The 280,218-nt window shown below is 32.7% G+C and overlaps 3 protein-coding genes and 1 pseudogene across 3 annotated transcripts; all 4 read right to left on the reverse strand.

Annotated features, from left to right (window-relative positions):
* Positions 1-13,895: 13,895 nt before the first annotated feature.
* On the reverse strand, positions 13,896-16,061 carry LOC127094213 (uncharacterized). The gene has a single exon (XM_051033072.1). It carries the CDS (start codon positions 16,059-16,061, stop codon positions 13,896-13,898), a length of 2,166 nt encoding a protein of 721 aa, XP_050889029.1.
* Positions 16,062-73,884: 57,823 nt separating this feature from the next.
* Positions 73,885-90,331, reverse strand: LOC127094214 (uncharacterized). The gene is made up of 21 exons (XM_051033074.1): positions 90,273-90,331; positions 90,004-90,132; positions 88,919-89,080; positions 88,664-88,792; positions 87,319-87,447; positions 86,231-86,392; positions 85,974-86,102; positions 84,626-84,754; positions 83,528-83,677; positions 83,262-83,387; positions 82,172-82,333; positions 81,915-82,043; positions 80,818-80,967; positions 80,552-80,677; positions 79,462-79,623; positions 79,206-79,334; positions 77,845-77,970; positions 76,502-76,627; positions 75,189-75,293; positions 74,135-74,284; positions 73,885-73,996 (listed from the first exon to the last, which is right to left on the reverse strand). The coding sequence occupies exons 1-21, from the start codon at positions 90,329-90,331 to the stop codon at positions 73,885-73,887; spliced, it is 2,781 nt and encodes a 926-aa protein (XP_050889031.1).
* Positions 90,332-91,368: 1,037 nt separating this feature from the next.
* Positions 91,369-181,194, reverse strand: LOC127094215 (uncharacterized). The gene is made up of 48 exons (XM_051033075.1): positions 181,076-181,194; positions 180,873-180,996; positions 179,815-179,885; positions 179,547-179,675; positions 176,805-176,933; positions 155,776-155,904; positions 154,415-154,543; positions 153,264-153,392; positions 152,163-152,312; positions 151,903-152,031; positions 150,801-150,950; positions 150,541-150,669; positions 149,439-149,588; positions 149,171-149,299; positions 148,071-148,220; positions 147,810-147,938; positions 146,708-146,857; positions 146,439-146,567; positions 145,079-145,207; positions 143,716-143,844; positions 142,354-142,482; positions 141,000-141,123; positions 132,495-132,622; positions 131,411-131,560; positions 131,138-131,266; positions 129,771-129,899; positions 128,404-128,532; positions 127,035-127,163; positions 113,579-113,707; positions 112,489-112,698; positions 108,311-108,439; positions 106,253-106,381; positions 105,137-105,298; positions 104,879-105,007; positions 103,517-103,645; positions 102,171-102,299; positions 101,079-101,240; positions 100,822-100,950; positions 99,731-99,892; positions 99,475-99,603; positions 98,383-98,544; positions 98,127-98,255; positions 95,413-95,541; positions 94,322-94,483; positions 94,066-94,194; positions 92,719-92,847; positions 91,630-91,791; positions 91,369-91,501 (listed from the first exon to the last, which is right to left on the reverse strand). The coding sequence occupies exons 1-48, from the start codon at positions 181,192-181,194 to the stop codon at positions 91,369-91,371; spliced, it is 6,522 nt and encodes a 2,173-aa protein (XP_050889032.1).
* Positions 181,195-185,789: 4,595 nt separating this feature from the next.
* On the reverse strand, positions 185,790-211,873 carry LOC127094216 (uncharacterized; annotated as a pseudogene).
* Between the last annotated feature and the right edge of the window lie 68,345 nt (positions 211,874-280,218).

A 280,218-nucleotide genomic window follows, 5' to 3' on the forward strand; every position in this document is an offset into this window, starting at 1 on the left:
GTGATTCCTATGGTTCTTCAGACTCTGAAGGAACTCAAGCAAGATCAGAATGAACTCCGGGCCAGAATGGACAAGCAAGATACTGTCAACGATAACATCCAGAACATGCTTGCTATGCTGCTTCAGAGAATGCCTCCGCCTCCAAACCCTTAGGCACTTAGGATTTATTTTTGCTTGCCTATTGTTTTTGCTTCTGTCTTCTTTTGACTCTGATGTTTTTTTCTTGTTCTTTTGAACCTGATGTTTTATTTGTGCTTCTATCTATGAATTTTTTAGTTTTTCTCTTTATCTTTTTTTCTCTTTACTTATTTTTTACTATGTCTTTTTGATTCTGACAAAAAGGGGGAGAAAGTAATTATTAGCTCTGATGAAAATATTGTCTAAAACCATCAAGCATTCTGCAACATTTTTTATATATATAAACAAAATTATCTAACTTGGACTTAAGAAATTGCAGAAAATCTCAGAAACCTCTTTACTTAAGAAACTCTGGTAAGAACTTCAGAACCTCTGAACTCCCTAGTATTATCTCAGGGGGAGCTTCTGTCTATCTGATCTATTTTTATTCATGTTTCATCTGCTAATTAAAGTTGTTTTGTCATCATCAAAAAGGGGGAGATTGTAAGAACAAAAATTGTGATACAACAGATTCCTTGATTTTGATGATAACAAAGGATGAAACCAAAAATGGCACCCTAACGAAAAGTTTCTAAGTGTGCAGGACTCTGATGACATCATCAGATAAAGTATCAGATCAGAAGTATATTATCAAATGATCAGAAGCTCTGAAGAAGAAACAAGTTCAAGAAAGTCAAACTCTGAACTAAACAACAAGTATCAGAAGCATCTTAACAGGAAGTAAGTCCTAGAACCTCTGACTCTGAACAACGCTTTCTGAAGAATCTATTTAGATCAACATCAGAAGCAAGATTCCAAGGTTCTCCAGAAACACAAATACTCTGATTATGGATTTGCTAATCATGAAAGAGTAACGTTGAAGACAAGTAAAGATTTTCAAATGGATTTCCTAATTGAGAAAGAGACGTTAATCTCCAATTTCTATAAAGAAAATACTACTTGTGGTAAGTAGTCATTTCAAGAAGAAAAAGTCATCCTGCATTAGCTAATTATGTGATGGCGTAACTTCATCTCAATATCCACCAGTTTCAACTACTACTTCAACTGATCTATATAAAGGATTGAAAAATCAATTTTCAGCAACACACACATACGAGGAAAAATATACTGAAACATCAACAAGAAAAACTCTCTTGCTCTCTATCTTCACGAAGCTTTTGCTTATTACGTGAAAAACTCTTGTTCTTAATTTTGTAATACTTGCTTTCTTAGAAGCACTCTAGTTTACATAAATCCTTCTTCTATTGTTTGTTGATTTCCTCAAGTGACTCTGTGTAGTCTGTATACTTGAGAGGGCTAAGAGATTTTGTATCTTAGACGTTGTTTGTAATCTTTCAAGATTAGTGGATTAAGTCCTTGTTGAAGGCGAAATCACCTTGGCCGGGTGGACTGGAGTAGCTTTGTGTTATAAGCGAACCAGTATAAAATCCTTGTGTGATTTTCATTTTGAAAAGCGCTTATTTTTCCAAACAATTCAAACCCCCCCCTTTCTTGTTTTTCTCACCTTCAAAAACAACCGGCGGGCTAAAACAAAACAACACAGAGCCCCACCGTGCGTTATTTATCCCGAAGAGGGAAAGGAAACGCTCGAAGTAAACCTGGGAAAAGCATGGTCTCGCGACCAAAGAGAATGGGATCGGGAGTCGGTTACGCAAGGGGAAGGTATTAGCACCCCTCACGTCCGTCGTACTCGACGGGATCCACGCTCAAAGATAGAACAAGGTTGCTAAAACAAACATCACACACACACCGCAGACAACACAGGTGGGATAAGAGGGGAGAGGGCTCGCTAGGATATCGCATCCTATGCCTACGTATCTCGTCTGGAACGAGAATCAGAGCTGCCGTAGTTTGGCTCACGCACGCCGAAACAAAACACACGCAAAAAGGCAAACATGGAACCCGAACGCCAATCGCTGGACTTACATCGGCTTCCGAACCAAACAAACACAATCAGGATACGGACAGCCAATCGCTCGTCTTACATCCATATCCTGACACACAAGAACAAACAAGCAACAAGCTACTAAGGAGTCGGGAACTCGAGCCTAGCAACTGTCAAGCAAACACACACAAAAAGAAAAAGGGTGAACACACAGACTAACAGGGAGTCGGGAACTCGAGCCTGATAGCTGTCAAGCACAACACGCTCAAAAAAAGAAAAGGGTGCCCGGAGAGACCTCGCACGGTCTCCTGCCTACGTACCTCATCTGGTATGAGGATCAGGGCGACGTAGTTCCCCTGAACGGGAAAGAAATTCTAACCAGATACAAAGGGAGACACACTACTAGGGAGCTGGACTCGAGCCTAGATGTTATCATGCATCATTTCCCTATGTTATGGTTTCTATCTACTTGCACAACAGCAAGCTAATCCTAACCAGGAAAAAGCAAAGCATGCAAGCATAAACAAAACAAATCAAACATTCACAGTTAGCACACACTATATACAGACAGATGTGGGCTCAATCAAGGGTTAAGTTGCAAAAGCAACACAACTGTGTCAGGGTGATGTTAGCTCTTAACCCTGACATTGAGAGTCAGGGTGAAGCCAGATGAAATGGAAGTGAGGGGTGTGCCTCACAGCTCTTATCCCTAACCAGGGAGAGCTTCAGACAAAGGAGTGTGGGTTCAGAAAGTGGGAACCCTTCTACACTCATGACTCTGACTCAACTGTACAACTGTACAAGATCTTGGGTTAATATCCCAATGCATCAACACAGTGGTGTGAGCAGAGGGACGACTCAACAAGAATAACAGGGGATGGATTGCACATCCCTTGGGTTCTGCCAATTGCCTTAATCAAGGTCTTTTCCTGCTTGGGGACAAAAATAAACAATCACTGGCATTGCCTCTTAAGGAGGACTTCAGACAGTTGCCTGGCCAAGTAACAGGCCAGGTCTTCCAGACTACATGGAGACAAGAGAGTCTACCTCAATTGGTTTATACAACCAAGCAGCAGCACAAGCAAGTTCTCAAGGGAACTGTTAGCGACTAAAGTACCTGAAATCAATCTAATTCAGTCAGTATACCAATCACAGAGTCAAAACAGACAAGATAAGAACCAACAGTCAACACAATCAATCACATGTGCAAAGCACAATCAACTCAAGTGAGCCAAGCATCCTACAAAACAAACAAGTTAGTTCACAACAAGCAACCAAACTCAATCAACTTGCATTAATCTCCTTAAAGCATTTGCCTCTTAACCTGAAAAGCCAAACTCAAATATGAGAACCAAGACCACTAGGACAAGCCTAGGGTCAAAAGGAGATGAAAAATTCAAAACAGCAAGTGAAAATTATTCAAAATCACAATCAAACAATCAAGAAACCAACCCAAGTGATTCCACATTCAAATCATTCATCATTATCATTTCATGAAGGAAAAGGCACAACACATGCAATTTGCAACCTCAAAGGACCAAACAGAATGATCACAATCAAATCAATACCAAAACAGCTCAATAAATTCCACAAAAATTCAAGTCTACACAGAACACATTGAATGAGTAGCATATCAAATTTCATGCTATTTGGACAAGTGGAAGTAGGGAAATTAAAATCAGGAAGTCATGGTATGCAAATACAACTTCAAATAAGGCCACAAATCATGTGTCAACTTCAAATGAATGCCTAACAGAATTGGTGCAAGATAAATGAACCACTCCAAAGCCAAAATAACATTAAACATGTTTAGAATCAATCCACAAAGTTTCAGCTTCATGTGATAAGGCATGGGAATTTCACAAGTTATGTAAGTTGATCACCCAAGAAAGATTCACAAATGGCTAAACAGCAAAGAAAATTATCAATCAAATAGGAAAGGGATCAACAAATCCTACAAAAAATCATGGTTAAACCTAACATACATATGGAATCACATGCAAAAATTCAGGGCAAATGGCATTCAATAAGCATGGAAACAAAATTCAAGAAGTGGACATAACATAGTGTGACACACATTGTCACACTCAACTTGATCACATCATATCTCTCAAACCAGAAACTCAAAATTGGCAAACTATATACCAAAATCACCAGGAAAGAGTCAAGAATATGCATGTACAATTTCACACATTTTGGATAAGGCATCATTATTTCATGAAGGAAATGGTAAAACATACACATGAAGCATACATGATCAAAGGCATTAGGCAAAGTCAAAAAATCAGCCAGGCACAACTTTGACTATCATACCTAAAACAAACTAGAGAAAATTTGTAGATGAATGCAAAAATCCTCACTCAAATTGGATCATCCATGAATATTCTATGAATTTTTGAAGATTAGTGATGAAATGAAATATTTATTTAACAATTTAAATCAAAATAAAATGCGCCAATGGCAGTTTGGTAATTATGTGAAGCCAGGGGCGAAACGCCCCGTTTTATTAAATGAAGTGGCGTCATGTGATTGGAGGATGCGCGCGGGAAACACAATTCGAATATGAAGCCAGGCAAAGCAAGATCAAAACGCGATCTGAACCCAGAAATTAGAGTGTTCATCATGTTCTTGGTGTTCTTCATCACCAGGAACAAATTCTCATGAAAATCAACATGCCATATATGGTTGGAACCGGCATTCAACATAGATTACAAATATCACACTGAATTTTTCCAGAAATCAACACATAAAAAGATTCGATCAAGAATAGTTCCGACATACAAACTTTAGATCCAGATTTCTCCATGAATATTCAACGAAAACGCACAATTCAAGTTTCATTCTACTCTATGTTCCATACTCTACCTAAGCCACATGTCAATTTCAAGAATTAGAGACTTTGGATTTTTACCTCTTGATGAAGTTGTTGTTGAATCCGAGCTCTTCAGGCCTTCAATGGTGAAAACAGATCGCCTAGAGTGATGTAGGAGGTGTATGGAAGTGAGGATTCAGCTCAGAAATGCTTGGATGATGATGATCTTTCAAACTGCCATGGAAGCTCAATGTTGTGACAGTTGCGGATTTGCTCGATTTTTCCACAATCGGCTTCAAACAGTTGATCCAATCCACCTGCAGATGATGAACAATGCAAAAGATAGCACAAAGAATGATGGATTCTTGATGAACAATTGCAAAAAAGTGTGAAGAAAAGTTGAGAAAATTGAGAGAATTTTGGATGAAAAGTTTGTTAGATCTGAGAAATGAAATGTGATTATCAATTTCTGTTATGATTATGCACTTATACCATGTCCTAATCCAAGTGTTAATCACAATTAGGTAAAATCCAAGTGAATTAGCAAAGTGCACTTTCATGAGTTTTGGCCAAAATGCCCTTTTCAAGATGCAACCAATGTAACAGTAGAAATGCAATGCAAACAAGTCATATTTGACATTTAGAATGTGTTGGAATTGGTTTTGTATGCAAATGCCTTGTATTTTGAAAATTCACTATTTTTCCCACCAATTTTTAAAATGAACACTTGAAAAATGACCTCTTGCTATGATGATTTTTGATGAAATGTGATGATGCATCATGATAGTTCATGTCAAATGTGGTTTGCTCAAAGAAAGATCACCCAATTTGGCCTTTCCATTCAAAAGTTATGCCACTTTGAAATTCAATTTTTTTGGACAATGATCATTCCATAACTTGCCAACCACACATGAGAAATTCATGTTCTTGGACTTTTTGGAAAGGTGAGAGCAAGATCTACAACTTTCATGTTGAACAAAATTTCATTTGAAACAGTTTTGGACACGTAATTTTGAGGAGAAAAACTTTCCATTTTTGGCAATTTTCAATTACAAGTCACTTTCTATTTTTGGAAAGTTTCCATCTGACTTTATTTTCTTCATTCTTGATGTTTGAAATGCCAAATGAAACTTGTCTAGACATGAATGAAGTGTCTCTAACTCTCTCCCACCTCCAAGTCCATCAATTCAGGCATAGTTGACCACAGTTGACTTTTCTGACTAATAGATGAATTTCAGCTTGACTGTTCAACTTGAGCCTCAAACTCCTGATGAAATGGCTCAACGATGAAACCCTAGCTTCCATAAGCTCAATATAATCATGAAATGATCCCCATATCCATTGAAAACCCCATCTCCTTGACAAGCCCTGATTGGCCCAATGCAGATGATTCAACTGATTAGGGTTGACTAGTGGTCAAATCCCTAATCCCAAGGTATCTGATCAATCTCTTGGATGATATCAAGATCATGATGATGATATATCATTTCAACCAAGATAAAGCTCAATCTCCTTGAGAATCAAAAAACCCTAATTTGAATCACAAACCCTCAGATGATTAATGATCAGTCCATGAAACCTTAGCTTGCATCTTAACCTCTTTATCCCCTGATCAAGACTTAGGAGGATGACTTGCTCAATGTTGCCATATGATATGCAAATATGCAATGCCTAGTGACCCAAAAAAAATGATATGCAATATTTTAAGCTAGTCCCAAAAGAGGAGGGCAAATTTTGAGGTGTTACAACGGGGTATTACATCCTCCCCCCCTTAAATAAAAATTCGTCCTCGAATTTAAATATTACCTGGAAAAGATGAGGGTAAGCTTCTCGCATTTCTGACTCTAGTTCCGAGGTGGCGTCTGTAACACCTCAAAATTTGCCCTCCTCTCTTGGGACTAGCTTAACATATTGCATTTCATTTTGTAGGACATTAGTCATTGCATCTTTACATATCATGTGGAAACAATAAGCAGGTCATCCTCCTAGGTCTTGATCAGGAGATAAAGAAGTTAAGAGATGCAAGCTGAGGGCTTCATGGATTGATCACTAGCCATCTGAGGGTGTGTGTTTCAAATTAGGGTTTCTCAGTTCCTCAAGGAGGTTGAGCTTTATCTTGGTTGAAATGGTACATCATCATCATCATGGTCTTGTCATCACCAAGAGATTCATTGTGTTTGATCATATTCCTTGAGATTAGGGTTTTGACCACTGGTCAACCCTAATCATCTGCATTGTGCCAATCAGGGCTTGGTAAGGAGATGGGGTCTTCATTGATAGGGGGATCATCATATGATTATATTGAGCTTATGGAAGCTAGGGTTTCATCATTGAGCCATTTCATCAGGAGTTTGAAGCTCAATTTCATCTATGCATAGCCAGTTCATCTGTCAGTCAGAAAAAGTAAACCAAAGGTCAACTGATGGATTTGGAGGTGGGAGAGGGTTAGAGACACTTAATTCATGTCCAAACAAGTTTAATTTGACATTTCAAACATCAACAATGAAGAAAATAAAGTCAGATGAAAACTTTCCAAAAATAGAAAGTGACTTGTAATTCAAAATTGCCAAAAATGGAAAGGTTTTCTCCTTAAAATTACATGTCCAAAAATGCTTCAAATGAAATTTTGTCCAACATGAGAGTTGTAGATCTTTCTTTTACCTTTCCAAAAAGTCTAAGAACATGAATTTCTCATTTGTGGTTGGCAAGTTATGGATTGATCTTTGTCAAGAAAAGTTGGATTTCAAAGGTGCATAACTTTTGATTCACAAGGCCAAATGGAGTGAGACTTTTTGGAGCAATTTTCTCTTGATGTGCACTATCCAATTCATGCATCACATTTCATTAAAATTCATCACACAAAAAGTGAATTTTTCAAAGTGAACTTAATTTGAATTTGGAGGGAAAAAAGGCATTTTGAAAAATAAGCATGGCATTCTCTTAATTCCACTTGCATTTGCCTCTGCATCACATTTCCAATTGAATTGAAACAGAAATATGCACTGTTACATTGGTTTTCCATACATGTGAGGGTGGATTGCAAATTGGTCATAAAACTTGGTTTTCACTTAAACACTTGCATTTACACTAATTGTGATTAGCAACATGCTTAACATCACATATAAAAGCTAAATCATAACTGTTTCATTGCTAATCATAACAGAATTGAGATCTAGATCTGAAAATCACAAATTCTCTCAACTTTTTCTCTCCATTTTTCTGCAGAATTTTCCACAGAACTTGCATTGTTCTTGCTCGATCCTTGATTCTCCATCATAATTGAAGGCTTTGGAAGCTAAATTCATGAACTGTAGAGTTGTTTCAAGAACTGTTGCATCAAGCTTCTTCAATGGCAATTCGAGTTTTTAGCTAAATCCTTCACAATTAACATCAAAGCCTTGTTTCATTGACTCATACAAGCATTAAAGAGCTTCTGTTTCAGCATTGCAAGGCCAGAAAACATCAAAATCATTTCTGCATTTCAAGAGGTCACAAAATCGATTCCCTTATTTCTCGAATTTGTTATGTCATTGTTGTAGATCTTTTGATACTGAGTATTCTGAGCTTTGAATCGTTGATTTTCGTGCAAAATTGAGTGAGATATGCTTGTTTAAAGTTTGAATGATGATTCTTATTTGCTTCGATCCATGCATGTTTGAGTGTTTCTTGATGAAATAGTTATGGATTCTTGATGTATGATGAGGGATGTGCATGTTGATATGCTTGATTACCGTTTCTGAGAAATTTGTTCTTGATGCTCATGTGTTGCTACTGTTCGTTGTCGTTTTTTTTCAAGGAGAAGATGAGTGTTCGCTTAGCGAAGGATATATTCGCTTAGCGAAGGACTGGAGAAGATGATTGCTCGCTTAGCGAAGGTTTCTGTTTGCTTAGCGAAGGATTGGATTTCCAGGCAAAACGGCGTCGTTTTGGCCTGGCGCGCGTTTCATTGTTTAAAACTAGCCTCGCTTCGATTCCTGGCTATGACATTCCAAATGAGCTTTTGCATTATTTCATTTTTTAACCATGCTAGTTCATGCAATGCTTCATGTCATTTTTTTAATATCCTCTTCCATTAAAAAAATTCATATCTCCTAAAATAATTGTCCAATTCATATGAGATTTTTTGTGCCATGTTCCTTATGATATCTAGAATTTAATGAATATTTTTCCAGAAATTGTGCACTGTTGGAATTTTATTTTGCTTAGGGATTGTGTATGTGTATGTTTTCATGACCTATCTTACCATATCCTTCATAAAATGATGAGATTCTATCCAAAATTCTTGAAACTTTTCATGCTTAAAATAGACATCTCAATGAACATTTTGGTATGGAGTTTGTGATTTTATCATTCCTGGTTTGTGAGATATGAGCTGATCAATGTAGGTGTGACAATTTGTGTCACACCATTTCTTGTCCAACTTATGGAATTTATTTACCATGCCATATGAACTTGAAATGATCTGAATTTTTGCATGTTGACTCTTATGGATGTTAAGTTTGATCATGAATTTTTGTGGAATATTTGGATATATTTCCAATTTGTTTGAGAATTTCCTTTCTGTTTGACCATTTGTGGACCTTTTGTGAGTCATGATCTTAGATGTTTTGTGAAATTCTTGATATGTATTGGATGGACTTGATATTTTGTGGAGTGATTCTAGACACTTTTAGGTTTACCATGGTTTTGGTTTGGTGCATTTATCATGTTCCTACTCTGTTTTATGCTTGCTTGAAGTTGATGCATGATTTGGTGCCTTGTATGAGCTTGTATATGCATACCTTGACTTATGGATTTTAATTGACTTTCTTCCAATTGTCCAAATGGCTTGAAATTTGGTGTGTGGATCATGTTATGAGTGCTATTTAGCCATGAGTTTTATGGAGATTTATTGATTTATTTTTGATTGAGTTTGGATTGATTCATTCTGTTTGGTCCAATGAGCTTTGAAATTGCACACTTTGCCTTAGATGCTTTGTGAAATGAAATTGGTGTATGATTTGAATTTGAGACCAATTGGAAATTGTTCTTATTTGATTGGACTTGATTTGTGCCAATTTTCATGTTCTGTTTTGAAATATTTCTCCCTTTTTGACCCTAGGCTTTGTCCTAGGGGTTTGCTTTTCATGATTGAGTTGTGTTTTCAGGACAAAAGGCATATGGCATGGAGGAATTAATTCACTTGGCTTGAGTTTCTTATTTGATTGATGTTGATTAACATTAAGTTTGCTTTGTAGGTGGCTTCTAATTCATTTGTGTTGAGCATTGGCTTATGCTTTGCTTGATGCATTGCTTGAGTATAGTTAACTGTTGACCATTAGCTTGTCTGTTTGACTGTTTGAGCTGTGTACTGATTATGTTAGATTGATTTCAGGTACATTAGTTGCTATAGTTCATTGTGAACTTGCTTTTGCTGTTGCTTGGTTGCTTAACCAATTGAGGTATAGCATCACTAACTCCATGTAGTCTGGAAGACCTGGCCTGTTACTTGTCCAGGCACCTGTCTGAAGTCCTCCTTAAGAGGCAATGTTTGTGCTTGTTTATCTTTGTCCCCAAGCAGGAAAAGACCTTTGTTAAGGCAATTGGCAGATACAAGAGATGTGCAATCCATCTCCTGCTCTTCTGTTGAGTCATCCCTTTGCTCACACAACTGGTGTTGATGCATTGAGGATAGTAACCCAAGATCCTTGTACAGTTGTACAGTTGAGTCAGTGTCATAAGTGTAGAAGGGTTCCCACTTTCTGAACCCACACTTCCTTTGTCTGAAGCTCTCCCTGGCCAGGGATAAGAGCTGTGAGGCACACCCTCACTCCCATTTCATCTACTTCACCCTAACTCTCAATGTTAGGGTTAAGAGCTAACCTCACCTGATACAGTTGGTTTGCTTCTGCAGCCTAACCCTTTGTGTGAGCCCACTTTGTCTGGATATAGTGTGTGCTAATTGTGAATGTTTGCTTTGTTTTGATTGTGCTTGCATGCTTTGCTTTTCCTGGTTAGGATTATCTTGCTGCTTGTGCAAGATAGTTAGAAAACTCAACCTAGGACCATTGTGGAATACATGATAACTATTAGGCTCGAGTCAGTCTCCCTTCTAGTTAGTCATTTCCCAGTCTCTGGTTAGGAGAAAGTTTCTCCCCTGTTAAGGGGAACTACGTTGCCCTGATCCTCATACCAGATGAGGTACGTAGGCAGGAGGTCGCACGAGATCTATCCGGGCACCCTTTTTTGTTTTTCACCCTTTTTTTTCTTTTTGTGTGTGTTTGCTTGACAGTTGCTAGGCTCGAGTTCCCGACTCCTTAGTAACTTGTTGTTTGTTTCTCGTGTGTGTAAGAGATGGATGTAAGCCCAGCAATTGGCATTCCGTATCCTCTTGTTGTGTGCTTGGAGTCCGGTATAAGTCCATCAAGTGGCATCTGGTTTCCAGTGTGGGTTTGTTTGGTTCGGAAGCTGATGTAAGTCCAGCAATTGGCGTTCGGGTTCCAGGTTTGTCTGTTTTGCGTGTGCTTTGTTTCGGCGTGCGTGAGCCAAACTACGGTAGCTCTGATTCTCATTCCAGATGAGATACGTAGGCATAGGATGCGACGTCCTAGCGAGCCCTCTCCCCTCTTCCTCCACCTGTGTTGTCTTCAGTGTGTGTGTGTGTGATGTTTGTTTTAGCAACCTTTTTTCTATCTTTTGAGCGTGGATCCCGTCGAGTACGACGAACGTGAGGGGTGCTAATACCTTCCCCTTGCGTAACCGACTCCCGATCCCATTCTCTTTGGTCGTGAGACCATGCTTTTCCCAGGTTTACTTCGAGCGTTTCCTTTCCCTCTTTTGGGATAAATAACGCACGGTGGCGGCTCTGTGTTGTTCTGTTTTAGCCCGCCGGTTGTTTTTCGCAGATGCGACAGCGTCGCCTGGGTGTGATTCATCCCACTAAACTTTAACAAGAGGAATCTCCTTATTCCTTAACGCCTTAACTTCTCGTCCTGTAATGCAACTTGGTAGAGGTTCGAAGGTCAGATCTGCTTCTACTTCTACTGAACTTGGAAGAATAGGCTGAAGAGAATCTGGAATGAACTTCCAGAGTTGAGATACGTGAAAAACATCATGCATTTCTGATAGAGAAGGTGGTAAGGCTAATATGTAGGCTACTTCTCCAATTCTCTCTATAATCTGGTATGGCCCTATGTATCTCGGACTTAGCTTCCGTGACTTAAACGGTCCTTTCAATCTCAACCTCGGAGTCACCTTTAAAAATACATGATCACCTTCATCAAATTCCAAAGGTCTTCTCCTGTGATCCGCATAGCTCTTTTGGAGATCTTGTGCTTTCTTTATCTTATCACGGACCATCTTTATCTTTTCCGTTGTCTCTCGAATAATCTCCGGTCCTAAGATCCTTTCTTCGCCAACTTCTGTCCAACATAAAGGTGTTCTACATTTCCTTCCATACAAAGCCTCATAAGGAGCCATCCCAATACTTGCATGATAACTATTATTATATGTGAATTCAATCAATGGTAAAAGCTCCTTCCAATTCCCCCCACTTTCAAGTACACAAGCTCTTAACATATCTTCCAGTGTCTGTATTGTTCGTTCAGTCTGACCATCTGTCTGGGGATGATTAGAAGTACTTAAACAGAATCTCGATCCCATAGCTTGTTGGAATGCTCTCCAAAACCTTGAAGTAAACTTTGGGTCCCTATCAGACACAATGCTAGTAGGAACACCGTGCAACCTAACAATTTCTGAAATGAACAACCGTGCAAGATGACTTGCTTTGTAAGTAGTCTTCACAGCCAAAAAGTGTGCGGACTTAGTCAACCGATCCATAATCACCCAAATTGAATCATAACCACCTTGTGTCCGAGGCAACCCTACCGCAAAATCCATTGAAATGCTATCCCATTTCCAAACCGGAATTTCTAAAGGCCGCAATAAACCTTCTGGCTTCTGATGTTCAATCTTTACCTGTTGGCATACAATGCATTCTGACACATACTCTGCGATATCCCTTTTCATTCCATGCCACCAATAGTCCTTCTTCAAGTCTTGATACATCTTCGATGAACCTGGATGTATAGTAAATGCCCCTTCGTGAGCTTCCTCTAAAACTTTCCTTTTCAACTCTACATCATCCGGAACACAAATCCTTTGATTAAATAGAATAACTCTATCTGGTGATTGAGTGAAACCTGGTTGAGTCGACATTTCTTGCAATCTCTCATCTATCATTTGTCCTTGTCGGATCTCTTCCCTTAGATTAGAGGTGACATTCAAATTTCCCATTATCACACCATCCTGCGTCCAACTAAACTGAAGATTGAGATCTCGGAACTTTTCCAACAACACATATTCCAACATCATCAACTCAGCTTTATGTATCTCTTTCCGACTCAAGGCATCCGCAACCTTATTCGCCTTCCCCGGGTGATACTTAAACTCAAAATCATAGTCCTTCAAGTATTCCATCCATCTCCTCTGTCTCATGTTTAACTCCTTCTGGTCAAATAAGTATTTCAAACTCTTGTGGTCACTAAACATCTGAAAATGCACCCCATACAAGTAATGTCTCCAAACCTTCAATGCAAAGACAACAGCGGCCAGTTCAAGATCATGAGTCGGGTAGTTCTCTTCATGAGGCTTCAACTGACGAGAGGCATATGCTACAACTTGACCACTTTGCATTAACACCCCTTCCAATCCTTTCTTAGAGGCATCACAAAATACTTCATAGGACTTACCAGGATCAGGGATGACTAAAACAGGGGCAGTCGTCAGCTTCTCCTTCAAACTCATAAAACTCTTCTCACACTTTGAATCCCATTTGAAAGAAATTTCCTTTCGGGTAAGTCTAGTCATTGGTAACGCTATCTGTGAAAATCCATTTATAAACCTTCGGTAGTAACTTGCCAAACCTAAGAAACTTCTGACTTCGGAAGCATTCTTCGGTCTTTCCCAATTGATAACTGCTTCAACTTTAGATGGATCCACCGATACTCTTCCTTGTGATATCACATGACCAAGAAACCTCACTTCGTTCATCCAAAATTCACACTTACTTAACTTGGCAAACTATTGTTTCTCTTGCAGTACTGATAGAACAATCCTTAAGTGTTCTCCGTGCTCTTGAGGAGTACGAGAATAAATAAGAATGTCATCAATAAAGATCACCACGAGCTGGTCCAAGTAGGGTTGGAATATCCGATTCATATAGTCCATGAAAACAGTTGTGGCATTCGTTACACCAAACGGCATTACAAGGAACTCATAATGGCCATATCGGGTTCTAAACGCGGTCTTCGGCACATCCGAACTCTTACCTCTTATTTGATGATAGCCCGATCGCAGATCAATCTTCGAGAACACGCAGGCTCCTTCCAACTGATCTAACAAATCGTCTATCCGAGGCAGAGGGTACTTGTTCTTGATGGCAACTTTATTCAATTGACGATAATCAATACACAATAGCATACTACCGTCCTTCTTCTTTACTAGTAACACTGGAGCTCCCCATGGTGAGACACTCGGTCGGATAAAATGCTTGGTCAACAACTCTTCCAATTGATTCTTCAACTCTCTCAACTCTAGTGGCGCCATGCGATACGAAGAGATGGAGATTGGAGCCGTCCCAGGTACCAGATCAATAGAGAATTCCACTTCCCTTTCAAGAGGAGGAGAGGAGACATCCTCAGGAAAAACTTCAGGAAATTCACAAACAACAGGGATTTGTGTAACATTCAGATTATCGCTAGATTCCTTAGTAAGAGCCAAGAGAACTGACTTTTCATTCTCAAACAAGAAATTAACCATGCGAACCGTACCTTCCAAGATTGTAGTTAACACATCCTTTGGAGTAGCTTCACTAGATGGAATGATAATCAAATTCTCTTCCCAACCAATAAACACCGAGTTGGCAGAAAGCCAATCCATCCCCAAAACCACATCAACCTTCTTAAGTGGTAAACAAATAAGATCAATATGAAAAACTCTACCATTTACCGAGAGCGAACAATTTTCACAAATCAACGATGTCTCAACCACATCATCCATGGCGGTAGTAACCACCATAGGAGGAGACAAAGGAATTGCTTGCAAGCCAAGACGCTTCATGCACCGAATTGATACAAAAGAGTGTGTCGCCCCACAATCAAATAATACAAAACAAGGATGATTATTGACGAGGCACGTACTAGCAATTAAGGCATTGTTTCTCTTAGCCTTTCTTGCATCCAAGGTATAAACTCGACCGATACTCCTCCCCTGCATCTCATTCTTATTCTGAGGGCATTCCCTAGACAAGTGTCCCTCCCTCTGACAAGTAAAACACCTAATTCCACTCACAGCACATCTTCCAAAGTGATACTTCTTACATGCCTGACATTGAGGAGGTTGGTTAGGTCTTGCATGTTGCACCTGTTTCCCCTTGAAAGTCTGAGATCTAGGCCTGAACTGGTTTCCTGGCCTTCCTTGGTCACTCTGCCCACTCCTGTACTGATCCCTTTCTTCCTGAACCTTCTTCAAACTGTTCTCAGCCACATAACATTGTCTTAATAGTTCAGCATAAGAACTGAATTCCCTTTGAGAAACACTATGAGAAATTTCACCCCTCAGACCAAAAAGAAACTGATCAATCTTCCACCTCTCATCAAGAGCGTACGCGACTTGTCTAGAATACGCAGCCATATCTTCGAACTTTTCAGCATACGCAGCTACTGACATAGCTCCCTGCCTGAGCTGTTGAAATTCAAACTCTTTCTGAGTCCTCAAAGAACTAGGAAAATACTTATCCAAGAAAACAGTCTTAAAATGCTCCCAATCTCTAGGTATTCCTTGATTGGTCATAAGAGTCGAAGAACTCTCCCACCATCTTACAACTGGACCCTTCATCAGGTGAGAGGCAAACACAACCTTATTTTCTTCACTACAATGCACTATCTGAAAAATCCTTTCCATGTCAGTTATCCACTCCTGAGCCTTCACAAGATTCAGCCCACCATGGAATTCTAGAGGATTCATGCGGAAGAAATCTCGGAAACTACCACCTGCAACTACTTGTGGAACTCCCTGAGGATGCAAACCACCATTCCACTGCTGCATCATCTGTTGCATGAATTGATTCTGTTGTTGTTGCATTTGTTGCATAAACTGAGGCCATTGAAAACCTTCACTACCACTTAGCGGTTCAGAGTCCGAATTCTGGGTTCTGGGTCTACCACGACCTCTGCGTCCGTCAGCCATGATCCTGAATGTCATACAAATAGGATTAAGTTGATCAGGCTCAATACTATGAATATATCACCAAGGACAATGATGATAACCCACATATGAGGCAGAAAGGAATACTTATAATATTTCATGGCTAGGTCGAGGATACGACCTGCTTTGATACCAACTGTAACACCCACATATAATATATGTCTAGAATGCATATTATACATAGTGTAAAACTCGTACTAAAATACATAAGTGCCTAGCAGCACATCATACATATACAATACATGCCCAAAATAACATAATATGGCATAAATGTACATAAGAGTGCCCAAAATAAAACTACTGATCTAGATCATTAGACAATGATCTCAAAAATATCTACACAGCGGAAGAAAAGCCACCAGTCCTTAGGTAAGCAAGACATCACTCTATCTTGCCCTTACCCTTATCCTGCTCAGAACCACCTGAAAAATAATCAACAACATGGGGTGAGATAATAATCTCAGTGGGTTCCCTATCTTATGGGTCCATTTGGCTCTACAGGGTTTTCTAATCAATATTCAGCTCATATCCAACTCAAGTCAACAAGGGAACGAAGACTTGAGCGATGGGGAACTAACTCACAATTATATGGCAACATGCATCTGAGTTCTCATAACTCAACCACGATCATTATTCAGATCACGACGCATCAATTCCCGAACGGACTTACGTCTAAGCCAGGCTCGGTTCATGCATGCTCGTATGATTCGACTTTCGCGGTGGATATCGGGTCCCCTATGAGGCTTAATCCCCAGTTCAAGCGACCGTCACCCGTATGGGACTCTAACCCACCTAGGGTATCTTTCACCGTGTGGGACTCTAACCCACATAGGTGTCCACCTTTCCCCCATGTCCGCCATGGTTGGGGCTCAAACCCAATTGAGGCTCGAATCATTGGTCCCACATCCCAATGCTTACTCATCTAAGCATACCAATGGATATGTGTACCACCACAGAAAACAAACATTTTGAATACATGATCGGTTCCATAATCATTGGTTCCATTAACCATAACAAAATTCATCAATCACAGGTGACTTCATTCACCATATTACACAGATATTAACATAGCATGTTCCATACAATGCGTCTCATACACATAACTCACATATGTTCCATAACCTAGATTATCCTTCTAAGTTATTAATCATATTATACTCCTAGATTTCCTCACTCTCCTTTGTAAGGTTTTTAATCATGTTATTTCACAATCAAACATATTAACCATGTTTAACACCCATCAAAATAAAATTCATAGAATTCGTAAGACGCATAATATACTATAATATGATATCATAATAATAGCCTTTTTCATTATCTTACTAACGCATCCGTCCGCATCCAAAACGGAGTTATAACGCTTGATTAATTCATTAATCTATCTTAATCAAGATTTAGCTTAATATTTATTCATGGCATAAGTATTCAACAACAACCTCTCTAGCCTAGTGGTAAGACTTATACAATTTCAAGGAGGTTCTGGGTTCGAACCCCCTTGGTGACATATTCTGTATAGAAAATTAAATTCTGTTCCATGTTAACTGCTTAACTTAAGCGCACAAAATCTGCCCAGAAAGTTAATTTGCTAATGGTTAACAGCTTAACTCCCGGTTAACACGTACATTTTCATTGTTTTCCACCTCTCAAAACACCATTTTCCTCTATAACTCCATTTCCAATCAAACCCGCACTCCTTCTTCCAACACTTCCACCTCAACATCATACATAACCATAGCAAATCATGTTATCATACCAATCACAAAACACATGTTCATGATTTATTTAACATTCAATTAAGCGCACAAAATCTGCCCAGAAAGTTAATTTGCTAATGGTTAACAGCTTAACTCCCGGTTAACACGTACATTTTCATTGTTTTCCACCTCTCAAAACACCGTTTTCCTCTATAACTCCATTTCCAATCAAACCCGCACTCCTTCTTCCAACACTTCCACCTCAACATCATACATAACCATAGCAAATCATATTATCATACCAATCACAAAACACATGTTCATGATTTATTTAACATTCTACAACCCTAATTTTTCTAGAAAACTAAAGTTTCTAACTAGAACCCACCTCAAGAAATTGAAGAGGAGAAGTTGTTGAAGATGAGATAAGGATGAAGATGATGGTGTTGGTTCCAAGTTTTCCTTCTTCTTCTTCTTCTCCACTAGCCTTTTTTTCCTTCTTCTCTTAAGCTTTCCCCTTTCTTTCTATGCCTTCCTTTCTCTCTACTTATCCTTTCTGATACATAGAAAAGCAAATGGCAAGTGGTAGGTAGTATAAGAGACAAATATGTGGTGGTGAGTGGGTCAAGGTTACTAACAAGTGGCCATGCTTATTTTGTGTGGTTAGGAAGTGGTGAAGTGGTAGTAACAAATATCTCAAGTGGCACTAACTTGTAATATTTGTTCTACCAGAGCTATTGACCCATTATTAATGTTACCAAAATGTCCCAATTAATAAAAGGTCAATTCCAAATAATATTAATTAAGTCAACCTGAACTCACTATTTGCTCTATTTATCCCAATTGACAACTTTTAGAGCACATAGGAACTCAGTTTATCTCAATTAATAGGAATTTAGACATTTAAGGAAAATACGGGGTATTACACACATAACTTCTTACTATTAACTTCTTATATAACTTCCGATTAAAATTAACATTCAATAAAATAATATCGTATATATTTGCACGTATGTTTATTAAAAAAACGGACCGACGGGCACAAAAGGTCCGTCTGGATCCTAGTATATATAAAGGGAAAACTTGGTTTTGGTGTAGCCTATTTTTCTACCAATTTTACTCTTAGATAACTTACATAATAACTTCTAGTAACTTCTGTTGAAACCATTATTATCCCATTTCACATAACTTCCTACTATTAACTTCTTATATAACTTCTAATTAACATTAAATAAAACAATATCGTATTTATTTTCACTCTATTTATTAAAAAAACGAACAGAGAGTGCCCGCCTGGACGCTAGTTTATAATAAAACTAAATTAATACTAAACATCAAAATTGTTTTTCACACACTTATCATAATCTTATAAAAATTAAATTGTTTTTTACCTAACTTTCATAGTTTCAGAATTGGGGGAAGTGGAGAGTTCCTGAATCTCATCCTCCAAGATTCTAACTTTTTGCATGGTTTTTTCTCTGTCTTGCGTCTTTTCCATAATAAAACGCGGGTCAAAACTGCTGAATATCAAAAAACAAATTAAAATCAAAGTTATAAAAGTAATATGGAAAAAAAATATTGGAAGATAATCAATATCACCTTAATTATGCCATTATTATGAATTCTTTCTCAAGCTTTTCTTAATAACCTAATGTTTGCCTCAGTTCTCTTGTGGTTCTTTCTTCCGTCTTCATTAACGCCTCATAATCTTTCTCCATTTATTTTCTAAAACTGAATTCTCACTACGCCAAAAACTGGAATAGACAGCGCACCTTAGAGGGCGCTTTATTACAAAAGCGCACTCTAAAGTGAAGAGAAAAAATAAGGAGCGAACAACTGGAATAGACAGCGCACTTTAGAGGGCGCTTTTGTAACAAAGCGCCATCTAAAGTGAAGCGAAAAAATAATGAGGAAATGAAGGGACACAAATAGAGGGCGCGTTTATGAAAGCGCCCTCTAAGGTGGCCCTTAGAGGGCGCTTTTAAAAAACCGCTCTCTAAGTCCATGTACATTTCCAGTTTATAAGGCGCTTTTGGAAGGCTTTAGAGGGCACTTTTGTAACGAAGCGCCCTCTAAAGTGAAGCGAAAAAATAATGAGGAAATGAAGGGACACCAATAGAGGGCGCGTTTATGAAAGCGCCCTCTAAGGGTACCCTTAGAGGGCGCTTTTAAAAACGCGCTCTCTAAGTCCATGTACATTTCCAGTTTATAAGGCGCTTTTGGAAAGCCTTAGAGAGCGCTTTTAGAAGCGCCCTCTTAGGCCCCCTTTAGAGGGCGCTTTTTTTACACAAGCGCCCTCTAAGGTCCCCTTTAGTAAACATTAAAATTATAACATATACTGCATGTCTCTTTATTTTCCCTCGCTATATGCTATTTCGTTTACGTAACTGGGTTTTCTCTCTACTGCGATTACTCTCGTCCTCCGTTCGTTCTCCCTCCCTCACCATCGTCGTCGCCGTCGCCTTTTTCTGCTGCTGCGTTCACGTTCACTGAGTTATCTGCGTCCACCGTCGCTGTTCACTTTCTTCTCCATCGTTACCGTCACCTTGAAGGTATTTCTCTCAATAGTTTGTATTTTCAGGTGTTTTTATTAGGGCATTTTCTAAACTGAGTTTTACATTTTGTGCATTATGTTGATTAATGTTGTTTAGGGCAAACGAGCACTATATGGTGTTCATGAGCACCTTGTTGAAAATCATTTTTTGTTATTTTTTTGTGTATGGTTTTGATCACTTAATGTTGTATGTTGTATGGTTATATAAGGTTTTTTATTTCTGATTGAAAACTGATGTCATTTGGAGTGTGTTTGAGCTTGTGCTTGGAAGTTTGATGATTATGGATGCAAGTTTGTTCATGTTCCAAACACCATAAGTTTGCATTGGTCTTTTGTATGCAGTAGGTGTGTGTGAGTTTGTATTCAATAATGATGAAAAAAAGAGAGAGTTTAGATTGTTGTAACATGAGAGAAATAGAAGGTATATGAATGTGTTTTTTGTGTAGCTTCACGAATATGGTCATTGTCTTACTTGGGTCTTATTGAATCATTTCTATATTACAGATAAAATGGCTAGTAACCAAGACGATACCCATGACGCGAGTGGATCACGTAACAATGTTGAAAATGAAATCAAACGAGGATTGATTGTTATGAAATCAATCATTCGTGCAAGAGACAAGGGTGAAAAATTCGAAGTACATTGGAGTGCTGAAGACCAACTAATTGAGCCTAACGGTTCAATGTTTGCAACGTTGATGCGAGATACGGACGCGCTTCTACCATTACCTGACGTTGTTTTAGAGACAACGTTGATGCGAGATGCAGTCGGATCCTTTGTTGGATGGCCGTCAGATTTAATTTTCCCAGATGCCGAGGTATATATGTTCTAAATGATTATGAATATTTAGTATTCACATTTCAATTCAGCTACAATTATGATATTTAATCAATCCTTATTACATGGTAATGTTAGACTCCTACAAGACCCACACATAAAGCTGGTAAAGGGATTTCAAGACGCATCGAGTCGGTTGCATCTCAAAAAGAGGTACAAATATATATACCCATTGAATTATATACGCAACGATTCTGTTGTATCACAAAAAGTCATGATTTAATTTATATGAATTTTTAGGTTCCCGGTCGAATGTTGAAAAAAGCTGGTAAGGATATTCCGACGAAGTCCGGGACAAAAACAAATCCTAAATCTAAAAAAGAGGTACAAATATATATACCCATTGAATTATATACACAACGATTCTGTTGCATCACAAAAAGTCATGATTTAATTTATATGAATTTTTAGGTTCCCGGTCGAATGTTGAAAAAAGCTAGTAAGGAAATTCCAACGACGTCCGGGACAAAATCTCAAATTATGATGCGTCTTGAGAAAATGGTGGAAGAGTCAGATATTATGCACGGCGCCATCCGTAGTGTAGATATGGATGAAGGTGTTTTCGGAATTGCTCATTCCGAAATAATTGCAAAGGAGGACATGCAACAAGTTTTTGAACACGAAGAATTGGGCATCGCTGTCATTCATACATACATATGGTACTCCGATCAATCTATTATTTACTTAGTTGAACAATTTATTTACACATTTCAATGAGTAGTCTAATGTTTATTATGTTTCTATTTAAGGTATATGTATGACACATTGATGCGGGGAACTGAATTGTGTAACCGATTCAATTTTATTGCTGCTTCCCGTATCAACACAACGTTTATAACGAAAAATCCAACATCCGTAATGAATGAACTAGTCGATAGATTCATGGTGGCCGGCGATAATACTACACCCAGTTTGTATTTTTTACCGTTTAATTCTGGCAACGGGTTAGATTTTCTTTCTAATAATTTCATTCTAATCTATGTATATCTTTTACGTAGAAAATTTTCATGCATCTAAATTTTTGTTTTATTTTACAGTGGTCACTGGTTGTTGGTTGCTATGGATCTTTCGAGACTAATGGTGTATTATCTCGATTCGTTACCGGGTGATTGGAGTAAATATCCGAGTATGAAGAAGACGGTTGACGCGTAAGTGAAATTCCCCTAAATATTCGTGTGTATTTGTATATTTAATTATGTCTGTCAGATTGATCTCAATATATGTTTTTATTTTGTTAGGGCAATACTAAAATTTAGATCGAAAAAGAATTATCGTAATAGGAAGGACATTACCTGGGTCAGAGTTCAGGTATATATTAAGTTTCTTATTTTTGCTTATAATAGTGTTTTTCTGTGTAGTGTCCTCAGCAAAACAATTCGATCGATTGCGGATTTTTTGTATTGAGATTTATGAGAGATATCATTGCGTTGAATCATATAGACATCCCAAAAATGGTATGGAATAATAACTTAGGGTTTATTTTAATATTATCGGATATTTCATCTAATTTGTTACTAAATCATGAATATGTTTTATTCTCTTAATTGTAGTACTTTGACAAATACAAATCTTACTCAAGAGCTCATTTGGATGAAATGAAGGATGAATTGTGTCAATTCATTATTGATCATAGAATCCTATAGGTTGTAGTTGTTGTACATATATGTATGGAATGTTGTTGTACATGCATGAATATCAATATATTAGTGTTGTATATATGGAGGATTAATGTTGTATATAAATGGATTCATGTTGTATATATCAATGGATTAATGGTGTATAACATTGGATTAAAGGATGAAATCAATATGAATTTTACACTTTTGCAGCATGCGAACAGGTTCCCAATTAAATACCCACTGTTTTTCAAACAATTTTTTCTAAAATAACTAACACTTTAGAGGGCGCTTTCTGTAGGAAGCGCCCTCTAAACACTTTACATTGACAACTTTAGAGGGCGCTTTGTCCAGAAAGCACCCTCTAAGGTGGCCCTTTATGGACCACTCCAGAGGGCACTTTTTTCTGAAAGCGCACTATAATGTGGCCCTTAAAGGGCCACTTTAGAGAGCGCTTTCTCCAGGAAAACAAAGCGATGTCTTTACCTATGCTAGCGCCACTTTAGAGGGCGCTTAAAAGCGCTGTTATAGGCCAAAATAAGCGCCCTCTTTTCCCTTATTTGGCGTAGTGTCTTTGAGTTTTCTCCAGTCTTGTTCTCTTTCTCTTCCCAGACCTCCCCATGAATGAAGGAGGAGAGTGATATCTATGAATGATGGAGGGAGAGTGATATTGAGGGTTGTAAAATGTGAGAGAGAGAAAGAGGTATGAGTGAATTGTGTTTATCATATAGTTGAATATTATTTATAGTATGTGTCATATCTTAATTTTTAACCTTAAGATCTCACATATCATTGGCATCCTTCCACACAAACAAAGTCACTTCTTGGTCCTTCTCCCTCTTATTTTTGGGCTTTGTTTTTGTAGAAGCATCTCTTTATTGGTGTTTTTACTTTTATATTAATATGTTCATTGCTTATGTGACCATTAATCAAATAGTAAATATTTTTTCTTTAAGTTTATTGTGCATCATAGGGCTTTTCACCAAGAGTACATCAAGGTTTTGTTGCTTACTTCTCAAGGAAAACTACTTGGTTTGGTGTAGCCTATGTTTTTTTTAAACCAATTTTACCCTTAGATAACTAACCTAATAACTTCTAATAACTTGTATTGAAACCACTATTATTATCTTTCATATAACTTCTTACTATTAACTTCTTATATAACTTCCGATTAAAATTAACATTAAATAAAGTAATATCGTATATATTTTCACGTATGTTCATTAAAAAAACGGACAGACGGGCAAAAAAGGTCCGTGTGGATGCTAGTATATATAAAGGGAAAACTTTGTTTTTGTGTAACCTATTTTTCTACTTATTTTACTCTTAGATAACTTACATAATAACTTCTAGTAACTTCTATTGGAACCACTATTATCCCATTTCACATAACTTCCTACTATTAACTTCTTATATAACTTCCAATTAACATTAAATAAAACAATATCGTATATATTTTAACTCTATTTATTAAAAAAATGGACAGAGAATGCCCGTCTGGATGCTAGTTTATAATAAAACTAAATTAATACTAAACATCAAAATTGTTTTTCACACACTTATCATAATCTTATAAAAATTAAATTATTTTTACCTAACTTTCATAGTTTCAGAATTGGAGGAAGTGGAGAGTTCCTGAATCTCATCCTCCAAGATTCTAACTTTTTGCATGGTTTTTTCTATGTCTTTCGTCTTTTCCATAATAAAACGCGGGTCAAAACTGCTGAATATAATAAAAATTTAAAATCAAAGTTATTAAAGCAATATGAAAAAAATATATTGGAAGAAATTCAATATCACCTAGATTCTGCCATCATTATGGATTCTTTCTCAAGCTTTTCTTAATAACCTAATGTTTGCCTTAGTTCTCTTGGGGTTCTTTCTTCCGTCTTCATTAACGCCTCATAATCTTTCTCCATTTTTTTTATGAAACTCAATTCTTTGAGCTTTCTCCAGTCTTGTTCTCTTTCTCTTCCCAGACCTCCCCATGAATGATGGAGGAGAGTGATATCTATGAATGATGGAGGGAGAGTGATATCGAGAGTTGTAAAATGTGAGAGAGAGAAAGAGGTATGATTGAATTGTGTTTATCATATAGTGTTGAATATTATCTATAGTATGTGTCATATCTTAATTTTTAACCTTAAGATCTCACATATCATTGGCATCCTTCCACACAAACAAAGTCACTTCTTGGTCCTTCTCCCTCTTATTTTTGGGCTTTGTTTTTGTAGAAGCATCTCTTTATTGATGTTTTTACTTTTATATTAATATGTTCATTGCTTATATGACCATTAATCAAATAGAAAATATTTTTTCTTTAAGTTTATTGTGCATTGTAGGGCTTTTCATCAAGAGTACATCAAAGTTTTGTTGCTTACTTCTCAAGGAAAACTACTTGGTTTTGGTGTAGCCTATTTTTTTTTACCGAATTTACCCTTAGATAACTTACCTAATAACTTCTAATAACTTGTATTGAAACCACTATTATTATCTTTCACATAACTTCTTACTATTAACTTCTTATATAACTTCCGATTAAAATTAACATTAAAGAAAATGATATCGTATATATTTTCACGTATGTTTATTAAAAAAACGGACAGACGGACACAGAAGGTTCGTCTGGATGCTAGTATATATAAAGGGAAAACTTGGTTATGGTGTAGCCTATTTTTCTACCAATTTTACTCTTAGATAACTTACATAATAACTTCTAGTAACTTCTATTGAAACCATTATTATCCCATTTCACATAACTTCCTACTATTAACTTCTTATATAACTTCTAATTAACATTAAATAAAACAATATCGTATATATTTTCACAATATTTATTAAAAAAACGGACAGAGAGTGCCCATCTGGATGCTAGTCTATAATAAAACTAAATTAATACTAAACATCAAAATTATTTTTCACACAGTTATCATAATTTTATAAAAAAATAAATTGTTTTTTACCTAACTTTCATAGTTTCAGAATTGGGGGAAATGGAGAGTTCCTGAATCTCATCCTCCTAGATTCTAACTTTTTGCATGGTTTTTTCTATGTCTTGCGTCTTTTCCATAATAAAACGCGGGACAAAACTGCTGAATATCAAAAAAAAAATTACAATCAAAGTTATAAAAGCAATATGAAATTTTTTTTTGGAAGAAAATCAACATCACCTTGATTCTGCCATTATCATGGATTCTTTCTCAAGCTTTTCCTCAGTTCTCTTGTGGTTCTTTCTTCCGTCTTCATTAACGCCTCATAATCTTTATCCATCTTTTTTATGAAACTCAATTCTTTGAGCTTTCTCCAGTCTTGTTCTCTTTCTCTTCCTAGACCTCCCCATGAATGATGGAGGGAAAGTGATATCGAGAGTTGTAAAATGTGAGAGAGACATGTATGATTGGATTTTGTTTATCATATAGTGATGAATATTATTTATAGTATGTGTCATATCTTAATTTTTAACCTTAAGATCTCACATATCATTGGCATCCTTCCACACATACAAAGTCACTTCTTGGTCCTTCTCCCTCTTATTTTTGGGCTTTGTTCTTGTAGAAGCATCTCTTTATTGATGTTTTTACTTTTATATTAATATTTTCATTGCTTATGTGACCATTAATAAAATAGTAAATATTTTTTCTTTAAGTTTATTGTGCATCGTAGGGCTTTTCATCAAGAGTACATCAAGGTTTTGTTGCTTACTTCTCAAGGAAAACTACTTGGTTTTGGTGTAGCGTATGTTTTTTTTTTACCAATTTTACCCTTAGATAACTTACCTAATAACTTCTAATAACATGTATTGAAACCACTATTATTATCTTTCACATAACTTCTTACTATTAACTTCTTATATAACTTCCGATTAAAATTAACATTAAATAAAGTAATATCGTATATATTTTCACGTATGTTTATTAAAAAAACGGACAGACGGGCAAAAAAGGTCCGTGTGGATGCTAGTATATATAAAAGGAAAACTTGGTTTTGGTGTAGCCTATTTTTCTACCAATTTTACTCTTAGATAACTTACATAATAACTTCTAGTAACTTCTATTGAAACCACTATTATCCCATTTCACATAACTTCCTACTATTAACTTCTTATATAACTTCCAATTAACATTAAATAAAACAATATCGTATATATTTTAACTCTATTTATTAAAAAAATGGACAGAGAGTGCCCGTCTGGATGCTAGTTTATAATAAAACTAAATTAACACTAAACATCAAATTTGTTTTTCACACACTACTTATCATAATCTTATAAAAATTAAATTTTTTTTACCTAACTTTCATAGTTTCAGAATTGGAGGAAGTGGAGAGTTCCTGAATCTCATCCTCCAAGATTCTAACTTTTTGCATGGTTTTTTCTATGTCTTTCGTCTTTTCCATAATAAAACGTGGGTCAAAACTGCTGAATATAATAAAAATTTAAAATCAAAGTTATTAAAGCAATATGAAAAAAATATATTGGAAGAAATTCAATATCACCTAGATTCTGCCATCATTATGGATTCTTTCTCAAGCTTTTCTTAATAACCTAATGTTTGCCTTAGTTCTCTTGGGGTTCTTTCTTCCGTCTTCATTAACGCCTCATAATCTTTCTCCATTTTTTTTATGAAACTCAATTCTTTGAGCTTTCTCCAGTCTTGTTCTCTTTCTCTTCCCAGACCTCCCCATGAATGATGGAGGAGAGTGATATCTATGAATGATGGAGGGAGAGTGATATCGAGAGTTGTAAAAAGTGAGAGAGAGAAAGAGGTATGATTGAATTGTGTTTATCATATAGTGTTGAATATTATCTATAGTATGTGTCATATCTTAATTTTTAACCTTAAGATCTCACATATCATTGGCATCCTTCCACACAAACAAAGTCACTTCTTGGTCCTTCTCCCTCTTATTTTTGGGCTTTGTTTTTGTAGAAGCATCTCTTTATTGATGTTTTTACTTTTATATTAATATGTTCATTGCTTATATGACCATTAATCAAATAGAAAATATTTTTTCTTTAAGTTTATTGTGCATTGTAGGGCTTTTCATCAAGAGTACATCAAAGTTTTGTTGCTTACTTCTCAAGGAAAACTACTTGGTTTTGGTGTAGCCTATTTTTTTTTACCGAATTTACCCTTAGATAACTTACCTAATAACTTCTAATAACTTGTATTGAAACCACTATTATTATCTTTCACATAACTTCTTACTATTAACTTCTTATATAACTTCCGATTAAAATTAACATTAAAGAAAATGATATCGTATATATTTTCACGTATGTTTATTAAAAAAACGGACAGACGGACACAGAAGGTTCGTCTGGATGCTAGTATATATAAAGGGAAAACTTGGTTATGGTGTAGCCTATTTTTCTACCAATTTTACTCTTAGATAACTTACATAATAACTTCTAGTAACTTCTATTGAAACCATTATTATCCCATTTCACATAACTTCCTACTATTAACTTCTTATATAACTTCTAATTAACATTAAATAAAACAATATCGTATATATTTTCACAATATTTATTAAAAAAACGGACAGAGAGTGCCCATCTGGATGCTAGTCTATAATAAAACTAAATTAATACTAAACATCAAAATTATTTTTCACACAGTTATCATAATTTTATAAAAAAATAAATTGTTTTTTACCTAACTTTCATAGTTTCAGAATTGGGGGAAATGGAGAGTTCCTGAATCTCATCCTCCTAGATTCTAACTTTTTGCATGGTTTTTTCTATGTCTTGCGTCTTTTCCATAATAAAACGCGGGACAAAACTGCTGAATATCAAAAAAAAAATTACAATCAAAGTTATAAAAGCAATATGAAATTTTTTTTGGAAGAAAATCAACATCACCTTGATTCTGCCATTATCATGGATTCTTTCTCAAGCTTTTCTGAATAACCTAATGTTTTCCTCAGTTCTCTTGTGGTTCTTTCTTCCGTCTTCATTAACGCCTCATAATCTTTCTCCATCTTTTTTATGAAACTCAATTCTTTGAGCTTTCTCCAGTCTTGTTCTCTTTCTCTTCCTAGACCTCCCCATGAATGATGGAGGGAAAGTGATATCGAGAGTTGTAAAATGTGAGAGAGACATGTATGATTGGATTTTGTTTATCATATAGTGATGAATATTATTTATAGTATGTGTCATATCTTAATTTTTAACCTTAAGATCTCACATATCATTGGCATCCTTCCACACATACAAAGTCACTTCTTGGTCCTTCTCCCTCTTATTTTTGGGCTTTGTTCTTGTAGAAGCATCTCTTTATTGATGTTTTTACTTTTATATTAATATGTTCATTGCTTATGTGACCATTAATAAAATAGTAAATATTTTTTCTTTAAGTTTATTGTGCATCGTAGGGCTTTTCATCAAGAGTACATCAAGGTTTTGTTGCTTACTTCTCAAGGAAAACTACTTGGTTTTGGTGTAGCGTATGTTTTTTTTTTACCAATTTTACCCTTAGATAACTTACCTAATAACTTCTAATAACATGTATTGAAACCACTATTATTATCTTTCACATAACTTCTTACTATTAACTTCTTATATAACTTCCGATTAAAATTAACATTAAATAAAGTAATATCGTATATATTTTCACGTATGTTTATTAAAAAAACGGACAGACGGGCAAAAAAGGTCCGTGTGGATGCTAGTATATATAAAAGGAAAACTTGGTTTTGGTGTAGCCTATTTTTCTACCAATTTTACTCTTAGATAACTTACATAATAACTTCTAGTAACTTCTATTGAAACCACTATTATCCCATTTCACATAACTTCCTACTATTAACTTCTTATATAACTTCCAATTAACATTAAATAAAACAATATCGTATATATTTTAACTCTATTTATTAAAAAAATGGACAGAGAGTGCCCGTCTGGATGCTAGTTTATAATAAAACTAAATTAACACTAAACATCAAATTTGTTTTTCACACACTACTTATCATAATCTTATAAAAATTAAATTTTTTTTACCTAACTTTCATAGTTTCAGAATTGGAGGAAGTGGAGAGTTCCTGAATCTCATCCTCCAAGATTCTAACTTTTTGCATGGTTTTTTCTATGTCTTTCGTCTTTTCCATAATAAAACGTGGGTCAAAACTGCTGAATATAAAAAATTTAAAATCAAAGTTATTAAAGCAATATGAAAAAAATATATTGGAAGAAATTCAATATCACCTAGATTCTGCCATCATTATGGATTCTTTCTCAAGCTTTTCTTAATAACCTAATGTTTGCCTTAGTTCTCTTGGGGTTCTTTCTTCCGTCTTCATTAACGCCTCATAATCTTTCTCCATTTTTTTTATGAAACTCAATTCTTTGAGCTTTCTCCAGTCTTGTTCTCTTTCTCTTCCCAGACCTCCCCATGAATGATGGAGGAGAGTGATATCTATGAATGATGGAGGGAGAGTGATATCGAGAGTTGTAAAAGTGAGAGAGAGAAAGAGGTATGATTGAATTGTGTTTATCATATAGTGTTGAATATTATCTATAGTATGTGTCATATCTTAATTTTTAACCTTAAGATCTCACATATCATTGGCATCCTTCCACACAAACAAAGTCACTTCTTGGTCCTTCTCCCTCTTATTTTTGGGCTTTGTTTTTGTAGAAGCATCTCTTTATTGATGTTTTTACTTTTATATTAATATGTTCATTGCTTATATGACCATTAATCAAATAGAAAATATTTTTTCTTTAAGTTTATTGTGCATTGTAGGGCTTTTCATCAAGAGTACATCAAAGTTTTGTTGCTTACTTCTCAAGGAAAACTACTTGGTTTTGGTGTAGCCTATTTTTTTTTACCGAATTTACCCTTAGATAACTTACCTAATAACTTCTAATAACTTGTATTGAAACCACTATTATTATCTTTCACATAACTTCTTACTATTAACTTCTTATATAACTTCCGATTAAAATTAACATTAAAGAAAATGATATCGTATATATTTTCACGTATGTTTATTAAAAAAACGGACAAACGGACACAGAAGGTTCGTCTGGATGCTAGTATATATAAAGGGAAAACTTGGTTATGGTGTAGCCTATTTTTCTACCAATTTTACTCTTAGATAACTTACATAATAACTTCTAGTAACTTCTATTGAAACCATTATTATCCCATTTCACATAACTTCCTACTATTAACTTCTTATATAACTTCTAATTAACATTAAATAAAACAATATCGTATATATTTTCACAATATTTATTAAAAAAACGGACAGAGAGTGCCCATCTGGATGCTAGTCTATAATAAAACTAAATTAATACTAAACATCAAAATTATTTTTCACACAGTTATCATAATTTTATAAAAAATAAATTGTTTTTTACCTAACTTTCATAGTTTCAGAATTGGGGGAAATGGAGAGTTCCTGAATCTCATCCTCCTAGATTCTAACTTTTTGCATGGTTTTTTCTATGTCTTGCGTCTTTTCCATAATAAAACGCGGGACAAAACTGCTGAATATCAAAAAAAAATTACAATCAAAGTTATAAAAGCAATATGAAATTTTTTTTTGGAAGAAAATCAACATCACCTTGATTCTGCCATTATCATGGATTCTTTCTCAAGCTTTTCTGAATAACCTAATGTTTTCCTCAGTTCTCTTGTGGTTCTTTCTTCCGTCTTCATTAACGCCTCATAATCTTTCTCCATCTTTTTTATGAAACTCAATTCTTTGAGCTTTCTCCAGTCTTGTTCTCTTTCTCTTCCTAGACCTCCCCATGAATGATGGAGGGAAAGTGATATCGAGAGTTGTAAAATGTGAGAGAGACATGTATGATTGGATTTTGTTTATCATATAGTGATGAATATTATTTATAGTATGTGTCATATCTTAATTTTTAACCTTAAGATCTCACATATCATTGGCATCCTTCCACACATACAAAGTCACTTCTTGGTCCTTCTCCCTCTTATTTTTGGGCTTTGTTCTTGTAGAAGCATCTCTTTATTGATGTTTTTACTTTTATATTAATATGTTCATTGCTTATGTGACCATTAATAAAATAGTAAATATTTTTTCTTTAAGTTTATTGTGCATCGTAGGGCTTTTCATCAAGAGTACATCAAGGTTTTGTTGCTTACTTCTCAAGGAAAACTACTTGGTTTTGGTGTAGCGTATGTTTTTTTTTTACCAATTTTACCCTTAGATAACTTACCTAATAACTTCTAATAACATGTATTGAAACCACTATTATTATCTTTCACATAACTTCTTACTATTAACTTCTTATATAACTTCCGATTAAAATTAACATTAAATAAAGTAATATCGTATATATTTTCACGTATGTTTATTAAAAAAACGGACAGACGGGCAAAAAAGGTCCGTGTGGATGCTAGTATATATAAAAGGAAAACTTGGTTTTGGTGTAGCCTATTTTTCTACCAATTTTACTCTTAGATAACTTACATAATAACTTCTAGTAACTTCTATTGAAACCACTATTATCCCATTTCACATAACTTCCTACTATTAACTTCTTATATAACTTCCAATTAACATTAAATAAAACAATATCGTATATATTTTAACTCTATTTATTAAAAAAATGGACAGAGAGTGCCCGTCTGGATGCTAGTTTATAATAAAACTAAATTAACACTAAACATCAAATTTGTTTTTCACACACTACTTATCATAATCTTATAAAAATTAAATTTTTTTTACCTAACTTTCATAGTTTCAGAATTGGAGGAAGTGGAGAGTTCCTGAATCTCATCCTCCAAGATTCTAACTTTTTGCATGGTTTTTTCTATGTCTTTCGTCTTTTCCATAATAAAACGTGGGTCAAAACTGCTGAATATAATAAAAATTTAAAATCAAAGTTATTAAAGCAATATGAAAAAAATATATTGGAAGAAATTCAATATCACCTAGATTCTGCCATCATTATGGATTCTTTCTCAAGCTTTTCTTAATAACCTAATGTTTGCCTTAGTTCTCTTGGGGTTCTTTCTTCCGTCTTCATTAACGCCTCATAATCTTTCTCCATTTTTTTTATGAAACTCAATTCTTTGAGCTTTCTCCAGTCTTGTTCTCTTTCTCTTCCCAGACCTCCCCATGAATGATGGAGGAGAGTGATATCTATGAATGATGGAGGGAGAGTGATATCGAGAGTTGTAAAAAGTGAGAGAGAGAAAGAGGTATGATTGAATTGTGTTTATCATATAGTGTTGAATATTATCTATAGTATGTGTCATATCTTAATTTTTAACCTTAAGATCTCACATATCATTGGCATCCTTCCACACAAACAAAGTCACTTCTTGGTCCTTCTCCCTCTTATTTTTGGGCTTTGTTTTTGTAGAAGCATCTCTTTATTGATGTTTTTACTTTTATATTAATATGTTCATTGCTTATATGACCATTAATCAAATAGAAAATATTTTTTCTTTAAGTTTATTGTGCATTGTAGGGCTTTTCATCAAGAGTACATCAAAGTTTTGTTGCTTACTTCTCAAGGAAAACTACTTGGTTTTGGTGTAGCCTATTTTTTTTACCGAATTTACCCTTAGATAACTTACCTAATAACTTCTAATAACTTGTATTGAAACCACTATTATTATCTTTCACATAACTTCTTACTATTAACTTCTTATATAACTTCCGATTAAAATTAACATTAAAGAAAATGATATCGTATATATTTTCACGTATGTTTATTAAAAAAACGGACAGACGGACACAGAAGGTTCGTCTGGATGCTAGTATATATAAAGGGAAAACTTGGTTATGGTGTAGCCTATTTTTCTACCAATTTTACTCTTAGATAACTTACATAATAACTTCTAGTAACTTCTATTGAAACCATTATTATCCCATTTCACATAACTTCCTACTATTAACTTCTTATATAACTTCTAATTAACATTAAATAAAACAATATCGTATATATTTTCACAATATTTATTAAAAAAACGGACAGAGAGTGCCCATCTGGATGCTAGTCTATAATAAAACTAAATTAATACTAAACATCAAAATTATTTTTCACACAGTTATCATAATTTTATAAAAAAATAAATTGTTTTTTACCTAACTTTCATAGTTTCAGAATTGGGGGAAATGGAGAGTTCCTGAATCTCATCCTCCTAGATTCTAACTTTTTGCATGGTTTTTTCTATGTCTTGCGTCTTTTCCATAATAAAACGCGGGACAAAACTGCTGAATATCAAAAAAAAATTACAATCAAAGTTATAAAAGCAATATGAAATTTTTTTTTGGAAGAAAATCAACATCACCTTGATTCTGCCATTATCATGGATTCTTTCTCAAGCTTTTCTGAATAACCTAATGTTTTCCTCAGTTCTCTTGTGGTTCTTTCTTCCGTCTTCATTAACGCCTCATAATCTTTCTCCATCTTTTTTATGAAACTCAATTCTTTGAGCTTTCTCCAGTCTTGTTCTCTTTCTCTTCCTAGACCTCCCCATGAATGATGGAGGGAAAGTGATATCGAGAGTTGTAAAATGTGAGAGAGACATGTATGATTGGATTTTGTTTATCATATAGTGATGAATATTATTTATAGTATGTGTCATATCTTAATTTTTAACCTTAAGATCTCACATATCATTGGCATCCTTCCACACATACAAAGTCACTTCTTGGTCCTTCTCCCTCTTATTTTTGGGCTTTGTTCTTGTAGAAGCATCTCTTTATTGATGTTTTTACTTTTATATTAATATGTTCATTGCTTATGTGACCATTAATAAAATAGTAAATATTTTTTCTTTAAGTTTATTGTGCATCGTAGGGCTTTTCATCAAGAGTACATCAAGGTTTTGTTGCTTACTTCTCAAGGAAAACTACTTGGTTTTGGTGTAGCGTATGTTTTTTTTTACCAATTTTACCCTTAGATAACTTACCTAATAACTTCTAATAACATGTATTGAAACCACTATTATTATCTTTCACATAACTTCTTACTATTAACTTCTTATATAACTTCCGATTAAAATTAACATTAAATAAAGTAATATCGTATATATTTTCACGTATGTTTATTAAAAAAACGGACAGACGGGCAAAAAAGGTCCGTGTGGATGCTAGTATATATAAAAGGAAAACTTGGTTTTGGTGTAGCCTATTTTTCTACCAATTTTACTCTTAGATAACTTACATAATAACTTCTAGTAACTTCTATTGAAACCACTATTATCCCATTTCACATAACTTCCTACTATTAACTTCTTATATAACTTCCAATTAACATTAAATAAAACAATATCGTATATATTTTAACTCTATTTATTAAAAAAATGGACAGAGAGTGCCCGTCTGGATGCTAGTTTATAATAAAACTAAATTAACACTAAACATCAAATTTGTTTTTCACACACTACTTATCATAATCTTATAAAAATTAAATTTTTTTTACCTAACTTTCATAGTTTCAGAATTGGAGGAAGTGGAGAGTTCCTGAATCTCATCCTCCAAGATTCTAACTTTTTGCATGGTTTTTTCTATGTCTTTCGTCTTTTCCATAATAAAACGTGGGTCAAAACTGCTGAATATAATAAAAATTTAAAATCAAAGTTATTAAAGCAATATGAAAAAAATATATTGGAAGAAATTCAATATCACCTAGATTCTGCCATCATTATGGATTCTTTCTCAAGCTTTTCTTAATAACCTAATGTTTGCCTTAGTTCTCTTGGGGTTCTTTCTTCCGTCTTCATTAACGCCTCATAATCTTTCTCCATTTTTTTTATGAAACTCAATTCTTTGAGCTTTCTCCAGTCTTGTTCTCTTTCTCTTCCCAGACCTCCCCATGAATGATGGAGGAGAGTGATATCTATGAATGATGGAGGGAGAGTGATATCGAGAGTTGTAAAAAGTGAGAGAGAGAAAGAGGTATGATTGAATTGTGTTTATCATATAGTGTTGAATATTATCTATAGTATGTGTCATATCTTAATTTTTAACCTTAAGATCTCACATATCATTGGCATCCTTCCACACAAACAAAGTCACTTCTTGGTCCTTCTCCCTCTTATTTTTGGGCTTTGTTTTTGTAGAAGCATCTCTTTATTGATGTTTTTACTTTTATATTAATATGTTCATTGCTTATATGACCATTAATCAAATAGAAAATATTTTTTCTTTAAGTTTATTGTGCATTGTAGGGCTTTTCATCAAGAGTACATCAAAGTTTTGTTGCTTACTTCTCAAGGAAAACTACTTGGTTTTGGTGTAGCCTATTTTTTTTTACCGAATTTACCCTTAGATAACTTACCTAATAACTTCTAATAACTTGTATTGAAACCACTATTATTATCTTTCACATAACTTCTTACTATTAACTTCTTATATAACTTCCGATTAAAATTAACATTAAAGAAAATGATATCGTATATATTTTCACGTATGTTTATTAAAAAAACGGACAGACGGACACAGAAGGTTCGTCTGGATGCTAGTATATATAAAGGGAAAACTTGGTTATGGTGTAGCCTATTTTTCTACCAATTTTACTCTTAGATAACTTACATAATAACTTCTAGTAACTTCTATTGAAACCATTATTATCCCATTTCACATAACTTCCTACTATTAACTTCTTATATAACTTCTAATTAACATTAAATAAAACAATATCGTATATATTTTCACAATATTTATTAAAAAAACGGACAGAGAGTGCCCATCTGGATGCTAGTCTATAATAAAACTAAATTAATACTAAACATCAAAATTATTTTTCACACAGTTATCATAATTTTATAAAAAATAAATTGTTTTTTACCTAACTTTCATAGTTTCAGAATTGGGGGAAATGGAGAGTTCCTGAATCTCATCCTCCTAGATTCTAACTTTTTGCATGGTTTTTTCTATGTCTTGCGTCTTTTCCATAATAAAACGCGGGACAAAACTGCTGAATATCAAAAAAAAAATTACAATCAAAGTTATAAAAGCAATATGAAATTTTTTTTTGGAAGAAAATCAACATCACCTTGATTCTGCCATTATCATGGATTCTTTCTCAAGCTTTTCTGAATAACCTAATGTTTTCCTCAGTTCTCTTGTGGTTCTTTCTTCCGTCTTCATTAACGCCTCATAATCTTTCTCCATCTTTTTTATGAAACTCAATTCTTTGAGCTTTCTCCAGTCTTGTTCTCTTTCTCTTCCTAGACCTCCCCATGAATGATGGAGGGAAAGTGATATCGAGAGTTGTAAAATGTGAGAGAGACATGTATGATTGGATTTTGTTTATCATATAGTGATGAATATTATTTATAGTATGTGTCATATCTTAATTTTTAACCTTAAGATCTCACATATCATTGGCATCCTTCCACACATACAAAGTCACTTCTTGGTCCTTCTCCCTCTTATTTTTGGGCTTTGTTCTTGTAGAAGCATCTCTTTATTGATGTTTTTACTTTTATATTAATATGTTCATTGCTTATGTGACCATTAATAAAATAGTAAATATTTTTTCTTTAAGTTTATTGTGCATCGTAGGGCTTTTCATCAAGAGTACATCAAGGTTTTGTTGCTTACTTCTCAAGGAAAACTACTTGGTTTTGGTGTAGCGTATGTTTTTTTTTTACCAATTTTACCCTTAGATAACTTACCTAATAACTTCTAATAACATGTATTGAAACCACTATTATTATCTTTCACATAACTTCTTACTATTAACTTCTTATATAACTTCCGATTAAAATTAACATTAAATAAAGTAATATCGTATATATTTTCACGTATGTTTATTAAAAAAACGGACAGACGGGCAAAAAAGGTCCGTGTGGATGCTAGTATATATAAAAGGAAAACTTGGTTTTGGTGTAGCCTATTTTTCTACCAATTTTACTCTTAGATAACTTACATAATAACTTCTAGTAACTTCTATTGAAACCACTATTATCCCATTTCACATAACTTCCTACTATTAACTTCTTATATAACTTCCAATTAACATTAAATAAAACAATATCGTATATATTTTAACTCTATTTATTAAAAAAATGGACAGAGAGTGCCCGTCTGGATGCTAGTTTATAATAAAACTAAATTAACACTAAACATCAAATTTGTTTTTCACACACTACTTATCATAATCTTATAAAAATTAAATTTTTTTTACCTAACTTTCATAGTTTCAGAATTGGAGGAAGTGGAGAGTTCCTGAATCTCATCCTCCAAGATTCTAACTTTTTGCATGGTTTTTTCTATGTCTTTCGTCTTTTCCATAATAAAACGTGGGTCAAAACTGCTGAATATAATAAAAATTTAAAATCAAAGTTATTAAAGCAATATGAAAAAAATATATTGGAAGAAATTCAATATCACCTAGATTCTGCCATCATTATGGATTCTTTCTCAAGCTTTTCTTAATAACCTAATGTTTGCCTTAGTTCTCTTGGGGTTCTTTCTTCCGTCTTCATTAACGCCTCATAATCTTTCTCCATTTTTTTTATGAAACTCAATTCTTTGAGCTTTCTCCAGTCTTGTTCTCTTTCTCTTCCCAGACCTCCCCATGAATGATGGAGGAGAGTGATATCTATGAATGATGGAGGGAGAGTGATATCGAGAGTTGTAAAAGTGAGAGAGAGAAAGAGGTATGATTGAATTGTGTTTATCATATAGTGTTGAATATTATCTATAGTATGTGTCATATCTTAATTTTTAACCTTAAGATCTCACATATCATTGGCATCCTTCCACACAAACAAAGTCACTTCTTGGTCCTTCTCCCTCTTATTTTTGGGCTTTGTTTTTGTAGAAGCATCTCTTTATTGATGTTTTTACTTTTATATTAATATGTTCATTGCTTATATGACCATTAATCAAATAGAAAATATTTTTTCTTTAAGTTTATTGTGCATTGTAGGGCTTTTCATCAAGAGTACATCAAAGTTTTGTTGCTTACTTCTCAAGGAAAACTACTTGGTTTTGGTGTAGCCTATTTTTTTTTACCGAATTTACCCTTAGATAACTTACCTAATAACTTCTAATAACTTGTATTGAAACCACTATTATTATCTTTCACATAACTTCTTACTATTAACTTCTTATATAACTTCCGATTAAAATTAACATTAAAGAAAATGATATCGTATATATTTTCACGTATGTTTATTAAAAAAACGGACAGACGGACACAGAAGGTTCGTCTGGATGCTAGTATATATAAAGGGAAAACTTGGTTATGGTGTAGCCTATTTTTCTACCAATTTTACTCTTAGATAACTTACATAATAACTTCTAGTAACTTCTATTGAAACCATTATTATCCCATTTCACATAACTTCCTACTATTAACTTCTTATATAACTTCTAATTAACATTAAATAAAACAATATCGTATATATTTTCACAATATTTATTAAAAAAACGGACAGAGAGTGCCCATCTGGATGCTAGTCTATAATAAAACTAAATTAATACTAAACATCAAAATTATTTTTCACACAGTTATCATAATTTTATAAAAAAATAAATTGTTTTTTACCTAACTTTCATAGTTTCAGAATTGGGGGAAATGGAGAGTTCCTGAATCTCATCCTCCTAGATTCTAACTTTTTGCATGGTTTTTTCTATGTCTTGCGTCTTTTCCATAATAAAACGCGGGACAAAACTGCTGAATATCAAAAAAAAATTACAATCAAAGTTATAAAAGCAATATGAAATTTTTTTTTGGAAGAAAATCAACATCACCTTGATTCTGCCATTATCATGGATTCTTTCTCAAGCTTTTCTGAATAACCTAATGTTTTCCTCAGTTCTCTTGTGGTTCTTTCTTCCGTCTTCATTAACGCCTCATAATCTTTCTCCATCTTTTTTATGAAACTCAATTCTTTGAGCTTTCTCCAGTCTTGTTCTCTTTCTCTTCCTAGACCTCCCCATGAATGATGGAGGGAAAGTGATATCGAGAGTTGTAAAATGTGAGAGAGACATGTATGATTGGATTTTGTTTATCATATAGTGATGAATATTATTTATAGTATGTGTCATATCTTAATTTTTAACCTTAAGATCTCACATATCATTGGCATCCTTCCACACATACAAAGTCACTTCTTGGTCCTTCTCCCTCTTATTTTTGGGCTTTGTTCTTGTAGAAGCATCTCTTTATTGATGTTTTTACTTTTATATTAATATGTTCATTGCTTATGTGACCATTAATAAAATAGTAAATATTTTTTCTTTAAGTTTATTGTGCATCGTAGGGCTTTTCATCAAGAGTACATCAAGGTTTTGTTGCTTACTTCTCAAGGAAAACTACTTGGTTTTGGTGTAGCGTATGTTTTTTTTTTACCAATTTTACCCTTAGATAACTTACCTAATAACTTCTAATAACATGTATTGAAACCACTATTATTATCTTTCACATAACTTCTTACTATTAACTTCTTATATAACTTCCGATTAAAATTAACATTAAATAAAGTAATATCGTATATATTTTCACGTATGTTTATTAAAAAAACGGACAGACGGGCAAAAAGGTCCGTGTGGATGCTAGTATATATAAAAGGAAAACTTGGTTTTGGTGTAGCCTATTTTTCTACCAATTTTACTCTTAGATAACTTACATAATAACTTCTAGTAACTTCTATTGAAACCACTATTATCCCATTTCACATAACTTCCTACTATTAACTTCTTATATAACTTCCAATTAACATTAAATAAAACAATATCGTATATATTTTAACTCTATTTATTAAAAAAATGGACAGAGAGTGCCCGTCTGGATGCTAGTTTATAATAAAACTAAATTAACACTAAACATCAAATTGTTTTTCACACACTACTTATCATAATCTTATAAAAATTAAATTTTTTTTACCTAACTTTCATAGTTTCAGAATTGGAGGAAGTGGAGAGTTCCTGAATCTCATCCTCCAAGATTCTAACTTTTTGCATGGTTTTTTCTATGTCTTTCGTCTTTTCCATAATAAAACGTGGGTCAAAACTGCTGAATATAATAAAAATTTAAAATCAAAGTTATTAAAGCAATATGAAAAAAATATATTGGAAGAAATTCAATATCACCTAGATTCTGCCATCATTATGGATTCTTTCTCAAGCTTTTCTTAATAACCTAATGTTTGCCTTAGTTCTCTTGGGGTTCTTTCTTCCGTCTTCATTAACGCCTCATAATCTTTCTCCATTTTTTTTATGAAACTCAATTCTTTGAGCTTTCTCCAGTCTTGTTCTCTTTCTCTTCCCAGACCTCCCCATGAATGATGGAGGAGAGTGATATCTATGAATGATGGAGGGAGAGTGATATCGAGAGTTGTAAAAAGTGAGAGAGAGAAAGAGGTATGATTGAATTGTGTTTATCATATAGTGTTGAATATTATCTATAGTATGTGTCATATCTTAATTTTTAACCTTAAGATCTCACATATCATTGGCATCCTTCCACACAAACAAAGTCACTTCTTGGTCCTTCTCCCTCTTATTTTTGGGCTTTGTTTTTGTAGAAGCATCTCTTTATTGATGTTTTTACTTTTATATTAATATGTTCATTGCTTATATGACCATTAATCAAATAGAAAATATTTTTTCTTTAAGTTTATTGTGCATTGTAGGGCTTTTCATCAAGAGTACATCAAAGTTTTGTTGCTTACTTCTCAAGGAAAACTACTTGGTTTTGGTGTAGCCTATTTTTTTTTACCGAATTTACCCTTAGATAACTTACCTAATAACTTCTAATAACTTGTATTGAAACCACTATTATTATCTTTCACATAACTTCTTACTATTAACTTCTTATATAACTTCCGATTAAAATTAACATTAAAGAAAATGATATCGTATATATTTTCACGTATGTTTATTAAAAAAACGGACAGACGGACACAGAAGGTTCGTCTGGATGCTAGTATATATAAAGGGAAAACTTGGTTATGGTGTAGCCTATTTTTCTACCAATTTTACTCTTAGATAACTTACATAATAACTTCTAGTAACTTCTATTGAAACCATTATTATCCCATTTCACATAACTTCCTACTATTAACTTCTTATATAACTTCTAATTAACATTAAATAAAACAATATCGTATATATTTTCACAATATTTATTAAAAAAACGGACAGAGAGTGCCCATCTGGATGCTAGTCTATAATAAAACTAAATTAATACTAAACATCAAAATTATTTTTCACACAGTTATCATAATTTTATAAAAAAATAAATTGTTTTTTACCTAACTTTCATAGTTTCAGAATTGGGGGAAATGGAGAGTTCCTGAATCTCATCCTCCTAGATTCTAACTTTTTGCATGGTTTTTTCTATGTCTTGCGTCTTTTCCATAATAAAACGCGGGACAAAACTGCTGAATATCAAAAAAAAAATTACAATCAAAGTTATAAAAGCAATATGAAATTTTTTTTTGGAAGAAAATCAACATCACCTTGATTCTGCCATTATCATGGATTCTTTCTCAAGCTTTTCTGAATAACCTAATGTTTTCCTCAGTTCTCTTGTGGTTCTTTCTTCCGTCTTCATTAACGCCTCATAATCTTTCTCCATCTTTTTTATGAAACTCAATTCTTTGAGCTTTCTCCAGTCTTGTTCTCTTTCTCTTCCTAGACCTCCCCATGAATGATGGAGGGAAAGTGATATCGAGAGTTGTAAAATGTGAGAGAGACATGTATGATTGGATTTTGTTTATCATATAGTGATGAATATTATTTATAGTATGTGTCATATCTTAATTTTTAACCTTAAGATCTCACATATCATTGGCATCCTTCCACACATACAAAGTCACTTCTTGGTCCTTCTCCCTCTTATTTTTGGGCTTTGTTCTTGTAGAAGCATCTCTTTATTGATGTTTTTACTTTTATATTAATATGTTCATTGCTTATGTGACCATTAATAAAATAGTAAATATTTTTTCTTTAAGTTTATTGTGCATCGTAGGGCTTTTCATCAAGAGTACATCAAGGTTTTGTTGCTTACTTCTCAAGGAAAACTACTTGGTTTTGGTGTAGCGTATGTTTTTTTTTTACCAATTTTACCCTTAGATAACTTACCTAATAACTTCTAATAACATGTATTGAAACCACTATTATTATCTTTCACATAACTTCTTACTATTAACTTCTTATATAACTTCCGATTAAAATTAACATTAAATAAAGTAATATCGTATATATTTTCACGTATGTTTATTAAAAAAACGGACAGACGGGCAAAAAAGGTCCGTTTGGATGCTAGTATATATAAAAGGAAAACTTGGTTTTGGTGTAGCCTATTTTTCTACCAATTTTACTCTTAGATAACTTACATAATAACTTCTAGTAACTTCTATTGAAACCACTATTATCCCATTTCACATAACTTCCTACTATTAACTTCTTATATAACTTCCAATTAACATTAAATAAAACAATATCGTATATATTTTAACTCTATTTATTAAAAAAATGGACAGAGAGTGCCCGTCTGGATGCTAGTTTATAATAAAACTAAATTAACACTAAACATCAAATTTGTTTTTCACACACTACTTATCATAATCTTATAAAAATTAAATTTTTTTTACCTAACTTTCATAGTTTCAGAATTGGAGGAAGTGGAGAGTTCCTGAATCTCATCCTCCAAGATTCTAACTTTTTGCATGGTTTTTTCTATGTCTTTCGTCTTTTCCATAATAAAACGTGGGTCAAAACTGCTGAATATAATAAAAATTTAAAATCAAAGTTATTAAAGCAATATGAAAAAAAATATTGGAAGAAATTCAATATCACCTAGATTCTGCCATCATTATGGATTCTTTCTCAAGCTTTTCTTAATAACCTAATGTTTGCCTTAGTTCTCTTGGGGTTCTTTCTTCCGTCTTCATTAACGCCTCATAATCTTTCTCCATTTTTTTTATGAAACTCAATTCTTTGAGCTTTCTCCAGTCTTGTTCTCTTTCTCTTCCCAGACCTCCCCATGAATGATGGAGGAGAGTGATATCTATGAATGATGGAGGGAGAGTGATATCGAGAGTTGTAAAAAGTGAGAGAGAGAAAGAGGTATGATTGAATTGTGTTTATCATATAGTGTTGAATATTATCTATAGTATGTGTCATATCTTAATTTTTAACCTTAAGATCTCACATATCATTGGCATCCTTCCACACAAACAAAGTCACTTCTTGGTCCTTCTCCCTCTTATTTTTGGGCTTTGTTTTGTAGAAGCATCTCTTTATTGATGTTTTTACTTTTATATTAATATGTTCATTGCTTATATGACCATTAATCAAATAGAAAATATTTTTTCTTTAAGTTTATTGTGCATTGTAGGGCTTTTCATCAAGAGTACATCAAAGTTTTGTTGCTTACTTCTCAAGGAAAACTACTTGGTTTTGGTGTAGCCTATTTTTTTTTACCGAATTTACCCTTAGATAACTTACCTAATAACTTCTAATAACTTGTATTGAAACCACTATTATTATCTTTCACATAACTTCTTACTATTAACTTCTTATATAACTTCTGATTAAAATTAACATTAAAGAAAATGATATCGTATATATTTTCACGTATGTTTATTAAAAAAACGGACAGACGGGCACAGAAGGTTCGTCTGGATGCTAGTATATATAAAGGGAAAACTTGGTTATGGTGTAGCCTATTTTTCTACCAATTTTACTCTTAGATAACTTACATAATAACTTCTAGTAACTTCTATTGAAACCATTATTATCCCATTTCACATAACTTCCTACTATTAACTTCTTATATAACTTCTAATTAACATTAAATAAAACAATATCGTATATATTTTCACTATATTTATTAAAAAAACGGACAGAGAGTGCCCGTCTGGACGCTAGTCTATAATAAAACTAAATTAATACTAAACATCAAAATTATTTTTCACACAGTTATCATAATTTTATAAAAAATAAATTGTTTTTTACCTAACTTTCATAGTTTCAGAATTGGGGGAATGGAGAGTTCCTGAATCTCATCCTCCTAGATTCTAACTTTTTGCATGGTTTTTTCTATGTCTTGCGTCTTTTCCATAATAAAACGCGGGACAAAACTGCTGAATATCAAAAAAAAATTACAATCAAAGTTATAAAAGCAATATGAAATTTTTTTTTGGAAGAAAATCAACATCACCTTGATTCTGCCATTATCATGGATTCTTTCTCAAGCTTTTCTTAATAACCTAATGTTTTCCTCAGTTCTCTTGTGGTTCTTTCTTCCGTCTTCATTAACGCCTCATAATCTTTCTCCATCTTTTTTATGAAACTCAATTCTTTGAGCTTTCTCCAGTCTTGTTCTCTTTCTCTTCCTAGACCTCCCCATGAATGATGGAGGAGAGTGATATTTATGAATGATGGAGGGAAAGTGATATCGAGAGTTGTAAAATGTGAGAGAGACAGGTATGATTGGATTTTGTTTATCATATAGTGATGAATATTATTTATAGTATGTGTCATATCTTAATTTTTAACCTTAAGATCTCACATATCATTGGCATCCTTCCACACATACAAAGTCACTTCTTGGTCCTTCTCCCTCTTATTTTTGGGCTTTGTTCTTGTAGAAGCATCTCTTTATTGATGTTTTTACTTTTATATTAATATGTTCATTGCTTATGTGACCATTAATAAAATAGTAAATATTTTTTCTTTAAGTTTATTGTGCATCGTAGGGCTTTTCATCAAGAGTACATCAAGGTTTTGTTGCTTACTTCTCAAGGAAAACTACTTGGTTTTGGTGTAGCGTATGTTTTTTTTTTTTTTACCAATTTTACCCTTAGATAACTTACCTAATAACTTCTAATAACTTGTATTGAAACCACTATTATTATCTTTCACATAACTTCTTACTATTAACTTCTTATATAACTTCCGATTAAAATTAACATTAAATAAAGTAATATCGTATATATTTTCACGTATGTTTATTAAAAAAACGGACAGACGGGCAAAAAGGTCCGTGTGGATGCTAGTATATATAAAAGGAAAACTTGGTTTTGGTGTAGCCTATTTTTCTACCAATTTTACTCTTAGATAACTTACATAATAACTTCTAGTAACTTCTATTGAAACCACTATTATCCCATTTCACATAACTTCCTACTATTAACTTCTTATATAACTTCCAATTAACATTAAATAAAACAATATCGTATATATTTTAACTCTATTTATTAAAAAAATGGACAGAGAGTGCCCGTCTGGATGCTAGTTTATAATAAAACTAAATTAACACTAAACATCAAATTTGTTTTTCACACACTACTTATCATAATCTTATAAAAATTAAATTTTTTTTACCTAACTTTCATAGTTTCAGAATTGGAGGAAGTGGAGAGTTCCTGAATCTCATCCTCCAAGATTCTAACTTTTTGCATGGTTTTTTCTATGTCTTTCGTCTTTTCCATAATAAAACGTGGGTCAAAACTGCTGAATATAAAAAAAATTTAAAATCAAAGTTATTAAAGCAATATGAAAAAAATATTGGAAGAAATTCAATATCACCTAGATTCTGCCATCATTATGGATTCTTTCTCAAGCTTTTCTTAATAACCTAATGTTTGCCTTAGTTCTCTGGGGTTCTTTCTTCCGTCTTCATTAACGCCTCATAATCTTTCTCCATTTTTTTTATGAAACTCAATTCTTTGAGCTTTCTCCAGTCTTGTTCTCTTTCTCTTCCCAGACCTCCCCATGAATGATGGAGGAGAGTGATATCTATGAATGATGGAGGGAGAGTGATATCGAGAGTTGTAAAATGTGAGAGAGAGAAAGAGGTATGATTGAATTGTGTTTATCATATAGTGTTGAATATTATCTATAGTATGTGTCATATCTTAATTTTTAACCTTAAGATCTCACATATCATTGGCATCCTTCCACACAAACAAAGTCACTTCTTGGTCCTTCTCCCTCTTATTTTTGGGCTTTGTTTTTGTAGAAGCATCTCTTTATTGATGTTTTTACTTTTATATTAATATGTTCATTGCTTATATGACCATTAATCAAATAGAAAATATTTTTTCTTTAAGTTTATTGTGCATTGTAGGGCTTTTCATCAAGAGTACATCAAAGTTTTGTTGCTTACTTCTCAAGGAAAACTACTTGGTTTTGGTGTAGCCTATTTTTTTTTTACCGAATTTACCCTTAGATAACTTACCTAATAACTTCTAATAACTTGTATTGAAACCACTATTATTATCTTTCACATAACTTCTTACTATTAACTTCTTATATAACTTCTGATTAAAATTAACATTAAAGAAAATGATATCGTATATATTTTCACGTATGTTTATTAAAAAAACGGACAGACGGGCACAGAAGGTTCGTCTGGATGCTAGTATATATAAAGGGAAAACTTGGTTATGGTGTAGCCTATTTTTCTACCAATTTTACTCTTAGATAACTTACATAATAACTTCTAGTAACTTCTATTGAAACCATTATTATCCCATTTCACATAACTTCCTACTATTAACTTCTTATATAACTTCTAATTAACATTAAATAAAACAATATCGTATATATTTTCACTATATTTATTAAAAAAACGGACAGAGAGTGCCCATCTGGATGCTAGTCTATAATAAAACTAAATTAATACTAAACATCAAAATTATTTTTCACACAGTTATCATAATTTTATAAAAAATAAATTGTTTTTTACCTAACTTTCATAGTTTCAGAATTGGGGGAAATGGAGAGTTCCTGAATCTCATCCTCCTAGATTCTAACTTTTTGCATGGTTTTTTCTATGTCTTGCGTCTTTTCCATAATAAAACGCGGGACAAAACTGCTGAATATCAAAAAAAAATTACAATCAAAGTTATAAAAGCAATATGAAATTTTTTTTTGGAAGAAAATCAACATCACCTTGATTCTGCCATTATCATGGATTCTTTCTCAAGCTTTTCTTAATAACCTAATGTTTTCCTCAGTTCTCTTGTGGTTCTTTCTTCCGTCTTCATTAACGCCTCATAATCTTTCTCCATTTTTTTATGAAACTCAATTCTTTGAGCTTTCTCCAGTCTTGTTCTCTTTCTCTTCCTAGACCTCCCCATGAATGATGGAGGGAAAGTGATATCGAGAGTTGTAAAATGTGAGAGAGAGAGGTATGATTGAATTTTGTTTATCATATAGTGATGAATATTATTTATAGTATGTGTCATATCTTAATTTTTAACCTTAAGATCTCACATATCATTGACATCCTTCCACACATACAAAGTCACTTCTTGGTACTCTCCCTCTTATTTTTGGGCTTTGTTCTTGTAGAAGCATCTCTTTATTGATGTTTTTACTTTTATATTAATATGTTCATTGCTTATGTGACCATTAATAAAATAGGAAATATTTTTTCTTTAAGTTTATTGTGCATCGTAGGGCTTTTCATCAAGAGTACATCAAGGTTTTGTTGCTTACTTCTCAAGGAAAACTACTTGGTTTTGGTGTAGCCTATATTTTTTTTTTACCAATTTTACCCTTAGATAACTTACCTAATAACTTCTAATAACATGTATTGAAACCTCTATTATTATCTTTCACATAACTTCTTACTATTAACTTCTTATATAACTTCCGATTAAAATTAACATTAAATAAAATAATATCGTATATATTTTCACGTATGTTTATTAAAAAAACGGACCGACGGGCACAAAAGGTCCGTCTGGATGCTAGTATATATAAAGGGAAAACTTGGTTTTGGTGTAGCCTATTTTTCTACCAATTTTACTCTTACTAACTTACATAATAACTTCTAGTAACTTCTATTGAAACCATTATTATCCCATTTCACATAACTTCCTACTATTAACTTCTTATATAACTTCTAATTAATATTAAATAAAACAATATCGTATTTATTTTCACTCTATTTATTAAAAAAACGGACAAAGAGTGCCCGTCTGTACGCTAGTTTATAATAAAACTAAATTAATACTAAACATCAAAATTGTTTTTCACACACTTATCATAATCTTATAAAAATTAAATTGTTTTTTGCCTAACTTTCATAGTTTTTGAATTGGGGGAAGTGGAGAGTTCCTGAATCTCATCCTCCAAGATTCTAACTTTTTGCATGGTTTTTTCTCTGTCTTGCGTCTTTTCCATAGAAAAACGCGGGTCAAAACTGCTGAATATGAAAAAACAAATTAAAATCAAAGTTATAAAAGTAATATGAAAAAAAATATTGGAAGATAATCAATATCACCTTGATTCTGCCATTATCATGGATTCTATCTCAAGCTTTTCTTAATAACCTAATGTTTGCCTCAGTTCTCTTGTGGTTCTTTCTTCCGTCTTCATTAACGCCTCATAATCTTTCTCCATTTTTTTGATCAAACTCAATTCTTTGAGCTTCCTCCAGTCTTGTTCTCTTTTTCTTCCCAGACCTCCCCATGAATGATGGAGGAGAGTGATATCTATGAATGATGGAGGGAGAGTGATATCGAGAGTTGTAAAATGTGTGAGAGAGAAAGAGGTATGATTGAATTGTGTTTATCATATAGTTGAATATTATTTATAGTATGTGTCATATCTTAATTTTTAACCTTAAGATCTCACATATCATTGGCATCCTTCCACACAAACAAAGTCACTTCTTGGTCCTTCTCCCTCTTATTTTTGGGCTTTGTTTTTGTAGAAGCATCTCTTTAATGATGTTTTTACTTTTATATTAATATGTTCATTGCTTATATGACATTAATCAAATAGAAAATATTTTTTCTTTAAGTTTATTGTGCATTGTAGGGCTTTTCATCAAGAGTACAATAAAGTTTTGTTGCTTACTTCTCAAGGAAAACTACTTGGTTTTGGTGTAGCCTATTTTTTTATACCGAATTTACCCTTAGATAACTTACCTAATAACTTCTAATAACTTGTATTGAAACCACTTTTATTATCTTTCACATAACTTCTTACTATTAACTTCTTATATAACTTCCGATTAAAATTAACATTAAAGAAAATGATATCGTATATATTTTCACGTATGTTTATTAAAAAAACGGACAGACGGGCACAGAAGGTTCGTCTGGATGCTAGTATATATAAAGGGAAAACTTGGTTATGGTGTAGCCTATTTTTCTACCAATTTTACTCTTAGATAACTTACATAATAACTTCTAGTAACTTCTATTGAAACCATTATTATCCCATTTCACATAACTTCCTACTATTAACTTCTTATATAACTTCTAATTAACATTAAATAAAACAATATCGTATATATTTTAACTATATTTTTTAAAAAAACGGATAGAGAGTGCCCGTCTGGACGCTAGTCTATAATAAAACTAAGTTAATACTAAACATCAAAATTATTTTTCACACAGTTATCATAATTTATAAAAATAAATTGTTTTTTACCTAACTTTCATAGTTTCAGAATTGGGGGAAATGGAGATTTCCTGAATCTCATCCTCCTAGATTCTAACTTTTTGCATGGTTTTTTCTATGTCTTGCGTCTTTTCCATAATAAAACGCGGGACAAAACTGCTGAATATCAAAAAAAAAAATTACAATCAAAGTTATAAAAGCAATATAAAATTTTTTTTTGGAAGAAAAACAATATCACCTTGATTCTGCCAGTATCATGGATTCTTTCTCAAGCTTTTCTTAATAACCTAATGTTTTCCTCATTTCTCTTGTGGTTCTTTCTTCCGTCTTCATTACCACCTGATAATCTTTCTCCATTTTTTTATCGAACTCAATTCTTTGAGCTTTCTCCAGTCTTGTTCTCTTTCTCTTCCTAGACCTCCCCATGAATGATGGAGGAGAGTGATATTTATGAATGATGGAGGGAAAGTGATATCGAGAGTTGTAAAATGTGAGAGAGACAAGTATGATATGATTTTGTTTATCATATAGTGATGAATATTATTTATAGTATGTGTCATATCTTAATTTTTAACCTTAAGATCTCACATATCATTGGCATCCTTCCACACAAACAAAGTCACTTCTTGGTCCTTCTCCCTCTTATTTTTGGGCTTTGTTCTTGTAGAAGCATCTCTTTATTGATGTTTTTACTTTTATATTAATATGTTCATTGCTTATGTGACCATTAATAAAATAGTAAATATTTTTTCTTTAAGTTTATTGTGCATCGTAGGGCTTTTCATCAAGAGTACATCAAGGTTTTGTTGCTTACTTCTCAAGGAAAACTACTTGGTTTTGGTGTAGCCTATGTTTTTTTACCAATTTTACCCTTAGATAACTTACCTAATAACTTCTAATAACTTGTATTGAAACCACTATTATTATCTTTCACATAACTTCTTACTATTAACTTCTTATATAACTTCCGATTAAAATTAACATTAAATAAAATAATATCGTATATATTTTCACGTATGTTTATTAAAAAAACGGACCGACGGGCACAAAAGGTCCGTCTGGATGCTAGTATATATAAAGGGAAAACTTGGTTTTGGTGTAGCCTATTTTTCTACCAATTTTACTCTTAGATAACTTACATAATAACTTCTATTGAAACCACTATTATCCCATTTCACATAACTTCCTACTATTAACTTCTTATATAACTTCCAATTAACATTAAATAAAACAATATCGTATATATTTTAACTCTATTTATTAAAAAAATGGACAGAGAGTGCCCGTCTGGATGCTAGTTAATAATAAAACCAAATTAACACTAAACATCAAAATTGTTTTTCACACACTTATCATAATCTTATAAAAATTAAATTGTTTTTTACCTAACTTTCATAAGTTCAGAATTGGAGGAAGTGGAGAGTTCCTGAATCTCATTCTCCAAGATTCTAACTTTTTGCATGGTTTTTTCTCTGTCTTGCGTCTTTGCCATAATAAAACGCGGGTCAAAACTGCTGAATATTAAAAAAAAATTAAAATCAAAGTTATTAAAGCAATCTGAAAAAAAATATTGGAAGAAATTCAATATCACCTAGATTCTGCCATCATTATGGATTCTTTCTCAAGCTTTTCTTAATAACCTAATGTTTGCCTCAGTTCTCTTGGGGTTCTTTCTTCCGTCTTCATTAACGCCTCATAAGCTTTCTCAATTTTTTTTATCAAACTCAATTCTTTGAACTTTCTCCAATCTTGTTCTCATTCTCTTCCCAGACCTCCCCATGAATGATGGAGAAGAGTGATATCTATGAATGATGGAGGGAGAGTAAAATCGGGAGTTGTAAAATGTGTGAGAGAGAAAGAGGTATGATTGAATTGTGTTTATCATATAGTGTTTAATATTATTTATAGTGTGTCATATCTTAATTTTTAACCTTAAGATCTCACATATCATTGGCATCCTTCCACACAAACAAAGTCACTTCTTGGTCCTTCTCCTCTTATTTTTGGGCTATGGTTTTGTAGAAGCATCTCTTTATTGACGTTTTTACTTTTATATTAATATGTTCATTGCTTATGTGACCATTATTCAAATAGAAAATATTTTTTCTTTAAGTTTATTGTGCATCGTAGGGCTTTTCATCAAGAGTACATCAAAGTTTTGTTGCTTACTTCTCAAGGAAAACTACTTGGTTTTGGTGTAGCCTATTTTTTTTTACCAATTTTACCCTTAGATAACTTACCTAATAACTTCTAATAACTTGTATTGAAACCACTATTATTATCTTTCACATAACTTCTTACTATTAACTTCTTATATAACTTCCGATTAAAATTAACATTAAAGAAAATGATATCGTATATATTTTCACGTATGTTTATTAAAAAACGGACAGACAGGCACAGAAGGTTCGTATGGATGCTAGTATATATAAAGGGAAAACTTGGTTATGGTGTAGCCTATTTTTCTACCAATTATACTCTTAGATGACTTACATAATAACTTCTAGTAACTTCTATTGAAACCATTATTATCCCATTTCACATAACTTCCTACTATTAACTTCTTATATAACTTCTAATTAACATTAAATAAAACAATATCGTATATATTTTCACTATATTTATTAAAATAGCGGACAGAGAGTGCCCGTCTGGACGCTAGTCTAGAATAAAATTAAATTAATACTAAACATAAAAATTGTTTTTCACACAGTTATCATAATCTTATAAAAAATAAATTGTCTGTTTACCTAACTTTCATAGTTTCAGAATTGGGGGAAGTGGAGAGTTCCTGAATCTCATCCTCAAAGATTCTAACTTTTTGCATGGTTTTTTCTATGTCTTGCGTCTTTTCCATAATAAAACGCGGGTCAAAACTGCTGAATATCAAAAAAAAAAATTAAAATCAAAGTTATAAAAGCAATATGAATTTTTTTTTTGGAAGAAAATCAATATCACCTTGATTCTGCCATTATCATGGATTCTTTCTCAAGCTTTTCTTAATAACCTAATGTTTGTCTCAATTCTCTTGTGGTTCTTTACTCCGTCTTCATTAACGCCTCATAATCTTTCTAAATTTTTTTTATCAAACTCAACTCTTTGAGCTTTCTCCAGTCATGTTCTCTTTCTCTTCCCAGACCTCCCCATGAATGATGGAGGGAGAGTGATATCGAGAGTTGTAAAATGTGTGAGAGAGAGAGGTATGATTGAATTGTGTTTATCATATAGTGTTGAATATTATTTATAGTATGTGTCATATCTTAATTTTTAACCTTAAGATCTCACATATCATTGGCATCCTTCCACACAAACAAAGTCACTTCTTGGTCTTTCTCCCTCTTATTTTTGGGCTTTGTTTTTGTAGAATCATCTCTTTATTGACGTTTTTACTTTTATATTAATATGTTCATTGCTTATGTGACCATTAATCAAATAGAAAATATTTTTTCTTTAAGTTTATTGTGCATCGTAGGGCTTTTCATCAAGAGTACATCAAAGTTTTGTTGCTTACTTCTCAAGGAAAACTACTTGGTTTTGGTGTAGCCTATTTTTTTTTACCAATTTTACATTTAGATAACTTACCTAATAACTTCTAATAACTTGTATTGAAACCACTATTATTATCTTTCACATAACTTTTTATTATTAACTTCTTATATAACTTCCGATTAAAATTAACATTAAAGAAAATGATATCGTATATATTTTCACGTATGTTTATTAAAAAACGGACAGACAGGCACAGAAGGTTCGTATGGATGCTAGTATATATAAAGGGAAAACTTGGTTATGGTGTAGCCTATTTTTCTACCAATTTTACTCTTAGATAACTTACATAATAACTTCTACTAACTTCTATTGAAACCATTATTATCCCATTTCACATAACTTCCTACTATTAACTTCTTATATAACTTCTAATTAACATTAAATAAAACAATATCGTATATATTTTCACTATATTTATTAAAATAGCGGACAGAGAGTGCCCGTCTGTACGCTAGTTTATAATAAAACTAAATTAATACTAAACATCAAAATTGTTTTTCACACACTTATCATAATCTTATAAAAATTAAATTGTTTTTTGCCTAACTTTCATAGTTTTTGAATTGGGGGAAGTGGAGAGTTCCTGAATCTCATCCTCAAAGATTCTAACTTTTTGCATGGTTTTTTCAATGTCTTGCGTCTTTTCCATAATAAAACGCGGGTCAAAAGTGCTGAATATCAAAAAAATAAATTAAAATCAAAGTTATAAAAGCAATATGAATTTTTTTTTTGGAAGAAAATCAATATCACCTTGATTCTGCCATTATCATGGATTCTATCTCAAGCTTTTCTTAATAACCTAATGTTTGCCTCAGTTCTCTTGTGGTTCTTTACTCCGTCTTCATTAACGCCTCATAATCTTTCTAATTTTTTTTTATCAAACTCAACTCTTTGAGCTTTCTCCAGTCATGTTCTCTTTCTCTTCCTAGACCTCCCCATGAATGATGGTGGAGAGTGATATCTATGAATGATGAAGGGAGAGTGATATCGAGAGTTGTAAAATGTGAGAGAGAGAGAGAGGTATGATTGAATTGTGTTTATCATATAGTGTTGAATATTATTTATAGTATGTGTCATATCTTAATTTTTAACCTTAAGATCTCACATATCATTGGCATCCTTCCACACAAACAAAGTCACTTCTTGGTCCTTCTCCCTCTTATTTTTGGGCTTTGTTTTTGTAGAAGCATCTCTTTATTGATGTTTTTACTTTTATATTAATATTCTCATTGCTTATGTGACCATTAATCAAATAGAAAATATTTTTTCTTTAAGTTTATTGTGCATCGTAGGGCTTTTCATCAAGAGTACATCAAAGTTTTGTTGCTTACTTCTCAAGGAAAACTACTTGGTTTTGGTGTAGCCTATTTTTTTTTTACCAATTTTACCCTTAGATAACTGACCTAATAACTTCTAATTACTTGTATTGAAACCACTATTATTATCTTTCACATAACTTTTTACTATTAACTTCTTATATAACTTTCGATTAAAATTAACATTAAATAAAACGATGTCGTATATATTTTCACGTATGTTTATTAAAAAAACGGACAGACGGGCACAGAAGGTCCGTGTGGATGCTAGTATATATAAAGGGAAAACATGGTTTTGGTGTAACCTATTTTTCTACCAATTTTACTCTTAGATAACTTACATAATAACTTCTAGTAACTTCTATTGAAACCATTATTATCCCATTTCACATAACTTCCTACTATTAACTTCTTATATAACTTCCAATTAACATTAAATAATACAATATCGTATATATTTTAACTCTATTTATTAAAAAAAATGGACAGAGAGTGCCCGTCTGGACGCTAGTTAATAATAATACCAAATTAACATTAAACATCAAAATTGTTTTTCACACACTTATCATAATCTTATAAAAATTAAATTGTTTTTACCTAACTTTCATAGTTTCAGAATTGGAGGAAGTGGAGAGTTCCTGAATCTCATCCTCCAAGATTCTAACTTTTTGCATGGTTTTTTCTCTGTCTTGCGTCTTTGCCATAATAAAACGCGGGTCAAAACTGCTGAATATAAAAAAAAAATTAAAATCAAAGTTATTAAAGCAATATGAAAAAAAATATTGGAAGAAAATCAATATCACCTTGATTCTGCCATTATCATGGATTCTTTCTCAAGCTTTTCTTAATAACCTAATGTTTGCCTCAATTCTCTTGGGGTTTTTTCTTCCGTCTTCATTAACGCCTCATAATCTTTCTCCATTTTTTTTATCAAACTCAATTCTTTGAGCTTTCTACAATCTTGTTCTCTTTCTCTTCCCAGACCTCCCCATGAATGATGGAGGAGAGTGATATCTATGAATGATGGAGGGAGAGTGATATCGAGAGTTGTAAAATGTGAGAGAGAGAAATAGGTATGATTGAATTGTGTTTATCATATAGTGTTGAATATTATTTATAGTGTGTCATATCTTAATTTTTAACCTTAAGATCTCACATATCATTGGCATCCTTCCACACAAACAAAGTCACTTCTTGGTCCTTCTCCCTTTTATTTTTGGGCTTTGTTTTTGTAGAAGCATCTCTTTATTGATGTTTTTACTTTGATATTAATATTCTCATTGCTTATGTGACAATTAATCAAATAGAAAATATTTTTTCTTTAAGTTTATTGTGAATCGTAGGGCTTTTCATCAAGAGTACATCAAAGTTTTGTTGCTTACTTCTCAAGGAAAACTACTTGGTTTTGGTGTAGCCTATTTTTTTTTACCAATTTTACCCTTAGATAACTGACCTAATAACTTCTAATTACTTGTATTGAAACCACTATTATTATATTTCACATAACTTTTTACTATTAACTTCTTATATAACTTCCGATTAAAATTAACATTAAATAAAACGATATCGTATATATTTTCACGTATGTTTATTAAAAAAACGGACAGACGGGCACATAAGGTCCGTGTGGATGCTAGTATATATAAAGGGAAAACTTGGTTTTGGTGTAACCTATTTTTCTACCAATTTTACTCTTAGATAACTTACATAATAACTTCTAGTAACTTCTATTGAAACCATTATTATCCCATTTCACATAACTTCCTACTATTAACTTCTTATATAACTTCCAATTAACATTAAATAATACAATATCGTATATATTTTAACTCTATTTATTAAAAAAAATGGACAGAGAGTGCCCGTCTGGACGCTAGTTTAATAAATACCAAATTAACACTAAACATCAAAATTGTTTTTCACACACTTATCATAATCTTATAAAAATTAAATTGTTTTTACCTAACTTTCATAGTTTCAGAATTGGAGGAAGTGGAGAGTTCCTGAATCTCATCCTCCAAGATTCTAACTTTTTGCATGGTTTTTTCTCTGTCTTGCGTCTTTGCCATAATAAAACGCGGGTCAAAACTGCGGAATATAAAAAAAAAATTAAAATTAAAGTTATTAAAGCAATATGAAAAAAAATATTAGAAGAAATTCAATATCACCTAGATTCTGCCATCATTATGGATTCTTTCTCAAGCTTTTCTTAATAATCTAATGTTTGCCTCAGTTCTCTTGGGGTTTTTTCTTCCGTCTTCATTAACGCCTCATAATCTTTCTCCATTTTTTTTATCAAACTCAATTCTTTGAGCTTTCTACAATCTTGTTCTCTTTCTCTTCCCAGACCTCCCCATGAATGATGGAGGAGAGTGATATCTATGAATGATGGAGGGAGAGTGATATCGAGAGTTGTAAAATGTGAGAGAGAGAAAGAGGTATGATTGAATTGTGTTTATCATATAGTGTTGAATATTATTTATAGTGTGTCATATCTTAATTTTTAACCTTAAGATCTCACATATCATTGGCATCCTTCCACACAAACAAAGTCACTTCTTGGTCCTTCTCCCTTTTGTAGAAGCATCTCTTTATTGATGTTTTTACTTTGATATTAATATTCTCATTGCTTATGTGACAATTAATCAAATAGAAAATATTTTTTCTTTAAGTTTATTGTGAATCGTAGGGCTTTTCATCAAGAGTACATCAAAGTTTTGTTGCTTACTTCTCAAGGAAAACTACTTGGTTTTGGTGTAGCCTATTTTTTTTTACCAATTTTTCCCTTAGATAACTTACCTAATAACTTCTAATAACTTGTATTGAAACCACTATTATTATCTTTCACATAACTTTTTACTATTAACTTCTTATATAACTTCCGATTAAAATTAACATTAAAGAAAATGATATCATATATATTTTCACGTTTATAAAAAAATGGACAGACGGGCACAGAAGGTCCGTTTGGATGCTAGTATATATAAATGGAAAACTTGGTTTTGGTGTACCCTATTTTTCTACCACTTTTACTCTTATATAACTTAAATAATAACTTCTAGTAACTTGTATTGAAATCACTATTATCCCATTTCACATAACTTCCTACTATTAACTTCTTATATAACTTCCAATTAATATTAAATAAAACAATATTGTAAATATTTTCATTCTATTTATTAAAAAAAATGACAAAGAGTGTCCGTCTGGACACTAGTTTATAATAAAACTAAATTAATACTAAACATCAAAATTGTTTTTCACACACTTATCATTATCTTAAAACAATTAAATTGTTTTTTACCTAACTTTCATAGTTTCCGAATTGGGGGAAGTGGAGAGTTCCTGAATCTCATTCTCCAAGATTCTATTTATGTGACCATTCATCAAGAGTACATCAATGTTTTGTTGTTTACTTCTCAAGGAAAACTACTTGGTTTTGGTGTAGCCTATTTTTTTTTTTACAAATTTTACCCTTAGATAACTTACCTAATAACTTCTAATAACTTGTATTGAAAACACTATTATTATCTTTCACATAACTTCTTACTATTAACTTCTTATATAACTTCCGATTAAAATTAACATTAAAGAAAATGATATCGTATATATTTTCACATATGTTTATAAAAAAACGGACAGACAGGAACATAACGTCCGTCTGGATGCTATTATATATAAAGGGAAAACTTGGTTTTGGTGTAACGTATTTTTCTACCAATTTTACTCTTAGATAACTTACATAATAACTTCTAGTAACTTGTATTGAAACCACTATTATCCCATTTCACATAACTTCCTACAATTAACTTCCTATATAACTTCCAATTAACATTAAATAAAACAATATCGTATATATTTTCATTCTATTTATTAAAAAAACGGACAGAGTGTGCCCGTCTGGATGCTAGTTTATAATAAAACTAAATTAATACTAAACATCAAAATTGTTTTTCACACACTTATCATAATCTTAAAAAAATTAAATTGTTTTTTACCTAACTTTCATAGTTTCAGAATTGGGGGAAGTGGAGAGTTCCTGAATCTCATCCTCCAAGATTCTAACTTTTTGCATGGTTTTTTCTCTGTCTTGCGTCTTTTCCATAATAAAACATGGGTCAAAACTACTGAATATAAAAAAAAAAAAATTAAAATCAAAGTTATAAAAGCAATATGAAAAAAAAATTTGGAAGAAAATCAATATCACCTTGATTCTGCCATTATCATTGATTCTTTCTCAAGCTTTTCTTTATAACCTAATGTTTGCCTCAGTTCTCTTATGGTTTTTTCTTCTATCTTCATTAACGCCTGATAATCTTTCTCCATTTTTTTTATCGAACTCAATTCTTTGAGCTTTCTCCAGTCTTGTTCTCTTTCTCTTCCCAGACCTCCCCATGAATGATGGAGGAGAGTGATATCTATGAATGATGGAGGGAGAGTGATATCGAGAGTTGTAAAATGTGAGAGAGAGAAAGAGGTATGATTGAATTGTGTTTATCATATAGTGTTGAATATTATTTATAGTGTGTCATATCTTAATTTTTAACCTTAAGATCTCACATATCATTGGCATCCTTCCACACAAACAAAGTCACTTCTTGGTCCTTCTCCCTTTTGTAGAAGCATCTCTTTATTGATGTTTTTACTTTGATATTAATATTCTCATTGCTTATGTGACAATTAATCAAATAGAAAATATTTTTTCTTTAAGTTTATTGTGAATCGTAGGGCTTTTCATCAAGAGTACATCAAAGTTTTGTTGCTTACTTCTCAAGGAAAACTACTTGGTTTTGGTGTAGCCTATTTTTTTTTACCAATTTTTCCCTTAGATAACTTACCTAATAACTTCTAATAACTTGTATTGAAACCACTATTATTATCTTTCACATAACTTTTTACTATTAACTTCTTATATAACTTCCGATTAAAATTAACATTAAAGAAAATGATATCATATATATTTTCACGTTTATAAAAAAATGGACAGACGGGCACAGAAGGTCCGTTTGGATGCTAGTATATATAAATGGAAAACTTGGTTTTGGTGTACCCTATTTTTCTACCACTTTTACTCTTATATAACTTAAAAATAAACTTCTAGTAACTTGTATTGAAATCACTATTATCCCATTTCACATAACTTCCTACTATTAACTTCTTATATAACTTCCAATTAATATTAAATAAAACAATATTGTAAATATTTTCATTCTATTTATTAAAAAAAATGACAAAGAGTGTCCGTCTGGACACTAGTTTATAATAAAACTAAATTAATACTAAACATCAAAATTGTTTTTCACACACTTATCATTATCTTAAAACAATTAAATTGTTTTTTACCTAACTTTCATAGTTTCCGAATTGGGGGAAGTGGAGAGTTCCTGAATCTCATTCTCCAAGATTCTATTTATGTGACCATTCATCAAGAGTACATCAATGTTTTGTTGTTTACTTCTCAAGGAAAACTACTTGGTTTTGGTGTAGCCTATTTTTTTTTTTACAAATTTTACCCTTAGATAACTTACCTAATAACGTCTAATAACTTGTATTGAAAACACTATTATTATCTTTCACATAACTTCTTACTATTAACTTCTTATATAACTTCCGATTAAAATTAACATTAAAGAAAATGATATCGTATATATTTTCACATATGTTTATAAAAAAACGGACAGACAGGCACATAACGTCCGTCTGGATGCTATTATATATAAAGGGAAAACTTGGTTTTGGTGTAACGTATTTTTCTACCAATTTTACTCTTAGATAACTTACATAATAACTTCTAGTAACTTGTATTGAAACCACTATTATCCCATTTCACATAACTTCCTACAATTAACTTCCTATATAACTTCCAATTAACATTAAATAAAACAATATCGTATATATTTTCATTCTATTTATTAAAAAAACGGACAGAGTGTGCCCGTCTGGACGCTAGTTTATAATAAAACTAAATTAATACTAAACATCAAAATTGTTTTTCACACACTTATCATAATCTTAAAAAAATTAAATTGTTTTTTACCTAACTTTCATAGTTTCAGAATTGGGGGAAGTGGAGAGTTCCTGAATCTCATCCTCCAAGATTCTAACTTTTTGCATGGTTTTTTCTCTGTCTTGCGTCTTTTCCATAATAAAACATGGGTCAAAACTACTGAATATAAAAAAAAAAAATTAAAATCAAAGTTATAAAAGCAATATGAAAAAAAATTTTGGAAGAAAATCAATATCACCTTGATTCTGCCATTATCATTGATTCTTTCTCAAGCTTTTCTTTATAACCTAATGTTTGCCTCAGTTCTCTTATGGTTCTTTCTTCTATCTTCATTAACGCCTGATAATCTTTCTCCATTTTTTTTATCGAACTCAATTCTTTGAGCTTTCTCCAGTCTTGTTCTCTTTCTCTTCCTAGACCTCCCCATGAATGATGGAGGAGAGTGATATCTATGAATGATGGAGGGAGAGTGATATCGAGAGTTGTAAAATGTGTGTGTGAGAGAGAGAGGTATGATTGAATTGTGTTAATCATATAGTGTTGAATATTATTTATAGTATGTGTCATATCTTAATTTTTAACCTTAAGATCTCACATATCATTGACATCCTTCCACAAAAACAAAGTCACTTCTTGGTCCTTCTCCCTCTTATTTTTGGGCTTTGTTTTTGTAGAAGCATCTCTTAATTGATGTTTTTACTTTTATATTAATATGTTCATTGCTTATGTGACCATTAATCAAATAGAAAATATTTTTTCTTTAAATTTATTGTGCATCGTAGGGCTTTTCATCAAGAGTACATCAAGGTTTTGTTGCTTACTTCTCAAGGAAAACTACTTGGTTTTGGTGTAGCCTATTTTTTTTATTACCAATTTTGCCCTTAGATAACTTACCTAATAACTTCTAATAACTTGTATTGAAAACACTATTATTATCTTTCACATAACTTCTTACTATTAACTTCTTATATAACTTCCGATTAAAATTAACATAAAAGAAAATGATATCGTATATCGATTGATCTGTCAAAATTCCAACTTCTTCAAAAACAGAAAGTTTCAACTATCAATCGTGCAAAATTCAGGAAAAATTCCAATCTCCATTAATTCTCAGTAACTTCTTTCCTTAAATAACTCCACTTCTTTTCCTTAAATAACTCCTCTTTTATTTTCCTTTCCATCTACCATTTTTGCCTACCATTTTCACATAACATGATTCTTCAACAACAACCAACACTCAAGCTCAACCTCATAAACACATGTTCTTAACAACCTCAACAACCATGTTCAATTACAACAACACCATAATCATATAAAACATGGTTAACTCATGATTCATGGAATATTTCATGAATAACTTATATTGTTATGAATTCATGTGATTAACCTCCATAACTTCAACAACAAAACACATCAAAATTAAACACCCAAGTATCACAATTTCAACAACAACAACATGATATCAACACATAGCATGGATGAGGAGTATGAACACAACAAGTTCATCACAAATTCACACAAATCCTAACCCCAAAACATAGGTTATTTTCCCCCAAAGGCTAAATCTATCTAAAAACTCACCTAGTAGAAGAAGAAGATGAAGTTGGTGATGATGAAGATGAGTAGAAAATGGTGATGAAGATGAGATGATGAAGATGATGGTGGTTCCATGACTTCCTTCTTCTTCTCCTCTTCCTCTTTTCCTCTTTTCCTCTTCCTCTTCCTTCTTTCCTTCTCTTTCTTTTCCTTTTCCTTTCTGATATCCCTCACTCTCTCTTACCTACTTCTTCTTATCCTTTTCTTCTTCTTTTCTTTCTACACCACACAATATATAACATATATATATATATGTATATATATATTATATATATATATATATATATATATATATATATATATATATATATATATATATATATTATATATTAGGTAGTAACATAAAATATCTCAATTGATATTTCATCTTCCGGTTCCAATTGACCAATTATTAATGTTACCAAAAATGTCCTCTCTTGTACTTATTAATATTGATATGTCTCTTTTATTAATAATTAATCTCTTCAGAGTTCACTGGTTACTCTATTTGTCCCAATTGACAATATTTAGAGCACATAGGACCTCTAATTGTTACAACTAACAAAAGATAGAGTACACAGGAACTCAATTGATCTCAACTGACAAATAATTGAGCATTTAAGGGAATATGGGATATTACAATCACCTTAATTCTGACATTATCATGGATTATTTCCCAAGCTTTTCTTCATAACCTAATGTTTGCCTCAGTTCTCTTGTGGTTCTTTCTTCCGTCTTCATTAATGCCTGATAATCTTTCTCCATTGTTTTATCGAACTCAATTCTTTGAGCTTTCTCCAATTTTGTTCTCTTTCTCTTCCCAGACCTCCCCATGAATGATGGAGGAGAGTGATATCTATGAATGATGGAGGGAGAGTGATATCTAGAGTTGTAAAATGTGTGTGTGTGAGAGAGAGGTATGCTTGAATTGTGTTTATCATATAGTGATGAATATTATTTATAGTGTGTCATATCTGAATTTTTAACCTTAAGATCTCACATATCATTGGCATCCATCCTTCCACACAAACAAAGTCACTTCTTGGTCCTTCTCCCTCTTATTTTACTATTGATGTTTTTACTTTTATATTAATATGTTCATTGTTTATCTAACCATTAATCAAATAGCAAATATTTTTTCTTTAAGTTTATTGTGCAATGTAGGACTTTTCATCAAGAGTACATCAAAGTTTTGTTGCTTAGTTCTCAAGGAAAACTACTTAGGTTTGGTGTAGCCTATTTTTTTTTACCAATTTTACCCTTAGATAACTTACCTAATAACTTCTATTGAAACCATTATTATTATTATCTTTCACATAACTTCCTACTATTAACTTCTTATATAACTTCCGATTAAAATTAACATTAAATAAAATAATATCGTATATATTTTCACATATGTTTATTAAAAAAGCGGACAAACGGGCACGGAGTGCCCGTCTGGATGCTAGTATATATAAAGGGAAAACTTGGTTTTTGTGTAGTCTATTTTTCTACCAATTTTACTCTTAGATAACTTATATAATAATTTCTAGTAACTTCTATTGAAACCACTATTATCCCATTTCACATGACTTCCTACTATTAACTTCTTATATAACTTCGAATTAACATTAAATAAAATAATAGCGTATATATTTTCACTATATTTATTAAAAACACGGACAGAGAGTGCCCGTCTAGACGCTAGTTTATAATAAAACTAAGTTAATACTAAACATCAAAAAAAAATTTCACACACTTATCATAATCTTATAAAAATTAAATTGTTTTTTACCTAACTTTCATAGTTTTAGAATTGGGGAAGTGGAGAGTTTCTGAATCTCATCCTCCAAGATTCTAACTTTCTGCATGATTTATTCTCTGTCTTGCGTCTTTTCCATAATAAGACATGGATCAAAATTGCTAAATATCTAAAAAATAATAATTAAAATAAAAGTTATAAAAGCAATATGAAAAAAAAAATTGGAAGAAAATCAATATCACCTTGATTCTGCCATTATCATGGATTCTTTCCCAAGCTTTTCTTCATAACTTAATGTTACCCTTAGTTCTCTTGTGGTTCTTTCTTCTGTCTTCATTAACGCCTGATAATCTTTATCCATTTATTTATCGAATTCAATTCTAAGAGCCTTCTCCATCCTTGTTCTCTTTCTCTTCCCAGACCTCCCCATGAATGATGGAGGAGAGTGATATCTATGAATGATGGAGGAAGAGTGATATCGAGAGTTGTAAAATGTGTGTCAGAGAGAGAGAGAGAGAGGTAGGTGTGATTGAATTGTGTTTATCATATAGTGATGAATATTATTTATAGTGTGTGTCATATCTTAATTTTTAACCTTAAGATCTCACATATCATTGACATCCTTCCACACAAACAATGTCACTTCTTGGTCCTTCTCCCTCTTATTTTTGGGCTTTGTTTTTGTAGAAACATCTCTTTATTGATGTTTTTACTTTTATATTAATATGTTCATTGCTTATGTAACCATTAATCAAATAGAAAATATTTTTTATTTAAGTTTATTGTGCAACGTAAGGCATTTCATCAAGAGTACATTAAAGTTTTGTTGCTTACTTCTCAAGGAAAACTACTTCGGTTTGGTGTAGCCTATTTTTTTACCAATTTTATTCTTAGATAACTTACCTAATAACTTCTAATAGCTGAATATAAAAAAAAATGTTTAAAATCAAAGTTGTAAAAGCAATATGAAAAAAAAGAATTGGAAGAAAATCCAAATCACCTTGATTCTGCCATTATCATGGATTCTTTCTCAAGCTTTTCTTCATAACCTAATGTTTGCCTCAGTTCTCTTGTGATTCTTTCTTCCGTCTTCATTAACGCCTGATAATCTTTCTCCATTTTTTTTATCAAACTCAATTCTTTGAGCTTTCTCCAGTCTTGTTCTCTTTCTCTTCCCAGACCTCCCCATGAATGATGGAGGAGAGTGATATCTATGAATGATGGAGGGAGAGTGATATCGAGAGTTGTACAATGTGAGAGAGAGAAAGAGGTATGATTGAATTGTGTTTATCATATAGTGTTGAATATTATTTATAGTATGTGTCATATCTAAATTTTTAACCTTAAGATGTCACATATCATTGGCATCCTTCCACACAAACAAAGTCACTTCTTGGTCCTTCTCCCTCTTATTTTTGGGCTTTGTTTTTGTAGAAGCATCTCTTTATTGATGTTTTTACTTTTATATTAATATGTTCATTGCTTATGTGACCATTAATCAAATAGAAAATATTTTTTCTTTAAGTTTATTGTGCATCGGAGGGCTTTTCATCAAGAGTACATCATGGTTTTGTTGCTTACTTCTCAAGGAAAACTACTTGGCTTTGGTGTAGCCTATTTTTTTATACTATTAACTTCTTACTATTAACTTCTTATATAACTTCCGATTAAAATTAACATTAAATAAAATGATATCATATATATCTTCACGTATGTTTATTAAAAAAACAGATAGACGGACACAGAAGGTCCGTCTGGATGCTAGTATATATAAAGGGAAAACTTGGTTTTGGTGTAGCTTATTTTTCTACCAATTTTACTCTTAGATAACTTACATAATAACTTCTAGTAACATCTATTGAAACCACTATTATCCCATTCCACATAACTTCCTACTATTAACTTCTTATATGACTTCCAATTAACATTAAATAAAACAATATCGTATATATTTTCACTCTATTTATTAAAAAACGGACAGAGAGTGCCCGTCTGGATGCTAGTTTATAATAAAACTAAATTAATACTAAACATCAAAATTGTTTTTCACACACTTATCATAATCTTATAAAAATTAAATTGCTTTTTACCTAACTTTCATAGTGTCAGAATTGGGGGAAGTGGAGAGTTCCTGTATCTCATCCTCCAAGATTCTAACTTTTTACATGGTTTTTTATCTGTCTTGCGTCTTTTCCTTAATAAAACGCGGGTCAAAACTGTTGAATATCCAAAAAAATAAATTAAAATCAAAGTTATAAAAGCAATATGAAAAAAAAAATTGAAAGAAAATCAATATCACCTTGATTCTGCCAATATCAGGGATTCTTTCTCAAGCTTTTCTTAATAACCTAATGTTTGCCTCAATTCTCTTGTGGTTCTTTCTTCCGTCTTCATTAACGCCTAATAATCTTTCTCCATTTTTTTTATCAAACTCAATTCTTTGAGCTTTCTACAATCTTGTTCTCTTTCTCTTCCCAGACCTCCCCATGAATGATGGAGGAGAGTGATATCTATGAATGATGGAGGGAGAGTGATACCGAGAGTTGTAAAATGTGTGAGAGAGAGAGGGGTATGATTTAATTGTGTTTATCATATAGTGTTGAATATTATTTATAGTATGTGTCATATCTTAATTTTTAACCTTAAGATCTCACATATCATTGACATCCTTCCACACAAACAAAGTTACTTCTTGGTCCTTCTCCCTTTTATTTTTGGGCTTTGTTTTTGTAGAAACATCTCTTTGTTGATGTTTTTACTTTTATATTAATATGTTCATTACTAATGTAACCATTAATCAAATAGAAAATATTTTTTATTTAAGTTTATTGTGCATCGTAGGGCTTTTCATCAAGAGTACATCAAGGTTTTGTTGCTTACTTCTCAAGAAAAACTACTTGGTTTTGTTGTAGCCTGTTTTTTTTTTTTTACCAATTTTACCCTTAGATAACTTACCTAATAACTTCTAATAACTTGTATTGAAACCACTATTATTATCTTTCATATAACTTCTTACTATTAACTTCTTATATAACTTCCGATTAAAATTAACATTAAATAAAATAATATCGTATATATTTTCACGTATGTTTATTAAAAAAACGGACAGACGGGCATAGAAGGTCCGTGTGGATGCTAGTATATATAAAGGGAAAACATGGTTTTGGTGTAGCCTATTTTTCTACCAATTTTACTCTTAGATAACTTACATAATCACTTCTATTGAAACCACTATTATCCCATTTCACATAACTTCCCCATGAATGATGGAGGAGAGTGATATTTATGAATGATGGAGCAAAAGTGATATCGAGAGTTGTAAAATGTGAGAGAGAGAAAGAGGTATGATTGGATTTTGTTTATCATATAGTGATTAATATTATTTATAGTATGTGTCATATCTTAATTTTTAACCTTAAGATCTCACATATCATTGGCATCCTTCCACACAAACAAAGTCACTTCTTGGTCCTTCTCCCTCTTATTTTTGGGCTTTGTTCTTGTAGAAGCATCTCTTTGTTGATGTTTTTACTTTTATATTAATATGTTCATTGCTTATGTGACCATTAATAAAATAGTAAATATTTTTTCTTTAAGTTTATTGTGCATCGTAGGGCTTTTCATCAAGAGTACATCAAGGTTTTGTTGCTTACTTCTCAAGGAAAACTACTTGGTTTTGGTGTAGCCTATGTTTTTTTTACCAATTTTACCCTTAGATAACTTACCTAATAACTTCTAATAACTTGTATTGAAACCACTATTATTATCTTTCACATAACTTCTTACTATTAACTTCTTATATAACTTCTGATTAAAATTAACATTAAATAAAATAATATCGTATATATTTTCAGGTATGTTCATTAAAAAAACGGACCGACGGGCACAAAAGGTCCGTCTGGATGCTAGTATATATAAAGGGAAAACTTGGTTTTGGTGTAGCCTATTTTTCTACCAATTTTACTCTTACATAACTTACATAATAACTTCTAGTAACCTTTATTGAAACCATTATTATCCCATTTCACATAACTTCCTACTATTAAATTCTTATATAACTTCTAATTAACATTAAATAAAACAATATTGTATTTATTTTCACTCTATTTATTAAAAAAACGGACAGAGAGTGCCCGTCTGTACGCTAGTTTATAATAAAACTAATTTAATACTAAACATCAAAATTGTTTTTCACACACTTATCATAATCTTATAAAAATTAAATTGTTTTTTACCTAACTTTCGTATTTTTTGAATTGGGGGAAGTGGAGAGTTCCAGAATCTCATCCTCCAAGATTCTAACTTTTTGCATGGTTTTTTCTCTGTCTTGCGTCTTTTCCATATTAAAACGCGGGTCAAAACTGCTGAATATCAAAAAACAAATTAAAATCAAAGTTGTAAAAGTAATATGAAAAAAAAAATTGGAAGAAAATCAATATCACCTTGATTCTGCCATTATCATGGATTCTTTCTCAAGCTTTTCTTAATAACCTAATGTTTGCCTCAGTTCTCTTGTGGTTCTTTCTTCCGTCTTCATTAACGCCTCATAATCTTTCTCCATTTTTTTGATCAAACTCAATTCTTTGAGCTTTCTCCAGTCTTGTTCTCTTTCTCTTCCCAGACCTCCCCATGAATGATGGAGGAGAGTGATATCTATGAATGATGGAGGGAGAGTGATATCGAGAGTTGTAAAATGTGAGAGAGAGAAAGAGGTATGATTGAATTGTGTTTATCATATAGTTGAATATTATTTATAGTATGTGTCATATCTTAATTTTTAACCTTAAGCTCTAACATATCATTGGCATCCTTCCACACAAACAAAGTCACTTTTTGTAGAAGCATCTCTTTATTGATGTTTTTACTTTTATATTACTATGTTCAATGCTTATGTGACCATTAATCAAATAGGAAATATTTTTTCTTTAAGTTCATTGTGCATCGTAGGGCTTTTCATCAAGAGTACATCAAGGTTTTGTTGCTTACTTCTCAAGGAAAACTACTTGGTTTTGGTGTAGCCTATGTTTTTTTTTACCAATTTTACCCTTAGATAACTTACCTAATAACTTCTAATAACTTGTGTTGAAGCCACTATTATTATCTTTCATATAACTTCTTACTATTAACTTCTTCTATAACTTCCGATTCAAATTAACATTAAATAAAATGATATCGTATATATTTTCACGTATGTTTATTAAAAAAACGGATAGACGGGCACAAAAGGTCCGTGTGGATGCTAGTATATATAAAGGGAAAACTTGGTTTTTTTGTAACCTATTTTTCTACCAATTTTACTCTTAGATAACTTACATAATAACTTCTATTGAAACCACTATTATCCCATTTCACATAACTTCCTACTATTAACTTCTTATATAACTTCCAATTAACATTAAATAAAAAAATATCATATATATTTTAACTCTATTTATTAAAAAAATCGACAGAGAGTGCCCGTCTGGACGCTAGTTAATAATAAAACCAAATTCACACTAAACATCAAAATTGTTTTTCACACACTTATCATAATCTTATAAAAATTAAATTGTTTTTTACCTAACTTTCATAGTTTCAGAATTGGAGGAAGTGGATTCTAACTTTTTGCATGGTTTTTTCTCTGTCTTGCGTCTTTGCCATAATAAAACGCGGGTCAAAACTGCTGAATATTAAAAAAAAAATTAAAATCAAAGTTATTAAAGCAATATGAAAAAAATTTTGGAAGAAATTCAATATCACCTAGATTCTGCCATCATTATGGATTCTTTCTCAAGCTTTTCTTAATAACCTAATGTTTGCCTCAGTTCTCTTGGGGTTCTTTCTTCCGTCTTCATTAACGCCTCATAAGCTTTCTCCATTTTTTTTATCAAACTCAATTCTTTGAGCTTTCTCCAATCTTGTTCTCTTTCTCTTCCCAGACCTCCCCATGAATGATGGAGGAGAGTGATATCTATGAATGATGGAGCGAAAGTGATATCGAGAGTTGTAAAATGTGGGAGAGAGAAAGAGGTATGATTGAATTGTGTTTATCATATAGTGATGAATATTATTTATAGTATGTGTCATATCTTAATTTTTAACCTTAAGATCTCACATATGATTGGCATCCTTCCACACAAACAAAGTCACTTCTTGGTCATTCTCCGTCCTCTTATTTTTGGGCTTTGTTCTTGTAGAAGCATCTCTTTATTGATGTTTTTACTTTTATATTAATATGTTCATTGCTTATGTGACCATTAATAAAATAGTAAATATTTTTTCTTTAAGTTTATTGTGCATCGTAGGGCTTTTAATCAAGAGTGCATCAAGGTTTTGTTGCTTACTTCTCAAGGAAAACTACTTGGTTTTGGTGTAGCCTATGTTTTTTTTTACCAATTTTACCCTTAGATAACTTACCTAATAACTTCTAATAACTTGTATTGAAACCACTATTATTATCTTTCACATAACTTCTTACTATTAACTTCTTATATAACTTCCGATTAAAATTAACATTAAATAAAATAATATCGTATATATTTTCAGGTATGTTTATTAAAAAAACGGACCGACGGGCACAAAAGGTCCGTCTGGATGCTAGTATATATAAAGGGAAAATTTGGTTTTGGTGTAGCCTATTTTTCTACCAATTTTACTCTTAGATAACTTACATAATAACTTCTAGTAACTTCTATTGAAACCATTATTATCCCATTTCACATAACTTCCTACTATTAAATTCTTATATAACTTCTAATTAACATTAAATAAAACAATATCGTATTTATTTTCACTCTATTTTTTAAAAAAACGGACAGAGAGTGCCCGTCTGTACGTTAGTTTATAATAAAACTAATTTAATACTAAACATCAAAATTGTTTTTCACACACTTATCATAATCTTATAAAAATTAAATTGTTTTTTACCTAACTTTCATAGTTTTTTAATTGGGGGAAGTGGAGAGTTCCTGAATCTCATCCTCCAAGATTCTAACTTTTTGCATGGTTTTTTCTCTGTCTTGCGTCTTTTCCATAATAAAACGCGGGTCAAAACTGCTGAATATCAAAAAACAAATTAAAATCAAAGTTGTAAAAGTAATATGAAAAAAAATATTGGAAGAAAATCAATATCACCTTGATTCTGCCATTATCATGGATTCTTTCTCAAGCTTTTCTTAATAACCTAATGTTTGCCTCAGTTCTCTTGTGGTTCTTTCTTCCGTCTTCATTAACGCCTCATAATCTTTCTCCATTTTTTTGATCAAACTCAATTCTTTGAGCTTTCTCCAGTCTTGTTCTCTTTCTCTTCCCAGACCTCCCCATGAATGATGGAGGAGAGTGATATCTATGAATGATGGAGGGAGAGTGATATCGAGAGTTGTAAAATGTGAGAGAGAGAAAGAGGTATGATTGAATTGTGTTTATCATATAGTTGAATATTATTTATAGTATGTGTCATATCTTAATTTTTAACCTTAAGCTCTAACATATCATTGGCATCCTTCCACACAAACAAAGTCACTTTTTGTAGAAGCATCTCTTTATTGATGTTTTTACTTTTATATTAATATGTTCAATGCTTATGTGACCATTAATCAAATAGGAAATATTTTTTCTTTAAGTTTATTGTGCATCGTAGGGCTTTTCATCAAGAGTACATCAAGGTTTTGTTGCTTACTTCTCAAGGAAACTACTTGGTTTTGGTGTAGCCTATGTTTTTTTTTACCAATTTTACCCTTAGATAACTTACCTAATAACTTCTAATAACTTGTGTTGAAGCCACTATTATTATCTTTCATATAACTTCTTACTATTAACTTCTTATATAACTTCCGATTCAAATTAACATTAAATAAAATGATATCGTATATATTTTCACGTATGTTTATTAAAAAACGGATAGACGGGCACAGAAGGTCCGTGTGGATGCTAGTATATATAAAGGGAAAATTTGGTTTTTGTGTAACCTATTTTTCTACCAATTTTACTCTTAGATAACTTACATAATAACTTCTATTGAAACCACTATTATCCCATTTCACATAACTTCCTACTATTAACTTCTTATATAACTTCCAATTAACATTAAATAAAACAATATCATATATATTTTAACTCTATTTATTAAAAAAATGGACAGAGAGTGCCCGTCTGGACGCTAGTTAATAATAAAACCAAATTAACACTAAACATCAAAATTGTTTTTCACACACTTATCATAATCTTATAAAAATTAAATTGTTTTTTACCTAACTTTCATAGTTTCAGAATTGGAGGAAGTGGATTCTAACTTTTTGCATGGTTTTTTCTCTGTCTTGCGTCTTTGCCATAATAAAACGCGGGTCAAAACTGCTGAATATTAAAAAAAAAATTAAAATCAAAGTTATTAAAGCAATATGAAAAAAAATTTGGAAGAAATTCAATATCACCTAGATTCTGCCATCATTATGGATTCTTTCTCAAGCTTTTCTTAATAACCTAATGTTTGCCTCAGTTCTCTTGGGGTTCTTTCTTCCGTCTTCATTAACGCCTCATAAGCTTTCTCCATTTTTTTTATCAAACTCAATTCTTTGAGCTTTCTCCAATCTTGTTCTCTTTCTCTTCCCAGACCTCCCCATGAATGATGGAGGAGAGTGATATCTATGAATGATGGAGCGAAAGTGATATCGAGAGTTGTAAAATGTGAGAGAGAGAAAGAGGTATGATTGAATTGTGTTTATCATATAGTGATGAATATTATTTATAGTATGTGTCATATCTTAATTTTTAACCTTAAGATCTCACATATCATTGGCATCCTTCCACACAAACAAAGTCACTTCTTGGTCCTTCTCCTCTTATTTTTGGGCTTTGTTTTGTAGAAGCATCTCTTTATTGATGTTTTTACTTTTATATTAATATGTTCATTGCTTATGTGACCATTAATCAAATAGTAAATATTTTTTCTTTAAGTTTATTGTGCATCGTAGGGCTTTTCATCAAGAGTACATCAAGGTTTTGTTGCTTACTTCTCAAGGAAAACTACTTGGTTTTGGTGTAGCCTATGTTTTTTTTTACCAATTTTACCCTTAGATAACTTACCTAATAACTTCTAATAACTTGTATTGAAACCACTATTATTATCTTTCACATAACTTCTTACTATTAACTTCTTATATAACTTCCGATTAAAATTAACATTAAATAAAATAATATCGTATATATTTTCACGTATGTTTATTAAAAAAACGGACAGACGGGCACAAAGGTCCGTCTGGATGCTAGTATATATAAAGGGAAAACTTGGTTTTGGTGTAGCCTATTTTTCTACCAATTTTACTCTTAGATAACTTACATAATAACTTCTAGTAACTTCTATTGAAACCATTATTATCCCATTTCACATAACTTCCTACTATTAAATTCTTATATAACTTCTAATTAACATTAAATAAAACAATATCGTATATATTTTCACTCTATTTTTAAAAAAACGGACAGAGAGTGCCCGTCTGGACGCTAGTTTATAATAAAACTAAATTAATACTAAACATCAAAATTGTTTTTCACACACTTATCATAATCTTATAAAAATTAAATTGTTTTTTACCTAACTTTCATAGTTTTTTAATTGGGGGAAGTGGAGAGTTCCTGAATCTCATCCTCCAAGATTCTAACTTTTTGCATGGTTTTTTCTCTGTCTTGCGTCTTTTCCATAATAAAACGCGGGTCAAAACTGCTGAATATCAAAAAACAAATTAAAATCAAAGTTATAAAAGTAATATGAAAAAAAATATTGGAAGAAAATCAATATCACCTTGATTCTGCCATTATCATGGATTCTTTCTCAAGCTTTTCTTAATAACCTAATGTTTGCCTCAGTTCTCTTGTGGTTCTTTCTTCCGTCTTCATTAACGCCTCATAATCTTTCTCCATTTTTTTATCAAACTCAATTCTTTGAGCTTCCTCCAGTCTTGTTCTCTTTTTCTTCCCAGACCTCCCCATGAATGATGGAGGAGAGTGATATCTATGAATGATGGAGGGAGAGTGATATCGAGAGTTGTAAAATGTGTGAGAGAGAAAGAGGTATGATTGAATTGTGTTTATCATATAGTTGAATATTATTTATAGTATGTGTCATATCTTAATTTTTAACCTTAAGATCTCACATATCATTGGCATCCTTCCACACAAACAAGTCACTTTTTGTAGAAGCATCTCTTTATTGATGTTTTTACTTTTATATTACTATGTTCAATGCTTATGTGACCATTAATCAAATAGGAAATATTTTTTCTTTAAGTTCATTGTGCATCGTAGGGCTTTTCATCAAGCGTACATCAAGGTTTTGTTGCTTACTTCTCAAGGAAAACTACTTGGTTTTGGTGTAGCCTATGTTTTTTTTTACCAATTTTACCCTTAGATAACTTACCTAATAACTTCTAATAACTTGTGTTGAAGCCACTATTATTATCTTTCATATAACTTCTTACTATTAACTTCTTATATAACTTCCGATTCAAATTAACATTAAATAAAATGATATCGTATATATTTTCACGTATGTTTATTAAAAAAACGGATAGACGGGCACAGAAGGTCCGTGTGGATGCTAGTATATATAAAGGGAAAATTTGGTTTTTGTGTAACCTATTTTTCTACCAATTTTACTCTTAGATAACTTACATAATAACTTCTATTGAAACCACTATTATCCCATTTCACATAACTTCCTACTATTAACTTCTTATATAACTTCCAATTAACATTAAATAAAACAATATCGTATATATTTTAACTCTATTTATTAAAAAAATGGACAGAGAGTGCCCGTCTGGACGCTAGTTAATAAAAAACCAAATTAACACTAAACATCAAAATTGTTTTTCACACACTTATCATAATCTTATAAAAATTAAATTGTTTTTTACCTAACTTTCATAGTTTCAGAATTGGAGGAAGTGGATTCCTGAACTTTTTGCATGGTTTTTTCTCTGTCTTGCGTCTTTGCCATAATAAAACGCGGGTCAAAACTGCTGAATATTAAAAAAAAAATTAAAATCAAAGTTATTAAAGCAATATGAAATTTTTTTTGGAAGAAATTCAATATCACCTAGATTCTGCCATCATTATGGATTCTTTCTCAAGCTTTTCTTAATAACCTAATGTTTGCCTCAGTTCTCTTGGGGTTCTTTCTTCCGTCTTCATTAACGCCTCATAAGCTTTCTCCATTTTTTTTATCAAACTCAATTCTTTGAGCTTTCTCCAATCTTGTTCTCTTTCTCTTCCCACACCTCCCTATGAATGATGGAGGGAGAGTGATATCGAGAGTTGTAAAATGTGAGAGAGAGAAAGAGTTATGATTGAATTGTGTTTATCATATAGTGTTGAATATTATTTATAGTGTGTCATATCTTAATTTTTAACCTTAAGATCTCACATATCATTGGCATCCTTCCACACAAACAAAGTCACTTCTTGGTCCTTCTCCTCTTATTTTTGGGCTTTGGTTTTGTAGAAGCATCTCTTTATTGACGTTTTTACTTTTATATTAATATGTTCATTGCTTATGTGACCATTAATCAAATAGAAAATATTTTTTCTTTAAGTTTATTGTGCATCGTAGGGCTTTTCATCAAGAGTACATCAAAGTTTTGTTGCTTACTTCTCAAGGAAAACTACTTGGTTTTGGTGTAGCCTATTTTTTTTTACCAATTTTACCCTTAGATAACTTACCTAATAACTTCTAATAACTTGTATTGAAACCACTATTATTATCTTTCACATAACTTCTTACTATTAACTTCTTATATAACTTCCGATTAAAATTAACATTAAAGAAAATGATATCGTATATATTTTCACGTATGTTTATTAAAAAACGGACAGACGGGCACAGAAGGTTCGTCTGGATGCTAGTATATATAAAGGGAAAACTTGGTTATGGTGTAGCCTATTTTTCTACAGATTTTACTCTTAGATAACTTACATAATAACTTCTAGTAACTTCTATTGAAACCATTATTATCCCATTTCACATAACTTCTTACTATTAACTTCTTATATAACTTCTAATTAACATTAAATAAAACAATATCGTATATATTTTCACTATATTTATTAAAAAAGCGGACAGAGAGTGCCCGTCTGGACGCTAGTCTATAATAAAATTAAATTAATACTAAACATAAAAATTGTTTTTCACACAGTTATCATAATCTTATAAAAATAAATTGTTTTTTACCTAACTTTCATAGTTTCAGAATTGGGGGAAGTGGAGAGTTCCTGAATCTCATCCTCCAAGATTCTAACTTTTTGCATGGTTTTTTCTATGTCTTGCGTCTTTTCCATAATAAAACGCGGGTCAAAACTGCTGAATAAAAAAAAAAATTAAAATCAAAGTTATAAAAGCAATATGAAAATTTTTTTTGGAAGAAAATCAATATCACCTTGATTCTGCCATTATCATGGATTCTTTCTCAAGCTTTTCTTAATAACCTAATGTTTGCCTCAGTTCTCTTGTGGTTCTTTCTTCCGTCTTCATTAACACCTGATAATCTTTCTCCATTTTTTTATCGAACTCAATTCTTTGAGCTTTCTCCAGTCTTGTTCTCTTTCTCTTCCCAGACCTCCCCATGAATGATGGAGGAGAGTGAAATCTATGAATGATGGAGGGAGAGTGATATCGAGAGTTGTAAAATGTGTGTGAGAGAGAGGTATGATTGAATTGTGTTTATCATATAGTGTTGAATATTATTTATAGTATGTGTCATATCTTAATTTTTAACATTAAGATCTCACATATTATTGGCATCCTTCCACACAAACAAAGTCACTTCTTGGTCCTTCTCCCTCTTATTTTTGGGCTTTGTTTTTGTAGAAGCGTCTCTTTATTGATGTTTTTACTTTTATATTAATATGTTCATTGCTTATGAGACCATTAATCAAATAGGAAATATTTTTTCTTTAAGTTTATTGTGCATCGTAGGGCTTTTCATCAAGAGTACATCAAGGTTTTGTTGCTTTCTTCTCAAGGAAAACTACTTGGTTTTGGTGTAGCCTATGTTTTTTTTTACCAATTTTACCCTTAGATAACTTACCTAATAACTTCTAATAACTTGTATTCAAACCACTATTATTATCTTTCATATAACTTCTTATATAACTTCCAATTAAAATTAACATTAATAAAAAATGATATCGTATATATTTTCACGTATGTTTATTAAAAAAACGGACAGACGGGCACAGAAAGTCCGTGTGGATGCTAGTATATATAAAGGGAAAACATGGTTTTTGTGTAACCTATTTTTCTACCAGTTTTACTCTTAGATAACTTACATAATAACTTCTATTGAAAACACTATTATCCCATTTCACATAACTTCCTAATATTAAGTTCTTATATAACTTCCAATTAACATTAAATAAAACAATATCGTATATATTTTAACTCTATTTATTAAAAAAATGGACAGAGAATGCCCGTCTGGACGCTAGTTAGTAAAAAAACCAAATTAACACTAAACATCAAAATTGTTTTTCACACACTTATCATAATCTTATAAAAATTAAATTGTTTTTTACCTAACTTTCATAGTTTCAGAATTGGAGGAAGTGGAGAGTTCCTGAATCTCATCCTCCAAGATTCTAACTTTTTGCATGGTTTTTTCTCTGTCTTGCGTCTTTGCCATAATAAAACGCGGGTCAAAACTGCTGAATATAAAAAAAAATTAAAATCAAAGTTATTAAAGCAATATGAAAAAAAAATATTGGTAGAAATTCAATATCACCTAGATTCTGCCATCATTATGGATTTTTTCTCAAGCTTTTCTTAATAACCTAATGTTTGCCTCAGTTCTCTTGGGGTTCTTTCTTCCGTCTTCATTAACGCCTCATAATCTTTCTCCATTTTTTTTATCAAACTCAATTCTTTGAGCTTTCTCCAATCTTGTTCTCTTTCTCTTCCCAGACCTCCCCATGAATGATGGAGGAGAGTGATATCTATGAATGATGGAGGGAGAGTGATATCGAGAGTTGTAAAATGTGAGAGAGAGAAAGAGGTATGATTGAATTGTGTTTATCATATAGTGTTGAATATTATTTATAGTGTGTCATATCTTAATTTTTAACCTTAAGATCTCACATATCATTGGCATCCTTCCACACAAACAAAGTCACTTCTTGGTCCTTCTCCTCTTATTTTTGGGCTTTGGTTTTGTAGAAGCATCTCTTTATTGACGTTTTTACTTTTATATTAATATGTTCATTGCTTATGTGACCATTAATCAAATAGAAAATATTTTTTATTTAAGTTTATTGTGCATCGTAGGGCTTTTCATCAAGAGTACATCAAAGTTTTGTTGCTTACTTCTCAAGGAAAACTACTTGGTTTTGGTGTAGCCTATTTTTTTTTTACCAATTTTACCCTTAGATAACTTACCTAATAACTTCTAATAACTTGTATTGTAACCACTATTATTATCTTTCACATAACTTCTTACTATTAACTTCTTATATAACTTCCGATTAAAATTAACATTAAAGAAAATGATATCGTATATATTTTCACGTATGTTTATTAAAAAACGGACAGACGGGCACAAAAGGTTCGTCTGGATGCTAGTATATAAAGGGAAAACTTGGTTATGGTGTAGCCTATTTTTCTACCAATTTTACTCTTAGATAACTTACATAATAACTTCTAGTAACTTCTATTGAAACCATTATTATCCCATTTCACATAACTTCCTACTATTAACTTCTTATATAACTTCTAATTAACATTAAATAAAACAATATCGTATATATTTTCACTATATTTATTAAAATAGCGGACAGAGAGTGCCCGTCTGGACGCTAGTCTATAATAAAATAAATTAATACTAAACATAAAATTGTTTTTCACACAGTTATCATAATCTTATAAAAATAAATTGTCTTTTTACCTAACTTTCATAGTTTCAGAATTGGGGGAAGTGGAGAGTTCCTGAATCTCATCCTCCAAGATTCTAACTTTTTGCATGGTTTTTTCTATGTCTTGCGTCTTTTCCATAATAAAACGCGGGTCAAAACTGCTGAATATCAAAAAAAAAATTAAAATCAAAGTTATAAAAGCAATAGGAATTATTTTTTTGGAAGAAAATCAATATCACCTTGATTCTGCCATTATCATGGATTCTTTCTCAAGCTTTTCTTAATAACCTAATGTTTGCCTCAGTTCTCTTGTGGTTCTTTCTTCCGTCTTCATTAACACCTGATAATCTTTCTCCATTTTTTTTATCGAACTCAATTCTTTGAGCTTTCTCCAGTCTTGTTCTCTTTCTCTTCCCAGACCTCCCCATGAATGATGGAGGAGAGTGAAATCTATGAATGATGGAGGGAGAGTGATATCGAGAGTTGTAAAATGTGTGTGTGAGAGAGAGGTATGATTGAATTGTGTTTATCATATAGTGTTGAATATTATTTATAGTATGTGTCATATCTTAATTTTTAACATTAAGATCTCACATATTATTGGCATCCTTCCACACAAACAAAGTCACTTCTTGGTCCTTCTCCCTCTTATTTTTGGGCTTTGTTTTTGTAGAAGCGTCTCTTTATTGATGTTTTTACTTTTATATTAATATGTTCATTGCTTATGAGACCATTAATCAAATAGGAAATATTTTTTCTTTAAGTTTATTGTGCATCGTAGGGCTTTTCATCAAGAGTACATCAAGGTTTTGTTGCTTTCTTCTCAAGGAAAACTACTTGGTTTTGGTGTAGCCTATGTTTTTTTTTACCAATTTTACCCTTAGATAACTTACCTAATAACTTCTAATAACTTGTATTCAAACCACTATTATTATCTTTCATATAACTTCTTATATAACTTCCGATTAAAATTAACATTAAAAAAAATGATATCGTATATATTTTCACGTATGTTTATTAAAAAAACGGACAGACGGGCACAGAAAGTCCGTGTGGATGCTAGTATATATAAAGGGAAAACATGGTTTTTGTGTAACCTATTTTTCTACCAGTTTTACTCTTAGATAACTTACATAATAACTTCTATTGAAACCACTATTATCCCATTTCACATAACTTCCTAATATTAACTTCTTATATAACTTCCAATTAACATTAAATAAAACAATATCGTATATATTTTAACTCTATTTATTAAAAAATGGACAGAGAGTGCCCGTCTGGACGCTAGTTAATAAAAAAACCAAATTAACACTAAACATCAAAATTGTTTTTCACACACTTATCATAATCTTATAAAAATTAAATTGTTTTTTACCTAACTTTCATAGTTTCAGAATTGGAGGAAGTGGAGAGTTCCTGAATCTCATCCTCCAAGATTCTAACTTTTTGCATGGTTTTTTCTCTGTCTTGCGTCTTTGCCATAATAAAACGCGGGTCAAAACTGCTGAATATAAAAAAAAATTAAAATCAAAGTTATTAAAGCAATATGAAAAAAAAATATTGGTAGAAATTCAATATCACCTAGATTCTGCCATCATTATGGATTTTTTCTCAAGCTTTTCTTAATAACCTAATGTTTGCCTCAGTTCTCTTGGGGTTCTTTCTTCCGTCTTCATTAACGCCTCATAATCTTTCTCCATTTTTTTATCAAACTCAATTCTTTGAGCTTTCTCCAATCTTGTTCTCTTTCTCTTCCCAGACCTCCCCATGAATGATGGAGGAGAGTGATATCTATGAATGATGGAGGGAGAGTGATATCGAGAGTTGTAAAATGTGAGAGAGAGAAAGAGGTATGATTGAATTGTGTTTATCATATAGTGTTGAATATTATTTATAGTGTGTCATATCTTAATTTTTAACCTTAAGATCTCACATATCATTGGCATCCTTCCACACAAACAAAGTCACTTCTTGGTCCTTCTCCTCTTATTTTTGGGCTTTGGTTTTGTAGAAGCATCTCTTTATTGACGTTTTTACTTTTATATTAATATGTTCATTGCTTATGTGACCATTAATCAAATAGAAAATATTTTTTATTTAAGTTTATTGTGCATCGTAGGGCTTTTCATCAAGAGTACATCAAAGTTTTGTTGCTTACTTCTCAAGGAAAACTACTTGGTTTTGGTGTAGCCTATTTTTTTTTACCAATTTTACCCTTAGATAACTTACCTAATAACTTCTAATAACTTGTATTGTAACCACTATTATTATCTTTCACATAACTTCTTACTATTAACTTCTTATATAACTTCCGATTAAAATTAACATTAAAGAAAATGATATCGTATATATTTTCACGTATGTTTATTAAAAAACGGACAGACGGGCACAGAAGGTTCGTCTGGATGCTAGTATATATAAAGGGAAAACTTGGTTATGGTGTAGCCTATTTTTCTACCAATTTTACTCTTAGATAACTTACATAATAACTTCTAGTAACTTCTATTGAAACCATTATTATCCCATTTCACATAACTTCCTACTATTAACTTCTTATATAACTTCTAATTAACATTAAATAAAACAATATCGTATATATTTTCACTATATTTATTAAAATAGCGGACAGAGAGTGCCCGTCTGGACGCTAGTCTATAATAAAATTAAATTAATACTAAACATAAAATTGTTTTTCACACAGTTATCATAATCTTATAAAAAATAAATTGTCTTTTTACCTAACTTTCATAGTTTCAGAATTGGGGGAAGTGGAGAGTTCCTGAATCTCATCCTCCAAGATTCTAACTTTTTGCGTGGTTTTTTCTATGTCTTGCGTCTTTTCCATAATAAAACGCGGGTCAAAACTGCTGAATATCAAAAAAAAAATTAAAATCAAAGTTATAAAAGCAATATGAAAAATTTTTTTTGGAAGAAAATCAATATCACCTTGATTCTGCCATTATCATGGATTCTTTCTCAAGCTTTTCTTAATAACCTAATGTTTGCCTCAGTTCTCTTGTGGTTCTTTCTTCCGTCTTCATTAACACCTGATAATCTTTCTCCATTTTTTTTATCGAACTCAATTCTTTGAGCTTTCTCCAGTCTTGTTCTCTTTCTCTTCCCAGACCTCCCCATGAATGATGGAGGAGAGTGAAATCTATGAATGATGGAGGGAGAGTGATATCGAGAGTTGTAAAATGTGTGTGTGAGAGAGAGGTATGATTGAATTGTGTTTATCATATAGTGTTGAATATTATTTATAGTATGTGTCATATCTTAATTTTTAACATTAAGATCTCACATATTATTGGCATCCTTCCACACAAACAAAGTCACTTCTTGGTCCTTCTCCCTCTTATTTTTGGGCTTTGTTTTTGTAGAAGCGTCTCTTTATTGATGTTTTTACTTTTATATTAATATGTTCATTGCTTATGAGACCATTAATCAAATAGGAAATATTTTTTCTTTAAGTTTATTGTGCATCGTAGGGCTTTTCATCAAGAGTACATCAAGGTTTTGTTGCTTTCTTCTCAAGGAAAACTACTTGGTTTTGGTGTAGCCTATGTTTTTTTTTACCAATTTTACCCTTAGATAACTTACCTAATAACTTCTAATAACTTGTATTCAAACCACTATTATTATCTTTCATATAACTTCTTATATAACTTCCGATTAAAATTAACATTAATAAAATGATATCGTATATATTTTCACGTATGTTTATTAAAAAAACGGACAGACGGGCACAGAAAGTCCGTGTGGATGCTAGTATATATAAAGGGAAAACATGGTTTTTGTGTAACCTATTTTTCTACCAGTTTTACTCTTAGATAACTTACATAATAACTTCTATTGAAACCACTATTATCCCATTTCACATAACTTCCTAATATTAACTTCTTATATAACTTCCAATTAACATTAAATAAAACAATATCGTATATATTTTAACTCTATTTATTAAAAAAATGGACAGAGAGTGCCCGTCTGGACGCTAGTTAATAAAAAAACCAAATTAACACTAAACATCAAAATTGTTTTTCACACACTTATCATAATCTTATAAAAATTAAATTGTTTTTTACCTAACTTTCATAGTTTCAGAATTGGAGGAAGTGGAGAGTTCCTGAATCTCATCCTCCAAGATTCTAACTTTTTGCATGGTTTTTTCTCTGTCTTGCGTCTTTGCCATAATAAAACGCGGGTCAAAACTGCTGAATATAAAAAAAAATTAAAATCAAAGTTATTAAAGCAATATGAAAAAAAAATATTGGTAGAAATTCAATATCACCTAGATTCTGCCATCATTATGGATTTTTTCTCAAGCTTTTCTTAATAACCTAATGTTTGCCTCAGTTCTCTTGGGGTTCTTTCTTCCGTCTTCATTAACGCCTCATAATCTTTCTCCATTTTTTTATCAAACTCAATTCTTTGAGCTTTCTCCAATCTTGTTCTCTTTCTCTTCCCAGACCTCCCCATGAATGATGGAGGAGAGTGATATCTATGAATGATGGAGGGAGAGTGATATCGAGAGTTGTAAAATGTGAGAGAGAGAAAGAGGTATGATTGAATTGTGTTTATCATATAGTGTTGAATATTATTTATAGTGTGTCATATCTTAATTTTTAACCTTAAGATCTCACATATCATTGGCATCCTTCCACACAAACAAAGTCACTTCTTGGTCCTTCTCCTCTTATTTTTGGGCTTTGGTTTTGTAGAAGCATCTCTTTATTGACGTTTTTACTTTTATATTAATATGTTCATTGCTTATGTGACCATTAATCAAATAGAAAATATTTTTTATTTAAGTTTATTGTGCATCGTAGGGCTTTTCATCAAGAGTACATCAAAGTTTTGTTGCTTACTTCTCAAGGAAAACTACTTGGTTTTGGTGTAGCCTATTTTTTTTTACCAATTTTACCCTTAGATAACTTACCTAATAACTTCTAATAACTTGTATTGTAACCACTATTATTATCTTTCACATAACTTCTTACTATTAACTTCTTATATAACTTCCGATTAAAATTAACATTAAAGAAAATGATATCGTATATATTTTGACGTATGTTTATTAAAAAACGGACAGACGGGCACAGAAGGTTCGTCTGGATGCTAGTATATATAAAGGGAAAACTTGGTTATGGTGTAGCCTATTTTTCTACCAATTTTACTCTTAGATAACTTACATAATAACTTCTAGTAACTTCTATTGAAACCATTATTATCCCATTTCACATAACTTCCTACTATTAACTTCTTATATAACTTCTAATTAACATTAAATAAAACAATATCGTATATATTTTCACTATATTTATTAAAATAGCGGACAGAGAGTGCCCGTCTGGACGCTAGTCTATAATAAAATTAAATTAATACTAAACATAAAAATTGTTTTTCACACAGTTATCATAATCTTATAAAAAATAAATTGTCTTTTTACCTAACTTTCATAGTTTCAGAATTGGGGGAAGTGGAGAGTTCCTGAATCTCATCCTCCAAGATTCTAACTTTTTGCGTGGTTTTTTCTATGTCTTGCGTCTTTTCCATAATAAAACGCGGGTCAAAACTGCTGAATATCAAAAAAATAAATTAAAATCAAAGTTATAAAAGCAATATGAAATTTTTTTTTGGAAGAAAATCAATATCACCTTGATTCTGCCATTATCATGGATTCTTTCTCAAGCTTTTCTTAATAACCTAATGTTTGCCTCAGTTCTCTTGTGGTTCTTTCTTCCGTCTTCATTAACACCTGATAATCTTTCTCCATTTTTTTTATCGAACTCAATTCTTTGAGCTTTCTCCAGTCTTGTTCTCTTTCTCTTCCCAGACCTCCCCATGAATGATGGAGGAGAGTGAAATCTATGAATGATGGAGGGAGAGTGATATCGGGAGTTGTAAAATGTGTGTGTGAGAGAGAGGTATGATTGAATTGTGTTTATCATATAGTGTTGAATATTATTTATAGTATGTGTCATATCTTAATTTTTAACATTAAGATCTCACATATTATTGGCATCCTTCCACACAAACAAAGTCACTTCTTGGTCCTTCTCCCTCTTATTTTTGGGCTTTGTTTTTGTAGAAGCGTCTCTTTATTGATGTTTTTACTTTTATATTAATATGTTCATTGCTTATGAGACCATTAATCAAATAGGAAATATTTTTTCTTTAAGTTTATTGTGCATCGTAGGGCTTTTCATCAAGAGTACATCAAGGTTTTGTTGCTTTCTTCTCAAGGAAAACTACTTGGTTTTGGTGTAGCCTATGTTTTTTTTTACCAATTTTACCCTTAGATAACTTACCTAATAACTTCTAATAACTTGTATTCAAACCACTATTATTATCTTTCATATAACTTCTTATATAACTTCCGATTAAAATTAACATTAAATAAAATGATATCGTATATATTTTCACGTATGTTTATTAAAAAAACGGACAGACGGGCACAGAAAGTCCGTGTGGATGCTAGTATATATAAAGGGAAAACATGGTTTTTGTGTAACCTATTTTTCTACCAGTTTTACTCTTAGATAACTTACATAATAACTTCTATTGAAACCACTATTATCCCATTTCACATAACTTCCTAATATTAACTTCTTATATAACTTCCAATTAACATTAAATAAAACAATATCGTATATATTTTAACTCTATTTATTAAAAAAATGGACAGAGAGTGCCCGTCTGGACGCTAGTTAATAAAAAAACCAAATTAACACTAAACATCAAAATTGTTTTTCACACACTTATCATAATCTTATAAAAATTAAATTGTTTTTTACCTAACTTTCATAGTTTCAGAATTGGAGGAAGTGGAGAGTTCCTGAATCTCATCCTCCAAGATTCTAACTTTTTGCATGGTTTTTTCTCTGTCTTGCGTCTTTGCCATAATAAAACGCGGGTCAAAACTGCTGAATATCAAAAAAAAAATTAAAATCAAAGTTATTAAAGCAATATGAAATAAAAATTTTGGAAGAAAATCAATATCACCTTGATTCTGCCATTATCATGGATTCTTTCTCAAGCTTTTCTTAATAACCTAATGTTTGCCTCAGTTCTCTTGTGGTTCTTTCTTCCGTCTTCATTAACACCTGATAATCTTTCTCCATTTTTTTTATCGAACTCAATTCTTTGAGCTTTCTCCAGTCTTGTTCTCTTTCTCTTCCCAGACCTCCCCATGAATGATGGAGGAGAGTGAAATCTATGAATGATGGAGGGAGAGTGATATCGAGAGTTGTAAAATGTGTGTGTGAGAGAGAGGTATGATTGAATTGTGTTTATCATATAGTGTTGAATATTATTTATAGTATGTGTCATATCTTAATTTTTAACATTAAGATCTCACATATCATTGGCATCCTTCCACACAAACAAAGTCACTTCTTGGTCCTTCTCCTCTTATTTTTGGGCTTTGTTTTTGTAGAAGCGTCTCTTTATTGATGTTTTTACTTTTATATTAATATGTTCATTGCTTATGTGACCATTAATCAAATAGGAAATATTTTTATTTAAGTTTATTGTGCATCGTAGGGCTTTTCATCAAGAGTACATCAAGGTTTTGTTGCTTTCTTCTCAAGGAAAACTACTTGGTTTTGGTGTAGCCTATGTTTTTTTTACCAATTTTACCCTTAGATAACTTACCTAATAACTTCTAATAACTTGTATTCAAACCACTATTATTATCTTTCATATAACTTCTTATATAACTTCCGATTAAAATTAACATTAAATAAAATGATATCGTATATATTTTCACGTATGTTTATTAAAAAAACGGACAGACGGGCACAGAAAGTCCGTGTGGATGCTAGTATATATAAAGGGAAAACATGGTTTTTGTGTAACCTATTTTTCTACCAATTTTACTCTTAGATAACTTACATAATAACTTCTATTGAAACCACTATTATCCCATTTCACATAACTTCCTAATATTAACTTCTTATATAACTTCCAATTAACATTAAATAAAACAATATCGTATATATTTTAACTCTATTTATTAAAAAAATGGACAGAGAGTGCCCGTCTGGACGCTAGTTAATAAAAAAACCAAATTAACACTAAACATCAAAATTGTTTTTCACACACTTATCATAATCTTATAAAAATTAAATTGTTTTTTACCTAACTTTCATAGTTTCAGAATTGGAGGAAGTGGAGAGTTCCTGAATCTCATCCTCCAAGATTCTAACTTTTTGCATGGTTTTTTCTCTGTCTTGCGTCTTTGCCATAATAAAACGCGGGTCAAAACTGCTGAATATCAAAAAAAATAAATTAAAATCAAAGTTATAAAAGCAATATGAATTTTTTTTTGGAAGAAAATCAATATCACCTTGATTCTGCCATTATCATGGATTCTTTCTCAAGCTTTTCTTAATAACCTAATGTTTGCCTCAGTTCTCTTGTGGTTCTTTCTTCCGTCTTCATTAACACCTGATAATCTTTCTCCATTTTTTTTATCGAACTCAATTCTTTGAGCTTTCTCCAGTCTTGTTCTCTTTCTCTTCCCAGACCTCCCCATGAATGATGGAGGAGAGTGAAATCTATGAATGATGGAGGGAGAGTGATATCGAGAGTTGTAAAATGTGTGTGAGAGAGAGGTATGATTGAATTGTGTTTATCATATAGTGTTGAATATTATTTATAGTATGTGTCATATCTTAATTTTTAACATTAAGATCTCACATATTATTGGCATCCTTCCACACAAACAAAGTCACTTCTTGGTCCTTCTCCCTCTTATTTTTGGGCTTTGTTTTTGTAGAAGCGTCTCTTTATTGATGTTTTTACTTTTATATTAATATGTTCATTGCTTATGAGACCATTAATCAAATAGGAAATATTTTTTCTTTAAGTTTATTGTGCATCGTAGGGCTTTTCATCAAGAGTACATCAAGGTTTTGTTGCTTTCTTCTCAAGGAAAACTACTTGGTTTTGGTGTAGCCTATGTTTTTTTTACCAATTTTACCCTTAGATAACTTACCTAATAACTTCTAATAACTTGTATTCAAACCACTATTATTATCTTTCATATAACTTCTTATATAACTTCCGATTAAAATTAACATTAAATAAAATGATATCGTATATATTTTCACGTATGTTTATTAAAAAAACGGACAGACGGGCACAGAAAGTCCGTGTGGATGCTAGTATATATAAAGGGAAAACATGGTTTTTGTGTAACCTATTTTTCTACCAGTTTTACTCTTAGATAACTTACATAATAACTTCTATTGAAACCACTATTATCCCATTTCACATAACTTCCTAATATTAACTTCTTATATAACTTCCAATTAACATTAAATAAAACAATATCGTATATATTTTAACTCTATTTATTAAAAAAATGGACAGAGAGTGCCCGTCTGGACGCTAGTTAATAAAAAAACCAAATTAACACTAAACATCAAAATTGTTTTTCACACACTTATCATAATCTTATAAAAATTAAATTGTTTTTTACCTAACTTTCATAGTTTCAGAATTGGAGGAAGTGGAGAGTTCCTGAATCTCATCCTCCAAGATTCTAACTTTTTGCATGGTTTTTTCTCTGTCTTGCGTCTTTGCCATAATAAAACGCGGGTCAAAACTGCTGAATATCAAAAAAAAAATTAAAATCAAAGTTATAAAAGCAATATGAATTTTTTTTTGGAAGAAAATCAATATCACCTTGATTCTGCCATTATCATGGATTCTTTCTCAAGCTTTTCTTAATAACCTAACGTTTGCCTCAGTTCTCTTGTGGTTCTTTCTTCCGTCTTCATTAACACCTGATAATCTTTCTCCATTTTTTTTATCGAACTCAATTCTTTGAGCTTTCTCCAGTCTTGTTCTCTTTCTCTTCCCAGACCTCCCCATGAATGATGGAGGAGAGTGAAATCTATGAATGATGGAGGGAGAGTGATATCGAGAGTTGTAAAATGTGTGTGAGAGAGAGGTATGATTGAATTGTGTTTATCATATAGTGTTGAATATTATTTATAGTATGTGTCATATCTTAATTTTTAACATTAAGATCTCACATATTATTGGCATCCTTCCACACAAACAAAGTCACTTCTTGGTCCTTCTCCCTCTTATTTTTGGGCTTTGTTTTGTAGAAGCGTCTCTTTATTGATGTTTTTACTTTTATATTAATATGTTCATTGCTTATGAGACCATTAATCAAATAGGAAATATTTTTTCTTTAAGTTTATTGTGCATCGTAGGGCTTTTCATCAAGAGTACATCAAGGTTTTGTTGCTTTCTTCTCAAGGAAAACTACTTGGTTTTGGTGTAGCCTATGTTTTTTTTTACCAATTTTACCCTTAGATAACTTACCTAATAACTTCTAATAACTTGTATTCAAACCACTATTATTATCTTTCATATAACTTCTTATATAACTTCCGATTAAAATTAACATTAAATAAAATGATATCGTATATATTTTCACGTATGTTTATTAAAAAACGGACAGACGGGCACAGAAAGTCCGTGTGGATGCTAGTATATATAAAGGGAAAACATGGTTTTGTGTAACCTATTTTTCTACCAGTTTTACTCTTAGATAACTTACATAATAACTTCTATTGAAACCACTATTATCCCATTTCACATAACTTCCTAATATTAACTTCTTATATAACTTCCAATTAACATTAAATAAAACAATATCGTATATATTTTAACTCTATTTATTAAAAAATGGACAGAGAGTGCCCGTCTGGACGCTAGTTAATAAAAAAACCAAATTAACACTAAACATCAAAATTGTTTTTCACACACTTATCATAATCTTATAAAAATTAAATTGTTTTTTACCTAACTTTCATAGTTTCAGAATTGGAGGAAGTGGAGAGTTCCTGAATCTCATCCTCCAAGATTCTAACTTTTTGCATGGTTTTTTCTCTGTCTTGCGTCTTTGCCATAATAAAACGCGGGTCAAAACTGCTGAATATAAAAAAAAAATTAAAATCAAAGTTATTAAAGCAATATGAAAAAAAAAAATATTGGTAGAAATTCAATATCACCTAGATTCTGCCATCATTATGGATTTTTTCTCAAGCTTTTCTTAATAACCTAATGTTTGCCTCAGTTCTCTTGGGGTTCTTTCTTCCGTCTTCATTAACGCCTCATAATCTTTCTCCATTTTTTTTTATCAAACTCAATTCTTTGAGCTTTCTCCAATCTTGTTCTCTTTCTCTTCCCAGACCTCCCCATGAATGATGGAGGAGAGTGATATCTATGAATGATGGAGGGAGAGTGATATCGAGAGTTGTAAAATGTGTGAGAGAGAGAAAGAGGTATGATTGAATTGTGTTTATCATATAGTGTTGAATATTATTTATAGTGTGTCATATCTTAATTTTTAACCTTAAGATCTCACATATCATTGGCATCCTTCCACACAAACAAAGTCACTTCTTGGTCCTTCTCCTCTTATTTTTGGGCTTTGGTTTTGTAGAAGCATCTCTTTATTGACGTTTTTACTTTTATATTAATATGTTCATTGCTTATGTGACCATTAATCAAATAGAAAATATTTTTTATTTAAGTTTATTGTGCATCGTAGGGCTTTTCATCAAGAGTACATCAAAGTTTTGTTGCTTACTTCTCAAGGAAAACTACTTGGTTTTGGTGTAGCCTATTTTTTTTTACCAATTTTACCCTTAGATAACTTACCTAATAACTTCTAATAACTTGTATTGTAACCACTATTATTATCTTTCACATAACTTCTTACTATTAACTTCTTATATAACTTCCGATTAAAATTAACATTAAAGAAAATGATATCGTATATATTTTCACGTATGTTTATTAAAAAACGGACAGACGGGCACAGAAGGTTCGTCTGGATGCTAGTATATATAAAGGGAAAACTTGGTTATGGTGTAGCCTATTTTTCTACCAATTTTACTCTTAGATAACTTACATAATAACTTCTAGTAACTTCTATTGAAACCATTATTATCCCATTTCACATAACTTCCTACTATTAACTTCTTATATAACTTCTAATTAACATTAAATAAAACAATATCGTATATATTTTCACTATATTTATTAAAATAAGGACAGAGAGTGCCCGTCTGGACGCTAGTCTATAATAAAATTAAATTAATACTAAACATAAAATTGTTTTTCACACAGTTATCATAATCTTATAAAAAATAAATTGTCTTTTTACCTAACTTTCATAGTTTCAGAATTGGGGGAAGTGGAGAGTTCCTGAATCTCATCCTCCAAGATTCTAACTTTTTGCATGGTTTTTTCTCTGTCTTGCGTCTTTGCCATAATAAAACGCGGTTCAAAACTGCTGAATATCAAAAAAAATAAATTAAAATCAAAGTTATAAAAGCAATATGAATTTTTTTTTGGAAGAAAATCAATATCACCTTGATTCTGCCATTATCATGGATTCTTTCTCAAGCTTTTCTTAATAACCTAACGTTTGCCTCAGTTCTCTTGTGGTTCTTTCTTCCGTCTTCATTAACACCTGATAATCTTTCTCCATTTTTTTTATCGAACTCAATTCTTTGAGCTTTCTCCAGTCTTGTTCTCTTTCTCTTCCCAGACCTCCCCATGAATGATGGAGGAGAGTGAAATCTATGAATGATGGAGGGAGAGTGATATCGAGAGTTGTAAAATGTGTGTGTGAGAGAGAGGTATGATTGAATTGTGTTTATCATATAGTGTTGAATATTATTTATAGTATGTGTCATATCTTAATTTTTAACATTAAGATCTCACATATTATTGGCATCCTTCCACACAAACAAAGTCACTTCTTGGTCCTTCTCCCTCTTATTTTTGGGCTTTGTTTTTGTAGAAGCGTCTCTTTATTGATGTTTTTACTTTTATATTAATATGTTCATTGCTTATGAGACCATTAATCAAATAGGAAATATTTTTCTTTAAGTTTATTGTGCATCGTAGGGCTTTTCATCAAGAGTACATCAAGGTTTTGTTGCTTTCTTCTCAAGGAAAACTACTTGGTTTTGGTGTAGCCTATGTTTTTTTTTACCAATTTTACCCTTAGATAACTTACCTAATAACTTCTAATAACTTGTATTCAAACCACTATTATTATCTTTCATATAACTTCTTATATAACTTCCGATTAAAATTAACATTAAATAAAATGATATCGTATATATTTTCACGTATGTTTATTAAAAAACGGACAGACGAGCACAGAAAGTCCGTGTGGATGCTAGTATATATAAAGGGAAAACATGGTTTTTGTGTAACCTATTTTTCTACCAGTTTTACTCTTAGATAACTTACATAATAACTTCTATTGAAACCACTATTATCCCATTTCACATAACTTCCTAATATTAACTTCTTATATAACTTCCAATTAACATTAAATAAAACAATATCGTATATATTTTAACTCTATTTATTAAAAAAATGGACAGAGAGTGCCCGTCTGGACGCTAGTTAATAAAAAAACCAAATTAACACTAAACATCAAAATTGTTTTTCACACACTTATCATAATCTTATAAAAATTAAATTGTTTTTTACCTAACTTTCATAGTTTCAGAATTGGAGGAAGTGGAGAGTTCCTGAATCTCATCCTCCAAGATTCTAACTTTTTGCATGGTTTTTTCTCTGTCTTGCGTCTTTGCCATAATAAAACGCGGGTCAAAACTGCTGAATATCAAAAAAAATAAATTAAAATCAAAGTTATAAAAGCAATATGAATTTTTTTTTGGAAGAAAATCAATATCACCTTGATTCTGCCATTATCATGGATTCTTTCTCAAGCTTTTCTTAATAACCTAACGTTTGCCTCAGTTCTCTTGTGGTTCTTTCTTCCGTCTTCATTAACACCTGATAATCTTTCTCCATTTTTTTATCGAACTCAATTCTTTGAGCTTTCTCCAGTCTTGTTCTCTTTCTCTTCCCAGACCTCCCCATGAATGATGGAGGAGAGTGAAATCTATGAATGATGGAGGGAGAGTGATATCGAGAGTTGTAAAATGTGTGTGTGAGAGAGAGGTATGATTGAATTGTGTTTATCATATAGTGTTGAATATTATTTATAGTATGTGTCATATCTTAATTTTTAACATTAAGATCTCACATATTATTGGCATCCTTCCACACAAACAAAGTCACTTCTTGGTCCTTCTCCCTCTTATTTTTGGGCTTTGTTTTTGTAGAAGCGTCTCTTTATTGATGTTTTTACTTTTATATTAATATGTTCATTGCTTATGAGACCATTAATCAAATAGGAAATATTTTTTATTTAAGTTTATTGTGCATCGTAGGGCTTTTCATCAAGAGTACATCAAGGTTTTGTTGCTTTCTTCTCAAGGAAAACTACTTGGTTTTGGTGTAGCCTATGTTTTTTTTTACCAATTTTACCCTTAGATAACTTACCTAATAACTTCTAATAACTTGTATTCAAACCACTATTATTATCTTTCATATAACTTCTTATATAACTTCCGATTAAAATTAACATTAAATAAAATGATATCGTATATATTTTCACGTATGTTTATTAAAAAAACGGACAGACGGGCACAGAAAGTCCGTGTGGATGCTAGTATATATAAAGGGAAAACATGGTTTTTGTGTAACCTATTTTTCTACCAGTTTTACTCTTAGATAACTTACATAATAACTTCTATTGAAACCACTATTATCCCATTTCACATAACTTCCTAATATTAACTTCTTATATAACTTCCAATTAACATTAAATAAAACAATATCGTATATATTTTAACTCTATTTATTAAAAAAATGGACAGAGAGTGCCCGTCTGGACGCTAGTTAATAAAAAAACCAAATTAACACTAAACATCAAAATTGTTTTTCACACACTTATCATAATCTTATAAAAATTAAATTGTTTTTTACCTAACTTTCATAGTTTCAGAATTGGAGGAAGTGGAGAGTTCCTGAATCTCATCCTCCAAGATTCTAACTTTTTGCATGGTTTTTTCTCTGTCTTGCGTCTTTGCCATAATAAAACGCGGGTCAAAACTGCTGAATATCAAAAAAAAAAATTAAAATCAAAGTTATAAAAGCAATATGAATTTTTTTTTGGAAGAAAATCAATATCACCTTGATTCTGCCATTATCATGGATTCTTTCTCAAGCTTTTCTTAATAACCTAACGTTTGCCTCAGTTCTCTTGTGGTTCTTTCTTCCGTCTTCATTAACACCTGATAATCTTTCTCCATTTTTTTTATCGAACTCAATTCTTTGAGCTTTCTCCAGTCTTGTTCTCTTTCTCTTCCCAGACCTCCCCATGAATGATGGAGGAGAGTGAAATCTATGAATGATGGAGGGAGAGTGATATCGAGAGTTGTAAAATGTGTGTGTGAGAGAGAGGTATGATTGACTTGTGTTTATCATATAGTGTTGAATATTATTTATAGTATGTGTCATATCTTAATTTTTAACATTAAGATCTCACATATTATTGGCATCCTTCCACACAAACAAAGTCACTTCTTGGTCCTTCTCCCTCTTATTTTTGGGCTTTGTTTTTGTAGAAGCGTCTCTTTATTGATGTTTTTACTTTTATATTAATATGTTCATTGCTTATGAGACCATTAATCAAATAGGAAATATTTTTTATTTAAGTTTATTGTGCATCGTAGGGCTTTTCATCAAGAGTACATCAAGGTTTTGTTGCTTTCTTCTCAAGGAAAACTACTTGGTTTTGGTGTAGCCTATGTTTTTTTTTACCAATTTTACCCTTAGATAACTTACCTAATAACTTCTAATAACTTGTATTCAAACCACTATTATTATCTTTCATATAACTTCTTATATAACTTCCGATTAAAATTAACATTAAATAAAATGATATCGTATATATTTTCACGTATGTTTATTAAAAAAACGGACAGACGGGCACAGAAAGTCCGTGTGGATGCTAGTATATATAAAGGGAAAACATGGTTTTTGTGTAACCTATTTTTCTACCAGTTTTACTCTTAGATAACTTACATAATAACTTCTATTGAAACCACTATTATCCCATTTCACATAACTTCCTAATATTAACTTCTTATATAACTTCCAATTAACATTAAATAAAACAATATCGTATATATTTTAACTCTATTTATTAAAAAAATGGACAGAGAGTGCCCGTCTGGACGCTAGTTAATAAAAAAACCAAATTAACACTAAACATCAAAATTGTTTTTCACACACTTATCATAATCTTATAAAAATTAAATTGTTTTTTACCTAACTTTCATAGTTTCAGAATTGGAGGAAGTGGAGAGTTCCTGAATCTCATCCTCCAAGATTCTAACTTTTTGCATGGTTTTTTCTCTGTCTTGCGTCTTTGCCATAATAAAACGCGGGTCAAAACTGCTGAATATAAAAAAAAAAATTAAAATCAAAGTTATTAAAGCAATATGAAAAAAAAATATTGGTAGAAATTCAATATCACCTAGATTCTGCCATCATTATGGATTTTTTCTCAAGCTTTTCTTAATAACCTAATGTTTGCCTCAGTTCTCTTGGGGTTCTTTCTTCCGTCTTCATTAACGCCTCATAATCTTTCTCCATTTTTTTTATCAAACTCAATTCTTTGAGCTTTCTCCAATCTTGTTCTCTTTCTCTTCCCAGACCTCCCCATGAATGATGGAGGAGAGTGATATCTATGAATGATGGAGGGAGAGTGATATCGAGAGTTGTAAAATGTGAGAGAGAGAGAAAGAGGTATGATTGAATTGTGTTTATCATATAGTGTTGAATATTATTTATAGTGTGTCATATCTTAATTTTTAACCTTAAGATCTCACATATCATTGGCATCCTTCCACACAAACAAAGTCACTTCTTGGTCCTTCTCCTCTTATTTTTGGGCTTTGGTTTTGTAGAAGCATCTCTTTATTGACGTTTTTACTTTTATATTAATATGTTCATTGCTTATGTGACCATTAATCAAATAGAAAATATTTTTTATTTAAGTTTATTGTGCATCGTAGGGCTTTTCATCAAGAGTACATCAAAGTTTTGTTGCTTACTTCTCAAGGAAAACTACTTGGTTTTGGTGTAGCCTATTTTTTTTTACCAATTTTACCCTTAGATAACTTACCTAATAACTTCTAATAACTTGTATTGTAACCACTATTATTATCTTTCACATAACTTCTTACTATTAACTTCTTATATAACTTCCGATTAAAATTAACATTAAAGAAAATGATATCGTATATATTTTCACGTATGTTTATTAAAAAACGGACAGACGGGCACAAAAGGTTCGTCTGGATGCTAGTATATATAAAGGGAAAACTTGGTTATGGTGTAGCCTATTTTTCTACCAATTTTACTCTTAGATAACTTACATAATAACTTCTAGTAACTTCTATTGAAACCATTATTATCCCATTTCACATAACTTCCTACTATTAACTTCTTATATAACTTCTAATTAACATTAAATAAAACAATATCGTATATATTTTCACTATATTTATTAAAATAGCGGACAGAGAGTGCCCGTCTGGACTCTAGTCTATAATAAAATTAAATTAATACTAAACATAAAAATTGTTTTTCACACAGTTATCATAATCTTATAAAAAATAAATTGTCTTTTTACCTAACTTTCATAGTTTCAGAATTGGGGGAAGTGGAGAGTTCCTGAATCTCATCCTCCAAGATTCTAACTTTTTGCGTGGTTTTTTCTATGTCTTGCGTCTTTTCCATAATAAACGCGGGTCAAAACTGCTGAATATCAACAAAAAAAATTAAAATCAAAGTTATAAAAGCAATATGAAATTTTTTTTTTGGAAGAAAATCAATATCACCTTGATTCTGCCATTATCATGGATTCTTTCTCAAGCTTTTCTTAATAACCTAATGTTTGCCTCAGTTCTCTTGTGGTTCTTTCTTCCGTCTTCATTAACACCTGATAATCTTTCTCCATTTTTTTTATCGAACTCAATTCTTTGAGCTTTCTCCAGTCTTGTTCTCTTTCTCTTCCCAGACCTCCCCATGAATGATGGAGGAGAGTGAAATCTATGAATGATGGAGGGAGAGTGATATCGAGAGTTGTAAAATGTGTGTGTGAGAGAGAGGTATGATTGAATTGTGTTTATCATATAGTGTTGAATATTATTTATAGTATGTGTCATATCTTAATTTTTAACATTAAGATCTCACATATTATTGGCATCCTTCCACACAAACAAAGTCACTTCTTGGTCCTTCTCCCTCTTATTTTTGGGCTTTGTTTTTGTAGAAGCGTCTCTTTATTGATGTTTTTACTTTTATATTAATATGTTCATTGCTTATGAGACCATTAATCAAATAGGAAATATTTTTTCTTTAAGTTTATTGTGCATCGTAGGGCTTTTCATCAAGAGTACATCAAGGTTTTGTTGCTTTCTTCTCAAGGAAAACTACTTGGTTTTGGTGTAGCCTATGTTTTTTTTACCAATTTTACCCTTAGATAACTTACCTAATAACTTCTAATAACTTGTATTCAAACCACTATTATTATCTTTCATATAACTTCTTATATAACTTCCGATTAAAATTAACATTAAATAAAATGATATCGTATATATTTTCACGTATGTTTATTAAAAAACGGACAGACGAGCACAGAAAGTCCGTGTGGATGCTAGTATATATAAAGGGAAAACATGGTTTTTGTGTAACCTATTTTTCTACCAGTTTTACTCTTAGATAACTTACATAATAACTTCTATTGAAACCACTATTATCCCATTTCACATAACTTCCTAATATTAACTTCTTATATAACTTCCAATTAACATTAAATAAAACAATATCGTATATATTTTAACTCTATTTATTAAAAAATGGACAGAGAGTGCCCGTCTGGACGCTAGTTAATAAAAAAACCAAATTAACACTAAACATCAAAATTGTTTTTCACACACTTATCATAATCTTATAAAAATTAAATTGTTTTTTACCTAACTTTCATAGTTTCAGAATTGGAGGAAGTGGAGAGTTCCTGAATCTCATCCTCCAAGATTCTAACTTTTTGCATGGTTTTTTCTCTGTCTTGCGTCTTTGCCATAATAAAACGCGGGTCAAAACTGCTGAATATCAAAAAAATAAATTAAAATCAAAGTTATAAAAGCAATATGAATTTTTTTTTGGAAGAAAATCAATATCACCTTGATTCTGCCATTATCATGGATTCTTTCTCAAGCTTTTCTTAATAACCTAACGTTTGCCTCAGTTCTCTTGTGGTTCTTTCTTCCGTCTTCATTAACACCTGATAATCTTTCTCCATTTTTTTTATCGAACTCAATTCTTTGAGCTTTCTCCAGTCTTGTTCTCTTTCTCTTCCCAGACCTCCCCATGAATGATGGAGGAGAGTGAAATCTATGAATGATGGAGGGAGAGTGATATCGAGAGTTGTAAAATGTGTGTGTGAGAGAGAGGTATGATTGACTTGTGTTTATCATATAGTGTTGAATATTATTTATAGTATGTGTCATATCTTAATTTTTAACATTAAGATCTCACATATTATTGGCATCCTTCCACACAAACAAAGTCACTTCTTGGTCCTTCTCCCTCTTATTTTTGGGCTTTGTTTTTGTAGAAGCGTCTCTTTATTGATGTTTTTACTTTTATATTAATATGTTCATTGCTTATGAGACCATTAATCAAATAGGAAATATTTTTTATTTAAGTTTATTGTGCATCGTAGGGCTTTTCATCAAGAGTACATCAAGGTTTTGTTGCTTTCTTCTCAAGGAAAACTACTTGGTTTTGGTGTAGCCTATGTTTTTTTTTACCAATTTTACCCTTAGATAACTTACCTAATAACTTCTAATAACTTGTATTCAAACCACTATTATTATCTTTCATATAACTTCTTATATAACTTCCGATTAAAATTAACATTAAATAAAATGATATCGTATATATTTTCACGTATGTTTATTAAAAAAACGGACAGACGGGCACAGAAAGTCCGTGTGGATGCTAGTATATATAAAGGGAAAACATGGTTTTTGTGTAACCTATTTTTCTACCAGTTTTACTCTTAGATAACTTACATAATAACTTCTATTGAAACCACTATTATCCCATTTCACATAACTTCCTAATATTAACTTCTTATATAACTTCCAATTAACATTAAATAAAACAATATCGTATATATTTTAACTCTATTTATTAAAAAAATGGACAGAGAGTGCCCGTCTGGACGCTAGTTAATAAAAAAAACCAAATTAACACTAAACATCAAAATTGTTTTTCACACACTTATCATAATCTTATAAAAATTAAATTGTTTTTTACCTAACTTTCATAGTTTCAGAATTGGAGGAAGTGGAGAGTTCCTGAATCTCATCCTCCAAGATTCTAACTTTTTGCATGGTTTTTTCTCTGTCTTGCGTCTTTGCCATAATAAAACGCGGGTCAAAACTGCTGAATATCAAAAAAATAAATTAAAATCAAAGTTATAAAAGCAATATGAATTTTTTTTTGGAAGAAAATCAATATCACCTTGATTCTGCCATTATCATGGATTCTTTCTCAAGCTTTTCTTAATAACCTAACGTTTGCCTCAGTTCTCTTGTGGTTCTTTCTTCCGTCTTCATTAACACCTGATAATCTTTCTCCATTTTTTTTATCGAACTCAATTCTTTGAGCTTTCTCCAGTCTTGTTCTCTTTCTCTTCCCAGACCTCCCCATGAATGATGGAGGAGAGTGAAATCTATGAATGATGGAGGGAGAGTGATATCGAGAGTTGTAAAATGTGTGTGTGAGAGAGAGGTATGATTGACTTGTGTTTATCATATAGTGTTGAATATTATTTATAGTATGTGTCATATCTTAATTTTTAACATTAAGATCTCACATATTATTGGCATCCTTCCACACAAACAAAGTCACTTCTTGGTCCTTCTCCCTCTTATTTTTGGGCTTTGTTTTTGTAGAAGCGTCTCTTTATTGATGTTTTTACTTTTATATTAATATGTTCATTGCTTATGAGACCATTAATCAAATAGGAAATATTTTTTATTTAAGTTTATTGTGCATCGTAGGGCTTTTCATCAAGAGTACATCAAGGTTTTGTTGCTTTCTTCTCAAGGAAAACTACTTGGTTTTGGTGTAGCCTATGTTTTTTTTTACCAATTTTACCCTTAGATAACTTACCTAATAACTTCTAATAACTTGTATTCAAACCACTATTATTATCTTTCATATAACTTCTTATATAACTTCCGATTAAAATTAACATTAAATAAAATGATATCGTATATATTTTCACGTATGTTTATTAAAAAAACGGACAGACGGGCACAGAAAGTCCGTGTGGATGCTAGTATATATAAAGGGAAAACATGGTTTTTGTGTAACCTATTTTTCTACCAGTTTTACTCTTAGATAACTTACATAATAACTTCTATTGAAACCACTATTATCCCATTTCACATAACTTCCTAATATTAACTTCTTATATAACTTCCAATTAACATTAAATAAAACAATATCGTATATATTTTAACTCTATTTATTAAAAAAATGGACAGAGAGTGCCCGTCTGGACGCTAGTTAATAAAAAAACCAAATTAACACTAAACATCAAAATTGTTTTTCACACACTTATCATAATCTTATAAAAATTAAATTGTTTTTTACCTAACTTTCATAGTTTCAGAATTGGAGGAAGTGGAGAGTTCCTGAATCTCATCCTCCAAGATTCTAACTTTTTGCATGGTTTTTTCTCTGTCTTGCGTCTTTGCCATAATAAAACGCGGGTCAAAACTGCTGAATATCAAAAAAAATAAATTAAAATCAAAGTTATAAAAGCAATATGAATTTTTTTTTGGAAGAAAATCAATATCACCTTGATTCTGCCATTATCATGGATTCTTTCTCAAGCTTTTCTTAATAACCTAACGTTTGCCTCAGTTCTCTTGTGGTTCTTTCTTCCGTCTTCATTAACACCTGATAATCTTTCTCCATTTTTTTTATCGAACTCAATTCTTTGAGCTTTCTCCAGTCTTGTTCTCTTTCTCTTCCCAGACCTCCCCATGAATGATGGAGGAGAGTGAAATCTATGAATGATGGAGGGAGAGTGATATCGAGAGTTGTAAAATGTGTGTGTGAGAGAGAGGTATGATTGACTTGTGTTTATCATATAGTGTTGAATATTATTTATAGTATGTGTCATATCTTAATTTTTAACATTAAGATCTCACATATTATTGGCATCCTTCCACACAAACAAAGTCACTTCTTGGTCCTTCTCCCTCTTATTTTTGGGCTTTGTTTTTGTAGAAGCGTCTCTTTATTGATGTTTTTACTTTTATATTAATATGTTCATTGCTTATGAGACCATTAATCAAATAGGAAATATTTTTTATTTAAGTTTATTGTGCATCGTAGGGCTTTTCATCAAGAGTACATCAAGGTTTTGTTGCTTTCTTCTCAAGGAAAACTACTTGGTTTTGGTGTAGCCTATGTTTTTTTTTACCAATTTTACCCTTAGATAACTTACCTAATAACTTCTAATAACTTGTATTCAAACCACTATTATTATCTTTCATATAACTTCTTATATAACTTCCGATTAAAGTTAACATTAAATAAAATGATATCGTATATATTTTCACGTATGTTTATTAAAAAAAACGGACAGACGGGCACAGAAAGTCCGTGTGGATGCTAGTATATATAAAGGGAAAACATGGTTTTTGTGTAACCTATTTTTCTACCAGTTTTACTCTTAGATAACTTACATAATAACTTCTATTGAAACCACTATTATCCCATTTCACATAACTTCCTAATATTAACTTCTTATATAACTTCCAATTAACATTAAATAAAACAATATCGTATATATTTTAACTCTATTTATTAAAAAAATGGACAGAGAGTGCCCGTCTGGACGCTAGTTAATAAAAAAACCAAATTAACACTAAACATCAAAATTGTTTTTCACACACTTATCATAATCTTATAAAAATTAAATTGTTTTTTACCTAACTTTCATAGTTTCAGAATTGGAGGAAGTGGAGAGTTCCTGAATCTCATCCTCCAAGATTCTAACTTTTTGCATGGTTTTTTCTCTGTCTTGCGTCTTTGCCATAATAAAACGCGGGTCAAAACTGCTGAATATCAAAAAAAAAAAATTAAAATCAAAGTTATAAAAGCAATATGAATTTTTTTTGGAAGAAAATCAATATCACCTTGATTCTGCCATTATCATGGATTCTTTCTCAAGCTTTTCTTTATAACCTAACGTTTGCCTCAGTTCTCTTGTGGTTCTTTCTTCCGTCTTCATTAACACCTGATAATCTTTCTCCATTTTTTTTATCGAACTCAATTCTTTGAGCTTTCTCCAGTCTTGTTCTCTTTCTCTTCCCAGACCTCCCCATGAATGATGGAGGAGAGTGAAATCTATGAATGATGGAGGGAGAGTGATATCGAGAGTTGTAAAATGTGTGTGTGAGAGAGAGGTATGATTGACTTGTGTTTATCATATAGTGTTGAATATTATTTATAGTATGTGTCATATCTTAATTTTTAACATTAAGATCTCACATATTATTGGCATCCTTCCACACAAACAAAGTCACTTCTTGGTCCTTCTCCCTCTTATTTTTGGGCTTTGTTTTTGTAGAAGCGTCTCTTTATTGATGTTTTTACTTTTATATTAATATGTTCATTGCTTATGAGACCATTAATCAAATAGGAAATATTTTTTATTTAAGTTTATTGTGCATCGTAGGGCTTTTCATCAAGAGTACATCAAGGTTTTGTTGCTTTCTTCTCAAGGAAAACTACTTGGTTTTGGTGTAGCCTATGTTTTTTTTTACCAATTTTACCCTTAGATAACTTACCTAATAACTTCTAATAACTTGTATTCAAACCACTATTATTATCTTTCATATAACTTCTTATATAACTTCCGATTAAAATTAACATTAAATAAAATGATATCGTATATATTTTCACGTATGTTTATTAAAAAAACGGACAGACGGGCACAGAAAGTCCGTGTGGATGCTAGTATATATAAAGGGAAAACATGGTTTTTGTGTAACCTATTTTTCTACCAGTTTTACTCTTAGATAACTTACATAATAACTTCTATTGAAACCACTATTATCCCATTTCACATAACTTCCTAATATTAACTTCTTATATAACTTCCAATTAACATTAAATAAAACAATATCGTATATATTTTAACTCTATTTATTAAAAAAATGGACAGAGAGTGCCCGTCTGGACGCTAGTTAATAAAAAAACCAAATTAACACTAAACATCAAAATTGTTTTTCACACACTTATCATAATCTTATAAAAATTAATTGTTTTTTACCTAACTTTCATAGTTTCAGAATTGGAGGAAGTGGAGAGTTCCTGAATCTCATCCTCCAAGATTCTAACTTTTTGCATGGTTTTTTCTCTGTCTTGCGTCTTTGCCATAATAAAACGCGGGTCAAAACTGCTGAATATAAAAAAAAAATTAAAATCAAAGTTATAAAGCAATATGAAAAAAAAAATTGGTAGAAATCAATATCACCTAGATTCTGCCATCATTATGGATTTTTTCTCAAGCTTTTCTTAATAACCTAATGTTTGCCTCAGTTCTCTTGGGTTCTTTCTTCCGTCTTCATTAACGCCTCATAATCTTTCTCCATTTTTTTATCAAACTCAATTCTTTGAGCTTTCTCCAATCTTGTTCTCTTTCTCTTCCCAGACCTCCCCATGAATGATGGAGGAGAGTGATATCTATGAATGATGGAGGGAGAGTGATATCGAGAGTTGTAAAATGTGAGAGAGAGAGAAAGAGGTATGATTGAATTGTGTTTATCATATAGTGTTGAATATTATTTATAGTGTGTCATATCTTAATTTTTAACCTTAAGATCTCACATATCATTGGCATCCTTCCACACAAACAAAGTCACTTCTTGGTCCTTCTCCTCTTATTTTTGGGCTTTGGTTTTGTAGAAGCATCTCTTTATTGACGTTTTTACTTTTATATTAATATGTTCATTGCTTATGTGACCATTAATCAAATAGAAAATATTTTTTATTTAAGTTTATTGTGCATCGTAGGGCTTTTCATCAAGAGTACATCAAAGTTTTGTTGCTTACTTCTCAAGGAAAACTACTTGGTTTTGGTGTAGCCTATTTTTTTTACCAATTTTACCCTTAGATAACTTACCTAATAACTTCTAATAACTTGTATTGTAACCACTATTATTATCTTTCACATAACTTCTTACTATTAACTTCTTATATAACTTCCGATTAAAATTAACATTAAAGAAAATGATATCGTATATATTTTCACGTATGTTTATTAAAAAACGGACAGACGGGCACAGAAGGTTCGTCTGGATGCTAGTATATATAAAGGGAAAACTTGGTTATGGTGTAGCCTATTTTTCTACCAATTTTACTCTTAGATAACTTACATAATAACTTCTAGTAACTTCTATTGAAACCATTATTATCCCATTTCACATAACTTCCTACTATTAACTTCTTATATAACTTCTAATTAACATTAAATAAAACAATATCGTATATATTTTCACTATATTTATTAAAATAGCGGACAGAGAGTGCCCGTCAAGACGCTAGTCTATAATAAAATTAAATTAATACTAAACATAAAAATTGTTTTTCACACAGTTATCATAATCTTATAAAAAATAAATTGTCTTTTTACCTAACTTTCATAGTTTCAGAATTGGGGGAAGTGGAGAGTTCCTGAATCTCATCCTCCAAGATTCTAACTTTTTGCGTGGTTTTTTCTATGTCTTGCGTCTTTTCCATAATAAAACGCGGGTCAAAACTGCTGAATATCAACAAAAAAAAATTAAAATCAAAGTTATAAAAGCAATATGAATTATTTTTTTGGAAGAAAATCAATATCACCTTGATTCTGCCATTATCATGGATTCTTTCTCAAGCTTTTCTTAATAACCTAATGTTTGCCTCAGTTCTCTTGTGGTTCTTTCTTCCGTCTTCATTAACACCTGATAATCTTTCTCCATTTTTTTTATCGAACTCAATTCTTTGAGCTTTCTCCAGTCTTGTTCTCTTTCTCTTCCCAGACCTCCCCATGAATGATGGAGGAGAGTGAAATCTATGAATGATGGAGGGAGAGTGATATCGAGAGTTGTAAAATGTGTGTGTGAGAGAGAGGTATGATTGAATTGTGTTTATCATATAGTGTTGAATATTATTTATAGTATGTGTCATATCTTAATTTTTAACATTAAGATCTCACATATTATTGGCATCCTTCCACACAAACAAAGTCACTTCTTGGTCCTTCTCCCTCTTATTTTTGGGCTTTGTTTTTGTAGAAGCGTCTCTTTATTGATGTTTTTACTTTTATATTAATATGTTCATTGCTTATGAGACCATTAATCAAATAGGAAATATTTTTTCTTTAAGTTTATTGTGCATCGTAGGGCTTTTCATCAAGAGTACATCAAGGTTTTGTTGCTTTCTTCTCAAGGAAAACTACTTGGTTTTGGTGTAGCCTATGTTTTTTTTTACCAATTTTACCCTTAGATAACTTACCTAATAACTTCTAATAACTTGTATTCAAACCACTATTATTATCTTTCATATAACTTCTTACTATTAACTTCTTATATAACTTCCGATTAAAATTAACATTAAAGAAAATGATATCGTATATATTTTCACGTATGTTTATTAAAAAAACGGGCAGACGGGCACAGAAGGTTCGTCTGGATGCTAGTATATATAAAGGGAAAACTTGGTTATGGTGTAGCCTATTTTTCTACCAATTTTACTCTTACATAACTTACATAATAACTTCTAGTAACTTCTATTGAAACCATTATTATCCCATTTCACATAACTTCCTACTATTAACTTCTTATATAACTTCTAATTAACATTAAATAAAACAATATCGTATATATTTTCACTATATTTATTAAAATAGCGGACACAGAGTGCCCGTTTGGGCGCTAGTCTATAATAAAACTAAATTAATACTAAACATAAAAATTGTTTTTCACACAGTTATCATAACCTTATAAAAAATAAATTGTCTTTTTACCTAACTTTCATAGTTTCAGAATTGGGGGAAGTGGAGAGTTCCTGAATCTCATCCTCAAAGATTCTGACTTTTTGCATGGTTTTTTCTATGTCTTGCATCTTTTCCATAATAAAACGCGGGTCAAAACTGCTGAATATCAAAAAAATAAATTAAAATCAAAGTTAAAAAAGCAATATGAAGTTTTTTTTTGGAAGAAAATCAATATCACCTTGATTCTGCCATTATCATGGATTCTTTCTCATGCTTTTCTTAATAACCTAATGTTTGCCTCAGTTCTCTTGTGGTTCTTTATTCCTTCTTCATTAACGCCTCATAATCTTTCTCCATTTTTTTTTATCAAACTCAACTCTTTGAGCTTTCTCCAGTCTTGTTCTCTTTCTCTTCCCAGACCTCCCCATGAATGATGGAGGAGAGTGATATCTATGAATGATGGAGGGAGAGTGATATCGAGAGTTGTAAAATGTGTGAGAGAGAGAGGTATGATTGAATTGTGTTTATCATATAGTGTTGAATATTATTTATAGTATGTGTCATATCTTAATTTCTAACCTTAAGATCTCACATATCATTGGCATCCTTCCACACAAACAAAGTCACTTCTTGGTCCTTCTCCCTTTTATTTTTGGGCTTTATTTTTGTAGAAGCATCTCTTTATTGATGTTTTTACTTTGATATTAATATTCTCATTGCTTATGTGACCATTAATCAAATAAAAATATTTTTTCTTTAAGTTTATTGTTCATCGTAGGGCTTTTAATCAAGAGTACATCAAATGTTTTGTTGCTTACTTCTCAAGGAAAACTACTTGGTTTTGGTGTAGCCTATTTTTTTTTACCAATTTTACCCTTAGATAACTTACCTAATAACTTTTAATAACTTGTATTGAAACCACTATTATTATCTTTCACAAACTTTTTACTATTAACTTCTTATATAACTTTCGATTAAAATTAACTTTAAAGAAAATGATATCGTATATATTTTCACGTCTATAAAAAAATGGACAGACGGGCACAGAAGGTCCGTCTGGATGCTAGTATATATAAATGGAAAACTTGGTTTTGGTGTAGCCTATTTTTCTACAACTTTTACTCTTATATAACTTAAATAGTAACTTCTAGTAACTTGTATTGAAACCACTATTATCCCATTTCACATAACTTCCTACTATTAACTTCTTATATAACTTCCAATTAACATTAAATAAAACAATATCGTATATATTTTCATTCTATTTATTAAAAAAAATGACAAAGAGTGTCCGTCTGGACACTAGTTTATAATAAAACTAAATTAATACTAAACATCAAAATTGTTTTTCACACACTTATCATTATCTTAAAACAATTAAATTGTTTTTTTACCTAACTTTCATAGTTTCCGAATTGGGGGAAATGGAGAGTTCCTGAATCTCATTCTCCAAGATTCTATTTATGTGACCATTCATCAAGAGTACATCAATGTTTTGTTGTTTACTTCTCAAGGAAAACTACTTGGTTTTGGTGTAGCCTATTTTTTTTTGTACAAATTTTACCCTTAGATAACTTACCTAATAACTTCTAATAACTTGTATTGAAAACACTATTATTATCTTTCACATAACTTCTTACTATTAACTTCTTATATAACTTTCGATTAAAATTAACATTAAAGAAAATGATATCGTATATATTTTCACATATGTTTATAAAAAAACGCACAGACAGGCACATAAGGTCCGTCTGGATGCTATTATATATAAAGGGAAAACTTGGTTTTGGTGTAACGTATTTTTCTACCAATTTTACTCTTAGATAACTTACATAATAACTTTTAGTAACTTGTATTGAAACCACTATTATCCCATTTCACATAACTTCCTACTATTAACTTCTTATATAACTTCCAATTAACATTAAATAAAACAATATCGTATATATTTTCATTCTATTTATTAAAAAAACGGACAGAGAGTGCCTGTCTGGACGCTAGTTTATAATAAAACTAAATTAATACTAAACATCAAAATTGTTTTTCACACGCTTATCATAATCTTAAAAAAATTAAATTGTTTTTTACCTAACTTTCATAGTTTCAGAATTGGGGGAAGTGGAAAGTTCCTGAATCTCATCCTCCAAGATTCTAACTTTTTGCATGGTTTTTTCTCTGTCTTGCGTCTTTTCCTTAATAAAACATGGGTCAAAACTGCTGAATATCAAAAAAAAAAATTAAAATCAAAGTTATAAAAGCAATATGAAAAAAAAATTTGGAAGAAAATCAATATCACCTTGATTCTGCCATTATCATTGATTCTTTCTCAAGCTTTTCTTAATAACCTAATGTTTGCCTCAGTTCTCTTATGGTTCTTTCTTCCATCTTCATTAACGCCTGATAATCTTTCTCCATTTTTTTTATCGAACTCAATTCTTTGAGCTTTCTCCAGTCTTGTTCTCTTTCTCTTCCTAGACCTCCCTATCAAGGATGGAGGAGAGTGATATCTATGAATGATGGTGGGAGAGTGATATCGAGAGTTGTAAAATGTGTGTGAGATAGAGAGAGGTATGATTGAATTGTGTTAATCATATAGTGTTGAATATTATTTATAGTATGTGTCATATCTAAATTTTTAACCTTAAGATCTCACATATCATTGGCATCCTTCCATACAAACAAAGTCACTTCTTGGTCCTTCTCCCTCTTATTTTTGGGCTTTGTTTTTGTAGAAACATCTCTTAATTGATGTTTTTACTTTTATATTAATATGTTCATTGCTTATGTGACCATTAATCAAATAGAAAATATTTTTTCTTTAAATTTATTGTGCATCGTAGGGCTTTTCATCAAGAGTACATCAAAGTTTTGTTGCTTACTTCTCAAGGAAAACTACTTGGTTTTGGTGTAGCCTATTATTTTTTACCAATTTTACCCTTAGATAACTTACCTAATAACTTGTATTGAAAACACTATTATTATCTTTCACATAACTTCTTACTATTAACTTCTTATATAACTTCCGATTAAAATTAACATTAAAGAAAATGATATCGTATACCGATTGATCTGTCAAAATTCCAACTTCTTCAAAAACAGAAAGTTTCAACTATCAATCGTGCAAAATTCAGGAAAAAATCCAATCTCCATTAATTCTCAGTAACTTCTTTCCTTAAATAACTCCACTTCTTCTCCTTAAATAACTCCTCTTTTATTTTCCTTTCCATCTACCATTTTTACCTACCATTTTCACATAACATGATTCTTCAACAATAACCAACACTCCAGCTCAACCTCATAAACACATGTTCTTAACAACCTCAATTACCATGTTCAATTACAACAACACCATAATCATATAAAACATGGTTAACTCATGATTCATGGAATATTTCATGAATAACTTATATTGTTATGAATTCATGTGATTAACCTCTATAACTTCAATAACAAAACACATCAAAATTAAACACCTAAGTATCACAATTTCAACAACAACAACATGATATCAACACATAGCATGGATGAGGAGTATGAACACAACAAGTTCATCACAAATTCACACAAATCCTAACCCCCAAACATAGGTTATTTTCCCCCAAAGGTCAAATCTATCTAAGAACTCACCTAGTAGAAGAAGAAGATGAAGTTGGTGATGATGAAGATGAGTAGAAAATGGTGATGAAGATGAGATGATGAAGATGATGGTGGTTCCATGGCTTCCTTCTTCTTCTCCTCTTCCTCTTTTCCTCTTTTCCTCTTCCTCTTTCTTCTTTCCTTCTCTTTCTTTTCCATTTCCTTTCTGATATCCCTCACTCTTTCTTACCTACTTCTTCTTATCCTTTTCTTCTTCTTTTCTTTATACACCACACAATATATATATATATATATATATATATATATATATATATATATATATATATATATATATTAATATTAGGTAGTAACCTAAAATATCTCAATTGATATTTCATCTTCCGGTACCAATTGACCAATTATTAATGTTACCAAAAATGTCCTCTCTTGTACTTATTAATATTGATCTGTCTCTTTTATTAATAATTAATCTCTTCAGAGTTCACTGGTTACTCTATTTGTCCCAATTGACAATATTTAGACCACATAGGAGCTCTAATTGTTATAACTAACAAAAGATAGAGTACAAAGGAACTCAATTGATCTCAACTGACAAATAATTGAGCATTTAAGGGAATATGGGATATTACAATCACCTTAATTCTGACATTATCATGGATTATTTCCCAAGCTTTTCTTCATAACCTAATGTTTGCCTCAGTTCTCTTGTGGTTCTTTCTTCCATCTTCATTAATGCCTGATAATCTTTCTCCATTGTTTTATCGAACTCAATTCTTTGAGCTTTCTCCAATTTTGTTCTCTATCTCTTCCCAGACCTCCCCATGAATGATGGAGGAGAGTGATATCTATGAATGATGGAGGGAGAGTGATATCTAGAGTTGTAAAATGTGTGTGTGAGAGAGAGAGGTATGCTTGAATTATGTTTATCATATAGTGATGAATATTATTTATAGTGTGTCATATCTGAATTTTTAACCTTAAGATCTCACAGATCATTGGCATCCATCCTTCCACATAAACAAAGTCACTTCTTGGTCCTTCTCCCTCTTATTTTACTATTGATGTTTTTACTTTTATATTAATATGTTCTTTGTTTATCTAACCATTAATCAAATAGCAAATATTTTTTCTTTAAGTTTATTGTGCAACGTAGGGCTTTTCATCAAGAGTACATCAAAGTTTTGTTGCTTAGTTCTCAAGGAAAACTACTTAGGTTTGGTGTAGCCTATTTTTTTTAAACCAATTTTACCCTTAGATAACTTACCTAATAACTTCTATTGAAACCATTATTATTATCTTTCACATAACTTCCTACTATTAACTTCTTATATAACTTCCGATTAAAATTAACATTAAATAAAATAATATCGTATATATTTTCACGTATGTTTATTAAAAAACCCGGACAAACGGCCACAGAGTGCCCGTCTGGATGCTAGTATATATAAAGGGAAAACTTGGTTTTAGTGTAGTCTATTTTTCTACCAATTTTACTCTTAGATAACTTATATAATAATTTCTAGTAACTTCTATTGAAACCACTATTATCCCATTTCACATGACTTCCTACTATTAACTTCTTATATAACTTCGAATTAACATTAAATAAAATAATAGCGTATATATTTTCACTATATTTATTAAAAACACGGACAGAGAGTGCCCGTCTGGACGCTAATTTATAATAAAACTAAGTTAATACTAAACATCAAAATTGTTTTTCACACACTTATCATAATCTTAAAAAAATTAAATTGTTTTTTACCTAACTTTCATAGTTTTAGATTTGGGGAAGTGGAGAGTTTCTGAATCTCATCCTCCAAAATTCTAACTTTCTGCATGATTTATTCTCTGTCTTGCGTCTTTTCCATAATAAGATGCGGATCAAAACTGCTAAATATCTAAAAAATAATAATTAAAATAAAAGTTATAAAAGCAATATGAAAAAAAAAATATTGGAAGAAAATCAATATCACCTTGATTCTGCCATTATCATGGATTCTTTCCCAAGCTTTTCTTCATAACCTAATGTTACCCTTAGTTCTCTTGTGGTTCTTTCTTCTGTCTTCATTAACGCCTGATAATCTTTATCCATTTATTTATCGAACTTAATTCTTAGAGCCTTCTCCAGCCTTGTTCTCTTTCTCTTCCCAGACCTCCCCATGAATGATGGAGGAGAGTGATATCTATGAATGATGGAGGAAGAGTGATATCGAGAGTTGTAAAATGTGTGTCAGAGAAAGAGAGAGGTAGGTATGATTGAATTGTGTTTATCATATAGTGATGAATATTATTTATAGTGTGTGTCATATCTTAATTTTTAACCTTAAGATCTCACATATCATTGACTTCCTTCCACACAAACAATGTCACTTCTTGGTCCTTCTCCCTCTTATTTTTGGGCTTTGTTTTTGTAGAAACATCTCTTTATTGATGTTTTTACTTTTATATTAATATGTTCATTGCTTATGTAACCATTAATCAAATAAACAATATTTTTTTACTTCTCAAGGAAAACTACTTGGGTTTGGTGTAGCCTATTTTTTAAAAAATTTTATCCTTAGATAACTTACCTAATAACTTCTAATAGCTGAATATAAAAAAAAAGTTTAAAATCAAAGTTGTAAAAGCAATATGAAAAAAAAGAATTGGAAGAAAATCAATATCACCTTGATTCTGCCATTATCATGGATTCTTTCTCAAGCTTTTCTTCATAACCTAATGTTTGCCTCAGTTCTCTTGTGGTTCTTTCTTCCGTCTTCATTAATGCCTGATAATCTTTCTCCAATTTTTTATCAAACTCAATTCTTTGAGCTTTCTCCAGTCTTGTTCTCTTTCTCTTCCCAGACCTCCCCATGAATGATGGAGGAGAGTGATATCTATGAATGATGGAGGGAGAGTGATATCGAGAGTTGTAAAATGTGAGAGAGAGAAAGAGGTATGATTGAATTGTGTTTATCATATAGTGTTGTATATTATTTATAGTATGTGTCATATCTAAATTTTTAACCTTAAGATGTCACATATCATTGGCATCCTTCCACACAAACAAAGTCACTTCTTGGTCCTTCTCCCTCTTATTTTTGGGCTTTGTTTTTGTAGAAGCATCTCTTTATTGAAGTTTTTACTTTTATATTAATATGTTCATTACTTATGTGACCATTAATCAAATAGAAAATATTTTTTCTTTAAGTTTATTGTGCATCGGAGGGCTTTTAATCAAGAGTACATCAAGGTTTTGTTGCTTACTTCTCAAGGAAAACTACTTGGCTTTGGTGTAGCCTATTTTTTTATACTATTGACTTCTTACTATTAACTTCTTATATAACTTCCGATTAAAATTAACATTAAATAAAATGATATCGTATATATATTCACGTATGTTTATTAAAAAAACAGATAGACGGACACAGAAGGTCCGTCTGGATGCTAGTATATATAAAGGGAAAACTTGGTTTTGGTGTAGCTTATTTTTCTACCAATTTTACTCTTAGATAACTTACATAATAACTTCTAGTAACTTCTATTGAAACCACTATTATCCCATTCCACATAACTTCCTACTATTAACTTCTTATATAACTTCCAATTAACATTAAATAAAACAATATCGTATATATTTTCACTCTATTTATTAAAAAAACGGACATAGAGTGCCCGTCTGGATGCAAGTTTATAATAAAACTAAATTAATACTAAACATCAAAATTGTTTTTCACACACTTATCATAATATTATAAAAATTAAATTGCTTTTTACCTAACTTTCATAGTGTCAGAATTGGGGGAAGTGGAGAGTTCCTGAATCTCATTCTCCAAGATTCTAACTTTTTGAATGGTTTTTTCTCTGTCTTGCGACTTTTCCATAGTAAAACGCGGGTCAAAACTGCTGAATCATAAAAAAATAAAATTAAAATCAAAGTTATAAAAGCAATATGAAAAACAAAATTGGAAGAAAATCAATATCACCTTGATTATGCCATTATCATGGATTCTTGCTCAAGCTTTTCTTAATAACCTAATGTTTGCCTCAGTTCTCTTGTGGTTCTTTCTTCCGTCTTCATTAACGCCTGATAATCTTTCTCCATTTTTTTATCGAACTCAATTCTTTGAGCTTTCTCCAGTCTTGTTCTCTTTCTCTTCCCAGACCTCCCCATGAATGATGGAGGAGAGTGATATCTATGAATGATGGAGGGAGAGTGATATCGAGAGTTGTAAAATGTGTGTGAGAGAGAGAGAGATATGATTGAATTGTGTTAATCATATAGTGTTGAATATTATTTATAGTATGTGTCATATCTTAATTTTTAACCTTAAGATCTCATATATCATTGGCATCCTTCCACACAAACAAAGTGACATCTTGGTCCTTCTCCCTCTTATTTTTGGGCTTTGTTTTTGTAGAAGCGTCTCTTTATTGATGTTTTTACTTTTATATTAATATGTTCATTACTTATGTGACCATTAATCAAATAGAAAATGTTTTTTCTTTACATTTATTGTGCATCGTAGGGCTTTTCATCAAGAGTACATCAAAGTTTTGTTGCTTACTTCTCAAGGAAAACTACTTGGTTTTGGTGTAGCCTATTTTTTTCACCAATTTTACCCTAAGATAACTTACCTAATAACTTCTAATAACTTGTATTGAAAACACTATTATTATCTTTCACATAACTTCTTACCATTAACTTCTTATATAACTTCCGATTAAAATTAACATTAAAGAAAATGATATCGTATATCGATTGATCTGTCAAAATTTCAACTTCTTCAAAAACAGAAAGTTTCAACTATCAATCGTGCAAAATTAAGGAAAAATTCCAATCTCCATTAATTCTCAGTAACTTATTTCCTTAAATAACTCCACTTCTTTTCCTTAAATAACTCCTCTTTTATTTTCCTTTCCATCTACCATTTTTACCTACCATTTTCACATAACATGATTCTTCAACAACAACCAACACTCAAGCTCAACCTCATAAACACATGTTCTTAACAACCTCAACAACCATGTTCAATTACAACAACACCATAATCATAGAAAACATGGTTAACTCATGATTCATGGAATATTTCATGAATAACTTATATTGTTATGAATTCATGTGATTAACCTCCATAACTTTAACAACAAAACACATCAAAATTAAACACCCAAGTATCACAATTTCAACAACAACAACATGATATCAACACATAGCATGGATGAGGAGTATGAACACAACAAGTTCATCACAAATTCACACAAATCCTAACCCCCAAACATAGGTTATTTTCCCCCAAATGCTAAATCTATCTAAGAACTCACCTAGTAGAAGAAGAAGATGAAGTTGGTGATGATGAAGATGAGTAGAAAATGGTGATGAAGATGAGATGATGAAGATGATGGTGGTTCCATGGCTTCCTTCTTCTTCTCCTCTTCCTCTTTTCCTCTTTTCCTCTTCCTCTTTCTTCTTTCCTTCTCTTTCTTTTCCTTTTCCTTTCTGATATCCCTCACTCTCTCTTACCTACTTCTTCTTATCCTTTTCTTCTTCTTTTCTTTCTACCCCACACAATATATAACATATAATATATATATATATATATATATATATATATATATATATATATATATATATATATATATTATCACTACGCCAAAAACTGGAATAGACAGCGCCCCTTAGAGGGCGCTTTATTACAAAAGCGCACTCTAAAGTGAAGAGAAAAAATAAGGAGCGAACAACTGGAATAGACAGCGCACTTTAGAGGGCGCTTTTGTAATAAAGCGCCCTCTAAGGTGAAGCGAAAAAATAAGGAGGAGATAGAGGGACAACAATACAGGGCGCTTTTTAGAAAGCGCCCTCTAAGGTTACCCTTAGAGGGCGCTTTTAAAAACGCGCTCTATAAGTCCATGTGCATTTCCAGTTTATAAAGCGCTTTTGGAAAGCCTTAGAGAGCGCTTTTAAAAGCGCCCTCTTAGGCCCCCTTTAGAGGGCGCTTTGGTAACAAAGCGCCCTCTAAAGTGAAGCCAAAAAAAAATGGATGGACACCAATAGAGGGCGCTTTAATGAAAGCGCCCTCTAAGGTTACCCTTAGAGGGCGCTTTTGAAAAAGCGCTCTCTAAGTCCATGTACATTTCCAGTTTATAAAGCGCTTCTGGAAAGCCTTAGAGAGCGCTTTCATAAGCGCCCTCTTAGGCCCCCTTTAGAGGGCGCTTTTTTTCCACAAGCGCCCTCTAATGTCCCCTTTAGTAAACATTAAAATTATAACATACTGCGCGTTTTGTTATTTCACTATCTGTTATTAGCGTTCTTTTTCACGTTAGGGTTCTGAGGCGTTTTCCTTCCACCTCTGTTAGATCTACATGCGCGTTTCCTCCTTCTACCAATCAAAGGTACACGCTTTTCCCAATTACTGTTTTATGTTATTGCTTTGTTTTAGCTTTGCCCAATTTCTGTTTTACCTTATTACTGCGCGTTTCCTCCTTCTACGTTTGTTTCGACCATGATAGCGGATGCACTAGGAAATTGACGGTTGGTTTTTAGTGACCATGATTGCGGATGCAATGGGTTATACGACCTATGAACATCTGATTTTGTGTCAACACCAGTATCATTAGAAACCTAGGTCCAAATGTGTTTGAACTCTTCTGAAATTGTTTTTTATTTATTCTAATTAGTAATGGATAATACATGGATGTCTTCCAATCGATTGTCGAGAGAGTACGAGAATGGGGTATCAGAATTCGTTAAGTTTGCCGTTGCGCACGCCGAAGACCCCAGTAGAATGATATGTCCTTGCTTGGGTTGTTGTTATGGGAAACGGGTTGACGCAGTTCAGTTGACATCGCATCTAATGAGGCATGGAATTGATCGAAGTTATACATGTTGGAATTTGCATGGTGAGAAAAGTAACGAGAATGTTGAACCGGGGGATAGTACGACCTATGCCTCAAACTATAGTGGCGCAGATACATACGATTGTGATCGAGTTGAAGAGATTGCAGAAGCACTTGAAGGAGATCTTAAGGATTGTCCCGAAATGTTTGAGAGGTTGGTAAGTGATGCAGAGAAACCTTTGTATGATGGTTGCACTAAATTCACAAGATTGTCTGCGGTATTAAAGTTGTACAACTTAAAGGCGGGCAATGGGTGGTCGGATAAAAGTTTCACGGAGTTATTAGCCATTTTGAAAGATATGCTTCCTGAGGATAATGTTCTTCCCAATCGAACATATGAGACCAAAAAGATGTTGTGCTCTATTGGCATGAGCTATGATAAGATACATGCATGTCCAAACGATTGCGTTTTGTTTCGAAATGAGTATGCATCGTTAAATGAGTGTCCTAAATGCGGTGTCTCGCGATATAAGAACAAGTTGTCTCCAGCAAAGGTCTTGTGGTATTTTCCTGTTATTCCGAGATTTAGACGCATGTTTCGTAGTGAAACCGATTCAAGACACTTGACCTGGCATGCAGATGAAAGAATTATAGATGGAAAGTATCGACATCCGGCAGATTCACCACAGTGGTTGAAAATTGATAATGATTATCCTGAATTTGGAGAAGAATCAAGAAACCTTCGCTTGGCATTATCTACTGATGGAATGAACCCACACGGTATCCAGAGTATCTCACACAGTACATGGCCTGTGATTATTATGATTTATAACCTACCTCCATGGCTATGTATGAAGCGTAAGTACATGATGTTGTCTATGTTGATTTCTGGACCTAAACAACCAGGGAATGACATAGACGTGTACTTGAAGCCCTTAATCGAAGATTTAAAGATTTTGTGGGAGACCGGTGTGGAGGTTTATGATGGATATAGGAAAGAAAGTTTCAACTTGAGGGCGATGTTGTTTGGCACAATTAATGATTTTCCAGCATACGGAAATCTATCAGGGTATAGCATAAAAGGTCAATGTGCGTGTCCTGTTTGTGAAGATAAAACAGATTGGAAGCGCTTGGAGTTTGGTCAGAAGAATGTCTTTCTCGGTCATCGGAGATTCTTAAATTCAAATCATCACTACCGTGGATGGAGAAAGGCGTTCAATGGAGAGACAGAACAAGGCAGAGCTCCACCTATATTGACGGGTGATCAAATTTTTGAAAAGGTGAAAGATTTGGATACTCAGGTTGGCAAGCCTTTTGCCCACACACTTGTCAAAAGTGGGTGGAAGAAGAGGTCAGTTTTTTTTGAATTGCCGTATTGGAAGTCCTTGTATGTGAGACATTTTCTTGATGTTATGCATATTGAAAAAAATGTATTTGAAAGTGTTATTGGCACGTTACTCAATATACAAGGAAAGTCTAAGGATGGCCTTAAGGCAAGAAAGGACTTGATAGCGATGGGAATAAGAACTGAATTAGGACCCTTGAAGAAAGGAAAACGAACATATCTACCGCCTGCTGCTTATACTCTATCTAGAAAGGAGAAAAAAACATTGTGTAAGTTTCTAAGTGAAGTGAAAGTTCCAGAAGGGTACTCTTCAGATATTAGAAGACTTGTGTCTATGAAAGACCTCAAGTTAAAGAGTTTAAAGACCCATGATTGCCATGTTATAATGGAACATTTTCTCCCAATAGGTATACGTTCTATTCTTCCAGAAAAAGTAAGAAGCTCTATAACTAAGTTGTGTTCTTTCTTCAAGTCAATTTGCAGTAAGGTGATCAATCCTGCGATCTTACCAATGTTGCAAAAAGAAATCGTTATTACTTTGTGTGAGCTTGAAATGTTTTTTCCTCCATCATTTTTTGACATAATGGTACATCTAGTTGTTCATCTTGTAAAAGAGACACAATTGTGTGGACCAGCTTATATGAGATGGATGTACCCTGTTGAACGTTATATGAAAATATTAAAAGGGTACGTGAAGAACCAAAGTCGACCAGAAGGTTGTATGGTTGAAAGATACATTATTGAAGAAGCGATTGAGTTTTGTACTGAATATTTGTCTAATGTTCAGTCAATCGGACTCCCCAAGTCTCAGCTTGTCGAAAAGAAAGAAGGAAAAAATCTAATTGGAAATAAAATCGTGGCAGTATCAAGGGTCGAACGGGATCAAGTGCATTTGTATGTTCTGCACAATGAGAATGAGGTTGAGCCGTATGTTGAAATTCACAAGGATGTTCTCCGAGGTTTAAATCCCAATAGAAATGAAAATTGGATAGTACGAGAGCACAATCGATGTTTTATACCTTGGTTTAAGGATCATATTTATTCAAAGTATTATTCAGATCCCGCTTCAATAACAGAAAGGTTGAGATGCTTAGCATATGGTCCAAGTTTCCATGTTTTTTCTTATAGCGCATACGCGATTAATGGATACACATTTTATACCAAAGAACAAGATGATAAAAGTACTATGCAGAATAGTGGTGTCACCGTGGTAGCTGAAGCAATGCACATATCAAGTGTGAAGGACTTAAACCCCAAATTTGCAAATCTGTCGTATTTTGGTGTTATCGAGCGCATTTGGGTGTTTGATTATGAGAAGTTTCAGATTCCTATATTTGGTTGCAAGTGGGTTGAAAATAATAACGGCATTCGAATGTATAAGTCAGGATTTTTGCAAGTGGATCTTAATAGGGTGGGATACAAAGATGAGTCTTTTATTCTAGCCTCTCAAGCTAGACAAGTGTTCTATGTCAATGATCCGAAAAGTACGAAATGGTCTATAGTTCTTTTTTCCAACAAAGTAATTGATGAAAACACTGGAGATCAAGGTGATATTGATGTTGAGATTGAATCGTTTACCAGAAATGATCAAGATGAGAATATTATATCAAATGATTCATATATTAGAAATGATCATAATGAGGGTATTTGGATCAATCCAACCGTCCGTGTTGTTAAGAGACATGTAGAACATATTCCAACCAAGAAAAGAAAGAGAACTTAGTGAAAAAGGTACAGGTCAAATGATTTTAATTGTTTTCTTTATTACAGGTAAAATGACTTTTATGATTTTAATTGTTTTTACATTTGTCATCTGATTTTAATTGTTTTCTTTTTTACAGGTAAAATGATGATGCTGGATATTTGTTTAGATGGAGATGCTCTATTATCGTCAAGCCTCATTCGCGTAGATGATGATGCTGGATATTTGAAAGTATCCCTTTACGACAATGGAACATGTCCATCTAAACATATATCAATTCTATCTTCAAAAGATAAGGGTTCAATGTTGGCAAGTTACATTGGTTTCCTTGTTCGACAACATATTCCGATTACATGTGATAATTGGAGAAGTCCGGACTTGAAGGTTGGCAAAGAAAAAATATGGTTGGAGATACAGGTACTTACCATATATTGTTATATGTTTTTTGTTGCATCAACTTTGCAGCCCTGTATTGTAGGCAGAATTTAGGACTTCTCAAAGTTGATTTCTTGTTACTTTATCGTTCATAAAATACACCACTAAATTCTATGCGTTTAATTTTTAATTTTTTTTCATCAGGCTTGTGTCTCAATAGAGGATGGGTATCTACCTAAAGTTACTTTTGTAGTGGTCCAAAAGAGACATCACACTCGTCTCTTTCCTGTCAACCCCAAAGAGACCGATAGAAGTGGAAATATTATGCCAGGTTTTTTCAATATATTTCTCAACGCAGCTGGTATATATTATCATTTGAATTTATCACTTTAATTTTTGCTGATTTTGTTGTTCTAAATTGTCAAAGGAACCGTGGTAGACACCAACATTTGTCACCCTAGGGAATTTGATTTTTACCTTAACAGCCATGCAGGAATTCAGGTAATATTAGCTATGTCATTTAACTTTATGCCATTGTTTACTATTTGTTGCTCAATCGCCTTTTGACAGTTCTGTGTTATTTGCATTTGGACGTGTTCTTTTTGCAGGGGACTACTTATGCTGCCATCTGTTGTTTTGGTTGAGCCTTATTTTGTATGGATGTGCGATAGAACTACTAGACAGCTTTTGGATATACAGAACATGTTTGCCACCATGGGTGGATGGGCGTTTTTGTTTAGTATTGGTTAGAACTACTAGACAGCTTTTGGATACAGTGGTCACTGGGTGTTGGTTGCTATGTTTTATTCTCTTAATTGTAGTACTTTGAGAATATGTTGTTGTATATTGTTGATCAAAGAATCATATATTAATGTTGTATATATGGAGGATTAATGTTGTATATAAATGGATTCATGTTGTATATATCAATGGATTAATGGTGTATAACATTGGATTAAAGGATGAAATCAATATGAATTTTACACTTTTGCAGCATGCGAACAGGTTACCAATTAAATATATATCCACTGTTTTTCAAACAAATTTTTTTAAAATAACTAACACTTTAGAGGGCGCTTTGTCCAGAAAGCGCCCTCTAAACACTTTACATTGACAACTTTAGAGGGCGCTTTTTCCTGAAAGCGCCCTCTAAACACTTTACAATGACAACTTTAGAGGGCGCTTCTTCCTGAAAGCGCCCTCTAAACACTTTACATTGACAACTTTAGAGGGCGCTTTTTCCTGAAAGCGCCCTCTAAACACTTTACAATGACAACTTTAGAGGGCGCTTCTTCCTGAAAGCGCCCTCTAAACACTTTACATTGACAACTTTAGAGGGCGCTTTTTACAGAAAGCGCCCTCTAAACACTTTATACTGACACCTTAGAGGGCGCTTTCTGGAAAAAGCGCCCTCTAAGGTGTCCCTTTATGGACCACTCCAGAGGGCGCTTTTTTCTTAAAGCGCACTATAATGTGGCCACTTTAGACAGCGCTTTCTCCAGGAGAACAAAGCGCTGTCTTTACCTATGCCAGCGCCAGATTAGAGGGCGCTTAAAAGCGCTGTTATAGGCCAAAATAAGCGCCCTCTTTTCCCTTATTTGGCGTAGTGTATAATATTAGGTAGTAACATAAAATATCTCAATTGATATTTCATCTTCCGGTATCAATTGACCAATTATTAATGTTACCAAAAATGTCCTCTCTTGTACATATTAATATTGATCTGTCTCTTTTATTAATAATTAATCTCTTCAGAGTTCACTCGTTACTCTATTTGTCCCAATTGATAATATTTAGAGCACATAGGACCTCTAATTGTTACAACTAGCAAAAGATAGAGTACACAGGAACTCAATTGACAACTAATTGAGCATTTAAGGGAATATGGGATATTACAATCACCTTAATTCTGACATTATCATGGATTATTTCCCAAGCTTTTCTTCATAACCTAATGTTTGCCTCAGTTCTCTTGTGGTTCTTTCTTCCGTCTTCATTAATGCCTGATAATCTTTCTCCATTTTTTTATCGAACTCAATTCTTTGAGCTTTCTCCAGTGTTGTTCTCTTTCTCTTCCAAGACCTCCCCATGAATGACGGAGAAGAGTGATATCTATGAATGCTGGAGGGAGAGTGATATCGAGAGTTTTAAAATGTGTGTGTGAGAGAGAGAGGTATGATTGAATTGTGTTTATAATATAGTGATGAATATTATTTATAGTATGTGTCATATCTTAATTTTTAACCTTAAGATATCACATATCATTTGCATCCTTCCACACAAACAAAGTCACTTCTTGGTCCTTCTCCTTCTTATTTTTGGGCTTTGTTTTTGTAGAAGCATCTCTTTATTGATGTTTTTACTTTTATATTAATATGTTCATTGCTTATGTGACCATTAATCAAATAGAAAATATATTTTCCTTAAGTTTATTGTGCATCGTAGGGCTTTTCATCAAGAGTACATCAAGGTTTTATTGCTTACTTCTCAAGGAAAACTACTTGGTTTTGGTGTAGCCTATGTTTTTTTTTACCAATTTTACCCTAAGATAACTTACCTAATAACTTCTAATAACTTGTATTTAAACCACTATTATTATCATTCACATAACTTCTTACTATTAACTTCTTATATAACTTCCGATTAAAATTAACATTAAATAAAATGATATCGTATATATCTTCACGTATGATTATTAAAAAAACGGACAGACGGACATAGAAGGTCCGTCTGGATGCTAGTAAATATAAAGGGAAAACTAGGTTTTGGTGTAGCTTATTTTTCTACCAATTTTACTCTTAGATAACTTACATAATAACTTCTAGTAACTTCTATTGATACCACTATTATCCCATTTCACATAACTTCCTACTATTAACTTCTTATATAACTTCCAATTAACATTAAATAAAACAATATCGTATATATTTTCACTCTATTTATTAAAAAAACGGACAGAGAGTGCCCGTCTGGATGCTAGTTTATAATAAAACTAAATTAATACTAAACATGAAAAAAAAATTCACACACTTATCATAAACTTATAAAAAATAAATTGTTTTTTACCTAACTTTCATAGTGTCAGAATTGGGGGAAGAGGAGAGTTCCTGAATCTCATCCTCCAAGATTCTAACTTTTTACATGGTTTTTTATCTGTCTTGCGTCTTTTCCTTAATAAAACGCGGGTTAAAACTGTTGAATATCCAAAAAAAATTAAAATCACAGTTATAAATATCACCTTGATTCTGCCAATATCATGGATTCTTTCTCAAGCTTTTCTTAATAACCTAATGTTTGCCTCAGTTCTCTTGTGGCTCTTTCTTCCGTCTTCATTAACGCCTGATAATCTTTCTCCATTTTTTTATCGAACTCAAATCTTTGAGCTTTCTCCAGTCTTGTTCTCTTTCTCTTCCCAGACCTCCCCATGAATGATTGAGGAGAGTGATATCTATGAATGATGGAGGGAGAGTGATATCGAGAGTTGTTAAATGTGTGTGAGAGAGAGGGGTATGATTGAATTGTGTTTATCATATAGTGTTGAATATTATTTGTAGTATGTGTCATATCTTAATTTTTAACCTTAAGATCTCACATATCATTGACATCCTTCCACACAAACAAAGTTACTTCTTGGTCCTTCTCCCTCTAATTTTTGGGCTTTGTTTTTGTAGAAACATCTCTTTGTTGATGTGTTTACTTTTATATTAATATGTGGATTGCTTATGTAACCATTAATCAAATAGAAAATAGTTTTTCTTTAAGTTTATTGTGCAACGTAGGGTATTTCATCAAGAGTACATCAAGAGTACATCAAAGTTTTGTTGCTTACTTCTCAAGGAAAACTACTTGGTTTTGGTGTAGCCTATTTTTTTTTACCAATTTTACCCTTAGATAATTTACCTAATAACTTCTAATAACTTCTATTGAAACCACTATTATTATCTTTCACATAACTTCCTACTATTAACTTCTTATATAACTTCCAATTAAAATTAATATTAAAGAAAATTATATCGTATATATTTTCACGTATATTTATTAAAAAAGTGGACAGACGGGCACAGAGTGCCCGTATGGACGCTAGTATATATAAAGAGAAAACTTGGTTTTGGTGTAGTCTATTTTTCTATCAATTTTGCTCTTAGATAACTTACATAATAACTTCTAGTAACTTCTATTGAAACCACTATTATCTCATTTCACATAACTTCCTACTATTAATTTCTTATATAACTTCCAATTAACATTAAATAAAACAATATCGAATATATTTTCACTATATTTATTAAAAAAACAGACTGAGAGTGCCCGTCTGGACGCTAGTTTATAATAAAACTAAATTAATACTAAACATCAAAATTGTTTTTCACACACTTATCATAATCTTATAAAAATTAAATTGTTTTTTACCTAACTTTCATAGTTTCAGAATTGGGGGAAGTGGAGAGTTCCTGAATTTCATCCTCCAAGATTCTAACTTTTCCATAATAAAAAGCGAGTCAAAATTGCTGAATATCAACAAAAAAATGAAAATCAAAGTTATAAAAGCAATATGAAAAAAAAATATTGGAAGAAAATCAATATCACATTGATTCTGCCATTATCATGGATTCTTTCTCAAGTTTTTTTTCATAACCTAATGTTTGCCTCAGTTCTCTTGTGATTCTTTCTTCCGTCTTCATTAACGCCTGATAATCTTTATCCATTTTTTTATCGAACTCAATTCTTTGAGCTTTCTCCGGTCTTGTTCTCTTTCTCTTTCCAGACCTCCCCATGAATGATGGAGGAGAGTGATATTTATGAATGATGGAGAGATAGTGATATCGAGCGTTGTAAAATGTGTGTGTGAGAGAGAGGTATGATTGAATTGTGTTTATCATATAGTGTTGAATATTATTTATAGTATGTGTCATATCTTAATTTTTAACCTTAAGATCTCACATATCATTGGCATCATTCCACACAAACAAAGTCACTTCTTGGTCCTTCTCCCTCTTATTTTTAGGCTTTATTTTTGTAGAAGCATCTCTTAATTGATGTTTTTACTTTTATTTTAATATGTTCATTGCTTATGTGACCATTAATCAAATAGCAAATATTTTTTCTTTAAGTTTATTGTGCATCGTAGGGCTTTTCATCAAGAGTACATCAAAGTTTTGTTGCTTACTTCTCAAGGATACTTGGTTTTAGTGTAGCCTATTTTTTTATACCAATTTTACCCTAAGATAACTTACCTAATAACTTCTAATAACTTGTATTTAAACCACTATTATTATCTTTCACATAACTTCCTACTATTAACTTCTTATATAACTTGCGATTAAAATTAACATTAAATAAAATGATATCGTATATATTTTCACGTATGTTTATTAAAAAACCGGACAGACGGGCACAGAATGTCCGTCTGGATGCTAGTATATATAAAGGGAAAACTTGGTTTTGGTGTAGCCTATTTTTCTACCAATTTTACTCTTAGATAACTTACATAATAACTTCTATTGAAACCATTATTATCCCATTTCACATAACTTCCTACTATTAACTTCTTATATAACTTCTATTTAACATTAAATATAACAATATCGTATTTATTTTAACTCTACTTATTAAAAAAACAGACAGAGAGTGCCCGTCTAGACACTAGTTTATAATAAAACTAAATTAATACTAAACATCAAAATTGTTTTTCACACACTTATCATAATCTTATAAAAATTAAATTGTTTTTTACCTAACTTTCATAGTTTCAGAATTGGGGGAAGTGGAGAGTTTCTGAATCTCATCCTCCAAGATTCTAGCTTTTTGCATGGTTTTTCCATAATAAAGCGCGAGTCAAAACTGCTGAATATCAAAAAACAAATTAAAACCAAAGTTATAAAAGTAATATGAAAAAAAACTATTGGAAGATAATCAATATCACCTTGATTCTGCCATTATCAAACTGAATTCTTTGAGCTTTCTCCAGTGTTGTTTTCTTTCTCTTCCCAGACCTCCCCATGAATGATGGAGGAGAGTGATATTTTTGAATTATGGAGGGAGAGTGATATCAAGAGTTGTAAAATGTGTGAGAGAGAGAGGGGTATGATTGGATTTTGTTTATCATATAGTGATGAATATTATTTATACTATGTGTCATATCTTAATTTTTAACCTTAAGATCTCACATATCATTGGCATCCTTCCACACAAACAAAGTCACTTCTTGGTCCTTCTCACTCTTATTTTTGGGCTTTGTTCTTGTAGAAGCATCTCTTTATTGATGTTTTTACTTTTATATTAATATGTTCATCGCTTATGTGACCATTAATCATATAGTAAATATTTTTTCTTTAAGTTTATTCTGCATCATAGGGCTTTTCATCAAGAGTACATCAAGGTTTTGTTGCTTACTTCTCAAGGAAAACTACTTGGTTTTGGTGTAGCCTATGTTTTTTTTACCAATTTGACCCTTAGATAACTTACCTAATAACTTCTAATAACTTGTATTGAAACCACTATTATTATCTTTCACATAACTTCTTACTATTAACTTCTTATATAACTTCCGATTAAATTAGCATTAAAGAAAATGATATCGTATATATTTTCACGTATGTTTATTAAAAAACCGGACAGACGGGCACAGAAGGTTCGTCTGGATGCTAGTATATATAAAGGGAAAACTTGGTTATGGTGTAGCCTATTTTTCTACCAATTTTACTCTTAGATAACTTACATAATAACTTCTAGTAACTTCTATTGAAACCATTATTATCCCATTTCACATAACTTCCTACTATTAACTTCTTATATAACTTCTAATTAACATTAAATAAAACAAAATCGTATATATTTTCACTATATTTATTAAAAAAACGGACAGAGAGTGCCCGTGTGGACGCTAGTCTATAATAAAACTAAATTAATACTAAACATGAAAATTGTTTTTCACACCGTTATCATAATCTTATAAAAAATAAATTGTTTTTTACCTAACTTTCATAGTTTCAGAATTGGGGGAAGTGGAGAGTTCCTGAATCTCATCCTCCAAGATTCTAACTTTTTGCATGGTTTTTTCTATGTCTTTCGTCTTTTCCATAATAAAACGCGGGTCAAAACTGCTGAATATCAAAAAAAAAATTAAAATCAAAGTTATAAAAGCAATATGAAAAAAAAATATTGGAAGAAAATCAATATCACCTTGATTCTGCCATTATCATGGATTCTTTCTCAAACTTTTCTTCATAACCTAATGTTTGCCTCAGTTCTCTTGTGGTTCTTTCTTCCGTCTTCATTAACACCTTACAATCTTTCTCCATTTTTTTTATCAAACTCAATTCTTTGAGCTTTCTCCAGTCTTGTTCTCTTTCTCTTCCCAGACCTCCCCATGAATGATGGAGGAGAGTGATATTTATGAATGATGGAGGGAGAGTGATATCGAGAGTTGTAAAATTTGAGAGAGAGAGAGGTATGATTGGATTTTGTTTATCATATAGTGATGAATATTATTTATAGTATGTGTCATATCTTAATTTTTAACCTTAAGATCTCACATATCATTGGCATCCTTACACACAAACAAGGTCACTTCTTGGTCCTTCTCCCTCTTATTTTTGGGCTTTGTTCTTGTAGAAGCATCTGTTTATTGATGTTTTTACTTTTATATTAATATGTTCATTGCTTATGTGACCATTAATCAATAAGTAAATATTTTTTCTTTAAGTTTATTGTGCATCGTAGGGCTTTTCATCAAGAGTACATCAAGGTTTTGTTGCTTACTTCTCAAGAAAAACTACTTGGTTTTGGTGTAGCCTATGTTTTTTTTACCAATTTTACCCTTAGATAACATACCTTATAACTTCTAATAACTTGTATTGAAACCACTATTATTATCTTTCACATAACTTCTTACTATTAACTTCTTATATAACTTCCGATTAAAATTAACATTAAATAAAATAATATCGTATATATTTTCACGTATGTTTATTAAAAAAATGGACCGACGGGCACAAAAGGTCCGTCTGGATGCTAGTATATATAAAGGAAAAACTTGGTTTTGGTGTAGCCTATTTTTCTACCAATTTTACTCTTAGATAACTTACATAATAACTTCTAGTAACTTCTATTGAAACCACTATTATCCCATTTCACATAACTTCCTACTATTAACTTCTTATATAACTTCTAATTAACATTAAATAAAATAATATCGTATATATTTTCACTCTATTTATTAAAAAAATTGACAGAGAGTGCCTATCTGGACGCTAGTTTATAATCAAACTAAATTAACACTAAACATCCAAATTGTTTTTCACACACTTATCATAATCTTATAAAAATTAAATTATTTTTTACCTAACTTTCATAGTTTCAGAATTGGAGGAAGTGGAGAGTTCCTGAATCTCATCCTCCAAGATTCTAACTATTTGCATGGTTTTTTCTCTTTCTTGCGTCTTTTCCATAATAAAACGCGGGTCAAAACTGCTGAATATAAAAAAAATTAAAATAAAAGTTATTAAAGCAATATGAAAAAAAAATATTAGAAGAAATTCAATATCACCTAGATTTTGCCATCATTATGGATTCTTTCTCAAGCTTTTCTTAATAACCTATTGTTTGCCTCAATTCTCTTAGGGTTCTCTCTTCCGTCTTCATTAACGCCTCATAATCTTTCTCCATTTTTTTTATCAAACTCAATTCTTTGAGCTTTCTCCAGTCTTGTTCTCTTTCTCTTCCCAGACCTCCCCATGAATGATGGAGGAAAGTGATATCTATGAATGACAGAGGGAGAGTGATATCGTGAGTTGTAAAATGTGAGAGAGAGAAAGAGGTATGATTAAATTGTGTTTATCATGTAGTGTTGAATATTATCTATAGTATGTGTCATATCTTAATTTTTAACCTTAAGATCTCACATATCATTGGCATCCTTCCACACAAACAAAGTCACTTCTTGGTCCTTCTCCCTCTTACTTTTGGGCTTTGGTTTTGTAGAAGCATCTCTTTATTGACGTTTTTACTTTTATATTAATATGTTCATTGCTTATGTGACCATTAATCAAATAGAAAATATTTTTTATTTAAGTTTATTGTGCATCGTAGGGCTTTTCATCAAGAGTACATCAAAGTTTTGTTGCTTACTTCTCAAGGAAAACTACTTGGTTTTGGTGTAGCCTATTTTTTTTTACCAATTTTACCCTTAGATAACTTACCTAATAACTTCTAATAACTTATATTGAAACCACTATTATTATCTTTCACATAACTTCTTACTATTAACTTCTTATATAACTTCCGATTAAAATTAACATTAAAGAAAATGATATCGTATATATTTTCACGTATGTTTATTAAAAAAATGGACAGACGGGCACAGAAGGTTCGTCTGGATGCTAGTATATATAAAGGGAAAACTTGGTTATGGTGTAGCCTATTTTTCTACCAATTTTACTCTTAGATAACTTACATAATAACTTCTAGTAACTTCTATTGAAACCATTATTATCCCATTTCACATAACTTCCTACTATTAACTTCTTATATAACTTCTAATTAACATTAAATAAAACAAAATCGTATATATTTTCACTATATTTATTAAAAAAACGGACAGAGAGTGCCCGTGTGGACGCTAGTTTATAATAAAACTAAATTAATACTAAACATGAAAATTGTTTTTCACACAGTTATCATAATCTTATAAAAAATAAATTGTTTTTTACCTAACTTTCATAGTTTCAGAAGTGGGGGAAGTGGAGAGTTCCTGAATCTCATCCTCCAAGGTTCTAACTTTTTGCATGGTTTTTTCTATGTCTTTCGTCTTTTCCATTATACAACGCGGGTCAAAACTGCTGAATATCAAAAAAAAATTAAAATCAAAGTTATAAAAGCAATATGAAAAAAAAAATTGGAACAAAATCAATATCACCTTGATTATGCCATTATCATGGATTCTTTCTCAAACTTTTCTTCATAACCTAATGTTTGCCTCAGTTCTATTGTGGTTTTTTGTTCTGTCTTCATTAACACCTGACAATCTTTCTCTATTTTTTTATCAAACTCAATTCTTTGATCTTTCTCCAGTCTTGTTCTCTTTCTCTTCCCAGACCTCCCCATGAATGATGGAGGAGAGTGATATTTATGAATGATGGAGGGAGAGTGATATCAAGAGTTGTAAAATGTGAGAGAGAGAAAGAGGTATGATTGAATTGTGTTTATCATATAGTTGAATATCATTTATAGTATGTGTCATATCTTAATTTTTAACCTTAAGACCTCACATATTATTGGCATCCTTCCACACAAACAAAGTCACTTCTTGGTCCTTCTCCCTCTTATTTTTGGGCTTTGTTTTTGTAGAAGCATCTCTTTATTGATGTTTTTACTTTTATATTAATATGTTCATTGCTTATGGGACCATTAATCAAATAGGAAATATTTTTTCTTTAAGTTTATTGTACATCGTAGGGCTTTTCATCAAGAGTACATCATGGTTTTGTTGCTTACTTCTCAAGGAAAACTATTTGGTTTTGGTGTAGCCTATGTTTTATTTTACCAATTATACCCTTAGATAACTTACCTAGTAACTTCTAATAACTTATACTGAAACCACTATTATTATCTTTCATATAACTTCTTACTATTAACTTCTTATATAACTTCCGATTAAAATTGACATTAAACAAATTAATATCGTATATATTTTCACGTATGTTTATTAAAAAAACGGACAGACGGGCACAAAAGGTCCGTGTGGATGCTAGTATATATAAAGGGAAAACTTGGTTTTTGTGTAACCTATTTTTCTACCAATTTTACTCTTAGATAACTTACATAATAACTTCTAGTAACTTCTATTTAAACCACTATTATCCTATTTCACATAACTTTCTACTATTAACTTCTTATATAACTTCCAATTAACATTAAATAAAACAATATCGTATATATTTTCACTCTATTTATTAAAAAAATGGACAGAGAGTGCCCGTCTGGACGCTAGTTTATAATAAAACTAAATTAATACTAAACATCAAAATTGTTTTTCACACACTTAACATAATCTTATAAAAATTAAATTTTTTTTTACCTAACTTTCATAGTTTCAGAATTGGGGGAAATGGAGAGTTCCTGAATCTCATCCTCCAAGATTCTAACTTTTTGCATGGTTTTTTCTCTGTCTTGCGTCTTTTCCAAAATAAAACACGGGTCAAAACTGCTGAATATAAAAAAAAAAAGAAAAATTAAAATCAAAGTTATAAAAGCAATATGAAAAAAAAAATTGGAAGAAAATCAATATCACCTTGATTCTGCCATTATCATTGATTCTTTCTTATGCTTTTCTTAATAACCTAATGTTTGCCTCAGTTCTCTTATGGTTCTTTCTTCCATCTTCATTAACGCCTGATAATCTTTCTCCATTTCTTTATCGAACTCAATTCTTTGAGCTTTCTCCAGTCTTGTTCTCTTTCTCTTCCCAGACCTCCCCATGAATGATGGAGGAGAGTGATATCTATGAATGATGGAGCGAGAGTGATATCGAGAGTTGTAAAATGTGTGTGTGAGAGAGAGGTATGATTGAATTGTGTTAATCATATAGTGTTGAATATGATTTATAGCGTGTGTCATATCTTAATTTTTAACCTTAAGATCTCACATATCATTCGCATCCTTCCACACAAACAAAGTCACTTCTAGGTCCTTTTCCCTCTTATTTTTGGGCTTTGTTTTTGTAGAAGCATCTCTTAAATTATGTTTTTACTTTTATATTAATATGTTCATTGCTTATGTGACCATTAATCAAATAGAAAATATTTTTTCTTTAAATTTATTGTGCATCATAGGGCTTTTCATCAAGAGTACATCAAAGTTTTGTTGCTTACTGCTCAAGGAAAACTACTTGGTTTTGGTGTAGCCTATTTTTATATCAATTTTACCCTTAGATAACTTACCTAATAACTTCTAATAACTTGTATTGGAAACACTATTATTATCTTTCACATAACTTCTTATATAACTTCCGATTAAAATTAACATTAAAGAAAATGATATCGTATATATTTTCACGTATGTTTATAAAAAAACGGACCGACGGGCACAAAAGGTCCGTCTGGATGCTAGTATATATAAAGGGAAAACTTGGTTTTGGGGTAGCCTATTTTTCTACCAATTTTACTCTTAGATAACTTACATAATAACTTCTAATAACTTCTATTGAAACCATTATTCACCCATTTCACATAACCTTCTACTATTAAATTCTTATATAACTTCTAATTAACATTAAATAAAACAATATCGTATTTATTTTCACTCTATTTATTAAAAAAACGGACAGAGAGTGCCCGTCTGGACGCTAGTTTATAATAAAACTAAATTAATACTGAACATCAAAATTGTTTTTCACACACTTATCATAATCTTATAAAAATTAAATTGTTTTTTACCTAACTTTCATAGTTTCAGAATTGGGGGAAGTGGAGAGTTCCTGAATCTCATCCTCCAAGATTCTATTTTTTTCATGGTTTTTTCTATGTCTTGCGTCTTTTCCATAATAAAACGCGGGTAAAAATTGCTAAATATCAAAAACAAAATTAAAATCAAAGTTATAAAAGCAATATGAAAAAATTTTTTGGAAGAAAATCAATATCAGCTTGATTCTGCCATTATCATGGATTCTTTCTCAAGCTTTTGTTAATAACCTAATGTTTGCCTCCGTTCTCTTGTGGTTCTTTATTCCGTCTTCATTAACGCCTCATAATCTTTCTCCATTTTTTTTTCAAACTCAATTCTTTGAGCTTTCTCCAGTCTTGTTCTCTTTCTCTTCCCTGACGTCACCATGAATGATGGAGGAGAGTGATATCTATGAATGATGGAGGGAGAGTGATATCGAGAGTTGTAAAATGTGAGAGAGAGAGAGGTATGATTGAATTTTGTTTATCATATAGTGTTGAATATTATTTATAGTATGTTTCATATCTTAATTTTTAACTTTAAGATCTCACATATCATTGACATCCTTCCACACAATCAAAGTCACTTCTTGGTCCTTCTCCCTCTTATTTTTGGGCTTTGTTTTTGTAGAAGCATCTCTTTATTGATGTTTTTACTTTTATATTAATATAATCATTGCTTATGTGACCATTAATCAAATAAAAAATATTTTTTCTTTAAATTTTTTGTGCATCGTAGGGCTTTTCATCAAGAGTACATCAAAGTTTTGTTGCTTACTTCTCAAGGAAAACTACTTGGTTTTGGTGTAGCCTATTTTTTTTACCAATTTTACCCTTAGATAACTTACCTAATAACTTTTATTGAAACCACTATTATTATCTTTCACATAACTTTTTACTATTAACTTCTTATATAACTTCCGATTAAAATTAACATTAAAGAAAATGATATCGTATATATTTTCACGTTTATTAAAAAACGGACAGACGGGCACAGAAAGTCCGTCTGGATGCTGGTATATATAGTAACTTGTATTGAAACCACTATTATCCCATTTCACATAACTTCCTACTATTAACTTCTTATATAACTTCAAATTAACATTAAATAAAACAATATCGTATATATTTTCATTCTATTTATTAAAAAAACGGACAAAGAGTGCCCGTCTGGACGCTACTTTGTAATAAAACTAAATTAATACTAAACATCAAAATTGTTTTTCACACACTTATCATAATCTTAAAAAAATTAAATTGTTTTTTACCTAACTTTCATAGTTTCAGAAATGGGGGAAGTGGAGAGTTCCTGAATCTCATCCTCCAAGATTCTATTTTTTTGCATGGTTTTTTCTATGTCTTGCGTCTTTTCCATAATAAAACGCGGGTCAAAACTGCTGAATATTAAAAAAATAAATTAAAATCAAAGTTATAAAAGCAATATGAAAAAAAAAATTGGAAGAAAATAAATATCAGCTTTATTCTGCCTTTATCATGGATTCTTTCTCAAGCTTTTCTTAATAACCTAATGTTTGCCTCAGTTCTCTTGTGGTTCTTTATTCCGTCTTCATTAACGCCTTATAATCTTTCTCCATTTTTTTTATCAAACTTAACTCTTTGAGCTTTCTCCAGTCTTGCTCTCTTTCTCTTCCAAGAACTCCCCATGAATGATGGAGGAGACTGATATCTATGAATGATGGAGGGAGAGTGATATCAAGAGTTGTAAAATGTGAGAGAGAGAAAGAGGTATGATTGAATTGTGTTTATCATATAGTGTTGAATATTATTTATAGTATGTTTCATATCTTAATTTTTAACCTTAAGATCTCATAATATCATTGGCATCCTTCCACACAAACAAAGTCACTTCTTGGTCCTTCTCCCTCTTATTTTTGGGCTTTGTTTTTGTAGAATCATCTTTTAATTGATGTTTTTACTTTTATATTAATATGTTCATTGCTTATGTGACCATTAATCAAGTAGAAAATATTTTTTCTTTAAATTTATTGTGCATCGTAGGGCTTTTCATCAAGAGTACATCAAAGTTTTGTTGCTTACTTCTCAAGGAAAACTACTTGGTTTTGGTGTAGCCTATTTTTTTTTACCAATTTTACCCTTAGATAACTTACCTAATAACTTCTAATAACTTGTATTGAAAACACTATTATTATCTTTCACATAACTTCTTACTATTAACTTCTTATATAACTTCCGATTAAAATTAGCATTAAAGAAAATGATATAGTATATATTTTCACATATGTTTATAAAAAAACGGACAGACAGGCACATAAGGTCCGTCTAGATGTTATTATATATAAAGGGAAAACTTGGTTTTGCTGTAGCGTATTTTTCTACCAATTTTACTCTTAGATAACTTACATAATAACTTCTAGTAACTTGTATTGAAACCACTATTATCCCATTTCACATAACTTCCTACTATTAACTTCTTATATAACTTCCAATTAACATTAAATAAAACAATATCGTATATATTTTCATTCTATTTATTAAAAAAAATTGACAGAGAGTGCCCATCTAGACGCTAGTTTATAATAAATCTAAATTAATACTAAACATCAAAATTGTTTTTCACACACTTATCATAATCTTATAAAAATTAAATTGTTTTTTACCTAACTTTCATGGTTTCAGAATTAGGGGAAGTGGAGAGTTCCTGAATCTCATCCTCCAAGATTCTAACTTTTTGCATGGTTTATTTCTGTCTTGCGTCTTTTCCATAATAAAACGCGGGTCAAAACTGCTGAATATCAAAAAAAAAATTAAAATCAAAGTTATAAAAGCAATATGAAAAAAAAATTGGAAGAAAATCAATATCACCTTGATTCCGCCATTATCATTGATTCTTTCTCAAGCTTTTCTCAATAACCTAATGTTTGCCTCAGTTCTCTTATGGTTCTTTCTTCCATCTTCATTAACGTCTGATAATCTTTCTCCATTTTTTTATCGAACTCAATTCTTTGAGCTTTCTCCATGAATGATGGAGGAGAGTGATATCTATGAATGATGGAGGGAGAGTTATATCGAGAGTTGTAAAATGTGTGTGTGAGAGAGAGAGGTATGATTGAATTGTGTTAATCATATAGTGTTGAATATTATTTATAGTATGTGTCATATCTTAGTTTTTAACCTTAAGATCTCACATATCATTGGCATCCTTCCACACAAACAAAGTCACTTCTTGGTCCTTTTCCCTCTTATTTTTGGGCTTTGTTTTTGTAGAAGCATCTCTTAATTGATGTTTTTACTTTTATATTAATATGTTCATTGCTTATGTGACCATTAATCAAATAGAAAATATTTTTTCTTTAAATTTATTGTGCATCGTAGGGCTTTTGATCAAGAGTACATCAAAGTTTTGTTGCTTACTTCTCAAGGAAAACTACTTGGTTTTGGTGTAGCCTATTTTTTTTTACCAATTTTACCCTTAGATAACTTACCTAATAACTTCTAATAACTTGTATTGAATACACTATTATTATCTTTCACATAACTTCTTACTATTAACTTATTATATAACTTTCGATTAAAATTAACATTAAAGAAAATGATATCGTATATCGATTGATCTGTCAAAATTCCAACTTCTTCAAAAACGGAAAGTTTCAACTATCAGTCGTGCAAAATTCAGGAAAAATTCCAATCTCCATTAATTCTCAGTAACATCTTTCCTTAAATGACTCCACTTCTTTTCGTTAAATAACTCCTCTTTTATTTTCCTTTCCATCTACCATTTTTACCTACCATTTTCACATAACATGATTCTTCAACAACAACCAACACTCAAGCTCAAACTCATAAACACATGTTCTTAACAACCTCAACAACCATGTTCAATTACAACAACACCATAATCATAGAAAACATGGTTAACTCATGATTCATGGAATATTTCATGAATAACTTATATTGTTATGAATTCATGTGATTAACCTCCATAACTTCAACAACAAAACACATCAAAATTAAACACCCAAGTATCACAATTTCAACAACAACAACATGATATCAACACATAGCATGCATGAGGAGTGTGAACACAACAAGTTCATCACAAATTCACACAAATCCTAACCCCCAAACATAGGTTATTTTCCCCCAAAGGCTAAATCTATCTAAGAACTCACCTAGTAGAAGAAGAAGATGAAGTTGGTGATGATGAAGATGAGTAGAAAATGGTGATGAAGATGAGATAATGAAGATGATGGTGGTTCCATGGCTTCCTTCTTCTTCTCCTCCTCCTCTTTTCCTCTTTTCCTCTTCCTCTTTCTTCTTTCCTTCTCTTTCTTTTCCTTTTCCTTTCTGATATCCCTCACTCTCTCTTACCTACTTCTTCTTATCATTTTCTTCTTCTTTTCTTTCTACACCACACAATATATAACATATAATATATATATATATATATATATATATATATATATATATATATATAATATTAGGTAGTAACATAAAATATCTCAATTGATATTTCATCTTCCGGTACCAATTGACCAATTATTAATGTTACCAAAAATGTCCTCTCTTGTACTTATTAATATTGATCTGTGTCTTTTATTAATAATTAATCTCTTCAGAGTTCACTGGTTACTCTATTTGTCCCAATTGACAATATTTAGAGCACATAGGAGCTCTAATTGTTACAACTAACAAAAGATAGAGTACACAGGAACTCAATTGATCTCAACTGACAACTAATTGAGCATTTAAGGGAATATGGGATATTACAATCACCTTAATTCTGACATTATCATGGATTAATTCCCAAGCTTTTCTCCATAACCTAATGTTTGCCTCAGTTCTCTTGTGGTTCTTTCTTCAGTCTTCATTAATGCCTGATAATCTTTCTCCATTTTTTTATCGAACTCAATTCTTTGAGCTTTCTCCAATTTTGTTCTCTTTCTCTTCCCAGACCTCCCCATGAATGATGGAGGAGAGTGATATCTATGAATGATGGAGGGAGAGTGATATCTAGAGTTGTAAAATGTGTGTGTGAGAGAGAGAGAGGTATGCTTGAATTGTGTTTATCATATAGTGATGAATATTATTTATAGTGTGTCATATCTGAATTTTTAACCTTAAGATCTCACATATCATTGGCATCCATCCTTCCACACAAACAAAGTCATTTCTTGGTCCTTCTCCCTCTTATTTTACTATTGATGTTTTTACTTTTATATTAATATGTTCATTGTTTATCTAACCATTAATCAAATAGAAAATATTTTTTCTTTAAGTTTATTGTGCAACGTAGGGCTTTTCATCAAGAGTACATCAAAGTTTTGTTGCTTAGTTCTCAAGGAAAACTACTTAGGTTTGGTGTAGCCTATTTTTTTTACCAATTTAACCCTTAGATAACTTACCTAATAACTTCTATTGAAACCATTATTATTATCTTTCACATAACTTCCTACTATTAACTTCTTATATAACTTTCGATTAAAATTAACATTAAATAAAATAATATCGTATATATTTTGACGTATGTTTATTAAAAAAGCGGACAAAAGGGCACAGAGTGCCCGTCTAGATGCTAGTATATATAACGGGAAAACTTGGTTTTAGTGTAGTCTATTTTTCTACCAATTTTACTCTTAGATAACTTATATAATAATTTCTAGTTACTTCTATTGAAACCACTATTATCCCATTTCACATAACTTCCTACTATTAACTTCTTATATAACTTCGAATTAACATTAAATAAAATAATATCGTATATATTTTCACTATATTTATTAAAAACACGGACAGAGAGTGCCCGTCTGGATGCTAGTTTATAATAAAACTAAGTTAATACTAAACATCAAAATTGTTTTTCACACACTTATCATAATCTTATAAAAATTAAATTGTTTTGTACCTAACTTTCATAGTTTCAGAAGTGGGGAAGTGGAGAGTTTCTGAATCTCATCCTCCAAGATTTTAACTTTCTGCATTATTTTTTCTCAGTCTTGCGTCTTTTCCATAATAAGACGCGGGTTAAAACTACTAAATATCTAAAAAATAATAATTAAAATAAAATTTATAAAAGCAATATGAAAAAAAAATATTGGAAGAAAATCAATATCACCTTGATTCTGCCATTATCATGGATTCTTTCCCAAACTTTTCTTCATAACCTAATGTTACCCTTAGTTCTCTTGTGGTTCTTTCTTCTGTCTTCATTAACGCCTGCTAATCTTTATCCATTTATTTATCGAACTCAATTCTTAGAGCCTTCTCCAGCCTTGTTCTCTGTCTCTTCCCAGACCTCCCCATGAATGATGGAGGAGAGTGATATCTATGAATGATGGAGGAAGAGTGATATCGAGAGTTGTAAAATGTGTGTCAGAGAGAGAGAGAGGTAGGTGTGATTGAATTGTGTTTATCATATAGTGATGAATATTATTTATAGTGTGTGTCATATCTTAATTTTTAACGTTAAGATCTCATATATCATTGACATCCTTCCACACAAACAATGTCACTTCTTGGTTCTTCTCCCTCTTATTTTTGGGCTTTATTTTTGTAGAAACATCTCTTTGTTGATGTTTTTACTTTTATATTAATATGTTCATTGCTTATGTGACCATTAATCAAATAGAAAATATTTTTTCTTTAAGTTTATTGTGCATCGTAGGGCTTTTCATCAAGAGTACATCAAGGTTTTGTTGCTTACTTCTCAAGGAACACTACTTGGCTTTGGTTTAGCCTATTTCTTTATACTATTAACTTCTTATATACTTACGATTAAAATTAACATTAAATAAAATGATATCGTATATATCTTCACGTATGTTTATTAAAAAAATGGACAGACGGACACAGAAGGTCCGTCTGGATGCTAGTATATATAAAGGGAAAACTTGGTTTTGGTGTAGCTTATTTTTCTACCAATTTTACTCTTAGATAACTCACATAATAACTTCTAGTAACTTCTATTGAAACCACTATTATCCCATTTCACATAACTTCCTACTATTAACTTCTTATATAACTTCCAATTAACATTAAATAAAACAATATCGTATATATTTTCACTCTATTTATTAAAAAAATGGACAGAGAGTGCCTGTCTGGACGCTAGTTTATAATAAAACTAAATTAATACTAAACATCAAAATTGTTTTTCACACACTTATCATAATCTTATAAAAATAAAATTGCATTTTACCTAACTTTCATAGTGTCAGAATTGGGGAAAGTGGAGAGTTCCTGAATCTCATCCCCCAAGATTCTAACTTTTTACATGGTTTTTTATCTGTCTTGCGTCTTTTCCTTAATAAAACGCGGGCCAAAACTGTTGAATATCCAAAAAAAATTAAAATCAAAGTTATAAAAGCAATATGAAAAGTAAATATTGGAGGAAAATCAATATCACCTTGATTCTGCCAATATCATGGATTCTTTTCAAGCTTTTCTTAATAACCTAATGTTTGCCTCAGTTCTCTTGTGGTTCTTTCTTCCGTCTTCATTAACGCCTGATAATCTTTCTCCATTTTTTTTATCGAACTCAATTCTTTGAGCTTTCTCCAGTCTTGTTCTCTTTCTCTTCCCAGACCTCCCCATGAATGATGGAGGAAAGTGATATCTATGAATGATGGAGGGAGAGTGATATCGAGAGTTGTAAAATGTGTGAGAGAAAGAGGGGTATGATTGAATTGTGTTTATCATATAGTGTTGAATATTATTTATAGTATGTGTCATATCTTAATTTTTAACCTTCAGATCTCACATATCATTGACATCCTTCCACACAAACAAAGTTACTTCTTGGTCCTTCTCCCTCTTATTTTTGGGCTTTGTTTTTGTAGAAACATCTCTTTGTTGATGTTTTTACTTTTATATTAATATGTTCATTACTAATGTAATCATTAATCAAATAGAAAATATTTTTTCTTTAAGTTTATTGTACATCGTAGGGCTTTTCATCAAGAGTACATCAAAGTTTTGTTGCTTACTTCTTAAGGAAAACTATTTGGTTTTGGTGTAGCCTATTTTTTTTACCAGTTTTACCCTTAGATAATTTACCTAATAACTTCTAATAACTTCTATTGAAACCACTATTATTATCTTTCACATAACTTCCTACTAGTAACTTCTTATATAACTTCCAATTAAAATTAACATTAAAGAAAATAATATTGTATATATTTTCAAAGTTAGTATATATAAAGAGAAAACTTGGTTTTGGTGTAGTCTATTTTTCTATCAATTTTGCCCTTAGATAACTTACATAATAACTTCTAGTAACTTCTATTGAAACCACTATTATCCCATTTCACATAACTTCCTACTATTAATTTCTCATATAACTTCCAATTAACATTAAATAAAACAATATCGAGTATATTTTCATTATATTTATTAAAAAAATAGACAGAGAGTGCCCGTCTGGACGCTAGTTTATAATAAAACTAAATTAATACTAAACATCAAAAAAAAATTCACACATTTATCATAATCTTATAAAAATTAAATTGTTTTTTACCTAACTTTCATAGTTTCAGAATTGGGGGAAGTGGAGAGTTCCTGAATCTCATCCTCCAAGATTCTAACTTTTTGAATGGTTTTTTCTCTGTCTTGCGTCTTTTCCATAATAAAACGCGAGTCAAAACTGCTGAATATCAACAAAAAAATGAAAATCAAAGTTATAAAAGCAATATGAAAAAAAAAATATATTGGAAGAAAATCAATATCACCTTGATTCTGCCATTATCATGGATTCTTTCTCAAGCTTTTCTTCATAACCTAATGTTTGCCTCAGTTCTCTTGTAATTCTTACTTCCGTCTTCATTAACGCCTGATAATCTTTACCCTTTTTTTATCGAACTCAATTCTTTGAGCTTTCTCCGGTCTTGTTCTCTTTCTCTTTCCAGACCTCCCCATGAATGATGTAGGAGAGTGATATCTATGAATGATGGAGAGAGAGTGATATCGAGAGTTGTAAAATGTGTGTGTGAGAGAGAGGTATGATTGAATTGTGTTTTCCTATAGTGTTGAATATTATTTATAGTATGTGTCATATCTTAATTTTTAACCTTAAGATCTCACATATCATTGGTATCGTTCCCCACAAACAAAGTCACTTCTTGGTCCTTCTCCCTCTTTTTTTGGGCTTTGTTTTTGTAGAAGCATCTCTTTATTGATGTTTTTACTTTTATATTAATATGTTCATTGCTTATGTGACCATTAATCAAATAGAAAATATTTTTTCTTTTAGTTTATTGTGCATCGTAGGGCTTTTCATCAAGAGTACATCAAAGTTTTGTTGCTTACTTCTCAAGGATACTTGGTTTTGGTGTAGCCTATTTTTTTATACCAATTTTACCCTAAGATAACTTACCTAATAACTTCTAATAACTTGTATTGAAACCACTATTATTATCTTTCACATAACTTCCTACTATTAACTTCTTATATAACTTCCGATTAAAATTAACATTAAATAAAATGATATCTTATATATTTTCACGTATGTTTATTAAAAAAACGGACAGACGGGCACAGAATGTCCGTCTGGATGCTAGTAAAGGGAAAACTTGGTTTTGGTGTAGCCTATTTTTCTACCAATTTTACTCTTAGATAACTTACATAATAACTTCTAGTAACTTCTATTGAAACCATTTTTATCCCATTTCACATAACTTCCTACTATTAACTTCTTATATAACTTCTAATTAACATTAAATAAAACAATATCGTATATATTTTCACTCTATTTTCTAAAAACACGGACAGAGAGTGCCCGTTTGGACACTAGTTTATAACAAAACTAAATTAATACTAAACATCAAAATTGTTTTTCACACACTTATCATAATCTTATAAAAATTAAATTGTTTTTTACCTAACTTTCATAGTTTCAGAATTGGCGAAAGTGGAGAGTTCCTGAATCTCAACCTCCAAGATTCTAACTTTTTGCATGGTTTTTTCTCTGTCTTGCATCTTTTCCTTAATAAAACGCGGGTCAAAACTGCTGAATATAAAAAAAAATTAAAATCATTGTTATAATGAAAAAAAATATTGGAAGATAATTAATATCACCTTGACTCTGCCATTATCATGGATTCTTTCTCATGCTTTTCTTAATAACCTAATGTTTGCCTCAGTTCTCTTGTGGTTCTTTCTTCCGTCTTAATTAACACCTGATAATCTTTCTCCATTTTTTTATCGAACTCAATTCTTTCAGCTTTCTCCAGTCTTGTTCTCTTTCTCTTCCCAGACCTCCCCATTAATGATGGAGAAGAGTGATATCTATGAACGATGGGGGGGAGAATGATATCGAGAGTCATAAAATGTGTGTGAGAGAGAAAGAGGTATGATTGAATTGTGTTTATCATATAGTGATGAATATTATTTATAGTATGTGTCATATCTTAATTTATAACATTAAGATCTCACATATCATTGGCATCCTTCCACACAAACAAAGTCACTTCTTGGTCCTTCTCCCTCTTATTTTTGGGTTTTGTTTTTGTAGAAGCATCTCTTTATTGATGTTTTTACTTTTATATTAATATGTTCATTACTTATGTGACCATTAATCAAATAGAAAATATTTTTTCTTTAAGTTTATTGTGTATCGTAGGGCTTTTCATCAAGAGTACATCAAAGTTTTGTTGCTTACTTCTCAAGAAAAACTACTTGGTCTTGGTTTAGCCTAATTTTTTTATGACCAATTTTACCCTTAGATAACTTACCTAATAACTTCTAATAACTTGTATTGAAACCACTATTATTATCTTTAACATAACTCCCTACTATTAACTTCTTATATAACTCCCGATTAAAATTAACATTAAATAAAATAATATCGTATATATTTTCACATATGTTTATTAAAAAAACGGACAAACGGGCACATAGTGTCCGTCTGGATGCTAGTATATATAAAGGGAAAACTTGGTTTTGGTGTAACCTATTTTTCAACCTATCTTACTCTTAGATAACTTATACAATAACTTCTAGTAACTTCTATTGAAACCACTATTATCCGATTTCACATAACTTCCTACTATTAACTTCTTATATATCTTCCAATTAACATTAAGTAAAACAATATCGTATATATTTTCACTATATTTATTAAAAAACAGACTGAGAGTGCCAGTCTGGACGCTAGTTTATACTAAAACTAAATTAATACTCAACATCAAAATTGTTTTTCACACACTTATAATAATTTTATAAAAATTAAATTGTTTTTTACCTAACTTTCATAGTTTCAGAATTGGGGGAAGTGGAGAGTTCCTGAATCTCATTCTCCAAGATTCTAACTTTTTGCATGGTTTTTTCTCTGTCTTGTATCTTTTCCATAATAAAACGCGGGTCAAAACTTCTGAATATAAAAAAAATCAAAGTTATAAAAGAAATATGAATAAAAAATATTCGAAGAAAATCAATATCACCTTGATTCTGCCATTATCATGGATTCTTTCTCAAGCTTTTCTTAATAACCTAATGTTTGCCTCAGTTTTCTTGTGGTTCTTTCTTCCGTCTTCATTAACACTTGATAATCTTTCTCCATATTTTTATCGAACTCAATTCTTTGAGCTTTCTCATGTCTTGTTCTCTATCTCTTCCCAGACCTCCCCATTAATGATAGAGGAGAGTGATATCTATGAATGATGGGGGGAGAGTGATATCGAGAGTCATAAAATGTGTGTGAGAGAGAAAGAGGTATGATTGAATTGTGTTTATCGTATAGTGATGAATATTATTTATAGTATGTGTCATATCTTAATTTATAACATTAAGATCTCACATATCATTGGCATCCTTCCACACAAACAAAGTCACTTCTTGGTCCTTCTCCCTCTTATTTTTGGGTTTTGTTTTTGTAGAAGCATCTCTTTATTGATGTTTTTACTTTTATATTAATATGTTCATTACTTATGTGACCATTAATCAAATAGAAAATATTTTTTCTTTAAGTTTATTGTGTATCGTAGGGCTTTTCATCAAGAGTACATCAAAGTTTTGTTGCTTACTTCTCAAGAAAAACTACTTGGTCTTGGTTTAGCCTAATTTTTTTATGACCAATTTTACCCTTAGATAACTTACCTAATAACTTCTAATAACTTGTATTGAAACCACTATTATTATCTTTAACATAACTCCCTACTATTAACTTCTTATATAACTCCCGATCAAAATTAACATTAAATAAAATAATATCGTATATATTTTCACGTATGTTTATTAAAAAAACTGACAAACGGGCACATAGTGTCCGTCTGGATGCTAGTATATATAAAGGGAAAACTTGGTTTTGGTGTAACCTATTTTTCAACCTATCTTACTCTTAGATAACTTGCACAATAACTTCTAGTAACTTCTATTGAAACCACTATTATCCGATTTCACATAACTTCCTACTATTAACTTCTTATATATCTTCCAATTAACATTAAGTAAAACAATATCTTATATATTTTCACTATATTTATTAAAAAACAGACTGAGAGTGCCCGTCTGGACGCTAGTTTATACTAAAACTAAATTAATACTCAACATCAAAATTGTTTTTCACACACTTATCATAATCTTATAAAAATTAAATTGTTTTTTACCTAACTTTCATAGTTTCAGAATTGGGGGAAGTGGAGAGTTCCTGAATCTCATTCTCCAAGATTCTAACTTTTTGCATGGTTTTTTCTCTGTCTTGCATCTTTTCCATAATAAAACGCGGGTCAAAACTTCTGAATATAAAAAAAAATCAAAGTTATAAAAGAAATATGAATAAAAAATATTCGAAGAAAATCAATATCACCTTGATTCTGCCATTATCATGGATTCTTTCTCAAGCTTTTCTTAATAACCTAATGTTTGCCTCAGTTCTCTTGTGGTTCTTTCTTCCGTCTTCATTAACACCTGATAATCTTTCTCCATTTTTTTATCGAACTCAATTTTTTGAGCTTTCTCCTGTCTTGTTCTCTTTCTCTTCCCAGACCTCCCCATTAATGATAGAGGAGAGTGATATCTATGAATGATGGGGGGAGAGTGATATCGAGAGTCATAAAATGTGTGTGAGAGAGAAAGAGGTATTATTGAATTGTGTTTATCGTATAGTGATGAATATTATTTATAGTATGTGTCATATCTTAATTTATAACATTAAGATCTCACATATCATCGGCATCCTTCCACACAAACAAAGTCACTTCTTGGTCCTTCTCCCTCTTTTTTTGGGTTTTGTTTTTGTAGAAGCATCTCTTTATTGATGTTTTTACTTTAATATTAATATGTTCATTACTTATGTGACCATTAATCAAATAGAAAATACTTTTTCTTTAAGTTTATTGTGTATCGTAGGGCTTTTCATCAAGAGTACATCAAAGTTTTGTTGCTTACTTCTCAAGAAAAACTACTTGGTTTTGGTGTAGCCTAATTTTTTTATACCAATTTTACCCTTAGATAACTTACCTAATAACTTCTAACTTGTATTGAAACCACTATTATTATCTTTAACATAACTCCCTACTATTAACTTCTTAAATAACTTCCGATTAAAATTAACATTAAATAAAATAATATCGTATATATTTTCACGTATGTTTATAAAAAAAACGGACAGACGGGCACAGAGTGTCCGTCTGGGTGCTAGTATATATAAAGGGAAAACTTGGTTTTGGTGTAACCTATTTTTCTACCAATCTTACTCTTAGATAACTTACACAATAACTTCTATTAACTTCTTTTGAAACCACTATTATCCCATTTCACATAACTTCCTACTATTAACTTCTTATATAACTTCCAATTAACATTAAAAAAAACAATATCGAATATATTTTCACTATATTTATTAAAAAAACAGACAGAGAGTGCCCGTCTGGACGCTAGTTTATAATAAAACTAAATTAATACTAAATATCAAAATTGTTTTTCACACACATATCATAATCTTATAAAAATTAAATTGTTTTTTACCTAACTTTCATAATTTCAGAATTGGGGGAAGTGCAGAGTTCCTGAATCTCATTCTCCAAGATTCTAACTTTTTGCATGGTTTTTTCTCTGTCTTGCGTCTTTTCCATAATAAAACGCGGGTCAAAACTTCTGAATATCAAAAAAAATAATTTAAAATCGAAGTTATAAAAGCAATATGAAAAAAAATATTGGAAGAAAATCAATATCACCTTGATTCTGCCATTATCATGGATTCTGTCTCAAGCTTTTCTTAATAACCTAATGTTTACCTCAGTTCTCTTGTGGTTCTTTCTTCCGTCTTAATTAACACCTGATAATCTTTCTCCATTTTTTTATCGAACTCAATTCTTTGAGTTTTCTCCAGTCTTGTTCTCTTTCTCTTCCCAGACCTCCCCATTAATGATGGAGGAGAGTGATATCTATGAATGATGGGGGGAGAATGATATCGAGAGTCATAAAATTTGTGTGAGAGAGAAAGAGGTATGATTGAATTGTGTTTATCATATAGTGATGAATATTATTTATAATATGTGTCATATCTTAATTTATAACATTAAGATCTCACATATCATTGGCATCCTTCCACACAAACAAAGTCACTTCTCGGTCCCTCTCCCTCTTATTTTTGGGTTTTGTTTTTGTAGAAGCATCTCTTTATTGAATTTTTTACTTTTTTATGAATATGTTTATTACTTATGTGACCATTAATCAAATAGAAAATAGTTTTTCTTTAAGTTTATTGTGTATCGTAGGGCTTTTCATCAAGAGTACATCAAAGTTTTGTTGCTTACTTCTCAAGGAAACTACTTGGTTTTGGTGTAGCCTAATTTTCTTATACCAATTTTACCCTTAGATAACTTACCTAATAACTTCTAATAACTTGTATTGAAACCACTATTATTATCTTTAACATAACTCCCTACTATTAACTTCTTATATAACTTCCGATTAAAATTAACATTAAATAAAATAATATCGTATATATTTTCACGTATGTTTATTAAAAAAACGGACAAACGGGCACAGAGTGTCCGTCTGGATGCTAGTATATATAAAGGGAAAACTTGGTTTTGGTGTAACCTATTTTTCAACCTATCTTACTCTTAGATAACTTACACAATAACTTCTAGTAACTTCTATTGAAACCACTATTATCCGATTTCACATAACTTCCTACTATTAACTTCTTATATATCTTCCAATTAACATTAAGTAAAACAATATCGTATATATTTTCACTATATTCATTAAAAAACAGACTGAGAGTGCCCGTCTGGACGCTAGTTTATACTAAAACTAAATTAATACTCAACATCAGAATTGTTTTTCACACACTTATCATAATCTTTTAAAAATTAAATTGTTTTTTACCTAACTTTCATAGTTTCAGAATTGGGGGAAGTGGAGAGTTCCTGAATCTCATTCTCCAAGATTCTAACTTTTTGCATGGTTTTTTCTCTGTCTTGCATCTTTTCCATAATAAAACGCGGGTCAAAACTTCTGAATATAAAAAAAAAATCAAAGTTATAAAAGAAATATGAATAAAAAATATTCGAAGAAAATCAATATCACCTTGATTCTGCCATTATCATGGATTCTTTCTCAAGCTTTTCTTAATAACCTAATGTTTGCCTCAGTTCTCTTGTGGTTCTTTCTTCCGTCTTCATTAACACCTGATAATCTTTCTCCATTTTTTTATCGAACTCAATTCTTTGAGCTTTCTCCTGTCTTGTTCTCTTTCTCTTCCCAGACCTCCCCATGAATGATGGAGGAGAGTGATATCTATGAATGATGGAGGGAGAGTCATATCGAGAGTTATAAAATGTGTGTGAGAGAGAAAGAGGTATGATTGAATTGTGTTTATCATATAGTGATGAATATTATTTATAGTATGTGTCATATCTTAATTTATAACATTAAGATCTCACATATCATTGGCATCCTTCCACACAAACAAAGTCACTTCTTGGTCCGTCTCCCTCTTTTTTTGGGTTTTGTTTTTGTAGAAGCATCTCTTTATTGATGTTTTTACTTTAATATTAATATGTTCATTACTTATGTGACCATTAATCAAATAGAAAATACTTTTTCTTTAAGTTTATTGTGTATCGTAGGGCTTTTCATCAAGAGTACATCAAAGTTTTGTTGCTTACTTCTCAAGAAAAACTACTTGGTTTTGGTGTAGCCTAATTTTTTTATACCAATTTTACCCTTAGATAACTTACCTAATGACTTCTAACTTGTATTGAAACCACTATTATTATCTTTAACATAACTCCCTACTATTAACTTCTTAAATAACTTCCGATTAAAATTAACATTAAATAAAATAATATAGTATATATTTTCACGTATGTTTATAAAAAAAACGGACAGACGGGCACAGAGTGTCCGTCTGGGTGCTAGTGTATATAAAGGGAAAACTTGGTTTTGGTGTAACCTATTTTTCTACCAATCTTACTCTTAGATAACTTACACAATAACTTCTATTAACTTCTTTTGAAACCACTATTATCCCATTTCACATAACTTCCTATTATTAACTTCTTATATAACTTCCAATTAACATTAAAAAAAACAATATCGAATATATTTTCACTATATTTATTAAAAAAACAGACAGAGAGTGCCCGTCTGGACGCTAGTTTATAATAAAACTAAATTAATACTAAATATCAAAATTGTTTTTCACACACATATCATAATCTTATAAAAATTAAATTGTTTTTTACCTAACTTTCATAATTTCAGAATTGGGGGAAGTGCAGAGTTCCTGAATCTCATTCTCCAAGATTCTAACTTTTTGCATGGTTTTTTCTCTGTCTTGCGTCTTTTCCATAATAAAACGCGGGTCAAAACTTCTGAATATCAAAAAAAATAATTTAAAATCGAAGTTATAAAAGCAATATGAAAAAAATATTGGAAGAAAATCAATATCACCTTGATTCTGCCATTATCATGGATTCTGTCTCAAGCTTTTCTTAATAACCTAATGTTTACCTCAGTTCTCTTGTGGTTCTTTCTTCCGTCTTAATTAACACCTGATAATCTTTCTCCATTTTTTTATCGAACTCAATTCTTTGAGTTTTCTCCAGTCTTGTTCTCTTTCTCTTCCCAGACCTCCCCATTAATGATGGAGGAGAGTGATATCTATGAATGATGGGGGGAGAATGATATCGAGAGTCATAAAATTTGTGTGAGAGAGAAAGAGGAATGATTGAATTGTGTTTATCATATAGTGATGAATATTATTTATAATATGTGTCATATCTTAATTTATAACATTAAGATCTCACATATCATTGGCATCCTTCCACACAAACAAAGTCACTTCTTGGTCCTTCTCCCTCTTATTTTTGGGTTTTGTTTTTGTAGAAGCATCTCTTTATTGAATTTTTTACTTTTTTATGAATATGTTTATTACTTATGTGACCATTAATCAAATAGAAAATAGTTTTTCTTTAAGTTTATTGTGTATCGTAGGGCTTTTCATCAAGAGTACATCAAAGTTTTGTTGCTTACTTCTCAAGGAAACTACTTGGTTTTGGTGTAGCCTAATTTTCTTATACCAATTTTACCCTTAGATAACTTACCTAATAACTTCTAATAACTTGTATTGAAACCACTATTATTATCTTTAACATAACTCCCTACTATTAACTTCTTATATAACTTCCGATTAAAATTAACATTAAATAAAATAATATCGTATATATTTTCACGTATGTTTATTAAAAAAACGGACAAACGGGCACAGAGTGTCCGTCTGGATGCTAGTATATATAAAGGGAAAACTTGGTTTTGGTGTAACCTATTTTTGAACCTATCTTACTCTTAGATAACTTACACAATAACTTCTAGTAACTTCTATTGAAACCACTATTATCCGATTTCACATAACTTCCTACTATTAACTTCTTATATATCTTCCAATTAACATTAAGTAAAACAATATCGTATATATTTTCACTATATTTATTAAAAAACAGACTGAGAGTGCCCGTCTGGACGCTAGTTTATACTAAAACTAAATTAATACTCAACATCAGAATTGTTTTTCACACACTTATCATAATCTTTTAAAAATTAAATTGTTTTTTACCTAACTTTCATAGTTTCAGAATTGGGGGAAGTGGAGAGTTCCTGAATCTCATTCTCCAAGATTCTAACTTTTTGCATGGTTTTTTCTCTGTCTTGCATCTTTTCCATAATAAAACGCGGGTCAAAACTTCTGAATATAAAAAAAAATCAAAGTTATAAAAGAAATATGAATAAAAAATATTCGAAGAAAATCAATATCACCTTGATTCTGCCATTATCATGGATTCTTTCTCAAGCTTTTCTTAATAACCTAATGTTTGCCTCAGTTCTCTTGTGGTTCTTTCTTCCGTCTTCATTAACACCTGATAATCTTTCTCCATTTTTTTATCGAACTCAATTCTTTGAGCTTTCTCCTGTCTTGTTCTCTTTCTCTTCCCAGACCTCCCCATGAATGATGGAGGAGAGTGATATCTATGAATGATGGAGGGAGAGTCATATCGAGAGTTATAAAATGTGTGTGAGAGAGAAAGAGGTATGATTGAATTGTGTTTATCATATAGTGATGAATATTATTTATAGTATGTGTCATATCTTAATTTATAACATTAAGATCTCACATATCATTGGCATCCTTCCACACAAACAAAGTCACTTCTTGGTCCGTCTCCCTCTTATTTTTGGGTTTTGTTTTTGTAGAAGCATCTCCTTATTGATGTTTTTACTTTAATATTAATATGTTCATTACTTATATGACCATTAATCAAATAGAAAATACTTTTTCTTTAAGTTTATTGTGTATCGTAGGGCTTTTCATCAAGAGTACATCAAAGTTTTGTTGCTTACTTCTCAAGGAAACTACTTGGTTTTGGTGTAGCCTAATTTTCTTATACCAATTTTACCCTTAGATAACTTACCTAATAACTTCTAATAACTTGTATTGAAACCACTATTATTATCTTTAACATAACTCCCTACTATTAACTTCTTATATAACTTCCGATTAAAATTAACATTAAATAAAATAATATCGTATATATTTTCACGTATGTTTATTAAAAAAACGGACAAACGGGCACAGAGTGTCCGTCTGGATGCTAGTATATATAAAGGGAAAACTTGGTTTTGGTGTAACCTATTTTTCAACCTATCTTACTCTTAGATAACTTACACAATAACTTCTAGTAACTTCTATTGAAACCACTATTATCCGATTTCACATAACTTCCTACTATTAACTTCTTATATATCTTCCAATTAACATTAAGTAAAACAATATCGTATATATTTTCACTATATTTATTAAAAAACAGACTGAGAGTGCCCGTCTGGACGCTAGTTTATACTAAAACTAAATTAATACTCAACATCAGAATTGTTTTTCACACACTTATCATAATCTTTTAAAAATTAAATTGTTTTTTACCTAACTTTCATAGTTTCAGAATTGGGGGAAGTGGAGAGTTCCTGAATCTCATTCTCCAAGATTCTAACTTTTTGCATGGTTTTTTCTCTGTCTTGCATCTTTTCCATAATAAAACGCGGGTCAAAACTTCTGAATATAAAAAAAAATCAAAGTTATAAAAGAAATATGAATAAAAAATATTCGAAGAAAATCAATATCACCTTGATTCTGCCATTATCATGGATTCTTTCTCAAGCTTTTCTTAATAACCTAATGTTTGCCTCAGTTCTCTTGTGGTTCTTTCTTCCGTCTTCATTAACACCTGATAATCTTTCTCCATTTTTTTATCGAACTCAATTCTTTGAGCTTTCTCCTGTCTTGTTCTCTTTCTCTTCCCAGACCTCCCCATGAATGATGGAGGAGAGTGATATCTATGAATGATGGAGGGAGAGTCATATCGAGAGTTATAAAATGTGTGTGAGAGAGAAAGAGGTATGATTGAATTGTGTTTATCATATAGTGATGAATATTATTTATAGTATGTGTCATATCTTAATTTATAACATTAAGATCTCACATATCATTGGCATCCTTCCACACAAACAAAGTCACTTCTTGGTCCGTCTCCCTCTTATTTTTGGGTTTTGTTTTTGTAGAAGCATCTCCTTATTGATGTTTTTACTTTAATATTAATATGTTCATTACTTATATGACCATTAATCAAATAGAAAATACTTTTTCTTTAAGTTTATTGTGTATCGTAGGGCTTTTCATCAAGAGTACATCAAAGTTTTGTTGCTTACTTCTCAAGAAAAACTACTTGGTTTTGGTGTAGCCTAATTTTTTTATACCAATTTTACCCTTAGATAACTTACCTAATGACTTCTAACTTGTATTGAAACCACTATTATTATTATTAACATAAGTCCCTACTATTAACTTCTTATATAACTTCCGATTAAAATTAACATTAAATAAAATAATATCGTATATATTTTCACGTATGTTTATTAAAAAAACGGACAGACGGGCACAGAGTGTCCGTCTGGATGCTAGTATATATAAATGGAAAACTTGGTTTTGGTGTAACCTATTTTTCTACCAATCTTACTCTTAGATAACTTACACAATAACTTCTATTAACTTCTATTGAAACCACTATTATCCCACTTCACATAACTTCCTACTATTAACTTCTTATATAACTTCCAATTAACATTAAATAAAACAATATCGAATATATTTTCACTATATTTATTAAAAAAACAGACAGAGAGTGCCCGTCTGGACGCTAGTTTATAATAAAACTAAATTAATACTAAACATCAAAATTTTTTTTCCCACACTTATCATAATCTTATAAAAATTAAATTGTTTTTTACCTAACTTTCATAGTTTCAGATTTGGGGGAAGTGCAGAGTTCCTGAATCTCATTCTCCAAGATTCTAACTTTTTGCATGGTTTTTTCTCTGTCTTGCGTCTTTTCCATAATAAAACGCGGGTCAAAACTTCTGAATATAAAAAAAAATAAAATTAAAATTGAAGTTATAAAAGCAATATGAGGAGAGTGATATCTATGAATGATGGGGGGGGGGGAGAATGATATCGAGAGTCATAAAATGTGTGTGAGAGAGAAAGAGGTATGATTGAATTGTGTTTATCATATAGTGATGAATATTATTTATAGTATGTGTCATATCTTAATTTATAACATTAAGATCTCACATATCATTGGCATCCTTCCACACAAACAAAGTCACTTCTTGGTCCTTCTCCCTCTTATTTTTGGGTTTTGTTTTTGTAGAAGCATCTCTTTATTGATGTTTTTGCTTTTATATTAATATGTTCATTACTTATGTGACCATTAATCAAATAGAAAATATTTTTTCTTTAAGTTTATTGTGTATCGTAGGGCTTTTCATCAAGAGTACATCAAAGTTTTGTTGCTTACTTCACAAGAAAAACTACTTGGTTTTGGTTTAGCCTAATTTTTTTATGACCAATTTTACCCTTAGATAACTTACCTAATAACTTCTAATAACTTGTATTGAAACCACTATTATTATCTTTCACATAACTCCCTACTATTAACTTCTTATATAACTTCCGATTAAAATTAACACTAAATAAAATAATATCGTATATATTTTCACGTATGTTTATTAAAAAAACGGACAAACGGGCACAGAGTGTCCGTCTGGATGCTAGTATATATAAAGGGAAAACTTGGTTTTGGTGTAACCTATTTTTCTACCTATCTTACTCTTAGATAACTTACACAATAACTTCTAGTAACTTCTATTGAAACCACTATTATTTGATTTCACATAACTTCCTACTATTAACTTCTTATATATCTTCCAATTAACATTAAGTAAAACAATATCGTATATATTTTCACTATATTTATTAAAAAACAGACTGAGAGTGCCCGTCTGGACGTTAGTTTATACTAAAACTAAATTAATACTCAACATCAGAATTGTTTTTCACACACTTATCATAATCTTATAAAAATTAAATTGTTTTTTACCTAACTTTCATAGTTTCAGAATTGGGGGAAGTGGAGAGTTCCTGAATCTCATTCTCCAAGATTCTAACTTTTTGCATGGTTTTTTCTCTGTCTTGCATCTTTTCCATAATAAAACGTGGGTCAAAACTTCTGAATATAAAAAAAAATCAAAGTTATAAAAGAAATATGAATAAAAAATATTCGAAGAAAATCAATATCACCTTGATTCTGCCATTATCATAGATTCTTTCTCAAGCTTTTCTTAATAACCTAATGTTTGCCTCAGTTCTCTTGTGGTTCTTTCTTCCGTCTTCATTAACACCTGATAATCTTTCTCCATTTTTTTATCGAACTCAATTCTTTGAGCTTTCTCCTGTCTTGTTCTCTTTCTTTTCCCAGACCTCCCCATTAATGATAGAGGAGAGTGATATCTATGAATGATGGGGGGAAAGTGATATCGAGAGTCATAAAATGTGTGTGAGAGAGAAAGAGGTATTATTGAATTGTGTTTATCGTATAGTGATGAATATTATTTATAGTATGTGTCATATCTTAATTGATAACATTAAGATCTCACATATCATTGGCATCCTTCCACACAAACAAAGTCACTTCTTGGTCCTTCTCCCTCTTATTTTTGGGTTTTGATTTTGTAGAAGCATCTCTTTATTGATGTTTTTACTTTAATATTAATATGTTCATTACTTATGTGACCATTAATCAAATAGAAAATATTTTTTCTTTAAGTTTATTGTGTATCGTAGGGCTTTTCATCAAGAGTACATCAAAGTTTTGATGCTTACTTCTCAAGAAAAACTACTTGGTTTTGGTGTAGCCTAATTTTTTTATACCAATTTTACCCTTAGATAACTTACCTAATAACTTCTAACTTGTATTGAAACCACTATTATTATCTTTAACATAACTCCCTACTATTAACTTCTTATATAACTTCCGATTAAAATTAACATTAAATAAAATAATATCGTATATATTTTCACGTATGTTTATTAAAAAAACGGACAGACGGGCACAGAGTGTCCGTCTGGATGCTAGTATATATAAAGGGAAAACTTGGTTTTGGTGTAACCTATTTTTCTACCAATCTTACTCTTAGATAACTTACACAATAACTTCTATTAACTTCTATTGAAACCACTACTTTCCCATTTCACATAACTTCCTACTATTAACTTCTTATATAACTTCCAATTAACATTAAATAAAACAATATCGAATATATTTTCACTATATTTATTAAAAAAACAGACAGAGAGTGCCCGTCTGGACGCTATTTTATAATAAAACTAAATTAATACTAAACATCAAAATTGTTTTTCACACACTTATCATAATCTTATAAAAATTAAATTGTTTTTTACCTAACTTTCATAGTTTCAGAATTGGGGGAAGTGGAGAGTTCCTGAATCTCATTCTCCAAGATTCTAAATTTTTGCATGGTTTTTTCCCTGTCTTGCATCTTTTCCATAATAAAACGCGGGTCAAAACTTCTGAATATAAAAAAAAAATCAAAGTTATAAAAGAAATATGAATAAAAAATATTCGAAGAAAATCAATATCACCTTGATTTTGCCATTATCATGGATTCTTTCTCAAGCTTTTCTTAATAACCTATTGTTTGCCTCAGTTCTCTTGTGGTTCTTTTTTCCGTCTTCATTAACACCTGATAATCTTTCTCCATTTTTTTATCGAACTCAATTCTTTGAGCTTTCTCCAGTCTTGTTCTCTTTCTCTTCCGAGACCTCCCATGATTGATGGAGGAGAGTGATATCTATGAATGATGGAGGGAGAGTGATATCGAGAGTTATAAAATGTGTGAGTGAGAGAGAGAGAGGTATGATTGAATTGTGTTTATCATATAGTGATGAATATTATCTATAGTATGTGTCATATCTTAATTTATAACATTAAGATCTCACATATCATTGGCATCCTTCCACACAAACAAAGTCACATCTTGGTCCTTCTCCCTCTTATTTTTGGGATTCTGTTTTTGTAGAAGCATCTCTTTATTGATGTTTTTACTTTTATTTTAATATGTTCATTTCTTATGTGACCATTAATCAAATAGAAAATAGTTTTTCTTTAAGTTTATTGTGTATCGTAGGGATTTTCATCAAGAGTACATCAAAGTTTCGTTGCTTACTTCTCAAGGAAACTACTTGGCTTTGGTGTAGCCTATTTTTTTATACCAATTTTACCCTTAGATAACTTACCTAATAACTTCTAATAATTTGTATTGAAACCACTATTATTATCTTTCACATAACTTCTTACTATTAACTTCTTATATAACTTCCGATTAAAATTAACATTAAAGAAAATGATATCGTATATATTTTCACGTATGTTTATTAAAAAAACGGGCAGACCGGCAGAGAAGGTCCGTCTGGATGCTAGTATATATAAAGGGAAAACTTGGCTATGGTGTAACCTATTTTTCTACCTATCTTACTCTTAGATAACTTACACAATAACTTCTACTAACTTCTATTGAAACCACTATTATCCCATTTCACATAACTTCCTACTATTAACTTCTTATATAACTTCCAATTAACATTAAATAAAACAATATCGTATTGATTTTCACTCTATTTATTAAAAAAATGGACAGAGAGTGCCCGTCTGGACGCTAGTTTATAATAAAACTAAATTAATACTAAACATCAAAATTGTTTTTCACACACTTATCATAATCTTATAAAAATTAAATTGTTTTTTACCTAACTTTCATAGTTTCAGAATTACGGTGAACTGACTTTATGTGTTTTTGCTTTGGAAAGCAAATGTCGCGGTTAGCAAGAGTCGCCACCGACTTTTCTTTTATCCCATAAGGAAAGGTGGAAAAGAATAGGAAAGACCTTCATCAGATTTTGGGTTCGGGAGGTACATTATACAAAGGGAAGGTGTTAGCACCTTTTGTATCCATGGCTATCCATGGGCTCTTAATTGCTTAATCACTTATGTTTTTCTTGTTTGAAAAAGTGTTTGAGAAGTGTTTAGGAAATGTTTTGAAAAGGAGAATTTAACTTTGTAATGATTCTTGTATGAATGTATACAAAGTGGTTATCTCGTTTAGTTTTGAAAGGTGTGAGGTGTGAGAAGTATTTTAAGTCGTGAGTAAGCAATTAAGAGTTATACCTACCCAAGGTCTTTAGGGGCTTTTCCTATCCTTATGAGAGTAAAACTGTCCTTACTATTGAGAAGTAAGTAGTTTTGTCCTTTGGATGTAAAAGGGTCATCGTAGGGTCATCGATTGGTCATTGAAGGCAACCTTTGTAAGGATACCTTAGCATTCGAAGGGACGATCATCATTTAACCGTAGGCTATACCGAAGGGTCATCGAGGGACAAAGGCAACATTCGAGGGACTATGATGATTTAACCGAAGGGTCTTTGCTAAGTGTATCCCCACATTCGCGGGACATGAACATAATACCGTAATAGGGCAACAAAGAGAGGTCCAAGATCACCAAAATCAACGGCAATATTTTACAATCAATTAGGTAGTTGTAATCAATTAAGTAATTAGGTCCACATTAAAATCGATTAAATAATTGGGATGAATCTCCACATTAAAATCAATTAGGCAATTAGGATGAATCTCCACCAGGGTATCCCACAAATAAAGTGGAATACCTAGCCAGCTACTTTTTCCTGGGAATATGTGAACCCTTACAACATTCAGCACACAAGTCAGGATACCAAATCAGGGTGCAATCGAGGATTACACCGCAAAAGAAACACAGCAGTAGGAATGTCAGGCAAAATAACGCATGATTAAAATGGAACAGATCAGATAAGCATAGAACAGAACAATCAAAATATTAGCGACTGTCACGTTCGCTTCTGCCTCGCCTAGCGAAGGCCTAGCGAATACTCGCTACATGCTCGCTTAGCGATGTGCTAGCGAGCAGCTGCGGGTTTTGAATTTCAGAACAGTACGACCTCGGCATGCTGCACGCCCTATGGCATCCAATACAGAAATTACATGGTTCAACATTACGATATTCAGGCACACTTAAATTCACATGCAAAACCTCAAATATGTTTATGAATTCAATTATAATATCACATGCAAGTTAAGAACATAAAGCAGTAATAGTAATGCAAACCTGTTTGCAATTGAATTGCAACCTTGAATTGGTAAGTCGGATTGAGTTGGGCGGAGGTGACCTTGACGCAAATGAGTTTCCTTCAGGGTTTCCTTTAGGGTTGCTCTGAATTCTCTGGGTTAGCCTCCAGGGTTTGTTGTGCCTTCGCTCTTGCTCCCGTCTTCCTTCCGTTTTCGTTCACTCTTTTCTGAATGAAGTCCTTAGTATTTATAATGCTTTTTCGTGACCTAATGGGCTCAGAATGAAGCCCAGAATTTTCTGGTATTCGCAAGCTTCGCTAGGCGAGTGGCATAGCGAAGGGTTCGCTAGGCGAAGGTTTTGCTCGCCTAGCGAGCAGGCCAGTTTGGGCCATTTTCTGGATTTGGCCATCTGTGTGTTGGGCCTTTGTTCTTTTGGGATCAGTGCCTTGAAAAATAAGTTGGAGTGTCCTGAAAAATGCCTCGTAATATTAACGGGAAAATTTTGGGGTATGACACATATCTTAGTTTATAACATTAAGATCTCACATATCATTGGCATCCTTCCACACAAACAAAGTCACTTCTTGGTCCTTCTCCCTCTTATTTTTGGGATTTTGTTTTTGTAGAAGCATCTCTTTATTGATGTTTTTACTTTTTTATGAATATGTTCATTACTTATGTGACCATTAATTAAATAGAAAATAGTTTTTCTTTAAGTTTATTGTGTATCGTAGGGCTTTTCATCAAGAGTACATCAAAGTTTTGTTGCTTACTTCACAAGGAAACTACTTGGATTTGGTGTAGCCTAATTTTCTTATACCAATTTTACCCTTAGATAACTTACCTAATAACTTCTAATAACTTGTATTGAAACCACTATTATTATCTTTAACATAACTCCCTACTATTAACTTCTTATATAACTTCCGATTAAAATTAACATTAAATAAAATAATATCGTACATATTTTCACGTATGTTTATTAAAAAAACACACAAACGGGCACAGAGTGTCCGTCTGGATGCTAGTATATATAAAGGGAAAACATGGTTTTGGTGTAACCTATTTTTCTACCTATCTTACTGTTAGATAACTTACACAATAACTTCTGGTAACTTCTATTGAAACCACTATTATCCCATTTCACATAACTTCCTACCATTAACTTCTTATATAACTTCCAATTAACATTAAGTAAAACAATATCGTATATATATTCACTATATTTATTAAAAAACAGACTGAGAGTGCCTGTATGGACGCTAGTTTATAATAAAACTAAATTAATACTCAACATCAGAATTGTTTTTCACACACTTATTATAATCTTATAAAAATTAAATTGTTTTTTACCTAACTTTCAATAGTTTCAGAATTGGGGGAAGTGGAGAGTTCCTGAATCTCATTCTCCAGGATTCTAACTTTTTGCATAGTTTTTTCTCTGTCTTGCGTCTTTTCCATAATAAAACGCAGGTCAAAACTTTTGAATATCAAAAAAAAAAAATCAAAGTTATAAAAGCAATATGAAAAAAAATATTGGAAGAAAATCAATATCACAATCAAGATAAGTGCTAACAGTCAACACAATCAACCACATGTGCAAAGCACAAACTCAAAGCAAATGAGCTAGCATCCTACAAAACAAACCAAGTTAGTTCATCACAATCAACTAAACCAAACTCAATCAACTTGAATTAATCTCCTTAAAGCAATTGCTTCTTCAACCTGAAAATCAAACTCAAATGTGAGAAGTAAACCCTTAGGCCAAAGCCTAGGGTCAAAGGAGGAGAAAATTTTTTAAACAGAACATGAAAGTTAACCCAAATCAAGATTAATCAAATAATAACAAAGTCTAATTGGTCTCATGTCAAAACTATGCACCAAAATCATTTTATAAGCAAATCATGTCAACATAGGCAAGTGTGAATCACATTGGAGCAAACAGAATGAACACAAGCATATCACTACCAAAATGGCTCAATAAATTCCAGGAAAAATCATGCTTAAACATAACACTTTCAATGAGCAGCACACCAAATTTCACGGCATTTGGATAAAGGGAAGTAAGTCAATAAAATCATGAAGTTATAGTATGCACATACAAGCTCATACAAGGCCACAAATCATGTATCAACTTCAAATGAGTGCAAAACAGAATTGGCACAAGATAAATGAACCACACCAAAGCCAAAATGAAGTTAAACATGTTAAGAATCAATCCACAAAATTTCAGATTCATATGATAAGGCATGAGAATTTCACAAATCATGTAATTTGAACACTCCACAAAAGTTCAGAGATGACTAAACAGCAAAGAAAAATCCAATCAAATAGGAAATGGATCTAAAAATCCTACAAAAGATCATGCTCAAACTAGACATCCATAAGTGTCATCATGCAAAAAATTAGAGCGATTGGTATAGCATAGGCATGGAAAATAAAATCAAGAACATGGACAAGAGATGGTGTGACACACATTGTCACACCTTCAAAGATCACATCATATCTCACAATCCAGAAACTCAAAAGTAGCAAACTATATACCAAAATGACCAGGAGTGAGTCTAGATCATGCATGTAAAATTTCAAGCATTTTGGAGCAAGCATCAAGATTTCACAATTAAAATGGAAAAACATAGACAAATAGCATACATGAACAAAATCATTAGACCAAAATAAAAACCAGCCGTGCACAACCTGTGTTATCATGCCTATAAAACACTAGAGGGAAGATGGAGATGAATGCAAAAATTCCCACTCAATTTGGATCAAGAATGAATTATTTATGATTTTTGAAGTTTCATGATGAAATGAAATAAACATTTAGAATTAAAAATGAAATAATTGAGTTGCGTGGCAATTTTGTAATTACATGAAATATTTGAATATTGCCGCCTACACAAAACGCTGCGTTTCATTAAAAGAAACGCAGCCCCCAATCAGAAGCGGACAAGTGGACAAATACATGTGAAGCAAACAGAATTTCGCATGCACAAGGGCGGGGAATGGCTCAAAGACGCCTGGAAACACAAAACCCTAATGTTCTTGGTGTTCTTCATCAACATGAACAAATTCTCACAGAAATCATCGAGCCACATACCATTCAAACCAATATTCAACATACATCACTAATCTAACAAGCATTTGTCCTAATTCTACGCATGGCAACCGGATCGAGCAAAAGAAAATTCAGCATCAAAGGTTCAGATCCACATATCTTCAACAATTCTTAATGAAATTTCATGATTTAAGTTGCAGTGTGACCTATGTTCCACGATCTACAAGATGCATACCATTATTTCATGAATTAGAGGATTCAAATTCTTACCTCTATGAAGCAACAACAGTGAAATCGAGCTCCTCAAGGCTTCAATGGTGAAAATAGATGGCCTATGATGATGCAGAAGATGAATGGAGGCAAGAAACTAGCTCAGCAATGTCCAGATTCGAAGAGATCTCCAACTGCCATGAACATGAGCTTGCTTCAACAATTGTGATTTCTTCAAGATTCTTCCAATGTTTGCTTCAACAGATGTTCGATTCTACCTACAGATGAAGAATCAAGCAAGAACAAGGCAAAGCAATAGCGAAATTTGATGAAAAAAAAGTTCAAGAAATTTGAGAGGATTTGAGAGAATTGAGATGATTTTCGATTTGGATCTCAGAAATGAATTGTGGATCCCAATTTTCTGTTATGATTAGGACTATATAGTCCTTGTTAATCACCTTTGCTAATCATGCTTAGGCCAAACCAAATGGATTAGTGAAAATGAGCCTTATGTCAAGTTGGCCAAAATGCCCTTATGCTTGTGCAACCAATGGAACAGTAAATTTCTACTTGAATCAAGTCCAAATTTCTGTTTAGAAGCTATTGGAAGTGGTTTGGCATGGAAATCATGAGTACTTTTGAAAATCACCTTTTTTCCCACCAAAATTTAAATGGTTCACTTGAAAAATGACCTTTTTATGTGATGATTTTTGATGAAATGTAATGATGCATTATGATAGTACATGTCAAATGGAGTTTGCTCAAAAAAGAATCACCCAAATTGGCCAAATGGTTCAAAAGTTATGCCTCCTTGAAGTTCAACTTTTCTTGAAAATGATTTGATCATAACTTGCCAACCACACATGAGAAATGAGTGTTCTTGGACTTTTTGGAAAGGTGAGAGCAAGATCTTCAACTTTCATGTTGGACAAAATTTATTTGAAGCTTTCTTGGACATGTAATTTTGAGGAGAAGAACTTTCCATTTTTGGCAGTTTGAAATTACAGGTCACTTACTATTTTCGGAAACTTTTTGTCTGACCTCAAATCCTTCAATGATGATCTTTGAAATGTTATATGAGGCTTGTATGGACATGAATGAGACCTTTCCAACCATCTCACACCTTCAAATCCCTGATTAAATGCACAGTTGACCACAATTGACTTTGCTAGGGTTTTGGTTGACTGAGCCATGTTCTGATGAATTTCAAACCTCTTTCTCTTGAGATCTTGATTCCAAATGATATCACAACTCATATGTACTCTTAATGAATGATCATGGTGCCCAAATTCTCCAAGAAAGGCCACCATCCATTGCTCAATGGCTGATTTGACTGTTTGACCTAGTTTTGCTTCAGCTGCAAGTAACATGGTTAGATGACAATATTTTTGTACTTTTGGTTAGTAAACAAATGAAAAGCAATGATATACAAATGCAATACATGATTGGTGATCAAGAACCACACTCACAAGATACCCACCCACTAGGAGGGAAGCAAAGGTGCACAATGATCCTTGAGGCAATGAATGATATGATATGATGCCATGAGGGATCTTAGGGACAAAATTGGGGTCTTACAGATGCCCCTATTTAAGGTCATTCTAGCCGGAGAAGTGAAGTTTAGAAATCTTCATCTCGACGCGGTAGAATGGGCTTAAATAACAGTAATGAGACAAATTTTGGTCCCTAAGAGACCTCATGATGCAAATGTATGCATGTAAAAGACACAAACTCTGTGGGGAATATGATTCACACAGAAGAAAAGACGATCCATCGGAGTAATACACTCACCAAGAACAGAGACTCTAATAAGACTCTTGCGGACTCTTATTGGGGATAATAAAAGAAAAAGAATGCGTGAGCAGGACACGACTCCGAGTTAGGGGAAAACAAAATTGACACAAGGTGCGCAAGACACGACTCTGATTTGGAATAACAGAAATCAGACTGGAGACCTCACCGGGGAAGTGAAGGACTCACACTGAGGAACAAAAGATTCCAAAGGACAACTTCCATTGGAAAGACAACAAGCTAACTCAAACTATCCACAAAGGATACTTCGGATAAAAATTCGGACTCGGACCAGGAAAAGATTCACAAAGAATCTCCCTACCGGGAAAATGCATGTACTGGGGAAAACGCCAATATAACAAAAGGGTAAAAATCACAACAGGAAACCCACCGGGAAAATGTCTAACAAAGAGACTTTCCTGGGGAAGCAACAAGATGAGGTGTTACCGGTATAAGGGTAACAAACTCAGGAAGAATGAATATCTAAGACCGGTATAAGGGTGAGAGATATCAATCAACCAACATCTGAGAAAGACCTGAAAAAGGTACATAAACTCAGGGAAATCTGACCCCACAAGGGACCAAAGTCATAATAGGGAGCAGAAAGGAAGGAACACCAGGGATACCGAGGTATATAATAGGTGACCGACCGAAGCGTGAATTGGTATATATGCCAAAACTCTCATCATCCGAAAGGAGGGCTTGAAAAAGCAAGTCGACTTACAGGATGGATATTCGAATCCACAACGGGAAACCGAATCTTACTCAACTGGGGACACAAACCCAAAGAGTGCATGAGATATAATATCCATTACCGTCAGAACGTGGATAGAATACTCGCATGAGATGTATTATCTATTACCGTCAGAACGTAGATAATAAATTCGCATGGTAAGAAACACCAGAGATACCGAAGCATATAATAGGTGATCTACTGAAAACGTGGATTGGTATATATGCCAAAACACTCATCATCCGAAACACAAACTGGTTAAAGGATGGATATTCGATTCTACAAAGAATACGAATCTTGCTCAGCTGGGGAAAATCAACAAAGGACTCCAACCAAAGAGCGCATGAGACATATTATTCATTACCGGCAGACCGTGAATAATATACTCGAAAGGAAAAGACACCAGAGATACCGAAGTATATAATAGGTGACTAACCAGAAAGAGAGACAATCGATACCAAGCATCCGGGTAAACGAGAGACAACTCAAAAGAGGATAAATTGCAAGCATCCGACAATTATCCGAAACAAAGAACATTTGACTCCGCAAAAGGGAAATAATGAATCTTACTCGACTAGGGAAACACAAAAGGTTTCAACTGAATAGTGCATGAGATATATTATCCATTACCGGCAGACCGTGGATAACACACTCGCAAGGAAGATTATCCACAACCGGTTACTGGGTTAACAAAGGATAAATCGACCGAAAAGAAAGGCATCGGGATACCAAACTAGGTATATAATGATGACCAATCAAAGGAGCAACAATCATTACCAAGCAAACGGGTAAATGAAAGACGATCCGCTGGGGATGAATTGCAAGCATCCGGAAATTATCCACAGGGACTAGCTGGGGATGCATTGATAAACAGTCAATGATCCGGGGAACAAATCACTAGCAAACGGTGAAATGACCCACTGGCGACTTCAAAAGGGATAACATTGCGAGCATACGGCAATGATCCAGAAGACTTGCTGAGGATAAATTGCTAGCATCCGGCAATTATCCACAAGCAAAGAGGTAATATCAACATCGAATAACGAATGAAGATAACCACAACGAGTAACCATCACCGGTTAGGATGAACAACAAGGTTAACTCTGCAAAGGGGAGAAATTAGGGTTTACAACTACCGAATACGGGGTAGAATACCAAAAATCTGGCTGAGGAATCAAGAGGTATACCACTACCGACTACTGGATAGGGAACCAAAGACTCAGCTGGGATAAAATTGCTAGCAACCGACAATTATCCACTCGTACCATAAGGCACAAACTCCACTGGGGGAGAAAAAACACAACATGGGATTTACAACTACCGAATACGGGGTAGAAGACCACAAACTCCACTGGGGATAGGGTGAATGAAGGCCAAATACTGAGCACTTATTCAACTTATTCCACAGGGAAATGCAAACTCTGTTGGGGATAGAAACCACAACAACAGAAAATCCACCATCAACCAGAATAAACCACAAAGGTTACCTCTGCTAGGGGAAAAAAGATAGGACTTACAACTACCGAATACGGGGTAGTAGCCATACTCTGGTGGGGATAACCACGAATTAGGGTTTACATCTACCGAATACGGGGTAGAAAACCAACAACTCCACGTGGGGATGGGAAAAATCACAAATCCGCACGGGAAACAAAATATAGGGTTTATAACAAACCACAAACTGCTGGAGAGCAGGCAAACAGGATTTACGACTACCGACTACTGGGTAGAAAACCAACAACTCTTGCTGAGGAATAAAAGGTATATAACCACAAATTCCGCCAAGAAGCAAGAACATAGGACTTACAACTACCGGTTACTGGGTAGAGGCCCACAAAACTCCGCTGGGGATATAAAGAATTATTGCCGGTTACTGGGCAGTTCATTCATTTATTCCACAGGGAAGCACAAGAACAGTTGACAAAATGCCAATTCGGGATTAATCCGAAAGGACAGACTGAATCAAAACACGTCCTATGAGGATATAACTCAAAAGGAACAAATCATCTCAATATATATGTTGGGAGGAAACGGAAATAACCGTCATCTACGAGGACGTATCTTAGTGGGGAACTGCAGCAAGAAAGACAGACATTTTCTGCTTATGGGTTGACTCTATATGGAGAGATTAACCACCCGACATCCGCTTGGGGAGATCTTTCAGAAAGATCTATAACACCCATAGCAGGTGAACGACAAACAAAAGATATATGGCAAAAAATGCAACATGAATATCTGAATGTTTTATGATTATGCATGAATATGCGTAATTTATGTTTGATGAATGCTGACAAAACAGACATTTCTAACACAAACAGGACCAGGAATCAAACATCCGGTACTATACTTCCAGGGAGAACCAAGGAGGTCCAACTGGAAAGCCAATCTGCAGGAGACCTTCAAGCTGAAAAGCAAAGATCTGCGGGGAGGCAAAAGATCAGAGATATCACAAAATCTCTGAGCGATGGATCAACAATCAACCCAACTGGAGCACAGAAAGTCACAACAGGCAACAACGGCCACAAAGACAAATCTGTTTGGGGAATGGGATAAATCCCAAAATATCTGCAAGGAACAAGAGCTCACTGCTATGAAAGCAACTCTACACAACTCCACTGGGGAACAACCCACTGAGGGAGAACAGATCATCCATGTAGAATCTGACTGCACAAGCAACTCTACCTGGGGAGAACGCAAATATCCATTCCATTGAGGAACAACCCACTGAGGAGGAAGAAAAGATCACACAAGTAGATTCTGCAACAAGCCACTCTACTGGGGATCAAAAGCAACATGAGATCAACCAAATCTATGGATGATAGGTCACCAACCAACCCTACTAGGGAAGTAGAGATTTCCAACTCTGGCGGAGATTCTGAGGGGATTATCACAGATGCAACCCTGACTCTGTTGAGGAATACCCATTCCATTGGGGATTTTGCATATACACGATCCACCAAACCACAAATTTACTGACGTCTCATGGGGAGATCCGCTGTAGGATATGGAAGAGAGCTGGGGATCAACCATCAAATACTGACTCTTCTGAGGAGAACATCCACAACTGCTGAGGAGGAACACAATCACTGCCCTGCTGAAGGGAAACGCTGATGGAGAGATATAGCAACTCCGCTGGCGACGTGGCCGGGGAAGAGGGTACCGTTGGAGAAAACGATGTTTTCCACAAGCACTCTGCTCTGGGGATATATCACAGATTCCACTAGCGACCGTGCTGAGGAAAGATAGCATCAACCCTGCTTGCGATAATGCTGGGGAAACGGTAAAGTACCGTGAGATCAATCCACCAACCATTGAATCTTCAAATGGAAAGCATCCATGCTGAGGAGAAAAACCACAACTCCACTGGCGATCGTACTGGGGAGAGTGACACGGTACCGGGGTCTCAAACCAACCACTACCGAAGCTTCCAAATGGGAAATACCCATGCTGGGGGAGAATACTGCTGGAGAAGAAGACGAAGTCTTCAACAACACTCTGCTTAGGGAACAACCCTAACAAAAGCTCTGCTTGGGGAACAACCCCAACAATAAAGCAGGATAAAGAGGATACAACCAATGCCAGGAACATGAACAAATGTCTTACCTGTTGGAAATCATGCCACCCTTGGGAGAGCACTGAGAAATTCTTGAGTATCCTTTCATCTTTGTGAATGTTCACTTTGTTTAAAACAAAAATTTTGAAAAATTTATTTGTTTAAAACAATGACATTTTATCAATTGAAACATGCAAAACATTTGTTGAATTGAAACAAATAAGAGTGCAAATAATTGGATAAAAAGCTCAAATTGATTTGATGGAATGGTAGCCTGCAAATGGCAAGACTCCATAGATCTGTACAAATTTGAAATCAGTGATATATATTGGAAGAGGGCCACATTGAACATAATGATCCTTTCTCTACCAATTTGAATCTCGATGTATGCGAAGCTTCGATTGACGACGGATCGAGAATCCTCTGACGAAGACGGCTGCGAAACAGAAAGTCTTGTCAGGATGCAGTTACTTGCCAAATCCCTAATTTTTGCCTAGATTGCCCCAGGGTGAGGTACTCAATCTAGCGGGATGCAAATATACATTTTTTCAAGTCTCTAACTTTTGCCTGGATTACCCTTGCGGGTTCTCCACCGAGACGCTCATTTTTGCCTAAGCCGCCCTTTCGGGTTTTCAACTTAGCGAGCTATTCTGTTTTTCATTTGCATATACTTTTTTTCTAGGCAAAGTATTTCTTGACTGCATCTGAATTCACAGGACGAGTGAAATCCTCCCCATCCATTGTTGTAAGCATCAAAGCACCACCTGAAAAGGCTCTCTTAACAACATATGGACCCTCGTAGTTTGGAGTCCACTTGCCCCTGGAATCGGGCGCGAAAGACAAGACTTTCTTGAGCATGAGGTCACCTTCTCGGAACACACGAGGCTTGACCTTCTTATCGAATGCTTTCTTCATTCTCTGCTGATATAACTGACCATGGCACATGACAGTCAATCGCTTCTCTTCAGTCAGATTCAACTGGTCATAACGACTCTGAATCCATTCAGCATCAGTCAATTAGGGATTTGAGGGTATCATTTTTTCTTTTTTCTTTTGAAATTTTTTTCCTGATTTTTGATTTTTTTCTTTTTCACCCTCTCTTTTTTTTTTTTTTTTTTTACATTACATTTGTAATGCCCCAGTTTGACTGTTCTGCTGATTCTCAAGATACATCTGAATGAGCTTCTTTTCGTGCTCAAGAATACGGGTAATCTTATCAGGAATCCCCTTCAACATCATCTTCCTCTGCTTCAAATACAAGGAATTCAAGATTGGGAGATGGCGTTGGATCATTATGTTCAATGGGTTTAGAAATCCCTGCATAATGATTCTGGATAATGAAAAGCTTTTGAATTTAAACAAGCAAATCATTTATGCAGATGAAAAGATTGTTTTCTTGTTTTTCAAGGATTTTTGTGATCACTGATTTCATGCAAAAGCAAAAAGTGAAAACAAATGGAAAAACAAATGTTTAACAATGCAATAATTGAATGAAAACATCATTGTATTAAATGCTGCCAACGATGTCATCACTTCTCCTTTTGGCATGGGAGAAGGGTTTTGAACAAAGTGAACAATTACTCTGATCTATGGATGACTGTAGGAACATCTACAGCGACCCAATTATGGCAGACACCACCAGGGATGACAAAATTGTCAATATCCTCTGTATCCTTTTCCAAGATAGCAGCAACTTCTTCCTCAGGTTGATCATCATGGATAAAACCTCCACTCTTGAACAAACCTTGCTCATTATATGCCCCAGAACAGTAGCCAATGCCAGCCCGGGATCTATTGTCTTCAAGCTCAATCATCCTCCCTAAACCAGCAACAAGAATAAATCCATCAAAAGCACTTAGTCTGGCAAATTCCTCCTTGATTTCACAGCTCTCTTGCTCAAGATGATCCATCAAATCTGGAAGAGTTGGCTCTGGTGTAGTACCGGGAAGGTGCGTCTCCAAAATAAACGAAGATCGCAGGGTCAGACCACAGGACGGGAGACCGGAATAAAACACCCACTTATGCAAATGATGCATGAAGTGTTTGTGCATATGCTTGTTTTTTATTTCAAAGGAACTCGAGGGTTTTATTTGCAAACTTTGAAATCTTAAGCATTTTGATCGTATATGAGAATATCTCATCATATATATCAGGTAAAAAAAATTCCGGTTTTTCCCATGTTTGAATTTTTTTGCAAATAAACTCCTTTGAGTTCCTTGAAAATCTTCTTTTTATCTGATGATATGGATGCAGATGAATACGTGAATGCATGAATGCAACAATCACACTCAAGGATCAAGCAAAGCACACCAAACAAAGGTCATGGGAAAGCTCATTGTGTCCCTAATATCAATCATCCATTTTGGTGGATTTAGGTCTTCACCTTATCAACACCCAAGTTCCATTGATATTAATGGTACATGAACCGGCTCAATCATCCTTAATATCAACCATCCATTTTGGCGGATTATGGTTTTCACCTTATCGACGCCCAAGTTCCATTGATATTAACGTTGTCTGAACGACTCAACCATGAATCACGGGTTTGCTGAGAGTCACGAGCATGGAGTCTCGGTTAAGAACCACCCAAAGGGAGTGTACTGGGGTTTAAACCTGCCAGATATGTTCTACCAGAGGTTCCCATAATCATCGTCCCATCTCTCGAATATTATCGGAGGAACGAATACTCGTATTCCAAAAATATTCTCAAGAGAGACTCTTATGAGTGTAGTATCGCGTAACAATCGCAACAGAACTGACATCTGAACGACCTCCGCACTACGTCCTAAAAATAGGCCAAGATGGGCTTGGTAAACTAAGGTCCTTGGCTTCTAAGGCACATGATTGAAAGAATAATGCCTAACCACAAATAACTTGTGTGACATTATTAATCCAACATGACCTCCACCAAGTGAATGGACTCGCAAGTCAACTGGCTAAGGAATACTCCACACCAGTCAACAAGACTATGCCATTCTCCTATCCTAGAGTGCACTCGAGTTCGGGTATAGAGCTAATCTCACAGAGATCACCAAAGCAAACAGCAAATGTATATCAAGCAATTCAAACATTACAATCAATACAATTATCCCAAATTGTACAAAAATATGTCAAATAACACATAAACAAATATCATACAACAAGGGTGAAAAGTAGGCAATACCACCAGGGAAGGTCTAATGTTCTCCCCAGCAGAGTCGCCACTTTTCTGTAGCGGTGTATTCGTCACTTTATGATTTATTGATTAAACCATAAGCAAAGTATAAAAAGAATCGAGTCGCCACAGCACTTTTATTTATCCTAAGGACTGGTTAAAAAGCGAACAAAAACCTAAGAAGTTTTACACATAGAAAACCAATAAAAGATCAGAGAATCTGGGTAAGGGGTAAATTACGCAATGGGAAGGTGTTAGGCACCCATCACGTCCTAGGTACTCCTAGGGAGCCCTTTTCACACTTGTTGTATAAAAAATGTTTATTTGTTTATGACATATTGTGCAAACATGATTGGGATGATGAGAAAAGAATGTACAAGTTAATTATTTTTGTGTTTGAACGGATGAACTCGTTGCCTACGTACCTTCCATCAAAGGTAAGGATCAAAACGCCGTAGTTCGGCTAAAAGATTTCCAAATTGTCAGTGGGTTCAATTTTAAAGCAATAGCACTAAGGCTTTTCATTCTCAACGGGAGAAAACTCAACCAATATCAACAATCCACCATGCGAGGATAACTTCAACATACTAGTGAGGGGTTAACCCTATAATAAGTATGGAAGACTTACAATCAACTCACTAAGGATATGGTGAGATTTACATCAACCACTATGAGAATTGAAACCTATGGCTAATGTATGAAAACATATTAACAATGGACAAGGCCACAAAACAATTGAATGGGTGAAGTTAATTGATTATGAGTATTCACAAAGTATGGTCAAAGTATGATTAGGATTGATTCAAAGAAGTATTACCAAAAGTGAAGTTTGAAAAGTCAAGGACTTGAGGTCCAGGTTTCTAATTTGAAAAAGTCATGAAAATGTTTGCACAACATGCATTTACAAGTTTTTAAAAGTCCACAAGTGAAAAGGGATTTTTGAAACAAAAGGGTATGGATGTCGGAGTGTAAAACTTCCTAGAAGTTCACCTCTTGAAATCATATAGAAGATGATTCAAGTGCGTCCTTTGGAATAAAGCAACAAAGCAAGTAAGCAAATAAAAGACAAAGTGATACCGGATGCCATCAATGGACTTATACCAATCTCACAAACAAAAGCGGATACCGGATACCAATAAATGGATTTACACCAATCTCCTAAAACAAAACAATGATACCGGATGCCAATAAATGGTCTTACTCCAATCTCACAAACAAAAGCAGATACCGGATACCAATAAATGGATTTACACCAATCTCCTAAAACAAAACAATGATACCGGATGCCAATAAATGGTCTTACTCCAATCTCACAAAACAAAACAAAATATGGATGTCAGATGCCAATCTATCTGGACTTATTCCAACCTCCACAAGATGATCATAGGAATACTAAGGCCAACAACATGGACTTATAATAGCATCCTCACATACAACAAACAAACAGAAGCACAAGGCTAAGAGGATATGAGTGACCAATGAAATGGTCTTACACTCTATCCCTTCCAAATCATAGGAACAATGGCCAAAGAACATGGTCTTACAATTGTCCTCAATGGGCAAACACAAATGTGTCACAAAGGTATGTAATGATGATCATGCAATAATGAACAATTATGGATGATAAATGCACAAAATCATGCAAGCAAACATGTACATATGAATCAATCAATCAATCAAAGTCATTTAGCACACTCTATAACCAAACAATTAGGCTCAATCAAAGGGTTAGACTTTAAAGTCAACTGGAATGGGGTAAATGGTGCTCTTAACCTTGACATTGAGAGCCAAGGTGAAGCAGATGAAAGGATATGAGGGGTGTGCCTCATCACTCTTATCCCTGGTCAGGGAGAGCATTGAATATCAGAAGGTGTGGGAGTTCAGAAAGTTGGAACTCTCTCCACAAGTTAATGACTCGATAGATTTTGGGCTTTTACTCACTATGCATCAACACATGTGGTGTGAGCAAGGTGAGTGACTCACAGAATAGTAGGAGATGGACTATACATCTCTTTTGTCTACCAATTGCCTTATTAAAAGGACTTCACCTGCTTGGGGACAAAGATAAACAAGCACAAACATTGCCTCTTAAGGAGGACTTCAGACAGGTGCCTGGCTAAATAACAAGCCAGGTCTTCCAGACTACATGAAGAAGAAGAGATTCTACCTCAATGCTTAGGCAAAGCAAAGCAATAGCAAGTTCACAAAGGAACTAAAGCAACTATGGTACCTGAAATCAATCAAATATAATCAGTATACCAATCACAAAGTCAAAACAGACAAGATAAGAGCTAACAGTCAACACAATCAACCACATGTGCAAAGCACAAACTCAAAGCAAATGAGCTAGCATCCTACAAAACAAACCAAGTTAGTTCATCACAATCAACTAAACCAAACTCAATCAACTTGAATTAATCTCCTTAAAGCAATTGCTTCTTCAACCTGAAAATCAAGATAAATGAACCACACCAAAGCAGAATTGGCACAAGATAAATGAACCACACCAAAACAGAATTGGCACAAGATAAATGAACCACACCAAAGCCAAAATGAAGTTAAACATGTTAAGAACCAAGCCACAAAATTTCAGCTTCATATGATAAGGCATGAGAATTTCACAAATCATGTAAGTTGAACACTCCACAAAAGTTCACAAATGACTAAACAGCAAAGAAAAATCCAATCAAATAGGAAATGGATCTAAAAATCCTACATAAAATCATGCTCAAACTAGACATCCAGAAGTGTCATCATGCAAAAAATTAGAGCAATTGGCATAGCATAGGCATGGAAAATAAAATCAAGAACATGGACAAGAGATGGTGTGACACACATTGTCACACCTTCAAAGATCACATCATATCTCACAATCCAGAAACTCAAAAATAGCAAACTATATACCAAAATGACTAGGAGTGAGTCTAGATCATGCATGTAAAATTTCAAGCATTTTGGAGCAAGAATCAAGATTTCACAATTAAAATGGCAAAACATAGACAAATAGCATACATGAACAAAATCATTAGACCAAAATAAAAACCAGCCGTGCACAACCTGTGTTATCATGCCTATAAAAAACTAGAGGGAAGATGGAGATGAATGCAAAAATTCCCACTCAATTTGGATCAAGAATGAATGATTTATGATTTTTTGAAGTTTCATGATGAAATGAAATAAACATTTAGAATTAAAAATGAAATAATTGAGCTGCGTGGCAATTTTGTAATTACATGAAATATTTGAATATTGCCGCCTACACAAAACGCTGCGTTTCATTAAAAGAAACGCAGCCCCCAATCAGAAGCGGACAAGTGGACAAATACATGTGAAGCAAATAGAATTTCGCATGCACAAGTGCGGGGAATGGATCAAAGACGCCTGGAAACACAAAACCCTAATGTTCTTGGTGTTCTTCATCAACATGAACAAATTCTCACAGAAATCATCGAGCCATATACCATTCAAACCAGCATTCAACATGCATCACTAATCTAACAAGCATTTGTCCTAATTCTACGCATGGCAACCGGATCGAGCAAAAGAAAATTCAGCATCAAAGGTTCAAATCCACATATCTTCAACAATTCTTAATGAAATTTCATGATTTAAGTTGCAGTGTGACCTATGTTTCACGATCTACAAGATGCATACCATTATTTCATGAATTAGAGGATTCAAATTCCTACTTCTATGAAGCAATAGCAGTGAAATCGAGCTCCTCAAGGCTTCAATGGTGAAAACAGATGGCCTATGATGATGCAGAAGATGAATGGAGGCAAGAAACTAGCTCAGCAATGTCCAGATTCGAAGAGATCTCCAACTGCCATGAACATGAGCTTGCTTCAACAGCTGCGATTTCTTCAAGATTCTTCCAATGTTTGCTTCAACAGATGTTCGATTCTACCTACAGATGAAGAATCAAGCAAGAACAAGGCAAAGCAATAGCGAAATTTGATGAAAAAAAAGTTCAAGAAATTTGAGAGGATTTGAGAGAATTGAGATGATTTTCGATTTGGATCTCAGAAATGAATTGTGGATCCCAATTTTCTGTTATGATTAGGACTATATAGTCCTTGTTAATCACCTTTGCTAATCATGCTTAGGCCAAACCAAATGGATTAGTGAAAATGAGCCTTATGTCAAGTTGGCCAAAATGCCCTTATGCTTGTGCAACCAATGGAACAGTAAATTTCTACTTGAATCAAGTCCAAATTTCTGTTTAGAAGCTATTGGAAGTGGTTTGGCATGGAAATCATGAGTACTTTTGAAAATCACCTTTTTTCCCACCAAAATTTAAATGGTTCACTTGAAAAATGACCTTTTTATGTGATGATTTTTGATGAAATTTAATGATGCATTATGATAGTACATGTCAAATGGAGTTTGCTCAAAAAAGAATCACCCAAATTGGCCAAATGGTTCAAAAGTTATGCCTCCTTGAAGTTCAACTTTTCTTGAAAATGATTTGATCATAACTTGCCAACCACACATGAGAAATGAGTGTTCTTGGACGTTTTGGAAAGGTGAGAGCAAGATCTTCAACTTTCATGTTGGACAAAATTTGATTTGAAGCTTTCTTGGACATGTAATTTTGAGGAGAAGAACTTTCCATTTTTGGCAGTTTGAAATTACAGGTCACTTACTATTTTTGGAAACTTTTTGTCTGACCTCAAATCCTTCAATGATGATCTTTGAAATGTTATATGAGGCTTGTATGGACATGAATGAGACCTTTCCAACCATCTCACACCTTCAAATCCCTGATTAAATGCACAGTTGACCACAGTTGACTTTGCTAGGGTTTTGGTTGACTGAGCCATGTTCTGATGAATTTCAAACCTCTTTCTCTTGAGATCTTGATTCCAAATGATATCACAACTCATATGTACTCTTAATGAATGATCATGGTGCCCAAATTCTCCAATAAAGGCCACCATCCATTGCTCAATGGCTGATTTGACTGTTTAACCTAGTTTTGCTTCAGCTGCAAGTAACATGGTTAGATGACAATATTTTTGTACTTTTGATTAGTAAACAAATAAAAAGCAATGATATACAAATGCAATACATGCTTGGTGATCAAGAACCACACTCACAAGATACCCACCCACTAGGAGGGAAGCAAAGGTGCACAATGATCCTTGAGGCAATGAATGATATGATATGAAGCCATGAGGGATCTTAGGGACAAAATTGGGGTCTTACAAGTACATCAAAGTTTCGTTGCTTACTTCTCAAGGAAACTACTTGGCTTTGGTGTAGCCTATTTTTTTATACCAATTTTACCCTTAGATAACTTACCTAATAACTTCTAATAATTTGTATTGAAACTACTATTATTATCTTTCACATAACTTCTTACTATTAACTTCTTATATAACTTCCGATTAAAATTAACATTAAAGAAAATGATATCGTATATATTTTCACGAATGTTTATTAAAAAAACGGGCAGACCGGCAGAGAAGGTCCGTCTGGATGCTAGTATATATAAAGGGAAAACTTGGCTATGGTGTAACCTATTTTTCTACCAATTTTACTCTTAGATAACTTACATAATAAATTCTAGTAACTTCTATTGAAACCACTATTATCCCATTTCACATAACTTCCTACTATTAAGTTCTTATATAACTTCCAATTAACATTAAATAAAACAATATCGTATTGATTTTCACTCTATTTATTAAAAAAATGGACAGAGAGTGCCCGTCTGGACGCTAGTTTATAATAAAACTAAATTAATACTAAACATCAAAATTGTTTTTCACACACTTATCATAATCTTATAAAAATTAAATTGTTTTTTACCTAACTTTCATAGTTTCAGAATTGGGGGAAGTGGAGAGTTCCTGAATCTCATCCTCCAAGATTCTAACTTGTTGCATTTTTATTTCTCTGTCTTGCGTCTTTTCCATAATAAAACGTGGGTCAAAACTGCTGAATATAAAAAAAAATTAAAATCAAAGTTATAAAAGCAATATAAAAAAAATATATTGCATGATAATCAATATCACCTTGATTCTGCCATTATCATGGATTCTTTCTCAAGCTTTTCTTAATAACCTAATGTTTGCCTCAGTTCTCTTGTGATTCTTTCTTCCGTCTTCATTAACGCATGATAATCTTTCTCCATTTTTTTTATCGAACTCAATTCTTTGAGCTTTCTCCAGTCTTGTTCTCTTTCTCTTCCCAGACCTCCCCATGAATGATGGAGGAGAGTGATATCTATGAATGATGGAGGGAGAGTGAAATCGAGAGTTATAAAATGTGTGTGAGAGAGAAAGATGTATGATTGAATTATGTTTATCATATAGTGATGAATATTATTTATAGTATGTGTCATATCTTAATTTATAACATTAAGATCTCACATATCATTGGCATCCTTCCACACAAACAAAGTCACTTCTTGGTCCTTCTCCCTCTTATTTTTGGGATTTTGTTTTTGTAGAAGCATCTCTTTATTGATGTTTTTACTTTTTTATGAATATGTTCATTACTTATGTGACCATTAATCAAATAGAAAATAGTTTTTCTTTAAGTTTATTGTGTATCGTAGGGCTTTTCATCAAGAGTACATCAAAGTTTTGTTGCTTACTTCTCAAGGAAACTACTTGGTTTGGGTGTAGCCTAATTTTCTTATACCAATTTTACCCTTAGATAACTTACCTAATAATTTCTAATAACTTGTATTGAAACCACTATTATTATCTTTAACATAACTCCCTACTATTAACTTCTTATATAACTTCCGATTAAAATTAAGATTATATAAAATAATATCGTATATATTTTCTAGTATGTTTATTAAAAAAACGGACAAACGGGCACAGAGTGTCCGTCTGGATGCTAGTATATATAAAGGGAAAACATTGTTTTGGTGTAACCTATTTTTCTACCTATCTTACTCTTAGATAACTTACACAATAACTTCTAGTAACTTCTATTGAAACCACTATTATCCCATTTCACATAACTTCCTACTATTGACTTCTTATATAACTTCCAATTAACATTAAGTAAAACAATATCGTATATATTTTCACAATATTTTTTAAAAAACAGACTGAGAGTGCCTGTATGGACGCTAGTTTATAATAAAACTAAATTAATACTCAACATCAGAATTGTTTTTCACACACTTATTATAATCTTATAAAAATTAAATTGTTTTTTACCTAACTTTCAATAGTTTCAGAATTGGGGGAAGTGGAGAGTTCCTGAATCTCATTCTCTAGGATTCTAACTTTTTGCATAGTTTTTTCTCTGTCTTGCGTCTTTTCCATAATAAAACGCAGGTCAAAACTTCTGAATATCAAAAAAAAATTAAAACCAAAGTCATAAAAGCAATATGAAAAAAAAATATTGGAAGAAAATCAATATCACCTTGATTCTGCCATTATCATGGATTCTTTCTCAATCTTTTCTTAATAACCTAATGTTTGCCTCAGTTCTCTTATGGTTCTTTCTTCCGTCTTCATTAACACCTGATAATCTTTCTCCATTTTTTTATCGAACTCAATTCTTTGAGCTTTCTCCTGTCTTGTTCTCTTTCTCTTCCCAGACCTCCCCATGAAAGATGGAGGACAGTGATATCTATGAATGATGGAGGGAGAGTGATATCGAGAGTTATATAATGTGTGTGAGAGAGAAAGAGGTATATGATTGAATTGTGTTTATCATATAGTGATGAATATAATTTATAGTATGTGTCATATCTTAATTTATAACATTAAGATCTCACATATCATTGGCATCCTTCCACACAAACAAAGTCACTTCTTGGTCCTTCTCCCTCTTATTTTTGGGATTTTGTTTTTGTAGAAGCATCTCTTTATTGATGTTTTTACTTTTATATTAATATGTTCATTACTTATGTGACCTTTAATTAAATAGAAAATAGTTTTTATTTAAGTTTATTGTGTATCGTATGGCTTTTCATCAAGAGTACATGAAAGTTTTGTTGCTTACTTCTCAAGGAAAACTACTTGGTTTTGGTGTAGCCTAATTTTTTTTTACCAATTTTACCCTTAGATAACTTACCTAATAACTTCTAATAACTTGTATTGAAACCACATTTATTATCTTTAACATAACTCCCTACTATTAACTTCTTGTAAAACTTCTAATTAAAATTAACATTAAATAAAATAATCGTATATATTTTCACGTATGTTTATTAAAAAAACGGACAAACGGGCACAGAGTGTCCGTCTGGATCCTAGTATATATAAAGGGAAAACATGCTTTTGGTGTAACCTATTTTTCTACCTATCTTACTCTTAGATAACTTACACAATAACTTCTACTAACTTCTATTGAAACCACTATTATCCCATTTCACATAACTTCCTACTATTAACTTCTTATATAACTTCCAACTAACATTAAGTAAAACAATATCATATATATTTTCACTATATTTATTAAAAAACAGACTGAGAGTGCCTGTATGGACGCTAGTTTATAATAAAACTAAATTAATACTAAACATCAGAATTGTTTTTCACACACTTATTATAATCTTATAAAAATTAAATTGTTTTTTACCTAACTTTCATAGTTTCAGAATTGGGGGAAGTGGAGAGTTCCTGAATCTCATCCTCCAAGATTCTAACTTTTTGCATTTTTTTTTCTCTGTCTTGGGTCTTTTCCATAATAAAACGCGGTTCAAAACTGCTGAATATCAAAAAAAAAATTGAAATCAAAGTTATAAAAGCAATATGAAAAAAAAATATTAGATGAAAATCAATATCACCTTGATTCTGCCATTATCATGGATTCTTTCTCAAGCTTTTCTTAATAACCTAATATTTGCCTCAGTTCTCTTGTGATTCTTTCTTCCGTCTTTGAGCTTTCTCCTGTCTTGTTCTCTTTCTCTTCCCAGACCTACCCATGAATGATGGAGGACAGTGATATCTATGAATGATGGAGGGAGAGTGATATCGAGAGTTATAAAATGTGTGTGAGAGAGAAAGAGGTATGATTGAATTGTGTTTATCATATAGTGAGGAATATTATTTATAGTATGTGTCATATCTTAATTTATAACATTAAGATCTCACATATCATTGGCATCCTTCCACACAAACAAAGTCACTTCTTGGTCATTCTCCCTCTTATTTTTGGGATTTTGTTTTTGTAGAAGCATCTCTTTATTGATGTTTTTACTTTTATATTAATATGTTCATTACTTATGTGACCATTAATCAAATAGAAAATATTTTTTCTTTAAGTTTATTGTGTATCGTATGGCTTTTCATCAAGAGTACATCAAAGTTTTGTTCCTTACTTCTCAAGGAAAACTACTTGGTTTTGGTGTAGCTTAATTTTTTTTTACCAATTTTACCCTTAGATAACTTACCTAATAACTTCTAATAACTTGTATTGAGACAACTATTATTATCTTTAACATAACTCCCTACTATTAACTTCTTATATACCTTCCAATTATAATTAACATTAAATTAAATAATCGTATATATTTTCACGTATGTTTATTAAAAAAACGGACAAACGGGCACAGAGTGTCTGTCTGGATGCTAGTATATATAAAGGGAAAACTTGGTTTTGGTGTAACCTATTTTTCTACCTATCTTACTCTTAGATAACTTACACAATAACTTCTATTAACTTCTATTGAAACCACTATTATCCCATTTCACATGACTTCCTACTATTAACTTCTTATATAACTTCCAATTAACATTAAGTAAAACAATATCGTATATATTTTCACTATATTTATTTAAAAACAAACTGAGAGTGCCTGTATGGACGCTAGTTTATAATAAAACTAAAATAATACTCAACATCAGAATTGTTTTTCACACACTTATTATAATCTTATAAAAATTAAATTGTTTTTTAGCTAACTTTCATAGTTTCAGAATTGGGGGAAGTGGAGAGTTCCTGAATCTCATTCTCCAAGATTCTAACTTTTTGCATGGTTTTTTCTCTGTCTTGCGTCTTTTCCATACTAAAACGCAGGTCAAAACTTCTGAATATCAAAAAAAAATTAAAATCAAAGTTATAAAAGCAATATGAAAAAAAAAATATTGGAAGAAAATCAATATCACCTTGATTCTGCCATTATCATAGATTCTTTCTCAAGCTTTTCTGAATAACCTAATGTTTGCCTCAGTTCTCTTGTGGTTCTTTCTTCGGTCTTCATTAACACCTGATAATCTTTCTCCATTTTTTATCGAACTCAATTCTTTGAGCTTTCTCCTGTTTTGTTCTCTTTCTCTTCCCAGACCTCCCCATGAATGATGGAGGAGAGTGATATCTATGAATGATGGGGAGAGAGTGATATCGAGAGTTATAAAATGTGTGTGAGAGAGAAAGAGGTATAATTGAATTGTTTTTATCATATAGTGATGAATATTATTTATAGTATGTGTCATATCTTAATTTATAACATTAAGATCTCACATATCAATGGCATCCTTCCAGACAAACAAAGTCACTTCTTGGTCCTTCTCCCTCTTATTTTTGGGATTCTATTTTTGTAGAAGCATCTCTTTATTGATGTTTTTACTTTTATATTAATATGTTCATTACTTATGTGACCATTAATCATATAGAAAATATTTTTTCTTTAAGTTTATCGTGTATCGTATGGCTTTTCATCAAGAGTACATGAAAGTTTTGTTGCTTACTTCTCAAGGAAAACTACTTGGTTTTGGTGTAGCCTAATTTTTTTTTACCAATTTTACCCTTAGATAACTTACCTAATAACTTCTAATAACTTGTATTGAAACCACATTTATTATCTTTAACATAACTCCCTACTATTAACTTCTTATAAAACTTCCAATTAAAATTAACATTAAATAAAATAATCGTATATATTTTCACGTATGTTTATTGAAAAAACGGACAAACGGGCACAGAGTGTCCGTCTGGATGCTAGTATATGTAAAGGGAAAACATGGTTTTGGTGTAACCTATTTTTCTACTTATCTTACTCTTAGATAACTTACACAATAACTTCTACTAACTTCTATTGAAACCACTATTATCCCATTTCACATAACTTCCTACTATTAACTTCTTATATAACTTCCAATTAACATTAAGTAAAACAATATCGTATATATTTTCACTATATTTATTTAAAAACAAACTGAGAGTGCCTGTATGGACGCTAGTTTATAATAAAACTAAATTAATACTCAACATCAGAATTGTTTTTCACACACTTATTATAATCTTATAAAAATTAAATTGTTTTTTAGCTAACTTTCATAGTTTCAGAATTGGGGGAAGTGGAGAGTTCCCGAATCTCATTCTCCAGGATTCTAACTTTCTGCATGGTTTTTTCTCTGTCTTGTGTCTTTTCCATAAGAAAATGCAGGTCAAAACTTCTGAAAATCAAAAAAAAAAAATTAAAATCAAAGTTATAAAAGCAATATGAAAAAAAAATATTGGAAGAAAATCAATATCACCTTGATTCTGCCATTATCATGGATTCTTTCTCAAGCTTTTCTTAATAGCCTAATGTTTGCCTCAGTTCTCTTGTGGTTCTTTCTTCCGTCTTCATTAACACCTGATAATCTTTCTCCATTTTTTTATCGAACTCAATTCTTTGAGCTTTCTCCTGTCTTGTTCTTTTTCTCTTCCCAGACCTCCCCATGAATGATGGAGGAGAGTGATATCTATGAATGATGGAGGGAGAGTGATATTGAGAGTTATAAAGTGTGTGTGAGAGAGAAAGAGGTATGATTGAATTGTGTTTATCATATAGTGATGAATATTATTTATAGTATGTGTCATATCTTAATTTATAACATTAAGATCTCACATATCATTGGCATCCTTCCATACAAACAAAGTCAATTCTTGGTCCTTCTCCCTCTTATTTTTGGGATTTTGTTTTTGTTGAAGCATCTCTTTATTGATGTTTTTACTTTTATATTAATATGTTCATTACTTATGTGACTGATAATCAAATAGAAATAATTTTTTCTTTAAGTTTATTATGTATCGTATGGCTTTTCATCAAGAGTGCATCAAAGTTTTGTTCCTTACTTCTCAAGGAAAACTACTTGGTTTTGGTGTAGCTTATTCTTTTTTTACCAATTTTACCCTTAGATAACTTACCTAATAACTTCTAATAACTTGTATTGAAACAAGGGTTAAATACACTTTACCCCCCTGTAATGTTAGCGAGTTTAGGGTTACCCCCCTGGTAAAGTTATTTTTTCAATACCCCCCTTATGTTATGTAGATTCCTTCATAGAACCCCCTAATATCCAGGTGGCATGGAATCTTGGTTTTTTATTTCAGACGTGGCTTTTTAATTTTTTTATTTTCACATGTGAATCTTCATTAGGTCTCCAGCATGGCATAAACTAGAAATTAGGGTTCCAAATCCATCCCTCTCTCTCTTCGTGAAATCCATCCCTATCCCAAATCCATCCCTCTCTCTCTTCGTGAAATCCATCCCTACCCCAAATCCATCCCTCTCTTCATCTTCGTCCGTGTCCCCTTCATCTGGGTTATGGGTGGCAGCAAGGCATCTTCCACGAGTGAATTGGGGGAAGTGGAGAGTTCCTGAATCTCATCCTCCAAGATTCTAACTTGTTGCATTTTTATTTCTCTGTCTTGCGTCTTTTCCATAATAAAACGTGGGTCAAAACTGCTGAATTTAAAAAAAAATTAAAATCAAAGTTATAAAAGCAATATAAAAAAAATATATTGCATGATAATCAATATCACCTTGATTCTGCCATTATCATGGATTCTTTCTCAAGCTTTTCTTAATAACCTAATGTTTGCCTCAGTTCTCTTGTGATTCTTTCTTCCGTCTTCATTAACGCATGATAATCTTTCTCCATTTTTTTTATCGAACTCAATTCTTTGAGCTTTCTCCAGTCTTGTTCTCTTTCTCTTCCCAGACCTCCCCATGAATGATGGAGGAGAGTGATATCTATGAATGATGGAGGGAGAGTGAAATCGAGAGTTATAAAATGTGTGTGAGAGAGAAAGATGTATGATTGAATTATGTTTATCATATAGTGATGAATATTATTTATAGTATGTGTCATATCTTAATTTATAACATTAAGATCTCACATATCATTGGCATCCTTCCACACAAACAAAGTCACTTCTTGGTCCTTCTCCCTCTTATTTTTGGGATTTTGTTTTTGTAGAAGCATCTCTTTATTGATGTTTTTACTTTTTTATGAATATGTTCATTACTTATGTGACCATTAATCAAATAGAAAATAGTTTTTCTTTAAGTTTATTGTGTATCGTAGGGCTTTTCATCAAGAGTACATCAAAGTTTTGTTGCTTACTTCTCAAGGAAACTACTTGGTTTGGGTGTAGCCTAATTTTCTTATACCAATTTTACCCTTAGATAACTTACCTAATAACTTCTAATAACTTGTATTGAAACAAGGGTTAAATACACTTTACCCCCCTGTAATGTTAGCGAGTTTAGGGTTACCCCCCTGGTAAAGTTATTTTTTCAATACCCCCCTTATGTTATGTAGATTCCTTCATAGAACCCCCTAATATCCAGGTGGCATGGAATCTTGGTTTTTTATTTCAGACGTGGCTTTTTAATTTTTTTATTTTCACATGTGAATCTTCATTAGGTCTCCAGCATGGCATAAACTAGAAATTAGGGTTCCAAATCCATCCCTCTCTCTCTTCGTGAAATCCATCCCTATCCCAAATCCATCCCTCTCTCTCTTCGTGAAATCCATCCCTACCCCAAATCCATCCCTCTCTTCATCTTCGTCCGTGTCCCCTTCATCTGGGTTATGGGTGGCAGCAAGGCATCTTCCACGAGTGAAGTTGGAAACGGCTTACCAAGATGTGGATGCAATGAAACCATGAAGTTGTTGGTCTCCAAGTCAATTGAAAACCCCGGTCGCAAATTTTGGAAATGCAGGAATAAAATGGTGAGCAATTTTGAAGCATTTTATTATTTTGAGTTTGATTTCGAAATTAATTGTTGGTGGTGTTTGTCTCAAATTGCAGAATGGGTGCGGTTTATTTTTGTGGGATGATTTGGTCAGTGAGTTTGCAGTGAAAGAAACCAATCCGTCCGGATGCCGCCAATGTGAAGTCAACAAGGCTTATTTGATTGAATTTGCTAAAGAGATTGTTGAGGAGATAGATTTCAGAGTCGGAAAGCTTAACAAGTTAGAAAAACTGAAGAAAAAGATTGCAATGGAAAAGAGGAAAAATTTATGGTTAATGTTTGTAATTGGTCTGTCATGGATGTTGATAGCAGCTATGGTTAAGTTAGTCTAATGAGTCTGTCATGTAATTGTTATGTCATTAGTGTTTTTCAGCAATGTAATGTTGAACTTGTAATGTGTTCATCAATGAAATGTAATCTGTTCATCAATCTTAAACTGTTATGACATAGTAAACATATAAATAAATTGAAATATATTAATGTAGTCTATCTCTTAAACTTTTTCAGTGCAGAATTCAAGGTGAATGTAATTAAATACTTTGGCTTTTTCTTTAGGTCCTGCAGAATTCATGGTTTTGTTGTAAGATTAGTGCACAGACTAGCCATGGCTCTCTGCAGAATTCATGGTTTATGAAAAACAAGAAAAAAATGTGACAGACTAGCCATTGTGTTTTATAGATAATACACACCAATAATGTTAAACTGATACATTAGAATTGATCATCACAGTAAGTGCATATGTTTGTTACAAAAGGATTACAAAATACATGTCTTCAAAGATCAGTTGGCATTACAAAAGAGTTTTCCAAAAGGATTACAAAATACATAGCAGAAACATAATAATCAGTCCCTCATTTTGAAGTGGGTATGTCTTCATTTTCTGGTAGGGTAATTGGTTTGTCACTAGATATTCCTTCACCTGTTATGGGTCTTTTAAACCAACTCAACTTTGCTATAATTGTGTCAAATGAAGAAACGGTGAAATTAGACCATGAAGGACATTCCCTCCAGTTGAGAAGCTGTGACAATTCTATAATTGTGTGTCCATCACTGACAAGATTGATGCCAAAAAGAGATGCTTGAGTGTACCACAAGACAAAAATGCCAACTGTTGCGATTCCGACATAGGAACCAATTATCTGCCATGATGAGCATTAGTATAAGGTTAAATTAACTTAATGAATTTATGACAGACTTTGTGATGTCTCTATATATGAGTTGATGAAATTGAAGAGATTTTGAGCTAAACTTACTAGGTAACGAAAAAGAACCCAAGTACTTATAAGGGCATCGTCGCTTTTTCGTGGTGGCTTCTGCATGATATCAACATCAGCAGGGTTGAAACCAAGAGCTGTTGCAGGTGGACCATCAGTGACCAAATTCACCCACATAAGTTGTACTGGTATCATGCATTCTGGGATCCCTAAAGCTGCTGCCAAGAATATCGATATCACTTCCCCGACATTTGACGATATCATGTACCTGAAGAAGATTGAGTAAATTTCTATATAGATCAACCAAATGTAGAATGTGGAAGGAAAAGAAAATAAACTAAGAGACAACATACCTTATAAATGCTTTCATGTTATTGTAAATAGCTCGACCCTCAACGATAGCTGAAACAATAGTACTAAAATTGTCATCTGCAAGCACCATATCTGAAGCTTCTTTTGCAACCTGTGGTTGGTATCATGATAAGATGGTGAAATATTTTTTTAACCTTTATTATCGTAATATATAAGTTTATATAAGTTCGCATTGTAACCACAATATAGCGAAAGTTATATTACCTCAGTTCCAATTATTCCCATAGCAATCCCTATGTCAGCAAGCTTAAGTGCAGGTGCATCATTCACGCCATCTCCGCTCATTGCAACAATCTCTCCCATTTCCTTCAACAGTCTCACAATTTCTTGCTTGTGTCTTGGCTCGGCTCGCGAGAAAACCTTGCCTCCATTTCTCAACAGCAATTTAACTTGTTCTGAATGAGAGAGAGACATGAACTCCTTACCTGTCAAACTTTGACCTGTAAGATCTTCATCTCTAGAGAAAAGTCCGATTTCCTTACAAATAGCCTCTGCTGTTGACTTGTTATCTCCGGTTATTACCATAACTCTAATACCAGCTTGCTTGCAATCCTCAATTGCTTTATGAACTTCCTCTCTATGAGGGTCCTAATCAGTTCGATTATAAGCTAAATTAGTTAATATCCTCAATAGATGAATAGTATGTTGGATCAAGCAATTTCTTGTGTGCAGGATGAGTGTCTGCGTAATAGTCTGAAAATTCTCCTAACTCGTCTTTACATGCCAAACCCAAGCAGCGCAACACCTTTGAACTCATCTCATGGAGTCTTTGAAGAAGTAGTTCCCTACATTGATCATCTATTGGAACAAGAGATCCATCCGCAAGTTGCACAAACGAACTTCGCTCCAATAAACTCTCAACAGCACCCTGCGATTCAATTATCTTTAGAACTCGAAAATGTAGCACCAGAATGAAATCAGGCATAGAAAGAGTTCACATTTTTTATTTGGAAACTTGTACTGATGCATGTACCTTTACAAGAAGCCGATTTTGACCATCCGGTTCGCGAACAATAACGCTCATCGACTTCCTAACACGGTCAAACTCCAACGTAGCTACCCGTTTGGATCTTCTATTCCACCACTCACTACATCCTGCGTAATAAAAACCAAAGTACTTTGTTATTCCTAATACAATAGTATTTTGACAGTTATCGGATCTTTCATAAATTAGTCCATTTACCAACCTAGCTTCAAGGTGTCGCAATCCATCGTGTTGTTTGATGAACCTTGGATGTCGCGAGTTTTGTTCCTTGACTTGATATCTGGAAATCCCATCTTTTCAACCAAAACTTTGAGAGCAGCTTCAGTTGGCAAACCCGTGGCTCGAAATAAGCGACCGTCGAAATAAACACCAGCATCATTACAAACAGCACATATTTCTGCCATGGCTAACAAATTCACATCCATGTTATAGCAAGTCCAATCAACAATGCCTCCGTCTTTCGGATCATAAGTTGTCCCTTCAACTCTAAGGACTCTAGAAGCAGTGGTTTTCCCTCCTAAAGTAAAGAACTCCATCACAGACATTTGATTTGTAGTCAGCGTGCCAGTTTTATCGGAACAAATCACAGTGGTGCATCCCAAAGTTTCAACACTTGGAAGCTTTCTCACAATCGCATTCTTTTGCGCCATTTTCCTTGTACCGAGCGCTAAACATGTTGTGATAACAGCTGGAAGACCTTCTGGTATTGCAGCCACAGCAAGAGCAACAGCAATTTTGAAATAGTAAGTGCATTTCTGAAACGAAAATTGAATGTTCGAAGGCCATCCATCGACAATATCCCAAGAAATGAAATTTTTGTAGTTTATAATCCACACAACGAGACAAACTATTCCGATTGAAGTTGTTAGCCTGCTACCAAATTCGTCCAATTTCTTTTTCAACGGAGTATCACTCTCCTCCAACGAAGCCTCGTGTATTTGTTTCTGTATCTTTCCGATTTCAGTTTTCATTGATGTGGTAATAACAATGCAAAGACAGCTTCCGTTGACAACAGTTGTGCCAGCAAATACCATATTCTCTTTGGCCTGCAATTCACAATCATCCATGAAAATAGGATTTGTGCCTTTCAGAACAGGCATTGCTTCTCCGGTTAACGAGCTTTGTTCCAATCTCAATGTCGATGTTTTCAAAGCTGCAACTCTCATGTCAGCCGGAACTTTATCTCGGACTTTGGACACTTCACTGAGCTCGTCTTCACTGAGCTGGATCGCTTCTTCGTATTCGCTGAGGTTGTCTTCATCTTCTTCTTCACTGCGGTCATCTTTCTCGTTTGCTTCGTTCCCTGCATTCTTCTTCTTCGTCTTCGTCTTCCCCTGGAAATTTCGTCTTCGTCTTCCCTGCTATGTTCAGAACCCTAATTTTCTAAGGGGGTATTTGAAATTAAAAAGTGTAAAATGACACATAATCACTTTAACAAAATTAAAAATATGCCAGGTGTAGGACCTCTTATTAGATTCCATGCCACCTGGATATTAGGGGGTTCTATGAAGGAATCTACATAACAAAAGGGGGGGTTTACAAAAAATATTTTTACAGGGGGGTAATCCTAAACTCGCTAACATTACAGGGGGGAAAAGTGTATTTATTATCTTTAACATAACTCCCTACCATTAACTTCTTAAATAACTTCCAATTAAAATTAACATTAAATAAAATAATCGTATATATTTTCACGTATGTTTATTAAAAAAACGGACAAACGGGCACAGAGTGTCCGTCTGGATGCTAGTATATATAAAGGGAAAACTTGGTTTTGGTGTAACCTATTTTTCTACCTATCTTACTCTTAGATAACTTACACAATAACTTCTATTAACTTCTATTGAAACCACTATTATCCCATTTCACATAACTTCCTACTATTAACTTCTTATATAACTTCCAATTAACATTAAGTAGAACAATATCGTATATATTTCCCACTATATTTATTTAAAAACAGACTAAGGTTCCCGTCTGGATGCTAGTTTATAATAAAACTAAATTAATACTAAACATCAGAATTGTTTTTCACACACTTATCATAATCTTATAAAAATTAAATTGTTTTTTTACCTAACTTTCATAGTTTCAGAATTGGGGGAAGTGGAGAGTTCCTGAATCTCATTCTCCAAGATTCTAACTTTTTGCATGGTTTTTTCTCTGTCTTGCGTCTTTTCAATAATAAAACGCAGGTCAAAACTTCTGAATATCAAAAAAAAAATTAAAATCAAAGTTATAAAAGCAATATGAAAAAAAAATATTGGAAGAAAATCAATATCACCTTGATTCTGCCATTATCATGGATTCTTTCTCAAGCTTTTCTTAATAACCTAATGTTTGCCTCAGTTCTCTTGTGGTTCTTTCTTCGGTCTTCATTATTACCTGATAATCTTTCTCCATTTTTTATCGAACTCAATTCTTTGAGCTTTCTCCTGTCTTTGTTCTCTTTCTCTTCCCAGACCTCCCCATGAATGATGGAAGAGAGTGATATCTATGAATGATGGAGGGAGAGTGATATCGAGAGTTATAAAATGTGTGTGAGAGAGAAAGAGGTATGATTGAATTGTGTTTATCATATAGTGATGAAATTATTTATAGTATGTGTCATATCTTAATTTATAACATTAAGATCTCACATATCATTGGCATCCTTCCACACAAACAAAGTCACCAACTTCATCTTCTTCTTCTACTAGGTGAGTTCTTAGATAGTTTTAGCATTGGGGGAAAATAATCTATATTTGTGGGGTTAGGGTTTGTCTGAATCGTGCCCTATCCTTGCTATGTGATGACATTATGTTGGTTGTGTTGAAAAATCATGTTATGTGGAAATAGTAGGTAAAAATGGTATATGGAACGGAAAATAAAATAGGAGTTATTTAAGGAAAGAAGTTACTGAGAAAATTAATTTGAAATTGGAATTTTTATTAATTTGAAATTGGAATTTTTCCTTAACACTTAACGGTATGAGGTAACCGGTTAACGCGCATCAAAATTCACTTTCTGGGCAAATTCGTGAGTGGTTAACCGGTTAACACTGAAACAGAATTTAATTTCCTGTTTTGACAGAATATGTCACCAAAGGGATTCGAACCAAGGACCTCCTTGAAACTGTACATGCCTTACCACTAGGCTAGAGAGGTTGTTGTTGAATGCTTATGCAATGAATAAATATTAACCTAAATCTTGATTAAGATAGATTGATGAACTAATTGAGTATAATACCTCCGTTTTGGACACGGCCGGATGCGTTAGAAAGATAACGTAAAAGGGCTATTATTATTGTTCCATGTTATAAAATATTATGTGATTTATAAATGCCATGAATTTTATCATGATGAAAATTACATATTGTTGTTATGTGGAAGGTGAAATAACATGATTAAAAACCTTACGAAGATGAGTGAGGAAACCTAGAAGAATAATTTGATTAATAACTTAGAAAGATAATCTAGGTTATGGAACATGTGAGATACATGTATGAGAATACGGTATTCATTCGTACGACGCTTATGTGAGGTCGTGGACGAGTTGTTGCCATGATTGAGAATGAGACGCATTGTATGGAACATGCCATGTTATTATTTGTGTATTATGGTGAATGAAGTCACCTATGATTAATGAATTTGTTATGGTTCGTGGAACCAATGTTTTATGGAACCGATCATGTATTCAGAATGTGTGTTTTTCTGTGGTGGTACACATCTCTTGCGGTATGCTTAGATGAGTAAGCATTGGGATGTGGGACCAATGATTCGAGCCTCAAATGGGTTTGAGCCCCAACCATGGCGGACATGGGGGAAAGGTGGACACCTATGTGGGTTAGAGTCCCATACGGTGAAAGATACCCTAGGTGGGTTAGAGTCCCATATGGGTGATGGTTCTTAAAAGTGGGTTAGATTCCCATAGGGGAACCTGATATCCACCGCGAAAGTCGAATCATACGAGCATGCATGAACCGAGGCTGGCTTAGACGTAAGTCCGATCGGGAATTGATGTTTCGTGATCTGAATAATGATCGTGGTTGAGTTATGAGAACTCAGATGCATGTTGCCATACAATTGCGAGATAGTTCCCCATCGCTCAAGTCTTCGTTCCCTTGTTGACTTGAGTTGGTTATGAGTTGAATATCGATTAGAATACCCTGTAGAGCCGAGTGGACCCATAGGATAGGAGAACTCACTGAGATTATTATCTCATCCCATCATTGTTGTTATTTTTCAGGTATTCTTTACAGGTCGGATCTAAGAGAAACTGTTATGGATGTTTCAAGGGTTGCTGTTCATTATGACCTTCCGCTGTGGAGTTGTGTGCAATGAAGATATTGTACATAGTTCTTAGATTTTTATTGTGTAGGCATTATTGTATAACATGTTCCAGTGATGTTTTAGTTTGGACATGTATACATATTGATGCCATTAGGCACTTATGTTGTGACAGTACCAAAATTTAACACTTGTATGATATTATTCTAGATATATATTATACGGGTTGTTACAAAGGGAAAACATGGTTTTGGTGTAACCTATTTTTCTACCTATCTTACTCTTAGATAACTTACACAATAACTTCTACTAACTTCTATTGAAACCACTATTATCCCATTTCACATAACTTCCTACTATTAACTTCTTATATAACTTCCAATTAACATTAAGTAAAACAATATCGTATATATTTTCACTATATTTATTAAAAAACAGACTAAGAGTGCCTGTATGGACGCTAGTTTATAATAAAACTAAACTAATACTGAACATCAGAATTGTTTTTCACACACTTATTATAATCTTATAAAAATTAAATTGTTTTTTAGCTAACTTTCATAGTTTCAGAATTGGGGGAAGTGGAGAGTTCCCGAATCTCATTCTCCAGGATTCTAACTTTCTGCATGGTTTTTTCTCTGTCTTGTGTCTTTTCCATAGTAAAATGCAGGTCAAAACTTCTGAAAATCTAAAAAAATAATTTAAATCAAAGTTATAAAAGCAATATGAAAAAAAAAATATTGGAAGAAAATCAATATCACCTTGATTCTGCCATTATCATGGATTCTTTCTCAAGCTTTTTCTTAATAACCTAATGTTTGCCTCAGTTCTCTTGTGGTTCTTTCTTCTGTCTTCATTAACACCTGATAATCTTTCTCCATTTTTTTGTCGAACTCAATTCTTTGAGCTTTCTCCTGTCTTGTTCTTTTTCTCTTCCCAGACCTCCCCATGAATGATGGAGGAGAGTGATATCTATGAATGATGGAGGGAGAGTGATATTGAGAGTTATAAAATGTGTGTGAGAGAGAAAGAGGTATGATTGAATTGTGTTTATCATATAGTGATGAATATTATTTATAGTATGTGTCATATCTTAATTTATAACATTAAGATCTCACATATCATTGGCATCCTTCCACACAAACAAAGTCACTTCTTGGTCCTTCTCCCTCTTATTTTTTGGGATTTTGTTTTTGTAGAAGCATCTCTTTATTGATGTTTTTACTTTTATATTAATATGTTCATTACTTATGTGACCGATAATCAAATAGAAAATATTTTTTCTTTAAGTTTATTGTGTATCGTATGGCTTTTCATCAAGAGTGCATCAAAGTTTTGTCCCTTACTTCTCAAGGAAAACTACTTGGTTTTGGTGTAGCTTATTTTTTTTTTACCAATTTTACCCTTAGATAACTTACCTAATAACTTCTAATAACTTGTATTGAAACAACTATTATTATCTTTAATATAACTCCCTACTATTAACTTCTTATATAACTTCCAATTAAAATTAACATTAAATAAAATAATCGTATATATTTTCACGTATGTTTATTAAAAAAACGGACAAACGGGCACAGAGTGTCCGTCTGGATGCTAGTATATATAAAGGGAAAACATGGTTTTGGTGTAACCTATTTTTCTACCTATCTTACTCTTAGATAACTTACACAATAACTTCTACTAACTTCTATTGAAACCACTATTATCCCATTTCACATAACTTCCTACTATTAACTTCTTATATAACTTCCAATTAACATTAAGTAGAACAATATCGTATATATTTCCACTATATTAATTTAAAAACAGACTAAGGTTCCCGTCTGGATGCTAGTTTATAATAAAACTAAATTAATACTAAACATCAGAATTGTTTTTCACACACTTATCATAATCTTATAAAAATTAAATTGTTTTTTACCTAACTTTCATAGTTTCAGAATTGGGGGAAGTGGAGAGTTCCTGAATCTCATTCTCCAAGATTCTAACTTTTTGCATGGTTTTTTCTCTGTCTTGCGTCTTTTCCATAATAAAACGCAGGTCAAAACTTCTGAATATCAAAAAAAAATTTAAAATCAAAGTTATAAAAGCAATATGAAAAAAAAATATTGGAAGAAAATCAATATCACCTTGATTCTGCCATTATCATGGATTCTTTCTCAAGCTTTTCTTAATAACCTAATGTTTGCCTCAGTTCTCTTGTGGTTCTTTCTTCCGTCTTCATTATTACCTGATAATCTTTCTCCATTTTTTATCGAACTCAATTCTTTGAGATTTCTCCTGTCTTGTTCTCTTTCTCTTCCCAGACCTCCCCATGAATGATGCAGGAGAGTGATATCTATGAATGATGGAGGGAGAGTGATATCGAGAGTTATAAAATGTGTGTGAGAGAGAAAGAGGTATGATTGAATTGTGTTTATCATATAGTGATGAATATTATTTATAGTATGTGTCATATCTTAATTTATAACATTAAGATCTCACATATCATTGGCATCCTTCCACACAAACAAAGTCACTTCTTGGTCCTTCTCCCTCTTATTTTTGGGATTTTGTTTTTGTAGAAGCATCTCTTTATTGATGTTTTTACTTTTATATTAATATGTTCATTACTTATGTGACCGATAATCAAATAGAAAATATTTTTTCTTTAAGTTTATTGTGTATCGTATGGCTTTTCATCAAGAGTGCATCAAAGTTTTGTTCCTTACTTCTCAAGGAAAACTACTTGGTTTTGGTGTAGCCTAATTTTTTTATAACAATTTTACCCTTAGATAACTTACCTAATAACTTCTAATAACTTGTATTGAAACCACATTTATTATCTTTAACATCACTCCCTACTATTAACTTCTTATAAAACTTCCAATTAAAATTAACATTAAATAAAATATCATCGTATATATTTTCATGTATGTTTATTAAAAAAACAGACAAACGGGAACAGAGTGTCCGTCTGGATGCTAGTATATATAAAGGGAAAACATGGTTTTGGTGTAACCTATTTTTCTACCTATCTTACTCTTAGATAACTTACACAATAACTTCTACTAACTTCTATTGAAACCACTATTATCCCATTTCACATAACTTCCTACTATTAACTTATTATATAACTTCCAATTAACATTAAGTAAAACAATATCGTATATATTTTCACTATATTTATTAAAAAACAGACTGAGAGTGCCTGTATGGACGCTAGTTTATAATAAAACTAAATTAATACTCAACATCAGAATTGTTTTTCACACACTTATTATAATCTTATAAAAATTAAATTGTTTTTTAGCTAACTTTCATAGTTTCAGAATTGGGGGAAGTGGAGAGTTCCCGAATCTCATTCTCCAGGATCCTAACTTTCTGCATGGTTTTTCTCTGTCTTGTGGCTTTTCCATAATAAAATGCAGGTCAAAACTTCTGAAAATCTAAAAAAAAATTTAAATCAAAGTTATAAAAGCAATATGAAAAAATAAATATTGGAAGAAAATCAATATCACCTTGATTCTGCCATTATCATGGATTCTTTCTCAAGCTTTTCTTAATAACCTAATGTTTGCCTCAGTTCTCTTGTGGTTCTTTCTTCCGTCTTCATTAACACCTAATAATCTTTCTCCATTTTTTTCTCGAACTCAATTCTTTAAGCTTTCTCCTGTCTTGTTCTTTTTCTCTTCCCAGACCTCCCCATGAATGATGGAGGAGAGTGATATCTATGAATGATTGAGGGAGAGTGATATCGAGAGTTACAAAATGTGTGTGAGAGAGAAAGAGGTATGATTGAATTGTGTTTATCATATAGTGATGAACATTATTTATAGTATGTGTCATATCTTAATTTATAACATTAAGATCTCACATATCATTGGCATCCTTCCACACAAACAAAGTCACATCTTGGTCCTTCTCCCTCTTATTTTGGGATTCTGTTTTGTAGAAGCATCTCTTTATTGATGTTTTTACTTTTATATTAATATGTTCATTACTTATGTGACCATTAATCAAATAGAAAATATTTTTTCTTTAAGTTTATTGTGTATCGTATGGCTTTGCATCAAGAGTACATCAAAGTTTTGTTGCTTACTTCTCAAGGAAAACTACTTGGTTTTGGTGTAGCCTAATTTTTTTTTACCAATTTTACCTTTAGATAACTTACCTAATAACTTCTAATAACTTGTATTGAAACCCCATTTATTATCTTTAACATAACTCCCTACTATTAACTTCTTATAAAACTTCCAATTAAAATTAACATTAAATAAAATAATCGTATATATTTTCACGTATGTTTATTAAAAAACAGACAAACGGGCACAGAGTGTCCGTCTGGATGCTAGTATATATAAAGGGAAAACATGGTTTTGGTGTAACCTATTTTTCTACTATCTTACTCTTAGATAACTTACACAATAACTTCTACTAACTTCTATTGAAACCACTATTATCCCATTTCACATAACTTCCTACTATTAACTTATTATATAACTTCCAATTAACATTAAGTAAAACAATATCGTATATATTTTCACTATATTTATTAAAAAACAGACTGAGAGTGCCTGTATGGACGCTAGTTTATAATAAAACTAAATTAATACTGAACATCAGAATTGTTTTTCAAACACTTATTATAATCTTATAAAAATTAAATTGTTTTTTAGCTAACTTTCATAGTTTCAGAATTGGGGGAAGTGGAGAGTTCCCGAATCTCATTCTCCAGGATTCTAACTTTCTGCATGGTTTTTTCTCTGTCTTGTGTCTTTTCCATAATAAAATGCAGGTCAAAACTTCTGAAAATCTAAAAAAAAAATTAAATCAAAGTTATAAAAGCAATATGAAAAAAAAATATTGGAAGAAAATCAATATCACCTTGATTCTGCCATTATCATGGATTCTTTCTCAAGCTTTTCTTAATAACCTAATGTTTGCCTCAGTTCTCTTGTGGTTCTTTCTTCCGTCTTCATTAACACCTGATAATCTTTCTCCATTTTTTATCGAACTCAATTCTTTGAGCTTTCTCCTGTCTTGTTCTTTTTCTCTTCCCAGACCTCCCCATGAATGATGGAGGAGAGTGATATCTATGAATGATGGAGGGAGAGTGATATCGAGAGTTATAAAATGTGTGTGAGAGAGAAAGAGGTATGATTGAATTGTGTTTATCATATAGTGATGAATATTATTTATAGTATGTGTCATATCTTAATTTATAACATTAAGATCTCACATATCGTTGGCATCCTTCCACATAAACAAAGTCACATCTTGGTCCTTCTCCCTCTTATTTTTGGGATTCTGTTTTTGTAGAAGCATCTCTTTATTGATGTTTTTACTTTTATATTAATATGTTCATTACTTATGTGACCATTAATCAAATAGAAAACATTTTTTCTTTAAGTTTATTGTGTATCGTATGGCTTTTCATCAAGAGTTCATCAAAGTTTTGTTGCTTACTTCTCAAGGAAAACTACTTGGTTTTGGTGTAGCCTAATTTCTTTTTTACCAATTTTACCCTTAGATAACTTACCTAATAACTTCTAATAACTTGTATTGAAACCACATTTATTATCTTTAACATCACTCCCTACTATTAACTTCTTATAAAACTTCCAATTAAAATTAACATTAAATAAAATAATCGTATATATTTTCAAGTATGTTTATTAAAAAAACGGACAAACGGGAACAGAGTGTCCGTCTGGATGCTAGTATATATAAAGGGAAAACATGGTTTTGGTGTAACCTATTTTTCTACCCATCTTACTCTTAGATAACTTACACAATAACTTCTACTAACTTCTATTGAAACCACTATTATCCCATTTCACATAACTTCCTACTATTAACTTCTTATATAACTTCCAATTAACATTAAGTAAAACAATATCGTATATATTTTCACTATATTTATTAAAAAACAGACTGAGAGTGCCTGTATGGACGCTAGTTTATAATAAAACTAAATTAATACTGAACATCAGAATTGTTTTTCACACACTTATTATAATCTTATAAAAATTAAATTGTTTTTTAGCTAACTTTCATAGTTTCAGAATTGGGGGAAGTGGAGAGTTCCCGAATCTCATTCTCCAGGATTCTAACTTTCTGCATGGTTTTTTCTCTGTCTTGTGTCTTTTCCATAATAAAATGCAGGTCAAAACTTCTGAAAATCTAAAAAAAAATTAAATCAAAGTTATAAAAGCAATATGAAAAAAAATATTGGAAGAAAATCAATATCACCTTGATTCTGCCATTATCATGGATTCTTTCTCAAGCTTTTCTTAATAACCTAATGTTTGCCTCAGTTCTCTTGTGGTTCTTTCTTCCGTCTTCATTAACACCTGATAATCTTTCTCCATTTTTTTATCGAACTCAATTCTTTGAGCTTTCTCCTGTCTTGTTCTTTTTCTCTTCCCAGACCTCCCCATGAATGATGGAGGAGAGTGATATCTATGAATGATGGAGGGAGAGTGATATCGAGAGTTATAAAATGTGTGTGAGAGAGAAAGAGGTATGATTGAATTGTGTTTATCATATAGTGATGAATATTATTTATAGTATGTGTCATATCTTAATTTATAACATTAAGATCTCACATATCGTTGGCATCCTTCCACAACAAACAAAGTCACATCTTGGTCCTTCTCCCTCTTATTTTGGGATTCTGTTTTTGTAGAAGCATCTCTTTATTGATGTTTTTACTTTTATATTAATATGTTCATTACTTATGTGACCATTAATCAAATAGAAAATATTTTTTCTTTAAGTTTATTGTGTATCGTATGGCTTTTCATCAAGAGTACATCAAAGTTTTGTCCTTACTTCTCAAGGAAAACTACTTGGTTTTGGTGTAGCCTAATTTTTTTTACCAATTTTACCCTTAGATAACTTACCTAATAACTTCTAATAACTTGTATTGAAACCACATTATTATCTTTAACATCACTCCCTACTATTAACTTCTTATAAAACTTCCAATTAAAATTAACATTAAATAAAATAATCGTATATATTTTCAAGTATGTTTATAAAAAAAACGGACAAACGGGAACAGAGTGTCCGTCTGGATGCTAGTATATATAAAGGGAAAACATGGTTTTGGTGTAACCTATTTTTCTACCTATCTTACTCTTAGATAACTTACACAATAACTTCTACTAACTTCTATTGAAACCACTATTATCCCATTTCACATAACTTCCTACTATTAACTTCTTATATAACTTCCAATTAACATTAAGTAAAACAATATCGTATATATTTTCACTATATTTATTAAAAAATAGACTAAGAGTGCCTGTATGGACGCTAGTTTATAATAAAACTAAATTAATACTGAACATCAGAATTGTTTTTCACACACTTATTATAATCTTATAAAAATTAAATTGTTTTTTAGCTAACATTCATAGTTTCAGAATTGGGGGAAGTGGAGAGTTCCCGAATCTCATTCTCCAGGATTCTAACTTTCTGCATGGTTTTTTCTCTGTCTTGCGTCTTTTCCATAATAAAATGCAGGTCAAAACTTCTGGAAATCTAAAAAAAAAAAAAATCAAAGTTATAAAAGCAATATGAAAAAAAATATTGGAAGAAAATCAATATCACCTTGATTCTGCCATTATCATGGATTCTTTCTCAAGCTTTTCTTAATAACCTAATGTTTGCCTCAGTTCTCTTGTGGTTCTTTCTTCCGTCTTCATTAACACCTGATAATCTTTCTCCATTTTTTTATCGAACTCAACTCTTTGAGCTTTCTCCTGTCTTGTTCTCTTTCTCTTCCCAGACCTCCCCATGAATGATGCAGGAGAGTGATATCTATGAATGATGGAGGGAGAGTGATATCGAGAGTTATAAAATGTGTGTGAGAGAGAAAGAGGTATGATTGAATTGTGTTTATCATATAGTGATGAATATTATTTATAGTATGTGTCATATCTTAATTTATAACATTAAGATCTCACATATCATTGGCATCCTTCCACACAAACAAAGTCACTTCTTGGTCCTTCTCCCTCTTATTTTTGGGATTTTGTTTTTGTAGAAGCATCTCTTTATTGATGTTTTTACTTTTATATTAATATGTTCATTACTTATGTGACCGGATAATCAAATAGAAAATATTTTTTCTTTAAGTTTATTGTGTATCGTATGGCTTTTCATCAAGAGTGCATCAAAGTTTTGTTCCTTACTTCTCAAGGAAAACTACTTGGTTTTGGTGTAGCCTAATTTTTTTATAACAATTTTACCCTTAGATAACTTACCTAATAACTTCTAATAACTTGTATTGAAACCACATTTTATTATCTTTAACATCACTCCCTACTATTAACTTCTTATAAAACTTCCAATTAAAATTAACATTAAATAAAATAATCGTATATATTTTCAAGTATGTTTATTAAAAAAACGGACAAACGGGAACAGAGTGTCCGTCTGGATGCTAGTATATATAAAGGGAAAACATGGTTTTGGTGTAACCTATTTTTCTACCCATCTTACTCTTAGATAACTTACACAATAACTTCTACTAACTTCTATTGAAACCACTATTATCCCATTTCACATAACTTCCTACTATTAACTTCTTATATAACTTCCAATTAACATTAAGTAAAACAATATCGTATATATTTTCACTATATTTATTAAAAAACAGACTGAGAGTGCCTGTATGGACGCTAGTTTATAATAAAACTAAATTAATACTGAACATCAGAATTGTTTTTCACACACTTATTATAATCTTATAAAAATTAAATTGTTTTTTAGCTAACTTTCATAGTTTCAGAATTGGGGGAAGTGGAGAGTTCCCGAATCTCATTCTCCAGGATTCTAACTTTCTGCATGGTTTTTTCTCTGTCTTGTGTCTTTTCCATAATAAAATGCAGGTCAAAACTTCTGAAAATCTAAAAAAAAATTAAAATCAAAGTTATAAAAGCAATATGAAAAAAAATATTGGAAGAAAATCAATATCACCTTGATTCTGCCATTATCATGGATTCTTTCTCAAGCTTTTCTTAATAACCTAATGTTTGCCTCAGTTCTCTTGTGGTTCTTTCTTCCGTCTTCATTAACACCTGATAATCTTTCTCCATTTTTTTATCGAACTCAATTCTTTGAGCTTTCTCCTGTCTTGTTCTTTTTCTCTTCCCAGACCTCCCCATGAATGATGGAGGAGAGTGATATCTATGAATGATGGAGGGAGAGTGATATCGAGAGTTATAAAATGTGTGTGAGAGAGAAAGAGGTATGATTGAATTGTGTTTATCATATAGTGATGAATATTATTTATAGTATGTGTCATATCTTAATTTATAACATTAAGATCTCACATATCATTGGCATCCTTCCACACAAACAAAGTCACATCTTGGTCCTTCTCCCTCTTATTTTTGGGATTCTGTTTTTGTAGAAGCATCTCTTTATTGATGTTTTTACTTTTATATTAATATGTTCATTACTTATGTGACCATTAATCAAATAGAAAATATTTTTTCTTTAAGTTTATTGTGTATCGTATGGCTTTTCATCAAGAGTACATCAAAGTTTTGTTGCTTACTTCTCAAGGAAAACTACTTGGTTTTGGTGTAGCCTAATTTTTTTTACCAATTTTACCCTTAGATAACTTACCTAATAACTTCTAATAACTTGTATTGAAACCACATTTATTATCTTTAACATCACTCCCTACTATTAACTTCTTATAAAACTTCCAATTAAAATTAACATTAAATAAAATAATCGTATATATTTTCAAGTATGTTTATTAAAAAAACGGACAAACGGGAACAGAGTGTCCGTCTGGATGCTAGTATATATAAAGGGAAAACATGGTTTGGTGTAACCTATTTTTCTACCTATCTTACTCTTAGATAACTTACACAATAACTTCTACTAACTTCTATTGAAACCACTATTATCCCATTTCACATAACTTCCTACTATTAACTTCTTATATAACTTCCAATTAACATTAAGTAAAACAATATCGTATATATTTTCACTATATTTATTAAAAAACAGACTAAGAGTGCCTGTATGGACGCTAGTTTATAATAAAACTAAATTAATACTGAACATCAGAATTGTTTTTCACACACTTATTATAATCTTATAAAAATTAAATTGTTTTTTAGCTAACATTCATAGTTTCAGAATTGGGGGAAGTGGAGAGTTCCCGAATCTCATTCTCCAGGATTCTAACTTTCTGCATGGTTTTTTCTCTGTCTTGTGTCTTTTCCATAATAAAATGCAGGTCAAAACTTCTGAAAATCTAAAAAAAAAATTAAAATCAAAGTTATAAAAGCAATATGAAAAAAAAATATTGGAAGAAAATCAATATCACCTTGATTCTGCCATTATCATGGATTCTTTCTCAAGCTTTTCTTAATAACCTAATGTTTGCCTCAGTTCTCTTGTGGTTCTTTCTTCCGTCTTCATTAACACCTGATAATCTTTCTCCATTTTTTTATCGAACTCAATTCTTTGAGCTTTCTCCTGTCTTGTTCTTTTTCTCTTCCCAGACCTCCCCATGAATGATGGAGGAGAGTGATATCTATGAATGATGGAGGGAGAGTGATATCGAGAGTTATAAAATGTGTGTGAGAGAGAAAGAGGTATGATTGAATTGTGTTTATCATATAGTGATGAATATTATTTATAGTATGTGTCATATCTTAATTTATAACATTAAGATCTCACATATCATTGGCATCCTTCCACACAAACAAAGTCACATCTTGGTCCTTCTCCCTCTTATTTTTGGGATTTTGTTTTTGTAGAAGCATCTCTTTATTGATGTTTTTACTTTTATATTAATATGTTCATTACTTATGTGACCATTAATCAAATAGAAATATTTTTTCTTTAAGTTTATTGTGTATCGTATGGCTTTTCATCAAGAGTACATCAAAGTTTTGTTGCTTACTTCTCAAGGAAAACTACTTGGTTTTGGTGTAGCCTATTTTTTTTTACCAATTTTACCCTTAGATAACTTACCTAATAACTTCTAATAACTTGTATTGAAACCACATTTATTATCTTTAACATAACTCCCTACTATTAACTTCTTATAAAACTTCCAATTAAAATTAACATTAAATAAAATAATCGTATATATTTTCACGTATGTTTATTAAAAAAACGGACAAACGGGCACAGAGTGTCCGTCTGGATGCTAGTATATATAAAGGGAAAACATGGTTTTGGTGTAACCTATTTTTCTACCTATCTTACTCTTAGATAACTTACACAATAACTTCTACTAACTTCTATTGAAACCACTATTATCCCATTTCACATAACTTCCTACTATTAACTTCTTATATAACTTCCAATTAACATTAAGTAAAACAATATCGTATATATTTTCACTATATTTATTAAAAAACAGACTGAGAGTGCCTGTATGGACGCTAGTTTATAATAAAACTAAATTAATACTGAACATCAGAATTGTTTTTCACACACTTATTATAATCTTATAAAATTAAATTGTTTTTTAGCTAACTTTCATAGTTTCAGAATTGGGGGAAGTGGAGAGTTCCCGAATCTCATTCTCCAGGATTCTAACTTTCTGCATGGTTTTTTCTCTGTCTTGTGTCTTTTCCATAATAAAATGCAGGTCAAAACTTCTGAAAATAAAAAAAAATTAAATCAAAGTTATAAAAGCAATATGAAAAAAATATTGGAAGAAAATCAATATCACCTTGATTCTGCCATTATCATGGATTCTTTCTCAAGCTTTTCTTAATAACCTAATGTTTGCCTCAGTTCTCTTGTGGTTCTTTCTTCCGTCTTCATTAACACCTGATAATCTTTCTCCATTTTTTTATCGAACTCAATTCTTTGAGCTTTCTCCTGTCTTGTTCTTTTTCTCTTCCCAGACCTCCCCATGAATGATGGAGGAGAGTGATATCTATGAATGATGGAGGGAGAGTGATATCGAGAGTTATAAAATGTGTGTGAGAGAGAAAGAGGTATGATTGAATTGTGTTTATCATATAGTGATGAATATTATTTATAGTATGTGTCATATCTTAATTTATAACATTAAGATCTCACATATCGTTGGCATCCTTCCACACAAACAAAGTCACATCTTGGTCCTTCTCCCTCTTATTTTTGGGATTCTGTTTTTGTAGAAGCATCTCTTTATTGATGTTTTTACTTTTATATTAATATGTTCATTACTTATGTGACCATTAATCAAATAGAAAACATTTTTTCTTTAAGTTTATTGTGTATCGTATGGCTTTTCATCAAGAGTACATCAAAGTTTTGTTGCTTACTTCTCAAGGAAAACTACTTGGTTTTGGTGTAGCCTAATTTTTTTTACCAATTTTACCCTTAGATAACTTACCTAATAACTTCTAATAACTTGTATTGAAACCACATTTATTATCTTTAACATAACTCCCTACTATTAACTTCTTATAAAACTTCCAATTAAAATTAACATTAAATAAAATAATCGTATATATTTTCACGTATGTTTATTAAAAAAACGGACAAACGGGAACAGAGTGTCCGTCTGGATGCTAGTATATATAAAGGGAAAACATGGTTTTGGTGTAACCTATTTTTCTACCTATCTTACTCTTAGATAACTTACACAATAACTTCTACTAACTTCTATTGAAACCACTATTATCCCATTTCACATAACTTCCTACTATTAACTTCTTATATAACTTCCAATTAACATTAAGTAAAACAATATCGTATATATTTTCACTATATTTATTAAAAAACAGACTGAGAGTGCCTGTATGGACGCTAGTTTATAATAAAACTAAATTAATACTCAACATCAGAATTGTTTTTCACACACTTATTATAATCTTATAAAAATTAAATTGTTTTTTAGCTAACTTTCATAGTTTCAGAATTGGGGGAAGTGGAGAGTTCCCGAATCTCATTCTCCAGGATTCTAACTTTCTGCATGGTTTTTTCTCTGTCTTGTGTCTTTTCCATAATAAAATGCAGGTCAAAACTTCTGAAAATCAAAAAAAAATTAAAATCAAAGTTATAAAAGCAATATGAAAAAAAATATTGGAAGAAAATCAATATCACCTTGATTCTGCCATTATCATGGATTCTTTCTCAAGCTTTTCTTAATAACCTAATGTTTGCCTCAGTTCTCTTGTGGTTCTTTCTTCCGTCTTCATTAACACCTGATAATCTTTCTCCATTTTTTTATCGAACTCAATTCTTTGAGCTTTCTCCTGTCTTGTTCTTTTTCTCTTCCCAGACCTCCCCATGAATGATGGAGGAGAGTGATATCTATGAATGATGGAGGGAGAGTGATATCGAGAGTTATAAAATGTGTGTGAGAGAGAAAGAGGTATGATTGAATTGTGTTTATCATATAGTGATGAATATTATTTATAGTATGTGTCATATCTTAATTTATAACATTAAGATCTCACATATCATTGGCATCCTTCCACACAAACAAAGTCACATCTTGGTCCTTCTCCCTCTTATTTTTGGGATTCTGTTTTTGTAGAAGCATCTCTTTATTGATGTTTTTACTTTTATATTAATATGTTCATTACTTATGTGACCATTAATCAAATAGAAAACATTTTTTCTTTAAGTTTATTGTGTATCGTATGACTTTTCATCAAGAGTACATCAAAGTTTTGTTGCTTACTTCTGAAGGAAAACTACTTGGTTTTGGTGTAGCCTAATTTTTTTTTACCAATTTTACCCTTAGATAACTTACCTAATAACTTCTAATAACTTGTATTGAAACCACATTTATTATCTTTAACATCACTCCCTACTATTAACTTCTTATAAAACTTCCAATTAAAATTAACATTAAATAAAATAATCGTATATATTTTCAAGTATGTTTATTAAAAAAACGGACAAACGGGAACAGAGTGTCCGTCTGGATGCTAGTATATATAAAGGGAAAACATGGTTTTGGTGTAACCTATTTTTCTACCTATCTTACTCTTAGATAACTTACACAATAACTTCTACTAACTTCTATTGAAACCACTATTATCCCATTTCACATAACTTCCTACTATTAACTTCTTATATAACTTCCAATTAACATTAAGTAAAACAATATCGTATATATTTTCACTATATTTATTAAAAAACAGACTAAGAGTGCCTGTATGGACGCTAGTTTATAATAAAACTAAACTAATACTGAACATCAGAATTGTTTTTCACACACTTATTATAATCTTATAAAAATTAAATTGTTTTTTAGCTAACTTTCATAGTTTCAGAATTGGGGGAAGTGGAGAGTTCCCGAATCTCATTCTCCAGGATTCTAACTTTCTGCATGGTTTTTTCTCTGTCTTGTGTCTTTTCCATAATAAAATGCAGGTCAAAACTTCTGAAAATCTAAAAAAAAAATTAAATCAAAGTTATAAAAGCAATATGAAAAAAAATATTGGAAGAAAATCAATATCACCTTGATTCTGCCATTATCATGGATTCTTTCTCAAGCTTTTCTTAATAACCTAATGTTTGCCTCAGTTCTCTTGTGGTTCTTTCTTCCGTCTTCATTAACACCTGATAATCTTTCTCCATTTTTTTATCGAACTCAATTCTTTGAGCTTTCTCCTGTCTTGTTCTTTTTCTCTTCCCAGACCTCCCCATGAATGATGGAGGAGAGTGATATCTATGAATGATGGAGGGAGAGTGATATCGAGAGTTATAAAATGTGTGTGAGAGAGAAAGAGGTATGATTGAATTGTGTTTATCATATAGTGATGAATATTATTTATAGTATGTGTCATATCTTAATTTATAACATTAAGATCTCACATATCATTGGCATCCTTCCACACAAACAAAGTCACATCTTGGTCCTTCTCCCTCTTATTTTTGGGATTCTGTTTTGTAGAAGCATCTCTTTATTGATGTTTTTACTTTTATATTAATATGTTCATTACTTATGTGACCATTAATCAAATAGAAAATATTTTTTCTTTAAGTTTATTGTGTATCGTATGGCTTTTCATCAAGAGTACATCAAAGTTTTGTTGCTTACTTCTCAAGGAAAACTACTTGGTTTTGGTGTAGCCTAATTTTTTTTACCAATTTTACCCTTAGATAACTTACCTAATAACTTCTAATAACTTGTATTGAAACCACATTTATTATCTTTAACATCACTCCCTACTATTAACTTCTTATAAAACTTCCAATTAAAATTAACATTAAATAAAATAATCGTATATATTTTCAAGTATGTTTATTAAAAAAACGGACAAACGGGAACAGAGTGTCCGTCTGGATGCTAGTATATATAAAGGGAAAACATGGTTTTGGTGTAACCTATTTTTCTACCTATCTTACTCTTAGATAACTTACACAATAACTTCTACTAACTTCTATTGAAACCACTATTATCCCATTTCACATAACTTCCTACTATTAACTTCTTATATAACTTCCAATTAACATTAAGTAAAACAATATCGTATATATTTTCACTATATTTATTAAAAAACAGACTGAGAGTGCCTGTATGGACGCTAGTTTATAATAAAACTAAATTAATACTGAACATCAGAATTGTTTTTCACACACTTATTATAATCTTATAAAAATTAAATTGTTTTTTAGCTAACTTTCATAGTTTCAGAATTGGGGGAAGTGGAGAGTTCCCGAATCTCATTCTCCAGGATTCTAACTTTCTGCATGGTTTTTTCTCTGTCTTGTGTCTTTTCCATAATAAAATGCAGGTCAAAACTTCTGAAAATCTAAAAAAAAATTAAATCAAAGTTATAAAAGCAATATGAAAAAAAATATTGGAAGAAAATCAATATCACCTTGATTCTGCCATTATCATGGATTCTTTCTCAAGCTTTTCTTAATAACCTAATGTTTGCCTCAGTTCTCTTGTGGTTCTTTCTTCCGTCTTCATTAACACCTGATAATCTTTCTCCATTTTTTTATCGAACTCAATTCTTTGAGCTTTCTCCTGTCTTGTTCTTTTTCTCTTCCCAGACCTCCCCATGAATGATGGAGGAGAGTGATATCTATGAATGATGGAGGGAGAGTGATATCGAGAGTTATAAAATGTGTGTGAGAGAGAAAGAGGTATGATTGAATTGTGTTTATCATATAGTGATGAATATTATTTATAGTATGTGTCATATCTTAATTTATAACATTAAGATCTCACATATCATTGGCATCCTTCCACACAAACAAAGTCACATCTTGGTCCTTCTCCCTCTTATTTTTGGGATTCTGTTTTGTAGAAGCATCTCTTTATTGATGTTTTTACTTTTATATTAATATGTTCATTACTTATGTGACCATTAATCAAATAGAAAACATTTTTCTTTAAGTTTATTGTGTATCGTATGGCTTTTCATCAAGAGTACATCAAAGTTTTGTTGCTTACTTCTCAAGGAAAACTACTTGGTTTTGGTGTAGCCTAATTTTTTTTACCAATTTTACCCTTAGATAACTTACCTAATAACTTCTAATAACTTGTATTGAAACCACATTTATTATCTTTAACATAACTCCCTACTATTAACTTCTTATAAAACTTCCAATTAAAATTAACATTAAATAAAATAATCGTATATATTTTCACGTATGTTTATTAAAAAAACGGACAAACGGGAACAGAGTGTCCGTCTGGATGCTAGTATATATAAAGGGAAAACATGGTTTTGGTGTAACCTATTTTTCTACCTATCTTACTCTTAGATAACTTACACAATAACTTCTACTAACTTCTATTGAAACCACTATTATCCCATTTCACATAACTTCCTACTATTAACTTCTTATATAACTTCCAATTAACATTAAGTAAAACAATATCGTATATATTTTCACTATATTTATTAAAAAACAGACTGAGAGTGCCTGTATGGACGCTAGTTTATAATAAAACTAAATTAATACTGAACATCAGAATTGTTTTTCACACACTTATTATAATCTTATAAAAATTAAATTGTTTTTTAGCTAACTTTCATAGTTTCAGAATTGGGGGAAGTGGAGAGTTCCCGAATCTCATTCTCCAGGATTCTAACTTTCTGCATGGTTTTTTCTCTGTCTTGTGTCTTTTCCATAATAAAATGCAGGTCAAAACTTCTGAAAATCTAAAAAAAAATTTAAATCAAAGTTATAAAAGCAATATGAAAAAAAAATATTGGAAGAAAATCAATATCACCTTGATTCTGCCATTATCATGGATTCTTTCTCAAGCTTTTCTTAATAACCTAATGTTTGCCTCAGTTCTCTTGTGGTTCTTTCTTCCGTCTTCATTAACACCTGATAATCTTTCTCCATTTTTTTATCGAACTCAATTCTTTGAGCTTTCTCCTGTCTTGTTCTTTTTCTCTTCCCAGACCTCCCCATGAATGATGGAGGAGAGTGATATCTATGAATGATGGAGGGAGAGTGATATCGAGAGTTATAAAATGTGTGTGAGAGAGAAAGAGGTATGATTGAATTGTGTTTATCATATAGTGATGAATATTATTTATAGTATGTGTCATATCTTAATTTATAACATTAAGATCTCACATATCATTGGCATCCTTCCACACAAACAAAGTCACATCTTGGTCCTTCTCCCTCTTATTTTTGGGATTTGTTTTTGTAGAAGCATCTCTTTATTGATGTTTTTACTTTTATATTAATATGTTCATTACTTATGTGACCATTAATCAAATAGAAAATATTTTTTCTTTAAGTTTATTGTGTATCGTATGGCTTTTCATCAAGAGTACATCAAAGTTTTGTTGCTTACTTCTCAAGGAAAACTACTTGGTTTTGGTGTAGCCTAATTTTTTTTACCAATTTTACCCTTAGATAACTTACCTAATAACTTCTAATAACTTGTATTGAAACCACATTTATTATCTTTAACATCACTCCCTACTATTAACTTCTTATAAAACTTCCAATTAAAATTAACATTAAATAAAATAATCGTATATATTTTCAAGTATGTTTATTAAAAAACGGACAAACGGGAACAGAGTGTCCGTCTGGATGCTAGTATATATAAAGGGAAAACATGGTTTTGGTGTAACCTATTTTTCTACCTATCTTACTCTTAGATAACTTACACAATAACTTCTACTAACTTCTATTGAAACCACTATTATCCCATTTCACATAACTTCCTACTATTAACTTCTTATATAACTTCCAATTAACATTAAGTAAAACAATATCGTATATATTTTCACTATATTTATTAAAAAACAGACTGAGAGTGCCTGTATGGACGCTAGTTTATAATAAAACTAAATTAATACTCAACATCAGAATTGTTTTTCACACACTTATTATAATCTTATAAAAATTAAATTGTTTTTTAGCTAACTTTCATAGTTTCAGAATTGGGGGAAGTGGAGAGTTCCCGAATCTCATTCTCCAGGATTCTAACTTTCTGCATGGTTTTTTCTCTGTCTTGTGTCTTTTCCATAATAAAATGCAGGTCAAAACTTCTGAAAATCTAAAAAAAATTTAAATCAAAGTTATAAAAGCAATATGAAAAAAAAATTGGAAGAAAATCAATATCACCTTGATTCTGCCATTATCATGGATTCTTTCTCAAGCTTTTCTTAATAACCTAATGTTTGCCTCAGTTCTCTTGTGGTTCTTTCTTCCGTCTTCATTAACACCTGATAATCTTTCTCCATTTTTTTATCGAACTCAATTCTTTGAGCTTTCTCCTGTCTTGTTCTTTTTCTCTTCCCAGACCTCCCCATGAATGATGGAGGAGAGTGATATCTATGAATGATGGAGGGAGAGTGATATCGAGAGTTATAAAATGTGTGTGAGAGAGAAAGAGGTATGATTGAATTGTGTTTATCATATAGTGATGAATATTATTTATAGTATGTGTCATATCTTAATTTATAACATTAAGATCTCACATATCATTGGCATCCTTCCACACAAACAAAGTCACATCTTGGTCCTTCTCCCTCTTATTTTTGGGATTCTGTTTTTGTAGAAGCATCTCTTTATTGATGTTTTTACTTTTATATTAATATGTTCATTACTTATGTGACCATTAATTAAATAGAAAATATTTTTTCTTTAAGTTTATTGTGTATCGTATGGCTTTTCATCAAGAGTACATCAAAGTTTTGTTGCTTACTTCTAAAGGAAAACTACTTGATTTTGGTGTAGCCTAATTTTTTTTTACCAATTTTACCCTTAGATAACTTACCTAATAACTTCTAATAACTTGTATTGAAACCACATTTATTATCTTTAACATAACTCCCTACTATTAACTTCTTATAAAACTTCCTATTAAAATTAACATTAAGTAAAATAATCGTATATATTTTCACGTATGTTTATTAAAAAAACGGACAAACGGGCACAGAGTGTCCGTCTGGATGCTAGTATATATAAAGGGAAAACATGGTTTTGGTGTAACCTATTTTTCTACCTATCTTACTCTTAGATAACTTACACAATAACTTCTACTAACTTCTATTGAAACCACTATTATCCCATTTCACATAACTTCCTACTATTAACTTCTTATATAACTTCCAATTAACATTAAGTAAAACAATATCGTATATATTTTCACTATATTTATTAAAAAACTGACTGAGAGTGCCTGTATGGACGCTAGTTTATAATAAAACTAAATTAATACTGAACATCAGAATTGTTTTTCACACACTTATTATAATCTTATAAAAATTAAATTGTTTTTTAGCTAACTTTCATAGTTTCAGAATTGGGGGAAGTGGAGAGTTCCCGAATCTCATTCTCCAGGATTCTAACTTTCTGCATGGTTTTTTTCTCTGTCTTGTGTCTTTTCCATAATAAAATGCAGGTCAAAACTTCTGAAAATCTAAAAAAAAATTTAAATCAAAGTTATAAAAGCAATATGAAAAAAAAACATTGGAAGAAAATCAATATCACCTTGATTCTGCCATTATCATGGATTCTTTCTCAAGCTTTTCTTAATAACCTAATGTTTGCCTCAGTTCTCTTGTGGTTCTTTCTTCCGTCTTCATTAACACCTGATAATCTTTCTCCATTTTTTTATCGAACTCAATTCTTTGAGCTTTCTCCTGTCTTGTTCTTTTTCTCTTCCCAGACCGCCCCATGAATGATGGAGGAGAGTGATATCTATGAATGATGGAGGGAGAGTGATATCGAGAGTTATAAAATGTGTGTGAGAGAGAAAGAGGTATGATTGAATTGTGTTTATCATATAGTGATGAATATTATTTATAGTATGTGTCATATCTTAATTTATAACATTAAGATCTCACATATCGTTGGCATCCTTCCACACAAACAAAGTCACATCTTGGTCCTTCTCCCTCTTATTTTTGGGATTTTGTTTTTGTAGAAGCATCTCTTTATTGATGTTTTTACTTTTATATTAATATGTTCATTTCTTATGTGACCATTAATCAAATAGAAAACATTTTTTCTTTAAGTTTATTGTGTATCGTATGGCTTTTCATCAAGAGTACATCAAAGTTTTGTTGCTTACTTCTCAAGGAAAACTACTTGGTTTTGGTGTAGCCTAATTTTTTTTACCAATTTTACCCTTAGATAACTTACCTAATAACTTCTAATAACTTGTATTGAAACCACATTATTATCTTTAACATCACTCCCTACTATTAACTTCTTATAAAACTTCCAATTAAAATTAACATTAAATAAAATAATCGTATATATTTTCAAGTATGTTTATTAAAAAAACGGACAAACGGGAACAGAGTGTCCGTCTGGATGCTAGTATATATAAAGGGAAAACATGGTTTTGGTGTAACCTATTTTTCTACCTATCTTACTCTTAGATAACTTACACAATAACTTCTACTAACTTCTATTGAAACCACTATTATCCCATTTCACATAACTTCCTACTATTAACTTCTTATATAACTTCCAATTAACATTAAGTAAAACAATATCGTATATATTTTCACTATATTTATTAAAAAACAGACTGAGAGTGCCTGTATGGACGCTAGTTTATAATAAAACTAAATTAATACTCAACATCAGAATTGTTTTTCACACACTTATTATAATCTTATAAAAATTAAATTGTTTTTTAGCTAACTTTCATAGTTTCAGAATTGGGGGAAGTGGAGAGTTCCCGAATCTCATTCTCCAGGATTCTAACTTTCTGCATGGTTTTTTCTCTGTCTTGTGTCTTTTCCATAATAAAATTCAGGTCAAAACTGCTGAATATCAAAAAAAAATTTAAATCAAAGTTATAAAAGCAATACGAAAAAAAAATATTGGAAGAAAATCAATATCACCTTGATTCTGCCATTATCATGGATTCTTTCTCAAGCTTTTCTTAATAACCTAATGTTTGCCTCAGTTCTCTTGTGGTTCTTTCTTCCGTCTTCATTAACACCTGATAATCTTTCTCCATTTTTTTATCGAACTCAATTCTTTAAGCTTTCTCCTGTCTTGTTCTTTTTCTCTTCCCAGACCTCCCCATGAATGATGGAGGAGAGTGATATCTATGAATGATTGAGGGAGAGTGATATCGAGAGTTATAAAATGTGTGTGAGAGAGAAAGAGGTATGATTGAATTGTGTTTATCATATAGTGATGAATATTATTTATAGTATGTGTCATATCTTAATTTATAACATTAAGATCTCACATATCATTGGCATCCTTCCACACAAACAAAGTCACATCTTGGTCCTTCTCCCTCTTATTTTTGGGATTCTGTTTTTGTAGAAGCATCTCTTTATTGATGTTTTTACTTTTATATTGATATGTTCATTACTTATGTGACCATTAATCAAATAGAAAATATTTTTTCTTTAAGTTTATTGTGTATCGTATGGCTTTTCATCAAGAGTACATCAAAGTTTTGTTGCTTACTTCTCAAGGAAAACTACTTGGTTTTGGTGTAGCCTAATTTTTTTTTACCAATTTTACCCTTAGATAACTTACCTAATAACTTCTAATAACTTGTATTGAAACCACATTTATTATCTTTAACATAACAACCTACTATTAACTTCTTATAAAACTTCCAATTAAAATTAACATTAAATAAAATAATCGTATATATTTTCACGTATGTTTATTTAAAAAACAGACAAACGGGCACAGAGTGTCCGTCTGGATGCTAATATATATAAAGGGAAAACATGGTTTTGGTGTAACCTATTTTTCTACCTATCTTACTCTTAGATAACTTACATAATAACTTCTACTAACTTCTATTGAAACCACTATTATCCCATTTCACATAACTTCCTACTATTAACTTATTATATAACTTCCAATTAACATTAAGTAAAACAATATCTTATATATTTTCACTATATTTATTAAAAAACAGACTGAGAGTGCCTGTATGGACGCTAGTTTATAATAAAACTAAATTAATACTCAACATCAGAATTGTTTTTCACACACTAATTATAATCTTATAAAAATTAAATTGTTTTTTAGCTAACTTTCATAGTTTCAGAATTGGGGGAAGTGGAGAGTTCCCGAATCTCATTCTCCAGGATTCTAACTTTCTGCATGGTTTTTTCTCTGTCTTGTGTCTTTTCCATAATAAAATGCAGGTCAAAACCTCTGAAAATCAAAAAAAAAATTAAAATCAAAGTTATAAAAGCAATATGAAAAAAAAAATTGGAAGAAAATCAATATCACCTTGATTCTGCCATTATCATGGATTCTTTATCAAGCTTTTCTTAATAACCTAATGTTTGCCTCAGTTCTCTTGTGGTTCTTTCTTCCGTCTTCATTAACTCCTGATAATCTTTCTCCATTTTTTTATCGAACTCAATTCTTTGAGCTTTCTCCTGTCTTGTTCTTTTTCTCTTCCCAGACCTCCCCATGAATGATGGAGGAGAGTGATATCTATGAATGATGGAGGGAGAGTGATATCGAGAGTTATAAAATGTGTGTGAGAGAGAAAGAGGTATGATTGAATTGTGTTTATCATATAGTGATGAATATTATTTATAGTATGTGTCATATCTTAATTTATAACATTAAGATCTCACATATCGTTGGCATCCTTGAAATTCTAGTTATCAGACTTTGGATGTCACACTGGTTGTTATGACATCCAATTCTGCACAGACAGGGATTATGCAGAACTTAACAGTAAGTGCAGTAAATAACACAAGTAATTGTTCACCCAGTTCAGTCCAACATGACCTACATCTGGGGACTACCAAGCCAGGGAGGAAATCCACTATTAGTAGTATCAATTCAAAGCTAAACTCACCCGTTTACAACTTATCACTTAATCCCTACCCAATGCAATTTCAATCTTAACCTAAGATCAGAGTTCCTACTCACTCCCCCTCAATCACCTCAGTGATATTAAAGACACTTTGAAGTCACACTTCTTAAATCAAGATACACAGCACTCACGCTTAAAAGCTTTGAGTGACACAACACTTACAACTCAATGAACACCCTATGCCAAAGCAATCATCTACTTGATAATGGCTTGGCTTACAAGATACGTCTAATAGAAGACTCACAAAATACAGCAGTGAAGTATGATGGACACACTGACTCTTCACGCTTCAAAATCCCCGAAACTGAATGAAGGAATGCCTTCCTTTTTATATTGCAGCACCTGGGCTTTTGCACCTGTATTTTCCTGAATTTTAGGTCACACAAGTTCCCTCAAATTCAACATTTAGGTTGCTAACAAATAGGCTATTTGTTAGGTTCATTGAATGTAGCTTGGTTGTTGATTTCCTGGATTTTCTCTCAGCTGTTGAATCCCTAAAGAATAGCCTGAGAAAAAACTGAAACAGAAAACTGAACAACCTACAATTTAGCATATGCTGTCAGGCACGAATGTCACGACATTCAGCTTGACATCAAGGTCCATATGCTGAGTCTGTTTTTCCAGAAAACAGACTGTACAATTTGCTGACCTGTACATGATCAAAATGACCATACTACAGTAACAGCTTACATTAATAAATGTCAAAGTGTCCAACTTAACATTTATACATTTGGCCTTAAGTTAGTTCTGTTATTCTCTTGAAGAACAAACTAAGTTTTATGCTGAAGTATAGCAGAACACCACTCTGCCTAATCTTCAGTAGCTGCTGTCAATGATGAATGTCACAACATCCAGTTTGACATTCAGTCAGTAGGCCTTATGCCAGGTCTGGTTCTTCCTTGATAACCAGACTGCAAATGAATACTAAGTTCTAACAGAACTTCTGTTCCTTAGTATCTGTTGACAGGTATGAATGTCACAGCATTCAATAATCCTGTGTTAGCTAGTCCTGCAGTAACTACAATGTAGTCACATATACATGTCATGACATCAGTCAAGACATTAGTGTTTTACCATATAATGCAGCCAATTAAACACCTACAAACTCCCCCTTTGGCAAATTTTTGGCTAAAACACTTTGATCCCCATAACAGAGTTCATGGCAGCGGAATACTACTAGCTAATACACTCAGAGTGGCAGCACACTCACACACATGGAAGTTAAATAAAAACTTCGCATAGCAGCACACACATATTAGAAGTTGCACCTAAACTTCAACATCAGCTGCAGGGGGGGAATCTTCAGATCTGTCATGAGAGTCTGTTGTAGAGACCCACTCTGTTTGTCAGGGGTATTGGTGGTTATTACTCCCCCTTTTTGTCACAAATGTTGCCAAAGCCAACAACATAGTCAGAGCACAATGACAGAGTTTCAGACTTGGTTTTACTTCACAGTTTCAACCAAGTTAACATCCACTTGATCTTGCTTCACAGCTTCGATCAAGTGATCACCCACTTTTGCTTTACAGTAGGTACCACCATATCAGATGCCATGATTTTGTTTCTGACATCCAGAACCACTCCTGCATGAACAGCGTCCTTGAACTCCTGCAGGTACAGTGGCCTTCTCTCTGTAGGGTGTCTCCTTACCCTCTTGTATCCACCCTTGTTGCAAGCAGCATAGCTATGATCTGTTGACCAATCATAGCCTAGTACAAATTGTTTAATAGTCAGAGATATTAAACAATTTATCCCAAACATCAGTGGTTGCTATAAGGTCTCAGAGAGACATATTCCCAGTTTGCTCCTTAAGTTTTCAAACTGAGTAGCATCCAGAGCCTTTGTAAATATGTCAGCCAGTTGAAGATCCGTGGCTACATGTTCCAAAGTGATCACCTTGTCTTCCACCAGATCTCTGATGAAGTGGTGCCTAATGTCAATATGTTTGGTCCTGCTATGTTGGATGGGATTCTTGGAGATGTTGATGGCACTGAGATTATCACAGAACAATGTCATAACATTTTGAGTGACATTGTACTCAGTGAGCATTTGTTTCATCCAAACCAGTTGGGAGCAACTGCTTCCAGCAGCTATGTATTCAGCCTCTGCAGTGGACAGAGAGACACAGTTCTGCTTCTTGCTGAACCACGATATGAGGTTTTCTCCTAAGAAGAAACATCCACCTGATGTGCTTTTTCTGTCATCAGCACTTCCAGCCCAATCAGCATCACAGTACCCAGATAGGACAGGCTTAGACCCATGTGAATACAGCATCCCATAGTCACACGTCCCATTGATGTACTTGAGAATCCTTTTGACTTGATTCAAGTGGCTCACCTTGGGCTCTGCTTGGTATCTGGCACACACTCCAACTGCATAGGAAATGTCAGGTCTACTTGCAGTTAGATACAGCAGACTACCTATCATGCTTCTGTACAGGCATTGATCAACACTAGGCCCTCCATCATCTTTGGTTAACTTCAGATGAGTAGGAGCAGGAGTCCTCTTGTGCCTGGCATGATCCATACCAAACTTCTTAACTATGTTCTTGGCATACTTGCTTTGGGAGAGAAACATAGAGTCCTCCATTTGGTTTACTTGCATTCCAAGGAAATAGGTCAGTTCTCCCACTAGACTCATTTCAAACTCAGACTGCATCTGGTGAAAAATTTTTTAACCATTTGTTCTGACATTCCACCAAAGACTATATCATCAACATAGATTTGAGCTATCATGATTTTGCCTTCTTCATCCTTCACAAACAAGGTTTTATCTATGCCACCCTTTCTGTATCCATTTGAGGTCAGAAATTCGGTTAACCTTTCATACCAAGCTCTGGGTGCTTGCTTCAACCCATACAAGGCTTTCTTCAACTTGTATACATGCTCAGGTTGGTTAGGATCACAGAACCCTTTGGGTTGTTCCACATAGACTTCTTCATTCAGGTAGCCATTCAAGAATGCACTCTTCACATCCATTTGGAACAGCTTAAACTTCAGGATGCATGCTACCCCTAACAGCAATCTGATGGACTCAAGTCTAGCCACAGGAGCAAATGTCTCATCAAAGTCTACTCCTTCAACTTGAGTGTATCCTTGAGCTACTAGTCTTGCTTTATTTCTAGTAATTACTCCTTTCTCATCAGATTTGTTTTTGTAGATCCACTTGGTACCAATGATGTTGGACCCTTCAGGTCTTGGAACCAGCTCCCATACTTCATGCCTTGTGAACTGCTCGAGTTCCTCTTGCATGGCAATGATCCAGTATTCATCAGTCAGGGCTTCTTTCACATTCTTTGGTTCAACCTTGGAAACAAAGCAGGAATTTGAGTTTATTCCTCTTGACCTGGTAGTTACACCACTGGTGGGATCCCCTATGATAAGATCCTTAGGGTGGTCTTTCTGAATTCTGATAGATGGCACTTTGGTGGGTGCTTCTACTTCACATTCAGGATAAGGTTCCTGTACTTCTTCAGGCTTGACTGGACTGTCAGTTGGACTGTCAAGGAATGTTTCAACATCCTCCATGACATCGGTTCCTTCCTCTTTATCATCCACAATGACATTTATGGACTCCATCAGGACATTGGTCCTGTAGTTGAACACTCTATAGGCTCTGCTGTTAGTGGAGTATCCCAGAAATACGCCTTCATCACTTTTGGGATCTAGCTTCCTTCTCTGTTCACGATCTGTGAGAATGTAGCATTTACTTCCAAAAATATGAAAGTACTTCACAGTGGGTTTTCTGCCCTTCCATATTTCATACAGAGTGGAGGAGGTTCCTTTTCTCAAGGTGACTCTGTTGTGAACATAGCACGCGGTATTCATTGCTTCAGCCCAAAAGTGCATAGGGAGCTTCTTTGCATGAATCATTGCTCTGGCAGATTCTTGAATAGTTCTATTTTTTCTTTCAACTATTCCATTCTGCTGAGGAGTTATAGGGGAGGAGAACTCATGGCTTATTCCTTCAGATGAGCAAAACTCATCAAACTTGGAATTCTTGAATTCAGTACCATGATCACTTCTAATCCGGACCACACAACTGTCCTTTTCCCTTTGAAGTCTTATGCACAGATCTTTGAAGACATCAAATGTATCTGACTTCTCTCTGATGAAGCTTATCCACGTGTATCTGGAATGGTCATCAACCACCACGTAGGCATACTTCTTCCCACCAAGACTTTCAACCTGCATAGGTCCCATTAGGTCCATGTGCAGCAGTTCCAGAACTCTGGAGGTTGTGGAATGTCCCAGCTTTGGGTGTGACATCTTGGTTTGCTTGCCCATTTGGCATTCTCCACAGACTCTTCCTTCATCAATCAGAAGCTTTGGCATTCCTCTGACTGCTTCCTTGGATATGATCTTCTTCATTCCCCGTAAGTGGAGATGTCCAAGTCTTCTATGCCACAGCTTCACCTCCTGTTCTTCCTTGGCTGAGGAGCATGTTGTGGAAAAGTTAGAGAGATCAGGTTCCCACAGGTAGCAGTTGTCTTTGGACCTGGTTCCTCTCATAACTTCCTGATTGTCACCATTTGTCACAATGCACAGCTCCTTAGTAAACTGAACATGAAAACCTTGGTCACACAACTGACTTATGCTGATGAGGTTTGCAGTAAGTCCTCTTACTAACAGCACATTGTTCAGTTTTGGCACTCCAGAACAGTCCAGTTTGCCCACACCTCTTATTTTTCCTTTGGCACCATCACCAAAAGTCACATAGCTGGTGGTGTGAGGTTGAATATCTACCAGTAGATTTTCCATACCAGTCATATGTCTTGAGCATCCACTGTCAAAGTACCAGTCTTCTCTGGAAGAAGCCCTTAGGGCAGTGTGTGCTATCCTAGCATACCATTGTTGCTTCTTAATGGGAACACATCGCTTACGTGTTTTATGCTTAGGTCTGACAGGTGAGGCTCTGTTAGGGAAGCCATGAATCCAGTAGCAGAAGGCTTTTATATGACCAAGCCTGCCACAGTGGTGACACCTCCAATTCTGGTATTTCCTCTTCTGATGATCATTCATCCTAGCTCCTTGATGTTGAGACATTGGCTTTGACATCTGCTTGAACTTCTGAACTCTAGCCTTTGGGCGTTTGTGTTCAGTTCTTTTTCCAAATCCTAGCCCAGATTTGGTTCCAGACTGCTGTCCCACCTTTAGAATTTCTTCCAAGGTGTCAGTTCCCTTATTCATCATTCTGATGGATTTGGTCATCTGGTTCAGCTTGGAGGTCAGAAGGGCTATCTCATCATTTAGCCCCTCTATGGCAGACAGTTGCTTCTGTCTCTCATCTTCCAGTTCCTTGATGAGTTTCTTCTGCTTTTCTCCTTGTGCACGCACTTCTGCACTGGTGGTACACAGCTTCTTATATGCTGCAGCAAGTTCATCAAATGTCAGCTCATCTGCACTTGTGTCATCTTCAGAGACACACACACTGGTTAGTGCAGTGACATGTTTGGCAGATTCTCCTTCAGATTCACTATCAGAATCTCCTTCAGACCATGTGATAGCTAGCCCCTTATTTTGCAATTTGAGGTAAGTAGGGCATTCAGCTCTGACGTGTCCATACCCTTCACAGCCATGACACTGGATTCCCTTCCCATGGTTGAACTTCTCCTCAGAAGTTGATCTTTTCTTAATGTCAGACGGGATGTTCTTGACATTAGGTTTACCTCTTTGATCAATCTTCTTCATGAACTTGTTGAATTGCCTCCCAAGCATGGCTAAGGCTTCTGATATACTTTCATCACCTCCTGTATATCCTTCTTCTGACTCCTCTTCAGCATTTGATATAAAGGCTATGCTTTTCTTCTTCTTAGCATACTCACCTAAGCCCATTTCAAAGGTTTGGAGAGAACCAATGAGCTCATCTACCTTCATATTGCTGATGTCCTGAGCCTCCTCTATGGCAGTGACCTTCATAGCAAACCTCTTAGGCAAGGACCTGAGAATCTTTCTTACAAGTTTCTCTTCAGTCATTTTCTCACCTAGTCCACCAGAGGTGTTTGCAATTTCAAGAATATTCATGTGAAAGTCATGAATAGTCTCATCCTCTTTCATCCTCAGATTTTCAAACTTGGTTGTCAACATCTGAAGTTTGGACATCTTCACCTTGGAAGTACCTTCATGAGTTACCTTGAGGGTATCCTAAACTTCCTTAGCTAGTTCACAATGGTGCACCAGCCTGAAGATGTTTTAGTGATTCCATTGAACAGTGCATTCAAGGCTTTGGAGTTTCCAAGAGCTAATGCCTCTTGTTCCTTGTCCCAATCTTCTTCGGGAATCTGCACACTGACTCCATCTTCATCAGTCCTCGTTGGATGTTCCCATCCCTTGTTGACAGCTCTCCAGACTTTGCTGTCTAGAGACCTTAAGAAGGCTATCATGCGAGGCTTCCAGTCATCATAATTAGATCCATCCAACATGGGTGGTCTGTTTGAGTGTCCTAAATCCTTGTCCATGGTACTAGAAAGTAACTTCCCTAGATCTCACCCAGAACTTCACAGGCAGGGTGCCTGCTCTGATGCCAATTGAAATTCTAGTTATCAGACTTTGGATGTCACACTGGTTGTTATGACATCCAATTCTGCACAGACAGGGATTATGCAGAACTTAACAGTAAGTGCAGTAAATAGCACAAGTAATTGTTCACCCAGTTCAGTCCAACATGACCTACATCTGGGGGCTACCAAGCCAGGGAGGAAATCCACTATTAGTAGTATCAATTCAAAGCTAAACTCACCCGTTTACAACTTATCACTTAATCCCTACCCAATGCAATTTCAATCTTAACCTAAGATCAGAGTTCCTACTCACTCCCCCTCAATCACCTCAGTGATATTAAAGACACTTTGAAGTCACACTTCAAAAACAACTCTTGATTATGCTTCACAGCTTAAATCAAGATACACAGCACTCACGCTTAAAAGCTTTGAGTGACACAACACTTACAACTCAATGAACACCCTATGCCAAAGCAATCATCTACTTGATAATGGCTTGGCTTACAAGATACGTCTAATAGAAGACTCACAAAATACAGCAGTGAAGTATGATGGACACACTGACTCTTCACGCTTCAAAATCCCCGAAACTGAATGAAGGAATGCCTTCCTTTTTATATTGCAGCACCTGGGCTTTTGCACCTGTATTTTCCTGAATTTTAGGTCACACAAGTTCCCTCAAATTCAACATTTAGGTTGCTAACAAATAGGCTATTTGTTAGGTTCATTGAATGTAGCTTGGTTGTTGATTTCCTGGATTTTCTCTCAGCTGTTGAATCCCTAAAGAATAGCCTGAGAAAAAGCTGAAACAGAAAACTGAACAACCTACAATTTAGCATATGCTGTCAGGCACGAATGTCACGACATTCAGCTTGACATCAAGGTCCATATGCTGAGTCTGTTTTTCCAGAAAACAGACTGTACAATTTGCTGACCTGTACATGATCAAAATGACCATACTACAGTAACAGCTTACATTAATAAATGTCAAAGTGTCCAACTTAACATTTATACATTTGGCCTTAAGTTAGTTCTGTTATTCTCTTGAAGAACAAACTAAGTTTTATGCTGAAGTATAGCAGAACACCACTCTGCCTAATCTTCAGTAGCTGCTGTCAATGATGAATGTCACAACATCCAGTTTGACATTCAGTCAGTAGGCCTTATGCCAGGTCTGGTTCTTCCTTGATAACCAGACTGCAAATGAATACTAAGTTCTAACAGAACTTCTGTTCCTTAGTATCTGTTGACAGGTATGAATGTCACAGCATTCAATAATCCTGTGTTAGCTAGTCCTGCAGTAACTACAATGTAGTCACATATACATGTCATGACATCAGTCAAGACATTAGTGTTTTACCATATAATGCAGCCAATTAAACACCTACAAACTCCCCCTTTGGCAAATTTTTGGCTAAAACACTTTGATCCCCATAACAGAGTTCATGGCAGCGGAATACTACTAGCTAATACACTCAGAGTGGCAGCACACTCACACACATGGAAGTTAAATAAAAACTTCGCATAGCAGCACACACATATTAGAAGTTGCACCTAAACTTCAACATCAGCTGCAGGGGGGGAATCTTCAGATCTGTCATGAGAGTCTGTTGTAGAGACCCACTCTGTTTGTCAGGGGTATTGGTGGTTATTACTCCCCTTTTTGTCACAAATGTTGCCAAAGCCAACAACATAGTCAGAGCACAATGACAGAGTTCAGACTTGGTTTTACTTCACAGTTTCAACCAAGTTAACATCCACTTGATCTTGCTTCACAGCTTCGATCAAGTGATCACCCACTTTTGCTTTACAGTAGGTACCACCATATCAGATGCCATGATTTTGTTTCTGACATCCAGAACCACTCCTGCATGAACAGCGTCCTTGAACTCCTGCAGGTACAGTGGCCTTCTCTCTGTAGGGTGTCTCCTTACCCTCTTGTATCCACCCTTGTTGCAAGCAGCATAGCTATGATCTGTTGACCAATCATAGCCTAGTACAAATTGTTTAATAGTCAGAGATATTAAACAATTTATCCCAAACATCAGTGGTTGCTATAAGGTCTCAGAGAGACATATTCCCAGTTTGCTCCTTAAGTTTTCAAACTGAGTAGCATCCAGAGCCTTTGTAAATATGTCAGCCAGTTGAAGATCCGTGGCTACATGTTCCAAAGTGATCACCTTGTCTTCCACCAGATCTCTGATGAAGTGGTGCCTAATGTCAATATGTTTGGTCCTGCTATGTTGGATGGGATTCTTGGAGATGTTGATGGCACTGAGATTATCACAGAACAATGTCATAACATTTTGAGTGACATTGTACTCAGTGAGCATTTGTTTCATCCAAACCAGTTGGGAGCAACTGCTTCCAGCAGCTATGTATTCAGCCTCTGCAGTGGACAGAGAGACACAGTTCTGCTTCTTGCTGAACCACGATATGAGGTTTTCTCCTAAGAAGAAACATCCACCTGATGTGCTTTTTCTGTCATCAGCACCACCAGCCCAATCAGCATCACAGTACCCAGATAGGACAGGCTTAGACCCATGTGAATACAGCATCCCATAGTCACACGTCCCATTGATGTACTTGAGAATCCTTTTGACTTGATTCAAGTGGCTCACCTTGGGCTCTGCTTGGTATCTGGCACACACTCCAACTGCATAGGAAATGTCAGGTCTACTTGCAGTTAGATACAGCAGACTACCTATCATGCTTCTGTACAGGCATTGATCAACACTAGGCCCTCCATCATCTTTGGTTAACTTCAGATGAGTAGGAGCAGGAGTCCTCTTGTGCCTGGCATGATCCATACCAAACTTCTTAACTATGTTCTTGGCATACTTGCTTTGGGAGAGAAACATAGAGTCCTCCATTTGGTTTACTTGCATTCCAAGGAAATAGGTCAGTTCTCCCACTAGACTCATTTCAAACTCAGACTGCATCTGGTGAACAAATTTTTTAACCATTTGTTCTGACATTCCACCAAAGACTATATCATCAACATAGATTTGAGCTATCATGATTTTGCCTTCTTCATCCTTCACAAACAAGGTTTTATCTATGCCACCCTTTCTGTATCCATTTGAGGTCAGAAATTCGGTTAACCTTTCATACCAAGCTCTGGGTGCTTGCTTCAACCCATACAAGGCTTTCTTCAACTTGTATACATGCTCAGGTTGGTTAGGATCACAGAACCCTTTGGGTTGTTCCACATAGACTTCTTCATTCAGGTAGCCATTCAAGAATGCACTCTTCACATCCATTTGGAACAGCTTAAACTTCAGGATGCATGCTACCCCTAACAGCAATCTGATGGACTCAAGTCTAGCCACAGGAGCAAATGTCTCATCAAAGTCTACTCCTTCAACTTGAGTGTATCCTTGAGCTACTAGTCTTGCTTTATTTCTAGTAATTACTCCTTTCTCATCAGATTTGTTTTTGTAGATCCACTTGGTACCAATGATGTTGGACCCTTCAGGTCTTGGAACCAGCTCCCATACTTCATGCCTTGTGAACTGCTCGAGTTCCTCTTGCATGGCAATGATCCAGTATTCATCAGTCAGGGCTTCTTTCACATTCTTTGGTTCAACCTTGGAAACAAAGCAGGAATTTGAGTTTATTCCTCTTGACCTGGTAGTTACACCACTGGTGGGATCCCCTATGATAAGATCCTTAGGGTGGTCTTTCTGAATTCTGATAGATGGCACTTTGGTGGGTGCTTCTACTTCACATTCAGGATAAGGTTCCTGTACTTCTTCAGGCTTGACTGGACTGTCAGTTGGACTGTCAAGGAATGTTTCAACATCCTCCATGACATCGGTTCCTTCCTCTTTATCATCCACAATGACATTTATGGACTCCATCAGGACATTGGTCCTGTAGTTGAACACTCTATAGGCTCTGCTGTTAGTGGAGTATCCCAGAAATACGCCTTCATCACTTTTGGGATCTAGCTTCCTTCTCTGTTCACGATCTGTGAGAATGTAGCATTTACTTCCAAAAATATGAAAGTACTTCACAGTGGGTTTTCTGCCCTTCCATATTTCATACAGAGTGGAGGAGGTTCCTTTTCTCAAGGTGACTCTGTTGTGAACATAGCACGCGGTATTCATTGCTTCGGCCCAAAAGTGCATAGGGAGCTTCTTTGCATGAATCATTGCTCTGGCAGATTCTTGAATAGTTCTATTTTTTCTTTCAACTATTCCATTCTGCTGAGGAGTTATAGGGGAGGAGAACTCATGGCTTATTCCTTCAGATGAGCAAAACTCATCAAACTTGGAATTCTTGAATTCAGTACCATGATCACTTCTAATCCGGACCACACAACTGTCCTTTTCCCTTTGAAGTCTTATGCACAGATCTTTGAAGACATCAAATGTATCTGACTTCTCTCTGATGAAGCTTATCCACGTGTATCTGGAATGGTCATCAACCACCACGTAGGCATATTTCTTCCCACCAAGACTTTCAACCTGCATAGGTCCCATTAGGTCCATGTGCAGCAGTTCCAGAACTCTGGAGGTTGTGGAATGTCCCAGCTTTGGGTGTGACATCTTGGTTTGCTTGCCCATTTGGCATTCTCCACAGACTCTTCCTTCATCAATCAGAAGCTTTGGCATTCCTCTGACTGCTTCCTTGGATATGATCTTCTTCATTCCCCGTAAGTGGAGATGTCCAAGTCTTCTATGCCACAGCTTCACCTCCTGTTCTTCCTTGGCTGAGGAGCATGTTGTGGAAAAGTTAGAGAGATCAGGTTCCCACAGGTAGCAGTTGTCTTTGGACCTGGTTCCTCTCATAACTTCCTGATTGTCACCATTTGTCACAATGCACAGCTCCTTAGTAAACTGAACATGAAAACCTTGGTCACACAACTGACTTATGCTGATGAGGTTTGCAGTAAGTCCTCTTACTAACAGCACATTGTTCAGTTTTGGCACTCCAGAACAGTCCAGTTTGCCCACACCTCTTATTTTTCCTTTGGCACCATCACCAAAAGTCACATAGCTGGTGGTGTGAGGTTGAATATCTACCAGTAGATTTTCCATACCAGTCATATGTCTTGAGCATCCACTGTCAAAGTACCAGTCTTCTCTGGAAGATGCCCTTAGGGCAGTGTGTGCTATCCTAGCATACCATTGTTGCTTCTTAATGGGAACACATCGCTTACGTGTTTTATGCTTAGGTCTGACAGGTGAGGCTCTGTTAGGGAAGCCATGAATCCAGTAGCAGAAGGCTTTTATATGACCAAGCCTGCCACAGTGGTGACACCTCCAATTCTGGTATTTCCTCTTCTGATGATCATTCATCCTAGCTCCTTGATGTTGAGACATTGGCTTTGACATCTGCTTGAACTTCTGAACTCTAGCCTTTGGGCGTTTGTGTTCAGTTCTTTTTCCAAATCCTAGCCCAGATTTGGTTCCAGACTGCTATCCCACCTTTAGAATTTCTTCCAAGGTGTCAGTTCCCTTATTCATCATTCTGATGGATTTGGTCATCTGGTTCAGCTTGGAGGTCAGAAGGGCTATCTCATCATTTAGCCCCTCTATGGCAGACAGTTGCTTCTGTCTCTCATCTTTCAGTTCCTTGATGAGTTTCTTCTGCTTTTCTCCTTGTGCACGCACTTCTGCACTGGTGGTACACAGCTTCTTATATGCTGCAGCAAGTTCATCAAATGTCAGCTCATCTGCACTTGTGTCATCTTCAGAGACACACACACTGGTTAGTGCAGTGACATGTTTGGCAGATTCTCCTTCAGATTCACTATCAGAATCTCCTTCAGACCATGTGATAGCTAGCCCCTTATTTTGCAATTTGAGGTAAGTAGGGCATTCAGCTCTGACGTGTCCATACCCTTCACATCCATGACACTGGATTCCCTTCCCATGGTTGAACTTCTCCTCAGAAGTTGATCTTTTCTTAATGTCAGACGGGATGTTCTTGACATTAGGTTTACCTCTTTGATCAATCTTCTTCATGAACTTGTTGAATTGCCTCCCAAGCATGGCTAAGGCTTCTGATATACTTTCATCACCTCCTGTATATCCTTCTTCTGACTCCTCTTCAGCATTTGATATAAAGGCTATGCTTTTCTTCTTCTTAGCATACTCACCTAAGCCCATTTCAAAGGTTTGGAGAGAACCAATGAGCTCATCTACCTTCATATTGCTGATGTCCTGAGCCTCCTCTATGGCAGTGACCTTCATAGCAAACCTCTTAGGCAAGGACCTGAGAATCTTTCTTACAAGTTTCTCTTCAGTCATTTTCTCACCTAGTCCACCAGAGGTGTTTGCAATTTCAAGAATATTCATGTGAAAGTCATGAATAGTCTCATCCTCTTTCATCCTCAGATTTTCAAACTTGGTTGTCAACATCTGAAGTTTGGACATCTTCACCTTGGAAGTACCTTCATGAGTTACCTTGAGGGTATCCTAAACTTCCTTAGCTAGTTCACAATGGTGCACCAGCCTGAAGATGTTTTTAGTGATTCCATTGAACAGTGCATTCAAGGCTTTGGAGTTTCCAAGAGCTAATGCCTCTTGTTCCTTGTCCCAATCTTCTTCGGGAATCTGCACACTGACTCCATCTTCATCAGTCCTCGTTGGATGTTCCCATCCCTTGTTGACAGCTCTCCAGACTTTGCTGTCTAGAGACCTTAAGAAGGCTATCATGCGAGGCTTCCAGTCATCATAATTAGATCCATCCAACATGGGTGGTCTGTTTGAGTGTCCTAAATCCTTGTCCATGGTACTAGAAAGTAACTTCCCTAGATCTCACCCAGAACTTCACAGGCAGGGTGCCTGCTCTGATGCCAATTGAAATTCTAGTTATCAGACTTTGGATGTCACACTGGTTGTTATGACATCCAATTCTGCACAGACAGGGATTATGCAGAACTTAACAGTAAGTGCAGTAAATAGCACAAGTAATTGTTCACCCAGTTCAGTCCAACATGACCTACATCTGGGGGCTACCAAGCCAGGGAGGAAATCCACTATTAGTAGTATCAATTCAAAGCTAAATTCACCCGTTTACAACTTATCACTTAATCCCTACCCAATGCAATTTCAATCTTAACCTAAGATCAGAGTTCCTACTCACTCCCCCTCAATCACCTCAGTGATATTAAAGACACTTTGAAGTCACACTTCAAAAACAACTCTTGATTATGCTTCACAGCTTAAATCAAGATACACAGCACTCACGCTTAAAAGCTTTGAGTGACACAACACTTACAACTCAATGAACACCCTATGCCAAAGCAATCATCTACTTGATAATGGCTTGGCTTACAAGATACGTCTAATAGAAGACTCACAAAATACAGCAGTGAAGTATGATGGACACACTGACTCTTCACGCTTCAAAATCCCCGAAACTGAATGAAGGAATGCCTTCCTTTTTATATTGCAGCACCTGGGCTTTTGCACCTGTATTTTCCTGAATTTTAGGTCACACAAGTTCCCTCAAATTCAACATTTAGGTTGCTAACAAATAGGCTATTTGTTAGGTTCATTGAATGTAGCTTGGTTGTTGATTTCCTGGATTTTCTCTCAGCTGTTGAATCCCTAAAGAATAGCCTGAGAAAAAGCTGAAACAGAAAACTGAACAACCTACAATTTAGCATATGCTGTCAGGCACGAATGTCACGACATTCAGCTTGACATCAAGGTCCATATGCTGAGTCTGTTTTTCCAGAAAACAGACTGTACAATTTGCTGACCTGTACATGATCAAAATGACCATACTACAGTAACAGCTTACATTAATAAATGTCAAAGTGTCCAACTTAACATTTATACATTTGGCCTTAAGTTAGTTCTGTTATTCTCTTGAAGAACAAACTAAGTTTTATGCTGAAGTATAGCAGAACACCACTCTGCCTAATCTTCAGTAGCTGCTGTCAATGATGAATGTCACAACATCCAGTTTGACATTCAGTCAGTAGGCCTTATGCCAGGTCTGGTTCTTCCTTGATAACCAGACTGCAAATGAATACTAAGTTCTAACAGAACTTCTGTTCCTTAGTATCTGTTGACAGGTATGAATGTCACAGCATTCAATAATCCTGTGTTAGCTAGTCCTGCAGTAACTACAATGTAGTCACATATACATGTCATGACATCAGTCAAGACATTAGTGTTTTACCATATAATGCAGCCAATTAAACACCTACAAACTCCCCCTTTGGCAAATTTTTGGCTAAAACACTTTGATCCCCATAACAGAGTTCATGGCAGCGGAATACTACTAGCTAATACACTCAGAGTGGCAGCACACTCACACACATGGAAGTTAAATAAAAACTTCGCATAGCAGCACACACATATTAGAAGTTGCACCTAAACTTCAACATCAGCTGCAGGGGGGAATCTTCAGATCTGTCATGAGAGTCTGTTGTAGAGACCCACTCTGTTTGTCAGGGGTATTGGTGGTTATTACTCCCCCTTTTTGTCACAAATGTTGCCAAAGCCAACAACATAGTCAGAGCACAATGACAGAGTTTCAGACTTGGTTTTACTTCACAGTTTCAACCAAGTTAACATCCACTTGATCTTGCTTCACAGCTTCGATCAAGTGATCACCCACTTTTGCTTTACAGTAGGTACCACCATATCAGATGCCATGATTTTGTTTCTGACATCCAGAACCACTCCTGCATGAACAGCGTCCTTGAACTCCTGCAGGTACAGTGGCCTTCTCTCTGTAGGGTGTCTCCTTACCCTCTTGTATCCACCCTTGTTGCAAGCAGCATAGCTATGATCTGTTGACCAATCATAGCCTAGTACAAATTGTTTAATAGTCAGAGATATTAAACAATTTATCCCAAACATCAGTGGTTGCTATAAGGTCTCAGAGAGACATATTCCCAGTTTGCTCCTTAAGTTTTCAAACTGAGTAGCATCCAGAGCCTTTGTAAATATGTCAGCCAGTTGAAGATCCGTGGCTACATGTTCCAAAGTGATCACCTTGTCTTCCACCAGATCTCTGATGAAGTGGTGCCTAATGTCAATATGTTTGGTCCTGCTATGTTGGATGGGATTCTTGGAGATGTTGATGGCACTGAGATTATCACAGAACAATGTCATAACATTTTGAGTGACATTGTACTCAGTGAGCATTTGTTTCATCCAAACCAGTTGGGAGCAACTGCTTCCAGCAGCTATGTATTCAGCCTCTGCAGTGGACAGAGAGACACAGTTCTGCTTCTTGCTGAACCACGATATGAGGTTTTCTCCTAAGAAGAAACATCCACCTGATGTGCTTTTTCTGTCATCAGCACTTCCAGCCCAATCAGCATCACAGTACCCAGATAGGACAGGCTTAGACCCATGTGAATACAGCATCCCATAGTCACACGTCCCATTGATGTACTTGAGAATCCTTTTGACTTGATTCAAGTGGCTCACCTTGGGCTCTGCTTGGTATTTGGCACACACTCCAACTGCATAGGAAATGTCAGGTCTACTTGCAGTTAGATACAGCAGACTACCTATCATGCTTCTGTACAGGCATTGATCAACACTAGGCCCTCCATCATCTTTGGTTAACTTCAGATGAGTAGGAGCAGGAGTCCTCTTGTGCCTGGCATGATCCATACCAAACTTCTTAACTATGTTCTTGGCATACTTGCTTTGGGAGAGAAACATAGAGTCCTCCATTTGGTTTACTTGCATTCCAAGGAAATAGGTCAGTTCTCCCACTAGACTCATTTCAAACTCAGACTGCATCTGGTGAACAAATTTTTTAACCATTTGTTCTGACATTCCACCAAAGACTATATCATCAACATAGATTTGAGCTATCATGATTTTGCCTTCTTCATCCTTCACAAACAAGGTTTTATCTATGCCACCCTTTCTGTATCCATTTGAGGTCAGAAATTCGGTTAACCTTTCATACCAAGCTCTGGGTGCTTGCTTCAACCCATACAAGGCTTTCTTCAACTTGTATACATGCTCAGGTTGGTTAGGATCACAGAACCCTTTGGGTTGTTCCACATAGACTTCTTCATTCAGGTAGCCATTCAAGAATGCACTCTTCACATCCATTTGGAACAGCTTAAACTTCAGGATGCATGCTACCCCTAACAGCAATCTGATGGACTCAAGTCTAGCCACAGGAGCAAATGTCTCATCAAAGTCTACTCCTTCAACTTGAGTGTATCCTTGAGCTACTAGTCTTGCTTTATTTCTAGTAATTACTCCTTTCTCATCAGATTTGTTTTTGTAGATCCACTTGGTACCAATGATGTTGGACCCTTCAGGTCTTGGAACCAGCTCCCATACTTCATGCCTTGTGAACTGCTCGAGTTCCTCTTGCATGGCAATGATCCAGTATTCATCAGTCAGGGCTTCTTTCACATTCTTTGGTTCAACCTTGGAAACAAAGCAGGAATTTGAGTTTATTCCTCTTGACCTGGTAGTTACACCACTGGTGGGATCCCCTATGATAAGATCCTTAGGGTGGTCTTTCTGAATTCTGATAGATGGCACTTTGGTGGGTGCTTCTACTTCACATTCAGGATAAGGTTCCTGTACTTCTTCAGGCTTGACTGGACTGTCAGTTGGACTGTCAAGGAATGTTTCAACATCCTCCATGACATCGGTTCCTTCCTCTTTATCATCCACAATGACATTTATAGACTCCATCAGGACATTGGTCCTGTAGTTGAACACTCTATAGGCTCTGCTGTTAGTGGAGTATCCCAGAAATACGCCTTCATCACTTTTGGGATCTAGCTTCCTTCTCTGTTCACGATCTGTGAGAATGTAGCATTTACTTCCAAAAATATGAAAGTACTTCACAGTGGGTTTTCTGCCCTTCCATATTTCATACAGAGTGGAGGAGGTTCCTTTTCTCAAGGTGACTCTGTTGTGAACATAGCACGCGGTATTCATTGCTTCGGCCCAAAAGTGCATAGGGAGCTTCTTTGCATGAATCATTGCTCTGGCAGATTCTTGAATAGTTCTATTTTTTCTTTCAACTATTCCATTCTGCTGAGGAGTTATAGGGGAGGAGAACTCATGGCTTGTTCCTTCAGATGAGCAAAACTCATCAAACTTGGAATTCTTGAATTCAGTACCATGATCACTTCTAATCCGGACCACACAACTGTCCTTTTCCCTTTGAAGTCTTATGCACAGATCTTTGAAGACATCAAATGTATCTGACTTCTCTCTGATGAAGCTTATCCACGTGTATCTGGAATGGTCATCAACCACCACGTAGGCATATTTCTTCCCACCAAGACTTTCAACCTGCATAGGTCCCATTAGGTCCATGTGCAGCAGTTCCAGAACTCTGGAGGTTGTGGAATGTCCCAGCTTTGGGTGTGACATCTTGGTTTGCTTGCCCATTTGGCATTCTCCACAGACTCTTCCTTCATCAATCAGAAGCTTTGGCATTCCTCTGACTGCTTCCTTGGATATGATCTTCTTCATTCCCCGTAAGTGGAGATGTCCAAGTCTTCTATGCCACAGCTTCACCTCCTGTTCTTCCTTGGCTGAGGAGCATGTTGTGGAAAAGTTAGAGAGATCAGGTTCCCACAGGTAGCAGTTGTCTTTGGACCTGGTTCCTCTCATAACTTCCTGATTGTCACCATTTGTCACAATGCACAGCTCCTTAGTAAACTGAACATGAAAACCTTGGTCACACAACTGACTTATGCTGATGAGGTTTGCAGTAAGTCCTCTTACTAACAGCACATTGTTCAGTTTTGGCACTCCAGAACAGTCCAGTTTGCCCACACCTCTTATTTTTCCTTTGGCACCATCACCAAAAGTCACATAGCTGGTGGTGTGAGGTTGAATATCTACCAGTAGATTTTCCATACCAGTCATATGTCTTGAGCATCCACTGTCAAAGTACCAGTCTTCTCTGGAAGATGCCCTTAGGGCAGTGTGTGCTATCCTAGCATACCATTGTTGCTTCTTAATGGGAACACATCGCTTACGTGTTTTATGCTTAGGTCTGACAGGTGAGGCTCTGTTAGGGAAGCCATGAATCCAGTAGCAGAAGGCTTTTATATGACCAAGCCTGCCACAGTGGTGACACCTCCAATTCTGGTATTTCCTCTTCTGATGATCATTCATCCTAGCTCCTTGATGTTGAGACATTGGCTTTGACATCTGCTTGAACTTCTGAACTCTAGCCTTTGGGCGTTTGTGTTCAGTTCTTTTTCCAAATCCTAGCCCAGATTTGGTTCCAGACTGCTATCCCACCTTTAGAATTTCTTCCAAGGTGTCAGTTCCCTTATTCATCATTCTGATGGATTTGGTCATCTGGTTCAGCTTGGAGGTCAGAAGGGCTATCTCATCATTTAGCCCCTCTATGGCAGACAGTTGCTTCTGTCTCTCATCTTCCAGTTCCTTGATGAGTTTCTTCTGCTTTTCTCCTTGTGCACGCACTTCTGCACTGGTGGTACACAGCTTCTTATATGCTGCAGCAAGTTCATCAAATGTCAGCTCATCTGCACTTGTGTCATCTTCAGAGACACACACACTGGTTAGTGCAGTGACATGTTTGGCAGATTCTCCTTCAGATTCACTTTCAGAATCTCCTTCAGACCATGTGATAGCTAGCCCCTTATTTTGCAATTTGAGGTAAGTAGGGCATTCAGCTCTGACGTGTCCATACCCTTCACAGCCATGACACTGGATTCCCTTCCCATGGTTGAACTTCTCCTCAGAAGTTGATCTTTTCTTAATGTCAGACGGGATGTTCTTGACATTAGGTTTACCTCTTTGATCAATCTTCTTCATGAACTTGTTGAATTGCCTCCCAAGCATGGCTAAGGCTTCTGATATACTTTCATCACCTCCTGTATATCCTTCTTCTGACTCCTCTTCAGCATTTGATATAAAGGCTATGCTTTTCTTCTTCTTAGCATACTCACCTAAGCCTATTTCAAAGGTTTGGAGAGAACCAATGAGCTCATCTACCTTCATATTGCTGATGTCCTGAGCCTCCTCTATGGCAGTGACCTTCATAGCAAACCTCTTAGGCAAGGACCTGAGAATCTTTCTTACAAGTTTCTCTTCAGTCATTTTCTCACCTAGTCCACCAGAGGTGTTTGCAATTTCAAGAATATTCATGTGAAAGTCATGAATAGTCTCATCCTCTTTCATCCTCAGATTTTCAAACTTGGTTGTCAACATCTGAAGTTTGGACATCTTCACCTTGGAAGTACCTTCATGAGTTACCTTGAGGGTATCCTAAACTTCCTTAGCTAGTTCACAATGGTGCACCAGCCTGAAGATGTTTTTAGTGATTCCATTGAACAGTGCATTCAAGGCTTTGGAGTTTCCAAGAGCTAATGCCTCTTGTTCCTTGTCCCAATCTTCTTCGGGAATCTGCACACTGACTCCATCTTCATCAGTTCTCGTTGGATGTTCCCATCCCTTGTTGACAGCTCTCCAGACTTTGCTGTCTAGAGACCTTAAGAAGGCTATCATGCGAGGCTTCCAGTCATCATAATTAGATCCATCCAACATGGGTGGTCTGTTTGAGTGTCCTAAATCCTTGTCCATGGTACTAGAAAGTAACTTCCCTAGATCTCACCCAGAACTTCACAGGCAGGGTGCCTGCTCTGATGCCAATTGAAATTCTAGTTATCAGACTTTGGATGTCACACTGGTTGTTATGACATCCAATTCTGCACAGACAGGGATTATGCAGAACTTAACAGTAAGTGCAGTAAATAGCACAAGTAATTGTTCACCCAGTTCAGCCCAACATGACCTACATCTGGGGGCTACCAAGCCAGGGAGGAAATCCACTATTAGTAGTATCAATTCAAAGCTAAACTCACCCGTTTACAACTTATCACTTAATCCCTACCCAATGCAATTTCAATCTTAACCTAAGATCAGAGTTCCTACTCACTCCCCCTCAATCACCTCAGTGATATTAAAGACACTTTGAAGTCACACTTCAAAAACAACTCTTGATTATGCTTCACAGCTTAAATCAAGATACACAGCACTCACGCTTAAAAGCTTTGAGTGACACAACACTTACAACTCAATGAACACCCTATGCCAAAGCAATCATCTACTTGATAATGGCTTGGCTTACAAGATACGTCTAATAGAAGACTCACAAAATACAGCAGTGAAGTATGATGGACACACTGACTCTTCACGCTTCAAAATCCACGAAACTGAATGAAGGAATGCCTTCCTTTTATATTGCAGCACCTGGGCTTTTGCACCTGTATTTTCCTGAATTTTAGGTCACACAAGTTCCCTCAAATTCAACATTTAGGTTGCTAACAAATAGGCTATTTGTTAGGTTCATTGAATGTAGCTTGGTTGTTGATTTCCTGGATTTTCTCTCAGCTGTTGAATCCCTAAAGAATAGCCTGAGAAAAAGCTGAAACAGAAAACTGAACAACCTACAATTTAGCATATGCTGTCAGGCACGAATGTCACGACATTCAGCTTGACATCAAGGTCCATATGCTGAGTCTGTTTTTCCAGAAAACAGACTGTACAATTTGCTGACCTGTACATGATCAAAATGACCATACTACAGTAACAGCTTACATTAATAAATGTCAAAGTGTCCAACTTAACATTTATACATTTGGCCTTAAGTTAGTTCTGTTATTCTCTTGAAGAACAAACTAAGTTTTATGCTGAAGTATAGCAGAACACCACTCTGCCTAATCTTCAGTAGCTGCTGTCAATGATGAATGTCACAACATCCAGTTTGACATTCAGTCAGTAGGCCTTATGCCAGGTCTGGTTCTTCCTTGATAACCAGACTGCAAATGAATACTAAGTTCTAACAGAACTTCTGTTCCTTAGTATCTGTTGACAGGTATGAATGTCACAGCATTCAATAATCCTGTGTTAGCTAGTCCTGCAGTAACTACAATGTAGTCACATATACATGTCATGACATCAGTCAAGACATTAGTGTTTTACCATATAATGCAGCCAATTAAACACCTACAATCCTTCCACACAAACAAAGTCACATCTTGGTCCTTCTCCCTCTTATTTTTGGGATTCTGTTTTTGTAGAAGCATCTCTTTATTGATGTTTTTACTTTTATATTAATATGTTCATTACTTATGTGACCATTAATCAAATAGAAAACATTTTTTCTTTAAGTTTATTGTGTATCGTATGGCTTTTCATCAAGAGTACATCAAAGTTTTGTTGCTTACTTCTCAAGGAAAACTACTTGGTTTTGGTGTAGCCTAATTTTTTTTTACCAATTTTACCCTTAGATAACTTACCTAATAACTTCTAATAACTTGTATTGAAACCACATTTATTATCTTTAACATAACTCCCTACTATTAACTTCTTATAAAACTTCCAATTAAAATTAACATTAAATAAAATAATCGTATATATTTTCACGTATGTTTATTAAAAAACAGACAAACAGGCACAGAGTGTCCGTCTGGATGCTAGTATATATAAAGGGAAAACATGGTTTTGGTGTAACCTATTTTTCTACCTATCTTACTCTTAGATAACTTACACAATAACATCTACTAACTTCTATTGAAACCACTATTATCCCATTTCACATAACTTCCTACTATTAACTTCTTATATAACTTCCAATTAACATTAAGTAAAACAATATCGTATATATTTTCACTATATTTATTAAAAAACAGATTGAGAGTGCCTGTATGGACGCTAGTTTATAATAAAACTAAATTAATACTCAACATCAGAATTGTTTTTCACACACTTATTAAAATCTTATAAAAATTAAATTGTTTTTTAGCTAACTTTCATAGTTTCAGAATTGGGGGAAGTGGAGAGTTCCCGAATCTCATTCTCCAGGATTCTAACTTTCTGCATGGTTTTTTCTCTGTCTTGTGTCTTTTCCATAATAAAATGCAGGTCAAAACTTCTGAAAAAAAATAAATTAAAATCAAAGTTATAAAAGCAATATGAAAAAAAAAATTGGAAGAAAATCAATATCACCTTGATTCTGCCATTATCATGGATTCTTTATCAAGCTTTTCTTAATAACCTAATGTTTGCCTCAGTTCTCTTGTGGTTCTTTCTTCCGTCTTCATTAACACCTGATAATCTTTCTCCATTTTTTTATCGAACTCAATTCTTTGAGCTTTCTCATGTCTTGTTCTTTTTCTCTTCCCAGACCTCCCCATGAATGATGGAGGAGAGTGATATATATGAATGATGGAGGGAGAGTGATATCGAGAGTTATAAAATGTGTGTGAGAGAGAAAGAGGTATGATTGAATTGTGTTTATCATATAGTGATGAATATTATTTATAGTATGTGTCATATCTTAATTTATAACATTAAGATCTCACATATCGTTGGCATCCTTCCACACAAACAAAGTCACATCTTGGTCCTTCTCCCTCTTATTTTTGGGATTCTGTTTTTGTAGAAGCATCTCTTTATTGATGTTTTTACTTTTATATTAATATGTTCATTACTTATGTGACCATTAATCAAATAGAAAACATTTTTTCTTTAAGTTTATTGTGTATCGTATGGCTTTTCATCAAGAGTACATCAAAGTTTTGTTGCTTACTTCTCAAGGAAAACTACTTGGTTTTGGTGTAGCCTAATTTTTTTTTTTACCAATTTTACCCTTAGATAACTTACCTAATAACTTCTAATAACTTGTATTGAAACCACATTTATTATCTTTAACATAACTCCCTACTATTAACTTCTTATAAAACTTCCAATTAAAATTAACATTAAATAAAATAATCGTATATATTTTCACGTATGTTTATTAAAAAACAGACAAACAGGCACAGAGTGTCCGTCTGGATGCTAGTATATATAAAGGGAAAACATGGTTTTGGTGTAACCTATTTTTCTACCTATCTTACTCTTAGATAACTTACACAATAACTTCTACTAACTTCTATTGAAACCACTATTATCCCATTTCACATAACTTCCTACTATTAACTTCTTATATAACTTCCAATTAACATTAAGTAAAACAATATCGTATATATTTTCACTATATTTATTAAAAAACAGATTGAGAGTGCCTGTATGGACGCTAGTTTATAATAAAACTAAATTAATACTCAACATCAGAATTGTTTTTCACACACTTATTAAAATCTTATAAAAATTAAATTGTTTTTTAGCTAACTTTCATAGTTTCAGAATTGGGGGAAGTGGAGAGTTCCCGAATCTCATTCTCCAGGATTCTAACTTTCTGCATGGTTTTTTCTCTGTCTTGTGTCTTTTCCATAATAAAATGCAGGTCAAAACTTCTGAAAATCAAAAAAAAAATTAAAATCAAAGTTATAAAAGCAATATGAAAAAAAATATTGGAAGAAAATCAATATCACCTTGATTTTGCCATTATCATGGATTCTTTATCAAGCTTTTCTTAATAACCTAATGTTTGCCTCAGTTCTCTTGTGGTTCTTTCTTCCGTCTTCATTAACACCTGATAATCTTTCTCCATTTTTTTATCGAACTCAATTCTTTGAGCTTTCTCATGTCTTGTTCTTTTTCTCTTCCCAGACCTCCCCATGAATGATGGAGGAGAGTGATATATATGAATGATGGAGGGAGAGTGATATCGAGAGTTATAAAATGTGTGTGAGAGAGAAAGAGGTATGATTGAATTGTGTTTATCATATAGTGATGAATATTATTTATAGTATGTGTCATATCTTAATTTATAACATTAAGATCTCACATACCGTTGGCATCCTTCCACACAAACAAAGTCACATCTTGGTCCTTCTCCCTCTTATTTTTGGGATTCTGTTTTTGTAGAAGCATCTATTTATTGATGTTTTTACTTTTATATTAATATGTTCATTACTTATGTCACCATTAATCAAATAGAAAACATTTTTTCTTTAAGTTTATTGTGTATCGTATGGCTTTTCATCAAGAGTACATCAAAGTTTTGTTGCTTACTTCTCAAGGAAAACTACTTGGTTTTGGTGTAGCCTAATTTTTTTTTTACCAATTTTACCCTTAGATAACTTACCTAATAACTTCTAATAACTTATATTGAAACCACATTTATTATCTTTAACATAACTCCCTACTATTAACTTCTTATAAAACTTCCAATTAAAATTAACATTAAATAAAATAATCGTATATATTTTCACGTATGTTTATTAAAAAAACAGACAAACAGGCACAGAGTGTCCGTCTGGATGCTAGTATATATAAAGGGAAAACATGGTTTTGGTGTAACCTATTTTTCTACCTATCTTACTCTTAGATAACTTACACAATAACTTCTACTAACTTCTATTGAAACCACTATTATCCCATTTCACATAACTTCCTACTATTAACTTCTTATATAACTTCCAATTAACATTAAGTAAAACAATATCGTATATATTTTCACTATATTTATTAAAAAACAGATTGAGAGTGCCTGTATGGACGCTAGTTTATAATAAAACTAAATTAATACTCAACATCAGAATTGTTTTTCACACACTTATTAAAATCTTATAAAAATTAAATTGTTTTTTAGCTAACTTTCATAGTTTCAGAATTGGGGGAAGTGGAGAGTTCCCGAATCTCATTCTCCAGGATTCTAACTTTCTACATGGTTTTTTCTCTGTCTTGTGTCTTTTCCATAATAAAATGCATGTCAAAACTTCTGAAAATCAAAAAAAAATTAAAATCAAAGTTATAAAAGCAATATGAAAAAAAATATTGGAAGAAAATCAATATCACCTTGATTCTGCCATTATCATGGATTCTTTATCAAGCTTTTCTTAATAACCTAATGTTTGCCTCAGTTCTCTTGTGGTTCTTTCTTCCGTCTTCATTAACACCTGATAATCTTTCTCCATTTTTTTATCGAACTCAATTCTTTGAGCTTTCTCATGTCTTGTTCTTTTTCTCTTCCCAGACCTCCCCATGAATGATGGAGGAGAGTGATATCTATGAATGATGGAGGGAGAGTGATATCGAGAGTTATAAAATGTGTGTGAGAGAGAAAGAGGTATGATTGAATTGTGTTTATCATATAGTGATGAATATTATTTATAGTATGTGTCATATCTTAATTTATAACATTAAGATCTCACATATCGTTGGCATCCTTCCACACAAACAAAGTCACATCTTGGTCCTTCTCCCTCTTATTTTTGGGATTCTGTTTTTATAGAAGCATCTCTTTATTGATGTTTTTACTTTTATATTAATATGTTCATTACTTATGTGACCATTAATCAAATAGAAAACATTTTTTCTTTAAGTTTATTGTGTATCGTATGGCTTTTCATCAAGAGTACATCAAAGTTTTGTTGCTTACTTCTCAAGGAAAACTACTTGGTTTTGGTGTAGCCTAATTTTTTTTTTACCAATTTTACCCTTAGATAAATTACCTAATAACTTCTAATAACTTGTATTGAAACCACATTTATTATCTTTAACATAACTCCCTACTATTAACTTCTTATAAAACTTCCAATTAAAATTAACATTAAATAAAATAATCGTATATATTTTCACGTATGTTTATTAAAAAAACAGACAAACAGGCACAGAGTGTCCGTCTGGATGCTAGTATATATAAAGGGAAAACATGGTTTTGGTGTAACCTATTTTTCTACCTATCTTACTCTTAGATAACTTACACAATAACTTCTACTAACTTCTATTGAAACCACTATTATCCCATTTCACATAACTTCCTACTATTAACTTCTTATATAACTTCCAATTAACATTAAGTAAAACAATATCGTATATATTTTCACTATATTTATTAAAAAACAGATTGAGAGTGCCTGTATGGACGCTAGTTTATAATAAAACTAAATTAATACTCAACATCAGAATTGTTTTTCACACACTTATCATAATCTTATAAAAATTAAATTGTTTTTTAGCTAACTTTCATAGTTTCAGAATTGGGGGAAGTGGAGAGTTCCTGAATCTCATTCTCCAAGATTCTAACTTTTTGCATGGTTTTTTCTCTGTCTTGCGTCTTTTCCATAATAAAACGCAGGTCAAAACTTCTGAATATCAAAAAAAAAATTAAAATCAAAGTTTTAAAAGCAATATGAAAAAAAAAATATTGGAAGAAAATCAATATCACCTTGATTCTGCCATTATCATGGAGAGTGATATCTATGAATGATGGAGGGAGAGTGATATCGAGAGTTATAAAATGTGTGTGAGAGAGAAAGAGGTATGATTGAATTGTTTTTATCATATAGTGATGAATATTATTTATAGTATGTGTCATATCTTAATTTATAACATTAAGATCTCATATATCATTGGCATCCTTCCACACAAACAAAGTCACTTCTTGGTCCTTCTCCCTCTTATTTTTGGGATTTTGTTTTTGTAGAAGCATCTCTTTATTGATGTTTTTACTTTTATATTAATATGTTCACTACTTATGTGACCATTAATCCCCATAGACTTGATTGGGCTCTTTCTCTCGTCACCTTCCATTGTGATACTCTAATTCTAATAGTGGAACACTTGGGATTCCTAGGCACTACTGTTTAGCTAACAATCTTCAAAGAAACACACTTACCCTCAGAGTGCCTACTGTCCAAAATGGTACTAGAACCTTACCGACTTCCATTAGTAGAATAACTTCCTTGATGACTCACAAAAGTGTAGAATAAGACCAACACTCTTCAGAAGATAGGTATCCAGGGGTTACATTACTACAACCATAAAAACATAAAACATCCAAATTCATCATGTGTTCGATGTAGCTAAACCAAATTAGTTTGACAATATCTGGTTCTGGTTACTATATTCCATATCAAATCCTCTTATAGGGTTTTGATTCATTCAACATTTCTCCCGACACATGATCTCGACCAAGACAATGTAACACCATCAAGGAACTTTAAATCATCAACAAAACACCACTTCTAAGGAACTTAAGCAATCTAGAACATAACTATGAGTGTCAATACACCTCATAGAGTCACACACAATATTTCACACATATTTAGAGACAACATTTCACTTCGTATCCAAAATCATTCATCTCAATCGTCTTGTTCCATCTTCCATAATCTTAGCTCATACCCTTACTAATATACAGTCCGAGTTACTTGTTTAACTTTAGGAATAACTGATTCTCGTTCCTTCTTGGAAGTATAGCTCATAAATCCTTCCAATATGGTAAAGTATCATCGTACACATCCATTACCACTCTCAGGGAGTCTACATCTAAGGCTATGAATCCAAATGAATCAATCAATTTCATACCATGACCAACCACTTCACACCTTATCAATTTATACCACATACCTAGCTAATCTCTTCCAGATCACCGCTTAGTAGGTCTCTTCCAAGTCTGTTCCGTATAGTTATTCATAATCATAATAGTGGTACTTCCCAGACTTACTTAAACTGAGCATGGTCTACCAGGTTGGTTTTCCCACGCGTCTAACTTCCATAGTATCTCTACAGATGACTGACTATGCACTACACCTTCATAAATCCCAATTTCAAAACTACCAATCTGACTTGTGGTAACTTGTAACTCCATCCTCGATTTGTACATCCACAACGATACACTTATGACATTTAAGACATCCTTAGCTCCAATACGGTGTGAATGTTTATACTCCGTGACTAACCAACCAACCAAATACTTCTCAAGAAGATAAATAACAACCGGACTTCCAATAAGCCAATATTACTCTTTCAATTCAAATAAAATACACTTAAGATGAACCTTATCATTGCCACACAATTATGACTAGAATTTTCTTCTAAACCAATACCTACTACACACTGCATTATACCGGGTTACATGTCTCTATAAATTCCCACGAATAATCCTCATTGCCTCCCAATAAACTCTTGCAACATAAAATATTCCACATTCTACCCTTAGTCCACATGCTCCAGCTTAGCTTATCTTTTGTTGGCTATCATCAACTAAACTTCTTAGAATACAAGACTCACTACTCAAAAAATGTATGTTACTTTACATCCATCTCAAGACAAGGAATCCATTACACTTACTTGTGACCATAATACTGCTATCACATACTTCTCTTAACACCAAGGTTTAACCTCCTCTATTCCGCTATGTAACACCCCAGACTGCTTTCAGGATTATCAACTAACCCCACAAATCAACACGGGTCTTTTCAACATATTTTGTCCTCACTCGCACGCTTTCCAGGAAACTTCCCAGAAGGTCACCCATCCCAATACTACTCCAAGTCAAGCACGCTTAACTATGGAGTTCTTATTGATTAGGATACCGAAAAGAAGATGCATCTTGTTGATATAGGTAGTACCAATTAATCCTTATAAGCCTTCTTTCAACCATGTAGTCTCATACCTGCACAGCCTCAGGATCCCTCTCATTCCGATGTGAATTCGGTTTTTCTCTTAGAAGCTTCTAGGAGTGTCTCATTGTAATGCATCGACAACCACTCCATCGCCCACGGATGTTACATGTAACCACTCTTCGGCCTCTCCGGCCTCGGGTGTTACACACTACATACTCTAGAAATCCTCGATGTGAACAATCATCAACTACACGCCCATAACTTTGTCTTAATGAATCTTAATGGTCCCATTGTGCCTTTATCTAAAATGTACCCTATTACAACAGTTGTATTGCAACATCCACACTACTTCCACACTCGGTGTTCACTTGTCTTCCCATGGTAATTCTCCCAGTTCTAATTACAAAAACCATTCTACTAGAAGTCCTTAAATCCAACTAAATTTCTCTTGTCCTCAACCAGTTCTCATACAACCAAAACCCACTAGAGCTTCCATTACTATATAATGGGCGTTATCTCTTTCCAACACAAACTCTTATAATTGATCCTTAGGTAACTCATCATTCCACAATGGTCTCTTACTAACACTGAACCACTGACGAGCTATCCCAAATCCGATCTCCCTTCTAAGACTGCACATACTTGGTTTATCTTCTAACTTCCATTTGGTCCATACATGTTTCACTTGGAACAAACAACCATGTCCTCGAGTCTCTCCTTAGACTTCACCACAACCTTAGGCCCCCAACAAAACTGAACGTCCTTATCTCTCAAGTCTTTAACTACTTGCAAGGTACCATTCCAAATACATATATATATATATATATATATATATGTATATATATATATATATATATATATATATATATATATATATATATATATATATATATATATATATATATATATATATATTCCATTAAGTACTCTCGTTCTTACAAAATATTTTAGTGGCCTTAGAAACTGAAACACTGATACACTACCTCACTTCCAAACCTTATGACATATGCGTAACATAACCATCCTTTCTACTTTACCATACGGAATTATTCACAATACTATTCCATATTAGTGAGTATATCTTACTCCACTAACAATTCACACCTTTCTCAAAGCTCTGACAATTCATCCAATAGAGATCCTCAACTTCTCAACTCTGTTACCACCGCAGAATCGCTTGGATGATACACTACTCTTCAATTCCATAATACCCAAATCCCAACGCCTCTGAAACTTCAACTGGGCCATCTAGTTCTCCTTACTTTCTAACTCTTGGCTTGAGCCTATTCTCAAAGCACAAGTTCAACCCACACTTCGGAGTCCTCGTGGTCGCTCAACCATGATCCTACCTACCATGCACATAGCATTAGGTTGATCAGGCCCAATACTACATACAATGATATTAAAAATCATGTTGACTAAACACACATGTGAGGCAGGAATAGATTTACTTATGATGTTTCAAGGCTAGGTCGAGAATCGACCTGCTCTGATACCAACTGTAACAACCCGTACAATATATATCTAGAATAATATCATACAAGTGTTAAATTTTTGGTACTGTCACAACATAAGTGCCTAATGGCATCAATATATACACATGTCCAAACTAAAAACATCCATGGAACATGTTATACAATAATGCCTAAACAATAAAAATCTAAGAACTATGTACAATATCTTCATTGCACACAACTCCACAGCGGAAGATCATAATGAACAGCAACCCTTGAAACATCCATAATAGTTTCTCTTAAATTCAACCTGTAAAGAATACCTGAAAGATAACAACAATAATGGGATGAGATAATAATCTCAGTGAGTTCTCCTATCCTATGGGTCCACTCGGCTCTACAGGGTATTCTAATTGACATTCAACTCATATCCATATCAAGTCAACAAGGGAATGAAGACTTGAGCGATGGGGAAACTATCTCGCAATTGTATGGCAACATGCATCTGAGTTCTCATAACTCAACCACGATCATTATTCAGATCACGAAACATCAATTCCCGATCGGACTTACGTCTAAGCCAGCCTCGGTTCATGCATGCTCGTATGATTCGACTTTCACGGTGGATATCAGGTTCCCCTATGGGAATCTAACCCACTTTTAAGAACCATCACCCGTATGGGACTCTAACCCACCTAGGGTATCTTTCACCGTATGGGACTCTAACCCACATAGGTGTCCACCTTTCCCCATGTCCGCCATGGTTGGGGCTCAAACCCATTTGAGGCTCGAATCATTGGTCCCACATCCCAATGCTTACTCATCTAAGCATACCACAAGAGATGTGTACCACCACAGAAAAACACACATTCTGAATACATGATCGGTTCCACAAATCATTGGTTCCACGAACCATAACAAAATTCATAAATCACAGGTGACTTCATTCACCATAATACACAAATAATAACATGGCATGTTCCATACAATGCGTCTCATTTTCAATCATGGCAACAATTCGTCCACGACCTCACATAAGCGTCGTACGAATGAATACCGTATTCTCATACATATCACACATGTTCCATAACCTAGATCATATTTCTAAGTTATTAATCACGTCATTCTCCTAGGTTTCCTCACTCATCTTTGTAGAGTTTTAATCATGTTACTTCACCTTTCACATAACAACAATATTTAATTTTCATCATGATAAAATTCATGGCATTTATAAATCACATAATATTTTATAACATGGAACAATAATAATAATAGTCCTTTACGTTATCTTTAGTCATGTTATTTCACAATCAACCATATCAACCATGTTTAACACCCATCATAAATATAATTCATTTAATTTGTATGACACATAATATACTATAATATGATATCATAATAATAGCCTTTTTCATTATCTTACTAATGCATCCGTCCGCATCCAAAACGGAGTTATAACGCTCAATTAATTCATTAATCTATCTTAATCAAGATTTAGATTAATATTTATTCATTGCATAAGCATTCAACAACAACCTCTCTAGCCTAGTGGTAAGGCATGTACAGTTTCAGAAGAGGTCCTGGGTTCGAACCCCACTGGCGGCAAATTCTGCACAGACAGAAAATTTAATTTTGTTTCAGTGTTAACCGGTTAACCTAAACCGTTAACCGGTTAACCACTCATGAAACTGCCCAGAAAGTGAGTTTTGTTACGCTAACCTGTTAACCACTCATGAAACTGCCCAGAAAGAGTTTTGTTACGCTAACCTGTTAACCACTCATGAAACTGCCCAGAAAGTGAGTTTTGCTACGCGTTAACCGGTTAACACCTAAAAAAATGGGAAAAATTCCAATTTCCATTAATTCTCTCAGTAACTTCTTTCCTTAATTAACTCCTCTTTTATTTTCCTTTCCATATACCATTTTTGCCTACAATTTTCACATAACATGATTTTTCCACAACAATCAATCTTTTTCTTTCTCTTTCTCTTCTTTTCCCTTTTCTGATAACTCTCTCCTTCTTCTTATCTCTTCCTACTATTTCTTATCATTTTCTTCTTTTCTTTTCCACCACACATATACTATATAATATATATATAATATATAATATCAAGTAGTAATAAAATATCTCAATTGAAATTTTTATCTTCCAGCACCAATTGACCAATTATTAATGTTACCAAAATGTCCTCTCTTATACTTATTAATATTGGTATGTATCTTTATTAATAATTAATCCCTTCCGAGTTCACTGGTTACTCTATTGGTCCCAATTGACAACATTTAGAGCACAAAGGAGCTCTAATTGTTACAACTAACAAAAGATATAGTACACAGGTACTCAATTGATCTCAACTGACAACTAATTGAGCATTTAAGGGAATATGGGGTATTACATTCTCCCCCCCTTAAATTGAAATTTGCCCCCGAATTTCCTTCACTAAGCAAACCAACAAACCTTGCATCAACATCTTAGACCAACACTTGACTTCTCTTCAATTTCAAGTCTCGGACATACTCATTCTTCTAACTTGTCTTTGCTAACAATTTTTCCTCTTTCATGAACTCCCGAAACTTCTTGATTTCCATCACAATCTCATTCTAATATTGGATTAACATTTAAACTTGCTTCCACATAATTCCTCTTATATACCGCTCAACATCAGTGGGTCACTTTCTTCCGGAAACCACGACTCCCTTCCTTGCACTAAGTTACACAAAACATAATTACAACATCTCATCTGGACTCGGTTAATCAATACTCATTAATTCTTCATAAGAAAATTTATTGGTTCCCTTACCACAAATAGTATTGACTGCCCTTTTCTTGTTATTCCTTCAACAAATGCAACAACTTTGTAATCCATTTATTGATAATCTCATAAACTTCACCTGGCATAATGCTACATGTTGCAAACCTCTACTCTAATTGTTTCCCTTCTCTCGTACTACTCCAATAAGATAGAACCATTAGCACGAGATTATCTTACTCTCATCCTTACCTCCATTCTTACGAGTAACTATCTCCCTGATCCCCATAGACTTGATTGGGCTCTTTCTCTCGTCACCTTCCATTGTGATACTCTAATTCTAATAGTGGAACACTTGGGATTCCTAGGCACTACTGTTTAGCTAACAATCTTCAAAGAAACACACTTACCCTCAGAGTGCCTATTGTCCAAAATGGTACTAGAACTTTACCGACTTCCATTAGTAGAATAACTTCCTTGATGACTCACAAAAGTGTAATACCCCATATTCCCTTAAATTGAAATTCGCCCCCGAATTTCCTTCACTAAGCAAACCAACAAACCTTGCATCAACATCTTAGACCAACACTTGACTTCTCTTCAATTTCAAGTCTCGGACATACTCATTCTTCTAACTTGTCTTTGCAAACAATTTTTCCTCTTTCATGAACTCCCGAAACTTCTTGATTTCCATCACAATCTCATTCTAATATTGGATTAACATTTAAACTTGCTTCCACATAATTCCTCTTATATACCGCTCAACATCAGTGGGTCACTTTCTTCCCGGAAACCACGACTTCCCTTCCTTGCACTAAGTTACACAAAACATAATTACAACATCTCATCTGGACTCGGTTAATCAATACTCATTAATTCTTCATAAGAAAATTTATTGGTTCCCTTACCACAAATAGTATTGACTGCCCTTTTCTTGTTATTCCTTCAACAAATGCAACAACTTTGTAATCCATTTATTGATAATCTCATAAACTTCACCTGGCATAATGCTACATGTTGCAAACCTCTACTCCAATTGTTTCCCTTCTCTCGTACTACTCCAATAAGATAGAACCATTAGCACGATATTATCTTACTCTTATCCTTACCTCCATTCTTACGAGTAATTATCTCCCTGATCCCCATAGACTTGATTGGGCTCTTTCTCTCGTCACCTTCCATTGTGATACTCTAATTCTAATAGTGGAACACTTGGGATTCCTAGGCACTACTGTTTAGCTAACAATCTTCAAAGAAACACACTTACCCTCAGAGTGCCTACTGTCCAAAATGGTACTAGAACCTTACCGACTTCCATTAGTAGAATAACTTCCTTGATGACTCACAAAAGTGTAGAATAAGACCAACACTCTTCAGAAGATAGGTATCCAGGGGTTACATTACTACAACCATAAAAACATAGAACATCCAAATTCATCATGTCTTCGATGTAGCTAAACCAAATTAGTTTGACAATATCCGGTTCTGGTTACTATATTCCATATCAAATCCTCTTATAGGGTTTTGATTCATTCAACATTTCTCCCGACACATGATCTCGACCAAGACAATGTAACACCATAAAGGAACTTTAAATCATCAACAAAACACCACTTCTAAGGAACTTAAGCAATCTAGAACATAACTATGAGTGTCAATACACCTCATAGAGTCACACACAATATTTCACACATATTTAGAGACAACATTTCACTTCGTATCCAAAATCATTCATCTCAATCGTCTTGTTCCATCTTCCATAATCTTAGCTCATACCCTTACTAATATACAGTCCGAGTTACTTGTTTAACTTTAGGAATAACTGATTCTCGTTCCTTCTTGGAAGTATAGCTCATAAATCCTTCCAATACGGTAAAGTATCATCGTACACATCCATTACCACTCTCAGGGAGTCTACATCTAAGGCTATGAATCCAAATGAATCAATCAATTTCATACCATGACCAACCACTTCACACCTTATCAATTTATACCACATACCTAGCTAATCTCTTCCAGATCACCGCTTAGTAGGTCTCTTCCAAGTCTGTTCCGTATAGTTATTCATAATCATAATAGTGGTACTTCCCAGACTTACTTAAACTGAGCATGGTCTACCAGGTTGGTTTTCCCACACGTCTAACTTTCATAGTATCTCTACAGATGACTGACTACGCACTACACCTTCATAAATCCCAATTTCAAAACTACCAATCTGACTTGGGGTAACTTGTAACTCCATCCTCGATTTGTACATCCACAACGATACACTTATGACATTTAAGACATCCTTAGCTCCAATACGGTGTGAATGTTTATACTCCGCGACTAACCAACCAACCAAATACTTCTCAAGAAGATAAATAACAACCAGACTTCCAATAAGCCAATATTACTCTTTCAATTCAAATAAAATACACTTAAGATGAACCTTATCATTGCCACACAATTATGACTAGAATTTTCTTCTAAACCAATACCTACTACACACTGCATTATACCGGGTTACATGTCTCTATAAATTCCCACGAATAATCCTCATTGCCTCCCAATAAACTCTTGCAACATAAAATATTCCACATTCTACCCTTAGTCCACATGCTCCAGCTTAGCTTATCTTTTGTTGGCTATCATCAACTAAACTTCTTAGAATACAAGACTCACTGCTCAAAAAATGTATGTTACTTTACATCCATCTCAAGACAAGGAATCCATTACACTTACTTGTGACCATAATACTGCTATCACATACTTCTCTTAACACCAAGGTTTAACTTCCTCTATTCCGCTATGTAAACTAAACTTCTTAGAATACAAGACTCACTGCTCAAAAAATGTATGTTACTTTACATCCATCTCAAGACAAGGAATCCATTACACTTACTTGTGACCATAATACTGCTATCACATACTTCTCTTAACACCAAGGTTTAACTTCCTCTATTCCGCTATGTAACACCCCAGACTTCTTTCAGGATTATCAACTAACCCCACAAATCAACACGGGTCTTTTCAACATATTTTGTCCTCACTCGCACGCTTTCCAGGAAACTTCCCAGAAGGTCACCCATCCCAATACTACTCCAAGTCAAGCACGCTTAACTATGGAGTTCTTATTGATTAGGATACTGAAAAGAAGATGCATCTTGTTGATATAGGTAGTACCAATTAATCCTTATAAGCCTTCTTTCAACCATGTAGTCTCATACCTGCACAGCCTCAGGATCCCTCTCATTCCGATGTGAATTCGGTTTTTCTCTTAGAAGCTTCTAGGAGTGTCTCATTGTAATGCATCGACAACCACTCCATCGCCCATGGATGTTACATGTAACCACTCTTCGGCCTCTCCGGCCTCGGGTGTTACACACTACATACTCTAGAAATCCTCGATGTGAACAATCATCAACTACACGCCCATAACTTTGTCTTAATGAATCTTAATGGTCCCACTGTGCCTTTATCTAAAATGTACCCTATTACAACAGTTGTATTGCAACATCCACACTACTTCCACACTCGGTGTTCACTTGTCTTCCCATGGTAATTCTCCCAGTTCTAATTACAAAAACCATTCTACTAGAAGTCCTTAAATCCAACTAAATTTCTCTTGTCCTCAACCAGTTCTCATACAACCAAAACCCACTAGAGCTTCCATTACTATATAATGGGCGTTATCTCTTTCCAACACAAACTCTTATAATTGATCCTTAGGTAACTCATCAATCCACAATGGTCTCTTACTAACACTGAACCACTGACGAGCTATCCCAAATCCGATCTCCCTTCTAAAACTGCACATACTTGGTTTATCTTCTAACTTCCATTTGGTCCATACATGTTTCACTTGGAACAAACAACCATGTCCTCGAGTCTCTCCTTAGACTTCACCACAACCTTAGGCCCCCAACAAAACTGAACGTCCTTATCTCTCAAGTCTTTAACTACTTGCAAGGTACCATTCCAAATACATTATATATATATGTATATATATTAATATTATATATATATATATATATATATATATATATATATATATATATAATATATATATATTCCATTAAGTACTCTCGTTCTTACAAAATATTTTAGTGGCCTTAGAAACTGAAACACTGATACACTACCTCACTTCCAAACCTTATGACATATGCGTAACATAACCATCCTTTCTACTTTACCATACGGAATTATTCACAATACTATTCCATATTAGTGAGTATATCTTACTCCACTAACAATTCACACCTTTCTCAAAGCTCTGACAATTCATCCAATAGAGATCCTCAACTTCTCAACTCTGTTACCACCGCAGAATCGCTTGGATGATACACTACTCTTCAATACCATAATACCCAAATCCCAACGCCTCTGAAACTTCAACTGGGCCATCTAGTTCTCCTTACTTTCTAACTCTTGGCTTGAGCCTATTCTCAAAGCACAAGTTCAACCCACACTTCGGAGTCCTCGTGGTCGCTCAACCATGATCCTACCTACCATGCACATAGCATTAGGTTGATCAGGCCCAATACTACATACAATGATATTAAAAATCATGTTGACTAAACACACATGTGAGGCAGGAATAGATTTACTTATGATGTTTCAAGGCTAGGTCGAGAATCGACCTGCTCTGATACCAACTGTAACAACCCGTACAAATATATCTAGAATAATATCATACAAGTGTTAAATTTTTGGTACTGTCACAACATAAGTGCCTAATGGCATCAATATATACACATGTCCAAACTAAAAACATCCATGGAACATGTTATACAATAATGCCTAAACAATAAAAATCTAAGAACTATGTACAATATCTTCATTGCACACAACTCCACAGTGGAAGATCATAATGAACAGCAACCCTTGAAACATCCATAATAGTTTCTCTTAAATTCAACCTGTAAAGAATACCTGAAAGATAACAACAATAATGGGATGAGATAATAATCTCAGTGAGTTCTCCTATCCTATGGGTCCACTCGGCTCTACAGGGTATTCTAATTGACATTCAACTCATATCCATATCAAGTCAACAAGGGAATGAAGACTTGAGCGATGGGGAAACTATCTCGCAATTGTATGGCAACATGCATCTGAGTTCTCATAACTCAACCACGATCATTATTCAGATCACGAAACATCAATTCCCGATCGGACTTACGTCTAAGCCAGCCTCGGTTCATGCATGCTCGTATGATTCGACTTTCACGGTGGATATCAGGTTCCCCTATGGGAATCTAACCCACTTTTAAGAACCATCACCCGTATGGGACTCTAACCCACCTAGGGTATCTTTCACCGTATGGGACTCTAACCCACATAGGTGTCCACCTTTCCCCCATGTCCGCCATGGTTGGGGCTCAAACCCATTTGAGGCTCGAATCATTGGTCCCACATCCCAATGCTTACTCATCTAAGCATACCACAAGAGATGTGTACCACCACAGAAAAACACACATTCTGAATACATGATCGGTTCCACAAATCATTGGTTCCACGAACCATAACAAAATTCATAAATCACAGGTGACTTCATTCACCATAATACACAAATAATAACATGGCATGTTCCATACAATGCGTCTCATTTTCAATCATGGCAACAATTCGTCCACGACCTCACATAAGCGTCGTACGAATGATACCGTATTCTCATACATATCACACATGTTCCATAACCTAGATCATATTTCTAAGTTATTAATCACGTCATTCTCCTAGGTTTCCTCACTCATCTTTGTAGAGTTTTAATCATGTTACTTCACCTTTCACATAACAACACATTTAATTTCATCATGATAAAATTCATGGCATTTATAAATCACATAATATTTTATAACATGGAACAATAATAATAATAGTCCTTTACGTTATCTTTAGTCATGTTATTTCACAATCAACCATATCAACCATGTTTAACACCCATCATAAATATAATTCATTTAATTTGTATGACACATAATATACTATAATATGATATCATAATAATAGCCTTTTTCATTATCTTACTAATGCATCCGTCCGCATCCAAAACGGAGTTATAACGCTCAATTAATTCATTAATCTATCTTAATCAAGATTTAGATTAATATTTATTCATTGCATAAGCATTCAACAACAACCTCTCTAGCCTAGTGGTAAGGCATGTACAGTTTCAGAAGAGGTCCTGGGTTCGAACCCCACTGGCGGCAAATTCTGCACAGACAGAAAATTTAATTTTGTTTCAGTGTTAACCGGTTAACCACTCATGAAACTGCCCAGAAAGTGAGTTTTGTTACGCTAACCTGTTAACCACTCATGAAACTGCCCAGAAAGTGAGTTTTGCTACGCGTTAACCGGTTAACACCTAAAAAAATGGGAAAAATTCCAATTTCCATTAATTCTCTCAGTAACTTCTTTCCTTAATTAACTCCTCTTTTATTTTCCTTTCCATATACCATTTTTGCCTACAATTTTCACATAACATGATTTTTCCACAACAATCAATCTTTTTCTTTCTCTTTCTCTTCTTTTCCCTTTTCTGATAACTCTCTCCTTCTTCTTATCTCTTCCTACTATTTCTTATCATTTTCTTCTTTTCTTTTCCACCACACATATACTATATAATATATATATAATATATAATATCAAGTAGTAATAAAATATCTCAATTGAAATTTTTATCTTCCAGCACCAATTGACCAATTATTAATGTTACCAAAATGTCCTCTCTTATACTTATTAATATTGGTATGTATCTTTATTAATAATTAATCCCTTCCGAGTTCACTGGTTACTCTATTGGTCCCAATTGACAACATTTAGAGCACAAAGGAGCTCTAATTGTTACAACTAACAAAAGATATAGTACACAGGTACTCAATTGATCTCAACTGACAACTAATTGAGCATTTAAGGGAATATGGGGTATTACATTCTCCCCCCCTTAAATTGAAATTTGCCCCCGAATTTCCTTCACTAAGCAAACCAACAAACCTTGCATCAACATCTTAGACCAACACTTGACTTCTCTTCAATTTCACCTTGATTCTGCCATTATCATGGATTCTTTCTCAAGCTTTTCTTAATAACCTAATGTTTGCCTCAGTTCTCTTGTGTTCTTTCTTCCGTCTTCATTAACACCTGATATCTTTCTCCATTTTTTTATCGAACTCAATTCTTTGAGCTTTCTCCCTGTCTTGTTCTTTTCTCTTCCCAGACCTCCCCATGAATGATGGAGGAGAGTGATATCTATGAATGATGGAGGGAGAGTGATATCGAGAGTTATAAAATGTGTGTGAGAGAGAAAGAGGTATGATTGAATTGTGTTTATCATATAGTGATGAATATTATATAGTATGTGTCATATCTTAATTTATAACCTTAAGATCTCACATATCATTGGCATCCTTCCACACAAACAAAGTCACATCTTGGTCCTTCCCCTCTTATTTTTGGGATTTGTTTTTGTAGAAGCATCTCTTTATTGATGTTTTTACTTTTATATTAATATGTTCATTGCTTATGTGACCATTAATCAAATAGAAATATTTTTCTTTAAGTTTATTGTGCATCGTATGGCTTTTCATCAAGAGTACATCAAAGTTTTGTTGCTTACTTCTCAGGAAAACTACTTGGTTTTGGTGTAGCTTTTTTTTTTTACCAATTTTACCCTTAGATAACTTACCTAATAACTTCTAATAACTTGTATTGAAACCACTATTATTATCTTTCATAACTCCCTACTATTAACTTCTTATAAAACTTCCGATTAAATTACATTAAATAAAATAATCGTATATATTTTCACGTATGTTTATTAAAAAAAGGACAAACGGGCACAGAGTGTCCGTCTGGATTCTAGTATATATAAGGGAAAACTTGTTTGGTGTAACCTATTTTTCTACCATCTTACTCTTAGATAACTTACACAATAACTTCTACTAACTTCTATTGAAACCACTATTATCTCATTTCACATAACTTCCTACTATTAACTTCTTATATAACTTCCAATTAGTATTTAGTAAAACAATATCGTATATATTTTCACTATATTTATTAAAAAAAACAGACTGAGAGTGCCTGTATGGACGCTAGTTTATAATAAAACTAAATTAATACTGAACATCAGAATTGTTTTTCACACACTTATATAATCTTATAAAAATTAAATTGTTTTTTACTAACTTTCATAGTTTCAGAATTGGGGGAAGTGGAGAGTTCCCGAATCTCATTCTCCAGGATTCTAACTTTCTGCATGGTTTTTTTTCTGTCTTGTTCTTTTCCATAATAAAAAGCAGGTCAAAACTTCTGAAAATAAAAAAAAATTAAATCAAAGTTATAAAAGCAATATGAAAAAAAATATTGGAAGAAAATCAATATCACCTTGATTCTGCCATTATCATGGATTCTTTCTCAAGCTTTTCTTAATAACCTAATGTTTGCCTCAGTTCTCTTGTGGTTCTTTCTTCCGTCTTCATTACACCTGATAATCTTTCTCCATTTTTTTATCGAACTCAATTCTTTGAGCTTTCTCCTGTCTTGTTCTTTTTCTCTTCCCAGACCTCCCCATGAATGATGGAGGAGAGTGATATCTATGAATGATGGAGGGAGAGTGATATTGAGAGTTATAAAATGTGTGTGAGAGAGAAAGAGGTATGATTGAATTGTGTTTATCATATAGTGATGAATATTATTTATAGTATGTGTCATATCTTATATTATAACATTAAGATCTCACATATCATTGGCATCCTTCCACACAAACAAAGTCACTTCTTGGTCCTTCTCCCTCTTATTTTTGGGATTTTGTTTTTGTAGAAGCATCTCTTTATTGATGTTTTTACTTTTATATTAATATGTTCATTACTTATGTGACCATTAATCAAATAGAAAATATTTTTTCTTTAAGTATATTGTGTATCGTATGGCTTTTCATCAAGAGTACATCAAAGTTTTGTTCCTTACTTCTCAAGGAAAACTACTTGGTTTTGGTGTAGCTTATTTTTTTTTTACCAATTTTACCCTTAGATAACTTACCTAATAACTTCTAATAACCTGTATTGAAACCACTATTATTATCTTTAACATAACTCCCTCCTACTAACTTCTTATATAACTTTCGATTAAAATTAACATTAAATAAAATAATATCGTATATATTTTCACGTATGTTTATTAAAAAAACGGACAAACGGGCACAGAATGTCCGTCTGGATTCTAGTATATATAAAGGGAAAACATGGTTTTGGTGTAACCTATTTTTCTACCTATCTTACTCTTAGATAACTTACACAATAACTTCTACTAACTTCTATTGAAACCACTATTATCTCATTTCACATAACTTCCTACTATTAACTTCTTATATAACTTCCAATTAACATTAAGTAAAACAATATCGTATATATTTTCACTATATTTATTAAAAAACAGACTGAGAGTGCCTGTATGGACGCTAGTTTATAATAAAACTAAATTAATACTCAACATCAGAATTGTTTTTCACACACTTATTATAATCTTATAAAAATTAAATTGTTTTTTAGCTAACTTTCATAGTTTCAGAATTGGGGGAAGTGGAGAGTTCCCAAATCTCATTCTCCAGGATTCTAACTTTCTGCATGGTTTTTTCTCTGTCTTGTGTCTTTTCCATAATAAAATGCAGGTCAAAACTTCTGAAAATAAAAAAAAAATTAAAATCAAAGTTATAAAAGCAATATGAAAAAAAAAATATTGGAAGAAAATCAATATCACCTTGATTCTGCCATTATCATGGATTCTTTCTCAAGCTTTTCTTAATAACCTAATGTTTGCCTCAGTTCTCTTGTGGTTCTTTCTTCCGTCTTCATTAACACCTGATAATCTTTCTCCATTTTTTTATCGAACTCAATTCTTTGAGCTTTCTCCTGTCTTGTTCTTTTTCTCTTCCCAGACCTCCCCATGAATGACGGAGGAGAGTGATATCTATGAATGATGGAGGGAGAGTGATATCGAGAGTTATGAAATGTGTGTGAGAGAGAAAGAGGTATGATTGAATTGTGTTTATCATATAGTGATGAATATTATTTATAGTATGTGTCATATCTTAATTTATAACATTAAGATCTCACATATCATTGGCATCCTACCACACAAACAAAGTCACATCTTGTTCCTTCTCCCTCTAATTTTTGGGATTTTGTTTTTGTAGAAGCATCTCTTTATTGATGTTTTTACTTTTATATTAATATGTTCATTACTTATGTGACCATTAATCAAATAGAAAATATTTTTTCTTTAAGTTTATTGTGTATCGTATGGCTTTTCATCAAGAGTACATCAAAGTTTTGTTCCTTACTTCTCAAGGAAAACTACTTGGTTTTGGTGTAGCTTATTTTTTTTTACCAATTTTACCCTTAGATAACTTACCTAATAACTTCTAATAACTTGTATTGAAACCACTATTATTATCTTTAACATAACTCCCTACTATTAACTTCTTATAAAACTTCCAATTAAAATTAACATTAAATAAATAATCGTATATATTTTCACGTATGTTTATTAAAAAAACGAGAAACGGGCACAGAGTGTCCGTCTGGATGCTAGTATATATAAAGGAAAACATGGTTTTGGTGTAACCTATTTTTCTACCTATCTTACTCTTAGATAACTTACACAATAACTTCTACTAACTTCTATTGAAACCACTATTATCTCATTTCACATAACTTCCTACTATTAACTTCTTATATAACTTCCAATTAGTATTTAGTAAAACAATATCGTATATATTTTCACTATATTTATAAAAAACAGACTGAGAGTGCCTGTATGGACGCTAGTTTATAATAAAACTAAATTAATACTCAACATCAGAATTGTTTTTTCACACACTTATTATAATCTTATAAAAATTAAATTGTTTTTTAGCTAACTTTCATAGTTTCAGAATTGGGGGAAGTGGAGAGTTCCCGAATCTCATTCTCCAGGATTCTAACTTTCTGCATGGTTTTTTCTCTGTCTTGTGTCTTTTCCATAATAAAATGCAGGTCAAAACTTCTGAAAAAAAAAATTAAAATCAAAGTTATAAAAGCAATATGAAAAAAAAATATTGGAAGAAAATCAATATCACCTTGATTCTGCCATTATCATGGATTCTTTCTCAAGCTTTTCTTAATAACCTAATGTTTGCCTCAGTTCTCTTGTGGTTCTTTCTTCCGTCTTCATTAACACCTGATAATCTTTCTCCATTTTTTTATCGAACTTAATTCTTTGAGCTTTCTCCTGTCTTGTTCTTTTTCTCTTCCCAGACCTCCCCATGAATGATGGAGGAGAGTGATATCTATGAATGATGGAGGGAGAGTGATATCGAGAGTTATAAAATATGTGTGAGAGAAAGAGGTATGATTGAATTGTGTTTATCATATAGTGATGAATATTATTTATAGTATGTGTCATATCTTAATTTATAACATTAAGATCTCACATATCATTGGCATCCTACCACACAAACAAAGTCACATCTTGGTCCTTCTCCCTCTTATTTTTGGGATTTTGTTTTTGTAGAAGCATCTCTTTATTGATGTTTTTACTTTTATATTAATATGTTCATTACTTATGTGACCATTAATCAAATAGAAAATATTTTTTCTTTAAGTTTATTGTGTATCGTATGGCTTTTCATCAAGAGTACATCAAAGTTTTGTTCCTTACTTCTCAAGGAAAACTACTTGGTTTTGGTGTAGCTTATTTTTTTTTTACCAATTTTACCCTTAGATAACTTACCTAATAACTTCTAATAACTTGTATTGAAACCACTATTATTATCTTTAACATAACTCCCTACTATTAACTTCTTATAAAACTTCCAATTAAAATTAACATTAAATAAAATAATCGTATATATTTTCACGTATGTTTATTAAAAAAACGGAGAAACGGGCACAGAGTGTCCGTCTGGATGCTAGTATATATAAAGGGAAAACATGGTTTTGGTGTAACCTATTTTTCTACCTATCTTACTCTTAGATAACTTACACAATAACTTCTACTAACTTCTATTGAAACCACTATTATCTCATTTCACATAACTTCCTACTATTAACTTCTTATATAACTTCCAATTAACATTAAGTAAAACAATATCGTATATATTTTCACTATATTTATTAAAAAACAGACTGAGAGTGCCTGTATGGACGCTAGTTTATAATAAAACTAAATTAATACTCAACATCAGAATTGTTTTTCACACACTTATTATAATCTTATAAAAATTAAATTGTTTTTTAGCTAACTTTCATAGTTTCAGAATTGGGGGAAGTGGAGAGTTCCCGAATCTCATTCTCCAGGATTCTAACTTTCTGCATGGTTTTTTCTCTGTCTTGTGTCTTTTCCATAATAAAATGCAGGTCAAAACTTCTGAAAATAAAAAAAAATTAAAATCAAAGTTATAAAAGCAATATGAAAAAAAATATTGGAAGAAAATCAATATCACCTTGATTCTGCCATTATCATGGATTCTTTCTCAAGCTTTTCTTAATAACCTAATGTTTGCCTCAGTTCTCTTGTGGTTCTTTCTTCCGTCTTCATTAACACCTGATAATCTTTCTCCATTTTTTTATCGAACTCAATTCTTTGAGCTTTCTCCTGTCTTGTTCTTTTTCTCTTCCCAGACCTCCCCATGAATGATGGAGGAGAGTGATATCTATGAATGATGGAGGGAGAGTGATATCGAGAGTTATAAAATGTGTGTGAGAGAGAAAGAGGTATGATTGAATTGTGTTTATCATATAGTGATGAATATTATTTATAGTATGTGTCATATCTTAATTTATAACATTAAGATCTCACATATCATTGGCATCCTTCCACACAAACAAAGTCACATCTTGGTCCTTCTCCCTCTTATTTTTGGGATTTGTTTTTGTAGAAGCATCTCTTTATTGATGTTTTTACTTTTATATTAATATGTTCATTACTTATGTGACCATTAATTAAATAGAAAATATTTTTTCTTTAAGTTTATTGTGTATCGTATGGCTTTTCATCAAGAGTACATCAAAGTTTTGTTGCTTACTTCTAAAGGAAAACTACTTGGTTTTGGTGTAGCCTAATTTTTTTACCAATTTTACCCTTAGATAACTTACCTAATAACTTCTAATAACTTGTATTGAAACCACTATTATTATCTTTAACATAACTCCCTACTATTAACTTCTTATAAAACTTCCAATTAAAATTAACATTAAATAAAATAATCGTATATATTTTCACGTATGTTTATTAAAAAAACGGACAAACGGGCACAGAGTGTCCGTCTGGATGCTAGTATATATAAAGGGAAAACATGGTTTTGGTGTAACCTATTTTTCTACCTATCTTACTCTTAGATAACTTACACAATAACTTCTACTAACTTCTATTGAAACCACTATTATCCCATTTCACATAACTTCCTACTATTAACTTCTTATATAACTTCCAATTAACATTAAGTAAAACAATATCGTATATATTTTCACTATATTTATTAAAAAACAGACTGAGAGTGCCTGTATGGACGCTAGTTTATAATAAAACTAAATTAATACTAAACATCAGAATTGTTTTTCACACACTTATTATAATCTTATAAAAATTAAATTGTTTTTTAGCTAACTTTCATAGTTTCAGAATTGGGGGAAGTGGAGAGTTCCCGAATCTCATTCTCCAGGATTCTAACTTTCTGCATGGTTTTTTCTCTGTCTTGTGTCTTTTCCATAATAAAATAAAGGTCAAAACTTCTGAAAATCAAAGTTATAAAAGCAATATGAAAAAAAAATTGGAAGAAAATCAATATCACCTTGATTCTGCCATTATCATGGATTCTTTCTCAAGCTTTTCTTAATAACCTAATGTTTGCCTCAGTTCTCTTGTGGTTCTTTCTTCCGTCTTCATTAACACCTGATAATCTTTCTCCATTTTTTTATCGAACTCAATTCTTTGAGCTTTCTCCTGTCTTGTTCTTTTTCTCTTCCCAGACCTCCCCATGAATGATGGAGGAGAGTGATATCTATGAATGATGGAGGGAGAGTGATATCGAGAGTTATAAAATGTGTGTGAGAGAGAAAGAGGTATGATTGAATTGTGTTTATCATATAGTGATGAATATTATTTATAGTATGTGTCATATCTTAATTTATAACATTAAGATCTCACATATCATTGGCATCCTTCCACACAAACAAAGTCACATCTTGGTCCTTCTCCCTCTTATTTTTGGGATTTGTTTTTGTAGAAGCATCTCTTTATTGATGTTTTTACTTTTATATTAATATGTTCATTACTTATGTGACCATTAATTAAATAGAAAATATTTTTTCTTTAAGTTTATTGTGTATCGTATGGCTTTTCATCAAGAGTACATCAAAGTTTTGTTGCTTACTTCTCAAGGAAAACTACTTGGTTTTGGTGTAGCCTAATTTTTTTTTACCAATTTTACCCTTAGATAACTTACCTAATAACTTCTAATAACTTGTATTGAAACCACTTTATTATCTTTAACATAACTCCCTACTATTAACTTCTTATAAAACTTCCAATTAAAATTAACATTAAATAAAATAATCGTATATATTTTCACGTATGTTTATTAAAAAAACGGACAAACGGGCACAGAGTGTCCGTCTGGATGCTAGTATATATAAAGGGAAAACATGGTTTTGGTGTAACCTATTTTTCTACCTATCTTACTCTTAGATAACTTACACAATAACTTCTACTAACTTCTATTGAAACCACTATTATCCCATTTCACATAACTTCCTACTATTAACTTCTTATATAACTTCCAATTAACATTAAGTAAAACAATATCGTATATATTTTCACTATATTTATTAAAAACAGACTGAGAGTGCCTGTATGGACGCTAGTTTATAATAAAACTAAATTAATACTGAACATCAGAATTGTTTTTCACACACTTATTATAATCTTATAAAAATTAAATTGTTTTTTAGCTAACTTTCATAGTTTCAGAATTGGGGGAAGTGGAGAGTTCCCGAATCTCATTCTCCAGGATTCTAACTTTCTGCATGGTTTTTTCTCTGTCTTGTGTCTTTTCCATAATAAAATGCAGGTCAAAACTTCTGAAAATCAAAAAAAAAAAAATTAAAATCAAAGTTATAAAAGCAATATGAAAAAAAATATTGGAAGAAAATCAATATCACCTTGATTCTGCCATTATCATGGATTCTTTCTCAAGCTTTTCTTAATAACCTAATGTTTGCCTCAGTTCTCTTGTGGTTCTTTCTTCCGTCTTCATTAACACCTGATAATCTTTCTCCATTTTTTTATCGAACTCAATTCTTTGAGCTTTCTCCTGTCTTGTTCTTTTTCTCTTCCCAGACCTCCCCATGAATGATGGAGGAGAGTGATATCTATGAATGATGGAGGGAGAGTGATATCGAGAGTTATAAAATGTGTGTGAGAGAGAAAGAGGTATGATTGAATTGTGTTTATCATATAGTGATGAATATTATTTATAGTATGTGTCATATCTTAATTTATAACATTAAGATCTCACATATCATTGGCATCCTTCCACACAAACAAAGTCACTTCTTGGTCCTTCTCCCTCTTATTTTTGGGATTTTGTTTTTGTAGAAGCATCTCTTTATTGATGTTTTTACTTTTATATTAATATGTTCATTACTTATGTGACCATTAATCAAATAGAAAATATTTTTTCTTTAAGTTTATTGTGTATCGTATGGCTTTTCATCAAGAGTACATCAAAGTTTTGTTCCTTACTTCTCAAGGAAAACTACTTGGTTTTGGTGTAGCCTAATTTTTTTTTACCAATTTTACCCTTAGATAACTTACCTAATAACTTCTAATAACTTGTATTGAAACAACTATTATTATCTTTAACATAACTCCCTACTATTAACTTCTTATAAAACTTTCAATTAAAATTAACATTAAATAAAATAATCGTATATATTTTCACGTATGTTTATTAAAAAAACGGACAAACGGGCACAGAGTGTCCGTCTGGATGCTAGTATATATAAAGGGAAAACATGGTTTTGGTGTAACCTATTTTTCTACCTATCTTACTCTTAGATAACTTACACAATAACTTCTACTAACTTCTATTGAAACCACTATTATCTCATTTCACATAACTTCCTACTATTAACTTCTTATATAACTTCCAATTAGTATTTAGTAAAACAATATCGTATATATTTTCACTATATTTATTAAAAAACAGACTGAGAGTGCCTGTATGGACGCTAGTTTATAATAAAACTAAATTAATACTGAACATCAGAATTGTTTTTCACACACTTATTATAATCTTATAAAAATTAAATTGTTTTTTAGCTAACTTTCATAGTTTCAGAATTGGGGGAAGTGGAGAGTTCCCGAATCTCATTCTCCAGGATTCTAACTTTCTGCATGGTTTTTTCTCTGTCTTGTGTCTTTTCCATAATAAAATGCAGGTCAAAACTTCTGAAAAAAAAAAAAAAATTAAAATCAAAGTTATAAAAGCAATATGAAAAAAAAATATTGGAAGAAAATCAATATCACCTTGATTCTGCCATTATCATGGATTCTTTCTCAAGCTTTTCTTAATAACCTAATGTTTGCCTCAGTTCTCTTGTGGTTCTTTCTTCCGTCTTCATTAACACCTGATAATCTTTCTCCATTTTTTTATCGAACTCAATTCTTTGAGCTTTCTCCTGTCTTGTTCTTTTTCTCTTCCCAGACCTCCCCATGAATGATGGAGGAGAGTGATATCTATGAATGATGGAGGGAGAGTGATATCGAGAGTTATAAAATGTGTGTGAGAGAGAAAGAGGTATGATTGAATTGTGTTTATCATATAGTGATGAATATTATTTATAGTATGTGTCATATCTTAATTTATAACATTAAGATCTCACATATCATTGGCATCCTTCCACACAAACAAAGTCACATCTTGGTCCTTCTCCCTCTTATTTTTGGGATTTTGTTTTTGTAGAAGCATCTCTTTATTGATGTTTTTACTTTTATATTAATATGTTCATTACTTATGTGACCATTAATCAAATAGAAAATATTTTTTCTTTAAGTTTATTGTGTATCGTATGGCTTTTCATCAAGAGTACATCAAAGTTTTGTTCCTTACTTCTCAAGGAAAACTACTTGGTTTTGGTGTAGCTTTTTTTTTTACCAATTTTACCCTTAGATAACTTACCTAATAACTTCTAATAACTTGTATTGAAACCACTATTATTATCTTTAACATAACTCCCTACTATTAACTTCTTATAAAACTTCCAATTAAAATTAACATTAAATAAAATAATCGTATATATTTTCACGTATGTTTATTAAAAAAACGGAGAAACGGGCACAGAGTGTCCGTCTGGATGCTAGTATATATAAAGGGAAAACATGGTTTTGGTGTAACCTATTTTTCTACCTATCTTACTCTTAGATAACTTACACAATAACTTCTACTAACTTCTATTGAAACCACTATTATCTCATTTCACATAACTTCCTACTATTAACTTCTTATATAACTTCCAATTAGTATTTAGTAAAACAATATCGTATATATTTTCACTATATTTATTAAAAAACAGACTGAGAGTGCCTGTATGGACGCTAGTTTATAATAAAACTAAATTAATACTCAACATCAGAATTGTTTTTCACACACTTATTATAATCTTATAAAAATTAAATTGTTTTTTAGCTAACTTTCATAGTTTCAGAATTGGGGGAAGTGGAGAGTTCCCGAATCTCATTCTCCAGGATTCTAACTTTCTGCATGGTTTTTTCTCTGTCTTGTGTCTTTTCCATAATAAAATGCAGGTCAAAACTTCTGAAAATCAAAAAAAAAATTAAAATCAAAGTTATAAAAGCAATATGAAAAAAAAATATTGGAAGAAAATCAATATCACCTTGATTCTGCCATTATCATGGATTCTTTCTCAAGCTTTTCTTAATAACCTAATGTTTGCCTCAGTTCTCTTGTGGTTCTTTCTTCCGTCTTCATTAACACCTGATAATCTTTCTCCATTTTTTTATCGAACTCAATTCTTTGAGCTTTCTCCTGTCTTGTTCTTTTTCTCTTCCCAGACCTCCCCATGAATGATGGAGGAGAGTGATATCTATGAATGATGGAGGGAGAGTGATATCGAGAGTTATAAAATGTGTGTGAGAGAGAAAGAGGTATGATTGAATTGTGTTTATCATATAGTGATGAATATTATTTATAGTATGTGTCATATCTTAATTTATAACATTAAGATCTCACATATCATTGGCATCCTTCCACACAAACAAAGTCACTTCTTGGTCCTTCTCCCTCTTATTTTTGGGATTTTGTTTTTGTAGAAGCATCTCTTTATTGATGTTTTTACTTTTATATTAATATGTTCATTACTTATGTGACCATTAATCAAATAGAAAATATTTTTTCTTTAAGTTTATTGTGTATCGTATGGCTTTTCATCAAGAGTACATCAAAGTTTTGTTGCTTACTTCTCAAGGAAAACTACTTGGTTTTGGTGTAGCCTAATTTTTTTTACCAATTTTACCCTTAGATAACTTACCTAATAACTTCTAATAACTTGTATTGAAACCACTATTATTATCTTTAACATAACTCCCTACTATTAACTTCTTATAAACTTTCAATTAAAATTAACATTAAATAAAATAATCGTATATATTTTCACGTATGTTTATTAAAAAAACGGACAAACGGGCACAGAGTGTCCGTCTGGATGCTAGTATATATAAAGGGAAAACATGGTTTTGGTGTAACCTATTTTTCTACCTATCTTACTCTTAGATAACTTACACAATAACTTCTACTAACTTCTATTGAAACCACTATTATCTCATTTCACATAACTTCCTACTATTAACTTCTTATATAACTTCCAATTAGTATTAGTAAAACAATATCGTATATATTTTCACTATATTTATTAAAAAACAGACTGAGAGTGCCTGTATGGACGCTAGTTTATAATAAAACTAAATTAATACTGAACATCAGAATTGTTTTTCACACACTTATTATAATCTTATAAAAATTAAATTGTTTTTTAGCTAACTTTCATAGTTTCAGAATTGGGGGAAGTGGAGAGTTCCCGAATCTCATTCTCCAGGATTCTAACTTTCTGCATGGTTTTTTCTCTGTCTTGTGTCTTTTCCATAATAAAATGCAGGTCAAAACTTCTGAAAATCAAAAAAAAAATTAAAATCAAAGTTATAAAAGCAATATGAAAAAAAAATTGGAAGAAAATCAATATCACCTTGATTCTGCCATTATCATGGATTCTTTCTCAAGCTTTTCTTAATAACCTAATGTTTGCCTCAGTTCTCTTGTGGTTCTTTCTTCCGTCTTCATTAACACCTGATAATCTTTCTCCATTTTTTTATCGAACTCAATTCTTTGAGCTTTCTCCTGTCTTGTTCTTTTTCTCTTCCCAGACCTCCCCATGAATGATGGAGGAGAGTGATATCTATGAATGATGGAGGGAGAGTGATATCGAGAGTTATAAAATGTGTGTGAGAGAGAAAGAGGTATGATTGAATTGTGTTTATCATATAGTGATGAATATTATTTATAGTATGTGTCATATCTTAATTTATAACATTAAGATCTCACATATCATTGGCATCCTTCCACACAAACAAAGTCACATCTTGGTCCTTCTCCCTCTTATTTTTGGGATTCTGTTTTTGTAGAAGCATCTCTTTATTGATGTTTTTACTTTTATATTAATATGTTCATTACTTATGTGACCATTAATCAAATAGAAAATATTTTTTCTTTAAGTTTATTGTGTATCGTATGGCTTTTCATCAAGAGTACATCAAAGTTTTGTTCCTTACTTCTCAAGGAAAACTACTTGGTTTTGGTGTAGCCTAATTTTTTTTACCAATTTTACCCTTAGATAACTTACCTAATAACTTCTAATAACTTGTATTGAAACAACTATTATTATCTTTAACATAACTCCCTACTATTAACTTCTTATAAAACTTTCAATTAAAATTAACATTAAATAAAATAATCGTATATATTTTCACGTATGTTTATTAAAAAAAGGACAAACGGGCACAGAGTGTCCGTCTGGATGCTAGTATATATAAAGGGAAAACATGGTTTTGGTGTAACCTATTTTTCTACCTATCTTACTCTTAGATAACTTACACAATAACTTCTACTAACTTCTATTGAAACCACTATTATCTCATTTCACATAACTTCCTACTATTAACTTCTTATATAACTTCCAATTAACATTAAGTAAAACAATATCGTATATATTTTCACTATATTTATTAAAAAACAGACTGAGAGTGCCTGTATGGACGCTAGTTTATAATAAAACTAAATTAATACTAAACATCAGAATTGTTTTTCACACACTTATTATAATCTTATAAAAATTAAATTGTTTTTTAGCTAACTTTCATAGTTTCAGAATTGGGGGAAGTGGAGAGTTCCCGAATCTCATTCTCCAGGATTCTAACTTTTTGCATGGTTTTTTCTCTGTCTTGCGTCTTTTCCATAATAAAACACGGGTCAAAACTTCTGAATATAAAAAAAATATTAAAATCAAAGTTATGAAAGCAATATGAAAAAAAAATGGAAGAAAATCAATATCACCTTGATTCTGCCATTATCATGGATTCTTTCTCAAGCTTTTCTTAATAACCTAATGTTTGCCTCAATTCTCTTGTGGTTCTTTCTTCCGTCTTCATTAACACCTTATAATCTTTCTCCATTTTTTTATCGAACTCAATTCTTTGAGCTTTCTCCTGTCTTGTTCTTTTTCTCTTCCCAGACCTCCCCATGAATGATGGAGGAGAGTGATATCTATGAATGATGGAGGGAGAGTGATATCGAGAGTTATAAAATGTGTGTGAGAGAGAAAGAGGTATGATTGAATTGTGTTTATCATATAGTGATGAATATTATTTATAGTATGTGTCATATCTTAATTTATAACATTAAGATCTCACATATCATTGGCATCCTTCCACACAAACAAAGTCACTTCTTGGTCCTTCTCCCTCTTATTTTTGGGATTTTGTTTTTGTAGAAGCATCTCTTTATTGATGTTTTTACTTTTATATTAATATGTTCATTACTTATGTGACCATTAATCAAATAGAAAATATTTTTTCTTTAAGTTTATTGTGTATCGTATGGCTTTTCATCAAGAGTACATCAAAGTTTTGTTGCTTACTTCTCAAGGAAAACTACTTGGTTTTGGTGTAGCCTAATTTTTTTTTACCAATTTTACCCTTAGATAACTTACCTAATAACTTCTAATAACTTGTATTGAAACCACTATTATTATCTTTAACATAACTCCCTACTATTAACTTCTTATAAAACTTCCAATTAAAATTAACATTAAATAAAATAATCGTATATATTTTCACGTATGTTTATTAAAAAAACGGACAAACGGGCACAGAGTGTCCGTCTGGATGCTAGTATATATAAAGGGAAAACATGGTTTTGGTGTAACCTATTTTTCTACCTATCTTACTCTTAGATAACTTACACAATAACTTCTACTAACTTCTATTGAAACCACTATTATCTCATTTCACATAACTTCCTACTATTAACTTCTTATATAACTTCCAATTAGTATTTAGTAAAACAATATCGTATATATTTTCACTATATTTATTAAAAAACAGACTGAGAGTGCCTGTATGGACGCTAGTTTATAATAAAACTAAATTAATACTGAACATCAGAATTGTTTTTCACACACTTATTATAATCTTATAAAAATTAAATTGTTTTTTAGCTAACTTTCATAGTTTCAGAATTGGGGGAAGTGGAGAGTTCCCGAATCTCATTCTCCAGGATTCTAACTTTCTGCATGGTTTTTTCTCTGTCTTGTGTCTTTTCCATAATAAAATGCAGGTCAAAACTTCTGAAAATCAAAAAAAAAATTAAAATCAAAGTTATAAAAGCAATATGAAAAAAAAAATTGGAAGAAAATCAATATCACCTTGATTCTGCCATTATCATGGATTCTTTCTCAAGCTTTTCTTAATAACCTAATGTTTGCCTCAGTTCTCTTGTGGTTCTTTCTTCCGTCTTCATTAACACCTGATAATCTTTCTCCATTTTTTTATCGAACTCAATTCTTTGAGCTTTCTCCTGTCTTGTTCTTTTTCTCTTCCCAGACCTCCCCATGAATGATGGAGGAGAGTGATATCTATGAATGATGGAGGGAGAGTGATATCGAGAGTTATAAAATGTGTGTGAGAGAGAAAGAGGTATGATTGAATTGTGTTTATCATATAGTGATGAATATTATTTATAGTATGTGTCATATCTTAATTTATAACATTAAGATCTCACATATCATTGGCATCCTTCCACACAAACAAAGTCACATCTTGGTCCTTCTCCCTCTTATTTTTGGGATTCTGTTTTTGTAGAAGCATCTCTTTATTGATGTTTTTACTTTTATATTAATATGTTCATTACTTATGTGACCATTAATCAAATAGAAAATATTTTTTTCTTTAAGTATATTGTGTATCGTAGGGCTTTTCATCAAGAGTACATCAAAGTTTTGATCCTTACTTCTCAAGGAAAACTACTTGGTTTTGGTGTAGCCTAATTTTTTTTACCAATTTTACCCTTAGATAACTTACCTAATAACTTCTAATAACCTGTATTGAAACCACTATTATTATCTTTAACATAACTCCCTACTACTAACTTCTTATATAACTTTCGATTAAAATTAACATTAAATAAAATAATATCGTATATATTTTCACGTATGTTTATTAAAAAAAAGGACAAACGGGCACAGAGTGTCCGTCTGGATGCTAGTATATATAAAGGGAAAACATGGTTTTGGTGTAACCTATTTTTCTACCTATCTTACTCTTAGATAACTTACACAATAACTTCTACTAACTTCTATTGAAACCACTATTATCTCATTTCACATAACTTCCTACTATTAACTTCTTATATAACTTCCAATTAACATTAAGTAAAACAATATTGTATATATTTTCACTATATTTATTAAAAAACAGACTGAGAGTGCCTGTATGGACGCTAGTTTATAATAAAACTAAATTAATACTAAACATCAGAATTGTTTTTCACACACTTATTATAATCTTATAAAAATTAAATTGTTTTTTAGCTAACTTTCATAGTTTCAGAATTGGGGGAAGTGGAGAGTTCCCGAATCTCATTCTCCAGGATTCTAACTTTTTGCATGGTTTTTTCTCTGTCTTGTGTCTTTTCCATAATAAAATGCAGGTCAAAACTTCTGAAAATAAAAAAAAAATTAAAATCAAAGTTATAAAAGCAATATGAAAAAAAAAATGGAAGAAAATCAATATCACCTTGATTCTGCCATTATCATGGATTCTTTCTCAAGCTTTTCTTAATAACCTAATGTTTGCCTCAGTTCTCTTGTGGTTCTTTCTTCCGTCTTCATTAACACCTGATAATCTTTCTCCATTTTTTTATCGAACTCAATTCTTTGAGCTTTCTCCTGTCTTGTTCTTTTTCTCTTCCCAGACCTCCCCATGAATGATGGAGGAGAGTGATATCTATGAATGATGGAGGGAGAGTGATATCGAGAGTTATAAAATGTGTGTGAGAGAGAAAGAGGTATGATTGAATTGTGTTTATCATATAGTGATGAATATTATTTATAGTATGTGTCATATCTTAATTTATAACATTAAGATCTCACATATCATTGGCATCCTTCCACACAAACAAAGTCACATCTTGGTCCTTCTCCCTCTTATTTTTGGGATTCTGTTTTTGTAGAAGCATCTCTTTATTGATGTTTTTACTTTTATATTAATATGTTCATTACTTATGTGACCATTAATCAAATAGAAAATATTTTTTCTTTAAGTTTATTGTGTATCGTAGGGCTTTTCATCAAGAGTACATCAAAGTTTTGTTGCTTACTTCTCAAGGAAAACTACTTGGTTTTGGTGTAGCCTAATTTTTTTTTACCAATTTTACCCTTAGATAACTTACCTAATAACTTCTAATAACTTGTATTGAAACCACTATTATTATCTTTAACATAACTCCCTACTATTAACTTCTTATATAACTTCCAATTAAAATTAACATTAAATAAAATATATCGTATATATTTTCACGTATGTTTATTAAAAAAACGGACAAACGGGCACAGAGTGTCCGTCTGGATGCTAGTATATATAAAGGGAAAACATGGTTTTGGTGTAACCTATTTTTCTACCTATCTTACTCTTAGATAACTTACACAATAACTTCTACTAACTTCTATTGAAACCACTATTATCCCATTTCACATAACTTCCTACTATTAACTTATTATATAACTTCCAATTAACATTAAGTAAAACAATATTGTATATATTTTCACTATATTTATTAAAAAACAGACTGAGAGTGCCTGTATGGACGCTAGTTTATAATAAAACTAAATTAATACTAAACATCAGAATTGTTTTTCACACACTTATTATAATCTTATAAAAATTAAATTGTTTTTTAGCTAACTTTCATAGTTTCAGAATTGGGGGAAGTGGAGAGTTCCCGAATCTCATTCTCCAGGATTCTAACTTTCTGCATGGTTTTTTCTCTGTCTTGTGTCTTTTCCATAATAAAATGCAGGTCAAAACTTCTGAAAATCAAAAAAAAAATTAAAATCAAAGTTATAAAAGCAATATGAAAAAAAAATATTGGAAGAAAATCAATATCACCTTGATTCTGCCATTATCATGGATTCTTTCTCAAGCTTTTCTTAATAACCTAATGTTTGCCTCAGTTCTCTTGTGGTTCTTTCTTCCGTCTTCATTAACACCTGATAATCTTTCTCCATTTTTTTATCGAACTCAATTCTTTGAGCTTTCTCCTGTCTTGTTCTTTTTCTCTTCCCAGACCTCCCCATGAATGATGGAGGAGAGTGATATCTATGAATGATGGAGGGAGAGTGATATCGAGAGTTATAAAATGTGTGTGAGAGAGAAAGAGGTATGATTGAATTGTGTTTATCATATAGTGATGAATATTATTTATAGTATGTGTCATATCTTAATTTATAACATTAAGATCTCACATATCATTGGCATCCTTCCACACAAACAAAGTCACTTCTTGGTCCTTCTCCCTCTTATTTTTGGGATTTTGTTTTTGTAGAAGCATCTCTTTATTGATGTTTTTACTTTTATATTAATATGTTCATTACTTATGTGACCATTAATCAAATAGAAAATATTTTTTCTTTAAGTTTATTGTGTATCGTATGGCTTTTCATCAAGAGTACATCAAAGTTTTGTTCCTTACTTCTCAAGGAAAACTACTTGGTTTTGGTGTAGCTTATTTTTTTTTACCAATTTTACCCTTAGATAACTTACCTAATAACTTCTAATAACTTGTATTGAAACAACTATTATTATCTTTAACATAACTCCCTACTATTAACTTCTTATAAAACTTTCAATTAAAATTAACATTAAATAAAATAATCGTATATATTTTCACGTATGTTTATTAAAAAAACGGACAAACGGGCACAGAGTGTCCGTCTGGATGCTAGTATATATAAAGGGAAAACATGGTTTTGGTGTAACCTATTTTTCTACCTATCTTACTCTTAGATAACTTACACAATAACTTCTACTAACTTCTATTGAAACCACTATTATCTCATTTCACATAACTTCCTACTATTAACTTCTTATATAACTTCCAATTAGTATTAGTAAAACAATATCGTATATATTTTCACTATATTTATTAAAAAACAGACTGAGAGTGCCTGTATGGAAGCTAGTTTATAATAAAACTAAATTAATACTGAACATCAGAATTGTTTTTCACACACTTATTATAATCTTATAAAAATTAAATTGTTTTTTAGCTAACTTTCATAGTTTCAGAATTGGGGGAAGTGGAGAGTTCCCGAATCTCATTCTCCAGGATTCTAACTTTCTGCATGGTTTTTTCTCTGTCTTGTGTCTTTTCCATAATAAAATGCAGGTCAAAACTTCTGAAAAAAAAAAAAAATCAAAGTTATAAAAGCAATATGAAAAAAAAAATATTGGAAGAAAATCAATATCACCTTGATTCTGCCATTATCATGGATTCTTTCTCAAGCTTTTCTTAATAACCTAATGTTTGCCTCAGTTCTCTTGTGGTTCTTTCTTCCGTCTTCATTAACACCTGATAATCTTTCTCCATTTTTTTATCGAACTCAATTCTTTGAGCTTTCTCCTGTCTTGTTCTTTTTCTCTTCCCAGACCTCCCCATGAATGATGGAGGAGAGTGATATCTATGAATGATGGAGGGAGAGTGATATCGAGAGTTATAAAATGTGTGTGAGAGAGAAAGAGGTATGATTGAATTGTGTTTATCATATAGTGATGAATATTATTTATAGTATGTGTCATATCTTAATTTATAACATTAAGATCTCACATATCATTGGCATCCTACCACACAAACAAAGTCACATCTTGGTCCTTCTCCCTCTTATTTTTGGGATTTTGTTTTTGTAGAAGCATCTCTTTATTGATGTTTTTACCTTTATATTAATATGTTCATTACTTATGTGACCATTAATCAAATAGAAAATATTTTTTCTTTAAGTTTATTGTGTATCGTATGGCTTTTCATCAAGAGTACATCAAAGTTTTGTTCCTTACTTCTCAAGGAAAACTACTTGGTTTTGGTGTAGCTTTTTTTTTTATACCAATTTTACCCTTAGATAACTTACCTAATAACTTCTAATAACTTGTATTGAAACCACTATTATTATCTTTAACATAACTCCCTACTATTAACTTCTTATAAAACTTCCAATTAAAATTAACATTAAATAAAATAATCGTAAATATTTTCACGTATGTTTATTAAAAAAATGGAGAAACGGGCACAGAGTGTCCGTCTGGATGCTAGTATATATAAAGGGAAAACATGGTTTTGGTGTAACCTATTTTTCTACCTATCTTACTCTTAGATAACTTACACAATAACTTCTACTAACTTCTATTGAAACCACTATTATCTCATTTCACATAACTTCCTACTATTAACTTCTCATATAACTTCCAATTAGTATTTAGTAAAACAATATAGTATATATTTTCACTATATTTATTAAAAAACAGACTGAGAGTGCCTGTATGGAAGCTAGTTTATAATAAAACTAAATTAATACTGAACATCAGAATTGTTTTTCACACACTTATTATAATCTTATAAAAATTAAATTGTTTTTTAGCTAACTTTCATAGTTTCAGAATTGGGGGAAGTGGAGAGTTCCCGAATCTCATTCTCCAGGATTCTAACTTTCTGCATGGTTTTTTCTCTGTCTTGTGTCTTTTCCATAATAAAATGCAGGTCAAAACTTCTGAAAATAAAAAAAAATTAAAATCAAAGTTATAAAAGCAATATGAAAAAATAAATATTGGAAGAAAATCAATATCACCTTGATTCTGCCATTATCATGGATTCTTTCTCAAGCTTTTCTTAATAACCTAATGTTTGCCTCAGTTCTCTTGTGGTTCTTTCTTCCGTCTTCATTAACACCTGATAATCTTTCTCCATTTTTTTATCGAACTCAATTCTTTGAGCTTTCTCCTGTCTTGTTCTTTTTCTCTTCCCAGACCTCCCCATGAATGATGGAGGAGAGTGATATCTATGAATGATGGAGGGAGAGTGATATCGAGAGTTATAAAATGTGTGTGAGAGAGAAAGAGGTATGATTGAATTGTTTTTATCATATAGTGATGAATATTATTTATAGTATGTGTCATATCTTAATTTATAACATTAAGATCTCACATATCATTGGCATCCTTCCACACAAACAAAGTCACTTCTTGGCCCTTCTCCCTCTTATTTTTGGGATTTGTTTTTGTAGAAGCATCTCTTTATTGATGTTTTTACTTTTATATTAATATGTTCATTACTTATGTGACCATTAATCAAATAGAAAATATTTTTTTCTTTAAGTATATTGTGTATCGTATAGCTTTTCATCAAGAGTACATCAAAGTTTTGTTGCTTACTTCTCAAGGAAAACTACTTGGTTTTGGTGTAGCCTAATTTTTTTTTACCAATTTTACCCTTAGATAACTTACCTAATAACTTCTAATAACCTGTATTGAAACCACTATTATTATCTTTAACATAACTCCCTACTACTAACTTCTTATATAACTTTCGATTAAAATTAACATTAAATAAAATAATATCGTATATATTTTCACGTATGTTTATTAAAAAAACGGACAAACGGGCACAGAGTGTCCGTCTGGATGCTAGTATATATAAAGGGAAAACTTGGTTTTGGTGTAACCTATTTTTCTACCTATCTTACTCTTAGATAACTTACACAATAACTTCTACTAACTTCTATTGAAACCACTATTATCTCATTTCACATAACTTCCTACTATTAACTTCTTATATAACTTCCAATTAGTATTTAGTAAAACAATATCGTATATATTTTCACTATATTTATTAAAAAACAGACTGAGAGTGCCTGTATGGACGCTAGTTTATAATAAAACTAAATTAATACTGAACATCAGAATTGTTTTTCACACACTTATTATAATCTTATAAAAATTAAATTGTTTTTTAGCTAACTTTCATAGTTTCAGAATTGGGGGAAGTGGAGAGTTCCCGAATCTCATTCTCCAGGATTCTAACTTTCTGCATGGTTTTTTCTCTGTCTTGTGTCTTTTCCATAATAAAATGCAGGTCAAAACTTCTGAAAATCAAAAAAAAAATTAAAATCAAAGTTATAAAAGCAATATGAAAAAAAAATTGGAAGAAAATCAATATCACCTTGATTCTGCCATTATCATGGATTCTTTCTCAAGCTTTTCTTAATAACCTAATGTTTGCCTCAGTTCTCTTGTGGTTCTTTCTTCCGTCTTCATTAACACCTGATAATCTTTCTCCATTTTTTTATCGAACTCAATTCTTTGAGCTTTCTCCTGTCTTGTTCTTTTTCTCTTCCCAGACCTCCCCATGAATGATGGAGGAGAGTGATATCTATGAATGATGGAGGGAGAGTGATATCGAGAGTTATAAAATGTGTGTGAGAGAGAAAGAGGTATGATTGAATTGTGTTTATCATATAGTGATGAATATTATTTATAGTATGTGTCATATCTTAATTTATAACATTAAGATCTCACATATCATTGGCATCCTTCCACACAAACAAAGTCACATCTTGGTCCTTCTCCCTCTTATTTTTGGGATTCTGTTTTTGTAGAAGCATCTCTTTATTGATGTTTTTACTTTTATATTAATATGTTCATTACTTATGTGACCATTAATCAAATAGAAAATATTTTTTTCTTTAAGTATATTGTGTATCGTAGGGCTTTTCATCAAGAGTACATCAAAGTTTTGTTGCTTACTTCTCAAGGAAAACTACTTGGTTTTGGTGTAGCCTAATTTTTTTTACCAATTTTACCCTTAGATAACTTACCTAATAACTTCTAATAACCTGTATTGAAACCACTATTATTATCTTTAACATAACTCCCTACTACTAACTTCTTATATAACTTTCGATTAAAATTAACATTAAATAAAATAATATCGTATATATTTTCACGTATGTTTATTAAAAAAACGGACAAACGGGCACAGAGTGTCCGTCTGGATGCTAGTATATATAAAGGGAAAACTTGGTTTTGGTGTAACCTATTTTTCTACCTATCTTACTCTTAGATAACTTACACAATAACTTCTATAACTTCTATTGAAACCACTATTATCTCATTTCACATAACTTCCTACTATTAACTTCTTATATAACTTCCAATTAACATTAAGTAAAACAATATCGTATATATTTCCACTATATTTATTTAAAAACAGACTGAGAGTTCCCGTCTGGACGCTAGTTTATAATAAAACTAAATTAATACTAAACATCAGAATTGTTTTTCACACACTTATCATAATCTTATAAAAATTAAATTGTTTTTTACCTATCTTTCATAGTTTCAGAATTGGGGGAAGTGGAGAGTTCGTGAATCTCATTCTCCAAGATTCTAACTTTTTGCATGGTTTTTTCTCTGTCTTGCGTCTTTTCCATAATAAAACACGGGTCAAAACTTCTGAATATAAAAAAAAATCAAAGTTATAAAAGCAATATGAAAAAAAAAATATTGGAAGAAAATCAATATCACCTTGATTCTGCCATTATCATGGATTCTTTCTCAAGCTTTTCTTAATAACCTAATGTTTGCCTCAGTTCTCTTGTGGTTCTTTCTTCCGTCTTCATTAACACCTGATAATCTTTCTCCATTTTTTTATCGAACTCAATTCTTTGAGCTTTCTCCTGTCTTGTTCTTTTTCTCTTCCCAGACCTCCCCATGAATGATGGAGGAGAGTGATATCTATGAATGATGGAGGGAGAGTGATATCGAGAGTTATAAAATGTGTGTGAGAGAGAAAGAGGTATGATTGAATTGTGTTTATCATATAGTGATGAATATTATTTATAGTATGTGTCATATCTTAATTTATAACATTAAGATCTCACATATCATTGGCATCCTTCCGCACAAACAAAGTCACATCTTGGTCCTTCTCCCTCTTATTTTGGGATTTTGTTTTTGTAGAAGCATCTCTTTATTGATGTTTTTACTTTTATATTAATATGTTCATTACTTATGTGACCATTAATCAAATAGAAAATATTTTTTCTTTAAGTTTATTGTGTATCGTATGGCTTTTCATCAAGAGTACATCAAAGTTTTGTTCCTTACTTCTCAAGGAAAACTACTTGGTTTTGGTGTAGCTTTTTTTTTTTTTTACCAATTTTACCCTTAGATAACTTACCTAATAACTTCTAATAACTTGTATTGAAACCACTATTATTATCTTTAACATAACTCCCTACTATTAACTTCTTATAAAACTTCCAATTAAAATTAACATTAAATAAAATAATCGTATATATTTTCACGTATGTTTATTAAAAAAACGGAGAAACGGGCACAGAGTGTCCGTCTGGATGCTAGTATATATAAAGGGAAAACATGGTTTTGGTGTAACCTATTTTTCTACCTATCTTACTCTTAGATAACTTACACAATAACTTCTACTAACTTCTATTGAAACCACTATTATCTCATTTCACATAACTTCCTACTATTAACTTCTTATATAACTTCCAATTAGTATTTAGTAAAACAATATCGTATATATTTTCACTATATTTATTAAAAAACAGACTGAGAGTGCCTGTATGGACGCTAGTTTATAATAAAACTAAATTAATACTCAACATCAGAATTGTTTTTCACACACTTATTATAATCTTATAAAAATTAAATTGTTTTTTAGCTAACTTTCATAGTTTCAGAATTGGGGGAAGTGGAGAGTTCCCGAATCTCATTCTCCAGGATTCTAACTTTCTGCATGGTTTTTTCTCTGTCTTGTGTCGTTTCCATAATAAAATGCAGGTCAAAACTTCTGAAAATAAAAAAAATATTAAAATCAAAGTTATAAAAGCAATATGAAAAAAAAAAATGGAAGAAAATCAATATCACCTTGATACTGCCATTATCATGGATTCTTTCTCAAGCTTTTCTTAATAACCTAATGTTTGCCTCAGTTCTCTTGTGGTTCTTTCTTCCGTCTTCATTAACACCTGATAATCTTTCTCCATTTTTTTATCGAACTCAATTCTTTGAGCTTTCTCCTATCTTGTTCTCTTTCTCTTCCCAGACATCCCCATGAATGATGGAGGAGAGTGATATCTATGAATGATGGAGGGAGAGTGATATCGAGAGTTATAAAATGTGTGTGAGAGAGAAAGAGGTATGATTGAATTGTGTTTATCATATAGTGATGAATATTATTTATAGTATGTGTCATATCTTAATTTATAACATTAAGATCTCACATATCATTGGCATCCTTCCACACAAACAAAGTCACATCTTGGTCCTTCTCCCTCTTATTTTTGGGATTCTGTTTTTGTAGAAGCATCTCTTTATTGATGTTTTTACTTTTATATTAATATGTTCATTACTTATGTGACCATTAATCAAATAGAAAATATTTTTTTCTTTAAGTATATTGTGTATCGTAGGGCTTTTCATCAAGAGTACATCAAAGTTTTGTTGCTTACTTCTCAAGGAAAACTACTTGGTTTTGGTGTAGCCTAATTTTTTTTTACCAATTTTACCCTTAGATAACTTACC

This window comes from Lathyrus oleraceus, chromosome 6 (genome assembly GCF_024323335.1).
Source record: "Lathyrus oleraceus cultivar Zhongwan6 chromosome 6, CAAS_Psat_ZW6_1.0, whole genome shotgun sequence".
NCBI lineage: Eukaryota > Viridiplantae > Streptophyta > Magnoliopsida > Fabales > Fabaceae > Lathyrus > Lathyrus oleraceus.

What these genes read in the sequence shown, in the direction of transcription:
- LOC127094213 (XM_051033072.1), bottom strand. Translation starts at nt 16,061, where the DNA reads ATGGCTGACGGACGCAGAGGTCGTGGTAGACCCAGAACCCAGAATTCG.
- LOC127094214 (XM_051033074.1), bottom strand. Translation starts at nt 90,331, where the DNA reads ATGGAGAAAGATTATGAGGCGTTAATGAAGACGGAAGAAAGAACCCCA. An exon ending in AGAACCCCAAGAGAACTGAG is followed by an intron (nt 83,388 to 83,527) that starts GCAAACATTAGG and finishes TATATTCAGCAG; the next exon opens with TTTTGACCCGCGTTTTATTA. An exon ending in TCTGAAACTATGAAAGTTAG is followed by an intron (nt 82,334 to 83,261) that starts GTAAAAAACAAT and finishes CATCATTCATAG; the next exon opens with ATTTCACTCTCCTCCATCAT.
- LOC127094215 (XM_051033075.1), bottom strand. Translation starts at nt 181,194, where the DNA reads ATGGAGAAAGATTATCAGGTGTTAATGAAGACCGAAGAAAGAACCACA. An exon ending in TCTGAAACTATGAAAGTTAG is followed by an intron (nt 155,905 to 176,804) that starts GTAAAAAACAAT and finishes TTTTATATTCAG; the next exon opens with AAGTTTTGACCCGCGTTTTA. An exon ending in TCTGAAACTATGAAAGTTAG is followed by an intron (nt 105,299 to 106,252) that starts GTAAAAAGACAA and finishes CATCATTCATAG; the next exon opens with ATTTCACTCTCCTCCATCAT.